This window comes from Prinia subflava, chromosome 9, assembly GCF_021018805.1.
Source record: "Prinia subflava isolate CZ2003 ecotype Zambia chromosome 9, Cam_Psub_1.2, whole genome shotgun sequence".
NCBI classification, from domain to species: domain Eukaryota; kingdom Metazoa; phylum Chordata; class Aves; order Passeriformes; family Cisticolidae; genus Prinia; species Prinia subflava.
In genome coordinates, this window is record NC_086255.1 from 24,205,498 (window position 1) to 24,493,855 (window position 288,358).

The 288,358-nt window shown below is 39.9% G+C and overlaps 3 protein-coding genes across 6 annotated transcripts; 2 read left to right on the top strand and 1 right to left on the bottom strand.

The window, feature by feature from the left end:
• The first annotated feature begins 50,565 nt into the window (after positions 1-50,565).
• On the top strand, positions 50,566-128,342 carry RET (ret proto-oncogene). 2 transcript variants are annotated; one of them, XM_063405952.1, is made up of 20 exons: positions 50,566-50,938; positions 91,164-91,415; positions 93,000-93,293; positions 93,768-94,009; positions 95,065-95,266; positions 95,739-95,938; positions 100,153-100,411; positions 101,565-101,690; positions 102,457-102,567; positions 105,118-105,237; positions 105,871-106,127; positions 107,270-107,417; positions 110,562-110,669; positions 112,117-112,331; positions 112,424-112,546; positions 114,187-114,257; positions 118,091-118,228; positions 120,147-120,246; positions 121,167-121,314; positions 123,204-128,342. In XM_063405952.1, the coding sequence occupies exons 1-20, from the start codon at positions 50,893-50,895 to the stop codon at positions 123,359-123,361; spliced, it is 3,318 nt and encodes a 1,105-aa protein (XP_063262022.1). In that variant the 5' UTR covers positions 50,566-50,892; the 3' UTR covers positions 123,362-128,342. The 2 variants fall into 2 exon arrangements, with proteins under 2 accessions (XP_063262022.1, XP_063262023.1); XM_063405953.1 differs by lacking the exon at positions 123,204-128,342 and having other exon boundaries at positions 50,567-50,938; positions 121,167-122,210.
• Positions 128,343-139,298: 10,956 nt separating this feature from the next.
• Positions 139,299-170,011, top strand: CSGALNACT2 (chondroitin sulfate N-acetylgalactosaminyltransferase 2). Its single transcript, XM_063405954.1, has 8 exons — positions 139,299-139,438; positions 154,852-156,098; positions 162,921-163,137; positions 163,665-163,766; positions 165,352-165,530; positions 167,012-167,106; positions 168,148-168,229; positions 169,369-170,011. Exons 2-8 carry the CDS (start codon positions 155,435-155,437, stop codon positions 169,659-169,661), a joined length of 1,632 nt encoding a protein of 543 aa, XP_063262024.1. The 5' UTR covers positions 139,299-139,438; positions 154,852-155,434; the 3' UTR covers positions 169,662-170,011.
• Positions 170,012-178,678: 8,667 nt separating this feature from the next.
• Positions 178,679-229,075, bottom strand: RASGEF1A (RasGEF domain family member 1A). Of its 3 annotated transcripts, none has more exons than XM_063405956.1 (13): positions 228,941-229,075; positions 202,973-203,152; positions 196,700-196,828; positions 191,085-191,222; positions 187,549-187,770; positions 187,190-187,264; positions 186,858-186,950; positions 185,108-185,210; positions 184,739-184,818; positions 183,919-184,110; positions 182,693-182,816; positions 182,360-182,432; positions 178,679-181,315 (listed from the first exon to the last, which is right to left on the bottom strand). In XM_063405956.1, the coding sequence occupies exons 1-13, from the start codon at positions 228,956-228,958 to the stop codon at positions 181,291-181,293; spliced, it is 1,452 nt and encodes a 483-aa protein (XP_063262026.1). In that variant the 5' UTR covers positions 228,959-229,075; the 3' UTR covers positions 178,679-181,290. The 3 variants fall into 3 exon arrangements, with proteins under 3 accessions (XP_063262026.1, XP_063262027.1, XP_063262025.1); XM_063405957.1 differs by lacking the exon at positions 228,941-229,075 and adding an exon at positions 205,462-205,626; XM_063405955.1 differs by lacking the exon at positions 228,941-229,075 and adding an exon at positions 203,248-203,416.
• Between the last annotated feature and the right edge of the window lie 59,283 nt (positions 229,076-288,358).

The following is a 288,358-nucleotide window of genomic DNA, read 5'->3' on the forward strand; positions in this document are numbered from 1 at the left end:
TAATTCCCATGTCCATATTGTCCAATGACAGTTTCAAGTTGAGCTCATTAAATCTCAGAAGTCTTCTCAAAAAGTCACTTGGTGACAGGGCGTTGATTAATTTGTTAAATGTAGAAGTAAATTGAATCACTTTTGGATTATGCAACCTGCAACTGATTAGAGAGCTCATTTTCATTTCACTTTGTAGGAAAAGATTTTCTCTCTGTTTCCTGCTTCACCGTAGATGTGGCTACCAAATGCTCAGGATGGTATATCAAGCAGTCAAAAGGTGAATGGCCCTCTCTCTCTATGTACATATACATGAGTAAGAATACAATTAATCTTGTGCACAGCTGCACTTTTTTTTGATATAGCTTTTCTATGTCTATGTTTTCCCTGGCTTATACATAGAAGAGGGAAAAGAAACATTATATACCATGGGAAATGTATATCACCTGCTTGTATTAGCAAATATAAAGCAATTTTTATCACTGCCTTCTAAATAGCTTTTTTATTGCTTCTCAGTATTCTGCTCTGTCTAGTCCTGGGAATGTATGCCTTCATATGTACTGTCACAGTCTTTGATAATACCAGCTATTCCATTACCCAGAGTGCTCTGACATAATTTTTTGTTACACAGAAAATCCAAATAACCTGCTGAATTGGTTTATGTTGCAAAATGATAGGTGGTGTGTAACTGTCACAGGCAAATTCTACAATCCTATAATTTGTGTAGATAAGAGGGCTTAATGCTCTTATTCTGACAAAAAAAGCACAAGTAAGAATGAGTTTAATACTTCAGTGTGCTTGTATTTTTCTTTATCACATTTAAAATGTAGTAAAGGCTTCTATTTTTATTCCTGTGAATGAAATTCTTCATGAATTGTACCAGAGGAAAGATTACCTACCAAGTGACTGAAATCACCTTGCTCCTAAGGTATAAAGTTTTCAGTGCTCACATTAAAAGCCAAGGCTTGAAGTTTACACATCTGGTGAAACTTAGGCAATGAAAAAGCCTGACAAATCGAGTAACTGAAAGTTAAAGAGAGCTGGATCCTTATCTGGAAGTGATCACCAATTCCAGTGTAGCAGTTCCTTTGAAACCCCACAGCTCTGCTTAAAAATGCACAGCTCTCTCCAGAGTTTGAGGTGTAGAATAGATGTCTGGGGAAATTGTCTTCCATTCTGAGCTCTGCTGCGATCTTACAATATTGAAATTTTTCTTGATTTCCCTCGCTGACTCTGGGATGATACTCAGTAATACTTATTTCAGTTGCTATATCCAAGAGAGCCACTGGGTCACCAAACATCTGTGGTCCCTAATCTGTTTACATCAATCTATATATATGTAGGGTGCATCTGAAAGATGAAGGTTTCTATTACATTCTTAGAATTTTTGAAAAAAACATGTAAAACATTACAGTAGCTAGGTATCAAATTTTTATATTAACAGCATTTTTCTTGTTAGGAGCACAGTGCAAGCAGTGCAGTGCAAATTACACTCTCAACTCTCTCTGTGTATCTGCAGAAAATATGTCTCTTGGTGCTCTTGTGTGCAGAACACTTTCAGTCCAAAACTGCATAAGATGAAAAAATATATACTAGCAATCAGGATGAGGCTGCCAAAACTTGTGTTTTTCCAGGCCTGTGCCTCCAAAAAGGAGATATGTTTTTAATTAGCTGTATGATGACAAGATTAAGAAGTCAGGCACTTCTTTTTACTTACCATAGACCCGCAGCTGTTTTGGGCAAAAGTATAAAAGCGGAGGTTTTTTGGGGAGAGAAAAAAAAAAGAGGGTAATAATTAGAATTGAATTCCTTTAGTTACAGCTAAATGGTACACCAGAATACTCAAGGCACATTATTTGTGGGAATAAATTGATATAGATCCATTAAGTTAACTGAAGTTAAGGTAATTTAAACTCGCTGCAAATGTAACTCCTATGGTGAAAAACATGAGGGAAGGCAAACATGATTTTGTGTGATTCATTTCACTGGGGAAGGAATGATACCTCAGGCTCTGCCTTTGATATGTGATGGGGCAAATCTGTGGCTGTTTCCATGCCTATAAAATGCTCTAAGTTCTATTTATGAGTGGACTAACATTATGGGATAGTCCTTTTACTGACTTTGGAGAAATAACCTTGGTTTGCAACAGTTATATGTAATATGTAAAGAACTTGGGGATCACTGAATGAAAAGTGATATGAGAGACAGACGATTTCACTTCCATATAAATATTGATACCATGTCAGTTGCTTATTCTTACATGTCAGACTTTACAAACCGAGTATCCTCTGTCATTAAACTGTGTAACAGGTCTAGCTCTATTTCCCCCAGATAACTTTAGGTGGGTCTTTGAAACACCCATTCAAATACCTGATTATTTGCTGACTAGCCTGAAGTTCAGTTTCTACATCCTAGTGCTCTGCATATACCCTTTTTACTTTCTCTGTGCTGGGAAACTGTTGTAAATTATTTTCTTTGGCTGGGTCAGGAAGTATTTTTCCATTTGGCTACTCTTTATTCCTGCTTTTCATTTGCAGAGTAATTTCATAGTTAGACACTAGGCAGCTGGTCTTCTAATGTGTGGACTGGCTTAGCAAATAATTTTATTATGTCTACAGTGCACCAGGTTGCATTATAAAGTTTCAGACAAGGCAATCTCCTTCCTTTCTCATTCATAGCTTTTAGCTACGCCTGTGCAATTAAATGGGGTAGCTGACTCTATGCACATCTTGATAGATACAGTGAGGAACAGCCTCTTTGGGTTCTGAGGGTGTTGTCTCAAGATTAGTTTAAGCCAATCTAATTGCAGGCAGCTCCTGCTGATCCACACTGTCACTGCTTCTCTTCCTCCCCAGCAATATCTTCAGCTGAATCAGGTTCTTGGCATGGTTGTGTGTGTGTGCCAGTGGCAGCAAATGGGAACAGTAGGAGGGAGGGAGGAGGAAATGACTGGCATGGCCAGGACCAGTCACACCAAGCCAGGTCAGAATGGTGCCCTCAGCAGTGCAGACTCATTGGGGGATCAGTGGAATGTTATTGTCATTTGTGCAGGTGACCTTCAGCAGCACTTTCACCTCCCATCCTCCAGTAGCACATTTTACATTAATGACAGTGTTTGTTCTACTTGTTCAGATATGGGATCTTGTAAGATTCTGTGAGATTTGAAAGGTGTGCTGAGGCAAAGCACATGAGTAGAGGTTTTTATGATTTCCATATTTATGCTGAAGACAGGTTAAGGTGTTTAGTTTGAGATACAGCAGGTAATTTTTATCAAGTAGTATAGCAAATACGTTTGTGATACTAAAGACAAGACAAAATAGTCATTATCGTGTTTCATAGCAAACTTTGCTTTGATTTTAGAAACGCCAGCTCCAGCATCTGCTTTTCTCAACAAGATAGTCATTTACATTAAACAAATAAGCTTTAATTCTGTTAAACAGATCTCAAATTCTGAGGCATACAGATACACCCATCACATGTAAAGAAGCCAATTCGAATCTCATCATCAAAAGAAAACATTTTAGGCACATGTTCAGAGAAATCGTGCTCCTAGTCTTAGAGCCAATAGGAAACACTTGTAAATGATATTTTGATTTATTTTCCACTTTTTGAATGCCTCCTGGTGACCCACTTGAAAGGATCCTTGCTAAATATTTTTGGGCAGTGCTGGAGATGAAACTGGAATCTGGCTTTTCTTTCTATCTTTGTCTTCAGTACGACTATCATAACTGCATACTTTTCTGAGCTATTAGTATAGGATTTGGGCTATATGTATACAATTACTTTTAGAAGAATGACCATTTCTGCCATATGTAATCTCAGCAAATTAAAATTTCCACTAATAAGAGCCAAAAAACAATTATAATAGCAGTCTGTTTGGAAAGCTGAGATTCTCCATATCAAAGTGACAAATTTTGACTTAGTGAGGTTGATAATAGTGGAAAAAGTTTGGCTATAGTGTAAGACAGGAGATTATGAGAAGCTGTTGCCCTTTAGAAAAATATTCCCTTTCTGTTCTTTACATGAAAGAGCTCTAAGTAATCAGTGTCTATAAAAATGGCTCTTTGTGTAGTTCTTTGCCAAGGTGGTTCACTTGCATTGCTGCTGTACCTGTTCACTGTAGGTCTGTGGATATCCTTTCTTTAGCACCATTAGCAAAGCATGCTTAACTCAATTAATTTAATCTATTTCCATCTGGAAAGTAAGTAGATAGTGTGTAGAGGGAATGAACTTCTATCAAGGCATAATTGAGAAATGCCTGGCCATTTCCTCTGTCTGTAATTCTATCACAAATTTGAAAAGACTGGTTTTGCCTTTGGTGCTAATAGAGACAGAAGTAGCTGTCCCTGTGGGTTTGAGAAGTGCAGTAGGATGTACAGGTGATGTATGTATACTGGGGCATGTTCTGTTTGTCAGGACCTGTTTCACGGTGCTGTTTGTCTGGCTGTACCTTGGGGAAGAGCAGGTACCCAGGCCGAGGTTACACAGGCAGCTGCACTCGGTGTAGCTCTGGGGTGCTGCTGCAAGAGACAATCCTGCACTCCATGCACAGGCTCCATCACTGCCAGCTGCTCACCCTGCTCCTCCTGTGTTCTGGGCACATGTCTGGGTGATCATGGCCTGAATGTAGAACAAGGGACCTCCTCCAGCCTGAGAGAAAATCCTTCTTCCTTGGCCAGTTTGTGCTTGGATCGGGCTCCTGGTCCAGCCATGGTATGGTGGTGTGGTCATTAGTGTCAGCCCAAGGCAGGAGCAAAGAACTGGGAACAGATGCAAAGGCCACATTCTGCATGGCAGCTTATAATGGTGTTTGATGAAGATAACTTTATAATCAACTTCCTAATGATTACTGTTCCTTAAATACTAACCATGTTGAGCACTCTGTCATTTTGCTTCTATCTCACAAAAGCCTTTTAAGCTTTTATCTTTGTGTTAATGTGCATTTAATTAAAAATAACAATGATGCAGGTGATTGCTGTGGAAGCTCTCAATGAGAGTGGATATATGATCTCTTTCACTGTGGTCATACATTTCCTTCATACTCTTTTCTTGCACTAGTGAGATTTGATTTCCTCTGATGCTTAAATCAACATATTCAGATGAGTCTAGTGCTTCTTCCCCCCACACCCAGATTTTTTTTTCCCCCTAATTCCACTGAGGTTGTTTATGTGTTTATTCAGTGGTTATATCTGAAGTTACTGAATGTTTCCTTTATGAGTTCCAGTGCTCAGTTGTGAGTCCCAAAAAGGAAGCAGGGATGGGCTGCTTCTCTTCGGAACACACTGATAGATTTTTAATGCATTTTTCCCTGAGCGCCTTCCCTGTGATTCCATACAGAACTCTCCAGCATTCAGCTGAAAAACAATTTCATATTTCCTTGCATTTCTCTGCCAGCACTACCCTGGACTCTGACTAATGTTAACCAGTGTAATTATCTGTGACTTTCCTCCTAAGCTTTCCATTTCCACACAGGCCACAGAACGGTGTTCTCCAATCCACAGCAATTACGAGCGTGATATATGAGACAGCTGGAAGAGGGTATTGAGGATAAAAAATGAGATGGTAAACAACAACCTCTGCTAAGCCAAAGGCATAGCAAGTCTTAGCTTAGACTCTCTTCAAAACTGCCACTAAAATCATTGAGGATTCTGCTTGCTTTGATCTTTATTCTTTAGTTATTAATTCTGTGTTTGAACTTGGCTCAACTCTGCTAAGATATTTGAAACACATGGTTCTGAGTTGTCTTTGCTCTTTTGCACATGACAACCAAGGCCAGCCTGGGTTTTTCTCCAACAGATGGAAACATAGTCCACATTTAAATAAAGATGTGTAGAGAGCCATGTGAACGTTTTTGTGTGAATATCTCCTAAAATAACATCCACATTTGATAACTGAGGATATAAGATAGAAGGGGTGGTGGATTTCTGCCGAGGCTCCCAAAACTTGAAGAAGTTTTGCACTTCTTAAAGAAGGGGGTCAAAAGTCTGGATAGCTGAAGTCTCATGACACTGTGTTTGCTGGATGCCAAAATTACTTGAGAGTATCTCCTGCAGGTCCCCTTCAGCTCCAGCCATTTCTAGCAAGGGATGCACAGATCCCAGAGGATTAATTACCAATCTCAGATAGGCAGTACTTCTTGCCTCCCTTTGTGCTGAATTTCACAATTTTGCTTATCTATTTAATAAAAATATGTAAGAGAGGTCTCTCAATTTCTTTGGTTGGTTTATGACCTTTGCTCTGGCTATTACCTTTTCCTGAGGAGTCCACAGGTGGAAACCAACACAACTAAGGAAAATAGACATCTTTGCTGAAGAGGCTGTGCATATACTGCATGTGCCAAAAAGATGGGATATAAAATTTTCTGACTTTATAGAAATACTGGCATTATAAGGTATACACACTTAAAGAATAGTAGCAAATCATGGAGAAAACAAGAATTGCAATGGCTATTGTTTATTGAAATGAATATTGTTTGCATTAGCATTATTATTTGGATACTTATGTTGCTGTGGGAAATACAAAAAAAGAAATATAGGAAAAGTTGTATGTTGAGCAGTAAAGTGTGTGATTTTCTTTCTTTTTTTTTTTATTTCTCATGCAAAGCTTTACATTTTGATCCTATTTTTGGTTTCTTTTACTTTTTTATTGTATTGAAATGGATAGGGTTGCAGTCATTTAATTGTTACTAATCCCTTAATTAAGCAACTCATACTCGATTTAGCTGCATATCTTCTTGATCCAGGAGTACAGCTATGCTCCTGAAACATAAGTTCCCTTTATTTTTGGCTGCTGAAGTAAGAGCATGATTTCCAGAATTATTAGGTATGCTCTGTTATTATCTTAAAAAACCCAAGAAGAAAAAAGATACAATAAAAACTCCTTATTGTTAAGAAATACATCCTTTAAAAAATGCAAATGCTAAAATATTTTTTAGAGTAATTTGTGACCTGAAGCTGGATAAATATTCCAAATAAATGACAGTGGTGTCACAAAATTAGAAAAAAAATCCCCATCTGTTATGTAGTACATTTTGGGGGTTTGATTTTGCCATTTGAATTGCAAAAATAAATGGTATCTAGTATCAATGGCATTATTTTAAATAATGTTCCAAAAAAGGAATATATACGTGAAAGAAATAATCTTTTTGTATTTCTGTTCTCAATTCCATTTGAAACAATTTTTAAAAAATTTAGACTTCTTAGATTTTTATGCAAAGTATGGGTTCCATTTCTTCAGTGTTTTTAATTTGAATTTTATTATTCAGTCTAAGTCTGCAAGTAATATCTGCTACAACAGTGCGTGCCAGTTTGGATTACCTTCTAAACTTTGCTGCAACAGAATCAAGTTTTTGGGAAACATTTAGGGAAATAATGAGTGGTTTCCATGGGCTTAAACTGTGACTCACTGTGATCACCAACTTAAATAGCTCCTTTCTTAGTGTCTTAGTGACATCGGTCACCTTTGTGATTCAAAAGAGATTTGAAGATGCTTATAGTGGGGTCAAGTGATAGAGGATACAATAAATATTGATACTTTAGGCTCTTCACCGCAGCCCCGTGTGCAGACAGAAGTATTTCACCTCTAATACTGTAAATGTGCCCCAGCCTCAGTGGAGAAAGATGTGACTTGAGAGCTGCTGATGGAGTGAACACAAACGAGCTGCTGAATGAGGCTCTGGGGTTGGAGGGTGGTACCTGCTCCCAGTTTTCCAGGAGGCTACTGATTTTTGATTGCCCGCAGGAACAGGACGATTGCACATTTAATCATCTTCTGGAAGTTGGTTTGCAAATGTTAAAGCTAGGAACCAAAATCCTGCTGCCTCATTTGTCATGTAAGGAATTAAGTGTTACTGAGCTGCAAAAAACATCTCCTACTGCTCAGAGACTGTATCAGAGTGTAACAGCAATAAAATGGAATTCTGTGTTTAACAGTTTTGGAGAGACAAAGGACCTACTGTGTTACAGTCCCACTTTAGCTCTATGTTTAAGTTACACCTTTTAGCACCCTGTGAGTTAGAATAATGTTGTCAGTTCCACTGAACCTGAAGGTAGCTTTTCTGGGTTTTACACAGAATTAATAGGGCACAGAAAGTCAGCACATGCAATATTCTGCTCTTCATTTTATTCAATGAAGAAATAAGAGTTTCTGCAAGGAAATAAGAAAATAAAATGAATGTTACAGCACTTTATCCACTTACCTCAGGTTTTCCTGTGTGAAGAAAAAAAAGCATACTTTTATGCCAGGTACCAATTAGTTAACCACTACTTTTTCTTGAATCATGTCCACAGATGCCTGCTTTACATTTCTGATTTTCTTTATTTATTTCCAGGCTGAAAAGGTTATCCTGTTGCATTGTAAACAACTGCTGAACCTTCAGAAGAGATTTCTCATCTGGACTGTTTTGCTGGTGAGTTGCTTGAAGCCTGATGCTATAAAGATAATAGAATTAGGAGACCTAGCAGGCCTCATTATTTTTAATTACTATTGCTGCTGCTCACACACTACATGTAATTCAGTAATGCTGGAGTGGAGTGAGGGGGGGCCCAACAACTCTGTATTTCAAAATGGGCCATCAGAAGCAGCAGTTGTCAAATCTTTCTGTGAATTATGAGTTTTTCAGATGTATCATTCTAATAATATTTTGAACAAATCTCAGAAATTCAATAAAGCAAAGAAGAGAAGGGAATGTGGGCGTTAAATAGGTCAAAATCTAAGTACCTTCAGCTCGCTTTTTGGTTCATTTATCAAACCAAATCAATTGCTATTATTAGCCTATTATCATCATCCTTCCAGTGAGCTGGCTACATTTTAATCAATATTCCTAATTAAATTACATCAAATGCAGTTTTAACTTGTAGCAACCCAGCTTCACGTAGACTACATTTATATGCATATCTTTATCCATTATTTTCATCCTCTCATTATTAATGAGGTATTTCTTTACAAATGAGCAATAAGCAGCTGTGTTGAAACAGCTACACATCAGAGTTGCTAGTGGACCACCTGCTATGCTGAAATGCTATTTGTCTTTTATTTGTATGGACTATATGCTTTAAATAGCTCTGAAACTGCCATTGAATTTTCCGGTCATAACCCAGAGAGACTGAGGACCAGTGCTCTGGGCCATGGTTTTCACTGGCTCCTTTTTGGCTTGTAAACTAATCATTCATGGGCATGGATACAAATAGTACAAATACCATTCCTTGGTGGCTTTTTTTTACCCTGCAAGTGTCTGCTCTGCTCCTTCAGCTACTCAGCTGTGTGTGCCTCAGTGTTCTGACTTCCCTCAATCTGCTATTGCTGCTTTGTGAGTGCAGTGCTAAAAGCAAAAGTAGAGTTTGTCTTGTTTTTGTGTCTTGCAGTGTCCAAGCAGGAATTTTACAGCTTTTGAGAGAGCAACAAAAAGGCACTTACTTAATTTGTTGGGGTATTTTTTTATTGTGGCTGCCCATTAGAAGGCTCCTCTCCTTCCCTCCCATTAACACAAATACAGTATCTGTGCTATGGCTGAGAATAATTGTTTTGCTTCCCTGCAGGGACTTAGACATTAGTTAATCATGCAATTGCAGTTTCCATAAGATTTACTTTCCAGGATGATAATGTGGTTCTAGTTCAAGCATTCATGCCTTGGAAGTATTCAATATCCGTGTGTCTGTGCTGGTTTACAGCAACAAGGGAACTCTTACCTTCATTATGTTTTTCACAAACATGTGTGTAGGTCAGTGGGTGTTTGCACACTTGTTTATGCATGGGAGTGTTTGTATATATGAATCAGAAGCCTTTCTTTGGTGGCCAATGAAGAGATTACTGGGAGAAGGCTAATCCTGTTGCCAGTGTATGGCAGTCAATCTGAACAGGGAGGTCAACAAGGGCACACTCAGTGCTACATCTTTCCAAATAATTCTGTTGTAATTTAAATACAAAAGTTGCCCTTAGAGTCACATCAATTAAATACAATTCTAATCCTTAACTGTTTTACTTATGTATTGTAGCCAGTCATCTAAACATTCCTCTTAGCAGCAAATGTTTAAGCTCAGAACAACCTAACCTTCCTTGGCTCTGGTCTCCTGATGACACTTGTGCATGCCATTTCTTAAATATGCAGTTTCTGGTTTTTTCACTTTGACAGGCTATTTTTTGTCAGTTTTGAGTTTCATATTTCCTTAAATGTGTATTCTGAAGGCAGATGCAGTTTTCAGTAATACTCTATCATAAGGGAGCTTAAAACATAAACCCAAAGTGACCATTATCCTAATGGGAACTGAAATGCAAGTAACTACATCACAATGTTGTTATGCTTACTTCTGTGCCAGTCAAATGTGTGGTCAGTATACGTGTGTGGAGTGCAAAGGAGAAAGTACTTCTAGAACTGAGATATGCAGAATCTCTAAATGTTTCAAGGCACATTCAATTCCTTCTTCACAAAGTTTCTTCCTTCTCTTTCTTCTTAGGATAATGTACAGTCTAACATCCACAGCCTAAATAAGGCAGGTCTCAAGAAGAAAGATGTATGGAAATATATTTCAAGGCACCTGTTCCTGTACCTCCTACCACCTCCTTTTTTGGAATGTTTTAAGGGATTTATAAAGTTCCTAAGAATGCTTTCCTATGGGGTATAGAACATTCCTTCAATATTAACTTCTCCAGTACCTACAATTACCCTGCTATCACAGTTGTTTCAGGTGTTTGTTAAGGATTGAGTCCTGTGATAAGACTTTTAGGGTTGTATGTATTTTAGAGTACTTTCTTCACCCACAGACATGAAATATAGCACTTTCTCATGTGATTGTACTTTGTAATTTAGAAAATTATAGTTACTGGTGTGTGAGTTAATCTTAACACTCAATACTCTAAAACCAGAATAATCAAGAGTGCTAAATGAAACACTTTTCCTGTAAAAGTTGATTCATGATTTTTTCTAAGTTGTTTAAACACCTATTTTGCATATTCCCAACATATTCCTTATACTGTACAGTATTTTTTAACTGAACTGTTGCTGATATATTGCATACACGTCAAAACTGATCAAAAGACATCAAAATCCTTCCAAAATATTGGGGGAGGAGAGGAAGGAGGGTTCTGTGATGATGGAGAGAGTATATTTTGAGTTCTTAAAGATATAATGAGTTCCAGGGTGCTCAAACCTTAGCCTTTTAGTCCTGATTCCAATTGTTGCACTCACATGGACTCCTTCCCTCTCATTTCTCCCTTTACTCTGATGGGATGTGAGGTGACTTCTGTGATAGAGGAAACCTATGAGGCTTCTGATAATAGTCAGAACAGAGTCTTCTCTGTAGTGATAGCCTAGGAGAGTAGCACTTCACTTGTAGGTCAAAAAAAAGTGTTTTGTCACCGGTAGTCAGTGGTGTTTTGTGCAATAGCTGATCCCTCTGACTCTTGGCTCTCCATCTGGGGGTTCCTTAGTACACGTTGTCCAGGTGTCTGAATCAAATGGAGTCAACACAAAAACCAGTCTTTCCTCACTGAGCAAATTTTTTGTAAGTATCTTAGCTGTGCAAAAAAAAATACTTGATTTTTTTTTTTAAGATTTGATTTTAAAATACAGCTCTTAAAGCACATTCAGAAGAAGAGTTAATATAACTTTTCCTGACTGATGTATTTACAAAGAAGTCACGGCACTGGGCAGATGTGGCAGTGAAGACCGCAATACAAGCACCTTTGATGTATAGGTTGGGCATAGGACAAAAGACACATGGTGAATCAATCTTTGTCCAGTTAAGCATGTGCTAAAACTGGTGGCCTGCTGATGTACTTGTCACAGTATTTAAGACTGGATATGTCATTAGCTGTCTTGCACTTCACAGTGCACAGACATGCTCCTGTGAGCACAACTGAAATCCTGCATTGGTAAGGAAGGCTGGTCATGTGTAATATGGACTGGAGCTCATTTACAGGGGGAAGGGAGAAGTAGGGAGAGCAATTAAAATTATTGTACTTCATGTGATGCATCTTTCTGGGAAAATAGCCACACTGTGACTTCTGCAGTGTCCCCATTCATGTCACAGCTGAATAAAATCATGGGAAGGTGAAGTTTTATAAAATTCCATTCTGTATTGCAAACAGAAAAAAATACTAGAAAAGAGTAGAGACAAAAATGAATATCAGTCAGAGAAAGGATGTTCAGTGCATGACGATTTTCCCATTCCTTTGCTTCTGCATTTTTTTACTTCCAGGCTTTCAGATGCTGAGGTGATTTTAGATGCATCTTTATTTCAGAAGCAATTTAAATACAGATTATTTGTGGCTCGGGTTAATTAAAGGTGAATATTTGGGGAGGGATTATGGGGAGTTTCCATGCATGCAGTTTCCATGGGATGAACCTCAAAAAGATACCAGTGATTTATCTATCCATACGCACGAGTGTGTGTGCATATAAGGTATGGTACTTAAACATCTATTACAGAAAACAGCACCCTGGGGACTTGGGTAATAGATCATTTTAATGTATGAATAGGTTACATCCCTAACTACTAGTTGGGAAGGGTTACTTCTTATGGGAAGGGGACTAAAGTAAATGGCCAAGAAAATTTATAGTGTTGCAATTCAACAAAAATATTGATTAGAAGATGAGGAACTCCATTTTTATAAACTTAATCAACACTGATTGTTTGATTTCAGCTAGTAGTCTGTCAGGGAGAAATAAGAGCTTTGAGCATGGAGTGGTGCGGGGGGCGGGGAAAAGGAGCTGGCAATATTCTAGGGGGAAAAAAAGTACCAAAAAACCTAAATCCAAAAGCTCTAGTGTAACTTTCCAGAAGATTCAAAGACTAAATATTTAAAAGGAGACAGAAACTGCCTAGGTTTTGTTTTGCTTGCACTGTCATATATTTCCCTGACTGGAAATTATATTTCAACAAGCAACTGCTGTATTTATTGGCTTATATTTTATTTTGCTAATATTCTGCTGGAGTCCTGTATTTCCATAGTAATCATGTACTAATCTGTTCCACAAAACAGTAGGTTGCCAAGATCCATTTCGAGCCGTGAGTGCTGTGGCCAAAGGTCAATGCTGGGGGAGCTCTGCTCCTCGGTGTGCAGGTGCCACTTGTGTCACAGCCATTAAGCATGAAACTAAAATCAATCTCACTGCATCTTTGCAAGCTGGCAAACGTAGGAGTCACCTCAGCAGAAAAAAATAAAGACCCAACTGGTACACAGAGTGTGCCTTTGTAAAGAGGTGGACAGGATCTGAAAGAGCTTTTGAATAGCCTGTGACTGGTAGTGTCTCCCAAAACAGTTGTTGCAGTGTCTCTGCTGCTACCATTCAGGTCTTCTCTGCTGCATTTTTATACTGTGTTTGAAGTGCCTTGCCAACAACAGCCTGATGAATTTGCTTAATGGAGTGAGGTTTACAGTGGTATCAGAAAATGTCTCTGTCAGTGATACAAGTGTGGGCTTCTGATCCTGGATTTAAAATTACAAAGTGAGGCTCCTCTTCAGTACATAACCCAGTATGACTGTATGCTTTCACTGCCATGCTAGAGATTCTGCTCCACCTTCTTGATGAAAAATTGACTTTCCATCCTTCACTGATGTCAGAAAGAAGGACTTCTAAAAACCTTTTCCTCCTGAACTTGAGATGATCTGTGAGGAAGATGACAATGCCTTTCAGGTCATTTAGTGAAAGGGCACCCAATTAATAGATATATAAATTTTGAAAAATTTGTTGAATACCAATCATTTGCCATAACAGTATTGGTTACTTTAAAGTCAAAGTCTAACTCTTGGTGAAATTAGTAATAGAAAATTGTATCCTTTCTTTGAATTGCTTCCATTCATCAGTTATTTACAAGCACACTGTTATAAGGTTCTGAAGTACCCGTAAGTGGCTCAACCTCCCAAGATTCTGTCCTACATGTCATAAGTGCTCATCTTTTACCTGAGAGCTTCATGTGCTTTCAGGGCCCCAGTCTGAGGGCTTGCTGCCTTGGCACAGCTATCTGGAGCAAGAAGAAGCTGTAATTTTGCCTGGAGGTCCTCTCCCTTTAGAATAGTCCTTGGACTGGGGTGTGCTCCATGGCCCCAAAGAGCAGTGAGGAGCTGCTGCTGAGGTGCACCCTGCAGGACAAGGGCTCTCTAGGGTGTCTCTCACCCACCCTGGCTGCAGGAAAGCTTTTCCCTGCTCTCATGGCTTTCCAGGTTGTGGGGTGACTGCTAGATCACTTCAGTTTCTGTTTCCTTCAAACTCCTCTTAGGCAAGATGACCACTACCGAGTGCTTTTAATTTGACATTTTCTTTCGAAGCTATCAACATCCCTGGAAATAACATCTGTCAGGGAGGTGGCAAGCTGGGAATTGGGTGCCTGCCCAGCCATAGCATAACAAGGCCACAGGGCACAATTGACTGGAGTGAACAAGGAAATTTCGGAGCCATTGATCCACAACCCCACATAATGTGTGAAATTGGAAATGTAGCCTGTCAGAAGAAGCTAGCCATATATTTTTAGATTATTTTAAAAAAAAAAGTACCTTTAACCATTGCTCAGTAGAAAACAGCCTTTGTTTCTTTTCTCTGAAGACTGTTTTGAGGGGGGTTTTGGTTGTTTGTTGCTGTTTGGGGGGACTAATTGTTTTGGTGGGGAATTTTTTGTTAGTTGTTTTGGTTTTTTAAATTATTTTCTACCAGTAATGATTGTATGATTACCTTTTAAAATCATTTTAGTAGCTCATTTTCAGCTTCTCTCCCATGTCACATAGCTTTGGGTGAGCACATATATATACATAGATTTTTATGTAAGTGGTTCAGAGGCCAGCACTAAGAAGCATTTTGCCTATTTCTGGATGGTAGAACTAAAGACCTGGTAGGACAAGGAATAGTGCTGAAATCTATTTAACATGCAATGTCACCAAGATAAAGTTAATGAGACCATAAGTGTATATGGCTTTTCCTACCATCTTTTATGAGTTTCCTTACTTTTGATTGTTGAAGGCAAATATTTTTTAACTGATAGTCCTGTAAATACTCTGTATTCTTGGCAGAAAACTAATTAACTAGAAAAATCTAGGAAGTTATGACCTTATGTCCCACTTTATTGCTTATCCAAAGCACACGAAAACCAGTTTCACAGGAATTAGACCAATCCAATTTGTGTCTAAAATTTGCTCTGAAGAGCAAATACTACTGTTTAATTCAAGTTAGTAAATTTATTTAAAAAAAAAGAGAAAAAAAAAGTCAGTCAGTGAGATAGCCTCGAAATACACTTATCCATTCAAATAGTGAACTTCTAATCTATATTAAATTAAGCATAAATAATAGAAGAAAGAACTTTGGTGAGAAAAGTTTGGCATTTCCTTCATTGTGTACCAGCAGTACTCATACTCTTTAAGCCATGGAGGTAGAAAAGCTGTGCTTCCAAACATAAAGATGTTTACTGCAATTATAATCTAGACAGAAAATTAACAAGACACCAATGGAGTTCCTTGTCATTTTATTTAAACTTTATCTTCTAACTTTTTTAATATATGCAGCTAAGCTGAAGCTTATTTGTGCACATCTCTAGCCCATAGTCTTCAGTGCTTCTATAAATATTCGTTTTAATACTGTCCCAGTGTTTCCAGTATTGCTGGTTCATATAGCAAATTATGTTCTGCATAAATTACATATTTTTTTGTTATTAGCCTCATATAAATAAATAGATTTCCCTGGATTTTAAAATGTTCCGTTTTGCTTGAGAAGTTAAACGATAATACTAATTTCTATTCTTTATCCATTTTCCAATAACACATCAGACATTTTGCAGATGCAGAGCAGAATTGCTCCTTGTCTTAAATACTTTTTAACTTAGGCAACGTTATTTTCAGTTTTAAGCGTCTCAGAAAAAATACTAAAGAAATTTTTCCAAAATAAAACATTTCAAACTTGTTTGACAAATTCAGCTAAAGACTTTCTTAGAGAACTTACCATCAGAGAACTTACTAATTAGCTGAGTTCTGATAGTAAGATTATTTCTAGCATAAGTTCAAACAAAAATGATGATGCACAGAGCCATGTGCAGTTTTTGCTGGGTTTTCTTGTTGTTATCATATTATCCATTGGCATAGCACTTTTATTTAGGTAGTTAACAGGGCCTGTTGAGCCTTTTTTGATGCTTTTATATATATATTTACGGTTTCATCCTCATAATCCATGAGTTTCCTCTTTGAAGGACAGAGAGTCAAATTCCAAGAGCCTTACAAGAAGACCATGTAATATATGTCAGATTGAAGAGAGAGGTATGTGGACCCTGGCTAAGATATTCGTTTATTGTTGTTGCAATGATTCATCATCCTGTCTGATCTCGCCCTCTTACAGTCCATGTCATTAATGAGCATTGGCATGACACAAAATCAAAACTAATTTCATTTTGTAAGGGACACCCACAGCTGTGACTCTTGCTGTAAATATGATCATGTTGTTTTTCTGTCACAATGATGAGTAGATGTATGTAATGTTAATAAGATAGCCTTTCTAGCAGTGATAGGGGACAGAGAGTTCAAACTATATTGTGTAAAGCTTGGAGTTTATATGAATGGGCCAATAGCTATCCATCATGTTAAGATAGTTCACAAATCAGGTGGAGTGTTCTTTGCTTAATTTGAAACTGTTGGATTAGATATTTAAAAACCTAAAATCAATATTATGAGTCATGAAGGAAGCTTACTATAACGCTTTTCTACACCAGAGTAGGAAGACGGCTCTGAAACTAAAATAATGCACAGGATTTATCAGTTTCCAGCCTCCTATTTTTTCAGTACTTGTGTAAAAGAAAGACTGAGTGCTCTAGGATTACCATGTGTCACAATGGCAACACAAGCAACTGAAAGGTTTAAAGATATGTCCCCTTTGATAAAATCATCATTGAAATGTGATGAAGGGAATTTATCCCTCAGTTCTTGAGATAGTTTATTAATTTCTGAAATCTCCTATCATCAATGGGTGAATTACAATGTTATAGTATTGAGAGGGACAGAAAGTTAAAAATGAGCATCCTCTCCCCTGATCCCACAGTCAGAGCTGGCTGTCAACTTTTCTTCTTTTCAATGATTCATCTACATGGGAAAGACTTGCATTTTCTGTGCAAAACTTGCTCTCACATGCTGCATGACAGTTGTGTTAGCATTAAACACTTCAGATAACATAATCAAATAAAATCTGAATCTCCCTGTTCTTTCACTGGTGCTTTTTGATGACTAGTCTTGAACTCAAACCTAAATTAGGCTGCTTGGATTATTCTCTAATGGGAGCAGATCCATTTTGGCTGCTTTTTTTTTCTTGAATATGATGACTTTATTGATTCTGTGTAGTATTATTTATGGTTCATTTTGGGGTTTTGTTTATTATCTATACTTTTGACCCTAATATGGAACGGTTTAGCACATTCAGCTGTCAGACAGCGAACACACATACAAAAATGCAAGCAAAAACTCCAACAAACAAACAAGCAAGCAAGCAAACAAACAAACAAAAAAATCCAAAGAAAACCACTACATCAAAAAACCTACAAAAAACCAACCCCTTAATCCCAAACAAACACCTGATAGCAACTCAGAGCCCCTAATTTTTACTCTTCATTAAATTAGTTACCTCTGTATTCCATTGTTGTGCTCCTTCTTGTTTGCAGTTTGTGGCTGAAATGAACTGTTGGAAGCAATTGCTTCTGTTCATTCTCTGATTACAGCATTACCATTCTTTCTCCCTTTTGTACCTCTAAGAAAGGTTTGATTTCAAAACCTTTGTAACCATTACCAAAAACGAAAGAGCATCATTTTGACAGGTCAATATTAACTATTTCAATCCCAACTCCTTTTTTCAGGTTATTGCTGCAAACAAAAACTAGCATTAGTCTCAACCCTCTATAAAAAAGAAAAGAACAATACTGGGAAGGAAAATTTTCATTGTTCTTTTCTGGAACTCATAAAGTCTATAATTCTCTTACAGAAGCAACCATCAAGACATTTTATTTAGGCCATGAAAAGTGCTTTTGTTAAGCAGTTTCATTTTCTCTTCAATGTGCTGTGGTCTTGTTAAACAGGCTGTTGATAACCACAATTAGGACAAACAAAATAACTATTTAGCTTGTAATATAAACAGGTTAGTAATTACTAGGCTGTAATTGCCTAGTAAGTCTGAGATCTGAAAATTGGTACTAAAGAAAATGTTCTGGATCTGTGGTTTGTAGTTCTGGAGTTGTAATGATAGTGTTCATTAAAAGTCATTGATCTTTAAGTGTTTAAGGATCAGTTTTATAAGTTTAAGCTTTTAAATATGCTTAACAAATAACTGAGTAGGAAGACTGAATGGTTATCCAATCCAATCCAATAATGATCTGCAGAGCCCTAAAACTTTCAGAATAAACTGTGAGTATGAGAGATGAGGAAAAGTGAAGGTAGAGTAACATAGTGTAATTTGTTCTCTTGGACTGGCTTCTGGAAGCCCTCTAATTTTAAGCCTGACTCTGATCATATGTGTTCACCTCAGGACAGATGTGTTACCTCTCTTTGCAGGCTTCTGTCTGCATGAATATTATGATTGCAGGGTGGGAAACTGGGAAGCACCATTTAGTTACTGTGCCCCAGCACCTCAGTGGGGAAAGAAACACCATCCCTTCTCCCTACAGCTTAGACTACGTCCATGCTCATCAGCACCCTCAAGCAGTGCTCTCAGTAAAACAAGGGGAATTTTCTCCATCTTTAGTAGTTACTGTTTGGGCAGATGCTCATGAGACTGTTTAATATATTAACCATTGTTAATCCTCATTTCTAAGGCCAGCTTTGAGTGAGAAGGGGAGATTAATCCTTATCTTTTAGTGGTCTTAGCCTGGACTCCACAGCAATCATTCCCATTTTTGGAGCATGGTGCATAGGTATTTTTTAGATTCCCTTGTCTTCCTTTCCCATCTGATTCATATTTCTGAGATTGCCTTTGCTATTCATGAAAGCTTCATACAATTTTGAGAGAGAATTAAAAAAAAAACCAACTAACCAAAACAACAAACCACCATGAACTCAGATCCCGCAGTATGGAAAGATTTGTACTGTGTTTGGTGTACTTTTGGGTGAGACTACAAGTCACTGCAAAGGAATCCTGTTTGGTTCTTCAGCCCTGTCAGGACAGGGAATGACACTCATGCTTGTTTCCTTTGATGAGGCAAGTCCATTGCTCTGCACTGTCTCTTTTTAACCTGAGAACCTGAAGATGAAAATAAAGATCAAGAGCTTCATAGCACCCTCCTGTTCTTCCATGTCACTGTGTTGTGACACAGAGAATAAAGCCCAGCACAGTTTGCAGTTTGCAGCAGTGCCTCGGGGCACCAAGTCCACTTGCATAACCAATGGCTGAGGTGGTCAGCCTGCTCTGAGAGTTCCACCTTACACACAGATATCAATTGTTCCAAAAGCAATTTCCAAGTCCCTTTTGTTTTCATTTGAAAATATTTTTATTTCACATTTTCCCTTCCTCTTTGATCCCTTTGCATGGTGTATAAAGTTCTAGCCAGCCAAAAGCTTGTTGTTTTCGGTTTGAGGCACTGCTTGTCATGAGAAAAATCCAGATTGCTTGCTAGCACTGAAGAGGAAACAATTACCCTTATTAAAAGAACTCTGTTTAATGTACAGTGCATAATGAGAGGACAACAGGGAGGATCATTTCACTACTTAATGGACTACAATTAAACTTAAAGCAAACTTTTGTCCTCATTTTCACCCGTGTAACACAGGCCAGGATTCTCCTCCTATGACTGAACAAAATATTAAAGGTACAGTTCTGCAGCTGCTTTGTTTCTGTGGAGAGTTTCCTGACAGTGAAGTACTGTGCAAGAAGCAGCTGCAGAATCAGGCCCTTTGTATACATGCACTTGTAGTAATCTTAAAAGAAATAGAATGGGACCAGCAAAATGGCACTTCAGCTCAAAGAAAAATCCGACGTCTTCCATCTGCTCCCTGATCTTGCAGCTGCAGTGAATTATGATGTGCTGTCACATTTATAGGGTGATTTCATCAACTGATTTATTTAATTAATTTAGATTTAACATTGTACAAAGGGTATGCGATAAAGTGGTGTAACTCTTTCCTCAGCCACCACACCAGCCGAGATTTATTTTGAGTATCCTCCGCCTCACTGTGTCCTCCCTTGTGCTTTTCAAGCTGCAGCCAAGGGGGAGTTTGAAATAGCTGGTTGGACCTAAAGCTGCTTAACTAACAGTGCTGCCATGGGGCAGAACTGGCAACTTGGATCTTGTGTTGTGATGTTAGAGTTAAAACATCCATATGGCCTCTCCACCAGAAAGTATCACCCTGATGTATCCCTAGTGACTCCTGAATGTGCACAATGTTTTATGTAGAAGAAGGGATGCACCTGGGGCCAGGTGGTTCCTTGGAGTGTTAACAATTTTAGGATATGCTTCTTTAATACCCTTCTTGGATATAATCTTGAAATGGCATAGACTGCACTCTTTTACTCTGTTTCTGTAGAACAATGAAATCTATAGGTGCTAACAGATAAAATCAGTAGCATTATAAATCTACAGTCGTGATTTGGTGACATGCTGGTTGCAGAAATAAGGGACTCTTTCCTGTGATGGTTTCAATAATCTTAGTACAGTTATAGTATGCTACCAGATAATGCAGATATGGGGAAATCAGGGCACAGGTTTTGGCAACAGCTGTATGCAGACTCAGGAAGTTGTCATCTCTGTGCTGGAAAACTTCGTATCAAATAAGTGAGATAATAGAAGTATTCCTGATTAAATATACGCTGGTATGCATTTATATCTGTGTGTGTGTGTGCATGAGAGGGAGAAACAGGTGTTTAATATACTTCTTAGCTGCATGGACACAACTCTGAGAAACCAGGGGAAGTTGCAGTTTCAAATTTTTTTGTCTTAATATCTCCAATGTTTGCTTTGAATGAGGGCAAGAGTTATGCTGAGTAAAACCCCAAAAATATCAAGAATGGTTTAACTGAGTCAATGCAAAATATCTACACCTGTAACCCTTATTTTGTAGTATTGATCATACTGCAGTTATGAGCCATAAGAATTCAATGATTCTCATATATAAAGAAATAAAATCAATTATTTTTGGTGGAAGAGAGAGTGAAAACAATCAAAAAGGGCCTGGATATTTATTACAATGTGTACAGAGAAGTGGTCTGGGCATCTTTTTGTATCCCTGCTTTATGAAGCCAGAGATGATGGAAATATCTCCTGTATTTCATTTGCATTTGTCTTGCTTTGTTTTTCATAGTCCTGAAAAATATTCAACCTTTTAAACTGTATTTTTCTGGTTTATTTTCTTATAAATGAATATTTACTAAGAACATAGATTATTTCTATGGAATGAGACCACAGAAATAAAATGGTTCTTTGCTAGTAGCAAAACTGTAAATGCAAATAAAATAAAATTGAGGAACAACCCAATACTTTCTTGTGTTAAATAATGACAAAATGAGTCATCACATGGTAATTTGAAAAAAAAAATAGTCAAAACAGTGTAGGAACTATATCTTAATTTCCGAAATGATCAGAGTAATTAGAAGTTGAGAATGTCATTGAGATAACGACTGACTTAGACTTTTTGGAATTTTACTAATCAAAAGGTAGAGATGAGAGGGAGAAAACAGCACAGCGTGCTCAGTAGTACAGAATCATGAACTATGAATAAATTACATGGAAGATCTATTTTTGTAATAATACTAATTTCTACTTATTTTTTACCTTGTGTCTACAGCTAAAAGTGTGTGTTTGTGTCACAATCAAATCAGATTTGCTTTCTCCATCAGTATAGTTTATCTGAGTTAATCAAAATCTTCCTCCCCCTTCCCCCACCAAGAGTTTGTGTAATTTTCATGTTGCAACAGACCCACGTCCAAAATCAGAGTTGGTTCTCTGTCACTAGTGCACAGATTAACTGCTGTTCTTATTGAGCAATTCACCTTTTGGTTCTCCAATCAATACAAAGGTCTTGGCATGGATGCTGCTGCCTTCCTTCTCTGCACTCTTTATTTTCTGTGATTTCTGCAGGAGATATTGCTTGTCATGGATCCATGTCCTGGATCCTCCTCTCACTGAGAGGATTATTCAGGCTGCCCTAGCTGAGTACACATAAAATCAAAGATTCTTCCTTGTAAAAGAAATCTCTGGTAAATGCTTTCAAATCAAGAGCAGCATCATGTGAGCTGGTAGTTATGGGGAAATATAGTGGAAAATACTATTTTTATCCAGAAATTTTATCTATTATTTTTGAATGAGGTGTTGATTTTTATGAACATATCATGTTTGGCAAATTCCTTCAGGGCTGTGTTTAAAGTTTTTGTCAGTTTTACTTTTTCCTTTTCTTCTTCCTGTTAATGTTCAACTTGAAAACTAGCACCACTTGCATCACTTCCAGACTGAACTGTGGTCTGTCTCGGAAGTGAAAATGAAATGCTTCTCAGTCAGAAGTCTGATCTCCATATGGTTTCTCTCAACATTAATAAGAAGCTAACAAAAAAATCATCCCCTCTCGTCAAATGCAGAATGTTTGACTTTCATATCCACTTTTTAATTAGAGAAACATGTCTGAACCTGGGAGATCAAGCAGTTCACCGACAACAAGCTAATCCATCACAAGTCTAACAAATCCGCATTTAAAAATAGTCTCAATGCTACCCTTTGGTCAGTAACAGGCCTTATTTTGTTATTACTTTATTTTTAATGTTCTTTTCCCAGTAGTAGCCATCTGAGATGTCTTCATCAAACTGGACATGACCTGGTTAATGAAGCAGTGGCAGGAAATATATTATTGGCTCTAGCCAGTAGAAGAGAGAAGTAGCAAAGAAAAGTTTCCTTTATATTTGCTTACATGATACAAAATAATGTTGAGACACTTTTGAACAAATCAAAATGTTCTCTCTTAAACACATTTACAGATTCCATTTTTTTTACACTAGAGGAGCTCATAGACAAAAAAAACTTGTTCAAAGATTTTTTTTTTATTGGGTTCATTGCTTGCTGTTTGATTGGAAAGGAATAATAAATTGCTCCAACTTCAAAAAAGAATATTAGTGTAGCTATCCCAGCAGAAGACTAGATCATAGCCAAGAAAATTTCTAGAATCAGTGCAGTGAATATTAGTGAGAATCAGAAAATATTTGAAATCACTGCTCATTCATCAGGGTTGGCATCTCATTAGGCAGCACATCAAGACCTTGGTCACAGTAATACCTTGCAAGATGAAGTAAATGACACAATGGGTGCATACTGTGCCTCTTCTTGCCAGACACCTCTGAAGTGAAGCTAGGATCACTATTTGAGCTCTCTAGTGTGCCTTTTCTAGCAGTATTTATCTCTTTACAGACACCATTTTTGAGCATTCTCACTCAGGTAGACTCTGTTTTCCACTCCTAGAATATTCCTGACTCTCATACTCTTTCTGGCTGTCTTCTGACTCTTCAGGGTTTGCCTCTGTACTGTGTGATCACTACATTTTCTTTCCGCCTTCAAAAATCTCATCTCCTGTGTCAGGCTTTTTAATTCCATAGCTGGTTATAGATCAATGATGAAGAGGCCATCATCTTTCCTGAGAACAGTACAGCTTTACTGGTCTGTAGCCATGTGAAATAGTAATATCCTTCTGTGTGCTTGCCCAGCCTGTAAGCACGCTGCACTTAAGCAGAAGGACTCTGGGCATCACATTAATAACAAGAATGCAGTGACTGTTTTGGTTATTTGAAGCAGATGAACAGATCATGAGCAAAAACACCCTCTAACCAAAATCAAGAGTAAATGCTGTAAAAATTGAACTACACAACGTTGGCAACTCTTGAATATCACAGTTCTGTCAATCTTTCTACTTGTTTGGAAGACCACCACTTTATCTCCAGAGATTATGTGATCACTTCTCTCTTTTTACTCTTACTGACTTCTCTTTGACTTTCATATTTGAACCTTTGGAAGAGTACATAATAAAATTCATCCCAAATTTGAGAAGATTTGCTTGGTTTCACATTAAACGATACAAAACCTCTGCGTTCAGCATAATTTCAACCTGAAATCATAAATCTGCTCACAGTCACTCAGCCTAGGATCATGGAGAAAATTTTAAAGGGCTCAAATGGAGGTTTCATAATTAACCTGTCAGCAGGTTTGGATTTCATGACAAACAATTTGTACAGTTTTTTTTCAAAAGCATGCATGAGCAACTGGCCAAAAGACCAATCACAACTGAGTCACGCTGTCACCAGAAGAAGGACGTGAATTTTGCTTACTGATAATGGACCAAAGTGCTAGTAACAGTCACCACTGGTCTTCTTTTTTGGACAGAACAAGTCACCTAGTGGAGCTCATGATTAGGATTTTGGCAGGTAGAGTAAAATCTTTCAGAAACTTAACCAAAGACAGCACTGATCTTGTATTGTAAAAAGGTCCCTGAGAAGGCGATACATGCACCATAAGCTGTCAAACCATGAGCAGCTGTCCGCAAACCCAAGAAGACAGCAGGTTAATGTATGTGTTGGAGAACTGCCTATAGAATTAGCAAAAGCCATAAAGGCTGGAGTTCCTCTGTCCAAGCGTTCATGGCTTTTTGATTGGTATAGAGAGGAGCACTAAAGAAAGCATAATTCTAAAGACATAGCTCTGTTAAGAGCTATGCTGCCATTTCTTAAAATTAACTTTTAAAGAAAATGACAGGACTCTGAAGGCCAAAATAGCTGATATCATTTAAAAATGGGGGAATTATTAAACCCATGAATAGAATTTGAGAAATTGTCATGAAACTGCAGCATTCTTGCAGACATATTGTCCATGCTCAAGATATATGATAGGGCTCTGGGCACCTATGTGTAATATATCTTAAATGACTTCCTAGAAAGGTCTTGCTAAAAAAACTGCTGTCTGTCTCCATAATTGAATGGCTCTAATATGTGCCTTTTAAAATGCTTATGCCCAGAAATTATACTAAGGCTACTATAGTTCTAGAGGTTCCTTACATGTGAAAAAAAAATCAACTATTTTAATGTGATATTGATTATAACATGATATATTAATTCACAGTATCCTTCTGAATTTTTATTTCCGTAATGAATAAAGGGAATTTAATTTAAGATATTTATTTTATACTTTTCATGAAACACAAGGAAATGTGTTTCTCTTAATGGAGAGTTAACTGGCCTTAAGACTTTATGAGTTTCTTTGAAATATCCATGTACTACCTTCCAGTCCTTTACACTGGGTATTTAAGGAAAATATTGGAAGAAGGCATGATGGTTTTAAAGGAGAAGGAAAAATCAATAGGCAGCTACTTAGAGTATTGCAGTATGCAGATAAGCAGCTTTGCTAAGTCTGAACTTTGCACAGCAACATCAATACAACTTGTAGAACAATGAACTTCAATACAAATGCTGTGGAGGGAGAGAGAGGGGAAATGCCTCTTATAAACAGAGCTGTAAATGGTGTTAATGCATGTTGACAAGAGCCTGCTTGAGTAATTTACTGTGTTCAAATACTTTGCAAACCAGTTCTTAGCAATAACTGCTTCAGAAAAAAGGCATGGAACTGATGTGGCCTATTTGTGTGAAATGCAGCCTTCCACCACTACAAAATTAGCATGTTCAGAAAGGCTTCATTTGCACGTGTATTAAGAGAATAATTGGGTTTTTTAAATTGTGCAGAATTTAAATATCTGTATACAAAAAAGTATTTCACATGTTGTAAATATTTCATCGTAAAAGATTTGAGATATTTTGTGAATCATAGCTTCTTAAGTGTATGCTACAAGGATTATATTGGCATGTATCCTGCATTACACTGATGAGTGGTGAAGGCACGAGTAAGTTATTGGTTACATTAAAGAAAGGATGTGGTGAGGTGTAAGAGTTTTAAGTATGGCTTAAGCCTTTCCTTATGCCTCAAAAAGTAATTCATTGCATACCAGGCTGTTCATTCAGCTTTCTAAAATGCAGTATTGACAATGATCTAGGATTCAGACTTTCCAAGCACTGAGTGGGGCTGAAATAGTAATTCCAGATGTAAAAGACAAATACTTCTGTCCAATTTCTAGGTTTGCAGAGATGGGTGGGTTCTAGGAGGTTCCTGGGCAACCCTTTGGAGGACTTCCAATAATTGTTTGTCCTCACACTTTTGTCTAGAAGGTATAATTAATGCTCTGCCACACTCCTGCTTTCTTATTTCTGGGGAGCATCTGATGGCTGCCTTACTGAGTTTTTCTTGTGTTTTAGTATGTATGCTGAGGATTAATGTAATGCTGGAGACTGGCTGGTTTGGGTCAGTCAAACCAGTTGTTAAAATAATCACTGGTCCCTGAACTAGCTGCTCGAAATTGGCTTCAGAAAGCTCTTAGAGTCCTTATAGCTGCTGCCCCATCTCTGTAATTTGGAGTCCATGTGTGTTGTTGGGTGACGATTGGTTGGGCAATTGTTTTTCCTTGCCTTTGTTTTCTTACTCCTCAAGTCCACTGGCAAAATCACATCAGAAATCAACCTCTGCTTGTAATACCAAGAATTAATTTTCATTGAAGGAAATCCTGGATGTTCTAGTAATATCAACATTTAAGTTTAAAATGCATAAATAGAAAATCTAAGGAAAAATATTAGAATTAGAGTCAAAACCCAAACAGTATAAGTATGGGAAGCAGAGTATCCATCTTGTTTTGATTCCTAGAGAAATACATCCCTGCAGAACCTTCTGACTCTTGACTAGATGAATTATAAGCAGAAAAAGTAAATATGTTCACTTTTATGTAAATGTAACTGCTAAATGTTTTTGCTGTTTACCTATTTCTACATTTTATAACTGTGAATATCACAGTAGTGGGGAAAATGGAACTGAATGTCATTTTAATTCAAAACATAATGAAAATCGACACTTCATTGCAACATAAGCAATTCCAGCTACTCTCATTTAAATGTTGAGAACACCTTTAATATCTCATTTTTAGATAATCGGAACTTTCTAAAGATTGCATGATTTCATACATTGATCTTGACCCAGAAAAAAAATCTTTTAGCAAGCAGCCTTCAGTATATAAAAGAAAAAAAAAGGTTATGGTGATGTAAGATACCTGAGATCAGATCCAGGAACACACCTTGGTATCTTTTTCAATCCTTGCATTTACTGCACCATGACCTCAGGGAGCACTAAAGATTCCAGTCGTTCCAGCCTGATGTCTCCCAAATGTCATTCAAAAGTTGTGCTGTGTCCAGAACACTTTTATTATGCAAGCCTCAACTCAAAATGCTGGAGGTTTTTGGTTAGTTTTGTTTATTTGTTAGGGTGATTTGTTGTTTCTGGATTTGTTTTGTTTGTTTGTTTGTTTTAATTTATTGTTCAGAACAATTCATCATATGACCTTTAAAGTAAGATGATGGTATTACAAAATGGCCGGCTACAGTTTCAGCTCTGTCTTTCCAATACTGTGATTCCTCTGAGTCAAACACATTAATCCTGCATGACAGTCAGGAAGAATCAAACTGTCCTGGTTGCCCTTCTGTCTTTGCTGGATACTTAAAAGTCTGTCCAAACTTTAATGTGCTGAAGTCTTTACTGTTATATTTGTTTTCTTGTAAGTGGTTTTAAAATCATGGGCTTACCAAGAGCTGAAAGAGCTGGTATGGTGGAGATAGGCACTCAAACAGGTAAGATGGTTTTTGCAACGTGTTTGGAACCCTTTATATCACTTTCTTTTGAGGATCTGAATTACATAATTTAAGAGAATTTAAAACTAATTTTGTATTTCTGCTTCTAGTAAAGTTCTATGAGTATTTTTGTTCATGGTGTCCTTGCTAGCACAGAAAATGTCTAACTTTTCTTGCCTCAAAATAGTTTTTTCAGCTAGCTGCCTGAATTTTGGAGCTTGTATTTGCCTCACTGGTCCTTGTTAATGGCACAAGTTAAAGATGACTGTATACTTTTTCCCTAAAGCTGAAGCACTCAGCTCCAAGGAAAACAACTTAGCCAGTGGGAAAGCCACACAGCTGCAGCAATGCTGTAGTACATCTGCTGGAAAATCCGCTTCCATGCATTTTGCTGGTTTTTTCAATGTCAATGAACCAAGTTATTGCTACTGTGCACTTTGATTGTTTCCTGCACTTTTCTCTCCTGCAGTGGGAGGTGTAAATCTAAATGTGACTTTCAACATTCTCCACTCTGTCTGAGGGGGATTTTTTATTTGTCACTTCTCTGCCCTCTGTGACTACAGTGATTTGTTTCTTTTCTGTCCTTCCGAGAGTAATGTTATGTGATGTTGATTTGAAGAACTGGCAGAGAGGCCAGTCATCCATTTATCTCAGGGAGGACATTGGAACTAAATCATTACTCAGCTGCTGAAGTAAAGGAATTGTGCAGGAGCTGCTCAGCAGTGAGGACCGTAAGCGTGTTCCCAAAACAGTCTGTCTTGCTGAAAAGTAACTGCTGTGTGAATGAAGGCCTGTTCTTCATCCAAATAAGTGAAAAGACTGTTCTCTCATGCATCTAAATTGCTTACTAACATGAACCACTCAGAAAATAGGGTGTATATTTCCAAGGGAAATCAGGGATCATTTCTGATCATCATCTTTGCTAAATTCAAAATCTCCTCTGGACACATTTGGAAAAGCTCTACTTCATGGAGAGCAGTTTGCAGTTTATAAAGCTCTGATGCCAAATGTACTGTTTCTGCGTAGGTCATAATTCAACATTCACAGCAGTGTACTGTTGATGCTCAGCCCCAAGAGAGGAGGTGGGCAAAATATGTGAATCTGATTTCCAGGACTGACTTCAGCAAAGGAAAATGTAAACTGTGAGCTTTTATATCTTTTACAACAAGGATTGCTTCCCTCTTTATTCCTCTATTCCTATATGGGAAATAGGGCTTTGTCTGCATAATGCCGCATGTCATCCTTTCATCTTTCCACTTCTAAAGATTTTTTCTTCTAGATTTTTCATCTATTAGGTTTGTATATGCAGTAATATTTAATCCCAAGAAAGAGAAAAATGTTTGATTTTCATAGTTTTAAGGTATGAATGTTGTAATTTGGGGCACCTACCTCCCTTTTGACTAGGAAATGAAATTTCCAAAGTTTATGTGTTCAGTTCCTCTTTCCAAACATACTGGGTACATCTCTCTCAGATGCAGTTATATTTTGAAGAACTACTTCATATAGAGAAGAATAAACAGCAAGTAGCCAATGATTTATTTTGGCTCTTGAGCTTCAGTATTTGAACATATTTGTTATCTGAGAACAATGACACAGGTAATGTAACTGGAATTATTAATGAATTATGGATGATGTTAAGCTTTTTTTATTCCGTATTAATAAGAAGTAAAATGACCGAGATCTTTAACACATGCATAAGCACAAGTTTAATTCTCTGAACTTCATGAGGAGCAGTCATTCACAATATGACAAAAACATTGAAATTGGGGGTTCCAATGTCAGAAGATTAAAAATAATGCGTTTCATAAATAATATCGCCTCAGTTTGGAAAATGGACATTTAAATGCACTAAACATATTTAAAAGATGTGATGCCAAAGTGTTACAATGAAATGCAAACCTAATGCAAAGGCTTGGTTCTCACCAGCATTGGCTTTTGTATGTATCAGCAAGGCGAGTCAGATTTGGAGACATTTAACTTTATGCTTATTCTCTTGATGTTTTGAGGGCTGGTTTTGGGAAAAGAGTAACAATATTCTTTTAAAATACGGTCTGAGTACTTACATTTTGTAGGACATAGGGCAAGTCATTTTACCATCCACATTGTTCTAAGTAGTGTTTTCCATATTGAGTTTGCTAAGCAAATTCTACCTGTGATAAATGTAAGCAGGGAGGGATGGAAAAATATTCAGAATTTGAAACCGGTTCTGCAATGATTTCCTACCTAATCATGATTATGGTTTTTTTGAGAACCGTCTCTGAAATGGAACTCCCTATACAGGCAGTCACTTCTATGCATTACTAACTCATGTTACTTGATTTTTGTGATTTTTCCCAAGATAAGAAATTGGAGCAGGGACATTGCTACTTGAATTTTATTCAAAATAATCAATCAGAACAGAAAATGAAGACATTATTAACATTCAAACTGCATTTTCACATCCCACAGACATGTTTTTTATTATTATGACTAACTGTGTCAGCAGTCAGACTAGGCATAGACTCATTGCCAATTAATATAAAAATTCCATTCTTTGATTTACTAGGAGAGACTGAGAGGACAGAATTGTTTTATTTTAGTTCATGCATTTCCTTTCCCCAGGCTTCACCTGATTGAGGTATTTGCTCTCTGTGGGTCAGTGTATTTTAAAATTATTAATTACTTCACTCCAATCTATAATACTTAATTAAAGCTTTAAACAAAAATAAATTGGTTATGTTTGGTGAAAACGTTGTCAGTCAGATGGGATTTTAGCAGCACAATAGAGCCGATACATTGGTTTTGTTTATAGCGATACTGAATGACCTTGAAGGGTTCATCTGGCCAATGTGGACTCTTTAAGATAAGAACCCAATTTCTTTTCTTCTCTTTACCTGGGTTAGGATTAACAGTCTGCATTATCAAAGGGATATTAGTACATGACAAGCCTACAGATATTTCTTCCATTATTTAGCTTGCTGTCACTTAGGGCTAGCATGAAGGCGCTGTCAGCAGAACTCGTGTATTTGACTGCAGCTGTGGCTGAACAGAGAAGATGGTAGCTTTAGTATTCACCCTCCAAGATCTGCTATGGCATTTCTTAAAGTTTCATTGTGTGACTGACAGAACAACACTGTTGTTCTGTTGCTCTGAGAGGCAGAATTTCAAAATGAAAAAGTTCTTACATTGAAACAGACATTTCCCTGCATCCTTAGAACAGAGAGCAACCAGATTAAGAGTTAGGTGTTAAGCTCTTCCAAACCTCTCTCCTTTGCTGGAATGATTAAAGTCCAGAGGACTTTGTAGCTGGTATCGTTTAAAACCAGCTGGGCAAGTAAAGCATTTTCAACATGCCACAAAATATTCTGCCCTTTTCTAGACATCAGTGATAGCTACTCTGCTATTTCTATACTTTTCGGTTGCCAGCCAGGACTAGGAACACATGTTCTTTCTGAAATAAAAATAGAAACATCTTCAGTAAATAACTCTATTATAAACTATGTTTTTATCCCAAATTCCACATTTATGCAACATACCATGATGTCCTAGTTTTCATCCAGCTGTTTCTCTAAGGTTAATTTTCTGTGAACAGAACTTGCTTTTGATATCCTAGAGAGACTTTTATACCTTTTGAATAACACTGATGCTCTGTTTTCTTTGGAATAACTACTATGGCCTTTTGAGGTGCTTCCTCCCATCTTCTTCCCTTCTGAAGTACAAATACACTCCTTTAAAGGCAGCATCTGAGCCGAAGTTTTCTGCTGCTTATATAAAACCAAATGTTAAAAATGAATTTTAAAAAGGTCATTGTTTGGGCTATGAGTGCCAATCTGATATAGATGTTACTCAACTCAGGCAAATGCCCCTTTGGCTAAGATCGAATTTAGCTCTGGTTTAATATCTGATTTTCTTACATTTAGCATTTTCTAGGTTAAAGCTTTAAACAAATGGTAAGTAATTTTCACTAACTTTTTTTTTGTGTTGTGTACTCTTGAAGATTTAGGCACCAGCTTTTGAGATGTAGTAGGTGTATGTATTCACTATAAGTTGAAAACTCTTATGATACCCGTAAAAATTCGGCTCCAAACAACACCAACATTCACTAGTCAGTAAAGAATTGCATGGTATTACAGATTGCTATCCTGCTGATCCTGAAAGACAAACCTTCCCCTTATACCCTGATATTTTCTGTGTGTATGATCTTCTCACTCGGAACCCCCTGGAGGCTCAGATTGTCAATATGTACCTTGCTGGTAGGGAAATGCTGTCTCTGGGCTCCTGGGACTGCTCACGCTCAGGAAGCAGGCTGAGCTGAAGCACTCATGGACACAGAGGAAATACAAGGCAAGGAGCTGAAAGAGGAAATGGAGAGACAGAAAATGCATGAAAATATTACCCTCCAAGTCATATATTTGTGTCATGTGGAACCTTTACTGCACAGATTTGGTAGGTCCTTTAATGGAACCTTTATCTCCCTGGAAAGAGGAGAGGTGTAATGTCAATTTATCTGAGTCAAAGAGCCAGTTTAGTGAAGCATGAATTTGCAGTGTACCTGAAAGGGTAGGCATGGATATGCAAGCAGAATTTCTTGTTTATATGCCCATTGTGTTAGTGAGATTTTCATAGAGATTTTATTGCATTCAGCAGAGATTCCTAACACAGGAAAGTCTTGCACAAGGTATACAAGTCCATGGCTTCATTGTATACCTGGCTGAGTTACTGAATATTAAATCTTGTGTGTGCACACGGAAGCACTGAGAGAAGATGCACAGAGATACATAAACCTAGGTGTATTTTTTGCAACTGCAAATTTTTCTTTGGAGTTGAGAATGTAGTCTGCTTTATTTTTTCAAAAAATATAGGAAGCTGGAAAATAATATAAGCATCATACACACAGGAAAACAGATAGTATGCAGTCAGTCAGAAAAATGAAACTCCTGACCAGGAGAACTTATTTAAATTGTGAGATATTTGTAGTGGTTCAGCCTGTGCAAAACTGATCAATAAATTAAAATGCTGTTGTTCAGCAAAAGCTTGATCAATTCAGGTTTGCAATTATCTTGGACTCAATAATTATGTAACTCTGTATCCTTTCTACCTCTCACATCCTCTCACAATTACTTTTATTTCCCTTAGTGTCACAACGTCATATCTTAAATGAGTTGATAATTACTTTGCCAGGGTCTTGTCTTGCATTTTATAACCTGTTTCCTATTTTGCATCTCTATTGTGGACTTCACGATCCTGTGTGATGTTAATAAATTCTCTTCAAATTTAGAATCTCTAGCAGTTTGATACACAAAAATGGCATTTCTGATCTGTTGGTTGTTTATGAATATCATAACCCAAGTAATATATAACAGGGAAGCACACTGAGGCAGTAAAGAATTTGGTTTCAATAAATATCCTAGATACCACTGGGGTTTTAAAATTATTTGATGCAAGATCTTCAGATAGCTTACTTTAAAATGCACATAGGTAAATTTTCTTAGTCATTTTCATTTTCCCCATGTCCATGCAGTCAGTGCTTTAACTTTCAGAGACTCTTAAATCAGGGAAAGAGTGATCAGCTTGTGAAGAATAATATCCTCAGCATATTTAAGAGAGTCACATGCAGAGGGCCTCAGTTATTTTAAGCCAACACCTTTGCCTAGAAGTAGTAAACCTACTGTGAGGAAGTTGATTATTATGGGAAGTGGATGCCGGTGGACAGCAATGTGGATAAAGGTGTTAGCAGAGCAGCAGGGCCAGGTGTTCTCTCCATTCCCAGGGTGCAGGAGCAGCACTGCTGCTGCCCAAAGGCTCAGGTGAACACTCTGGTGTTACTCACGTTCTGGTTCCTGGTTTATAAATCCCATTGCGCTGACAGAGGGGTCAGTTCTCTGAAGGTGCTGTCATGTGATAGGGGATGCTGACATTACCAGTGCTCCCCTAACAGAAGGCAATATGTGGGTGTGAAGTGGGCTCAGAGAACATAAGCTCTGTACAAACATCGTGCTCTTTCTGCAGGTTAATCAGGTCTTTAATAAAAGACCATGAAAATGTCAGCAGTCTGAACAAATAAAACAGAATTGTAACCGAGTGTTCATTCAAACAAAGAAATATAAACCCTTTTTTTATTAATGTTCTTCACACAGAGAGAAAATGGATTAGAATTGTAATTAGAAAATGTATATTTTAGAAATATTATCTATGAATTTCATAATACAAGTGAATATACACTACACATTAATCTTAAAGAGATGATCACACTTCAGGCCTGCAGTACCCATTTTTTAATGAAAAATTTTTCTTGGTAAACAGACTACATAAACAGAAGAATTAACTACTTAAGCAACCCTTGGTATAGGATTAATTGAGAGATGATAATGACAGGAGAGAAAATATGATAATTTTTTTATAAATCAAAAGACCAATCATTTATAATTTTGTCAGAAATATAAAATGCCTTTTAGTCAACTTTTTCTTGCAGGTAGTGGTGAAATACAGTTATCCACAGAAATATATTTTTCTGAATACTGGATGATGAGACTGAATCATGACTAGTCTTAAAAGATCCCACTCTTGTATCCTGAAGTGTGTATTAGATATAACTAATTATCTTTCCAGTTAGTGTAATTCCCATGACACTGTTCTAGGAGGGGCTGGGGGAGGTTTATGTTGTTTTTTATGAAGATTATTTTTACATAATATGAAAACCAGCTGACAAGCCAGTTTGTTTGCTTGCTTTTCTTATAACACTTATCTCACTATTTTTAAAATACTGTAGTAATTTTTCTTTGGGCTTGCTTACCTGTAAAATAAGGTTAATATAATGACATGTCTCCTAATCCCTGGAATGTAGATTGAAAGACAGGAAAACTACATGTTTTGTGCATTGCACATACAGCTGGTAAAGCAAGATGGATTAAATTGCAGCAAGGAAAATTTACATTTGGTATAAGGAAAAACATCCACTCTTTAATATGGAGGACATGAAGCATTGGAACAGAAAGCCTAGCCAGACCCTGTAATTTTTTTTTCAAGAACTCATAAAACAAATATTAGGAATGACTGTCATGTCTGATCTTTTTCTGGAACTGGGGATCGACTGTGTAACCTTTGTAGAAGAATGAGTGTGGAAGGAATCATGCATCACCTATCTAAAAAGACTGATGAGAAAGTCAGTATGCACTTCATCATTTTTCACTGTATGAAATGGGTTTTGCCTTTTTTTCCTTTCTTTTCATTGTTTCCAGATGAAATTAAACAGGATTTCCTACATTCTGTCATTCTATAGATGTTGTCAAAGTAGACCCATACCTGCAGAACCATGACCACATTTTCTGGATCCTTCCTGTGCTCCCAGATTTGCCTCTATTTGCAGTGCCCAGCTTTATGAACATCTGTTCATAAGGTTAAAAAGAAGATTTATACTTAGTAATGCATGGTTAATTCTAACTGACATCTTGTTTTGGCAAGGCTTCTCCTCTTTTATATGCTCAGCTCCAAGCCCTGGTTTTTTGGTGTTTTTTTGACACAGGTGTGGTGTAGTGCCATCGTGTGGATTCAGGATGGGTGGAGGCAGAAAATTGGCTTGAGAGACAAAAGCAGGTGTGGGGTGGGTGTGCCGGTAGTTGGAATCACCACAGCCAAAGAAATGAAGGTGTTATTCTAGATGATCAGATTCTGAATAGCCAGTCCTCCAAGATTTCTTGAATAGTGAGCATCATTTAATCTAGTAAACTGTGGAAACAATAAAAATATGTAATTGTAATCCAGAATCTGTCACAAGCAAAAGTACTGGTTAAGAATTCTTTGTAAGTGCTCTTCTCCTTTCCTAAATGCCTTTTTGTGTTGCATATCTGTCATGCCTATTGCATGATCAGTGAGGTTGGTATGCTTGCAACAAGTTTTCCTCTTTGCACGATAGTCTCTTAACTAAGCTCAACAGCATAAATAGTGTTGATTATGCCAGGACAGTGGAGTCCATAATGGGACAGAAAAAAGAGATACACAGAACAGTCGTAATAGAGATTTTAAACTGCTTTTTACATGGAAGCAACTAAGTCTGGAATGGGGCTTTGCCCCCATTTTTTGCAGACCGTATTTTGCAGAATCTGTTAAAGAAAAAGACACAGAAGAGATCACCAAGTGGGATGTGAATTAAAATATAATGTGATGCATTGTGTTGTAACTGCCCATGGGAGACAAATGCTTTATTGTTTGTCATGTAGAAAATAGCAGTGCATATTTTGAAACTTTGTAATGAGTTAAAATAACAGTCTTGAATTCATGCAATAACAGCTGAAATACCTACATGGTTAGATGGGTAAACTGCTGTTGGGTAGTTGATTCAGCTTGCTGATTTTGGACCAAAGCATAAGAAAGTTTCATCATCATTAGTCTTTGCAGAAAGGTGTTTGAGTGTCTAACAGAGTTCCTGTTGGGTACTGTCTCTGTCATTGAACATATTATCCAGACATTAATGTTGACAGCTTTGCCAGTGTGTTTATGACAAAGGCCAAAATCTGAAGAGGCACAGACTAAACTAAGCCCGTTCTTCCTTCCTTCCTTCCTGGCTATGGCCTTGGTACTGCACGTGAATAGGAAACCTATTATTACCTCTGCAGTGCCTGTCTTATGGATTAATAGCAGAATTTAGTCTCCCTGCATGTTAACATGCACTGCTCTCTCAGCAGCAATAAATTCACACAAGGGTACCAGCAGTTCACCAAAAACATTGAGTCCTGTGCTCTTTTGTTTCACCTCAGGTGCACTATGCCTGAGATTTCATATGAGTGAGTCTGCTTGATGACTAGTACATGAGAGAAGCCACATTACTGCTTTAATTACTTATAATGAAGGATCACGGGCTGGTGATGTCATCATTTTAAGGCTGGCTATGTCTAAGTGCACTGCCAGGAAGAAGAAAGTTGAATGATGATTTATGTACCTTGGACAAAATTCAGGTAAAATCCACTTCAAAAATGTTAATTATTTGAGGTCATTTTCTATTACATAGGATCCATTCTTTAGAATTTCTTCCAGGTTAACAGTGTTCAGCCCGGGCTGGTTTCACAAGAAAAAGCATCAGCTGTGTGGGGGAGGGAAAAGAAAGAGACAAAGGGTGTGATTTATCGATGTGCACTTTGCTATTTGTGACTAACAAAGAGATGGTTCACAAATGTCTCAGACTCAAAGCTGTGATCTGTCAGAACTGCTGAGCTGGGGAAATACTACCACTAAGTAAAAATAGATTGGTCAGCAGTTGCAGACTTATCTGTAAGCAGGTCATCCCATACTATCTGCACGTGCAGCAGGCAGACCATTTTGCTGGGTTAGAAGAGTAAGATAACTTTGTTGCCGAGTTATATTTATCAATCAGTGGTTTTAATTAGTTACATCATTGACTAATAAAAATCATCCCTGATTAATTGATTTTTTTTCTGATCTGGCTTACACTTGCTTTATTACGAGGTGATTTTTTATTTTAACTAAATAGTTTACTATCAAAGTGCAGAAGGGTTTTATCACTTCTGAGAGAGTGGAGGAGTAAAAGTGTGCAGAGGCGAAGGAATACTGGCATCTGTCAGGAAAAAAGATATTAAAGGTACTACTGATTGGTGTTAGTCTGATAAAAAACATTTGAAGGCTCTGTGAAATAGTTGTAAGGGTCCCCACATTTTTGAAGTCTACCGCCATTTGCAAAAAATCAACCCTTTTAAATGATGAAAGGGATTTGATTCAATATTACAAATATTTTAACACTTCTCCTATGCTTTGTGATAATGTTGATTGCATAATCTGTAAATACTCTTATATTTACTAAACAATAAATCTAAAGTTTATTTACAGTTTTCTTAACACCTCAACTCCAACACAGTTGTTTGTGTGTGTGTGTATATATATATATATATATACACACACACATCACAGAATCAGAGACTATCCTGAATTGGAAGGAACTCACAAGGATCATCAAATCCAACTCTCAGCTTTGCACAGGACCACCCCTAAGAGTCACACCATGTGCCTGAGAGCATTGACCAAATGCTGCTTGAACTCTTGAAAAGGCAAACTGTTATCATGGGTAGTTATGTGCATATGAATTTGCTCATCATAAGCCTGAGGCAAACTTTCCTGCAGGTAGCAGATCCCCTCACAGTAAACAAGTGGTGGCACTGACTTGGCTCATGAGATCCTAATCCACACATATATGTCATTATAGATCATGATAGCAACTCTGCAGTGGCAAATACGCTGTATGTGTCACAGGAATGAGTTTGTAAAATGTCTGGAACACTGGAAGAGCATCTTAAGTTGTTACACCAAGACTTCCAGAGGAAATGGACTGAGTTGTATAGTACACGTTGGGTTATGGGACTTTGGAATGCTAGGCTGGAAGGTGTGAGCCTTGAATAAGAGTATAGGCAAAGCAAGTTCTCCTGGCATATGGACCAGGATCTAGTTTTGTTTTTCTTCATCTCAGTGGCTTTATACTGTTCTAGCACTGAACAGCTATGTTCCAGTGTCTGTCATTGACCATGTTGGCTGTTTCTCTTGATGGAGAAAATGTTCCTGCTTGCCTTATGTCTGTCTTGAGAAAAAAATTTATTAGACTAGTGACCCAGAGCTCCAACACAGTAATGTGATTGAAGTTCTCCAAAGACTGTTGTGGGTTCATCTGCAGGCCTAGAAGTCTGACTGACACCTGCAGGATCAGAGTGAATGACACATTTATGATTTTCAGCAGATAGAGATTTAATGGGAAAACATCAAACTGACTTAAGATGTAGCAGCCTCATAACTGATTTTCAAGCAGGTCAGGCAGTGGGTGTTCAGTGATGACTGTACCTTGCAGGGAATGAGGAGTGTACACAGCTAAGCTTACAGGGGCTCCCTGCCAACTTCCAGCACACAGGTAAAACTTCCCTTGGTCTCTTCCTGCCTGTCAAATACAGTGGTCCTGGGCTGTATGTACTGACTCTGAGCTTTGTTCCGGCTAGTGACTCTAGGCAACTCACTTTGTACCACAGGCCACCTTTGGGGTCTCTAACAGCAAATATGTTTTTCAATGACTCCCTTTTGAGATGAATAATAATAATGATAACGGAAAGCATATGTTTAATGTTCATGCAACACTGAGAGAAACAGGCATGGGTTATTTCCATGAAGAACACTGTATTTCTATTACAAAAAATAAATCATAAGCTTATTTTGCACTGGAGCAACAAAAGGAAATGATGCTCTTCTAATACTTGTAGTGAAATTTTTTTCTGGCATCTAGATAGGAAGTAGTTGAAGTGCTTTTGCTGCAGCAACTATGCAAATAAGAAATACTCTATGCCTGCTAAGGCATCATAGCTCTGCTTTTTGGTACCTGATGGTTTAAATGCCTATTGTTAGCCAAAGGTTCTTGAGCCAGTTGCTAATGAATTGCTTTCTGCAAATGGAGAGCGTTACCGTAACTCTAATACATGTGCAGTATTTCCAGCTACCAGTCTTTGCTAAGCTTTAGATCAGCCTTATGCAAAAGCAGTGAAGCAGATGATGTGCAAAAGGGAAAACTGTCACTGCCAGACCCAGCGTTTCAGAGCATGTCCACTCACACACTGCAGACACTGAGCAGCTGCCTCAGCCAGGCTCTGAGCTAAACTGGCTGGTGACAAAATCACTGGATTTATTCACTGCAGCCCGGTGCAGCTGATGAAATCCTCTACTGCTAGCTGTGGGGTCAGCATCTTCACACTATGCAGGGGGGGAAAATGTTGAATAGGCAGCACATTCAATTTGTGAAAAAAATTTACTCTGTTGCCTTGGCCTTTAAAGTCGGTCAAGAGTCCTGTCCCAAAAGTTGCAAGCTCTGACACCTGGGACTGGCTTTAGATGCTGACTAAGGAGATTGCAGGCTGAGCCATATGTGAGCTGCTTGCTGATTCGTACTGGGTCATGGATGGCAGCAAAGCAACTTTGCCAGGTTCATTGCACAGCTCAGAGCAATAAGGCCACTCCTGTGGGCTCTGTCAACAGCGGCTCTGGGCCACCCTGCTCTGGGACTTGCAGCCAGTCTGTAGCACCCAGTACCAAAGCCTAGAAATAACATGGGCCTGGGACCCTAATTTCCTCAGGATGCAGATCCTGGTGAGCCCTGTACAGGTAAGACATCTTAAGTCAATCCTGACATTTCACTCAACGCTTGTGCTGGAAAGGTGGCTGTTGGACAGGACATTGACAATGACTGAGCTTGCCCTGCCCTGGGTGTCCTCCTGAAGAGCATTCACTGCTCCCATGCAGTGATACATGTCCTTAGTTCAGGTCCCTTCATTGTGCCTCATGCAAGCCCTTGTGCTGTTATGTCTGTATTACACAGTCTTCAGGGAAGCACTTGAACACTTGGTTGCAAAAATCTCATTATTAGACAGAGAAATTATACAGAGAAGTACAGTAAGATGTAGACAAGAGGAAAGTTCAGGGAGGAAGTTGGAAGTACAAAAAAGAAAGAAGTTCAAAGGACAAATCTTTAGTGTGATCTCACAGTGGAGACATTTTGAATTCCGACTCATGCAGGATTGTGTAGTGACATTAAGTCACCCTGCTTAAGTTAAGTTCTGACTCATCTTTATGAAGTCACTGCAGGTTTCTTATGGCAATAATCAATAAGAACTTCTTTTCAGTCTGATTTCAAGCATTTCCTGGAGGATAAACTATTTTCAGGAGTTCTCTCTCATCTGTAATCACAGGAACTTTGAAGAGGATATGTGTATTGGTGACACAGATACATTGGCATTTCAGGATATATTTTAAAAGACTGGATTAGATTCACGGTGACTGCACAGAGCAAATTAACTTTGTCTGAAAACATCCAGCAAAAAAGTTTGATTAATATTGTAGAATAAGACTCTTCCGCTAACAGCCACAAATTTGGGATCTGTGGGACACTTAGGTAAGGTTAAATCTTTGACATCCAAAATGGAAGATGTTGAAGGAAGTAGGTGCTTTAGGATTACTTCTGGGTTGTGATTTGAGGTTTTTTATTTAATAGCTTAGAAGAAGCTATTGCTCTTAACTTTCCGCCCTGATAATGTGGTTCCAGTTGGTTTGTGCTAGAGCCTCCTGTCATTCTCTGTCTGTTTAAACTTCAAGACCCCAGTGACTTGGAAATCTGTTCTGACAGAGCAGGCATTCTTCTTTCCAGTCTTCTACAGAACAAGATGTCAGCAGGTGACAACCTGTGTTTCCTTAATATAGTTAACAAGGTTCAAAGGACTTAATCCATGGCCCTTTCTTGTGAATGCCTTACTATTCTGACACTGTTTCCCACTGGCATCTTAGGCAGCGGGTATTGAGGACTGTCACCTTAATGTCTAACATTGTACTTCAGTGTAGACTGCTTAATTTCGTGTCCTCTAATCTGTGGAATCTTGTTAAGAAGTATTGTGTTAGGCGTGCAAAATAAAGTAGGTTCACCAAAGGCAGTACCCGCTTAGCCTCTTGGAAGGCTCTATTGAGCCAGTCTCAGGTACTTCTAACCAGTGCTTTTCTCTTGTTTCCTGGCCAGTGGCATAGAAAGCTATGTATGCTTTGTTTCAAACAGGCAATTCTTCATTTCATTTGATTTGACATTAAGCATCTTTTCCATGTAGACATACAGCAGCCTCTGAAAAGAGTGCATCCAACAGCTCTACAATAGATCCCAATAGATCTGGGATTGTGGTCAGTGGAATACAGATAAATTCCCTACAAAAGAATATGTAAGTAGCTACTATTACATAAGGGGGACAAACTGTATCACTTTAGTCTGTTTCTGTGATACCCCCACAAGCTGTGGGGGCACCTTCAGGAGACCCAACCTGCCAGTGTGGCCAGGGACTGCACTGGCTGCACAAACTTACACTTTGTGTATCCACACCCCTGCAATTCTGCACTCTAGGACCTCATTTCTTACAGTCTCCATGATTGTTAGTGAGAGGCATTGCTGCTTTTTAATGTACCAGACATCCCTTTCATTCAGAGATGCCTTATGCAAAGCATTTGCTGCGGAATCCGTATAAAAAACCTAAGACAAAACCACCTTCCCCACGGGAGCACTTCCTCAGTACATGTTGATGAAATATGTCAAGACTCTCTAAATTGACTTCTTAGGTTCACTGCACAGTTTCTCTTTCAATCACAATCTTTTGTCCTGTCTGTGCCTTAGTTGTATATATTTTGTTACTCCTTCAACGGTTGATTTATTGATGGAAAACCCAGCTGTGCCTAGTTTACATGAGCTGTGATATAGGAGGCCTGAAAAGGTCTGGTTTAACTTAGAAATATTGGAGCTGTAAAATTGATGATTGCAGGTTGATAGAGCATTGATTTACCTGATTTCTGTTTACCTGGATCAGTCAAACCAGTTTCTCCCGGGTGTTAACTGACCAGTGTTTCAGTGTAGAAAGTGTAATAGAAAAAAAGGCCATTTCAGGTTGTATCCCATGAATTTTGTTTGTCAGAATCTAAGGGACAAAGGCAAATACTTCCAAGATTTCTCTTCCAATTACTGAGTGGAGAGCCTGCCCCAAAACTATTGCCCTGCATCAAGCACCACTTTGTGTGGCCTTGCTTGTATTCAGCGAGCTCTTAGTTTTAGTTAAATGCTGCTGTATGTGCTAACAAAGCTGAAACAGCTGTGTTGAATTGTTCTGAATCACAGTAGTTAGAAATAAGAAGCTGTTTCCTTCATGTACGCTGCTTCAGAGAAACTCCAAGGAAGACAAATTTCTCTGAGCTAAAATACAGGATGCTCCAGAGCCCAAACAAATAGAAACAGACCCTGAGTAGCTGAACAGACCATGATAACTCAAAAGAGAAACTGCCTAGCCGCTGATAATAGGAGAACATATATGACTGTCAGCTCATCTCGTAACAGGCATAAATTAAAAATACGATGGTAACCTACTTTTGGTTAGTTGCTTTAGGTACTTGAAGTTTCTCTTGTCTTTCTCCCCTGGGCTCTGATTCCTGCTCTTTAAGTTCATGGAAGTCATGGCACAAAGGAATACCAGAAAGATCTTCTAAGGGTTTATATTATTTCTATGCATGTATGTAAAGGTAGGCAAAATCACCCTAAAACAGAAATTTATCATTCCTTCTATCGGAAAATGAGAAAAATAAATATTAAACTGTCCTCAGTGATTTGCTTTGCAACATTAAGACAAAAAACCCCCTGTTACTTCTATAATCTTTTAAATACGTGTTTTATACAGGTAGAGTTCCATCTACTATTATCTCGTGCTGTTGTTGCTGTTTTTACTAAGGAAAGTGCAAGTCAGAGCCTTGTGCTATGTAATGGGTAACTGGACAGAGGCCCTGTCTCTTCTCAGATAAACCTTATGTAATATTTTGCACTTTCATATAGGTAAGTGTATCTTTTAGAAAATAAATGGTGTCAGTGTATACTTAGGAAAGCTGTCATGACCTGGCATTTTGAACAGGGACCTCAGGGAAGAGAGGGCTGTTCCCATTTCCTTTAAAAATCAATCCACATCTGCCTGTGCATTAAGCCTCTAACTAAAGGAACTTGCACCCTCAGCACTTTCTGAAGACTTTCGGCTAAATCTCCAGAGTGGTCATTTGACCATCGTGTTCTCCACTGTGCAGAGCCTCAGGGCCATGCAGGATAGAGAGGGTCAGGGACCTCGTGCTACAGGGTGAATCCCTACTGGGCTGGCCAAGACTTACCATCCTTCATTTTGCTTTTTGTTTGCCATGATGATTTTGAGAACTTTCTAATCCTTTTAAAGTTCAAATTATGATCAAACTCCAAAGTTAAAGAACAGATATTGAGTTATGGCCTTTTTTATGCTGTGTGTATTTCTTGTTTTGGGGCTTGTTTTCTGGTTTTTTGCTTTATTGGGAAAACCAGGTTGTACTAATAGGCTTGGCATCTTGGTCATGGCTACCTACAGTAACAAGTGCAACAGATTTTTTTCCTTTTAAATAGTTGTTTTCAGCCATTTAAAATCTTGATCTAACTTATGCAGCACTCAGTGTGGCTCCATGTGGTATAATTCTGAAATTTTAATTTTAAAATGTTTTAGGAAATTACATACATTAGCTACATTAAAGAACAGTATCATAGTATTAGGCACTCAAAACATGAACAAGGTTTACCTTTTCAATCCGAATTCACCCACTTTGTTCAGAGTATTTGTACATGTAATTGTATATTCTTGCATTTACCAGACTGTGGTCTTACTCAGTGCACAGGAAAAACAAAGAGTCCTTCGTGAGTCTCAGGTATGTTATTTTGAGGTTACATCTTTAGGCTGAATCCTAGGAATTTACAAGTTCCAGCACTAGTTCTGACACTCATTCCTAGCTGTTCCTGAATGAGACTTGTAAGGCATATCAGCAAGCAAATAAAAAATGCATAGGGCAATCTCAGTCCTAACATTTCCTCACAGGCAAGCTCTTGATTTCATTTTTAATGTAATGCTCTTTAAATGTAGAGACCGTGTGCATGTGTAATAGAAAAACACATCCTGTTAGATCGATGGAATACAGGGGCAAACGTGCCTCTATAAACCATGGCGCAAATGAAGATGTGTGACCTGACTATCTGAGTGCTCTCTTTTATGGCCATGATACCATATATTTAAAGTTACAGTATAGTGTGAATCCAGATCTCTCAAATTAGCCTAGGATCATATTTCCTGGTTTCTAGTGATTACGATTTAGTAACATATGGTGCTAAAAGTAAATCAGATTATGTACATCATTTAACCCAATACAGGTTAACTTAGAGGTGAAGTCTCTTATAAGTCCTGATTCTGATATTTTTATACTAATTCCTATAATGACAAAATTAATTGTTATTCCATTGAATGTGATCTTCTCTTCATTAACTTTGCTTATATTGCAAAGCTTATATTCATACTGAATAATGGTCATGGTTTTGTCAGCTCTTCCCTGACAGAATTTGACCAGATGGTTTTGGAGACTGAAAACTCCCATGTCACCATTTTTTCTGATGGCATTGGGGCTAACCCACTGGTAACATTAATTACAGTGGCTCTATTCGGAACCTCTGAAAGTTTGAAACAACCTCTTGTCACTGTGGCTTGTACTGAACCTTGCTGTGGTTGGCAGGAACTGGGAGGAAGAATAGCACTGCTGGGAAGTCTCTCTTGGCTCCCTCATGCAAAGCTGGCTGTGCCTCTTCTAAGGAGCACTGAGGCAAAGTTAGACCTGACAAGATTTTGGAGCTTAGTTGTTGAAATTAAAGCATAAAAGATTTAATACTGCTCAAGGAAGATACACTTTTTCAGTCCAATTTAGCTGCTTTTCATACTGAAACCTAAATATTTATATATTTTGAGTTAGTTTCTCTACCTTATTAGTTATTTCTAAAATTATGACATATGAAATGTCTTTTCTACATTTGGAAACTACATTTGCTTTTCAGGTTTGAAACCTCTAGGGTATATTAGGGTTATGTTTTCAAGTTATCTATAGCCAAGAGTAATAAGGAATGAAAAAATAAAATGAAAGGTCAGCTTCACAAATATTTGCTGGTCATTTAGGATGTATCATGGCTTTATTTGGCTGTTACTATTTTAATTGAGTTGGTAATGGAGTATTTTTGAGGTCATCTACAAACAGAATCATTTTCTAACACATTCACCTCCCCCAGGTTACTATAGGGGTATTGCAGCTGGCAGGGAGCAGGAAGCCTTGGTCATAACCCAGGAAGCCTTGGTCATAACTCAGGCTAGAACTTCATGAACTTTATGAACAAGTAGAGATTTGAGGTTACTCATCTTGTGGGCTGTTATATTTGACACCAAATTCTAAGAAACTAGGATGAAATAATCTTTTTATTGTTATGATCATAGTAGTGTATTATCTGCTGGAAATGGACCTGGAGAAGAGTCAACAAAGGATGTTTTCTATTTTGTTAGCTGGTTTTAATTTATCAGCTGCCAGTTTCAATGTATTTCTCTATCTAGTTGCTGGAAAAATATCTACCCCCTACCATTCAGATTCTGATGGGGGATGTGTGAATATCCTTGTGCGTGTTCTTAGCATTTCCAGGCAGATCCCAAATGTTTGTTTAAAAGCTAGAAAAATCCAGCCTTCAAAGTTCAGAAGAACTTTACTGCTCATACTGATGCAAAGAGACTTATCGTGCCAATATTTGTTAATACCTCGGGGAAACTAACGCGTCTTGAGTAATGGGATAAATGTTGAGCCTCAATGCCAAGGTGCCTGTGGGTTACAACTGTTGGGTTTATGTTATAGTATGGTTCCAGGCAAAAAGGATTGTCGCTGCAAATGAGAGAACCATGAGTCATCAGCCCTGTTGCTGTCCCTGATGCTAGCTGGGGATGTTCCTGCGGCGGTACAATGACAGCCGCCGGCACAGCTCTGCTGGATGCCCGGCTACAGGCACACCAGGGCTGCAGGCTTTCTCACACGAGGCAGTGCTCCTCACCACAGCAAGAGGGTTACATCCTCGTTCACTCACACTCCTGTAATCCTGCTGGTCCACAGGAGTACAGAAATCATAACTTTGGATTTCACTGAGTTTTGGAAGTCACGTTACTGAAAGTAAAACACTCGAGCGCCAGCGTCTATCACAGGGACCCTCACTCCAGGTGCCTTTTTCTGACATAATAGGCACATCCATGGCACTTCCAGGACAGTCCTTTGAACAGTGACATGAAAACTGGCCTTTTATTTTCTGTCACTTTAGAGGGCTACCGTAACATGATAGATGCAAGATGACATTAGATTCTCAGTAGAATTGAAACAAGAAAGCACCCGTTGTTTGCAAATATTGGGAGAATTTGTTTCCTCCTCGCATGGAAATGCTCCAGAATAGTCATCTTGCACTTCATGGAAACCTGCAGCAATAAAGGCAAGCAGGCAAAAATTTCAGATAAATCAATGGTCAGAGATATATTTAGGTACTGGAAAATGGCACCGGGCTGATGGCACCAGACATTGAGCCTGCGATTTATGATTTCATGATGGTTTTGATAGTTAAGTTTATGCTTTCAGCGAAACAATCTGATAGCCAGGAATCAGGCGATTTTTGTGGATTAATGTATTTTCAAAAAGGCTCTATATTACATTTACAGTGACACCAACTACTGTTGTTGGAGGAATTTAGAATTTCATTGGCAAGAAGCAGCAGCCAGGTCAGATGAGGGCAGTCCTGGTGTAGCCAGCTCCCAGGAGGGATAGCTTTGTCAGGTCACCAAAGGACATTGGTTCTTCCTGGTCACAGCTAATGCTCTGTTTTGCTTTCTCTCATACAGCATCTTCAGCTTTGCCAGTCCCTTGTCACTGTTTTCACAAGAATCCTGGTTTTGCCTTGGAATCTTTTGGACAATCCTGAGCTCTTGCTTAAACTTCTTGTTATCAGGGCAGTCTGTAGCACTTTTTCCACAAGAATGATTTCTTTCCTCTTGTCTTGACAGAAACAGCTTCTTGGTTCCCTTCTCTAGGTGCCAAGATGGAGATCTAGCGCTGGTTTGCTGCTTCTTCAGTGGTAGTCAGTGTTTCTGACCACTTCATAGCACTTTGGGATGAGTATTTTGGGAAAACACGCTGCTTTTAGCTCTTTCAGTACTCTCAAGTAGACAAAAAGTAAATAGATAATGTGGATATTGTGCAGTTTATATGTTAGCTGTATCTAAAAAGTAGAAAAGAAAGAAACTGGCAGAAGAATGGGAAAATATAGCCCAGGGATTGTGGGAAAACATGTCTGTAAGAACTTTAATTAAGTATGGTATGCAGATAAATTCTTTGTCACTGTCAGGATCAAAATTTGATCTGTTCTTTGACTATTGGATCTACCACAGGAAGAATATCTGTCAGTCCCCCCCTAGCTGTTACTGTATGAAAGACTTGACAGTTTGATCACAAAGTAGTGTTGAGTGTTAATAACCACTTTTTGTAATTTTAAAATATTTTTTTTTCTACATTATCAACCTCAGACTGAGTTTCTACAGTAACCAACCTCATAGCATGGGGTAAAAAAGTATTTAAGTCCTGAACTGATCAAGAATTTGATTTTAAACACAGTATTCTAGGAGGAGTTTCGCCTGAAAATATTTCAGTGTTCATGTACGAGTGTTTGGAAAACATGGAAACATGGAAAGGTGGAACAGTCCCCAAGTGTCCTGCCCTGATGCTACATCAACATGACCTAAGACTTCTGATGAAACCAGGCAACAGTTATCAATTAGCATCAGTTTCAGGAAGCATTATTGTGTCGAGACATCTCAGGGTGCCTTTATAAAAGAAAATCCTATGATAATTTAATAGTTCAGCCTGCTGTGCCAAATAATGAGTCAAAGCTGGGGAAAAAAAAGAGGAGTATGAGCCATAGTTTCACAACTGCACTAGCCTGCAGTGTTGATTAACTTCCAAAGTATTTCTGCTAGGAGAGTGATGGGAGATGTCACTGTAAAGCTTGAGCTTGTCTGGGAAATTAGGGACTCCTCGCTTTTTTTATTCCCCATTTACAAGCACTGATTTTCATTCAGTTTTCAAAAGGCCTTCAGACAAAGAAACCGAGGGAATGACGTGAATGTGTAGTTTATGCATAGTGGAGCAGAAGTTAGCTGTTGGAAGGAGATGGTTGCTATAGGCTTGTACTGCTCATGTAAACTCAAGGGCAGATGGTTCACAGCCTGTGCTGGGCCTCTTCAGGGATGTGGAAACCAGGCTGGGCAGGAAGGTTTAAGTTTTTTCTCCTGAAGTTTGAATTTCAAGTGGGAAATTTTAAATTCCTTCATTTTGATAGGCCTTTGCACGGTTTCAGATATGCTGCAGTTACATTATTTTTGTCTTCCGTATGGTAGGCTGTTTCCTGGATGAACTGTGTTTCCTCAACATACCATTGCTGACCATAAAGGACAACAGCTCCAGGAAGAATGGTGACTGAACTAACATGAAAAACATGATCACAGTAGCTGGAACACAGAAGATACCTGTATTTACTTCCATTTCCATCCAAGTTGGCCAGTTCTTTTCAGGTGTGTTGTGTGTAAGCTAGAATCCTCTGAAAACACATAAAATTGCTTAGCTTAAAAGCCTGGGAATCAAATGAAAAAATTATTCTGGTGACCTTACTTCTGTTCCTTGTATGACGAACATGATGGCATCTAAAACCAGTTTTAGTGTGCTGGAGCAGAGCCTGAAGCTGGCAGAAGAGTACAGCTTTGGCTTCAGTTGCTGAGATGCCAGAAGAGATTGTAAGTCCTTGAAATTCTTCCAAGAAGTCACTTTGTCCTGGATGAAAACTGGCATTTATCAGTGCAGATGATAGCAGTGTATTTCAGATGGCATCAATATTGATTTGTATACTGCACGAGCTTTTAAATATGATTTAAGATAAAGCTTAGCTTAACGTAAGACATTTCTCCACAAAGCATTGATTTAATGTTAATGTTTTATGTGTTGCTTTCTTTGCTATAGACTTTCCTTTGGTTCATGGAGACATCCCAAGTATCCTTCTCAGTTCCCCCTTTCAGGCACTTGCAAAAGCCCCACAAACACTTGACACATCAGTAAGTATTCAAAAGTTTAATTTATACTGACAGGCAGCTTCAAAAGCAATTAATTAAGGGTGGTCATTACTGTTCGTCTCAAATTCATTATTACCCTTCTAGTTGCTTCGACTTGGCTTATTGTTTTCCCAAGCCTTATGAAGACCATGGGAAGGAGATCCAACTTAATATCTAACAGAAAAGTTAAATAGGTTAGTTCTTTTACCATTCCTATAGGGTAATTTCTCGTACTTTGCCTCTGAAAGTGCTGGCTATTGTAAGCAGAGTCCTTACTAATCTAGAGAGAGAATTTCCTATTTGATTTCTATTTAAATAATCTATAGCAGTTCTTGCTAGATGTAACGGCACTGAGTATCAATCCACTCTGTGTGTCTACTTGACCTTGCTTGGGCGTTTCAGGATGTGAAGGCTGGGGAAGCCGAGCGCTGTAGCTGCCGATCTGTGTCTGAATCCTGACGACCAGATCTCTGGAGCAGCGCGGCTGTGTGGCAGCAGCATCAGCTTTCGGGAGAGGAGTGGAAAACACCTCCCCGGCAGGTGGAAGATGCCCTGACAGGAGAGGGGCAGGGTTTGTTCCAGGCGGCAGTCGCTGTGGCCCCTGCAGAGCCTGCACGGTGCCCGCGGGTGTCGCGGGGCTGTGCCCGCCCGTCCCGGGGCTTCCCGCGGGTCCGGCGCGGCTGCGGCAGCCGGGGCAGGGCGAGGGCGGGCCGGGCGCTGCGGCGGGGCGCGGGCGGAGGCAGCGCCGGCAGCGGCGCGGCGGGGGCTCGGGGCGGTGTTTGTGAGCGGCGGCTTTTTCGGAGTGCTTCTCTCGGCGAGCCCGACCAGTTAAAGCGCATTTCTGCTTTGGCTCGGTTAGATTTCCCACCCCGCCCCCCTGCCGCTTGCGGTTTAAAAGTGGCGTTTCGCCGCTCAGCGGGACGCGTGCGTTCCGGGTTACTTTGGTTGCCTGCCAGGTAGCGCACATCTTTTACAGCATCCTCCTACCATCAAGCAAAAATTGTCTCCTCTCCCAAGGATTAATTATTCAACACGTTTAATGTGTTTCGGCTGGCGGGGAAGGCGGCCACTCGGGTACATCCTGGTGCCGCAGCGCCTGTCCCCGCTTTGTCTCGCACCTGGTGTGTTTGCGCGGCTCGCCCGTCTTCCTCCCCCGAGCCGCCGCCTCCCGCTCCTCCCGCCCGCGCCCCGCTCCTGCCGCGGGGCCGGGGACGCGCCCGGGTGCCCCGGGACGCCGCGGTGCCGCCGCCCGGCTCGCACCTTGCCCGCGGGATGCGCGGGGCGGGGCCGCCGCTGCGCCCCTCGGCGGAGGCTCCGCGGGCGGGGCGGGGCGGGGGCTGCCGCCGGGCGGGGCGGCCCGGGCAGAGCGGCCCGGCGGCCGCGGAGGAGGGGCCGGGGGCTGGCCGGAGCCGGGCGGTGCCGCCGCCCGGGCAGCGCGGGGGGTTCGGCGGCGGGCGCGGCGGAGCGGGGGCTTCGCTCGTGACTTCGCTTCTCCCCGCAGAGCCCGAGAGGCGCCGGCACCGCCGAGGGGACGAGGCGCTTTTTTCCCGGCCGGTGGCGGCGGGGCGGCATCGGACCCGGGAGGACCGAGGGAAGAAGGACCGGCGGAGAAGCATCCCGGCGCGGACCGTCCCGTCCCTGCCCGGCTCCGTGCCGCCGGCCCGGGCCATGGACTGAGAGCCCGCGGAGCGTCCGGCAGCCCGGCCGGTGCTGCCCGGAGCGCGCAGGCGGGGCCGCAGCAGCGCGGGGAAGATGCGCTCGGCGGCGCGGCCAGCCGGGGTCCTCCTGCTCTGCGGGGGTGAGTACTGCCAGCCCGGCCCCGGCAACTTCCCGGGGCTCAGGTGCCACCGGCGCCTCGCGCCGGCTCCGAAAATCTTGCCACAAATACAGACAAGAGATAAATAATGCTGATGTGTGTTCTTCGTTTTTTAAAAGCTAAGTTAGAACAGATGTGTGTTTGCTTTTTTCGGAATTTATGATGTGAAGGGGAAAATATTAAAGTATATTCCCATTTTAAGTTTTTAAAACATGATTTCTTCACTGTTATCCCACTCCCAGAGCTTTCTGTATCATCAGACAGAATGCGTTTTGGGTTGGTAAAGGAAAATGACCAGAATATGGATAGTGATTGGATTGTAACTTAGATGATGCTATCCACAGATGTCAAGTTTCTAAAGCAAACAGAAAATCCATTATATCTCTTTTTCTTCCATCTGGCTTTGTTTGCTGATAGATTTCTGACGTTTGCATGAATAAATCAAAGTTGTATGTTAGAGAATGCAGTACAACCTTGCACACCAAAAATGCATTTATGAAAAAAAGTAAAGCCCAAACCAGCCTAGTAGTTCACTAGTTGGTCTAACAGTGAGTACAGTGCAGTATTAATTCTGCCCTTGTGATTCTTCATGAGTGTGTGACTTGTTCCATCGTGTTATTAATTCAGATTTACTGTATTAATTTGCACCATTTTAAACTACTTTCTGTACTTGCAGAGATTATAAAGCTCCTGTTTAATTTTTAATTTTTTCTTTGGTATGCTGTAATACTTGAAATTGCCCTTATTTTTTCTCTTACATTATTGTTAAGGCCTGATCTTTGTAAGATCTCACTGGCAGTGAAATCTAGGATATAAGGGGATAAAATGTGTAGGATATACTGCATCTAAACACACACATCTAGTGAAAAAAATAAAGTGAGTTGTATCCCAAGACATTTCACTGTCAAGAAGAATTAGCCGTACTTGTATTGCTAATGGATGATCTATCATGCCTACTTTGCTTTTATCTTTGGCAAATCCATTTTCTTTAATGTTTTTGGCAGAATTAGGAGAAATGTAATTTACGTAAGTTCTTCAGCTTGAGGGGTATGTTTTCATTAGCCAAAATGATTCACATGCATTTGCTGGAAGATGATTTTCAGTAATTTCTGTTTAAGCTGGACAGATGAGCTTACTTTGATTCATGCTGTGATCCCTCAGATTATTGCACATCCTGAACTAGCTGGTGTTAGAACTCCGGAGCTGCTTTCTCTTGTGGGTTTTTTTATTTCTGCAGCATTTCCCTTTCAGTTGGATGACCATTTGATTTTACTTTTAGTTGTACAACTTTACATGAATTTCATTCTGAAACTCTCAAATAGGAAAGGTGTTCTCTCCAGTCAAGACAGATATTTGAACCTTCCTAAATATCAGACCTCAGCAGTTGGAAATAGTTCCAAAGACTTTTTTTATTAAATGTAGCCATAAATTGTTAACTTTTGGATCTGCCCATAGTTTGGAGGAATATTATAGGAGCTAAATTATTTGAGTAGAGTAGGCTGCCAAGTAGGGTTTTTTTTGTATGCGGCTTGCTTACGCTTAAAATTGCAAATGTTTTGCTCATGCTCTCAGCTTTGACTACTGAGGCTTAATACTTGGTTCCCCTTAGTTTCTACTAAAACTTTAGGGAAGAAAAGTTGTTTACATTTGTGCACACACTTTGGGATAATTGTATTCATAGTTATTTCAAGAAGTCCAGCGTTTTAGCAACGTTCTATGGGTGTCTGTTGGTGGAGAAGCACTGCTTCACATTATTTAGGTGTGTGACACTAATTAGCTTTCATGCAATAAGAGCTGAGTTTACAGCAGGGCCAAGATGAAGTGTTATGTCCTGGAGGTATCAGCAAAACCTCTGCATGCACAGAGTTCCAGTTTGGGAACACAGCTGTCTTAGGAGTGATGTTGCATTCCCCTCGTGGGGAGCGCAGTGAAACTTCAGTGGGCTCCATCCCAGGGGAAAGCCGGGGATTCTGCAGTGGTAATTGTCATGCTCTTGCCAGGTGTTATGAAGGAATCTCTGTCAGCTGGGCAAGACCTCATCTAGAGGATTCCTGCCCGAAGTTAACCTGCAGGGATACCCTTGCACTCAACTGCTATGGGTCCATCCTTGGTTTATCTAAATGTGAAGTTTTGGAAAGCTTAAAACTGCTGTAGTTATTAAAATGTGCTCACAACAAACGCAAAGGCATTTTACTGTGAGCTGCCATAATCAGTCTGGTGAGTGTGCTGTTAGTTGAAAGGATTAGATTTGGTGATTTTGGATTGGTGGGCTTCAAAAAGCACACTGGACCATTTGTTCTGAAGCAGAAGTTTGCAGCTTTTGCACCACAGGCAACGTGTGAGTCTCCTGCAGGGACTATTCGTAGTGTGCAGTAGGCTAGAAATAGCAAAAAGAAAAGGAATGTTTCTTCCCAAATTAAGGCTTCTCTTTTACCAATAAAAAGAAATGCAGGGTTTTATTATGGAGTGTGCACATGTCTTTTTCAAAAGTTTTACATCTTGTCAGTTGTAGGAGTTCAGGGTGTTTACTTGCAAATCATGCTGCCGGTTGTTTGGTGCTGGAGTTTGGATTCTGAAAGTTCATTGATATCAGAGGGGGAACCTTGCTCAGTTAAATGTAGAGAAGAGTGCCCCTGGGAAAGACTTGGTAGAATTGTCTTGTCTGGAAAGTAATTTTTGTTATTAAAGGGAATACTTTGATGAGATAACGTCTCCTCAGTGGATAAAACACAGTTTGTAAGCGTTACACTCTGCAGATTTTGTACAATTGGAAGGGAAACCTGCTCATGGAAATAATAGGGATCCTACTTCAACGATGTGCTCTTAAATGCAGATTATTCAATGTTTTTTTCTATTTTATTGACTGTTATAAAACTATTGATGAATGTAGTAGTTGCGATACTTGTTTGTGGACTGTTTGGGATCGATTCTTGCAGTGCATTTCCCTACTGCTAGAATTGCTGCTAATGTTTTGACTGGTTACAATTTTCAGCAAGTCCAGGCTCAACTCACGAGTCCAGATCAAGGACAGACCAACTTCAGAAGCTAACTGCAAATATTGACATTCTTCTCCCCCAAGTGTGGTTATTTTGCATAGTGTTTGTAGTTCATGATAGAAAATGGGTGCCTTCTCTAGGAAAAGAATACTTATGTGATTCTGCCAAATAAAAGATCTCCTGTTCACTCACACCTTTAGATCAAACCAGTGCTGGTCAGATCAAATGGAGCACAGACCACTGACTTGAGTCAGGAACTGGCTAAGACAGACATAATTTGTGTGCCTGTTTTTTTTTTTTTTTAAGGAGTTATCTGGTCAGACAATATATGATCCGGATTTTACATTGTAAAGTAAAAATTCTTCTGTTTTATTATAACCCTGACTATGGGCAAAGGGAATCTGTGGAGGACCATGAGAGGCACTTTATTAGATTTTACATGTCTTAATCAGGAAGGATCAAAGAGTTATGTGGGAATTTCACTTGCTGCTCGTTTTAATAGGAAAAAGAGTATTAATCACGACGCTTTCGTTCCTTCCTACTTTTTTGTTTTTCTCTGCCCAGAGGTTCATCTTACCTGCTGGCTCTTCCCCAGCTGGCTCTTGTCCTCTCTCTGCTCACCCGCTGCTGCTTGCACAGGGCTGTGAAACTGCTGCACTCCCTGGGGTTCATCCCAGCTCTCCACTAGGGAAGGAAACTGGGCCCTCTGTGGCCCTCTAGGCTTCATGTCTGCCCTCATTTTACTCCCATTGTCAGGTCCTTCACCTTCCAGTTTCTTCACAAATTAAATTTTGCAGCTTACCTCCTGCAGCATTTTCCCTTTCATAAAAAATATTTTACTGTGGTGTTGTTTTTTTTTTTAATTCTTGCTAATTGGATCCATATTTGTGTTATATTTAGTTTCCTTCTCATTGTTATGTGCTGCCTTCTCAAGGTGTTGGTCAGGCCAATATGTGCTATTGGCTTGATTATTTCTGCCAGCCAGTGAGTTGGAGTCTTGGTCTTTGGCGTCATTCAAGGGTTTTGTTACTGTCATAGAGACAGTGTAAAGGAAATGAATACAAAGATAGCAAAAAGCCAGCATTTTAATGCTTAAAGCTCATTTGTTAGTCTTTGATTAACAGACAAGGTTTCTCATAGCATTAACATCAGCAGCCAGTCTGTACGACAATGTGGGTTCAGCACCTGAATGCAAGATGCATATTCAGTAGCATGCCCACCATCAGTTCCATCTGTATGTCGTCTCATAGTCTCTTAATTTTTACTTTTTACTGAGATGCCAGACATGGCTGGTGAAAACACATGTATTTTGTTAATTCTCATTTCTTCCCTTTCCCCCAGTTTGGCCCCTGGCAGGAGGGAAAGGATTTGTTCACTTGTTGCTGTACTTTCATGCTTGACTTGGCACTGCTGGTCCCGCTCCTCCAGGCTGCTTTCTCTCCCATAAAGCAACACAGCGAACACAAATATTCCATGGGTTGGAAGAGATCCATGCTATAGAAGCTTGGTGTTTTCTGGAGAGCCTTGTTGTGTAAAGGTCATTTAGAGCCTGTCTGCGGTCAGGAGAGGGTTTGCTTTGTTCAGACATTGGCATCCTTCAGCTTTCCGGCAGAGCTGAAAGTGGTGCCAGCTGGTGATGGACTGCAATTATCTCTTGCTTTTGAAATGTAAAAAAATTGCCTGACAGTCCTTATTGAGTGTAGGTATTTGTATCAGGAACAGTGCAGAACTTACCTAACACAGGTGGTGGTTCCCTGTAGGAGCAGGACGGATGTCAAGAGCATCTTCTTCCAGGACTGAGGCGCGTTCATGCTGCAGTCTGTTCTTAGCTCTTACTTTATGCTTTTGTTTGGTTTGGCAGAAGCAAAGCTGAAAAATTCACCAAAATGTTCTAAAGAAACTTTGGAATTTTTTATTCTCCCCATGATTTTTTTAAACTGTCTTATGTTTTGGAAAGCAGGCAACTGAAGCATTGCAAATACAGCAGTTACTGCGGGAGAAGGACAGACTTGAGGTTTGCATATTAGTTTGGTTAGATCAGGATTCAAATTCAGTTGACAGCTGTGCTACACATTTGCTCTTTGTCTCACACTCTCAGTTTTCTGTAAACTACCACCATCAATTACTTTATCCGTAGAATATTGTGTGCATTGTTGATTGACTAATACAGTATCAAACTGGGCTATACTGGAGCTAATGCAAAGTAGGGAAAACACTTAATGGGAAACCTTACAGAAAGAATCTCTAGAGTGATAATCCATCAGTGAAAAACAGCATCGGGGAAGCTGATGAAATCTCTTCAAAGGCTTTATTTTACAATGTGTTTTTTAGCGATGACATATACTGAGATATTCCACAATATTTTGGCAAAGTCATTATGAGCCTTTTGACAAGTTTTCATGTAGATACGTTGCTAGTTAATAAAGTTATTAAGAAAGTTTTTGTTAACAAAACAGTAAGTCAGCTGAGGTATGAATAACCAGATGGATTTTGCTCCTTTGGGAGCTTGGGATTTTTAAAAAATTTATCTAAAATGATCTCTCTTTTCCCCACATAAGGAGAACACAAAGCTGGTTTTCTTAAAGATTACTTCATAAAAATGGCTAAATAGTTTCAGATTTCTGGATCTTGAAATGAGACCATAAACATACTAGGAACATTTTATCCTAAGAGATGCTCTGTAAATCTGCTGAAACCAAGATGATCATCAGTGTTTTAGAGCCTAAGGGAAAATTACAGTGATCGCAGTCGAAAAAAGGAATTGGAAACTTTGCTGGGGTAATAGTGCCAGAAATGTTGTTTGACTGAATTAGTTTAGAAATTTGGCTGATTGTAAATCAGGTGATTGTAAAAAGAAAATGGATATATTACTCCTAATGGCTGTCTAATGGCTTTTCAGTGTATGCATTTAGAAAACTAATTAAACAATATATTTAACTGATATAACAAAGTTGCTTGTGTTGCTGTAATGGGTGGTTGGGTTTTGGTTGGGTTTTTTTTTTGTGTGTGGGGTTTTTTTTAGTGTCCATTATGGCTTTTTTCTAAGTGAGACAAATTTCAGTCTCAGATAATAAAATTAAATCTAGCTTTTTCTCCTAATTCAGAGGCACCAAGTTTTCTGATACGGACAATTCCATTATCTGTTCTTTTCACTTGGGAAATGAAAGACTCATATTGACATGAGTAGACCAGAATTCCATGGATCTCTGAAGCCCCTTAAAGGCTAGTTTTGCTACTGAATTAGAGCAGTCATCTTGTGGTCCTGTCTGTGCCATTCTGAAGGTGTCTTGGAGATGAAACTTAAATCTCCCAGTGGCTTAACGACACAAATAATGGTTTCTCTGGGTTTGGGAAGAGTAGAAGTGTTACTGTGGGTAGTTCTTTACCATTCCTGCATAAGGAGCTTATACTTTCAGTTTGGCCCCTGACAAGAATGATGTAGAGCAGCTTCCTTTGACTCCCTTAGGAGATGACACTTCTACACTGGTTGGCTCCTGAAGATTTTTTGCCTTTGTTGATGAGGCGCCCTTCCATACCTTATTATCTTAAAGTAGACACTGAAAAGTATTTCTGTGCTAAGAGAAGTAAGGATGTCAAAAATACCAATGGTTCACAAGATGTTGAGAATGGATTTGATTCTCTAGGTTCTATTTCCACCCCCTGCCACTGTGTTGCTTAAATCTCACCTCTCCTGTTAAAAGTAGCTCTTTGTGCTGCTGCTGTGCATTTGGGAGGAAGGTACTGGCCAACAGTGCTCCTGCTGTTTCGTCAAGAAGGGAAGTAATAATTTGGATTAATGCAAATAAAATGTAACATAAAGTCAAAGAAAGGCTATTGTTTACTGAATTTTAGCCCATAACAGTCTATGACTTTAAAAAGCTGACTAAAAAATGACATTAATTATGTCTCTTTGGATGGGAATAACCATTATAGAATGGTTAATACATATGTTTATGGCAGTCAGTCATCTCAGAAGTCCAGAGGGTTTGAAATGTATATGTACTCTAGGGCAGCAATCAGGCTTTCTTTCACACAGCATAAAAGCAGACACTAGGAAATTATATGAACACATTTATATTGCCAGACTGTGGTGTGCAAGACTATAAGTCAAAAGTGTGCTGTTAATGAAATATGAATAACAGTGAGGGGAAAGGAAAGAATCCAAAGAATTCTCATCAAGGAAAGGCTTAAAGTTTTTATTTTAATAGGAAAATGAGTTTATTTTCCAGAGGAAAAAAACTGCAAAAATTAAAATTGAGAGCAGTAGAAGAGAGTGGATTTGGGTAGAGGGCATTGGCTGCCTTGTGAAATTGCACTGTGATGAGTGGGAAGTTCTGACAGGACCTTTGGAGAAAGTATCCAGCACTGATTATGTACAGAGTGCTGCTTTGGCACCTGCAGTGAGAAGTCATAATTTTGTAAAACACTCGAATGGAGCCTTCTCACATCTCTGAAGTACTTAGGCATATGCTTAGTTCTATCCCATACCGCAAAGCATTTTAGACTGGGACTGCTGCATCAAAGCCCCGTAAAGAATCACACACTTCCCAAAGTTAAAACTCTCTGGCAGTACGTTCAGGTGCCGGATTTCTCTTTGCTCCCATTTGATGTCAAGTTCCCCTTTCGTGGTGTGTGCTGTCTAGCCATTGAAATGGCTCTGAGGTGCAGGTTTTCCTCTTGTGGGACCAACACACCAACAGTCAGAATAACATCTCAAATTCTTTTGGTGTGTGGAGAATACAAAGATTCATCTAGTGTGGAAACTGCTGCATGTGTTATTTCTCAGGAATATAGGTGAGGTTGGCTTGCACAGAACTCTGTATTGCCTTGGTTTACAATATCAGAGCTGGCTTGTTTAGAGCTGCTTTGGATGTCTTTGTCCTCCCCTGTGGCCTGAGGTTTAGGCACAATCTTCCTGACCACTTGGTCAATATGACGAGGCTAAGATACACATCTGAGATACTTTTCACTGACAGCATGAAGATCTGTGTGTGTGTATGTACAGCAAGAGTGACTCTTCAGACTGGATAGTTTCAATGAGTAGCCTTAATGGTCTAACTTTCCTCAGTCAGACCAGAGGAGATGCCCTTAAGCCTTTCTGTAGGACTTTTATTTCCCTGGGCTGTAGATTTTTGGCAATGGTTTCTGGTGCTACCCTTGCTACCTTTGAAATGTGAGTTCTGTATTGGGTGCCCCATTTGTATTTTGATAGTTACTGTGTCTTTGGAGAGAAATAAGAAACAAATACTAAAATAAATGAAGGTTATCCATTGGTGCTGTTCAGCAATTCTGGGTAGAGCTTTCTCCAGCTGAGCTTGTGGATGCCAATGGAGTAAAAAGGGCTGAGGAAGATGATTTGTGTAAAATGGCTCATCCCAATTGCTATTACGAAACAAAAAAAGCAATGGGAGTGTTTAGATTTTGGGTTTGAACATACACGTTTTAAAGTAATGAAGGGGAAACAATATGGCTGTAATATAAATTTTATTGCACATTTCAATTCAGCATTGCTGACATGCTCTAGATGAGAAGGCATTTTAAACAATTTTATTGCTTTGGTAAACTTTTGCCTTTGTGAAGATTAGAAAAGTTGTCTTAAATTGCTTTGCTGAGGACTTTCTGGCTAGTGAGAGAGTTTATAACATGTATTTTCCAGATTTTCTTTGTTTGAAAAAGGAGACAAAACCCAAACTTTTAAAACTTAGTTTCTGTAGATTTAACAACAAACAGGATCATCTTGAGACTGCGACAGATGACTCTTAAAAGCTCTGTGAAAACCAGAAATATTTATGAAATTATTTTTTCTTACTGAGGCAATGAAGTGAGCATGTTGTTGGAAAAAGGGTCCTTTTTAACTATTCATTTCTTAGATTCTAGTCTAATAAAATTTGAAGTGAAAGTTGGACCAAAGGTTTTAGGGCAGTAAATGTCTAAAGAAAATACGCAGTAATCGAAAGCCCAAGGTTTTACTTATCTTTTTGATGCTGCCCCTCCACCTTTTTTTTTCATCTAGTTGCCATAGACTATTTTTATTTGTGTTTTTATAATTTTTCGAATAATTTCTTAGATCCTTGTTTTCCTGGCATCATGCAGTTGGGTGTCAATTTTTTAGTTTATTGGAAAAATGTTGTCCTCTTGTCTTTGCACAGGCGATTTTGGCATCATGGCAGAGCCATCCTTAATACCCGGCAATTAGAAAGCAACGGGGATGAATCTGTACAAATCTCTACTTTGGCCTTTCAGAATGTGTTTGTCCACAACACAACTTCCAGGAGAAAATAAAGGAAATGTGCATTATTTAAATACTTAGACTAGCCATCAAAAACTCAGTTTAGATTGAATATAATAGTTACATTTGTCAGTGTAATAAGACTGGTAGCAAGGACTTTTACTTTTTAAAATGTTCTGTTGCTAAAGAGTCCTTATGACAAAAGATTTTTTTCTCCTTTCCCTGGTAAACCCTGGTAATGGTATGGAAGATAAAGTAAGAATTACTACATAGAGTCATACCTGGCACAGTAGTTTATTTCCTGATGATGCCTGGCAGTACCCAGTTTTGAATGGTGCATTTTGGTCTTCAAACTTCTTGAAATGCCAAGGATAACAAGAAATTTAGGAAATGCTGTTTTTGAAGAAAAATAAAAATGAATGGCATTCACAAAGACAACTGAGAAAGCACAGAGTTCAAAACTTTCAGTTTAAGCAGAGGTATTACAAAGGTGGATGTACTGGTGGAAATTGAGTAATGGTGGAAACAAAGGCCTGGGACATAGCAGGTGATAGAAGGGAAACATTTTGGTGGCAGGAAGCTACGAAGATCTGTTGTCTGCAGTCGTGGGGTTTCTGTTAATTGAGAGTGTCTTAAGAAAGGTGGGACAGCAGTGTATTGGTGGTGGTTATATATAATCAATCCTACCTTGGATGAGTGAGATGACCTCTCTTGGAAACTTTTGACTTCCTCTCCTTACAGTTTTGTGCTTGGGGTTTTAAAAACAGGACAAATGCAGCCTTTGTATGTCTGCTGAAGCTAATATCTGATGTTTGGTCAATCAGGGCTCCTCATGAGATCATGGTAACTTAGTCTGCAGTTAATGCAACTTGAGAGTTCATATCAAAATACTTACATTGTTAATCATCAGCAGCTGAATAGACAGGAGTTAGATCCCTTTGATGTCAAGATGAGCTTCTGGAGTTTCTGGTTTTCAGAATGTCCCCAGGGATATATTTGATATATGGCGGGTTTTGTCTGCTCAGAAATCAATTTCTAATTCCATGCTCAGCATTCTCAAATCCCAGACAGTGAGTTGGGGACCTCACACTGGCACTGAGCATTTCCAATTAAAGCCTTGAAAAAGTCTGTGTACATATGGCCTAACCTTGTCACCCAGAAAAGTAAAGATTGCTGTTTTCTTCAGATAAAAAATGAAATGCATTGGAGTGGTGATGTTTGTTGAAGTAGGCACAGGATTTGAAGATCCATTTTCTTAAGGGTTAAACTGGATTTACGATTTGGTTGGCAGTTCTCGTTAAATGAGAATTTAATGATAGCAGAGAGACCATGAGAAAAATTAGCAGTGGGATTATAACTCTACTGTCAATATTTTCCACCCTGAATCCAAAATTGCAGTTGCCAGGACCATTTATCTGTCTTTGACATCAGCTGCTAAGAACTTTCCCTTTTATTAATGCAATGTTTTGTTAGATTTTGATCTTTGAAGAACTGCAGCTTGTATTTTTCTACTGTTGGTTCTGTTTCACAGGTGACATCTTCCACTGCATTCATTATAGTTTCACATTTTCAATTTAAATGTTTATGTTTAAATATGCTTAATTTAAGATGGGGTTTGGGACATGAACTATTTGACTACTATTGGTTGGCAGCACTGGTCTCATGGAAGTAGCCAGTGATAAGGTGTTTTACAAAACTCCAGGGGAATAGGGTGCAATCCTATAATGTTACTCTATTTCCCAGTCTTAGATGATTTTTGTTTACCCTATACATGCCAATGTGACATTATCCCACTCTGAATGCAAGAAAGACAGAGGAAATAGCTATGAAGAAGAGAGAATATTGTTCCTCCTTTCCAAGAACTAAACTCAGTCCTAGCTAGTCTTGATTTTTGATGCAGAATTGTTACCTTGTCACCTTTTCTGGCATTTGGACAGAAACCTACAAATGTGTGGAACTGTCATTGAAAACGAAATTGCACTGGGTGCGTGATTACCTTTCCAAATGTCTTGATAGAGAGTGCAGACACTGTCAGAGCATCTGTGATTGTTTAGACATGTGGTTTTGTATGGGAGGAAAGTTTTATTTGGATTTCTTTTCCACATTTAACTTTTGAATAGCTTTTGAGTTGAATCTGTCTCGCAATAGAATGAAAACATTAAGCCTTAGTTCTTTCTGCATTCATTAAAAAGATAGGAAGGAGCATTATCATGGCAGAGGTGATTCAGAGAAACTGCAGAACCTCATTTTTCCCTTTTCATACCAGCCACCTCTTTCTAACAGCATTAATTATAGATACTGCCCTTAGATACTCCCAGATAATGGATGTAGATACACCCCTAGATCAGGTAGAAATTGCCAAAATGGTACCAACTCTGAAGCCTTTTGTGCAAAGGCCTGCCTGTACCTTTTTTTTGTTGAATGTCCACATGGATTTAGGATGGACTAGAGTTCCAAAATATAGCCTTATTTAGAAAGAATGAGCTTAAAAAATTGTCAATGAGATAAGAAATTAAAATAATAAAAAACCACAATGAAATTAATTCAGCTGCTACATTCCAGCTTCTATACCTGTTTTACTTGCCTGGGGAAATTTCAACAAAGTGGGTGTTAAAATGCTTGTTTCTTTTCTGTTCCTTACACCAGTTTTACTGGATGAGGGGAGACAGACCGAAGCTTAGGAAGGAACAGGAAACTGTCAATGCAAAAATACTGTCAAAGGCAGAATGGGCAAGATGTTTGGATAATGGCTTGCATGTGTGTTTAATGGGGTCATCGTTTTTTTCTGGCATTACTTAATGAAGATGGATTTCTCACCTAGATTTCAGGTAACCTGTTGGCTGTAAAATAATTAGAACAAGAATGCAATTGCCATTATTATTAACAGTGTGGGTGTTTTGTTTTTTTTTCTTTTAAAGATGCTGTACTTGCTTCTGGAGAGCACAGTGGGAGTTAGTTTCTATTCCTTTTGCCATGGTGACTTTTCCCAACATCAAGTTATGAAAAACACATTTGGTGACAACTTCTAGAGTTTGCAAATCACTTTGGAAGAAAACCTGTAAGAGTGAGGGATTGTTCCATTTATCAGTGAGACATTAACACTGAAATCTTAAAGTAATTTAAGTGTGGTCATTGGCAGCTTTCTCACTGCTGATGTTTTTGTAGAGCTGTCTGGGTAAAAGATTTTGGATTGTTGTGGGGTCAAATGGCCAGTGGTGGGCATCGTAATCTCTGCCAGAGTTAGGTCAATATTTAACAGGCTCTTCAAGCCCCAGTCAAAAATCACCTAGCAAACCTACCGAAGGAGTATCACACAGATATTTTGCATGGGCTCCCTGTTTTAAGTATCCATGGGTGTTATTGTATGGTGATATATGAAGTGTGAAGTTGCAGACCGACATAAAATGAGTACCCTGGAAATTAAATAATCCACATGGACTGTTTTGCTGATTTTATCTCCCTAAATAATGTTCCTGTTATTTTGCACATGCTGGTGGAGAATCAGGTGCATTTAAGGCATTTTGCATTTTCAGGAGTCTGTGTTTCTCATTATGAAATTAAGAGTCTGCTTACCGTAAAGTACACAGATAAATATACACAAGTTTATTTGGGTTTACTCTTTCTGGAGTGGTACTTCTCAAACTATGGTTTCCTTCTGTACATGACTGACAGGTGGTGGTGGTGGTCTTTGTCTCAGTGTCAGTGTTTGTGTATTGTGCCCCTGGCAGATGAATATCCATGGGAAAATGTGTCACCTTTTGATCACTGGTTCTTGAACTGTAGGTTTCTGATGGACTGTCAGCCATGGTGAAGATCTGAGATGCCTTATTAAACAACTGCTTCAGTAGTGCTTGTAATGAAAGCCTTGATGGTGAATATGCTTTTGGTCATAAGAAGGGGATGAGGATTGAGAGGCAGACCGTGATACAAAATGCTGGGAACCTCTGTTTTGACAACCTTCCATAACAAAATGTTTGGTTAAAATTTTGAATTTTGAATACACAGCGGCTCCTTTCCCCTTTTTTTTTTTTCTTTTTTTTTAAAAAAACCTCAATTATACATCTATATATGCATGTGTGTAAAAACAACAAGTTGAAGAAAAAAGTCAAAGCAAAAAAGCTTCTGACTGTCAAATAGCTTGAGGGCATTTGGTGCTGTTCTTAAGGCACAGAAAAGGACTTGTAACTTTCTGAAACAATGGACATTTTCATTATAGGAGGTTTAAAAATATGTTTTAAATAAGTTCAGAATCAAGCCTTTGTCAGAATATATCCTGTCTGCAGCTGTTAGGTTACTTGGTTTGTTGAAATATGAAAGTTGTAAAGTCTGGATTATTCTGCTGGATCTGCAAGGTAAGGATTTCCTCTTCATACACTTAGGCCTGTCAGATCTGGTCTGGGCACTGATGTCATACTTAATATATTATATTTTAGCACTGGTTGATGAACACCAATTCCTGTCAGCAAAGCTGGATGCATTTGTCATGGGAGAAAGTGAGAAACTGCCTTTTTGCATCATACTGTCACTCTCCCAGCACTTGTGGTATTAAGCCCTGCTTCCCTCACACTCGGTGTGCAGAATGAATGAGGCTGTTTTAGTATGAGTTCTGTTTTTATAGTTAGCTGAACTTTGAAATTGTCTCCTAAATCATCCTTGCCAATAGCATTAACTACCCCTTTGCTGGTAGTCAGAGATTATTCTACAGTAAGTTAAAGGGTAACTCATCTTCTTTTGTGATGACAGGAAACATGGAGGGATGTAAAAGATAATGGCTAATTCAAAGCAGAACACTCCACTCTTGCTTCTGGAAATCCATCAACTCCATTCAAACACAGATCTGAAATTTTGCAACAAACTTGGAAAGCCCTTTCCTTTTTGCTGCTGCGGTAAATTGTTATCTGGGGGAGGATGATGCAGATGCCCGTGAATTATGATGCCTTTCATTACAAGGGGGTGAGTTGCACATTAGCCTGGCATTCAGAAGCCTGGAGCTTTCAGCCACTGTGCCACTGTGCTTTTGCAATTTCAAAAAAGGTAAAAGCGTGATGCAAAGTAGATAAATGATGTGGTATTAAAGAAAGGTCTTTATCTTTCCTTCTCCTTTTGCAGCACCAAACCCCTGAAAATAGATCATTTGAAAGTGTTCTCGTGCAGAGATGAGTCATCCCAGCTGCACGGCTGGGCCAGGTAGTGAGCGCCAGGGCCAGGTGGAGCAGGGGAACAGCAGGTGAATTGATCCTTGGGTAAACACCTGTGTTTGCTTTTTCAAAATTTTCTTGTTAAAGACAGCTGCAGCAAGGGAACAAGCCATGGAAGGATATTTCAGAGTTACTTTTTCAGAAACGAGCTGTATCTGGCTCTCTTCACATGGCAGTACCATCCATGCTTCCTGGGGTTGCTTCTGCTAAGTAAAATATTGCTGTTGTGGTTGACAAGCCAGATTGTTACTCCTGTCATTAGCTACTTCAAAGAAATGACATTATTTTCTGCAGATGGAGGGGTGGGATCAAGAAAATCCTGCTAAGTCAAGAGCATTACATGTTCATTTACTGTGTTCTGGAGCAAGGCATCTTGTAAGACCTTGAGCAAAACACGTGAAAATTCTGGATCAGACTCTTTGCTCATGAGGAAACATGGATGGTGAAAAGACTGGATGGAAACAGGAGCAACCCACTTTTTAAATGCTCTGAAAAACCTTAGGAATCACTGTGTGCAAAACAGATTTAAAGACATCCCTGTGCTCTGGGGAGCTCTGGAGGAAAAATACCACATTCTTCTATTACAGCCACTCTTAATCTTTGAGTATAGAAATAATTTACTTAGGCAGCATTTAGGTGTGGCAGTCAAAAGCACTGTAAAAAATTATGAAGCAGATTGGTTATGTTAGACTCTGATTATACTTATTCACAACTCTTAATAGGTGTCATGTACTGTGAAGCATTTTTAATTTCCTGAGAACAATGTAACTTCAGATATCTTTCTTCACCAGGCCATTTGATTTATTAGAAAACTGCGAGATCCATGTAGTGCAGACTCTGTTAGTGATTGTTGTGTACTGTTCCCACTGTGAGAAGTGGAAGCATGGTAGCTTGGATGTGTTAAATTCTTGATGCACGTTTTAACATGCTACATACAGTATATCTTACCCATGCTACATAGATGATATATTTCTATATAAGGTCTGTCAGACATAAATAAATACTCAATGCTATCCCTCCACAATCATTGTAAAGGGTAGGAATTGCCATACTGAAGTGCTTTTTCTTCCTACGCTGCCACATGCAAAAGAGATTCATGGAAAGTAGAGAAAACAACACTGATGAGAGAAACAGATTTACAGTGAAAGCCACTATCACAATATAGCTACACTGTTTAGCAAACACCTTATGGAAGACAATACAGTGTGCCAGCAACACTGTTTTTTATTTTACAGTATTCTTCACAAGCTAATAGGCAGTGTGCTTGATAAAATTAATCTTGTTATGATAGATGCATTGTCATTGCAAGTAAATTTTACTAAATGAATTAATTTGTTTCATTTACTCCTTACAAAGTCAATATGTTACTTGAGAATTAAGCAGTTCCTTGCTGTCAGTATGTTAAATTATTGGGGAGGGGGGGTGCAGTAAATAAATAAATCATCTAGTAGGAGATAAGAAAGGCAGCCACCAAAAAAGAGTCTAAATTTTGTCCAAACATTGACAAGCGTTGCTGCCTTCAGTGGGCTTGGATCAGTCCTTATGACTCACACCCTTAAGAAAAAAAGAATAAAATTAAAAATGCCTGAATGTTTGCATCTACAAGTTTACTAGCCATGACAAATCAGGAAAGGATATTTTGCACAAAGTCAGCTATTGTCTGAAAAGTTTATAGCTGTTTAATAAAACAAGTAATTGCTATTATTTTGTTGCAAGGATGCACTATTCTTTTCCAGACCGTAGGCTTGCATGATTCTGGCTTGTACGGTTCAGGTGCTTTTATTGGCAGCTTTCATGATTTATGGTTTGCTGAGTGACATTTTATTTCCTATTCAAGGTAGTAACAGCTTAGAGTCTTCAATTAATCACTTTTATAAGTAAAACTGCACTGGGTATTTCTAGAACAATATTCAGGCCAGGTTCCTTGAGAGATCCAAATGGCCAAGAAAACCATGTGGATGAACACAAGCTAGTGCATGCAGGTATGTATGAGCCAGAGAGGATTAAAGAAGGAGGCTGTAGCTGTAATGTCTAGACTAGCATTTGTGACTGCTAATACATTGCTAATATGGGGCTCTTTTTTCAAATAGAGGTGTTCAGAGGGAGCTTAAGGTCTATTATGAGTTTTCCTCCTGTGACACAAGTGAAATAACTTTGGGTAGGATCAAGCTTTGTGGATTTCAGCTGCAAAACTCTCATTAAGTTTCACTTCACCTTTTGTGTTAGTTTTGAGACCCTGTCAGAATTGCATTTGGCACAGAGAGAGCAGTGAGTTCATTGAAGAAATACAGGGTTTTAGAAAGTATGATTGCTTTTACAGTTTCGTGGTGTGTAGCCTGGCAGGACAAGTGTCTGTACCCAGAGACTCCGTACTTCATATCTCTGCATTGATGATTAGATTTAATTTCTTAATAAAAACATTAAGTGTGGTTTAGGGTAAACGTTTCAGTGAGATGATTAGTGGTGGAAGGAAAAGACATGCTCTTACTGGAATTCAAGTGCCTTCCTCTGATTTTAAGGCACGCAGTGATGAATAATATGCTGCTGCTAATGTGTGCTTTTCACTCTTAGCCTTAGAAGCTGAGAAACACTGAAGAGGTGTGAATATAAAAGCCTGAGGAACTAAACTGCTGTAGGTATCTGAGGGGAGGTTTGTTCATACTTGGGAGAATAATGGCAACTTGAATGAACAGGTTATTGTCAGAGCTTCTGCATATCAGGAATCTTTATGTGGAAGACAGTAAGCTCCATGATCTTGTGGGATTTTGGCTTCTCAGAGGGCAACACACTGGCTTGTCAAGAAGAGCTTGACAGGCTGCAGAGGACAAAATGTCAGATGAGGAGTTAGGAAAAATGGTGTCCTTTTCATTTCAGTTCTTGGCCAAATTTCTTGCACTTTACACGTTATTTCCTCCTCCAGTTTATGGCAATGGAGATCCAATATTGTAAAAGCTCTTTGTGGTCTGTGAATGGAAAAGTACTCTTAGTTCTAGTAACTAAATATTACAGTCTTCTTGTTTGCTATTTTCAAGTATTGCTGTAATTTTTTAACTATTTCAGTATAAAGGTTAGTGAAAAATCCTGTCTTTGTTTCTCTAAAGCGGTATTTCTGATCGATTTCATCATGTGAGACACTGCAACATTGAGGGAATGGTGGAAAAAGATAAATGCTGTTAATCCAGTCTTTTGTTGGTTTAAGTAGGATTCTCTCTTGAGTATTGCCTCCATTTGGAGGAGTCAGGCAGTACTTTTGCCTGTTATAATATGGTGTTTGTTTAAAGGCAGGATTCCAAATATATTTGTTGGCTTTTCTCCTGAATCATGACTGTAACAGGGACATGGATACCTTAGAGAGCTGAATATCCTGCAGTCTGGTTTGCTACTGATGTGCATACATAATTTCCACTGACAGTAATGGGAGTTACATGTGTATAGAAAACAAAACAGACCCTTAAAAAATGTTGGTCAAGTAATAAAAGCTAGTCTAAAGAAAGGTGGAAGTATAGAGGAGGAGGGAGGCTTTCTTTTCTTTTTTCAACTTGCTTTGTCTTTAGCTTATCTTGACCCCACTCATGTTAGCTTAATATTATTTTGATGGATTCCATCTTGATCTATTACAGCATGAGGAGTAAGACAGCATCCATGTGAAATAGATAAGCAGGAGATGATTTAAAAATCTATTTACTCCCTTTCCCAGCTCCCAGAAGAGTGAGAAGTTTCCCTGTGTAGTGGGGGTACCACAGAAGAGCCTGCCCTACCTATGTGCTGCAGAAACTCCTTTTTATTATGCAGGAAATTGTAGCATTGCCCCTGCAGCAAGGACAGGGCTGCAGAGCCCCCCTGATCCTGAGTTAGTGCATCCCAGCAGCATCCAGCATCCAAAATGTGAAACTGGCTATCCTGGTGTGTGTATTGGGAACTCTACTGGCCTTTGCATGCTGTGTGTTATTTTCAACTCTGAAAATGAGAAACGTAACTTCTTTGGAGGCTGTCTGGACTCTGAGTGTTTTCCTTGAGCTTCATTGAGAAGGGAGAGGCAAATTCCTGGATAGTTAGACTCAGTGCTCTGTAGTCTATCCCTTAATTCAATTCTCTGCAACCTGTGTGTTTTCATTGTTAATCATTGGACATTTGTCCTCAGAAGTAACCAACCCTGGGGAGTGTAAGAAAGGATAAAACTGTTCATAACCCCAAGTTACACAAAAGGCATAAAAATAAAATTGTCCTTTTCCAAAATAGCTGAGCATTATAGCATCTCTAATAAAGGGAGTGCTAGAATATGTTCTCCTAATAAACCTCAGTAAAACCTCTAAAAATAACTACACAGATATATTCTAAGTTGATTACCAGTAATTGAACTGACTTAATGTAGTTGGATGATGTCATGTAAAATATTCCTCTAAAGTAATTTCTGTAGACAAGCCATTTGAAGTCCTCTTGCAGGCAGCATAAACATCTTCGTGTTGCTAAACTGAGCACTCGGACTGAAGCACTCAGCAGGAGAGCTCTGACATCTCTCTGTTTTATCTCGTTCCTTTGTGCGACTCTGGCTTGCCTGTTACAGGCAGCTTCGCAGTGACAAATATCCTTGTTTTAGTGAAAACCTGGAAACTCCATCACAGTTTAGACCTGTTAGTTGTCGAATAAGAGAGGCTAAAGATGGAAAGGATTTTTGAAAGTGTCTGGCTTCCAAGTTTCCCTGCAGTATGCATTTCCAGTGTTCTGTCCAACTTCAGCCTGCCCGAGCAACAGGGACTGTTCCATGGCCTAATTCATCTCATGAGAAGGAAGCTTGGAAAATTATTTTCCTAGGCTTTGGTCTTTGCATTCACTTATACATTTCCTTGTATTTCCTCTTGTATTTTTAAAGCCTTTAAAAGCTTTGTAGCTGGTTAATGCAGATAATATCGTCTTCAAAAAATTGTTTAACTTGGATTGCTTCTTTTGTGGAAATGGTTTAGTAGGGTTCTGCATGGAGGTTTTTGGTGTGTTTATTTTTTTTCCCTATTTATTTTCTCTTTTATTATTTCTTTGGGGTTTTTTGTTTGAGTTAGGGTGTTTGGGGGAATTTTGGTTATAATTTTTTTGGTTGGCTGTTTGGGTTTTTTTGTGTTTTGATTTATTGTCTGGGGGCCAAGACATCCATTACTGATTAAAGTATTCAGGGTGCAGATGTGGATTCTTCAGAAATAAAATGCTGTTTCCCTGCTCTGAGATTTTTCTATTTACTGATCCAGCTTGGTTTAATATAGAAGCACCTCAGAGTTTTTCTTCATCAGCTCTATATATTACTGACAATTTCCTTCTTCATGCCCTGAGGTACTGGCATATCAGTAACTCTTGGGCAGTTTTGTTTACTGAGGCACAAGAATATCAGTTACTGAATAATCATTTTGCTGATAGAGTGGAGAAATTCAATCTGAGATTTGCAGATCCTGCTCTGCTCTTTATGATATCTAAAGGCCTGGAACAATACCCTGTGAGAAAATGTCATAATTCTGCTGGGTTTTTTTGTAAGGCCACAACACAACTTCTTTTTTTTTTTTTTTCCCTTAAAGGTTGGTCAGTGGGTGATTCAGTAAAGCACTGATGTGCAAATCCTGTCAGAAATTTGCACTAACCTCCTGAACCTGTCAAAGTGCCAAAGGCCCTGTTAGTTAGGATGCTGCCCTTAATCAAGAGGCCTGGCAAGGCCAGAGCTATGGCTTCTGTTCTTGTATTATTAAATATCAACAGCTAATAGCATGCTTAGTTAGTACTAGTTGATTCTTTAAATGATAGCTTATGGGGGAAGAGCACATCCTGTGTATGAGGGGAAGAGTCATTAACTTCCCCTTGAATAATGACATTTAGGAACAGGCTTCAACATGCCCATGTTTTGCCCCTTCCCCTGTTAGCCTTTGAAGAGGAGATTTCCTCCTTCTCTTGTACATTGTTTTGCCAACTGTCCGGGGTTGCCCGCCTGAAGCATTGAGCTCTGTTTCCCCAGAGGCCTTGTGACATGTTTTTCTGGCTCCTGCTGGAGCATGAACCTAGCTGGCTGAACGAGTATCCTTTTTAAAACCTCTGTTCTCAGTGCACTTAAGGGACGTGTCCACTGTAACCTTCTGCAGAATCAGATGCATGCCTTGCAGGTTTGAGAGCTGCTGGTGAAAGCTATTGTCTTCCTAGGCATGGAATGCCAGCAGGACAAGGACTGACAGATTTTGGAGTCTTTCTGTCGCTTAAAGACAAGTCTTAGTCATTCAGATCAGGACTGAACCTATGGTGTTTTGAGAGAGGCTGACAATGCCATTTTTATGTGCAACAGTGCACTCTCTATTCATCAAGGAAATGACCGCAGAAATGTGTACCCAGCTGTCTCTGTATCTGTAGCATCTATGCGAGCAGCTGCTGATGTTTGTGATCATTTCCTATCAGGCCCTTCTTATTTTGGTAGATAAGCCTCAAAATAATTAGTCAAAATCTTGGAACTCAGGGGCACCTAAGAGCCAGAATCAGAGCCATTTCAGTAACACCACTGTTGCATTGCCTTCATCCACTAAATTTAATGGAATGTTCTCTCTGGGAGTTTGCGGCAGTGTTCCCTGCAGGTCTCATGCCACTCGGCCCAGAGGAGCCTCTGGGGTCCCACAGCACCCTGCAGACCCTGGGCTAGCTCCACATGCTGTGTGGGGCACTCACATCTCCAGCTGCCCAGGACATGCCTGCGGCGCTGGATGTGTGCATGCCTTGGCCATCAGCAGATACCATCTGAGCAAAGCCCTGCTCTAACGCTTTGATTTTTTTGTTGTCATTTTTAAATCTTTGTAGCTGCCTTCATAAAGAGACCTTCTGGCTCTTTTAAAGTTGTTTTTGAAAGTCCTTTTTGTACAATCTACAAGAGTCACAGCAAGAAAAGAGATTATGTTGTGGCCAGGGCTTTAATCTATTATTTATTAGACCTCAGCTCAATGAGGTGCCTGTGACAAAGCAGGGTGCATGGTTTTGGTTAAGTCTCCTGGGTCTCTTGGTATGCAGTGTATCTGAGCTGTCAGTGCAAAGCACTCTTAGAGAGGAACTTCCTATTTGGACATAACCCCCTTACTACTTCCAGCTTCTCTTTGCAGAGGAAATTGTATCCTTAAAAGCAGATTGTAGGTGGATTAGGTCTGTACTGAAGACACATCTTTGTTAGAGATTTTACCTGATGGACATAGTTTTGCCATTTAGATATATCCTTAACCTTTCTGTGCCCCAGTTCCCCTGGTGTAAAACAGGGATAAGATTCCTGACAACTCAAAGTGGAAATACATTAAACATGGTGAGACCACTTAGTACTACAGTGATGGGGAAGAATTCTCTAATGAGGAGATACGATTTCACATTTATGTCTTTAAGGGCTTGGCAATACTTGCCCACAGCTACACCACAAATCTGTGTATATTATTGTGTGAGAACCTGCTGCAAAGAAGGAGTTTTTGCATCTTAGAATAGCTTAGAGCTGTTGTAGACCTGGACGTTCAAACTGTTCTGTGCTTTTCTGTTTGGGCCAGTAAATATTTCTCACCCTAGTGTTGAAACTTCTTTTTCTTATCCTAAGTCTGTTACTGTGAAAAGAGTGTAAGGTCTGTGAAAAGAATGAAAGAAACATGCTGGTGATTCAAAACTTTGTTTCTAGCAGGAAACAACCATGATTATGTAAACAAACATGACTTCTTTTTTTCTGCCTGTTTACATGATTTTGAACCAAACAAGTATTTACCCAGTCAGTACAAAAAAAATCCATCACTTTGTGCTGTTGTGGTTTGGCAGGAGGAGATGTGGACTGGGAGACTTTGGACATGGAGATTCTTTGTGGATATTTTGCTCATCAAAGCGGCAGTACCCATCAGACACTTCTCAACAGCCTTAGTTTTTCAGTAGCCTTTATCATCTTTTGATGGATGTTACTTTGAGAGCAGAACTAACTCACAGAGTACTTACAGGGGATGGAACAGGTTAGCCTCTTTTTCCAGCCCCTTGACACTGTACACAGAATTGATGTAGCTGGCAGTGAGTAATCCAGGAGGCCACTCTAAGTGGCTGCTTTTTCAACCACTTGTAGAGCTCTCAGTCTAGGCTTTGCTTCCTGAGCCACTGAAGCTTTCTCTGTCAGATCAGTGACGTGGAACAGTGATCAGGGCAGCAGGTTTCTCATTTGCGTGGTTTCCTGACAGGAGGTAGACTTCCTTTATTTCTAAGCGTTGATAAAATCAGAACTCCATTGCGAGGCTCCCAGTCTGCATCCATGCCAGCTGTGTATTAGCAGGATACCTTTGTTTTCTAAGGTGTGTAGATTGATACCAAACATCCCCAGTGCACCTCACATATTGTACTGACAACAATTCGAATGAGCTACCCGTTTACTCTGACCCTCTTTTATTTCTGGTAATACCAAACAATTGTCTTAATCCTTGAGTTTCACGGTTGATTGGTTGCTTTTGTTTTGTTTTGAAGTTTTTCCCTCTAGTTCTTTGAGCAGTTGCAGTAGTTGTCTTCACATGGAAAACAGGGAAATATGTAGTCATTGCAAATAGTTCAGAGAGCAAAGCCTAATAAAAGGTAGGAGTTCAGCAGTATGCTTCCCATTTTTAAGAATATATAAAAAATACAGACAGAAGAATCAGGAACAAATTATACCCAAGTAGTGTATACTGATAAGGTAGAGGCACTTTTCTATGCAGGCATGCTCACTGGTGATTTGTGTAGTGGCTGCCTAACTATACATCAGTATCTTTTGGATGACTCACTAAAACTGTATTCTTGGCAATTACCCACAAGTTTTAAGAAAAATAAAACCCAACTGAGTAGAAGAGTGTGCAGAATATAGCACTTTCCTGCTCAAACTAGTGGTTTAATATCAATAAAGACTGATTTAATGGTACTTTCCTCGTAAGAAGAGTTCAAAACACCGGTTTCCCATTTTTTTCCTAGTATGTTGTCCAGAGAAACAGAATTGGAGTGAATTCTGTTGAAGTTACTGGAAAAGTCATGGAGGCTTTCCTCCTGGAAAGAATAATGGCAAATTTTCTTGGGACATCTGTTTGGTTATTTGAAAAAAAAAATTGGCATGATGTCACGTAATTTTTTTCAGAGTGGTTATTTCAAATATTATTTGCTTGAAAATAAATATTCTGGATTTTAATTAAAGGTATCTCCAATGCTTTTCTGGGTGCACATGTTTATATACATGGAGGGGAATAAAAAAATCATTGTCTTGTTTATCTGCTCCTTTCTGACACAGTTTTATTCCATTCATGGAGGAATAAGTAGAGAAAATGTAATAATAAACTTTATCATGTTTAATGCTTTAAAAATTGGAAATCATCTGGAATCTGTGATCAAGTTACCACCTATTATTATTATTTTAAGTACTCATTTTCTGTTTCCATGTAAATAATGATGACCAGTAGGGAACTGCTATGTTACTTAGCATGTTCATTAGCAATTTTTCCTTTTGATGGGGCTTATTAAGAAAAAAAAAAAAAGAGCGTGAGAGAGAGAGAGAGGGGTAGGAGCTGAGTCTGAAGGTAATGCTGATTTGGATTAAATTAAGAATATTTCTGTGTGGAATGTTCAGAGGAGCAAGGTACAGACCCAGATTAAACTGTATGTGAATTCAGCAATTTTCAAGGCCAGAGCAAAACAGAAATTAAGATTTTTTTCATGTCTCTCCATTGAATTGTGATAATTTCATGAAATTACTCGGCAGCTGATCTGGGCAGGAAACCAAACTTCTCAGTCTGAAGTCTGATTCAGATCTGTAACTCTGAGAGCAAATTTGTGAACTTGGAACTCAGTATCACCTCTTCACTCATTCAGAAAAAAATTAATTAAGGCATCTTTTTTGGCTCACTTGTAATCTTAGAAGTTCCCACTAGTATTCCCACTAGTTTGCTCATCTGCCTCTGTATCTTGTTTTTACCAGATTTATGTAGCCAATTATGCTCAATATAAAGATATATTAAGACATTTAAAGTATTCTAGAATTCACATGGTCTGACCAGCCGAAATATATTTTAGATACTTAGAACATGTTTTCCAAAACTACTTCATAAAAATAATCTAACAATCTGCAAACTCATGGTACCTTTGAGAAGGAGATCTGGAGTTAATGTTATTGAAATGTAATGCAAGTAAAAGGATGAAAGCTGTAAGAGTGCAGTAAACTACTAAAATAGTCTCTGCATTCATCCTTAGATGTTTGCTGAAAACTGCTGCCTTAAGGTGAGAAAGGTGTAAGGTAGCTGTGTAGACTGACATTTGAACAGTCTGTAGATGCACTTCCCCGATATAATTTCTGCCTCTCAAGGTCTATTGTCATGGTGGAGTTCATTTTAGAAGAGCAACTGGTTTAGTTGTTAAAACTTGATGTAGAAATCTTTATCCATTATATCCAGATGATGTTTTTCCATTGTTTGTGCTAAAAATCTGTCCTACTAGCTGTGCCCACCCAGTTGTTGAATGTGCTTAACCTTGGTTTACGAATTTTCAATATTTTGTTTTGTCTTGTGGTTTTTGATGGTTTTCTTTAAGCACATTCATAGAGTTTTCAGTGCAACTGCCTGGTTAAATGTGTTTCCTCTGTGTGGGATTTTGTGGGTATCCAAATGGACTGTAGAGGATTTGGGTGTTTTATCTGTTGTTTGAAGTATAAGAGCTGTAGTTTGTTCATTAGGAACATGAGGTTCAGGGTTGCAGATTAACCAGCTGCACCGCCTGCATTCATGTGGTCACAACCTTCCAAATTTACCCCATCATGAAAGGAAGAATTAATTATAGTCCTAATTGACTGTTTCCTTGGATATAAGCAGGAAGGAACTGCTAGGAGGCAAAGTGATTAATCAGTTAAGCTAGTTACATCAATCAAATGTGTGAGAAAGTTGATCATCCCAAAGGCAGAATAAAGTAATCCCAAAATACAAAAGCCATCAACTCTTTCATTGGGGTTTCGCCATGTTTCTTTTGTCAGTTTTCCAAGGAATTGCAAAGAAAAAAATAAAAAATAAAAACACATGGTGACTGACCCAGTCGTCTTGACAATCTGTCTGGATTATGGTGGGAGAGGTAATGCAGCAATCTGTTCTCTTATCAGACATTGTGTATAGTCCCTATTAAAGACCTTAGCATACGTTTTTCATGCAGATGGACAAGTCACACGTGTCTCCCAAACAGATAACTCGGTGCCACTATCTCACAAACCCTGTCAGTCATGCCAGTGAAGTGGACTCTCCTGGCTGCAGTCTCAGTGAGGTACTACCCACAGAGCCCGATCTAGTGAAAGCCTAAAGCTTGAACTCTCAGTTGACAGTGCCTCGTAGTGCTCTCCCTGTGTCCCCTGGCTGCCAGACCTTCCTCCCATGGGGAATATGTGGCACCTTGAGGGCGAGTGAAAAAATCCTGGAAAATCCCTTTAAAGCATTATCATCTTCAAGTGAGGGTATTTTGAATAACTGTAATGGATTTGATTGTAGACAGCAGCTTTTAAAGGGCAGTCAAGTCTTCCTTGCTTTGGCTGACAACTCTGTCAGAGGAGAAGGAATGGGAACCCCTGTTCTCCTTTGCTCCGGAGAGCCTTTGGACAGGTGAGGCCCCGCGCACGGGGTTGTCTGTACATCCTTCCTTCTGGGCACAGTTGTTTTAAGCCCAGCTTGCTCCTTTACAGCTCCACAGTGAGTGACACAGCTGAGGTGATGGGCTCGGAGAGGAAGAGACAAAATGTGGGTGAGAACAGCTTCTGCTGGCATTGCCAGTAGCAGCAAAGGTTGTGGCACGAAGGTCGCAGAGCCTCGAGACACAAGCTCAGCACAGGCTGCCTGAGTACCTTTGCTTCACAGGAACCACTTGTGTGCTTATACAGCCACACAAACTGTATTTTGTATTTCCAGGACTGGAAACTGCATCGTGGTGCATTATTTTAGGAAACAACCCAGTTTCACTCACTTTTCTCTTTCTACAGCTAGAAGCTGATAAATAGAAGGCTTTGGGTTTGCCAGAGCTCTGGGGGGCTGTGGATGCCAATTGTGTGACGATTGGAAGAAAACTTGGGAGGTAGAGCTGTGCAAGAGGTTCAGAGGGGTATGAAACTGTAAGAATAGGCTTATGTAAGTTAACACTGGAAAAACTATTTACAATTCTATAAGGTCTACTGGAAGTAGTAATGTGTGCAGATCTGTACACAATTAATATCCTATCTAGAAAAAGAGCGTATGAACATTTATGCTGAACAGTCTTGATTGTCTAAAAGATTAGGGTTCAAAGTGTATGTGTGTTGTGTGTATGTGTATTACTACTTTCATTAGATTTTCACAGATGCACATTCCTGCTTATGAATGATCATATACTAGTACATAGTGTGGTTTGTGCATAACCAATATGAAATTTAAGTGTTGATATGTAAATTGTTTAAATCAGGAGACAAATATGAGCAGTATTAATCTTGTTCTTGCTTTGTTTCTGTATTTGAAACATTGGACTATGTCATGAAGATATGCTGAATGTTAGCTAACAGCTTCATTTATGAGCTTTCTAGGGTAAATTAATTGTTTTAGAAAACAGGATTTTCTCCATACTTGAGACAGATTTAATCCAAATTGCTCCAGAAAAAAAATGACTGCTGATTAAAGAGGCAATTTTAATTTTTTTTTTCATGATTGTAATTAAGGTCTAGGCAGCACAGTTTTTATTAGCATATATATTTATTAAGTGTGGATTCTGTGTATATTGATTTTTTTTGCTTTTACAAATATCAAATCCATAGCAACTCTTTAATGCAGCTGCTTTTAATGTTTTGGCAGATGGCTCTTATTTTGTAAAAGGAAACATTTCTAGGAAGGCCACCTTTCGCTTGCATACAACTGAATTTTCTTGAAATAAGGTGAAGTGTATGAAGTACTATTGTGACTGTCAATGTCTCTGTGTGATCAAAATGTCTTGTGGCTGGTGTACTTCTGGGCATGGCATAAAAAGGTTATCTTAAGTAGTAGGACAAGTGGCTTTAGGTGGTGTTTCTTGAGTAGCATAGTTGAACCAGATGATCACCAGAGGTGCCTGGCCAACCTCAAGCATTCTGTGATTCTGTGATACATTGTTTTAAAAAAATCTATATCACAAGACCTCTGTTTCTCATCAAATACCATCTGTTTGTGCCTTATCAGTTTTTGCTTTAGAAGTGGAAAGATACTGGTAACTGTTTATGCTTGAGAATGGTCAGGATGTCTCAAAAATGAACCAACCTCCCATGATTAGGGTAGTGCCGAGGAAATGGAAACGCTGTCTGCAGGTGAGCAGGTGGATCCAATTTCCAATGGATCCAAGACACACTGCCGTGGAGGTTTCCCAGTCTATCCTGGATTTCAGCCTTACAACCAGAGAGGCCTGATGTATAACTCTACTCTCAGTCTCCTGCTCCAGAAGAGAGTTATATTTTGCTCATACAGCTGTATAAGTTGATTTGCTCTGCCTTTTTTCAGAGAAAAGTGGATTAAACCCGTAATGAATAAATCTAATTTTAAAATTACATTGTTGATCTTCACTGCAGCAACATGTGAGATCCTTTCGGAGGTTTGCCAATCAAATGTGCAAAGACAAAACAAAATATCTGCAGCTAGGCATTCCCATTTGCAGAGTCAGAGCAATATGATCTTTGTAAAAAGTCGTATTTCAGCAAAAATTGGGTCGGCCAAAAAGGTTTTGAGTAGGTTCACAAAATCCTTATAGCATCCAATAAAGAACAGTGGGCTTAATGATATATAGACTGATTGACTCCACTGGGCTTTTTGGTAAAGTAGCATTCATTCAAATGGATGGGGATCATTGAAAATTACAATTGATGTGCTACATTAATTTTGGTTTAAAAGGGAATATTATCCAGCCTTAAAAACAAAATATTGCTGAATTAAAGCTACAGAAAACCACATTAAATTCTTGGAATGGTGCTAATTTTCCAAGTACTATTTTGAATGTAAAATCTGGACAAAGAAGTTTAAAACAACATATACCATTACCCAGGGAATTGTAGCTGAGACTTTTAAATATGTTTTCCTTAGCATAAGTTTTTAAAACATAGCACTTTCTCATTCTTTTTGACAAAACATTTTTATGCCATAATCCCCGAGTATGCATCTTTCTCTCCTTAGGTGTAACCCATACTCTCACACATTTATGTCACTGTGGATATTATAAAATTCGTCCTCTTATCCTGTCAGCAAGTGTTTGCAAAATGTTGCCTGTAGTCTCAAAGCTGGTGAAGTCTTACAGGGTTCTTGACCTCAGCAAGTTTGGGTGAGCCAGCGATTGTATTAAAAATAGGTATTTTGTGAGATGAACCTGCAGTTGTCAGTTGTTCTGAGCCTGTAGCTCAGGCAGCAGCATGCCCTGCTCTTCAGGAACATGAGCTGCGTTAAAGCATGCGGTTCATGTGCTCCTGATGTGTGCTCTGAGGAGAGCTGCAGTGCTGCACATCCTCTGGGTGCTCCTCTGGCAGTGTGGGCAGGCCCGGCACAGCGGTGCCAGCTGTGGTACCACAGAACTGGTAGGGCTGGGAGGGACCTCTGGACGTCACCCAGACCACCCTCCTGCCAAAGCAGGGTCACCTGGAGCAGGTGACACAGGGGTGTGCCCAGGTGGGGTTGGGATGTCTCCAGACAGGGAGGCTCCATGGAAAGAAGCTCTTCCTCACGGTGAGGTGAAACTTCCAGCCATTTTACAGGTATCTCCTGCCCAGCTCTTCCCAACTTGTTTTCACTCTAAGAGACAAGACTACTGATGAAAAACATCTGGTCCTTAAAACTTTGAAGCATTTAAGGAAACTTTTGAGCCTACTGTCCATCCTTAAGTGAGACGTAGTTGTTAGTCTATGGTGTTTAAGATTCTTCTCTTTCAGATGGACGAGTCAGATGGTGAGCTCGAACGTTAGTCAGAAGTGCTGGCAAATAGTAGGGCTGGTTCTGTGAATCTTGCCCAATTATATTGCTCCCCAAATTTCCATCTTCTCTTCAGCAATAACTGTAATCCATGTAACCAAGCATCTGATGTCTGCTGATTGTTTTCCATCTTTTTGAAGCACTCAGTGATGAGTTTTGAAGCAGTCAGTTATGAGCAAGTATGTAAGCTCATGCAGAAGGCCACAAAGTGGTCAGTGCTTTCAGTGCTCTTGACATTTTATTTTTTGTATAGCATTAAAACGTGATGCCAATCCTAAATATAGTGTTTGTCTAAATTGCTTTCCGCAATTGTCTTGTCTCTCAGCTTTTTTTAGTGCCATACAGCAGGAGAATCCTAGGAGTTTAGTCCAGCAGGTTGCTTTTTTCCCATTTATTGTCTTTTTGTCACACTGACTTCACAAATTCTAGGAACATTTAGCTTCAGCCTTGAGTCCTGAACCTGTTAGCAGAGAAGATTTACAAAAGCAAAAGTCCACCCTACTGTGAGCATATTCATGGTAGCTGTGGCATAGAAAGAAATCTGGAAGTTGTGAAGATTTGTATGTTGTCATCTCCTTTTGGCATGAAATGTAACAGGTGTCATTAATGATAAAATTGGAATAGATAAGTGTGTGCTATAAACTTAAGCTTTGTTCAGCTTTTATAATAAAAAGCATCAAGCCAGGCAGCTTTTTATTCCTGATGCAGGGAAATTCTGTTTCATGAGAAGCATTCACAGAAAAGTCAACACGCTTGAGTCCTGTACCGGGACTTCAAAACCCGGCTTGGTTTGTTCACAACAGTGTTTGTGGTGTGTATGTGTGTGGGGAGTGTTTAAGGCACAGTGTCAAAGAAAGGCACTTCTTAACAGTTACCCAAGTTTTTAATTTGCATTTCTGTGGTATTCAGTTGAAATCTGAACTTGTATTTTCATTATAAGTTACAGTCTTCTAGCCTGTGAATATTGCTGTCTTGATCAGGAAAGAGGGGAAGCAGAGGAAATGAGGTTTTTTACTGACACTTAAATTTAAAATGTGAGCTCTTGATGAAATAGTGCAACAAGCACCTTTGTAGAGGAGTTGAAAAATCAAAATGCCTTGATAAAGTGTGCGTGGAGATACTGTGCTGTTAGAAAACCTGATTACTTCTTTGTGACGGGAGATGCCATTGGAGGTGTTTCCAGCTCATGGATAGAGCAGAAAACATCAGTTTCACCATCTGAGAAAAATGTAAATGTATAAACTTTGTGTTTCAATATTCTTTTTGGGTCGGGCTGCCCAGGAGCTAATCGCTGAAGGATGATAGCACTTCCTTTGACTCTGGGTCTGTCACTTACGGTTTGTTTATACATCAAAAACGTGTGATCAGAATGACTGCTCTGGTAGGCTGGGTTCAGAATAAATGTCAGCATCAAGGACTATCTGTGTGCCTCAGTGCAAGCCAGGACTCGCTGCAGACCTTGCAGAAGAAATAGCTAATAATTAAAGACAGTAAGAAATCAGCAAAGAGAAACTGCAGCATAGCAGCATTAGCAAAATCTTTATCAAAAGTGACTATGAATCACAGATACAAAGAATTGCTTGTCTTCTGTTGGCAGTGGAGGGTGTAAACATGGGGCAAAGTTTTAGCTGTTACTGTAAAAGTGTTTGTAAAGTAAAAAAGGCATTGAAATAGTTAGGAAATTTATTAAGCAAATGCAGTCTTTAATAATCAGAGGAGGATTGTTTTGTGCATGTGCTCGCTTGGCAGTCTGTGGTGGTTTGGCATGCCTCTAGCAAGGGACTGGGCTGGAACCCAGAAGTCCACTTAAAGGAAAATAAAGCTCTTGTAAAATCCTGTAAAAGCCCCTGCTATTGCAGATTTTACTGCTGCTTTTGCTGTTGTTACTTTTAGACTTCTCTGGTTCGTTCCTGTCCTTGTCAAGATGCGATGCAGTTTGTGACTGTCTCAGAGCTCAGCAGAGCTGTCTAGAGCAGGCAGCAGTGCCCAGCACATATCATTAGTGGTCTGTCGGCCCCTTTCCAAGCCTTGTCAATACAATTCTGCCCTTCCCCTGACAACGTTTATGCTTTAAGACAACAGCATAATGAGTAGCTACTGTGTGGTAATGACTGAAAGTCCCCAAAGGAAAAGTTCTGTTTTATTAAACAGGGATGTTCACAGTTGGGATAGTGGGGGTTCTTACTTTTTTTTAAAATTATTATTTAATTATGGTAATATAGATATTTATGAAACTATTTGAGAAGCAGCCTGCCTTGTAAGACCACTTAAGAAAACGTATTCTCTGCTAGAGTGTCTTAAGGAATTAGACAGTCAAGTGAAGGTGTGTCTTAACAGTATTTTAGTTCTTGTAAGTATATGCATTACAATGAGATGATAAAATATAAAAACCAATAGGATAAGAGCTTATGTTCTGCATTTGGTTTCATAGATGACCTAAAATATAGTAATCCTAACCTAAAATATAGTGATTAAGCCAAAATGCTCTATTAATTCAAGACAAAACTTTAAATAAATCAATAAACAAATAAGCTCGCAATTGCAGTGAGATTTCACTTCCTGGACTGAAAAATTGAACTGCAGGCTCATAGCTCCCTTGAGTGTTTGGAAAGAGAATAGCAGCTCTTAATAACAGAGCACTTTGCTGTGAGAGGTGGACGTTCATGTCATTACCATTTTTCTGGCAACTTTTCAACCACCAGCAGCAAAAGTTTTCATTGATTGCCTTCTGCTGTAAGGCACTAATTATACTGCTCTGTCTCTCTTTCATGAGCTGCAGGAATTGGAGAAAATAAGGGAAGCTAGAGATACTAGATATAGATAAAACACAATTCAGGCTGAGCTATTTCCTATGTTACTACAAGAGGTCTGGCAGGCTAATTTTTACACATCTGCACTAAATATAGAAAATAGGTTTTCCTGTGCAACAGTGGAGAATCCAAAGTAAAAATTTGATCCAGATGCTGTAAAGTCATCCACTCCCTAGAAAATGAGCAGGTATTGCATGCAACTTTTCTCTGAAAATCAGACTCCTCTCACCATGATCCAGGTGCAGGTCACTGGTGTTGATGAAGAACAATTAAACATCGTGTAATTGTCACAAATTGGTACTGTTACATTTGGCCAAGGTTCTGTTAACTGTTGCAGTCCAGCGATGCTGAGGGAGAAAGAAGCTGTTTGTGAGAAATATTGGTCCTTATTTCACCTGGGCATGCTTTCTCTCTGAAGTTGGCTTAGGCAGCGGAAATGGATGGAGGTGTTTGTGAACTGCTCTGAGCTGTCAGAAAGTGATCCCTTATGTCTGACTTCATCTATTTATAATTGACAGGAAGACTTGTGTTCATTTTGGTGATGCAGAATCAAGTGCAGCTGGAGCAAGAGAAGTGGGAAATTTGAGCTTAGGTAGTAATGGAATGCAGGAGTTTGTGCGTATACAAATCTTTGTCATAAATCAGCAGTTAATCAGTTTTCATTCATTTTCATGACTTGGGATTGTGAAAATATGGTACTCTGTATTTTTGAAGGAATCAGCACAGTGATCTAGATCTGTATCTTAATGTGGGAAATGTATTATGATGCCAATATGCTTTTAAATAAGACAGTTAATTTAAACTTATTTGTCTTTGCCTTTAAGGATCTTTTCATCTTACTAAGTAGGCTGAACAATTTCTGCAGATAATTGTCCCGTGATTTATTTTTATGTTTTTATGAAACAAATATATTTGGTTGTCAGTATTGTTCTCCAAATTTATACTGTAATGTTTACCTTCTGTATGAGCTCAGCACTGTTAGAGTAGATACAGTGTAAATATATGTGAAAGCTAATTAAAGTATAACAAGGATGTAGAGCACTTGTATGTCACTACATGATTAACTGAGGATTTTGTGGTTTTGATGCAAGTAGTGTGTCAGTTCTAGCATAGAACAGTGAGATACATCACTGGTTTTCTCTAGCTCTCATTATCATCTTTACATACACATAATACATAAACACATTCTAGAAGGTGCATGAGATCATACACAGAGTAAATAAATTTTATTCAGTATTTATTAATATAATTTGTGTTGCAATACATTAGAGAATTTCCTTGTCTTTTGTTTCAGCTCTGTACTCCTGCAGAGCAAAATCCAGTTTTTCTCAAACAATTAAGCCATACTTAAAAGAAGTATTTAATCACACAAAGAAAGAGAAGTGACAGAATCAAGATCCGAAGAATTTTCTGAAACCTCTGCAATCTCACCGCTTTCCATGCCTATTAATTTCTACAAGGAATAGTTTAAGTTCTGCTAACACTGGTATTTAGAACAGTGAAGCATCAAAAAGTCATCTTTTTGCTACAGTAATAAAAAACCCCAAAACAAACAACAAATCATAAGGATGCAAGAGGAAGGAAGCTTTAAGCCTTTATGACACTTAAAGAGGAATTTTCTCAAACTTACCTAGAGGTATAGGCTCTGGCAGGAAAGTGTAGACACAGGTTTGACCTCGATGTGAACTCACAAGTGAAGCTTTAATAGAGATGCTGTCCTGTTCTCGGGTAGATCCTGAGCTGCACAGATTTTCCAGTTGAAATGAAAATTAAAATCATGGCTGTTCCCACAAATCAAAATTAATTTCTTTTTGATAAATTTGGGGTCTGTCTTTGATCTGGGCATTTTTTATATTTATGTTCAGTATGCCTGGTAAAGGAAACAAATTTTTGTCAGATCCATCTTTCTGCTTTACCATGTCAGTCTTATTTTCCTATACCAGAAAATCTTTCTCATTTTGCTGACTAGTGGAATATATATTTGTATCTTATATAATTATATGTCACATGATAGTATATTTAATGCAATATCTGATACAATATTTTCTTTCTATCTAATTTCTATATTTTCAGTCTAAAATTCAGGGTTATTTTCGATACGAGCGTGGGAATCTGGTGAGGAAAATCGCAAGAGAGGCAATTAAGTTAAAGCAGAGCAGTTTAACAGGTCTGGAGTATATTCCAGTTCAGGACTGTTTCTGCTTACCATCACTTTGTAAGGACCTGTTCTCCCTGGAGGTATCATGTTCTGTGAAGCACATGTATTTCACTGAAGCTGCTGGTACTGAAATTATTCTGTTGTTCTCCAACAATTGTGCTACATGTAAATGTACACAACAGATGACATTTAGCAATTATCCAGCCCCATAAGTTTGACTACAGCAACTATAAGAAAATTCTGGTATTAATCCCTACAGTGATCTTTCCCCAGTCCAGTCTAACCTAGGCTCTAAAGAGGAAGCTTTGTGGAAAAAAAAAAAGGAAAAAAATTTCATTTTCACATTAATACCGTTATGTTCTTATGTTCTTGGGTCCATACCACATCTGTTACGATTTCTGTCGTGATCAGCTTCAAAATGACACATGTAAAGGTAAAGAGCTGTGTTAATGGCTTGCCGGTCAATTGGGACAATGCCACTTGTTCTCCTTGTCCCTGTTGTAGTGACCCTCAAACCCATCAGGAGTTACAGCCAGGCAGGAGCGCTTCAGCCTTAACTCAGCAAGCTGGAATTAGACTGAACTTCTTGGTGTAAAACCAGGAGAAGTTTCATGACTTGTGCTTGTGCCAGAAGCAGCCTCTCCCTGGTGCCTGGCTGAGTGGGCATTTCAGGCAGCTCAGGGTCCCTGTGCCACCACTGCAGTGTCCCCAGTGTCCCCAGCTGGCTCCTGCCCCACCACCTGCTCAGCTGACAATTGAATCCGAAGGGGTGTTCCTAGCTCTGCTGTGCCATACTACTTTTCTGTCAAGAGACAGTGTTTTTCCTAAATTACAGACTTTCTGGTTTATGAGGGCAAGTTTATTTCCTAATTGTGTAGAGACTAGAAGGAAATTAAGTGGGCAAGTCCTTTAATTTAAAATATACAAGTGTATTACTGGCCTTGTTTTCTGATGAATCGAACATTAGGTATATGAATACTAGTAATGGAACATAATGGCAACTTGTCAGAAGTAAAGATAATTATTTCAGGAACACAAAACTAACCTTGACAGAAAATTGCCTGTTGAAATCTGATGCTGTGCAACAAATGGAGGATTATTAACAACAGACTCCCATGTTCATCTGTTATATCATTAAATCCTGTATGTTACATTGACAGGGCTATCATAGCATTAAAAGCATCTCCCTTGTCTTGAAGATGCATGTCAATTGTGGATTAAAGATTTTGATTGCCTGGGGCTGTTCTGTTCTAAATAGATAGTTTTGTTGTCCTCCAAAATGCTGAGAAGCTCTAAGTAAATTTTGTCAGATGTGGGTTATTTAGGTGTTTACTACTTGCTGAATGAAAAACAACCATCATTTGCATTTTGATGATTTTTTTTTTCTTTAAAAAAACAAAGCAGACTGGTCCTAGTGTTTTTAAATGCATGTGCATCCATCAGGCACCTTGAGATCTGTGCAGATTTTCATTACCTGGACAAAAGTTGTGCTAGCATGAACTAGTGAAAAGAAATTTGAAGGTAACAGACACTCAGGCTCGAGAGACAGTTTTCAATTACATGAGTAATGAAACCCAAAATAACTTCAGCGAGTAATGTTATATTGCAGCCATTTGAATGTTTTAAATCAAGAGTGAACCTTTTGTTCAAATGCATAGTGTAACTCAAACCAAACAGTGGTCATTCAAACTTTGAATTTTGACTGTGTACTCCATAAGACATCTGCTACTTCAAAACTGTTTATTTGAAGTCTGTAGTTGTACCTTGAAGGATGGGTACAGACATGGTTTGGGAGAATGCCTTACAGTCAAGTCTTCCTCTGTATCTGATTAAAAAATTCCTGCTCCTTCATTTTGGGATTTAGAAGTTGAACTGTATTTTTGTCATTGAGATTGATATTAAGAATAAAATGTTGCTGCTGTAGTCACTTTAATAGTTTTCATCAAGAGCTATCCCTAAATGCTACTCAAGATGATGGTGGCAAGCATAAAAAACACTAAAAACATCTAAAGTTCTGTACAGCAAATTGTGTACAGAAAAAATAAATTTGTATCAAAAAGACATTATTTACCTAATCATTCATGACTGAAAAAAGCCACATGAAATATTGCCTTATTTCAAAAGGCAATCATGAAGGCTTCAAAGTACATATAATCTCATTTCTCCACTCTCATTTTACCTGCTTTCTCTCCCTGAACTGGAAAACTGCTGTCATAACTGTATCTATTTCCTGTAGGAGCTATTAGTTAGTAGCATTACATCCGCTTAAACGTGATCACTTTTCTCTTCTGTGTGTTACTGATATGCTGTTATCCCATAATGTTGCTCATCCATCAGAGGTTGCCGTGTTTCCTGTGCTGATTGTAGTGTGGAGAGCTGAAGCATCCTCTAAAAAATGTTCAGAGATGGCAGAGTATTTTAATGATTCTGTGATTCTCTGATGTTACAGAGCACAACCTTCTTGTGGTGCATTTCAAGCTTGTAACACAAATTTTTTCTCTGATTTTAATTCCTAAGCAAAAGTACTTTAACCATCAGTTTTGAATGTAACCATTTCAATTCCTCTTTATTTAAATGGCAGAGTCATTAAAAACTCCATCTGGCTTCCATAGGAAGCTTGCACGAGTCCTTGGAAATGGATTATTTTTTTTCAGGACACAGGGAACTGTGGCCAGGATTAGAACCTCTTCCTCCTGCAGTATACTTGCCAGATGGCAAATGTATTGAATCTGGTTTTAACTCAAGAGGGCTTAAAGGAATGAACACAGCTCTGAGAAGTGGGTGCTACATTTCTACTTCAAAGGTCTCCTTCAAAATTAGACCCCAAAGATTTATATGTGGAGTGTGGTTGTGACCTGGGCAGTCTGTTGCATATCTCTCATCTTTTTCAGTGCTTGAGCCAGAGTGACACAAACCACTTTACAAAATCCCAGTAATTTCACAATATTGGGTGAATCTTGCTACATGACGAAATCAATTTTTATTTATTTATTTATTTTGCAGTGTTATAAAGTCTCTTCACTTCAAATACTTGTTTTATAAATAAAATATGAAAATTTGACATATTCACTGGTGTCACTTAAAATTATCCTTGGGTATTGTCCTGAATATGGAACTCTCCTCTGCACTAAAACCAAACACTTTTGATGGACAGAATTTAGTTTAATCAGTTTTAGGTTTGAATTGAGTAGAAAAAGATCATGTGTCTATTTAAATGTCTTACAGCAGCTTTTTTTAATTTCTTGAAGTGGCTTTGAAACTTGTGAAATACATTTCCAGCTGGTAAGTGTGTAAATGCTAAATTATTTTGTTAGGGAATCCTCCTCTCTTCAAAATGCAAAGCCAAGTTTTGCATTTCTGTTATTTACAGAGAAATCAGATTTTTTTATATTATAGGATTTTTTCCCCTTTCCTTATGACAATGGAGAAAACTCCTGTGAAGTGATGCAGAGAACTTCAGAGGAACTTCAGCATCAATATTCACCTTTTCTTTCAAATGCAGAGCAGTCAGGATGCTGACTCTGCTGAGATGTAATTGCGTGCCAGGTTTCAGGCAGTTAAGTGGCCATGTCTGTCATAATTATTTACGTGCTTGATTAAACAGGACTGTACCTGTGTGCAGTGTGAGCCCTTATTTGTAGAGCAAAGCATATAAAGATTAACACACTTGTTTAAGACGAAGCAAATAATTGCAACTCAAAATACTCAATTTTTTCCCTTTCCAACTTCCCATGTTTTCTCATGGATATTGTTTATATATACTGTATATGTGCTCCTTCTGCTGGAGGTGATTTTGTATCTCTGCAGTGCTCTTGTCCTGCATGATGTGGGCACACAGGACTGTTCACCCCAGTCTTGGAAATAAGGAAATAACAACTCCTGTTGTGTAAGCCTCATTTGTATGTTGTAGTTGTAAGTTGTTGTATCTGTAGTTGAAAGTAATTTTTGAGTCTTGAGTAGTAAATTTTTGGTTTTGAATTTTTCATGAAGAAATTTTCATTGCTTTAAAATCACATTTTTACACAAAATACCTCAAGGGAGTCAATTTACTTGCACTGAGACTTGGCTTTGTGTTTAGATATCACCTTATTCCTCTTGTTACTGAACCCATTTTAGTTCTAGGAGCACACATTCCCCATGTTTTCCTGCACTTCAAAAAAGATGGAGGAACTGAAAAGGAACTGAAAAAAATACTTGAAATTTAATACAAATATTCAGAAATCTCTACTTACAAAGAAGACAGGGTAATAGAGCCAGAATCAAAACTTATCACTTTTTTTTCTGGACAGAGTATATCAAGAGTTAATGCTTTTCTAAAACTCTCTAAAAGTCTCTGGTTGGCTTTTCTTTGAATTAATTCCTTTGGAACAAATTCACCTACCATATTACTTTACCACTTTATTCATATATTGCAAAGTGTAGCAGAAAAAAAATAATGGGCCTCTGAAAACCTGATGGATGTAGTTGCATCCAGGGATACAGATGATGTCATGAATCATTTCAAGGTATAGTAGTTTCTGTGGTATTTCTAAATGAAATTAGAGGTCTCTTGTTTACAGTTTGTTTGCGGTGCACTCCATTCAGTAGAACAGTGTATGGATCCAATACCAATACATAAATATGTGCTATAGCCTGATGCTGTTTTGAAGATGTTTTGGCATTATATCCCTAATTTTACTGCTGTATTATCATCATTTTCAGTTTATCTGGCTTGATTTAATCTGGGAAAGCTTTGTCTTAGTAACACATGGAAGTTGTTATTGTTTACATTTGTTCAGCAGATGTATGAGCTTTTTACATGCCTGACTCCTTATCATTGGACTGGATGATGCATAATTCTGCAGTACTCAAGTTTTCTGTTGGATGAGAACAAGTCATCTTGTTTTTCCAACAGAAAACTTTACTGTCAGTGCATGTAAAGTCCAAGAGTGGCATTCCAGTATTTCAGTCTGAGTGAGCACAGTGAGCATCCCTTTGTCCCCTCCTTGCAAATCAACCATTCCACCGTGATCACATCTGCAAGAAGCGGGATGGGAAGGGAAGCGCTGCAGAGAGGTGGGGATGGCAGTGCACAGTGAGCTGGTGAGGTGAGGTCAGCTGAACCGAGGGGCACTTGAGCCCTGCTGAATGGAAATGCCTTCAGTGCCAGGGTGGGAAATGATCGGGTCAGTCACAGTCGTTGTACTGAACAAGAAATGTACAATTCCCTTCGCACTCACGTCTCAGCTTTCCCATCTGTCATATTTAAAACACTTAAAATGCTTCCAGTATTTTTTTAACAACTCACATTTTCTGTACCAAAAGTATTGTGCTGGCCTGTTTAGAAAGGGGGTGGGTCAAAAAGGCTCTGTGAGAGGGGTTTTATGTAACCTGAGGAAAAATGTGCAAGCCACTGATAAATTTTTGCATTTTCTCTCAACAGAGAGCATGTTTAAAGGCATCTAAAATGTGTGATTTCATCAAAGGGTTTTTTTCCTTCTTTGGATATCATCTGTGAGGTGATAGAATTTCAACTGAGAGTGCCAGATATAGGAACTTAAGTAAAATTTGGCAAGCAGAGCTTCCTTAAGTGTTCATCTTAAACTGGGCCTTGTCTACAGCAAAGCAGTTTTGCTGTCAAAAAGCAGATAATTTTGTAATTGAACATAAACAATAGGCCATATTTATGGTGGCTGTGTCCTTGGCATTAATGAAATAAAACTGTATTTATTTACACCAGCCTCTTTCCAGCCTCTTAACCTTTTTTTAATGCTTCTTTGCTTCTTAGAGAACAAAACCTTTGTTTCTTTGGAAACACATCTATTAAAAAGCCACCAGTGCAAAAACCATTTAACTGGGCTTACCTCTTCTCCCGTGTGTGTTCCTTTGCAGTGGCCTTGGGTCTCTACTTCCCCAGGAAGGAGTACTTGGAGAATGTGTACATCGACGAGCCGGCGGGAACGCCGCTCCTGCGCATCCACGCCTTGAGGCACTCACGGGAGGAAGTGGCCCACTTTCACCTGTGCCAGAACCTCATCATTTCTCGAGCAAGATCACATGAAAATAATTGGTTCCAAATCAGAGAAAAAACAGGACTTCTCTACCTCAACAAAAGCCTGGATAGAGAGGACTTTAACATGCTGTGTAAGTATGAGAAGAGCAGCTTTCCTTCTTGAGGTATCTCTTCTTACAGCAATATAAGTTCAGACAATGAGATTTCTCCATTGGAAGATGAGCATCAAATTTGGAAAAAACACATCTTCCCTTTTAAAAGGAGGAGCCAGACCCAATGAAACCCACAGCAGGGTGCCAAAGCAGATGCTGACCTGGGACAGATCCTGTTGCTCACACTGAGAACTCCAGCAGGGTGGGACAGTTGCATTACTGGAAATATTTTTTCTGCATTTCACAGCTGTATTAGTCACAGCTTTATACTGAGATTTGCAGTTTGTTCATTTACTGATCCAAGTGAGACAAATTTCATTGTGCTGGGGATTCCCAGACAAATGTTGGGAGAGTGGTTCAAATTCTTACGTAAATGGTCCTTGAATTGTAGTGATGTGGATTCACAAATTACATTTGCACGTTACACCAAAGAGCTCTTATAAGAAATGGTTAATTGTACCTCTCTCTGTCTCCTGAGATTTGGCTTTGTTAGAGAAGCTTACTACAAAAATTCATTATCTCAGGTTTTTTTCTCTTCTTTTATGCTCTAGCAGTAAATTGGTTTTGGTGATTTTGATCTATGAGGAAATTAGGTATAATTAGGTGGTGGAGGAGGAAATGGATGAGGAGTTAATAGCATACCACTGTGATCAGTTGCAGAAATTTTACTGTCGAAGAGAGTCTGTAGTAACTGTCTTCAGTTTGTAAGATCCGGATATCAACACTACCTTCAGACTTAGGTACCTTGATGTTGAAATTTTCAACTTCAGACACTTAATGCTTTATTTTTGAAGGGCTGAGTGTTTGATATTTCATTCATTTTTGCTATTTGGTGTTCATGTATATCAAATATTCGTGCTGAACAAAGGAGGAATAGCTACTTAACACTCGAGAGCCTTGTTTTGTTCATACGGATCAAAGTGACCTAGAACTTCTTTTCAAGTGAGTTAGATCTATCACAGAGATATTACTGTGCTGTCTGTAGTCAAGCCAAGGGAATCAAAACAAGGCTTGAGGACGTGTTAGTAGATGCCACAGGTTGGTTTTAACTTCTATTTTATCTTTTGTCCACCTCTTTCTATTTCAAAATGATGAAGCAGTCTGTTCTCTGAACCTAGACAATTTGGTCCATACTGTTGGAATGTTGTGACTGAAATGTTAGTCCTGATATGGGTTTGTCCTGGCTATCTGTTGCCATCTCGTGCATTATTTTTCCTGTTTCCACTCTGCTCTGTTCTAGTCCCTTCAAAAAGCAGTTCTATCAGAGAGCTGATTACTGCCAGTGACGTGTTTTTATGTCACTGTCTTACAGACAGAATGCTTATACTGGTTTTGAGATTCCATAATGCAAAATTGGTGCCACGCCCTATAGTTTTAGGTTTATTTGGATTATTAAGGTTTAAGATATTCCCACCAGCATCTGGCATATTGAAGAGCTGCTTGGTCACATAATGGGATTAAACGATCATTTGTGGAATAATGGACTAGAGTAGAATATAAGGAAAAGAAATGTTGGCTTGTCTTCGATAAAATATTTCTTACGGTGATTTCTTCCTCCTGAAGCTGTAGGAAATGGGATGTCACTATCCAAGGTGATGCTGTATGTCTTCCTTTCATCCCACCCTTTCCAAGAGAAGGAATGTGACTCCGCTCCACACGCCAAGGTTTTCCTCACTTTGATCAATGCTACTGCACCAGCTTGCAGTTCACTGACAGCAAGGCAGCTTTGCTTCACAGAAATGGATCTCTCCTTTCACATCGAGGAGAATAAACCACCTGGTACATTTCATCAGCTCCAGTTACCCTCAGTTCATCATCTGTGTCAGAATCTCAGCATTTCCTACAAATTGCTTGCAGGTAAAATTCGATCTGAGCCGCTCATGTACTAACAATAGATTCAAACAGCTGCATTGTTAAAAGATCTCTTTTGTAGTAGATCCTCTAGATTTGATTCTATAAAGGAAGTTCCTTTGCAAACTTAAACTGAGCTTGAAGATTTTGCCTTTGAGATCTACAGAGGAAATGGGAAGGAGGACTGTCCCCTGCCCTAAAGAAATGATCACTTTTAGAATTTCGTATCTGCTAAAAGTAGATTGAGAATATCTTGATCTTTAAATTGTGCTGCTTCTAAACTGTAGAATCTTCCCATACACTCCATGCTCCGTCCCTACCCTAATATAACCACACAAGTTCCTTCTGTTTAATTTCTGAGTCTTTTATTGTGCAGTCATGATGTCCAAGTGGATTTACTGAACTGCAGAAGAGTGTTAAAGCCATGGGAGCCCTCCAGTGGGGAGTGATTGTCCTGTGTGTGTTGTGGCTGTTTTGCAGCTGAAGGTGTTCCCTTCCGCTACAACGAGACCAGCACCAGCGTGCGGGTGACACGGCGCCTGGATCGCGAGGAGAGGGAGAGATACGAGCTCATTGCCAAGTGCACCGTCAGAGAGGGACTCCGGGAAATGCAGGTTGAGGTGCCTTTCCTGGTGAACGTGCTAGATGAAGATGACTCTCCTCCCTTCCTTCCCAATGGCACTGATACTGCAGACGCTGTGGTGGAGTTCAACAGGAAGGAGGTAATGTTGGGAATGTTCTCCTTTACCTAGTCCCTGAGGTATGAGCACATCAGTGGGAGGCAGGACTCCTGGGAAGCATCATGTTCTGCCTGGGTAATGGATCTTGGCAACGAGTCCACCACACCATGCTCTGCAGATCTGTGATTGTAAAATGCTGTTTCTAGGATTCCTCTGCCCAAGTTATGTCTTACTCAGATCCCAACAAAGGAGGAGTTTGGGTTAGTAATGAAGGAGTGGGAAGAAATTGGAGGAGTTTCCAAGGTCAGAATGGACAATTGCTGAGTCTGTGGTCAGGATTACTCTGGATCTCTCCATACTGACCTCTGCTCTGTGTGTTACAGGATTGCTTCCTCCAGGCGATTAAAATTGTGTTTTTAGAGCAAGTGTGTGTGTGTATCTGTCCCATACATGCAAATCTGTGTTAAGTATCAGGGCTATGTTCAGAACATTTATTAGGATGCTGTAGAAGTAGTGGTTGACTTCTACAGACAAGGCACTGCACCTGTGATGTTTCCAGGCTGTTAATGGTGAGCTCCAGGATCTTGTTTTAATGCTGTCCTCCCGTTTCTCCCTGACCATGTGAGGCTGATCTTTGAAGAGGTCTGAATCCCTGGGTGTCTTTGGTGCCCCTGCACACACATACACCCCCCTTTGCTTCAGTAGAGAAGTACACGTGGGCTCTTCGGCTCTTCTGTGGGAGCAATGACCCTTTATAAGTCAATGGTAGAGAGAAGAATTTTTGGGGGGTCATAAAATGATGTGTGCTTCATGAGAGAACTCCTGTTTCCTAACAACAAGATCTCTTTGTAGTCAGTTTTCTCTTCAAAGTACATTTTGATCGTATTTGTGTCTGGAAGGGAAAGGACTGATTTTGGGAGTTTGCTGCCATCTCCTGACTAGAACAAGTCTTGACAAGACTCCTATGAATGCATTTGCCTGGGTTTTTCAGTGAAAGTTGTAAGGTCTTGTTTGACCAGTATTTCAATCTCCAAAACAGTTATCAGAAGAAGAAAACTTTGGGTCCTTCAGCAGTGCCATTTATTGTTTCCTCCCAGGGCACTGTTCTTTCCACGCTGACTGTGTACGATGCAGACACCACACCTATTTACCCCCTTGAAAGCAGCAGAAAGAAATACACAGGAACCATCATTACTGACGATCCCTGGATAAGTGAAACATTTCGTGTAGAGCACATCTTTGATGAAATCCACTTCAGCCCAAATGGCAGCCAAGTGAGGGGAACTCGGCACGAGTACAGTAAGGACTCTTTCTTCAAATAAAGAAGTTGCTTGTTAGTTGGCCAATAAGCTCTTGAATTTTTCTGAGCGTTTTGTAAGTATTGAGCCAAAGAAAGCTGAGAAATTTCAAGTAGAGAAAACACTGAGTTTTACATATGTGGTGAAAAAATGGAGTTTGTGCATCTCTGTGACAGGGAGTGTATGAGATGATGATGTATAAACTAATAAGCAAGAGGTTTTGATTGATGTTTTGATTCCTGGATTCTCTGCTTGGTAGCTAGACGGGAAGAAGGCCTCTCAAGCATCTTGAATGACAGAGAGCATAACTCCATAAGAACATATTTCATATTTGACTTGCCTTCTGTTTCCTGTTAGGAAACTTGGATGTGTATAATCAAATTTGATATGTCTGTTTTTGTTAGGCTTGCAGTATTAAAAGATACATTTGCAGATAATGTGAGTTGCTAATAGACTAATCTTTTCCTTTACAGAACTGGTACTGAATAAAAGCATTTCAGTCACAGAGCATCGTTCGTTCCAGCTGGATGTTTTGGTGAATGACACAGAATTTCAGGGCCCAGAAAGATCGGTGATGCTTCATTTCAATGTCTCCATCCTCCCCATCAGCATTCAGTTTTCAAACATAACTTACCAGTTCACAGTGAACAGAAATGCTGAACGCTTTGCACAAGTAAGAGCCATGTTAATTATACACCCCTTTCTCGTGGAACTTAGGGGGTGGATCACTGGGGCCAGATATGTTACAGTGCTCATTGTTTCAACTGTTTAAAGCAGAATCACTGAAAAATGTGTTATCTATCAGTGTGATTGGTGCTGGATGCAGGAGGCAGCAGCTAGGCTGGGCACTGCCTCTCCCACCACGTGATAACAGAGGGGGGCCCACACGTGGAAGTACTAGTGGAGAGAAATGACGTGTTGTGGACAGAAGGATTTGCAACCAAGAGTGGCTTAGGCATGAATAACTGCAACAATGTCAAGGGCAAAAAAAGGGAATTTGTCCAGCTGTTGGAGTCTCAGTATATGAATGGCTTTTCTTTAGGTAATGGCTAGTTAGTAATTAATGTGTTTCCTAATTTAACACTTGTTTTAGCTTAATCACCACTGTTGCCATTAATAATGCTTTCCAGAGACACTTCCTAACAGGTTGACATTAATCAGGTGAAAATTACAATGTAATTCCTATGGAACATGTACATTAATAAGGCACTAGTTCAATATAATTGATATTATGAAAGTGAATATTAAAAACATCAGTGATGAATCCTTTTGGGAGAGCTGCTGGAAAGCATGCCTTGTAACTATTATAGCAGAGAGGAGGACCGAGATTAAAATATGGTCATCCTAATTGCAGAGAAAACCAATTCATTTTAGAAGAATTTTAAGGAAGAATTAAGTTTTATTAATCTTTAAGCCTCTAGCTAATTTTAAAAAGAAAGAAAAAGGGAAGTTGGATATATTGCATATTCTTATATCTAATCTGATGAAATGCATTGCAGCTTGATAGCTCTTCAGAGTATAGAGCAGGCTGTACGTGACCAGTAAAAATTCTACTGCTCTGACAAGGGACATTTTGTACATAGCCTGCACTGAATATCCTAAATAAGAAAAAGGTACCAGGTGTGCTTCTGTAGCAGCCTCACTGCAAAAGCTACTCCTTTATGACATTTCATGATGCCTTGTGGCTGCAGTTTTTCAATTTGCAGTCTGTTAGAAACTTCAGAGGATAGTCTGTTCTTTTTGTGCAGATCAAATTATTTTTAATGTTAGAGGCTTTTGTAGCACCAGCCTGTGAAAGCTTTACCCCCTCGCCTGTTGCCTGGGAATAGGGTGAAACCTGGGTTTCCTCCTAAAAGGAATAATAGCACAGGTATGTAAGATACTCATAGTGTAACCCTTGCATCTGGAACTCTTGTATCTGTGTCACAACATGACTGTAATTGAAACAAATGTTGATATATATCTGTTAGATATGTATGAATTTAGATAAATGAATTGGTTGGGCTTTTTTCTGTGTGCGTGTTTTTTATATATAGGTTTATGCATACAATATTATTATGAATGAATGAGTTCCAGACTAAATTTGGACAACTATGTTTATCTGTGCATACCCTAGACTGCTTGAACACATTAGTTTTAAAATCTGGGAGTATGTGGATTTTTTTAGTTTCAGGGTGGAAAACCTGAAAAAAAAGCCAGTTGACTTTTAAAGCTACTGCTGCTGGATATTGTCATGAGAGTCAAACATCTTAAAAGGAGTTTTAGGGACTTTGAAAACAGTGGCATTTCCCACTAATAGTGCAGTTTCACTGGGTGGCAGTAGTAGCAGGGAAAACTGTTTCTGGAAAGCACTCCCAAGTCTCTGGGAAGAGATCTTTTTCTTTGTGCTGCCTAAACACAAATTCACAAAGAAATTTTGTTCTGATTCTTGAGCAGCGATGTGCAGAACTCATCCTGGCTCTAGAGGTGGTGTTCTCAGTTTGTTAAAGTGTCATCCACTTACTTCTGAAACTGGGTTTGAATTTACAGTGTGCTCAGCTTGGAGCACAAGTCAGTGTAAGGAGCTTAGTCCCCAGCCCTTCACGTTATTAAAGTTGGCTGCATAATTAGCCTTGATGTGCCAGAGTAGTCAGGGAAAGTACTGGGCCAAATCAATATGAAGGCTGAACTGTCTCTTGCCCTAAGGAAAACACGGGAGCGTGAAGAAATTATTAACTGCTGGGCTGATGCCATTTGTCTGTTTGAGCAGCTAAATGAATTGAGTAACAGAAGCACGGCCTGACGGTGCAGGCTTGCCCAGTGGCATTTAACTTATCAAAGGACTTAAAGCTTTATTGACATTTACTGAGACAAATGATGAATAACATTGGCTGAGATTTTTAGAGAGGTTAGATGTCCAAATGTCCCTGGAATTCAGTGAAGAGGAACAGTATCATTATCCAGACTTTATTAACCATCAGAATTTGAAAGATGGATTTTTCTGTTCTTATTTCTAATAATAGTATTTCTGTGTTAACTATTGAGAGTCTTGCAAATTTCTAGGTTCCTCCCCTATAAACTGATGTTAAACCTGGCTACCCTTTACCTTGATTACTTGATTTTCACCCTCACAAGAAGGAGGAAATCGCTGCTTTGACCTTTTTCCCCTGGCGCTGTACTCTGCTGCACCTGAGAGCTGAGCTGGCTCCAGAACTTGTGGAGCAGAGCAAAGTTACATGGTTGGGCTTTCTTTAACGCAGTAAAGCAAAATCAGAAAGTCTGTCTTTCTCATAGACATCTCTTGAGGGAGGACTTTATAGCTTCTTCTCAAATTATACAGAGAAAGCAAAACTGGCCAGTGTGCTATTCTAAGGATAATCCGCTCTTCAGGGACCCTGAATTTATGGGGTCTTCTCCAACCCCGTTGAAGGAAGTTGCTGTGATCAAAAAGGTGCCAGGAAAGACAGTTGTGACAGAGCAGGCAGAAAGGGCAGTTCAATGCAGGTAAAGGTCAATGCCATGGACCATCACTGTATTCTCCTCCTGCCTCAAAGGAGCGCCATCCGGGCAGCTGCAGAGCGCTGCCAGCTGCACTGCGGCACCAGTGCTGCGGTGACGTGCTTCTGGAGAGACATGTCTAGACCTTGTGTCTAGACAGAGTTTAGGAACAGTGGAAATCTTGCCTTCTTCTTCCTGCCAGTCCCAGCATGTCGTGGAGAGGAGACAGCCAGAAAGAAATGGCCTTGCTTCTGATGGCTTTAATAGTCCTTCTATGTTATCCTGCCACCTAAAATCCCGACAGGAATGGTGCCAAATGACCCATCAGTGATGGGAATGGGAATAAGTTAGATGGAGTGGGATTATTTTACAACAAAGTATGCTTCTAGAACTGCAAAGGCTTCCTCTCTGTCTTTAAACAGTCCAGGTTCGTGGGAAGAGGTCTTAGTACACAAAAACTTCTTTTTTTTAATAACATTCTTTAGTACGAATGCTGAAACCAAGATGTACAGATATGCTTTTACCAGCAGTGGTGCTTCTTGGAAACATTTCTTAACTGCAGCATTTGAAAATAATCCATCACCAAGTTCCTTTCAATAACACCCCACCCTTCACATTGTGGTTTTCCCTGCAAAGAAAGCCAATGCCTCTGGGCCTGATCGAAATCCCACTCTTGTAAATGGAAAAGCCAAAGTGAGCTTTGGATCAGTTCCTATAGGAGCTGGACAGGAGATGGGGCTTTACATTCCTGTGCTTCTTAGATGATGTGTTTTAGACTGAGGACTGTTCTAGCCTAGATACTCTGGCACAGAGAAGTTCAAATATGGCAAACCAACATATTTTCATTTTTAGATTAAAATGTTTTAAAATTGCAAATGGGAAACAATGAGGTTCTTTTTCCTTTTAAGGCTTTCAGAGAGCTCTTCTGGTCAGAAACTTTTTGACTGTAATATTATAAAAATTATGTAATAGCAATTTCTATGTTATTTGAAGAGAGTCTCAGTTTTGTTCACGCTGAGCTCTTTGATTTCTCAAAGACGACAAAAGTTTTTTTCAGTGGTCTGCCTGGGACAGAGTTGATATTGAACTCAGAATTTCCCAAATCACAGGGTCTTGTCCTCAGTGGACACTGCTGACCATCAGCAGTGGGCACCAAATACCACTGAGCCTGTGTCAAGGCTTTTTGCATTTCCAATGCTAGTCTCTTTTTTACTGAGAATAAATCACATTTAGTGCATTTACATACTGCATTTGTAGGAAAATAACAAACCTGTAAACTGCAAATAAACACTGAATTTGGCAAGGTATAGTATGCTCCATTTTGTTTCAGATATTTTTGAAAAGCACTGAATGTTTTTTGTGTTGAATGTTGTTCCTGTCTGTGATTTCTTGGTTGGTGTTTGAGCCTAGATAGGAAAGATCTGCATTGAAAACTGCATGAAATTCCGTGGTGTAAACATCACCTACAAGTTGCTGTCCCCCAACGCCAGCTGCTATCCTGTCAGCATTGTGCAAGGCCGAGAGGACAAGTACGGGACCCTGTACGTGAACGACTCCTCTGTGCTGCACAGACCTGAGTGCAGGGAAATCCAATACACTGTTCAAGCTACGGACAGGCAGAGCAGGAAACACACCAAAACCCTCCTCACTCTTGTCCTGGAAGGGACTCGTAAGTACCCCAGTCAGAACTGTTCATTTATTTATAACAAGTGTTACTGGTAGGAGGTGATGCATTAGCAAGGTGATCTGTAAAATTATGGCATTAACAATGAAATTGAGCCTGAGCTACAAAATACGGGTCAGAGTTTGGATTTTGAGTTTTGATTTGTACTTTCCTGTAGTAGCTATTTGTTTGAAGAACTAATGCACGGAAAGGTGGGATATTATATGCAACTCATAATGTTCATGATGACCTTTAATTTAGAAGAATCTTTAGTGTGTGTGTGTGACCTTTATTTGGTCTTTCACATATTCCTGTGGAAGAAGAAAAGTGTCTGTAGGTATGTGTGTGTGTGTGTGTATATTTATTTGAAGAAAGAACTATATGGCTTAAGTATGTTTGTTCCCTTATTTTTCTCCTCCCTTCTCTCTACAATTTTTAAAATCGTTTTCTTAGTAATCATGTAGCAATCACACTGAATTCAAGTTCTTAAGGGCAGTGTGATGACCCACTCTTATGGAGAAGGAAGATAGAAATATCCTGTAACACCCACAAAGGAGGATTTCACTGGAAACATACTAATTTCTCTGCAAACTATATTGCATTTTATGCAAAACTGTACAATTTTACCTGATAAACACCTCTGTTTTATCAGATCAGAACTCTTATGCAAAGAGCAAATGAGTTGAAGAAAAAGAAACAAAAACACACAGTGGACTTTTCCTTTTGTACAAGCCTCATATTGTCTGAAAACACACATGTCTAGCTGGTGCTCTTTGAGTTACTATTGTGTACAAGAACTAAGTATTTTCCCCTAAATAAACGTTCTGTATGAAGCTGTAAGCATTTGGGCTCTCCATTCTTCTATTATCAATACGTTTGCACATATCTATAGTTCTAGGCAATGACAGCGTGCTGTCAAGAAGACATAACCATGTCTTCATGATGTTGCTGTTTATCTTTTATTTCACAGAGAAGGAACACCTAGGCTTTTCTTTAATTGTTTTCTAAGTTTACTGATAATTGTGTCAGGTAGTTTTCAGCAGTTTTCACTGCTTCCTTCATCTTTCTTTCTTTCCTGTCTATCCCTAAAACCAGAGTTTTCCTGTTTTGAGCTGACCCCCTGACCTTCATTTCCCTTGTCCTGAATTTTTCCCAACAGTTTTAAAAAAAGAAGAGGACTGCCCTGACTCTTGTGCTATAAGTAAGCACCGTGCTGAATGTGAAGAGTGTGGTGGCCTGGGAGTGCTAACAGGAAGATGCCAGTGGAGACAGGGGAGTGGGAAAGGTACATTTATGTTGTGTGATGTCAAAGTTCTGTTTAGTTGTAATTGTGCATTTGACTTCCGTAGATACAAACTGATTTATGCTGGCTGGAAAACACGGTATGGTAAACTGCACAGAACCTGGGGCTAAAAATAGTTATCATAATACCCATATGAAGTATGCACTAAAAAGGAAAATGAGGTAAATTTGGAAGGCCATTCTTCATCTTGTCCCTGGTGATGCCGAACATGATCCATAAACCAGCAGGTAGTGAACTGAGTTTGCAGCAGTGTGACTGGAGCAGACAGTGAGCACAAAGCAGTGTCTCTTTCTGTGGGCTGCAGCACAGATCTATGGGTGACAGCACTCTTCCAGAACAACGATTCTGTGTCGCTGCTTGATCCCTTCAAACTGCATAAGTGTCACACGTTCTCTGAAACCACTTGTAACCCTCATGTTCAAGTGGGTGAAATTGTGTAGAGAAACCCTCAGTTGTGAAAGCTGCTATTCAGTCTGAGTGGTCAGCAAGCTCCTTTTCAAGCAGTATTCATGGTAACTGCAACTGACGTGACCAGAGGGCTGTCAAAAGCAGACAAGGTAGCAAAAGATTGTTTCTTCCAGCTGCCTTTATCTGTTGTGCTGTCTGTTACTTTAGCAGGTGTTTGTAGTCATAGCTGTTCATTTTAAAAGGCCCCATAACCTGTGCTTTGGAGTGTTGGTGTGCCCTGAGAAGATGCAATGAACTTTCCTTCCTCGTGGTATTAGTGCAGCTGTTTCTCTGTTAACAGGGATCACCACAAACTACTCCACATGCACCCCAAGCATCAAGACTTGTCCGGATGGCATCTGTGACGAGGTGGAGGGCAGAGACGCGGCTGTGTGCCCCCAAGACTGCACAAGTAGGGAATGTTTTGGGATGGGCTTTTCTGTTTCATCTGTGATTGCTTCTCAAATGTCACTTTCCCAAGTGCAGATACTTTTACAAGCTCAGCATCTCTGCACTGTCACACTTGCATTTGAATCCTACAAGCGAGTTAAGGTTATGGGGATTAATCTTGGCCTTTTTTGAGCCAGGCAGGCGACACCCATCGCTGAAGGATGGAAGAATAAGGTTTTCTCAGTAATTCCTATTCTGCTCCCTGTTCATTCACAGGTGATGTTTTTCAGTGGAGGTGCTTGCTGAAGAGGTGTAGGTTTTGGCATGTTAATGCCCCTCCTCCTAACCCAAGTACAGTATGATAGGAACCTGCCTATTTGAACTCCTGGGTAAATAAGTAAGCAGAAACAAATTTCTGTTTAAAATAAATGTGTTTACAAAAGCTCATCTGGGGAAATGTACCTGCCCTTTTTTGGCAGGTGGCCATCAGAATGATCCAATGCCTTACCTATTTGAAGATCCAGGCAGAGACTCATATGAGCAGAATTTATGAAGGAAGAATTGAAATGCATTTGTGTTGGTTCTTTTTACTTGAGCATATATTTCTACACTCATATACTTGTGAATACCTGCAAGTTCACAACTCACCCTGAAGATATACAGGGTAGAAAAGCAGTGTCATTCTCTTGAGCAATTTCCATCTTCTTTGAGATGTTTATTTTTAAGTAGATCTTTTTAAGTGGATCTGACAGTCTAATTCAGGAATAAAGACATACATGTTTCTTGAATGCTTCTTCTGACTCTAACACCAAGTTTAGATTTCAAAATGGAGTCTTAGAGGAACTAGCATTTTATTACAGTCTGGGACTTAATGTTCTTCTATAAAATTAATTACTAAAGAGGCTTCTTTGTATTTCTAACATGCAAGAATGGATTGTGTATTGTAAATTAGTGTTATCAGAAGGATAATTATTTCATCAGAGTGAATAAAAACAATCCCTTAAGTGGCAGAAATGCTTGAAGGAAATGCAAGTAACTTCTTTAATTATCTGAAAAGAATTCTTTATTGGTGATAATTGCAATCATTTGTCATCTTGAAAGTGGCAATATTTGTGCCAGGGGCTGCAATGCTAAAATATGTACAACATATGCAGCATCAAATGTTTTGCTCAACAGTAGCCTGAAAGAAATATTGTTATACTGGATAATAGGCAGGCGAGTAAGGCAAGTTTTCAGGATGTTATGCATGCCCTTTTAACGCCTGAGTTGAATAATTGTGTACATGACTTGACACAATTGAGAACCTGGGCTGGTGCCCAAAAGCAGTATACTTGCAGACAAAAAAAATGAGTGTGTTCTGGGAGCTCAGAGCTGCAGGAGTACCATTTTATCAGCTTTTACTGGCAGAGGACGTTTCTTTGGGAATGGCAAACAGTAAATAGGCCAAGATGTGTTAAGATCAAGGATATTCTTTAAGTACAGACACTTGTGAAAATAACTGTTTTTGTAATTCATTTGTCATTATGATGGCTATATCCTTGAGTCCCAAAATTGCTTTCTCACAGTAAGCTATGAATATTACATTCAGGGCACACAGCTGAAGCAGCTGGTGCTGTGGCTGTGCCTATCAAATAGAGGAAACCTTATTGCATTCTGAGCAAGAGACTTTTATGTAGTAAGCAACTGCACAAGAACAGGTTAGGTAGGACTGGCTCATTGCCTGCTTCCCTCCTCTTCCAGGTCTTCAAACAGAGGCAGATATAGATCAGTACATATGATTTTCTGTGGCAAATGGAAACTTTATTTCATTGCCTTTTAATGATGGAGGAAGTTGGCTGGGCAGAGGCAGGGAGGATAATGAGGGATTTTTGGGAACACCAGTGCTTTTAAGTGTCAGCTCAGAGGCCAGTGACTCAGCAGTCTCTTCCAAAATTAACCACTTGAGCTGTCTGTAAAATGCTGTTTGTGGTTAAGGCAGTTTAGAGATAAAAATGTCACTACTAATGGTCATTTTTATAACATAAACAGAAGAAAATTATTTACTTGGAAATGCAGCTACTCTGCATGAAGGGCCACTTGAAATCAAGAGTACAGGTTTCTGCTCTTCTTTTTGTAATATTAAATAATGCATTTTTAGACAGTGAGATTCATTTTTTTAGCATTTGCACTTGGCATTTACTCTTAGTGCTCTGACTAGACTTTCCTGTAACATTTTGCAGAGGTGGTTAAGTGTTGTTATCTCTATTTGACAGCGGAACAAATGATACCTAGAACAGTAGGCTAACTTTTCCAAGGTAAGGGGAAATTGGCATCAGAATCAAGAACAGAACTCAATAACTGCTAATGAGGACTAACGTTTAAACAGTGCAAGATCCCCCCCCCATTTCAGGATCTCAGAAATGTCACAGTTTAGTGTCTTCCATCTCCCTCAGGAGTCCCTGTCGTTATCCCTGCACTGTGCTCCCTGGTCAAATTTCAGATTCATACTGGGGTAAACCCATGGAAAACTGAGTCTTTTCTTTTCCCTTTACCTACGTGTAAGAATCTTAGCCTGTTGTCTGTATTTGATTAGGTGGAAACATTATTGGTGGCCATGGGAAAGGCATTGGAAATCTTGGAATTAAGTCAGGACATGGGATTTGTTACTGCTTCCCAAGACAGAACTGTTATTGTGAGAAAGATGATATCAAAGGTAAGTCTATCTGCTGTTCTCATAGTAATCTTTTTCTCTGTATATATCATGTGTACCTGTAGAACAGTTTACCCTTGTGGCCATGTTAATAAATCATATCTTTGGTCAGAGATTGCTAATACAAAATTAGTGAGGAACTGGCACCTTGACATCCATTATGGAGTCTGAAAATTTCCAGAGAGGGTTATTTATAGCCTTGGCTAAGGATTCTTTTTTATTCATTACTGCTTGACAAACAAGTCGGTCATCCTTTGATTTCCAGCAGCATTTGCATTTCAGTGAGACTTACCTGATATTTGCAGAGGCAGCTGGGAGAATTAGAATAATGATTTTTGTTACTTCCAAATAATTCCAGCTTCCTGATAATTTCTGAAAAATCTCAGCTTCAAAATGTCAGACAGAGATAACCATCACCCATGGTGTTAGGAGGAGGAGTGCATGACTTTTTACCTTGACCTTTGTTTAAACAGAAAAGCTTTGTGCAGTTGTTTGAAACAGGTAGTGGATGTTTTAGATCGTTTTTTGTTCTGGCTAATAATAAACACAGCATGAAACAGTTTGCATCTTTAAAACTGGATTATTATGCAGAAGAGCCCACAAGCGAAGCTCTAAGAAGCTGTTCTTGGTCCACAGAGCAACTGTGCGACGAGGTGTGCAAGACGGTGATCACGGGGGCGGTGGTGCTGTGCTTCGTGCTCTCCGTGCTGGTGTCCTTCTACTGCATCCACCGCTACCACCGGGGCGCGCCCAAGCCGCCCATCGCCTCGGCAGAGATGACCTTCCGCCGCCCCGCGCAGGCCTACCCCATCAGCTACTCCTCCAGCAACGTCCGCCGGCCCTCCCTCGACTCCATGGAGAACCAGGTCTCCGTGGACACCTTCAAAATCCCGGTAAAAAATCCCTGGTGCCGTTTTGCATGCTCTGTTTGGATGCCAGCCTTGTTCGTGCATGCAGACAGTGTTATGGGAGTGCAGTCTGTTCATGGAAACACCCACTACCTTCAAATAACAGCACTGGAAATCACCTGTGCTGAAGAAACTTCATGAGTAATTGGATAAACATTTTAATTTGCTCTGTAAGGCCAGTATGTTCTTCCTTTTTTGTTATGCTTTAATATATTGTAACAACTTAGGTCTAATTGAAGCTGATGATTTTTACTAATTTAAATGCATATGACAGTGCTGTGGTTTTACTTTTAACATTGTCCATTTAAGTACTAATGATCAGCAGGTTTGTACTGTCTATAATGTGTCAAAGTTTAACACGGCTAAGTTTAAAACATTACAAAAAAGTCCCTCCTGAGGTCTCTTCCTGATTTCTGATAATCTACAGATTCTAGATCTCAGTTGGTGTGGGAGTTTTACCCACATAAAGGACTTTTGCCCAGTCATGCTGTCATACCTGTACTCTATTTTTTCCTGCTTTGAATCACACACTGCCCAGGATTCCTGCCAGGTGGGGTGTTCTCATGAACCAACATGGTAGAGAAGCATGGCCACATTATATGGCACCATCAAATCTATTTGAGTGTTGGATAGTGAGGTCTTCACAGACCTTGTGCTCTGTTTGCCTTCATTTTTGACTGGTTTGTACATCTGTCATCATTTTGCAACCTTAAGGATAATTAGCAGTAATTCTATTAGAGGATGATTTCTGTCTCTGATCAGTCCTTTAGAGGAAGCTTTATTCTGTGAGTAAAACTGATTTACTTCTCCATGAAAGTCACATATTCATTATTCTGAAAGCAAGCGTTGTTTCTGTATCACTTCATTTTTCGTTTGTACCTAGTTTCCCAAACCTGTAAGTATAATCCATTATCCATAGATTTCATGTACAGCCTGTTTTGAAGGAGTTTTTTTCAGGTAAGGGAAAATACATTTGCAAAATACCTCAATATCCAGAAACTTTTATAAGAACACACTGACACTAATCAGAACAGCAACCAAACACTGCACACTGAAGTGCGCCTAATCCTGAGGAATGGCCGCTCCTTGCCTGCTTCATCTCACAGGGATTCTTTCCTCTCCTGCAGGAAGATCCAAAGTGGGAATTCCCTCGGAAGAACCTGGTTCTGGGCAAGACTCTGGGAGAAGGAGAATTTGGAAAGGTTGTCAAGGCGACAGCATTCCGACTCAAGGGAAGGGCTGGCTATACCACCGTGGCAGTGAAAATGCTAAAAGGTACCTTCCTGTCAGGGCATGATTTGCAAACTATTTGTGGTAAGCTCGGAATGGGTTTTAAGAGGGGCTAGTGTGAAAGCAAAAGGTCAGCTCAAAACCCAGCAGTGGCACAGCCTCTCTTTCTTCCAGCATTCTGATATACTCTGACAGTCACAATCTGCAGATTTGTAACTTTAGCAGTTAGCATCACACTGATCCAAGTAAGTAATTCTAAATCATGATGTGCAAGGAGCCTCTGTCTTAACATAGCAAATGTATTCAGTTTTGTTTGGCACTGATGGAAATACTGCAAGGATTTGTTAAAGCTTTCTGATTGTTTTCCATTATCAAGTTTCCTTGGACAAAGCTTTTTAAATAAATCATGTTATAATCACATGAAGAGACAGAACAGACCGGTTAACTTACTCTTCTGATTGAGAGTTCTGTCTGGTTTTACCCTTCCTGATCTGCTTTTCAATCATTAGGAGCTCTGTCGAAATGGCTGGAATAATCCACTGCTGTCTCCTGCTGTCTTCAGTCTTCCCTAAGACTTTAAACCTGGGGGAAACAAAGAATGCAAGATAATGTTAAGATTATAATATGAGACCTTGCAGAACCATTCACTGCTGCTTATAAGTAAAAGCATGTCATTACAGAAAAATGTCATACTTCTTATTATCATTTCTGCTATATTCAAAGCACATTTGCTGTTGCTTGAGAGCAAAGATGCTGCATATCCTGCCACTTTACCTAAGAAATAATGCATTATGCAGTGCATGCCTGCATTGCAAGAGGTTCAGGGCACAATAGGTTGTGTGGAGGAAGTCTAGGAGCTAAGATTTTTCAGCAGTGAAGATTAATTAACTATTACTTGTACTACTTAAGTAATGACCTGTATTTTATTACATTGTCAATAGTCACTATTTCATCTCATGTTTATTTGTGCGCTTAGTGACTGCGTTTTGTAGCACATTTTCTTCAACGTGTGAGTGAGTTCAGATTCCAAGACATAGTGGTAAAAATGTTCCTTTTACTTGCAGATGGCTTGACATTCAGTTTTCCCTAGCTATTATGAAGGAAAGAATTGACAATGCGAAGGAGTAAACCTTTATTTTAAGCACCTTATTTTAATAAATTGATCTGACATTTATAGTAATGCTTCAGGCTCTAATGAATCCCTCTGTAATGTAAATTAAATTGCAGATAGTCACCTGAAATTCCGTTTTCCAACTTCACTGTGGAGAGCATTTGTCATTCTGCAAGTATTTATGTGCTTATTATTGGCTTGACTTTGCTGCTCACACGTGACAATTGAAGGCCCAGTGCCTGAGCTTTCAGTGGCTTTGCAATGGTGCCAGGAAGGACACAGGACGTTACCTTGGCCCAGGTCAACACCACCCCTGCTTTCTCTGTACCAGATGAGAGCAGGTCGTTTGTCCAAGTGTTCAGGACTGCTGCACGCTGACTGATCTTTAGAAGGCAGTGGCAGGCACAGCAGTGTGCTGATGGGGAAGCCTCTTATTGCATAAAAGAGATCTGCTGCCTCAGCTGGGTAAATGGCACAATCTGCTTAAGAGCAGACCAGGGCAGGACTCTCCTTGCTGTCACAACTTGACATTAGGTGCTGGGGAGGGAAAAGGGAGCAAATAGCTGAGCCAAAATAGTCTTGGGAGATAGGGATGGAGGTTTAAAGGAACAGATGGATAATTTTTTCAGCCCATTATTAATTACCACTTTTCTCAAATGAATTAAATTTGACCTCCTGCTTGATATGAATGCCCTCATTACAATAACAATAAAGGGGAAAATACCAACCAGTACATAAATACAGATTATTCACAGTTCGTTGAAACAAGTGGCATAAAGCGTTAGAGCTAAATGTCTCCATTTGAAGTTAGTTTTTTCAGCAGACAAACAGGCATGGTACGTGGGGAACTTTGCTCAATTCTGTTTGTTCACATCACACAGCTCCAAAACTACAAAAATAGGACTTTTGTTACAGGCATCAAGTTGACATTCTTAATTTTTGTTTTCCATAACTCTTTGTAGTCTTTATCAGTAGTGAGAGGCCAGCTGATTATTGTGCTCCCTGCGCTAGAAGATTCTCTACTCTGAGTGCAGATTCAGACTACAAGATAATATAAGGCAGATACAAACACAGAGTTCTGATACAAACATAACAGAAGAACAGAATAACTGTTTTTATAAGGAGGGCGAACTGGTCACACATGAATGGGCAAATACATCCTTTGGTGCTCACAGCCTTTATGAAAAAAACATACAGTTGAGTACCAAAGAGCAGAACCCAAACTTGTTTTTATTAAATCAGGATGAGCACATCCTTGTCAATGCCCAGTAATGACACTGGAGGAACTGTCTAGGCCAGTTCTGTGTGTCAGAGGGATTAAGGATGAGGAAGAAGAAGGGTTATCTCTGACCTATGTTGTCTCTATGACGATCTCCTTCAAGCCCCGGTGCCCTCAAAGAGGAAGCTTGTCAGTCTGAAGAATTCTGCAAAAACGCAGAACACTTGAAAGGCTAAGAAAGCCTCTTGGGGCCATATGTTGCCACATGATTCTCACTGACATCAGTGAAGTCTGTATACATGTCCCCCAGTAAAATCAGTCTGAACTGTACATTTAGCTTTTGATCTCTAGGTCTGCATGTGTGCTACAAGAGTAAGCCAGTGGATTTTTACTCTGTTGGAAAATGTATTTAGGAGGAGTTGAGTGAGTCTTTTTTTGTTTGATCAACGTGAGATCTTGGCTTTCATATGCTTCTGAAGCTTTTATTGTACTGATTCACCCTAAGAAGTTGCTTTAGAACACTAGAAAAGGTCTGTAGTAATTTCATGGCATCTTTAAGACATTACAGACTCTACTCCTGATTCTTGCCTGACCTCCTTGTTCTGCAGTCATTTGTATCAGGACAGAGCAATGCTTAGAGCAGGCTACTGCTAAGCCAGAGCAGCAGCAGTCACGTTCACTTGGTTCTGATGTGAATGACTGCAGGAGATGGGAAAAGTTCTGTCCTGAGGGGAAGTATGGAGTTTTCCAACCTCTTGGTAACTCTGGAAGAGATGGTAATCTCATACTTCAGACTGTACATAGAGAACTCTTGAGTGATGCTTTCCTAACCAAAACTGTGTGTTTGGTCACTCCGCAGAAAATGCTTCCCAGAGTGAGCTGCGAGACCTCCTGTCAGAGTTCAACCTTTTGAAACAAGTCAACCATCCTCATGTCATCAAACTTTATGGAGCCTGCAGTCAAGATGGTAAATGCTAAAAGCTAATTATTAAGATGAAACCATCCAGAATGGAAATAAAATGGAGTTTGATGGATTTCAACTACTGCTTAATAATTGCTGAGCACCTTTTAAATTTGCTGTTGACTGAAAGAAGAGGGCTATATAAAAAACCAGTACTTGAAAGCAAAGGAAAATACTAATTCAGTGTAACTAAGCATTCTTGTGGTTTTCCTCAATGCACATTTTGATTCTGAAGCTATTTTAAATTAACAAGTCTTCTACGAATTCTCTTCCAATCAATATATATTTTTATATTACATTAATAATCAGTGTTTTCAAATATGGGTTATATTTCAAGTTTGAGTTTTCATTATTGTTAGTATTTATACTAAAACAATGTAAATAGGCAACTACTGCCATATATAGACAAATATAGCTGGATAGTTAGGTTGATACTCAGTTTTCCTCCACTGTAATAAAACTGTTGTCTCCATCTGGTTATGAAATGGTTTCTAAAAGCCACAGTCATCAACAAGTGTGTTTCAAGGGGAAGAATCTGCAGACACATGTATTATAAATTGCCAATGAAGCAAATTTTGTTGTGCATAGGAATTGCTCATTTTAAGTTAAGTGGCATGGCAACATTCTCTTCCTTTTGCATCTGCAGTTGTGCAGCCTAAAATCACAGCACGGATTCTGCAACCTCGGGCAAAGGTTGCAGAACTGCCTTCTTTGCCCACCCAGTTCTGTCACATTGTCACTTTTAGTTGTAGACAGAGAATGTAATTCAGGAGTGACTCATCTCTGAGTCTTAGGAAGGTAATGAACCAGTAGGGTGGGTTAGTTTTTTTTTCTTTTCAGTACAATGTATTTTTCATCCCAAAGGAAGTGAAATGTCTCTGAGTCACAGGCCCTTAATAAATATCAAGTTAATAAGTGTATGAGGTAGGAGGGCTTTGATACAGCAGACAAATGTATTTAGCATTACAGTGCCGAGTAGGTATTATTCATGTGGGTAAAGGGGAGGAGAAATTATTGGGTTGTAATGCCAGAATGTTTCTAAGTGCTCTCAAAAGGCACCTTAAACACAGTGCTGGAATTAGCAGATGAATTGAGCTCAGTATCACAAGCTCAAGAAAATTATTTTTATTTTAATGTTTCTCTAAGGCTGTTTCGAGATCCAATTTGTATGAAGGTTGTCTGGTTTTTTGGTCTCAGATTATCTAGATGAGGGATTATAGGCAAGAGCCAGCATTCAGCTTTGATTTAGCCTTAAACTCATTCTCTTTGCATAAAGGATCTAAGCTAAAAATACTCTTATTTCATGGCTGACTCAGTGCTTTTTATATAAAGGGCAGAGGTGTCTGGAGCCTCTGACTGTTCAAAACAACGTGCTGATTAGAAGAGACTTGTTTGAAAAAAACCCTAAAATGGTTACCTATTAATTGTTTGCCGACCTGTGTGTTTATTTCAGGCCCGCTGTATTTAATTGTGGAATACGCCAAGTACGGCTCCTTGCGCAGTTTCCTCAGGGAAAGCAGAAAAGTGGGCCCCAGCTACGTGGGCAGCGATGGCAACAGGAACTCCAGTTATCTGGATAACCCTGACGAGAGAGCCCTGACCATGGGAGACCTGATCTCGTTCGCGTGGCAGATCTCCCGGGGCATGCAGTACCTGGCGGAGATGAAGGTCGGCCGGGCAGCGGTGTCAGTGTGTGAGGGACGTGCAGCAGCTGGTTCCTGCAGGGAAGCATTAACACTCCTGTTGTTTCCTTCCCAAAGCTGGTGCACCGGGATTTGGCAGCCAGGAACGTGTTGGTGGCAGAAGGGCGCAAAATGAAGATCTCTGATTTTGGCCTCTCACGTGATGTGTATGAAGAAGATTCGTATGTGAAGAGGAGCAAGGTACAGTGTGTATGAAAAGCAGTACTGGGAATTATTGCCTGACCAAGAAAATCAATTTATACTGTGGGAGTTGAGCATGGATGGAAAGGAGAATGGCTATTTTTATTAACTTAAGATAATTATTTTAAGGAAATAAAAATGACAGTGAAGCAAAATCATGAGCTTAACCAGTGGAATAGAAATACACATATATATGTATGTAAAATATGTATCATCTTTAGTAACTATTACCTTTTCCACTCTTCATTTATCCAGTCCTCTTGTTCCACTCCCTGTTTATCCAGTTCCTCATCAAACTACCTGAAAACACAAGCAAACACATCTTTTTTCTTTCTCTCTTCCTATTTATAATTAAAAATATAAGCTAAAAATGCCAAAGAGTTGAAAAAGATACAGACAATTTATATCAAGTTCCACACCACTTCCATAAATCAGTCCTGGGCTAGACTGTGATGTTCATGAGCACAGCTTCCCACTGACTGTCAAATGAGCAGTGGTGGTTCAGTTCCCTCCATGGCTTTACATGAAAGAGTTGCCAACAGAATTTTTGCTGTGTGAAAATTCAAAAATTTTATGTGAAGATTTCCATAAATACTGTGAATTTTTAGTTTAGCTTTCCCTGTTTTTAAAGGCCGGTTTGTGTGAATGTTGCATAAGTCAAAATGAGTTGTGAAGAAAAAAAAACTTGAAGAAGAAATGGTCTTATGTAAAAGGGCATTGCCATATTCATTTAGCTGTCTTCTGATGGGTGCGGTTTTACATTGATTTATACCAGTTGCTCTGTATTTTAAGAGTAATGCATCTACATAAAGGCAGTTTTGCAGTTTAGTTTCATTTGGTGGGGTGTGATGTACTGAGTGGATATTTGCTCTTCACTGCTGAGATGCTCTTCAGTGTAGTATTACTCAGAGTCTGACAAGCATCTGTCTGCGTTGATAGGGAGACAGGGAAAAGAAGAATTTGTGATGGAAGAAGAAGTTTCAAATCCTACTGAAATACTTTTTGCATAGATATATATGGATTTCATGAGAATGAGAAGTAAGGCACATGAATGCTAATCATTCTGTGAAGGTTATGAAACATCTTGGAAATTTTGCAAACTTAGATTTTCATGAATATTTGGGGTGGAATTCTCAGATTTTCGCAGTGAATTTCTGCCAGTGAAAAATAGCAGCTTGCAGATTCCCCTTAGAAACTAGGAACCAAATACGACTGTCCAGGTTCAATTCTGAAACCAGAGGGATCTGTAATATCCAGATGCTTCTATTTATGCATCATCCTTGGTGTAAATGAGATAGCTCTTCCTCTTTAATTGTCATTCCTTGTAATTTTTGCATCTGCACATTTTCAAAGTTCTTTGTTGAGAGTTGAGTTTATTTGACTTAAACTGGTGATCACCTGTAAAAAGCCACACCAGCTTACTGCACATAATTAGACTGCTGAAGTGTGTGAAAAGACATAACCTAGATTTTTAAAAAACTCTTACAATTATTCTCACTGTTTTTCTTATGAAATGCCAAATCATAAGTGCATTGGCAAATGCTGTAGTATGGACAGACTGTGTTTTACCATTTTGAAGATAAATATCTTGTTTTTTCACTTGGAAACTTATTTTTTATTACTTCTTTTTTACCTCCTAGGGTCGAATCCCTGTGAAATGGATGGCCATAGAATCTCTATTTGACCATATCTACACAACACAAAGTGATGTGTAAGTGTAAATTCTTAAATACTTTCTGGTTTGTGTGATGGTTTACTGTGCTGGGGGAGGAAGCACAGCAAAGTACGTAGGAGCAAAAGGCATTAAACATGAGGGAAGTCTGGATGGCACCATCAACTGGCAATGATACCTAAGATTTTTGCTGTTGAATTAAATCTAAATAAAAGGTTATCACGGTAGTTATGTAGATAATTCCTGTTGAAATCAGCAAGGGTTGGATGTGTTCATGTGACATGATTGACTTTGAATATATAGACACAAGTTAGTAGAGTTTGCTGCAGATAATGGTCATACCTGAACTTCTCAGTTCAGTTCATCACTTGTCTGTAACACTGAGGGCAGGTGAGGGATGGAGTGGAAGAAAGGAAGGGGAATTTAACGCCTGACCTCTCTTCTGTTGAAATCAATGACAGAACTCCAGTCAGCTCAGTCCCGTTTCAGAGCCACGATACAAGCTTATTTCCATGATTAGGGAAACAGAGACCCTGAAGACGGATGTGCTGGAATCGCCACCTGTGATGGAGAGGAGGCAAAGCAACCCCATCTAAGCTCTTCCCATGTCTGAGAGCATGGCAGAGGAGTGTTTGTAGACATTTCTAATTCAGGATCTGATACGTCCATTTCTTTCTCTTTGGTGTGAACGATGCTTGTGACTAGTCACCAGGCAGACTCTAAAGCTAAAGATTATTTATTTAGGAGAAAAACCTCTAGAGGACTCTAAAAACAGCAATACTTAGGCCTCATTTTCTGCTAGGTAACATCTTGATACCTTCTAAGTTTGCCTTGAAAGTGGGCATCTGACTAAAGTAATGTTTTTGTTACACTCAAATGGAGTAAAACACCAATTTGGATGGCATTGCGCTTTGAGAGGAAAAACACTTTGATAATAGCAGGATGTCAAAATATGCACCTTTAGATTTCATACTTCTAAAATTATTACTGTTCACTTTTTGCTCTTCTTTGTGTAGATCAGAGCAGTTTTAGTGAATAAAATACTTTGCATGCGTTGAAATTCCTTACAAAATGAGTTTTCATAGTACTTTGTTTCCATTGGAGTAAGAAAAGAAAAAACTTGGGATGATTCTTAGAAAATGCCACTTTTCCTTAGGTCAGCTTGCAGGTTTTTCTGAGTCCCTTTTATCCTCCTCAGAGCACCCGTTGCGCTGACTTACTTCTCTAAAATTACTTTTCCCAAAGAACCATTAAAATCCTTTTAAAAACGTTTTAGCAAATTTTTAATTTCTTCCTTTTCTGCAAAACAGTTTTGTCACTATGGTTTGGGGCCAGAACAGATTGCGTTTTCATGTAACTGCCTCTTCTTTGTTTGCTGATTGATCATCTGGATCCAATAGCATTCCTCCCGTTTCATTTTCCCGATGGGCTGCTGCTTCCTGTCCGTGGGATCCAAGGCCATGCAGAGATTGCCCAGCTGGCATTAAGCAAGGCAGCTGAGAGCCCTGGGCAGCTCAGTGTGCTGCTGCTGTGTCCCTTCCCAGGGCTGGATTAGGCTCTCCGTGTTGAGCTGTGCCAATGGCCCAGCAGCCCTGGAGATGCCTCAGAACACGGCATTGTGCCGTGCACGTCTGCTCCCATCCGTGCCAGAAGGAGTCCAGGTGTCTGCTGTGCTTACACTGTGCCTTTGTCTCACTGCTGGCTCACCTTTGCAGTTCATTGTACATGAAATTATCCAGGAGTGCTGTATAGCAGCTCCTAATTCAGCAGGAGCCATTTCCTGCAGAGCAGAACTGAGACACACACACACAGTTGCAGAGGAAATCCTCTGCAGCACCAGGTTCCACGATGGCATTTCAGCAGCAGACTGATCAATTAAGTGCTCCTATCAATCAAATATCATTGATTGATATTTTTAGATCATTGCACTCACTGAAAATATTTTATGGATATTCTTTGATATTTTGGTGATGCAGTTATATTTTAGGTGAATATATTATTCTACAACCATTCCAATATGCTTTTTTTCTGATATTCTGTGTTTCTGTTTTCTACCCTCTTCCTTCTCAAGCTGTTCCGTGTAGTTAGTGGTTAGCAGAACTTAAAACAGTGCCACTTGCCAGCATTTACAAAAACCCTTTTTTGCTTCAGAGATCGATGACATCAGTGGAAAGCTAACCTACTATCTTCCTCTTCACATACTTTTCTTTCCTGGCATTTTGTGATCATGTTTTTATTCAGCAATAAACATAACACAGTGGGAAGTTCTTCATCTCTCATTTCTCCTCCCGTAGTACTTAATTTGTATACCAGTCTAAAAGAACTGCAGCATTTTACAGCATTCGATTCTACTGTGTTCAATTACTGAACAACTTCAGTTAAAAAATTCTTCATCTGATCCCTCCTTCCATATTCTGTAAAATTCCTCTTAAGCAGAAGTGGATTTTAAAAATAAAACCTTCCATACTGCAAAGTTTATTTGAATTAATCATGGACAGAATTGTAACCTGATGGCAGAGCATAATTGGCTACAAAAAGGGTATGAGGAGAAATATTAATAAAGTATATGAAAATGCTATAAATATTCATAAGCTTTCAAGAATGTGCAGAGTGATTAAAAATTAATTCAGTGAATGGCATTAGGGAGAATAATGGCAGCATTCCACTTGGGACCCTGTGAGAGTCACTTTGACTTCTCTGACGATTTGGGAAGTTTCATTGCTGTACCTTTGGGGTTACTGTTGTTCTGTAAAATGTGAGAAGCGCAGGTGGAAGGGAGTCAGACAGGAGGTGAGGTATTTGGCTAACATTTTGAGATGGAATTTTCATAGGGAATTAGACATGGCTGTTTGGTTTGGCAGTAGGTGTTTAACACTTCCTAGAATTTTCTTTAAAACAGAGTTTACAGAGAAATTGCCCAAAGCTAGCATTTTTCATAAATTGCATGCAATTTTGCTTCCAGATGCATCCCATTGAGCAGTCTCAGTGTTGGCTGGTTTCCTTCCTTTCGAACATCCAGATTTTGTCAGTTGTCAGTTGAGCAGATTCAGAGTGATTTGTAGCTTCTTTGTGTCTCAAAAAGCCTTTCACTAAGAAAGAAAAACATTTTTGCCTCTTTTCTCCTGGCTTGCTCTCCAGAAATGAACTAATTTATCTAAATATTTCTCACCCATCGTGCAAGGTCTTTTTTTTTGAGCTCAGCAGTAAAATAGGTTTAAAAATTCACAATTTCTTCTGTTCATTTCAGAAAATGGTTTCTTCTGTTCTGTGTGAAAGTTCATTTTAGGCATTTGGTATTTCCAGAGGAAATACTTTTGTCTTTTTTCATCAACTCTAAGAAGAAAATTAAGTACTGAATCACTGAAATGGCCCAACAGACCAGCTGAAATCAAAAATGTTACTTATGATTGAAATGAACACATTGTATTGTCCCATAGTCGAGACAGCAAACCAGTCCTGTGATAACTGTAAATTTAATTTAGAGTTAATACTGAATACAGGGGCTAATTAGGGAGGTGAGACTGCCGCAGGAGCACTGTGCAGCAGAGGAATGAGTCTTTGGGCTGGGCCACCAGAGGAAGGACTTCCTCTTTCTGCTGTCTAGAGACCTTCCCAGGGTATAATTAGCTTTTGTCAATGGATAAAAGAGGGGTATTTGTTTTCTGTACTGTCTTGGTTGCTAACCTTTTCAGTTTGGGAGCAGTATTTGGGAACAAGGATGGCCCTACTGGCATCTGTACAGCCCCTCTGGCTTGAGGTGTCTTGAATTTTGTTGGGTTCTGAAAATACTAGGAGGAGATCTGTTGTGTAAATGCCATACTAAACTCCTGAATCCCACCACTGTATATAAAAGCTCGTTTTGTCTTTTTCAGATGGTCATTTGGAGTTCTGCTGTGGGAGATCGTTACTTTAGGAGGCAATCCCTACCCAGGTATTGCTCCTGAAAGACTCTTTAACCTCCTAAAAACAGGCTATAGAATGGAGAGACCAGAAAACTGCAGTGAAGAAATGTAAGTAACTCTTGATCTGATTGGATTCAGAAAACATTAATTAATATATTTGAAAAAAAAAGTTTAAATAAATACCTCATAAATAGTATTTTGTATTTCTTAGAGATATAGTCAAAATATGTTGTACTTTAAAGAATGTCATGAAAGTAGTGAACAGTAAAGTGAGGGGAAAAAGCTGCCCACAGAATGCCTACAGCTATATCCCAACCATTTGTAGGGTATTGAATAACATACTTGCCAAACAATTGAAAGAGTTTCTACATTCAAAACTTCTGAGGGTGGGGGAAAGGGGAAACTTCCATAAAACAGAGTGGTAGCTGAAATATTCAAGAAAATGTCATAGCACTTTCTGCAAATGAAACAGGTATTTCATACACAGTCATTGTCTATTAGTAGTCACAGCATTCCAGAGGAAAACTGATACCTTGGGCCAGAAATCTACACCCTGGAAGATAAAAATTTTCTGTGATTTGATAAGCCCATGGCTTTGGAGATAGTTCGTAATTTGTTGGCTGATTTATTACAACACAGTCAATGTGAAATATCTTTTGTCTGTGATCTTCCATGGCATTTGGAGATGAGGCATGATTTTATGTTCAGCTGCAAATTTGATCGTGGTTGCGGTTTTTTGAAAGTTCCCAAGCTTTAATCATTGTGACCACTCTTTTGACTGATTTTCAGTTGGAAGGATGCTTTGACCACATCTGGGCTGAGAAAAAAAGCTTTAAATAAATAATACTATAAATAATGTTTTTTTAACATACAGAGGAAAACATTAAGTATTTCCAAATTTAGGGCAGTGTAGAAGTTTGCAAGAATGATTGGCAAATATTGTCTAAGAAATGTATAATACTAGTATTTTACTTGTTTCATCTCAGTGAGGAATACTAATTCTGCAAACATGTTATGTCATTGATAATTATTAGTCTAGGCAAGCTGACCACATCTGAGTTTCCGGGATTTTTTTCATTGAAGCTAGATCATGGTTTTCTGACTTTTTGCATATTTTCTTCCGCTTTACTCAGAAATTTTTCTGACAGTTTGTGAAAGCCCACTTTAAGGACCATTTTTCTCAAATTGCATTCTCTCCTACACCCAGTCAAGTACGAGAGGGATCATGCATGAAGGCATAAAATGCAGTGCTTTTCAATAGCTTCCTGTAGTTCTCATGGCCCACTATTTCCACCTTTAGAACACTTAGCGTGGACAGATCACTTAGTCCTGAGAACAGCTGAGCTAGAAAAATGACATGAATGGCACAGGCTGGAGAGTGGCACTTCCAGAACTTGCCAATGTCTGTCTGATAGCCACTCAACTACACAACTTTAATTCTGTTCCCTTTCCTTTCCACACTCTGTACTATAGAAGGCAGTTAAAGAGAGAATAAATACAAGTTTAATCAAATGAACAATAATAGAAGTAATCAAAAGAACATAAGTTTCTGCAAATAGTCTTGGGCTAGGCTTTACGTTGAAGAAAAATTTCCAGATGCTTAAGATTTTGAACAAATGAAAACTAAAATTCTGTTTTTGGTATAACAGCAGAGCTTTTCAGCGTGGTACACAAATTTCTTCAGTGTCATATACAAAGTGAATTAGAAATCTGGCATGCTGCCCTACACTTGAGGCGGTCCCTTGAGAAAGTGAAACCTACAACTGCAGTCCTTCAAGGACAGCCAAGTGCATCATCATTAAAACTCCTCTTGAATAGAGGAGTTTTAGACTCTTGAATATAAAAGCCCATTGTTGTGAGTGTCAGTTGTTAATTCCAGGGAAAATTTAACAGAACTCACAGCAGAGACTGGTGTACTTGTGGATGGCCTTAGTGCCACAGTCAGGTTCAGTGCTGTAAGTGATTAGAGCAGAAGCTTAGCCCATTTCTAACAGTTTGGGGTTTTTCACCCTGTGGTGGGTCCCAGGTACAACCTCATGTTGCGCTGTTGGAAGCAAGAGCCTGATAAAAGACCAACATTTACTGAGATCAGCAAGGAACTAGAGAAGATGATGGTGAAGAGTAGGGTAAGTGTGCAAAGCATGGATTTTGAAAGCTTTTTATCTTCTGAGTTTGAATGTACAGAAGTAATTACTTTTTGATTTTATTTTAAAGCAGAGTAACTTATTTTTCAGATCTTGAAACATTTACATATCTAGTTGCTTCCACATGCATGCAGCTTTTTGAAAGCAGTACTACCTCTTCTAGTAGCTTTGGTGACTTCAATCCAAAATGTGGGTGGATTATCCTTAACCTGTCTATTTTCTTTAAATAATAGTAATAATTTAGGAACTATTGTGAAAAGTTATTCCTAAATTTTACTCCTGAATAAATAATGTTAGAGAGCCAGAACTAGAAGAATGTAGTATTTCATGCATTTTAAATTAGTTGAAAATATTTCACTTTTTTTTTTTTTTGGTCAAAGTAATTCAGCAGCATAAATAAAAACCAACGAACTGTTATCAGTGACCTAAATATTTAGTTTTAGAACAGCAACCAAAGCTTTATTTGGCAATATTTACATGGTTATTTTATGCATTGTTATGTAATAGCTTTAAAAAAATTATTATGAGATCTGATTGTTCTTTAAACATGCATATGTATCTCCATATATATATATATTTCCGGCACACGCGTGGATCAGAAGCTGAAGGTTAAACAAAGCAGTTAGGACAGCTTTTCAGTTTGTTGGGTGTTTTGCTGATGTGCAGAATTAAGCAGGGGAAGTATTCATGTGTCTCTAGCAGGGGCAGTGTTCAGGCACATCAGAGCTGCTGTGGCTGCTGGAAAGCAGGGCCTCCTCAGGTGCCAGAGTTTTAGAGAAAGATAAATGCAGTGCATCTGTAGTTCCTTGCTGTAAGGAAAGCAGGTGCACGTTTACCCTTTTTACCCAAACAGCAACACTGGCACGTGCATTGACGCAGCTTTTTGTGCGTTCCTTTCTCAGGACTACTTAGACCTCGCAGCTTCCACGCCCTCCGATTCCTTACTGTACGATGATGGGCTCTCAGAAGAGGAGACACCTCTCGTGGACTGTAATAATGCTCCCCTCCCTCGAACCCTCCCTTCCACATGGATTGAAAACAAACTCTATGGTAGAATTTCACATGCATTTACTAGATTCTAGCAACACACACAAAAAAGTTGATTTTTCTTCTGCACTGTTCTCAGACTCTGTAACCCCATTACAGTGTTTCTTGTCTGAATGAAGCCAATCAAAATTTGCTTGGAAGCTTCTTTTGGGTTTTTGTTTGTTTGTTTGTTTGTTTTTTCTTTTGGTAAATGTCAAAGTTTGCATCAGGATCATCCTTTAGTCATTTTGCAGCTGTGTCTAAAATAAACATTTTAAAAGGATGTGAAAATAAGTAAAATGACTAGATATCATACAGTAAAAGCAAAAAAAAAAAAAAAGATCAGGGAAGTATTCTCAGGGGAAATATAAAATGCTAATGAGTATCTAATTCAACTATCCTGTTGGGGGAGGCTACAACATTTAGAATATGTTAGATTCTGCACCTCTAATTTAAGCAATAGACTTTTTTTTAATACTGTTTTTTGCCATAACTCAGTGATAGGACTCATCTGCAACATTTTTCATTTATGAAGAAGTATGTCTAAATTTCAGCTGCTATTAGTACATTTTGGATCTATAAGCTGAAATGTATTTAATGTATCATAGGATGAAAACAGATTATTATATACAGAAGGTAGAAATACTGTATATAAATATTATATACAGACTAAACTGACGTGTAAAATCCTTTAATACTTAACTAACAATGGGCATTTTGAAAATATCACCTGTTTTCACGTCCTTTGATTTGTTATGAACATGTTAGTACTAAACCTCTACTGAATGATGTAGCAAGTGTTTTTAAAACGAACATATGCTTTCATATTGTGATGGTGAGATGGACAGTAAAAATGGTTCTTGCCAAAACTCCTATATTTTGTCTTCTGATTAAATATTCTACATGGTTTTAAATACTTATTAACATCACAGATACTTTTTCATTCTTCAAGCAGTATGACTTTTGAAAAGTTGGATCTTTTAGTTTAAAAGTTGCCATTAATACATGGCTTTGGGTCTATTTTTGATCTATACCTTAGCTATTATTTTCTTCATTTGGTTTTCTCAACTCATGTTGATTTTGGGGCACTTAGTGGTCAGATTGTTAAAAGAATGGAGTAGCAGAAAAAAGTTGCCACAAGGTTGATGGCAGATGCTGAATGCTTAATAAGCAACAGAATCAGAGTTCTGTTTTTGAAAACCTGCTATGGTTCTGTGCTTGCCCAGCTGAATCAACATGGTGCTAAGCACTCTGCATGCATTTGGTGATCACTTGTGCCTAAACACAGAAACAGTCCCTGCACTCAATGCAAATAATTACAGGCCTGAAATACAACTTTAAATGCTGAATCAAGACAGGAGTGCTCAGCACTTTGTTGGGCTTTACTCAGTTGCGCTCCTGGGATTTCCTGAAACTAAGCAGGGGATCCCTGCTGGGGGTGTGAAAGTGTCCCCAGAACCTCACTGAAGCCAAAGGAAAAGCGCCCATTTAAGTAAATAACACTGAAATGGACTTTGGATCCTGTCCCAAATAGGTTTATTAATTCTTGGAGCATTTCCTGTACAGCAAGAACTTTCTCTTGCAAAGCAATATATTGCTACATGATTGTTTAAATATAAAATTATGGAAAGTTGGAGGCTTACGAGAAGAACAATTCTTAACTTTTTATTATGCACATGTGCATGCGTGCACACAATTTTTTATTGAATAAGCACTTTAATTTATCCAGGATTTTTGCCTGCATCTGAATTTCTGCTTCAGGGATTTCAAAACATCATTTATATGAATTGATTTGGGACAAAATCCAGTGGACTGGCTTAAAGTATTGAAGGGAGTTTTGCCAAGGGCCTTACTGTCTGCACATGAAGTTATGGTTCTTCAGTGCAGAAAAAATTATCTGTTTTCATTTTTAGGCATGTCATACCCGAACTGGCCTGAGGAGAGCCCCGTTCCACTCACAAGATTCGATGGCACTAACTCTGTGTTTCCAAGATATGCAAATGATAGTGTATATGCTAACTGGATGGTTTCACACTCAGCGGCAAAATTTATGGACAAGTTTGATAGCTAAAATTTTCTTTGTGAAAGGTAATGGACTCCTGAGGAAAACAAGGAGGCAAAGAGTGGGAAGTCCATTGGCTTGTTCTTTGTACAATCAACAACTAACTTTTAAATTGGCAATTCCCTTTATTGGTAGTTTTTAAAGTGTGTTATTTATGCTGAAGACTATATTTGGTACTCTCCCCTTTCAGAAAACATATCAAGCTGGATAAGAGTTGTAGTTCTGGTACTTCTTTCTAAGTTGCCACTTTGCATATGGTTCCATTTGGCAACTTGTTAGTGCAAATGGCCTTGCACTTCATCCTTGGTGTTTTTTAGACTAACCATCCTGTGTTGCAGCATCCTGGGATGGTAAAATGTACTTGAACTGCTACTTTTATAGTGGCTGTTAGGATACAACCACTTGATCTAAGCAGGAAGCACAAACAATATATAGAAGGGAGGAGGGAAACAGGCTCCCGGATTACTGAGCTTGCTATCAAATGACAAGTGTTAGAATGATGTTGGCACTAACAAAGCCAATATCTTGGTTTGGAAGCAAACATTTAGTAACTCAATAGAGGACTTGAGATTCAACATTTGAAGTCTTGTAAAATGTATTGTCTTGTCTTAATGAGAAGAGAATTTGTTTTGTTAGTCTTAACTTCTCTTACCTTTAGCACAATGGAGATAAATTTGATACAAGATAAGCTGTATAGACTGATGGCAATCAAGAGTGTTCATCTGACATTTACTTTCCATCACCAACATATTAGTAATGTTAAAACATACAGTCTTGTACAATCGTAGTTTCTTTTATGAGTTAAAAATATAGGCTACACAGGATTTTCAGACTGAATTCATAGAATAGAATAGTAACATCATAGAATGGTTTGTGTTGAAAGGAAACTTGGAGGTCATCTAGTTCCAACTCCCTGCCCCCTGCCCACTCCTCCATTTGTGGGCAAGGACACCTTTCACTAAACCAGGTTGCTCAAATTCCCATCCAGCCTGGCCTTGAACACTGCCAGGGATGTGGCATCCACAACTTCTCTGGGCAACCTGTTCCAGTACCTCACCACCTTCACTGTAAAGAATTTCTTCTTACTATGTAACCTAAACCTGCCTTCTTTCAGTTTAAAGCTATTCCCCTTATCCTAACATTACATACCCCTGTAAAAAACTCCCTGTCCACCTTTCCTGTAGGCTGCCTTTAGGTACTGAAAGGCTGCTCTAAGGTCTCCCCAGAGCCTTCTCTTCTCCAGGCTGAACAGCCCAACTCTCTCAGCCTGTCTTTATAGGAGAAGTGCTCAGCCCTCTGATGGTCTTTGTGACCCTCGTCTGGACTCACTCCAACAGCTCCATGAACTCCTTATGCTGGGGACCCCAGAGCTGATGGGTCTCACAAGAACAGATTAGATGGGGAGAAACCCCTCCTTGACCTGCTGCCCACGCTGCTTTTGAATCTAGCCTGGGATACAAGCCTGGGCTTGTTGGGCTGTAAAAACACATTGACTGGTCATATTGAGCATTCATCAGTCAACAGCCCCAAGTCCTTTTCTCCAGGGCTGCTCTCAATCCATTCTCCAGCCAGCCTGTCTTTGTGCTTAGGACTGCCCTGACCCAGGTGCAGGACCTTTCTGGGCCTTGTTGAACTTGATGAGGTTTGTGTGGGCCCACCTCTCAAGCCTTCCAAGGTCCCTGTGGATGGCATCCCTTCTCTCCAGTGCATCAGCTGCACCACAGAGCTTGGTGTCATTGAAAAACTTGCTGAGGGTGCCCTTGATCCTGCTGTCGATGTCGGCAACAAAGGTGTCAAACAGTGCCAGTCCCAATACCAAACCCTGAGGAACAGCACTCATCACTGATCTCCACTTGGACATCAACTTGTGACAGCAACTCTGAGTGTGACCATACAGCCAATTCCTTATCCACCACATGGTCCATCCATCAAATCCGTGCCTCTCCAGTTTCAAGTCAAGGATGTCATCTAAGACAGTGTCGAATGCTCCGCACAAGTCCAGGTAGATGGCATCAATCACTCTTCTCTTGTCCACCAGCACTGTCCTGTCACAGGAGGATATTTGTAGGGTTTGCCCTTGGTGATGTGGGCAGTGGGCTGTCACCAATCACTTTATTTTCCATATTTTGTCATATGGTTCCATGGACTTAGGGCCCCTCAGGTTCCTAAGCTGGTTTGGAACCTGATCTTCCCTTATGGTGGGTGGTTCTTTATTCTCAGAGTCCCTGCCTTTGCCACCTCAGCAAAGGAGCTCATGCAAATGTGGGCCTCAGTGGCTGAAGAATTTGCTGGTGAAGACCAAGGCAAAAATGTCATTGAGTACCTCAGCCATATCCCAGGTAATCAAGTGTCCCATTTCTTTCCAGAGAGGGTAATCATTTTCACCCATGTACCTGTAGAAGCTTTGTATGTTCCCCTTGATGTCCCTGGCCAGATAGAATTCTATCAGGGCTTTAGCTTTCCTAACCTGATCCCTGGCTGCTTGGACAATTTCTGTCTTCCTCTCAGGCTATCTGTCCCTGCTTTCACCCTTTTTCTGTGGGGGAAGCATAGGCTTCCTTTTTGTGTTTGTGTTTGTCCAGGAGCTCCTTGTTCATCCGTGCAGGTCTCCTGAGGTTTTTGCCTGACTTCCTCTTTGTTGCATCCCTCCTGACCTTGCAAGAGGTGATCCTTGAATATTAACCAGCTTTCTTGGGTCACTCTTCCTTTCAGGGCTTTATCCCACGGTACTCTACCCAGAAGATCCCTGAAGAGGCCAAGGTGTGCCCTCCTGATGTCCAGGTTAGTGTGCTTGCTGTGCACCTCCTTGCTGGCCCGAGGAGCTTGAAGTCCACCATTTCATGGTCACTGCAGCCAAGGCTGCCCTTGAGGTTCACATTCCCCACCAGCCTCTCCATGCTGGAAAGAACAAGGTCCAGCATGGCAACTCCTCGTTTACTCCTCTGTCACTTGGAGAACCAATGTATTCCAAGAATCTCCTAGATTGCTCATGCCCTGCTGTGTTGTCCCTGCAATGGTTATTGGGGTAGCTGAAGTCCCCCATGAGGACCAGAGCAGCTCCTGTCTGTCTGTGGAGGGTCTCCTCTGCTTGGGTCTCATCTCCTGGCTGGGTGGCCTTAGACCCCCACTATAATGTCTCTTGTCCTTGTCCTCCCTTTAATCCTGACCCATAAACTCCTCATCCAACCCCAGTACAGCTCCAAGCACTCCATGTGGTCATGGACATAAGAGGGCAACACCGCATTCTCCTGTTCCCTGCCTGTCCTTCCTAAAGGGCCTGTATCCTTCCACTCCAACACTCCAGTCACAGGAGCCATCCTACCACATCCCTGATGCCAGTAAGATCACAGCCCTGCACAGTCTCCTGCTGCTCTTGTTCATACACCATGCTACATGCATTTGTATAAAGGCATTGAAGTTGGGCTCCTGATGGAGCAGACTTAGGGCAGGTATGGCTGGAATTCCATTGAGCAGCACTTGAGGGTTCTCTCTTGCTGATTTGCAATCCCTCTCCAGGCATCTCTTGCTGGCACTGGCATCAAGTGAGTAGGAGTGGAATGGATTGAGGATTCCCTCTCCCAGCAACTTCAGTTTAGAGCCCTCTTCACCAGCTTGGCAAGCCTGTTACCAGAGATGCTCTGCCCATTCCCTGGCAGACAGGCCCCCATCAGATTCCATCAGCCCAGGTTTTCAACATGAGTCCCCAGGAGCAGCCAGACTCCTGGCTGTGGCACTAGTCCCCTAACCAACCATTTCCTGATTTGCCAGAGTCACCTGGCCCTTTCAAAGCTCTTCCCTTTGACAGGGAGGACTGATGAAAAAGCTGCCAGCACTTGAGTCCCTCACTGGCACTCCCAGGGATCTGTGATGTCCTTGGTCCTCCTCAGACCGCTCCTGGCTGCATTCCTGCACACATGAAACAAAAGCAGCAGATAATGGTCAGGAGACGGTACAGGGCTCTGGGTGACATCCCTGCTGCAGCTCTCTGGTAGTCAGGTTGATGAGTGAGTCCCTCTGTGCCTCTCAGAGCAGAGTCCCCTGCTGCTCTCACCTGTCACCTTTGCTAGTTGTGCGGGTTGTTACACAGGGAGCAGATGGGGCTGCCTTACCCAGCTCCAGCCTCACTCCTGATGTGATGGGTCCTCCCTTTGCAGTCTGCAGCTGGAGTGGTTCTGCAGGGGCACCTCAGGCTTCAGGGAAGTCTCTTCCTCCCACAGGTCCTTGTCATTTCAAGTGTCCATTCTTCTGCCTTACTGACACCTCTCCTCCCTTTTGTGTGTGCACGGGGGGATTTTTGCCTCTTTGGCTGTGGGTTTACTGCAGGCTGCCCTTGGAACCAGCCATCCAACTCCTTCACAGCCTGAAGTTGTGTAGCCTTCTCACCTCCTCCTGCAGCTCTGCCACAGGACGTCCTCTGCCTCAGCACACCTTTTGCAGATATTCAAGTACAGAGATTTTGTTTGCAGTCTTGTTAAGTGGGTTGGAGACCTCCTCTCAGCTCCAAATTGCATATACAGCCATGCACAGGACACGGCCATAACATAAGTACAAATAAACCTATTACCTTGAAAGTTACAAATAAAAAACCAGTTGCACAGCAAAATTGGTCTAAAAATCTGCTGTTGAAACTTCACAAGGAAAATGTCACTGGAATTTGTTAAGGTGAAATATAAAAATGTTGTCCTTACAAAAGTGACTTGATATTTGGGAGAACAATCAGAGTGTGAGTCATGTTCTGTGTGGAAGAGTAAATGATCAGCACTACTTTTGTCTTTATTTGTAATCTACCATGGTTAAGGGTGACCTTTCGTTTGCTACAAATGTTGGGATGTAAATCCCGAGTGACTCGTTGTTAGCGTTGTGATGGTTATTCTAAATAATCCAATTCTACCAAAGCTTGCTCCTGTCACTTACAGTCCAATTTAGATGTTTCAGATCTGTTTTCAGATGTTGTTTTGTGTATCAACTTTATGTTTCCATTAAAGTCTGTGATTTCAGAAACATGGTCTTGAGTCAGACTGCCAAAACCTGAACACAGATTCTCAGTTTGCAAAAAGTGGGATATGAAGTGGTGTGTTGGAATTGAAAGAGCTTCCCTGTTGGATTGCATACTCGATCCTGGTTTCCGACAAGCAGTAGCCACAGCAACTTTTCCTTTGCACAGACATTTGCCATGTTGAGAATGCTTATGCACAGCAAACACACAGCTCTGCAGGCAGGAGGGGCTCTGCTGTGGTACCACGGTGACCTTCACTGGCATGACACGACTGCCAGAGTGCATACTTGGAAAACAAGGGGCACTGAAAGTTAAACCCCTTATACGGGCTGTTTTTCTATTGAGAGATCTGTGAAAAAGGAGAGAAAAATCACACTGGTGGTAACTCCATGCTTTGTCTGGTTGTTTTCCTATATTTTATGTCTGTAAATGGGAATTCCTCACTTGCCATGAGCAACCAAAGGCATCAAGATTTTTGGTTTTGTTTGGGTTTTTTTCTTCCTTAAATGAAGAATGTAACTTTATCCAGTATCTTCAGCAACAGTATGCAACTGAGAGATGTGAAGCACCCAGTTTCTAATCTGACAGCCCTGTGACAACATTGCTGTACAGTAGGTGAGAGGGACAGTAAGTGATGCTGAAATAACCAGTGGGTGCAGAGAGCAGTGTGTACTTCAGACTTTCAGCATAAGTCGGTGTTGTTTCAACCATTAATTTGTGTGAAAATTTCACTAATAGTGCTACCTATCCTACTGGACATAGATCCTCTCTATAAAATACGTACACAGCCCATAATTACAGTTTCCATGCACAGTTACCTGCATTAAGTGCAGTTTAATGAAAAATTACGTGTTTCCTAATCCAATTAATTTTGACTCCCTTCCTGCTCATGAATGTTGAGAAGAAATAGATTATTGCTTTTAAGTATTCATTCATAATATGAAAGCTTCTTAAGTCTTCTGTGTATGCTATCTTTGTAAATATTTCCCTTGAAGTGTTTCCTGTTTGTTCTGCGTTGCCACTAGTCAAAATGGTAACAATTTTGTTTCAGTTCCTCTTTGGAGAGTAAATGTACTTCCCACATGGGAAAAAAGTGATACAGCAGATGATTATTTTTCCATCGGTGCCAGAAATACTTATGCACTCGGCTGCCCTGAGGAAAGTGGATTCAGAGGGAACAAATGACTCACCTAAATATACAGGTTGGAGGGAATAACTTTCTAAAAATTTCTGCCAACCTTTTCTAAATATCTGCAGAAATGACATGGTTTACCTGATCTGTGCTTTGTGACAGATGGGGAAGAGCATGAATCTTACATGTCAGTACAGTCCTTAGAGCAGCACAAGGAAATCATTGCAGTATTGGTTTCCACAAACTTCCAGAGGTAGGCTACTCAGAAAATCCACTGTGAGCTTGCAATTTTTAATTTGCAGACATTAGCCTGCAATGTCCATAGTTTCATGTAGAAGAAGTTCTTAAAAATATTATCCCATGGATATGAGGTACAGAATATGTAAATCGTGGAGATTTTATCTACAACTCGTCATGCAAAATATGGATGAATCTCTATGGTACCCTCAACTGGACCTTAGAAATCCTCAAAAATACACAGTAAAAGCAAGCTTATGTTCCTTACTGATTTGTATCAATCTTATATCAACAATGCAAGCTTCAAAATACATGTAAAAAGAATATTTCTACTCTAACTTTTGAAAGTTCAAAAAAATTGCTTATAATTTTGAAATACTTTGTTTCAAAACTCAGCTTACTGGAAAGCATTGTTTCTCACTGTAGCTACAGTGGTAAATAAATAACAAAATACTGGTGGTAATATTCGAAAGCACCAGCCCTTAAGTAGCACCAGGCAATGTTCCCCATGAACAGAGTGCAGATGGGCCATACTGTGATGAATGCTTTGATCTTTTCAGCCCAAGCAAACTTCCTGAAAAAGAACCGAGTCATTCCCTAAAAATGTATGCAAGTACTCAAAATCTTAATAGGAAAACCTAAGCTGCTCACATCCTCTCTAACGTCACAAAATTTAAGTAGACCCTCTGAAGTTAGTGGGATCATTCATAAATACATTATTCATAGACATTTGCTGGTCTAAAATCCAATATGCTGAGAGTCAACTAGCAAGAGTACAAAGGGTCTTACAAAATGTGGATAAAGTAGCAGTAGCCTTGGTGTACTCAACCCTGGTACGGTACTTTAACTTGCCTGTTGGGAAGCAGTCTGTAGAATTAGGTACTAGACACTAGAGAACAAGCACAAATAAATTTCTGATTTATACCTAGAAGAGACAGTGAATGAAATACTTTTTGGTGTTTATCAAGCCCTTCAGTAAAGCTGAGTTGTTAGTTTAAGCTGTGTTTTGTATTTCTCATTTCTAAACTTTGGGACAACAACCTGTGTCTTCCAGTTACAACAGAGAGAAAAATACTCTTAATGCATTCTGACGAAATTACTAGTTCCTCTCTTTTTATAGTGTTTTTTGGCTTTACCTGGTCTTTTAAAGGGTTACATGTTTCTTAAAACAACAAATTTCTTGCTGAAACTTCTTTCTTTGAGTCATTATCAAAGTTCGTTTTGCTGATAATGTTCTGAAGTTAAGTAAAAGCATTTTGTCTGTCTGAGGATAGATGAGTACACCTTCCCTTAAGCTCATCAGAAAGAACTAGCTCCTTGTTTGGGTTAAAAAGGTACCATTTACAAAAATGCAACTTTATCTCATCTGCAAGCAGTTTCATATGGATTACAGAGTAATCTAAATAGTGAGAACAGTTTAAGAGCATTGCAGTTGTACTTACCATGATTTGAAATCCTGAACAATTAGCCTTGATCTGGATATCAATCAATCACTGCAGTTCCTGGTATGATTTTTCTGCACTCAGCAGGTCACATAAATTACTGTTAAAGCCCTTATATAATTTTTCAGCTGTTCAGGGCTTTCCTTGACATGATCATGATCAAAAGAGTTTAATGTGAACACTGATTTGCATTTGGAATATGAACATGGAACATTTTCATAGCTTCCTGCCAAGGCAATTTCTTTTCTGAATTTACTGTGCTTAAGGATGGACGTATTTTAAATTTTTTAATATAACTAAATCAAATTAATATGTATTTTAAGCATTTTGTTTGCAAAGAATCTTGCTTGCCTGTATTCAGGTATATTTGAATTACTTTTTGGGGAAAAAATCCCTGAAAACTCCACCTACTCTTTCAGAGAATGTAATGGGGTGTAAGGTACAGCCCAGTGCAAATCAATAAACCAATAGGATATGCTCATCCTACTTTTTTTTTTATTTTCCAAACTGCTGCCAATGACAAGAACAGAATCCCTTTATTGAAGAGTATTTCACAAAAAAGGGGAGGAGATTCAGAATAAATTCTTGTCTGTTGGAAAAGCACATGTCAAAAGGGTGGAATCCCAAGGAAGGGGTGGCTGATGGGACAGAGGAGGAGGCTGAGAGGGAGGGCTGATCTCATTCCTTGGGAAAGCTGGTGAGGATTCGTCTTCAGATGATTAAAAAGCTTGGAAGAGCATTGTAAAGACTGAAATGTGGGAAAAGTGTATGAAAAGGTCCAGATCAATACCAGACCTATAGTATATATTTTTTAAAATGTTAACTGGGTTAACTCTCTAGCAGGGTTAACTGCTTTCCAAGATAGTTTTTGTGTGGTCAAGAGTGCCAGTGATTGATTTGACAGCAGAAGACAAGAATTATTCTTTCTGGTACAGGGTATAAATCATTGAGGGAGATTTTAGCATCAAAGGAAATAATTTAAATGTTTACTCCACTGTTTTTCCTGTGCAGAGGCTTTCTGAACAGTGGCTTAGTCCAGCCAGAAACAGAAAGGCATAAAGTTTATGCTGACTATAAGAATTTTTATTTTAAAACAATGCTGTTGGAGGTCTAACCCAGTGTTGTTCTTCCAGGATCATTTGTTAAAATGAACTGTGACAGTTTGTTAAATACTGAAGAGAAACAGATTGTGAGTTTCTGTAATAATACTACAAAGAATATTTTTAATTATACTGCAAAATATTGATCCCCATTTTTACATGCACAAAGATAAAGTAAGCAATCAAATTAGGCTACAACAAGTTACCATCACAGACAACACTGGAACCAAATAGAAATCATGTTAATGGAATAAATTCTATTTGCTTATTGAGTCTCCATTATGGTTTCCTCATGTTAGAAAATGTGAAATGCATGCTTTGAAATGCTACAGCTTAAACTAGAGATTGTTTGTGTTACCATTTCAAATTATATTTACTAGGCAATACATAGCAGAACACAGTTCAAGGCTATGAAACCCTGAAACACAGTGATGTGAATAGCACATATTACCTTTATTGCTAGGAAAGGCATCAAGTCTGCACTAAGGACTTGTCATATGAGATTTCAGCATGGCTCAGGGGGAGCAGAAAACACACATCAAATTATCAGCAGCATTTTAGCATTCACGAGTTAAGCAATTTTTTTTCACCTCCTACATGTGGCCAAATTTTGTGATTTGCATTTTTCTGCACTTGTAATGAACATCTTCATGTTGTGAGTGTACATCAGTAATTTAAGCACAGCTTGCACACAGCTTCTAAGATGCTTGAGTTGCAGAAAAAGTCAGTTTAAAAAACCTTTTATCTCTATGCTTATCCTGTCATAAATATGATTTGTTGTTTAAAATATTGCAAATCCTTGCTTGTCTAGCATGGTGCCAGAACTGGTAACTGACATTCTTTAAATTAAAAAATGAAATAGAAATGTCATTTATAACTATTCAATTCCATCTAGTAAATACTTCTGAACTTGATATTCCATAATTTAAATGGGGTGCAGGCTGCCAGATCAGGTCTTTCTCATTCTAGTTCTAAAAATAGGGACAGGAAAAGAGAAGCAAGAACACATTTTCCTTGCTCTTGAGTAGGAGTGGGAACAAATTCAAGTGATTTTCAAAGTATCTTGCTGTTCAGCTCTCCTGTAATTGCATTTCTAATGTAAAATCTCGCTTTGAATTAATTTGATTTGGAGTTTCATTTTACCAACAGATGTGAGATGTGAGCATCATTGTAAGACACTCATTAGCAAAACTTTTTCCTAACAAAGATAAAACAATTGTTACAAGCCAGCAATTAAAGAGAAGCTTGTGAGACTGCTCGGAATGCAGTGACATTTGATCCTGACTTAGCAAATCAGTTCATCCCTACCCATTGGTTTTATAATGATAACAGTGAAGTCTCAACAGCATACTTTAGCACTTTTCCAGAATCAGCCCCTGCTTTTATGCACCACAGGAGCAGATGCCAATTTCCATGAAAATCTAAACAAAAGTATTTTCAGCTGCTCAACTGAGGTGTGGTATTTTCTTCTGGTTGTCTGTTGATTTTTTATGGTACCCAGGAGGGCTCTCTCTTGACAAGGGAGCCTTACTTTTGCCCTGTCTTAATACTGTTACGGCCCTGTGAGTTCTTCAGTGATTGGTAAAGTATTGCTAATAAAATCAAAGTAGTTAGGTGGTTTTATTATTACTTACATGCCATCTTATGGGAGGAGTTTAAAAATATGAAAAATGTTGCAGTTAAAAACATTTTAATGATGTATATGCAACAATGAATGGTACCAGAAACAAGAGAAACAAATAATTTGTCATATGAACTGGCTGGAGTTTTCACCCAAATGGAGGGAGATCTTTTTTGAGCAGTGACAGACAACTCTCAACACTAGGAAAAAATCCCCAAACCCCAAACTGGAGTAGATAAATATTGAAAACAATGGACTAGCACAGTAGAGACAATGAACTATAGACCTTTCTTAGTCTCTGGTCTTGTCTAGTGAATGAAGAAATGAACACTGGCTTTGTCCTAACTGTTTGCTAAGCTATCAGCATGGATGATCATCTCTGTGCTGTGCCTTTCTACAGTTCTGTTTCTGTTTTGTGTGGAAGGTGGTGGTGGTTTTATTGACTGTTGGGCAGGCTCAATGGGTGCACCTGATCATGCAGTAACACGTATTAAATACTGATATACTGAGTATTTTGTATAAAACATGAAGCACATCAGATCAAGAAAGCCCAAATACTTCTCTCTAGAGAGACTGCGTTTACTGTAGATATTTATCTGAATAACTTGAGCTTTGGTGCATGAGGCTTTCAAGACAGAAAAAACCCCAACCAGATAACCAGCCAAAAGAGCTTGATAATTTATATTGTTATCTCATCAAACAAGGAGTGTTTGTGAAAGATTTTCTGGCTTAAATCTCATATGTAGAATGTTCTAACTCGCTTCTTTTGCTGCATTCTGTGTAGTCAGGTCTACAGTTTAAAAACTAATTTAATAGAATTGATTTTAAATCTGTTACTTCATGGTATTCATAGGTTACGGTTCTGCAGTACTGAAGTACAAAAAGAAGGAATATGTATTTTTTAGTATGTTTTGCATAACCCTGAGTCTTCCAGTCCAACCCTTCCTATTCATTTTCCATTCTAGGCACAGAATATGGTTGCTTGGGCTTGGTTTCAGAGTCATTGCAGTCAATGTATTCCTGACGAAATTTTCTTCTTTTAGAAAAATGCCTACAGCACTTCTTGGTGCTATTAGACAGAAGCTAAATAGTAAAGGTGTTTTGGAATAGTCAGAAATAAACCAGTGTAGAATTCCAGCACCACCTCCATGGATTACTTTCCGTGCATGCTGTTACTGCTGACTCCGATGTGACACCCTGGTGCAGCTGGGAGTGAGCAGTGGCGCCCTGGGCACACAACCCATTGTTCCTGCCAGGAAAAATAAGGCCACGGGGCCAGGAAAAATGCTCTGCCACCACTGCAGAATACTGCCTGCTGCTCTCAGCTGGAGCAGCAGCACAGCCCAGGCATTTAGCACAGCTCCCTGCTTGTCCCCTTGTGTGTTCCTTTTCCCCGTGGCACCAGCCAGAGCGACACTGTACTGGAATACAGGAATGTTTCCACAATCCGTTTGCTACTGTCACAGAGCTCGGCAAAAAGTTATTTGAAGAGATTGTATCCAAAAAATTCTGATTTATCCTTCTATATGCTTTTCCAGATGCTAAACTATCTCTATTCAAAGAAAAAAGCAAGTGGACTACAGTAAGCACTTCTGTTATCAGAAGAAAGCTTTTTCAGATAGTAGATAAAAGTAAATCTTATTTACATTCACTTATAGCTGTGATTGTATTGATTTTTTTTATGATAAGGAATGTCTTCTACTTTCATGAATTAGTACCATAATTATTGAGTCTGCTTTAATGTATGAAAAGACTCTATATAAATTTAAAGTCGGTTGATACTGTTTTCTAAGGGGAATTTTGAAAAGAAGGAATTTAGCAACAGTGATCCCAAAACTACAGGAAAAGAGCAATCCATAACACTTCATTTCCCAAACATTATATAAATTATATGCTTCTAAGTCCAAAGTTTAGTGCATTATAATACCAAAGAATTACTATTTGACTCCAAAACACTACATGAAAAAAAATGTAGCCTTCAGCACTCAAAGATGCAGAGGCCAAAAGCCTCGGCATTGACAAAAAGGAAATGTTGCTCAGTGCAAAATGAAGGGCACAGTAACAATAAATACAGGAAGATTATTGCGTTGTGTGTTGGTACAAACTAATTTTACAGATGTGCTGTCTCTCCTAAAGCTACGGTAAGTCAAGAGATTATTCCATCTCTGCAAGCAGCGAGGTAAAGTATCCTGGCATTCCAAGAACCTTTCACACATGTCATTGATGCCCCACGATGACAAGTCCGTGTCCTTTCAGAGGTGCAGAGCAGCCCCCAGGCTGGCTTTCAGTGCCCCAGTTGGTGCTGACTCTGCAGCAGGGCCAGCAGAGCCTCAGGTCAGGCTTGGCACTGCCCACAGCAGCCGTGAATTGATTCTGCCGAGGTGCACGGCCTCTCCCAGACCCCCATTCACTGCCCGGGGCAGCAGGAGCGCTGGGACAGGAGCACTGACAGAGGGTCACAGTGTAACTCGGTGAGAAGCTCACACTGGGGATTTTGAGGGATATAAATCACCATGGTTAAAATACTGGAGGAGGGTTGATTTCAGAAATCTTCAGTATTCTCCATGGTTTTGGTTGCATTGTTCAGTATCTGTTATAAATAATTTGCAACACTTAGGAAAAAGAAAGCGGCTTCACATGGGATCATGTTGGAATTGTGCCATCAGTAAAGCTGAGCTGTGGTATTTGACAAAAAGCCTTGTGTCATGGCAAACTAATGACTATTGTTTGACAATTAAAGCTCAGAATTTTCAGGCAAAATAATGGACCATTTTTCTTATTCTACATGCACGTTTAATTTTGGCTCAAGAGGTTAATAGAACAAAAATATTCTTTGTTGAAGGTTTGCTTTTTTTCTTTCCTCCTTTGGCCTCATTTACATTACTCCTTTACATTGGTATCATGTTCTCAGATCAGCTCTTCTCTCTCTTTGTCTTTTGTTTCTTCCCCTCCAGCCCACACATATTCTTAAAAAAAAAAAAAAAAAAGACATAAAAAAGAAAACCAAAGCCACTAGAGGCTGGAGAAAATGCTTTTCTGGAAAACGCTTCTTTTTCGAATAAGCTATTGCCAGCCAGCCACTTCCTTTCCCCCAACTGTACCAATTTTAAGAACAGTGTTTAGCAAAATTTAGGGAAACATTTTTAAAGTCTGTCTCCTAAATAACCATCCTATCATAATATTTTAGCAAAATCCAAAGCTGAGTCACATTAAATTATAAATATATAAATAAATATATAAATATATATACTATTGGTCTCAGATGCTAGGAGGTATGCAACTACCTGTCTAAGAAAAACCCCCTGGCTGAAACAAATTGTATCTTAAAACACAGACATTTCCTAAATATTTTATTGCCTGCTTTATTCACAAGCAATGTGGGAATTCCTTTGTAGGCCTGTAAGATTAACACCAAATAGGAACTATAACATCTATCAGCATAAATATAGGTCTGAGTTGTGAAGGAATATCTCATCTTGGAACAGCTTGTTCTGATAGAAGAATCAGGAAACTATACACAACATCACTGCAAACCCATCATTTTTCCTGACGTGGTAGACCTTTCATACAGAGATGACTATGAATACCCATGTCATTCCTACGAGAGGTTAGGAAATCTATTTTTTCCTTTTCTCAGTCTGGAAAAAACAGTCTCCCTGGTAGAGAAGAAATTCTGGTAAACAGAGGAAACTGGCACTTAGAGAAGAAGAAAAAGTATTGTGTGTATAATCTCCTGGAAGGCCCTGTACAGCTCTCCCCACACAGCAGCAACCAGCTCATTTGCAGAAAGGTGGTACCTGGGAAACCTGAAGCACAATATTCAGAGTCTGGTTGCCCTCTATAGGCCAACCAGTGGGTGCTGCAGTGGTGTCAGAGTTTGTTTAAGATCTATAATGTAGGGTTAGTTAACAAAATCCAAAATTTCAGTTATTTCCATTCCGTTATCTTCTTGTACTCACAGATATTATGTCTACAGAACACTGCAGTCTCCAGTGTGCCGGTGTCTGCTAGACTCCTACTCATTATCCACAACAAAGACGACAAGCAGGATGTTCAACAGTCCTCTGTAGCATGCAATACTGAAACTTGCATGAGGTTAGGTTTGAAATAGTATATTTGCATACTGTTTTAAAAGAGTAATGAAGCCACACTTGCCTAGTTTGAGGTGTGCACGTGTGAATATTTAAAACCTTCTGATAATTCTCTTCTATGAATATACTTTTCAGTATATTTTTGAGGAAAGTGCCTGGATGTATGGCTGCCCACACCAGCTAAGTGTCTTTTCCCTGTTCATTTAAAGTATTCCCTGGAAAGACCTTTGCTATCTGACGGCCTGAAATCTAGGCTGAACAGATCTGGTCCTTGGACACCCAGCCCCCTGCCATGCTGCGTGGTATAGCTATTGATCAACAGATGGGTTTGTGCCTGCCTGCAGACAAAGGGCTGCTCTGTGCTAAAAGGAGTACAGATCCTGACAAAGCAGTAACGTGACAAAGCAGGCAGCCTCTGCTGCTCAGACCACTGGGGCTCTGTTCTGGAAAGCCCTCAGTGCCTGTCTTTGAGACAGGTGAGCAGTCACAGGCAATCCAGCATAGAGATGTCAAGTTAGGGGGTGCAGGCCTGTACATAATAAGCCTTTACTGGCTTTCTCTGACTCTGTTTTTGATGAGCAGGACCAAAACCATTTGCTACATAGTTGTGGAAGAACACTCCTACCTTACCTGCTTCCTGAGCTTCACTGTTATCAACTGCTGCAGGCCACCACCATTCACAGCACCTGGCTGGAAGCTGCATGAGTTCCCAAGCCTGGCTTCCTTTCAGGTGAAGCCCTGCAGAAAACTATTAAAAAAAATAAAAATAAAAAAAGTGTAATGAAATGTTCTTCTGTAAATACAGAACTGTACATAAATACTTGGATAGGTAGAAAATAATTACTGGTAAATTCTGTTGCTTTCCACCATACAGTCTACATCACAATGTCACGGTTTTGCTAACATTTTGGGAGATCAGAATCACTGTGCTGCTGCTGGACCTGTGCGAGGCAGGGAGCTCCGGGGCTGGCAGAGCAGCCTGTGCTCAGTGCCCGGGCAGTGCCGAAGCTGTTCCCAGGCGGGGCAGGGTCGCTGTCCGGGAGGGCAGCGCTGCGAGCAGGGAGCGCTCCGGGCGCGCTCGGTGTGGCCGCGGCGCTGAGGGGCCCGCCCGGCGGGCGCTGCCGCCACAGCTGCGGAGGGTGCATTGGTTCGCTCCCGTCTGCCGCCCTCAGACACGGACCTCCGGCCGCTCCCGGGGCGCATCGGAGCGCGGCGCGCCCCCGCCCCAGGGCAGCGGCGGGGCCGCAGGGCGGAGTGAGGGAGGGCCCCCGGCCCCGCCCTGCTGCCGAGCGGCGGCCGCGGCCCCGCTTCCCCCGCGGGACTGCGCGGGGGACCCGGTGCCGGTCCCGCCCTGGGGGCGGTCGGGGGCGGCCGGCCCGTCCCCTTTAAGCGGCGCGGCGGAGGGGCCCGCCCGCTCATTTCCGAGCACGCAGGAAGTGCAGCCGGGGCTCCGCGCCGGCCCGCGCGGTGAGTACGGCGGCACCGCGCCCCTCCGCCCTCCCGCCGCCCCGCTGCTCCCCTCAGCCCTCACCTGCCCGCCGCTCTCGGCCGGCCCGCCGCCCCTCCCCGCTGCCGGCAGAAGGTGCCAGGCAGCGCCCCGGAGCCCTCCCGGCCGCGGACAGCGGCACCGCGGCGGGCCCGGCCCCGTGTCCCGGCCCGGAGCGGCTGCGGCCGGCCCGCACCGAGCGCCCGGGGCGGCCGCGGGTCCGCGCAGCCGGGGCTGCCCCGACCGCCCTGGCACGGCGGCCTGGCGCACCGGGCCACTCGGTTGTACGGTAGCGCTGTCTCAACAATAAAATGAATCTGTCCCTCACGGCTGCGTTTCCATTGTGTTAGCTGGCCGTAGGCGTGCTGGGAGCGCGTTTGTGCAGCCGCAGGCAGCGGGATGCAGCAGGCGGGCCCCCCCCCCGCAGCGCAGCGCTGGAGCGGGCGCGGTGGCAGCGCCCGGCCGGGCTGTGCCGGGCTGAGCGGGGCCTCCGGGCTTGCTGGAGCCGCGAGAAACCCCCATTCCTTCCACCAGGCCCCCAAAATAGGGGAAATTATGATGAGGGTACTTAATTATCCTCAGTGAAATGTTGAGCATTGTTTAAACGACGGCTTACATCTGTTCGTTTTTGTCAGACGCGTTCTTGCTCGGTAAATTCTGTGCTCTCGCAAACTGTGATAGTAGCAACGTTTTGGTATTGAACATAAAAATAATTTGTGTATTTGTCACCAGTCAATTAATTCAGAAATGCTAAAGCAGAAACGGGAGGGGGGGCATGTTGCAATTTGCAAGAATGTCTTTAAACCTAAGTATGTAGAAATTTAAACTTGATAGTACATGTTTTCATTGAAGTGTAATCAGTGTTTACTTTATTCTGTTGTTTTGTTGTTTGTTTGTGGCTTCTTTCCCTTCAAGCCCTCTGTCAGGTGGAAATTGAGACACTGATCACTTCTGCTTAACTTGTAGATGATGGATAAGGATTAACTTTATGCTCTTCACATGGGTAACTCAGAAGAACTGTAGAAAAGAGAGATTGTTTCAACACTAAGTCAATATCTCTCAGGTTAAGGTCATACAGTAAAAATACCTTTTTTTTTCTGTCTTTTTTCCTTGGAGACTGTAATGCTAGGCCTCACAGGGCAGTTTCTTCTTTTCCAGTATGCACTAGCTGCAAGTTCTTATCTAGCTTAAGTGTGTTTGAAGGAAACTTCTGGCTTCCCTTTATTTATTAGCAAGATAGTGGGTCTCAAGGAGCACCAAAGACAGGAGTTTGGAAATATTCCCAGTAGCTGTCAGTGGAGGTAGATGCGTTTTTCGAAGGGGTGTTAGCTGCAAGCCTCAATTACACCCTGAGGCTTTTATGGGAGACTCAGCCAGTAAGGCCTTATCAGAAATATCAGGAGCCCCACGCTGAGCATTGCTACAGCACCGCTGTCATAAACCCTCAGCAGCTGAACACGGGAAGAACAACAGTGCTTGTTGAGGTACATGACTGTACAGACCAAATAGACACTGCTTAGTTTGTCTGTTGCTGGAGAAAACATGTGAAAACTTCAGTGTGATTTAGTTGATCTTGAGTAGTTCTTTTCCTGCTTGCTCCTGTGACTTTGTTTTAGCATCTCTGTCAGGCTTAAGGAAGGAAGGAATAAAGGAAAAAAAGGAACCCCCAAACCTGTTGGTACAGTTGCTACATTCTTTGCTTTTATGTTCCAACCCCAGGATATGGGTCTTCCCAAGTCAGTGAGAAACATCATCTGAGAGCATAGTTAAATGATAAATAGCTGTGGACTGTTATCAAGAAAACCCACAAGCATATCTGGCACAAGAATTTCAACCCCTGCATCTCAGTCTGCTACTTCACGCTTGCCAGAAGTGTTCTGTGGACCTCTTTATAAAAAGAATCCATCAGAATCACCTGAACTTTTTTAAAAGAGATAAAACTAAACTCCCAGAAGGGCGGGTATGAGAAATATGAGGTCAGTTTTTTGCTGCAGAAAACAAATTGCACAATATTTTTCTTGTCTCTGAAGCAGCCTGTCATTATGAAGCAAGCTTCATGACTTGCAGTATTTTCTCCTTAAATAATGCGGAAACAGGATCACAGAGGTGGGATGAAAGTCAGGCTTTGGATAAGTGCTGGAACTGATAATGTCCTTGGCTTTTTGTTAGCCCATCTGCCCTCTAAAGGATCAGCCCTCCAGAATAAAAGCATGGGAAAAGGCCACAATAATTTCACTTCTAGAAAAATAGTGTAGAAAATAGGCAGGGGTTTCAAGAGTACAAGACTTTCTTTTTTTAAAAAAATCATAATTCTCAAAGGGCACAGTGGGAAGAAAATACCTTCAGGAGCACATTGTTTAAAAAAAAAAGACCAAACCACAAATAACTGTGCTTTATCTGTGTATCTAATTGTGTTCTTTGAAGCTTAGTGCTGGAAATGGGGAAATGAGACCAGAACTCACAAGATGTTTATAAAAGAAATAGAATGCTTTTTGAAGGGAATGGGAATGTAGTTTTATTTCTGAGTTGGAACCACAGCTTATAAGAAGAATTAGCAGAAGGGTACTTCTTACTGTCTGCCAGAACAGTTTCATTCTGAATGATGATTAGAAAAGCCCAGCATATTCATTAATGTTATAACTCATTAAAAAAATCTGAAAGTATGTAATTACTTTAATATGTTTAATTTCTTTTTTATTAAGCTCTTTGAATTTTCTTTTTTTTTTTTTTTTTGAGGGCAGGAAAAATTCTGCAAGTTGCAGGCCTCCAGTCATGAGTGCCTTCTGGTGCAAAAGGAATTGAACAGGATACTGGTTCAGACCCTGGTTCAGAGGCCCATTTTAGGTGCAGCCTGCTTCTGCTTTTATGCAGGCCTTTTAAAAAATTTTATTGTAAGACTGCAGGTATTTTGTGTGTACCTAAAAATGTAGACAGGCAAGTTATTCAGCTTAGTATTTCTTGGGTATCTAATACTTGGTGGTGTGTGTAAGTCACTGCTAGCTGAGAAACTTTGTTTTAAAAATTACTGCAAGCCATATGTAGTCACTTAAGATGTGCAATTCAAGGGAAAAGGAAAATGGCTTTTTTCCCCTAATCCTTGAAGGTGCTGCATGTGGAAACATGGCACACTGAAATATTTGTGAGAAGCTTGTGTTCTCTCTGCTGGCACTGGGCTGTCTGCTGTAGCTCTGGGTTATGGTGAGGCTGACAGGAGCCACTTGCTCCACAATTATTTCTGAATGGGGTGTGGTGGAACAGTATCTTGGAACAATCTCTGCTTTACCTTATTTATTTTTAAAAGCTCTTTTCATTCTTCCACCAAATCCTCCAAAAGAAAGTTGATAAAACTGGCAAGTTATTTCAAGGTGTGAGTGCAAATGTGAGCTCTGGAAAGAGCATCAACAGAGTTAGTGTTTCAGAGTGAAGTTCAGAGAATCCAAATCAGATGACGTGAGGAAACTATCTTGAAGAGATCTTGTATGTACTTTTAAAATCTCTTTCCTGACAATCATCTCCAGCTGTAATAAAAAGTGGCTGTAGTGATTGGCCTGTTTAGTGATTTATAGCTGCCTGCAGTGTAGGTGCTTTCCAGCACAGTGCCCTTGGGTCTGGTTGCTTCCTTTAGCCCTTCCTGTGTTCCTGGGAGGGTTTTGGTCTGGAGCCCGTCTCCCTGCCCAGCCTGCAGTGCAGGGTGCCCGTGTCTCCTTAGGGAGATGCATTTGAGGAGAGCGTTGGCAGCTGTGTTGAAGGGTGACAGCAGGGGCAGAGCTGCCTCTGTTGTACTTCAGCCTTTTCCCCCCTTTAATTCTTTCACTGGTGGAGTGAGTGGGTGGTAAAGGACAGGTCTGGCTGGCTTTTGTTCCTACCTTTCCTCCTCCCCTATCCTCAGAGGTGGTGTTTCACTGGTGAAGCAGCTTCTGCCAGAGGCTCCTTCTCTTTTGGTACTGGGCTTTCTGGTAGGGATGTCCCTTATGGCAGCTGTCTGGAAAGCACGGATCAGCACCTGACAGCCACCATACACATCCTGCTGCCAAAAGTGAGGCTTCCCGTCAGCTCCTCTACTACAGCCAGGAATGTCATCAATGCAGTGCTTCAGTAGATGGAGGGGTAAGAATGTTTTCCTGTGGGAGTCTGAGTGCAAGTACACACTTGGCAGCTAAAGAAAAAGTGTGCAGAATGGAAGTGCTGTAGCTGTCTCAGCAGCATAGAGATGCCTGGGCTGATGCTGGGGGAGGGTTTGGTGGGCAGACACTTCTGGCACTTGTTCTCCCAAAAGCTAGGGAAAGTCATTTTACTCTTCTCTGGCATACTGGAGGGAATTTCTGTTCAAGGAAACCAATGTGCCAGTTGTAGAGCAGCAGTAAAATTCTCTCATGACTGACAAATCCTCTGGAGATGTGTCCTACCTGCGTACTTTTAATGGCTGTCACCGGCAGCAGTCGTCTCCTTTTGCTGAACGTAGCTCCAGGCTGGTTCTTACGTGCTCAGAGTTAAAATAATACAGTGCAGAACAGGTAGGAGTTAAAAGTAGCTTAGAAATACAATACTTGCGGTTATTGTATTTCCAAGTAAAATTGCTGAACAGGTGAGGTTCTTTTATGTAGACACCTGCGTCTTGTTTTTAACTTTGACAAATGAACATCAAACACAAAATGAGGTTAGTATGTCTGCACTGTTCATTGTGCTTTTTGTTGAGACAATAGATGAGTGCTTTCATAGAAGACCAGATTTAGAGGACACCTAGCTTCTCCAAAAAGTTCTATATGAAGCTACAGTTTTGTATTGACTAGTCCCAGTTAATCATGTAAAGAAAAGGGCCCTAATGGTTTTTCCAATGCCAGTTGCCAGAGACATGGAAGGTCAGTTTCTGGCTTTCAGGTGTGTAATTGCAGGAAGACATGAAAGTTTAAAGCTGATGGCTGAGGTTCTGAGCTCATTCTGTGTGTAGATGTTGTGTTTGTAGTGTGTTGTGTGTGATAGTTGCAGCCAGATTGGTAACCAGGCAGATTTTCTGCTACCTCAGTGTTGGTGTGTGGTGTTTGAGTCTTCTCCGTAGAAACAGCAGAAATAATGCTTTGAAGGGTTCTGGGTGGAGTTTGTGTTGCTGCTGCAGGGGCAGGTGTTGAGCAGCAATGCACAGGAAGCAATTGAAGCTTGTTTGGAACGCTGCTGAATTAAAGCAGAGGAAATGATGTAAATAAGTGTGTTTTAAGCACACTCTGAAAACACATAATGCTAGTCTTGAGCACCATCCAGAGTGAATCCACAGTTCTGAGGTTAAGTCGTAAGTTTCTGTGACATAAAATCTGTCCTGTAAGAGTGTTTTGGGTGACAACTTTCAGATGACTTGTGGTAGCACTTCTGCTGTCTCTTAAAGCCTTCCCCAAGCAGTGGTGTCAAAAAGGATGGCACTTGTCAGCGCTGTTGATGCTGCTCACAGCCCCAGGGGCAGCAGATGCCTTGCATGTCTTGTGCTCTGGTAGAGTGAAAATCAAGACTGCTGAGTGGTAATAGTTTCATCCATCTTTCATGTGCTTTGTGAGTTCCTGATACTCATGGAAGTCTTCTGAAGAAGAGACATACAATTTGTGAAACAGGAGGATGAGTATTGGTTGCAGTCAGTGCTGGCTGGACAGAGGCTGGCAGATTTCTTCCCAGCACAAAGCAGTGCTCCAGTAAGATGCCTCTGCAGGGCAAACTTTGCCTGAGTACCCCCACTGTTGGGCAAAGGACATGCAAAATACTGTATTAGATTCTGCAATGAAGTGCTGCTGTGCATGTTTTCTTCATGTTGGATTTTTTAAATTAGATTTTGGATATAATCCAGTGTTTTTGAATTCTTTTGCATTTAACTCTTCAGAATTCCTCTTTAGTTTAAGGTCCTGATCTTCTGTTAGATGGACAGGTAGGGATTTAAATCAGTTGTGTGAGGGGACAAGAAGGGAAGGAAAAAAACCAACTTTAAACCAGTGTTCAAACAGTGTAGTAGAAGTTGTTGCCAGTAGAACCATGGGTTAAATGTGGCACTTGTGCCAAGTGTCTGTAGTAACAACTTGTATATCCCTGCTGTGAAGCAAAACAAGCAAAAAAAGTAGTGAAATATGAACACAATGAAAGAGGAGTGCAAGGTACCTGCAAAAACTTAGCAGAGGTTGGCAAAAACTCTTGTCTTCTCTCCCCTTCAAACCACAATGATCTTTTCCTGAAGAAAAGGGGAGGAAAGGTGGTTCAAGTGGTCCAAAGACTGACTTCAGGGACTTGAGAAACAAAACAAGAGAGGTGAAGCAGCATAATGCAAAGTGTTCAGTGTTTGATGCTTCTAGTTCATGCTGGCAGCTTTTCCAATACAAGGAAAATATCAATAGATAGTTCTGACAAGCTGCTGGCTTTTCTGCTTCCAGTGAAGCTTGGTATTGCTAGTCCTTTAAGAGTAAGTTAATGCTTAGTTGTAATGTCATACTGAAAAATTACAGATGACATAAGCTGCGCTTCTGGAATGCACCAGATGTTTCTCAGTTGTTTGGCATCCAGCTTTCATGGCTGGTGACATATTCACGGCTGATTTGATGTGCTGAAAGCAGAACCTGAACTACTACACTGAATTTTAGCCTTTCTAAAAACATGTGTAGTTTGTGTTCCTCCTTCCATCTTTCGCTGTGGACTGAAGAATAGCAAAGTGAGCACAGTTTTGAAAACCACATGTGAATTTGAGCTAGCTGATTCAGTTTTATTTAAGAAAAACTTGAGGGTGATTGATTTTCAAAGCAGTATTTTCTCAAAATTTCTGGATCAAGTAGTATTTTAAACTGTTTTTTGTTATTTTAAAACTCTCAGGTCAAACTACCACTTGGATAAAATGCACAGAAATATCTTCCAATGGTCACTTCAGGAGTCTTCAAACTTGCACTGAGGAGGCTTGTGTACAATTATCCCTGGTCTAGGTGACCCTCAAAAAATTGACAATAAATCATAATTTCAGTGAGAACATTGCTGTGGTGCATAGTTGTCCAACAAAACTTTTTAACTGAATTTAAATAAATTTCCTATAAACATTTCTGTTTTCAAGATGGATATTAATAGCAGTTTGAAAGGATTTTTAAGAAAGTTGGATGCACTTGAGAGTTTATCTTCTGTCTGTTTGCACTTCAACTGCTAGAGCTGCATCGTAGTCTGGAATATTACATCCTTGAAAACAGTGGCACCCTTACCAGAGGAAAAAATTTTAAAAATGGAAAAAAAGTTTGACTCCTCCACATTATTAAGTCTCTAACTTTTTTTTTAAACACTGACCAATTTGCTGTGCAACTGTTAGAAAGAGTGCTGTGGGCATGAACTGTCCTTTTCCATCTCTTCTTTTTATAACTTAAGAAAAAGAAATCTCCATGTGAGAATTACCTGTGAAGGCCTCAGAGAGAATCTGTTTTGCTCTGCTGTGTTTTCAGATTTGCTCTACAGCACAAGGAAACTGGATGCATGACCTTTATTCTTACCTCCCAGAGTGAGAAGTCTTCCACTGGCTCCATGTATGAATTCGAATGCCAATTAGCTTTTAAAAAGTGCTCAAGAGTTTATATAGGTTGGCATTTGTATTTTCACTATGCTTAGGTTACAGTAGCTGTGTTATCTTGATCTCCATATATAGAGAAGTAGATGACAGAGATCTGAGAAAACAGAAGACAACTGGATTCTGAGAATGTAGTTAAATATGGAACTCAGGTGAAGCATTTGCAAGAAAACCACATTATTCTCATCTTGTTTTGCCAGCTGCCGTTCCACAGTGGATGACTGCAGTCATTCTCAGTGATTGGTTTTAATAAATAGACCATGGCATCAGTGAGAATGTAAGTGTGCTGTGCAAATGCTGTCCATGTGAGCTGGGATCACCAGTTTTACTGTGCTGTTGCATTTGAGGGAGCATGCTTATCTTGTGTGGGGGAAATATTTAACTGGGGTCTTTTAAGATGTTTAGACACTTTGGGTGCCTAAAGAATAGTTCACCTTTCCTCATTCACTTTGATTCAAGGTGATCTTGTGTTGCTAAGTGTAAATGGTTTTCTGTCCTTCTAAAACAGGCTGGGTTTTGTGCAGAAAAGCCCAACCTACAGCATTACCATTTTTAAGATTGCTGGGCGTCTTAATGTCTGCCTCTTGCTGCAGCTGTTGCTCTGTCCTACAGAAAGAAGTGTAGACATCTCCCCGCACGTGGTCTGATAGAGACTACTGTGCATCCTTGAGGATAGGCTGCAGTTGCTGTAAGAAGTGTGATTTAGTTTTGCTGAAGCTGTCCTTCAGAGTCTTTTTCCTTTGGATGGGTGTGCAGTGTTCCACAGGCTGTTGGGAGGCTCTGCTGCCTTTCAGTGGACAGACTGCTGGCTGTGGTTGCTCACATGTTGTGTCCTGGCCCAGGAGCCCAAGTTCTGATGTGTTATAATTTATGCAGCTCCTTATGGGGACTGTGCCCTTAATAAGGGTTTAACAAAGCCTGTTGTAAAAGTAGACTGGGTTCTTGCCTAGTGTTCATGTGAAAAACAACATTACTTACAAGAGATTGGGAATACCAGGAAAAAGATCTTCCCTGATAACTGTGCTAAGGTAGCTCTTGTACTTCTGTTCTTATTTCTAGGTTAAACTCTAGCAACCAACAAAGTAGGTACAGTAAGTGTAGTCATATAAAACTGCTGTTTTTCCTTTAATTTCCTGTCAATAAGGGGAAGAAGACATACTTCACCAAACTTGGAGCTTGTGGTTTTCTTGCCAAATTTAAAAAGAGGAATAGCACCAACAGCAGTGCAGAAACCCACAAGCTGAATAATATAAGCAATAGGAAAAGTTGTGTCACATAGGAAAGCTGAAGGTGGAAGAGCCCGTCATAACGGCTGTTCAATAATAGTTTTAAAACAAGCAAGCAAATGAAACTCCTTGAGCTGGTCCTACCTAGGACGTTTTACCTACTTTTTCTTGCCAAGCAGATGTCTCTCTTCATAAAAACAATAAAGTGACTATGAGTTGATTTTTGTTTTCCTGGCTTTATCTGAAATGGAATAATACTGACCAGTTTTCTTAAGGTGTAGCTGGTTGGGTTTCAAGTTTCAATTTAATTCAGCATTTTCCAGACAACTGGACTTGCTTTGGATTCACTGAAGTCAAAGGAGGACTTCTATTCATAAGCTCATTGCTTACTTTGGATTAGTTATAAAGTAAATAATATGAATAATACTGTTCTTTCATTTGTCCACTTAACTATGTAATGGATTTAGTTTTGTTTAGGAACAACAAATGTCAGGACAAGCGATAACTTGCTTGCTTGTCTCACTTATAGGAGATAAAACTGCTTCACCAAAAGGTTGCTCTTTTTCCTTGTTATTTCACAGTAGATTATGAAAGAATTGCATTTAAACCGCTGCAGTACAGTTAATACTTCCTTCAGGGACGACAGTCTGACTGTTTTTCCCAAGTGTTGTTGTGGCAAAAATACCACCATTTCTGGGTTGTTTGATATCACCTTCTGCTTGCTTTCTCTGAGAACAGAGGCAATAAACCCCAGAGTATTTCCTATTCTGTTAGCTTGGCAAGCTGATTTATTTTTTTGGCCGTGTACATGGGGCAGGCAAGGGGTGTGTGGTGTGTGAGCAGGATGGGTCCTTTCTGCAGCCCCCATGGCCTGTGTTGCTGTTGGAAAAACATTCCAGGGAACTTGAAACTGAGGCAGAAATTGCAGGAGGGGGTTTGGGCAAGCTGTAAAGAGCGTGGCCCGCTTGATTGTTCTTGATTTCTAAGATGATTGAACACTGCTATTAAAATGAAACCCTAGCCTTTTCTGTGTTTCTGTGTTTTAGAAGTTAGTACAAAGTGTGTTGCTTCAGTTGCATATCCTGAAAAGATGTAATTAATAAGCAGGATCCAGTCCTTGGAAAAGGCAGGGTTTCTTATTGATTTTGTCTGTCCCCTGTGTTGAGAGTGAATTGATCTATCACATGAAACAAAGGAGATGAGAAATCTGATACATCTTCCCTGAATACTGCAGTCTCTAATATGGCAGTGGAAATTTGTGGAGGTTTGGTCTTAATTTTATTTTGGAGCACAGCATTTCTGCTGGCGAAACAACAATGTTGCTTTTTGTAAGAGAAACCATTTGCATGGAGAATACTATTTTTTGAGTAATAAATCCTGTGATTGTTGCACCCTTCACTGAAGTAACTTTTTCCTATGGTTCTTGTGCCTGAACTACTTATTCCTGGTGTACTGTGAGTTCTAGAATGGCCCTTGTGCCAAAGGCATGATTTTCTTTTCCTTCCCATTCGGAAACTAAAGAAATGTCTGAAGTTAGCTATTGCAGATCTGCTCAAGCACTTGAAAATTCATCACAGGCTGTTCATAATGTGGACAGTTCACCACTGTTCTTTTTTTGCCATGTTTTCCATTAAAAATGAGGTGAGATACTCAGTGGTCAGTGTACAGTCATCATCATCCCCCTGTTTCCCCCATGGGACTCTGGCTTTGGCGGAGGAAAGGAAACTGATGAAAATCAAGAGGTAGCTTGAGTTTCTTTTGGTGTCAACCAGGTGAGGTGGGCAGTAAAGCTGAAGTTCAGTGCTTACCAACTAAGGGAGGTGTTGGGATGAATTGGAACAGTGTGTCATACTGTAGACTTTCAGAAAGTTGAAAATAAGCTGCTGCATGTGCTTGATGTGATTGATTTACCGTGGGCAGTGGTTGCAATGGATACAAGCAATACTTTCAGATTTTTCAGAATTCAGTGTGAAACTGGTAAGGTCTAAAGTACTTTGTGATTATTTTCACTTTCCTATTGATTTTATTGAATGCAGGTTGTCTTTCCATAAATTGATAGTGGCTTTTAACTTCTCTCCCATCCAGCAATGCATGTGTGTGTGTGCTTGGGAGCCATAGCTGAAAGCATAAGACCTGGCACAATTATAAAAAGATGATTTTTCTTGGTCAGTAAAGAGGGTGAGAATTTCAGCAATTAATTCTTGGGATTTTTTTCTCTTCCTTTCTTCCTAATAGCTGACAAGTCTGACTTAGGTACTGGCTCAAGTAGAACTGTGTAATAAAACCTGGACAAATTCTTTTGTCTTTTCTGGGGCTATACCTCAGCAGACTGTCTAAGCAGAGATGATGTGACGTGTACTTAAGGTATGGTTTGAGGTTTTTCACTCCAGGATTTATGCAAAGATCATCTGCCCAACTTGCAGCAGATGCCCAACTTGCTTTGTGTTTGCTTTCAGCAAGGGAGAAGATAAAGATGTGCGCAGTGTTCCTCTAATATTCCAAGCTATTCTGTTGTCAGAGGTACTGTTCTTCAGAATAAGGGAATATGCAAGGGAGGAGATATGTTTTCATTGTATAACTTGCCAAGAAGAGAAATATGTGTGGAGGAGGCTTAAGACAGTGGATAACTGTGTCATCTGGGTGAAATTATGAACAATAAAACAACTCTTAGCTGGAATTTCATGGGCAGCTAAACAGTGACCGTCTAGGGCATGCTGAATGAAAATGACATGTCTAAAATAAAACATGCTCACACAAGGAATGTCCCCACAGTCTGGCACGAAGCCAAGTGCATACTGAATTAGGTCACTGCCTTAAGTGTGAATGTTTTCCAACTTCAGAAAGATGTACTCATCCTTTGCAACAAAGAACAAAACCAGAATGCTAATATAATAAAAAAAATGTAAAGCATTTTCAATTAGCATGCTGGTCTATTCCCTTGTGCGTTCAGAATCAATGAACGTTTTTTGTAAGGAGCAGAAACATTTCCATTGTTGAATATACAGAAGGCCCTGGAAACGCAGAAAGAATTAACAACCAGGTGCCTCTGGAAAACCTGCAGGTCTTCATAAGCATTGTATAAGCCTCAGATGTCTCATTCTTCAGAGATCATACAGACTATTGCAAATAGACTTGTTCTGAAGGACTGATATGAGGTTAAGTACCAGCATGTGCAATTTAAACTTAAATTTTGGAACTTAATCTTTAAGCACTGAAATTCCAGGGACTTACATGTGATTAGTTATTATCAGGTAATCTTACTATCCTTTTTTATAAACTTCAGAATGTTCTGTGTAACCCAATCAGTTTCCTGATTGTGATTTTTAGGATCCCATGTGTTTTTGCTTGTTCTGGAGTTTCACAGCCTGCTTTCTCTTGTAATCATATTCTACAGCCTAGTTACTGGAATTCCTAAAATAGGCCTGTGCCAGACCAAATTCATATCAAATTTGGGTTGTAAATATGCAAAAACAAGGTGGGGTTTTTTTCACCCCTGAGAAGAGAGGATAGTAAGATAAGAGTGCTTATAGGCCCTCCTTTTCCAGTGGGGTAAGAAGGAAGGAAGGTTCTCACAGCATTCACTCACTCTTTGAAGCATTCAAGATGAAATGTCTTACTCCTTTATGATGACTTCCTTCAGCAGAAGTAATACTGAAGGAAAAAAAAGTCAATTGGCTCAGTTTCCACTGCTTTAGCAAACTAACTTACCCATTCAGCTCTCCATGTGCAATTTTAAATTTTAATGTTCAACATAACTGGTTGCATGAACATTCCCAGCCCTTAAAAACCACGGTGAAGCTCTAATGGGAAAACCCCTTGTTCTTTAAGGTGTTGCAAAAAATGGTCAAACATAAATAGGCAATGCCTGTCTCTGTAAAAAGGCTGTCTTGTTAATAGGATTGCCACTAGCCCATAGATAAAGGGTTTCAGCTAATGAAGGAGTAATTAGAGCCTAGAAGTAAAAGTACCAGTGAGCTCTTTGCAGCCCAGCTCGTGTAGTTCTCATTGCTTCAGAAATTGTGTGGCTTATTGTATCTCTCCCTGAGCACCCCCAAGGGCAGCGCTCCCCCAAAGAGCCTGTGCTGTAAATAGGTGAGGGGCCAGTGGGAAGAACACAGAGCTGCAGACAGCCAGCAGCGAGCCCTGCAGGGGCTGCTGACCTCCCTAATCCATGCTAACCATTACCATTACCATGTCTGTTTGGCCACAGTGAGGAAAGGCAGGAAGAGCAGGAGCTCTCTCACTGCCCCCTGCTATTCTCTGAGGCGATCTTAATCTCCTGGTGTGTTGTGTCCTCTTGACACCACATCAGGAGATCTGTTCTCCCTCTTCTAAGATGTGAATGAGACCCAAAGAAACTTAGTGACTCATCAGAGTTGAACACGGGGCAGTTTATTGGTGGAGCAAGAATTGGACTACAGAAGCCTACTAGAACTAATGCTCCATCTTCAGGGGTATCTATTTGTCAGTTAACAACAGTTAGAATAGTTGGGCCTTGATTTACTGATACTTTGTGCAAGTTAGATCATTTTTCAGTATGCCTTTACTGATTGAAGATGTGTCAGCTTCTGCACAGAGTAGCTTTGTACAGTTTAACATTTACTGAGGTTTAAAGAAATTAATGGTTCTTTATGCTATTAATTGTGGCTTCACCTCTTGCAGTCTAACAGAACAAGAATTTAGTAAGAAATGTAAAAAACCATTTTATAGTCATCTCTGTACTAAAGAAAGCTTGGGATGATATTGTATCATTGCTGCGAACTGGTTTTATCCTGTGGATTTTTTCTTCTGTCTCCCTTGATTCATCACATCTGGACACCAGTCAGCAGTCTGAGGATACATCTGGTGTTGATCACTCTTTATAGGCATTCAACTTGCTTTTATATAAAGTTATGTTTGTGCAGTGAGGAGTGACTAACTTCTGGCTTGTCTGCACTTGAAGGGATGTTATCTAGTGTTCAGCTGATAAAACTATTACTTATTTTGTATCAAAGTCTCTGGTAGCTTTCTGTGAGTTCCAAAAGCTTCAGTTTCAGATAAGCAATTGCCTTTAATGTGCTGTATTAACAATTTCTACATAATGTATGTAAATTATTCATTAACAGGAACTTTAGGACTACAGATAAAACATATTTCAAGCAGTCCTATAGACTTCAGCCAGACAACTCCAAGGTGTGCAGCTCTTGCCAAACTTGGTGTGCATGATATGCCTGCAAACTTTGGGTCAGCTGTGGCAGGCAGTGGTGCTGGTGGTGTGGATAAGTCATTTAATCTTTCAGGCCCTGTAACTGGAGCTTTCTTGCAAGTGAAGATGCTGAATATGATGATGCCACTGCTCAGAGGTACCTGATTCGCACAGGAGCAGTATCCCAGTGCTGGAAGCTGAATGGGAAGGGAGGAGTGTCAAAGACACAACTGGGGAGACAGTGCCAGGTGTTTGCTGTAAACACATGGGGCACCCTGACTGACTGGCAGGGTCAGCACAAGGTGGGCTGGGAGGCACCTGGCAGTGCCAAACAAGTCTGTCTAACCCATACAGGAGGAGTATGGGAGGGAGCAATGTTTTTGTAGTCTCATAAGGATAGTGAAACTAAACTGGGAGTCTCAGAGCTTCCCCCAAACCATAATTGCATAACACACTCAAAATGGATGTAGAGCTAATAAGTCCCTGGATAAATTTTAATGAGCTTCACTTATTTTATACAAGCAAATTATAAATGAAAGTATTTTATTAATATTGAAAGTAGACTAATGTGCATTGAGCTTACTTCTTAGTTTTTCATGCTGACATTGAAGAGGCCCATAAAATGTTTAGCTGACTCTCAATGCTGAGTAGGATTTTTGGTATCCCCCTCTTGCACAACTGTGGTCTGTTTCTCTGGTCTTTCCCTCTAGGCTGGTTTGGTCAGCCACATAAGAATGTGACCCATGCAGATGGTCACTGCTTCTTCATGCTGGCCTAACCATATCAGAAGATGGAAAAATTAGTGAGTGGATAATATCAGGATCCTTTTCATCAATCAGGGATTGGCGTTTGAATTTTAATTTCTGTTGACTTTGACTTAATCTGAAATGCGGTTTCTGTAGACTTTGATATTTAAATCTATAATACTTTATTCATGAGTGAACAGTTATACCCTGAAAGGTATTTACTTAAAGTAAAAGCAAATGAAAAGGCAAGCAAGCTTCTGCTGCTTCAAAATAGTTAATGGATTTTTTTTTTTTAGGACTAGGAAAGGAATGGGGTTTGTTGGTATCTTCTTTTCCCTCCCACAGAGTAAAACAAAAGAAAAAACCCAAGAAGGAATGGGGGAGTTAAAACAAATGTGAAATAAACCGTGGTGAGACTAGAAGAACCATTACTGCTTTGGCTAGCTGTGTGACAAATGCATTTTATTGGACTGCCCATATTACTATTTTCCAGACACTGTGTCAAAGGGAGTTGCTGATGGGTAATGCAAAGGAAAGAAATGTTTTTTCTTTCTCCTTTTCTCACTCCTTCCACCAGCAGTCTTTTGCATGCCTGTGTCAGAACTTTGTTCATGTGTGTCTCAAATGATTGTCTGCTCCGTAGTTCTAATATGCGCCTTTCTTTTAATTTTAGGTTCTATCTTCGTTTTGCTGACTCAAACCACAGATTCCAAGGAAAGGAGAGGAAGTGGAATAAAATACTCTAGTGCCGGAGGAAAAGCAAGACTAGCCAATGAAAATTACTATTACTAAATTGTAGCTTGCTCTCACACGTAGTGGGGGGGAAAAATTGCTGTCTATTCAAGACCTACAAAATTACTTTTGCAGATTTCCCTCACAAAACTTCGAATAAGCTTAGCCCCTTCAACTAAAGCACAGTTAGGAAATGGAAATATGATTCCTTGCTGGTGTCTTGCATCCTCCTCCCCCTTTGCAGGTTTTTTTTGTTTGGGGTAGGAAATCCTGAACAAATTGTATGGCGTCAAGCAGACTTACAGTTGATGGTTATGGATGACACAGGAACCTCAGATGTACGTCTCTGCAATGACACCTGATTGAGGCAAAGCTTGGAAACTGCTCATCAGCTATGTTACCAGAACTTGTAGTAGTTATTGCAGTTGTGTATTCTCTCTTTTTCTAAGATTTGAAGTCTGGGTGATGTCCCCTGGAAAGCAAGAGCAGATAAGTCATCTTTTAGGTTTGGAAATAGAAATAATATGAGAATGCCCAGAAGAGGCTTAGTAATTCAAGCCAGGACTCGTTGGCTATTGGTGGGCCTTGCATTACTGTTCAGTTTAGTCCTGCTCATGTATTTGCTGGAGTGTGCCCCACAAACAGATGGCAATGGATCTCTGCCTGGTGTCGTAGGTGAAAGCATGGGTAAAGAATACTATCAAGCTCTCTTGCAGGAACAAGAAGAACATTATCAAAACCGAGCTACCAGTCTGAAACGTCAGATTGCCCAGCTAAAGCAAGAGCTTCAGGAAATGAGTGACAAATTGAAGTCCCTGCAGGAGAAAAAGAGCCCGAAGGTCAATGGTATGAACTACCAGGGCACCAAAGAGCAAACATCCAACGATCTCCTAGAGTTTCTTCATTCCCAGATTGACAAAGCTGAGGTGAGCGTGGGGGCCAAACTGCCTAGTGAGTATGGAGTCATTCCTTTTGAAAGCTTTACGTCCATGAAAGTATTCCAGCTGGAGATGGGGCTCACTCGGCATCCAGAAGAGAAACCTGTTAGAAAGGATAAACGAGATGAGTTGGTGGAAGTTATTGAGGCTGGCCTAGAAGTTATCAATAATCCAGATGAAGAAGATGGACAAGATGAAGATGATGGAGTAGGAGATAGACAGCTGTATAGTGAAAATGATTTTGTAGAAGGTATGTTTACTTACTTCCTATCCCTTTAGCAGAATGTCACAACAGGCATTTAATTTAATAGTATTTGTACTTTTAGGTGTTTTACCTACTTGGATAGAGTCTTGAAGAGTAATTGCACAATAAGAACCTTTATTTCTGATGCTGAGAATATTACTGCCTCATTACCTTGTGTTTTTAGTGGAGTAACCTGCATTTCAGAAGGGCTCACCACAAGAGGTGTACGGGGGAAACTGTATCTGCTTAAAATACAGATGCATTCAAATTTGATTGTAGCCAAAGTCAGTGTGACACAGCAGCTTGAGGTACTAAATAACTCAAAAACTTGCAGTGAAACTGATGGCAGTGGGAGGGAGAAATTGATTCATCTCTCTAGTTAAGCAATCCAATATGAAGCTACATGTTTTTTCTTGATTCATCTATCTCTGTGGCACTTTTAGTTAATGCTCAGGCATTTAACTTTCACAGTCATACTGAAGGGAGAGGTAGGCTGTGTTCTGGGCCTGTCACCTGAGGAACTTGGTGTCCTGAATTGACCTTTCATGGTATAACAGTTATGGGGTCTGCTAAGCTGTGCAGCCTTGAACTGTTCTCTTGTTCTCCCTTCAGTTTTGTCTCAGTGCCTGTAAGTTTAATTGCAGAACACATATTACAAAAAAGGCATATGTAGCAGTTAAATTTTCAACACTATGGCCCCTAAAAAATGCAGTAGTGACAAATCCTGTAACAGGTGGCTTTCAGGGTATGGTCTCATGCAATGAAGATAAGTATTATCAAAAACTGCCCTAGTACTTCTTCTTTATACTTAACAGTATTAAATACAGTTCATGCTACTACTAAAAACCAAAAGGTGAACCATGTTATAAGACCATTACGGGAGGAGGGATTCTGGAGTAAGTACTGATGTCTATATTATTAAGCAAACATGCTGGAGAAAGATACCATTGGCCTTGAAATAATGGGGGTTTTTTTTAGTCTCAGAAGATGTAATTGGTTTGTAGTGCAAAAAGTCTCTGCTTTTAACAGCTACTGTGTTTAAAGTTTGATGCAGGTACTCCCTTTCATTCCAGAAGGTGGTGCAGGGCATGGACTCCACTCAGCTGGGTCAATGCAGCACAGCCTGTGTTGGGCTCCTAGTACAGTTCTCATTTAAAACCCTCTTATTTTTTCCAGGGGTAGTCAATCTTGCACTTTATTTCCGCATTAAGTATTCAGGTGTTTTTCCATTGCTGTTTTAGATACTGCTCATACTCTAGTGGATTTTTATTTTACTGTGACAAATAGCTGTTGATTTTTTAGTGTACTGTAATGACAGACATTCAAGAAAGCAGTAGTTTTAGGACCTTAGAATTAAACTTCTTATACCTCTGCTTCGTTCACACCAGTATTTGTTTTTGGAAATCAAACTAATTTCCTATTGCTGTAAAAACAGTAACTTCAAACACAGGGTTACAGGAACTATAGGGAAAGACAAGTCTTTCATGCTGCATATGGGCATGTTAGCAACCAGCCATAGCGTTATCTATATCTATTAGTATCTTTCTGCAGACAGAAGTTGTGGGCTGTGTGGGTATTCTGTGGGTTTTTATGTGCAAATACTACTGTCTAATTGAGCCAGCAGAACAAGGCAGCTTTTGAATGTTAGCATATTCTTCCCCACCCCTGTTTTTCCAAAACCCAGGGGTAAGAGGCAGACCCAGCCGGTGCTGGTACGTGCAGGTCCCTCGCCCTGCAGCCCCGTGGACAGGCTCTAGCACTCTGCCCCCAGTGCTGGGCATCCCCTTTGATGGAAGGCCAGCTGGAAAGCTAATGCTGTCCTATTTATGAAATACTACTCCCTCAAGCTGTCCTAACCTGTGTACAGACTTGTGTGTCAGCTGAAGTCACAACAGGTCCTGTAGCTGTCCCAAGAGCACATCAAAATTTCTGATGGGTTAGTGTTGCTCATTTAGAGAAACAGTTTTTTAAATGTTCCAGTTGAAGCAAACAATTTAAGTTCTAGATCCTCTTCAGATGGTAATTATTCTGTAGAATGTGGTTTGTGTCCAAAACTAGAGTATAGTGCAATTTGAAACTGGAAGCTGAGAAACTTGGTGTGTGGATAATTTTTTTTTTTACTTCTGGGACAAAAGAGAAAACATGATGCTGCATTACTTAATACATAACCATCATGTTTTATGCTCACTACAGATAAGTTGATTTTACTGTATGATTTTTAGGATTTTTTTCCTCAAAACTACTGCATATCTATATACAAAAATTTAGCCACAGAACTGTGCCACAAGAAATAGGCATTTTCTAATCTTCTAGCTTTTTACCTCAACAGGCCATTTTTCTATAGGTCAGTATTTTGTTCTGGGAATTATGTCTACTATTTTCCTAGACTTGTGAAATAGTAGACTAAACTTTTGAACCATGTAATTTTTTTGTGATATGTACTTTCAGGTATTCTCTTCTTAGAGAATTTGGTTACTGTTTAAATAAGTTTAGAGTATCTTTTCTTGTAGATGATTTTACTTAATGGTGTATTTGAATGTCTGGTGAATATGTCTGAAGTTCTCTCCCAGCATTTATGTTGCCTCTGGTGCCCAGTCAGTGAAATATAATTGTCTTCATTTGAAAAAAACATGGAGAATTTTTTGTTTCTCACTGTGTTTTAGAATTTATCTATATTGGAGTAACTTGAGACAACAAATACTATTAACTTGAATTTAAAATTCATATGCTTTCTATTTTATAAATACCACTTTCCAAAATAAACTTTTTTCTGAAAAAATACACCTAATTAGCCAAAATACTCATGGTAGTCTGAATCTACTGATTTTTATTACTCTTAATACTGTGCAGGCAAAAAAAGTTCCAAATACTTGCTGATGGATGCCAGTTTTATTGTTGCCACTCTGCATTTTTGCTCTGTGTCCTCGATTTAACTGTTCCTGCAGCTGCCTTGCTGCATGTTCAGCCTCTGTGGGCTCTGCACGAAGATGTTCTGTCTTCTACCGCTGGTGCAAGGAAGCTGTATCCACAACAGGGAGCACTCTGGCCAAGTGTTTTCTGAACTGATGTTATTTTAGTGTTGCAAGACAGAGCGATGATCCAAATCTGCTTTGGAATTGTGAAAAGGCAGAGCTGCCACAAGCCACGTCATGGTTATGTGCAGGCTTTGAGCAATAACACTAAGTAAAAAAGAAAAAAATTTCTAAGTGTATAATTCCACTACAAAGATGCTTTCTGAAAACTTCAAATTATTTTTCACAAAATTCAGTTGACTCGTTCTACTGATAAATAGAAAACCAACAAATTTCTCAGCTCAGTTTGCTGTACCTGTTTTCCTTTGCAACAGCTCATAATGAAACTTCCAGAATTCTAACATTAACAACAAAAATCTGACCTGAAAAAAAGTCTTGTTCTGCAGATGCTGTTGGAGAAACACTTTGAAGTTGTTGGTTTTTTCTTAGTGTTTATATTAGATCTAAGTGTATGAGAAACAAGAGTATCCTATTCCCCATGGATAAGAGTATCCCTGGAGAGGATAAGAGATGCAATTTTACATATTTTCACAAATGAATGGATTTAGGATTCTGACCAATGGACCTAATTGCTGAACTGCACGTTCTAAAGTAGTCCTCCATTAAAAATGGATTTCTTTGAGATCAGTATTTGATAATATTGAGAAATGGAGAGTAATTCAGAGGAGATAATAGTATTACCTCTGTTCCCTTTCTCCAGAAGCCTGTGACATTGAGTCTTGAATGCTGATAGAGAAGCCTTGAGGAGCCTTCATAGACACACTTCACTATCAGTGTAACTGGCTTATTTGGGTTTACATTTATCAGTGTAATTGGCTTTCTTAATCAAGAGATTAAATGCTCTTCCATTGCACAAACATTTAAAATGAACCTTTGGAAAATAGAAGCACCAGCATGTTTTCAGAAGCTAATTAGCAGTTAGCAAATCGCTAATAAAGGTCTTGTTGTTGAATGTCTAGCAGTGCTTTTTGGATCCATTTCTCCTGTGTTTCCAATTGGAACTGGGCAAAGTCTAGAAACTTTCTTTAGGCTGTCATCAAAAGGAAGATTCCCTGCCCATCCTTGGCGTGTGAAAATGCTTTATTCCCATGCTGCACGCTTCCAAGTGCTTGAAATCCATAGAACAGTGTGAGAGTTCTACAGAGCAGATCACAACAGGTAGAACAGTTTGTCATGCAAGCAACCCCTGCCATGTGTGCAGCATGAGACCAGAAACTGGGCACTGTCCTGGGAACTGTAGTGGAGAATTCTAATACACACCAAGAGAACCAGGTCATACATCTTAAATTCCATAGACCAAACGCTTTCCTGGTAGTTGTAAAGCGAGTAATATTCAAGGCAATAGAAGAACAGCTTTTTGGCTTTGGTAGTAACTGATCCCCGGTTTATTAAACGAATGTTTAATTCGTTTGGTGAGAAACAGAACCTTCTGCAAAAGCAGTAAAGCTTCATGGACCAGGAATAGCAACTGTTAAATTATTTCTGCTGCTTTTTACCTCTTTGCTTGTGGAGTTCTATTTTGGATGGCAGCCAGTGTATGCTAGTTGGAAGGTGAGATAACAGGTTTTATTAAATGAGTCAGTTCCAAGTGTTAAAAACCTGAATACACTAAGAAGTAAACCAGATGTGGCTTCTTTTTCTGGCTGTTCTCAAATCTGCCTTCTGTGTTTAGAAACTTTAGTCCCATAAAAGTATCCAAATTAGTAGATTAGCAAGAAGCTAGCTCATAGCAAGGAGAATAACTTGAGGAGTATGTACTATTTAAAAGAAGTGTGGCTCTAGTAGCATGTTGAGATTCAGAAGTTTGGAATCTTGTATTTCAACATGTGAGTGTTGGCAAGGCATTATTCAGATTTGAATTTGCATATTCAGGTTTTTATGAAGTTACAGCAGTGGGTTTTACTTTTGGGGTTTTTTTTTAATTAATATAGAAACTTTTATTCTGTACTACAGCCTTCTTTTGTAGACTGACATCTGAGCTTATCATTTGATTAAAGATAAGCTATTGGCAGCTGATATGCTTTTAAAAACCTCACTTATGTTGTAAATGGTATTTTTATCTTTAAACAGCTATTGGATAGTAGAGGAAGGAATAAAATATAAAATATTGAATGTTACTTTCTCCAGGAGTCCTGGTACAAAGTATTTGCTGTCTGTTACATGAAAGGGTGATGTGCAAGCACCGTGGTGCATCAGCTGCTCCATTAACCAAGATGCTGTTTTCAAGCTGCAGTGCAGCACAGAGGGTTGCAATGGAAAAGGGTTGAGAGGGATTTAAGACCTTCTGCTGCTTCTGACAGCCAGCACTGTGGAGTTTCGTTGTTTCAAACACCATTTTCAGTGCTCCTAATCAATAATGATTTGGAAATAAGCATTGAAATGTGGTGCATACTTCATGCATCTCTGTGTTGACAAAGGCATAAATGTGAAGATTGAGAGCTGCTTGCTTCACCTACTTTGTCCGGTGTTGATTTCAGTTGCAAAAAAAGGACACTATCAAAGCTGGGTACAAAAGAGAAATTTTTGTGTCATCAGTATGGCTTGTCCACTCTGTGCCCTGCCAGCAGCTGGGTGGGAGGCCTGGGAAGGATTTCAGCTGCTGAGGAGACTGGTGTGGAGAAGGGGCAGATCAGGGCAGGCAGGTGAATGGAAATGCTTTGTGTGAGGGCAGGGGTGTGCATCATACTTGGGAAAATGCAGCTGTTTGTAACTTTCTCTATGGTCTGGGTGGCCACTTAACTGGAATGTAATGCTAGTTCATGTTAAAGCTTGTGGTTTTTGCGGATAATACGTCTTTTCCTTGCTGGGGAGGGGAGAGCAGAGATGGGATGAACATAAAACATTTTTGTTGGAGGGTTTTTCCTGTCATCATTTCTTACTCTCAGTTCAGCATAGATATGGAATTAGCAACACAGAACATAGTATAGTCAAAACCACAGATGAGCCTCAGTCCTTTCCTATGTAAAATTAGAGTCTGTTGGTTTAACTTCCTTCCGTGATGGTCCTTGAGTTAGAGGGAGAAAGGGACAGGTTTTTTTCTGCGCATTAGGAGTAAAATATCTCCCAACAGATAGTCCTGATATAGATAGATGCTACAGATAGTTTCTGTAGCATTGTTGTCCTAAAGTGTGACAGAAAACACATGAAAACATCTGCCTATGTCCTTAGAAGACCATGGGTGTAGTAAAATAGCACTTATTTATCAGATAGAAAGCATTAACTACTGGTCAGCAGTGAAAATAATTTAAAAGCATTCCAGCATTATCACACAGTTGTTTTGTTTATATACCACATGTCAGATTTTGCAAACTTTGTCAAGCAAGTTACTGTCATCTGTTCTGCCCACAGAACAAATCGTGGCTTTTCTTGTGTTGATTACTGGCCAGATGATCTCAGATTTTACTGTGGACTAACTTAGGGCGAGATTCTTAAGGAAAGGCTTAAGAGCAGATAATATTAGATTTCAGCCATCCTTTTCTGTAGCAAATAGCTGAATTCCCTTTTTGTTGGGAAGACCCAATTTTTAATTCTGTTGGAGAAGTTGGCATAGGACCATGAAACCCGTTGTCTGTAAGAAGCAGGGGAAGCTGGAGTTCATCTGGGATTGTTTCTCAGGTTTGATCTAAAATGGTAGAAGGGTGATTGTGATTAATAACAGTTGTGGAAATTTCAGATATTTTTAGGAGAAACCCAGAAGCTTTGCACCCCTTCTTTAGTTCTTAGGAAAATCAGTGTTCTGAAATACAACTGCTGGGATCTTTGACTTTACATATTACTTGTGTGACTTATTCTTCAGGTTACTATCGTACAGAAAGAGATAAGGGGACACAGTATGAGCTGTTTTATAAGAAGATGGATGGCATGGAGTACAGGCATGTCACCTTGTTCCGACCCTTTGGACCCCTCATGAAAGTGAAGAGCGAAACGGTCGATATTTCTAGGTCGATCATTAACGTTATTGTTCCTCTTGCTGGAAGAACTGAGGCATTTGCACAATTTATGCAAAACTTTAGGTACGTGCATGAGATTATATAGTGAGCTATGTTGCTGATTTTCAGTATTTTGTTTCCTTTTCAAAATGAATTCCTGTTCTGGTTGATTGCAACAGAGCTAATGATCCCAACATTGTGTGCAACTGCCTTGGGATGTTTGTAATGGAACTTACTGTATGGAAAAAACATTCCCAAAAGGTCTTAAGAGGTTCTTGAATGGCAGCAAAATGACCAAATGTCAGAGTCACTGTGAACCTGGACACAGATGTTCTTGAACATAATTTTTGTATTTACATCAGTTGTAGAGTGCCTGTTTATAAAATAAGGTATTGGAATGTGACACACAGTATTGGAACCTTCTGATTTAAACGGGTAAGATGGGGAAGAAGAGGGTAAAACATCTTTCCTTGTTTTCTGTGAAGCCATTTGATGCTTCCCCAGAATACTTCAATCAGCTAATACTTTTCAATGTAGTAGCATTTAAGTACCTGAAGTTTTTTGTTGTGTTGCAAGTAATTACTAATATCAGTTTATCTTTGTGCTTGTAGGGATGTGTGTATTCATCAGGATAAGCGTGTTCACCTCACAGTGGTGTACTTTGGACAAGATGGTCTATCAGAAGTAAAAAGCATCCTAGAATCTGTAGCTAGGTAAGTGTACCAATCCAACATCAGTTAGTACAAACAATACTGATTAGCATTTTTAAAAGTTTTTTTAAAAGAATGAAGAAATAAACCAAATAAAGTTTATACTCCATTATGGGTTACTAGGAAATTTATTACTTATTTACTGTACACTATTTATGGTTGCCATTTTACAGCTTAGGTTGCAAAAGTTTCCTGAAGACTACTAAAAATCAAGTTGTAGCCAGAAAAGACTTTGAGGTTTCTATCTGACAGTCCAAAAAACAGCAGGGGTGAGTTTTGCAGTGGATGTTCAGTTATGCTAACAGATGGATTAGAGTGTTAAGTTCTTTTGAACTGGGATGTACATTTTAATAGTTACTTCACTGGAGAAACAATTTTATTTAATGATAAGGAAGAGAAATGTAGTAGTCAAAGTAGGCCTGTACTTACTCTCAGCTGTAAAATAACTTTAAGCATGGTTCAACATGGCTGTCTCAGCAGTAGCATTGCATCAGTGTGGACGTAAAATTCCCAGATGTGTCTTTCACAGTTTTTGCTCCAGAGAGATGGGACAGGTGCCAGCATCCTTTACCCTGCAGCCAAAGGGCTCCTTCACTGCCTGAGCTCCTGCACTGATCCCTGAGCTGGGAGCCTGTTCCCCTTGAGCTCTCGTGTGATCCCTGTCTCGTGCTGCTGGCCAGGCTCCTCTCCATGGCAGAGATTACACACAGGGTGCTTTGTCACCAGCTTGGAGCATGTGATGGAGAGCTGGCCTGGCATGTGCAGGCAGGCAGGGAGGAGAGGATTTCTGCCTTGTTTGCTGCAGTCTCTCTAGCACCTGCCATGTGCTGCACCCCTCCACACTGCGGCCTCTGCGGCCTGCCCTGCTCCCTGTGATGTCCCTCAGAGCACTGAGTCAGTGCTGCAGCCTCACTGGGCACTGGTTCTGTATCCTTTTAGTGGCACTGCTGTTAATATCTTCAGCCTGTTCTCTTCAAGCACTGTGCTCTGAAGTGTCTCTGAAGTAGACACAACTTTGCTTGAAGATGTTCTCTGAGTGTGTTTCCATTCTCCTTTGGCTGCTCCTTCCCTCTTTTGCTGTGAGTACAGGCATGTGTGCTACTGTAAACAGTGAGGAGAAGCAAAGTGCCTGGGTTATGGTGGCACCAACACACAGATGGCCTTTGCCCCGTGAGTCTGATGATGCCAGGGCTCTGGCTTCCTGTTTGCCCTCTTCTCTGAGCTGGTGGAGACAGATATTTCTCTGTTAGTCAGGACTTCTTGGTTTGTGGGGACAAATTTTAGATGCCATTGTAATTCAGGAGAGCATTTTAATTCATGTCAGTTAACAAAAGGCCTTTTAATCTGTCTGAATGATTAAACACAAAATGAAGTTATAAAGTAAGACTGGTTTCTATCATTTTACAAGTTTTAAAATTAAAATAGACAACTAAGTGTAAGAGTTTTTGTTTTCTCACTGTGATCATATAACTGTTTTTCTTTTTAGATTTCTGGAATGAAATTCCTGTAAAATGTTAAGAAAACTACAAATGGTCCCTCTGCCCCTCCCCACAGATTTATTTTGGGTTTGGCTCTGTTTTTCTTGTAGAGAAACTGACTTCCACAATTACACACTTGTCTCTCTGAATGAGGAATTTAACCGAGGCCGAGGACTTGACATGGGTGCCCGAGCCTGGGAGAAGGGCGAGGTCCTGATGTTCTTCTGTGATGTTGATGTTTATTTCACAGCCGAATTCCTCAACAGCTGTCGCTTAAACGCTGAGCCCGGTATGTTCCCTTGCTGTTGCTGGAACAGAGCCTTGTCACCGTGCTTGACTTCAGCTGACCTGTGCTGAGCATGTAGGAAACAAAGAAAACTCAGCTAGAGTGCTGGAGCTTGTTCAGTACCACACACCCTGGAAAATGAATCACACTCTGCACAAAAAGGCAATAATATTTAGACTGAAAAATATCTTCCACCTTAGTGTAGCTTTTTTGAAGAACACATTGTCTTTTTTTGTACTACATGTATAATTTTCGTGTTTTCTTAAGATTTAGTTGTCTGAAAGAAAGTGGACATTCAGTTGCTTTAACAGTTAGACTGCATGTAAATCTGTATAACAAAGCTCTGTGTAATGCTCTCCAGTGGAAGATGATTTTTGTTATGCTGAAATCTCTTAACAAGTTTGGTTTATCTCTTCTCACATGCGTATGGCCAAGACATGTCACATGGGAATGTTTTTCAGTAGAGCTACAGTGTGCTCCTTGTGGACACTGAGCAAATGTCCCACTGTTCCATCCCAAGCTATGAAATATTCTGATTGTTTTTCTTAAGTTTGTATGACTCTTGCTTGTTCTACAAGTTTCTGCCAAGAAGTGAAAGCTTTCTTGAGTTAACAAGCAGCATGCTGCTGAAGACCTCCTCCTGTCAAACTGTGTTTGGGTTCTTTTGTTAATGCTTACTCTTGTTTCAAATTTGTTGCAGTCAGAAACTATTTTCTCCAAATGTTAATTTGGAATCAATAGATACCTTTTTTCTTTCTATCTTTAACAAACAGGCAAGAAAATTCTTCAGAAGCCAGATATTTGGGTTCTGTTTCTTGCTTTTTCTTTTGTTTCTGTCTGTCTCTGTAATTCATGAAACAAATTGTATAAATAATTGGAAAAACTTTGGAGAGGATTATTTTGTGAGCTTTAACAAGAAACAGAGTTCAAGAGACTGCTTGAAATTTGTACTGGCAGTTTGTCACCCTTGTTTCAAATGAGATCTGAAAATGCTCCTCACTAAGCATAGTCAGATTCTCATGATGCTTGATGCCCTTGCAGGATATCCTGGATGTACCTGCTTTTATGTTTTTATGGAAAGAGACCAGTTCATAAAACTCAGCAATGCAAGGTGTCACCTGGATTTGATTATTTTTTAGTTTTGCTATGTATCATTATTGAAGGAATTTTTCAGTCACCTAGAAGGGTACTGAGACATCTAATAATTTATATAAGCATGTATAACTCTATAAATGTAAATCAAGTGTAATATATATATATAATATATAATAATGCATACATACGTTTTTTTTTAATCCTATGGGCTCTGCCCCACTAGATGTTAGAGACTTCCTAGGTGAAATCTTAGCAGCTAGAGCTTGTTTTTATTTATTTCCACTAGATGTCTAATAGGTAATATTTTCCATAAAAAGAGTGTTTCTGGTTTCTTTTTGCCTTCAGAAAGCATGCCCACAGTGAGTTAACAATTACCTTTTGACTTCCAGGGAAAAAGGTTTTCTATCCTGTGGTATTCAGCCTTTACAATCCTGCTATTGTCTATGCCAACCAAGATATACCACCTCCTGTGGAGCAGCAATTGGTAAGCAGCTTGATTTGTTCTGGGTAGAATTAGGTGTGCTTTGTATTAAATCAAAATCAAGTGTAACTTAATAGTCTGTTTGGGATATCTTATGACCTTTGGCACTGTATATCTAAACCGTTTTCTCCATTATAGGCAAAGCACTTGGAAAAAAACCTTGTCAAACTATACAAAACTCATTCTTAGATAAACTTGGAGTTCCACCTAGTTTAAAAGAAGTAATTGCTATTAACCAGATAAAGTTGGTAGTTCTGATCTGCTGCTTACCCTGGTTTGACAAGCCAGTATTTTAGGAAGATGGTGGCATTGTGTGGCAGCAACTTTCATATTATGTTCCAGCAAACAAAGCATTGGTGAAAGGCAAAAACCTCTGAATGATGTGTCCAGTCTGACTGTCTTTCAAGAGATGAAATTGAGTTTTACAGCTGAGACTTCTGGGATGGATGGGTTTGGAGGAGGAAAAGAAGAGAGTAGGAGGAAGAAGAGCTGTGTTAAAAGGAAAACATAATAGCCCTCATTTGCTACATTGTTTGCAAGGAGCCTACTGAAAGCTGGAGGGAAGGTTTTGCGTATCATCTTGGATAATCACAGCTGAGAGAGGAGGGAGCCCCTGCCTGACAGCTCTTCTGTTCACTCTTAACAGTACTGTGGTTGCTGACTTCAATCACAAATCACTATTCTTGTCAAATCAGATCAAGAGACAAATGTGGCCTTAGGAAATGGAGTGTTGGGAACAGATGATTTAGCAATGGACTAAGTTCCTGCTTGGTCTGGGCAGATACATAGAAAATAGAGGTGGTGCAGCAGAAACTGCTGTGCTGCAGTGAGGGTGAGTGGAGTTGGAAGGCAGAGGGTGAAGTGAACAGCAGGTGACTGGGAGGCCCCATGTGAGTGCACGACACAGAAATACCAGAAATGTTACTCTGCTCTATCCTGCACTGAACAAATGTTTGGAAGAGCTTAGTTTTCTGCAAAACCAACTGCAATGTACCTCCTTGGTTGTATTTTACTTTTCAAAATGATACTGGTTTAAAATTGCAGGTTCACAAGAAGGATTCTGGTTTCTGGCGGGATTTTGGCTTTGGCATGACTTGTCAATATCGGACAGACTTTCTGACTGTTGGTAAGATGGGACTAAAGCAAAAAAATGTGTGTTTAAGAAGGGATTCTCTGGTCTTACCTAATGACAGGAAAGTAATACATCAATTTCTTGTATCATTTCCCCAAGCCCAGCAGTCAGACTTGCTTGACAACTTTGATCAATGAGATAAGTTAGCTTTTCTGGATTTTGATGTCCCGTCTGTTGAGTGTTTTAAAAGACACAGTAGTTTTAGTAGAAACATTTCATTCTAGAACTGTTTTAAAATACTTTTTTTATATATATTTTGTGTCTGTCTGAAGCAAATGAATCAAATTTAAGAAACATGTCCCTCAAATAGACCAGAAACATTCAAATCCTTTCTTTCAAATAACCTTGAGAAGTTGAATACAATTGTTAGTCTTTAGCAATGTGCTTTGCCCCCCCTTGTGGCACATTCTTAAAACTGAGAACAGCTTGGTGTGCTTAAATGTGGAGGATGGTGGTGAGCATAGTCTGCCAGAAGATGTAAATCTGCCAGAAGATGTAACGACACAGCCCTGTGTGCTGTCTGATAGCTTGAATGCAGGCTGATTGCTAATAGCAGTCATATTGCCATCTGTATGGTATGAACACTTCATAATTCTGAAATTTTGAAATTGCACAAGAGCCTCAGTTGCTCTTCACTGTGGTCCTAGAAAAACAAGAGAACCTAAAATGGTGAACCATGTTCCTTTCCTTAATCCAGCCTTTTGAATTGTGACCTGTGGAGTAATTGCTGGCATTGTTAAAGAGGATTTCTCACATGGTGCGTGACTGCTTCATTTTCCAGCTGCTAAAATCCATTATGCTCCCTAAAAATAATCCAAAAGAATAGCCAGTGAGGTTTGCTTACAGTTTTCTGCAGCTGTCACATGGGATGTCATGCATAATGCAGTTTGGAGACACTGCTCTAAGAGACTTTCTGAAGTCAGCAGATCTGTGTCCTGGGCAGTTTCCACCACAAAGGATGTGGTACCCTTGAAGCTCCCATCCCTCAAATTGGCATGCTATGGCTTGGCAAACTTAGTTAATCGCTACAGAATTTCTGGAATGTCACGCCAGGTCTGGTAACACGTTCGGCATAAAGCGTTGCTGCTCTTGCCTGTGTGCCCAGGTAACGATTTCTGCTGCTGTTTCTGTAGGGGGTTTTGACCTGGAGGTGAAAGGCTGGGGCGGCGAGGACGTGCACCTGTACAGGAAGTACTTGCACGGTGAGCTGATGGTGGTGCGCACGCCGGTGCCGGGGCTGTTCCACCTGTGGCACGAGAAGCACTGCGCGGACGAGCTGACCCCCGAGCAGTACCGCATGTGCATCCAGTCCAAAGCCATGAACGAGGCGTCGCACTCGCACCTGGGCATGCTGGTGTTCAGGGACGAGATCGAGGCGCACCTCCGCAAGCAGGCCTACAGGACTAACAGCGAGGCCGCGGGCTGACGGGCTCCCCGCGCCCGCTGGCTTCACACTGAACCAGCATCCTTTCACAGCCTTAATTCCGCTTACAAATGCAGTGCCTCTCTTTTTCAGTGAAGAAGAGTTTAGAGGGTTTTTGGTTCTCGTGTTTGTTTTCCGAGTAACCCTTTGACTGATACGCTCTTACCTACGTATCTTGAGAGTTCAAGCACCTCAGCTAAATTGGACAGCGTATGAAGTTCAAGGAAAGTGTCTTCAGTAGCGACTGGGAAAAATCTGTGGAATGTACAAATCAACACTTCTCCATGTCATTTCTGTTCTTATATTTGCATTCTTTTGAGAATTAAATGAAATAATCCTTTGTGTCTTGAGTATTTTCAGTCTGTATGGCTCACTGCACTGTGACTTGAGAAGGATACTCTACTTAGACTCCACTGTAGAAACAAGAGAAAGGTGTGGAAAAACAATCTCACCATGAAAGGTATCTGGACATGCTGACCGGTACAGCAGCTGTGCAGAGTGCTGATGCCACAGCAGGGGCTTGGTGCCACATTTGCTGTATTAACAGACATTGACATGGTTGAATAGAGAATAATTTGGGGGGGTGGGAATGAAAACCCTTTTAAGTGGGAATTTAGAGCATATAATGGAAGTTCACACTCCAAAGGAAACACCTCCTCCTTATTTCAGTGATGGATCAGACAAGTTGGGAACATTCCAGCTGGGTGTTTCTGTGCCTGCCCTTTTCCCACAGTAGATGCTACATCCCTTCTATAAACTGAGCTGTGCTATTAAACTTGTTTGCTTAAATATTTTTGGCCCCATTCCTTCTTATTCCAAGATTCTGCCTATGTATCTCATTCTTTAAGTTGAGGAACAATCTTCATTCCCGTATGAATTTATTAGAGGCCTGTGTGCTATCATGCCAATATTTTCCTTGTGCATTCTTTCTCTTTTGGGCATTTTCCTGACATATTTTTGTAAAGTGTCATATACTCTTAGCTGTTTCAGTGACTGAAAAAGCAAGTGCTATTACAGTCTTTCTTTATACGATGCTTTTCATTCCACTGATCATCCTAGGAGCCTTATTCTCCACTTTTTCAGTTGGAGACTGTTTTAAGATGTTTGGGTTTTTCTCCTCTGGGTTGTTTTTTGTTGTTGTTGCTTATTGGGGTTTTTTTTTGAGCATGTTTAAGCAGAATTTTGCTGTGGTCTCATTAGTGCCTTGTACAATGGCACTACTACTTTGGTACTTCCCTTTTGGGTCTTTTGGGATGCATAAACAGTTCAAAGGCAGGCAGGTCATTTTTATCCATGTTGTCTTATATGATACCATATGGCATGCCTCGTTTTTTAATACATTTGTTTATAGAATGAATGCAGAGAATGCTAGTTCAGTGGTTAAACCATTTGCATGGTTTCTGCTGAATTTAGATATTAGTTGAAAACCTTTCTCAAACCAGGTAATTAAGATCTGTTTATGGATTTATTTTGCTCAAAAATTCTGGAGGCAACTAAAGATTTAAGTGATTGATTTCTGAATAGCAGATATATGCTGTGCAAATAGTTCTGGGCACTGATCCTTTTTTATATGTATATAAAATTTGCCTTTATGTAACTTATTGTGGAGAACAGTGTACTGTATTGTACTTAGAGTGAAGAGAATGCATTGCAGGACTTCTTGCAATTGATATTCTCAATATAATAAACGGAACTTCTGCATTTTAGAAATTGTTTTAAGCTGTTTGTTTGAAATTCATTTTTACAATAATACTGTACAGAGCATAACACACTGGATTCAAATATTTGCAGTGAGAAGTTGAACCAGCTCAATTTTGTATCTCAGGTATCTACCCAGACCAGATACGAGAGTTTGTTCCTCAGACAACTTAAACTTGGACCAGATGTTACCTTACTTGGTTATCTTGTTGTTTGCCAACAAAAACTGTGAGGTACTGGTAAGGACAAGATTAAATACATTGGTGTTATGACTTGGGGTAAAGATGCAAGTGGGGCGCTCTCCTGAGAGTCCAGCTGCTGCTGTGCTGGCTGCACAAGAACAACCATCTGAAAATGTCTCTCAGTGACATCACCACTGCTGGACAGCCCTGGAATGGACACAGGGGCAGGGCACAGGTGTCCAGCATTGCTGCACCTCAGCTCTCAGCACTGAGATGCTGCCTCAGGAGGATCCAGTTGTCCCAGTTCTCATGTTTTGGAAACATGGCAGGGTGCTGATATCCAGGTGTCTTAGGTTCTGCTGTTTTCCACTGCGTGGTTGTGCTTATCAGTGAGGGAGATCAGTGTCAATTACCCACATCTGGGTGATGAAAACCAGTCCATGGTGTCGATGCTGGAAGGGGGAGGTCTGGAGATGAATGCAGTCACCAGGAAACTTTCTTCCATTCATTATCCCAAAACATGGAAGCAAATGCATTGGTGTTAAAAGGAAGTCAGAGCACTTGGAAATATTTAATGTGTGTATTGGGCAATATACACATTTATTCCAAATGGCTCATGATTTGAGGATTTCTGAACTTACAGGAGCCCTTGCAAGCCTGAGATTTCCCTTGTCTTAGTTCAGCTCCCTGCAATACCCACCATTGTGAGCTGTGTCTGTGGCACACACCAGCTGAGCAGCTCTGTGCAGCCAGTGCTTCAGTGCACACCATTGCTTTTGCTCTGTAATGGAACTAGAACAGAAATCGTGGGATATGCCTGTGAAAAATGAATTAATTTCAGTTACCTGAGCATGTTTGGCTTCTGCCTGCCTTTGGGCACAAGCACGTGTTTGTGAGCAGCAGTGTCACTGTTTTCTGGCTGCTGCTGTGAGCTGTAATGCAGGGCAGGGATGCTCTTTCCCATAAGATGGGTAAACTCTTCCTTGGACGTGTTTCCTAACTTCATCCAAGAAAGGAAGCAAATCAGTTGTGCTTCAAATACAAAAATCTCTTGCTTTGGAGCAAGACCTGCTCTTGGCTATGCCAAGGTGTGCTCTGCCTGCAGAGGAGGAATAAACCCCAGGTTGCAGGGGGTTTATTTAGCTTGGGGTGCTGCTGGGGCACTGCAAAGAAGAGTGACAATACCAGGCTTTGGAGTCAAAATCTGTGTGTCCAGGGTCAGTACTTGGGTTACATGGCCAAGTGCTGGGCCTTGTCCTCCTGTTTTGACAGATGCTGTTTACATAACACACTTTTTTTTTGAGCTGTGGTCCAAGTGTTTTCCTGGAGGAGTCACTGTGTTTTAGTGCTAGAGTAGTAAATATAGTAACACTTATTCAAATGGGAACATGTTCCACTGAATCATGAAGTAACTTTTAATTCTGTTGCGTGCTATTCACAAATTATAACCTTTTCCAAGGAATTTGCCATCTGTAGTCTTCCCTAGACGGAAGTGTTCTTCATTAAAGGAAGTCGAGATTAGCTCAGGGTGCACTTTTACTTGAGACCCTTGCAGGAAAGAATGTGGATTGTGCTTCTGAGTTTGTTTAAAAATACAATATTTAATGTTGTTCAATGAGACTAGTAGATATTGGTTTGGAGAATCAGCAAATACAGATAGAAAAGTGGAAAAAAATTAGGGAAATAGTTCTGGATCTCCTGCATCCAGAAGAAAATACTGGGTTTTCTTAATTTCATGAAGGCCTTTGGACACTGAGATGCACACACACCTATGAAAATCAAAACTTATTTGTAAATTGTCTTCGAGAAGAGAATTGCATCAGGAGGGAAAGAGAAGTGGTAGCTGAGTCCTAATCACTTGTATCTGAATGCAGACATTTAAATGGATTTAGTTCATGCCATAATATAAACTAGAACAAAAATTTTGCCTTGTCAGATCCTTGAATGAAAGGAATAAAACTTCAAGTAACCTTTAAAATGGCATTTCAGCATAAATTAGTAACTTGTTGATGCATCAGTGTAATGATGAAAGCTTTCTGTGTATCACAGGTGGGTGGGAGTAGCTTTCATTTGCCTGAGGTGTTCTTGCAATGTGTGACTCCCATGTACGTCTTAAGGAGATAAATTATTCAAATTTTACTCAGCTGTGAAGGAAAATGAGGATAACAAGCTTCAGCAGTGTTTCGTTCATGCCCCAACGATGCTCACCTTTTCCTTGTTAGGCCTGATTGAAACTAAAGGGCTCCACCTGTTTTGAGTGGAAAAGCTTCACAGGAAAGGAGACTTTGATACAATAGGTTTTTTAATGTTTCTGTGGTTGCAGTACTCTGCAGACCCCTGCCTTTGTGGCAGAGCACATACTATAGCATCATTTTTCTGAGAGCCTGGCACTGGGCAGTGCGTTTGGGCTGTGCGGAGCCAGACCTGGGGGCTGTGCAATCACCCACACACCCCGGTGCCCTGTGCCGCTGGCCTCCCATGGCCCGGGCTGCAGCCGGAGTGAATTTCAGCATCGCGATGGCCCTCAGGCCCCAGAGCTGGTGCCGGCTGTGCCGGGCCCTGCCCTCCTTAGGGAGGTGGCAGAGCAGTGTTGCCCCCCGAGCCAGCAGCAGAGACCCGGGGGCTGCCCCTCAGGTGCTGGCAGTGACGATGGCAGTGACAATGGCCATAACGATGGCAGCTGGGCCCAGTTAGCCCGCGGAAGGGCTGGCTGCCCGCAGTCGGGACCTGAGCCTGCACAGAAAGGTGCTTCTCCTTCGTTCTCAAGACGTGCTGTCTCTCTCCTGGCTTCGAGTGAGCAAGTGTTTTACTGTTATTTTTGAGAGTGCACCACAGGGGGAATGGCTTCCACCTTTTCATTAGGAGACCTTCTTTGCTTCTGTAGAGGTTGTGGTGAGCCTGAAGAGCAGGAGTTGTAACTGGGATCTGGATGGAAGTGCTGTGCAGCAAAAGTACTTCAGACCTGTGTGTAGAATGTTAAATAAATCCCTTTGATAGTTAAGTGTAAGCGTTTGCATAAGGTTTTATTAAAACACAGCTCTGTTTTAGTTAGCTTAGACTCTTCCAGGATAAGATAAAGAAGTCCCCCTGAACTTGACGTTTGTCTTGGTGCAGGCCCTCCTTAGAGCCTTCTAGAAGAAGGGAAGGCTACACCAAGTGATGGACAAGGGATCAAGGAGGGAATATGAGGATTGGCATTGAACTTTCAGGGTCAAGGGAGGTGGTTAGGAAGGATTAACATATAAAGGGGAGGGTACAAACTCTTAAGGATTGTATCATGGAAAGGAAAAACCTGAACAAGCCAGAACACAGACAAACAAACCACAACAGGGGTTGTTTGTTGGGGGTTCTTTGTCAATTGCTTTGCCATTTGCATATCCACAATGGGGGCATGTGCTCTTTGCCAGCACTGGTGCCTTCTCAGACTTTGAGTAGAAGTGCTGCTTTTAAAAAAGGCTGTATCTGTGGAGTGAAATGGAATTTAAAGCAGAGGCTGTCGAGCAGCCTTCCCAGCTGTGGTGTCTGAGCTGGCTCCTGCTGAAGGCAGTGGCAAATGTGCCCAGGCAGCAAAGTCACTGCTGTGAAACAATAGGGAGCTTCTCCTGGGAGATGCAGGGTAAAGTTATATTCTCCCAGTGTGATGGATGTGGAGGAGACAGGAGGTGAAGCTGAGCAGAGCCGTGGAAACACGAGCTAACAGGCACAGCGTGGCTTTGGCCCTGTGAGAGCCTCAGCTCTGCAGATTTCCTGTGGCCTTATGCAAGCTTAAGTGGCTTCTTGCTGGCTTCATTACAATCCATGGGGAAAATGATTGTGTTAAAGGGATAGTCTGAAGCAAAAATGAACCCCTTTGAGACTGCTTGGTGCTCAGGAACGCTGTGGAGAGCAGCTCTGAGACAGTTTTGGCTGCTCTTAGGTTGCAAGTCACAGCTTTCCCTGGGCCACGCAGTTCCTGGGGAGCAGCTGGGATGGTGTTCTGGCCTGGAAATGCATCCATGGAGCAGATGTTTAGGGGGTTGTGTTTGCATGCTCTTAAAAATCTTGTCAAAGTGAATTTTTTTGGCTGCTGGATTATTGTGAAATTCTTTTTGGAATACTTGGATACTCTGCAATTTTTAAGTAGCAAAGTGAAATAAGAGTTGTACAGAAAAACAAAATGGATTTGTTTGCATTTGTCAAATTATTCTGTGCTTGCTTGGATTTTATGTTTTTGAAATGTGTTAGAAGTGTGTTGGTTTTTTTTCCAAAGTGAGATCAGGTCTTCAACAGTGAGCTATTATGTCCCCAGACAAGAATAATTCACTGTTTCGTTAAGTCCTGGTATTGCTGTAAACATCCAAGACTTCAGTCAACTCCATCACTTACAACTGTGTTTGCCGAGTCCCCCAGTGCTCTGTTGCTGTTACTGAGGGTATGTTGTTGTGCTTTGTTCTTCGATTTAATAGATATTTGTGGAGGTGGAGTGTTGTCAGCAGTATCTTCTTTGAATTGAATGTAAACAAATGGATGTTGTGTGAATGTTTTAAAGGAAACTTTCAATGTTGACACTGATGGATAGCAAGATGCTATATTTAATTTAATGTGCCTCAGAATCAGAAGAGGCCACAGTGTGCTCATGTGACAGGGATTAAAAAGATGTTAAGTAGTTTTCTCTGTAATGAGATTCTGTTGGAACTCATTTGACTTCTGCCCCCAAACAGAATTATATTACTTTTAAGATTGCTGCTTAATCCAAAGCAGCTAGATAAGATTAGAAGTATTAGAAGCAGATTTCCACTAAATTTCAAGTTTCTTCTTTTCTGTCCTGGATTAGGTGAGGCTGTTTGAAGCTGGTGCTTTGGTTTGTGTTCACTTTCAGCTTTCTTTCTTTCTTTCTGTAAAATGATCTCCAGGCCTAGTGCTGAAGTAGGTTTGTAAACAAGACTCTGTGTGGCCACTGACCTGGGTTTTGGCTTTTTTGTTTGTTTGTGTGTGTTTAGTTTTGGTTTGTTTGGGAGGTTTGGTTTCCTGGTGGGTGCTACTAATAGTTTCAAGTAACTGTGCACTGTTTTTGCCAAACTCTGTCTCTGACAGGACTTCTCTGTGTAAGTGCTTTTTATTGTTGGCTGCCAGGAGCCTAAGTAACCAATACTGTAAAGTAAAACACAATACTGTATCCTAGTAGATCAGAAAGAGTGTAATTATTGGCTGTTGCATTCCCTTGTGGTTTGAATTTCTTCCTCATCACACATCTTAAGGAGAGGGCAGAATATGCCTTAGACTGTCCAGCACTCCCTGCTTAACTTAGAACTTGATTGCTTTTTACTGATTCTTTACAGAAATAAACCAATGTCCCTAAGTTATCTTACAGCAATCAACTGCATCCATTTTCTGTGCAAAAGCTGAATGTGCTGTCAGGAAGCCATTAAAACATTGCTGTCAAGAATTGCTCATAACATTGGAAACATTAGAAATGCTTCCATTATTTATTGTTGCCATGTTAGAGAGGTGGTTATAATTTCTGTTGTACCTCCACATTACTGCAGATCTACACCCCCAAATGTGGTTTCTCTCTCTTCCAAAGCCCGGGGTCTGTCTTGGGAAGCAGTGAAGGACAGCAAACCTGTGCACTGTCAGGGAACCTCTGTCAGAGCCCATAGGAATGTGCTGGAACCTCAAAACGTTCCCAGTTATCCCTGCCTTGCCAGGGACAAGCATGAAAGAAGCTACTGCTAATATTTGCATGCTTACTGGTCTGGAAACTTCCATGATAACATGCATTAGCAGTTGCAGGTGAACTCTTTTTGCAATTTGATTTTTTAAATTATTTAAGTTTCTTGCTGTCCACCCAGACCTATTCAATTGCTGCAGAGAACAAGGTCAAAACTGTGCTTCCACACACTGCTTGGGAGCTGTTCTGGTGAGCTGGGAAACCGGGGCTGCCCTGAATTGCACACATTGAAGGGTGAGGAGAGAAGCTGCGGCAGCACATCCTCAGAAGAAATACTGATTTCTCCCCAAAAGATGTACTAGGATCAGTTGGCAGCTAACTGCTCAGCTGAATTTTGCCCTGTGAGTCATTTGCTAAAAGAAAGCTCTTTCTTGGGGATTATTATCTTGATAAATCAAATTGCTGCTAATGTAACTAAGGATACCTGACTGGCATTGAGTTACTGCTTGTCACATTGTGTTGTGCTCTAATGGCAATGAAGTGCCTGGAAAGCAATTTTATTGTTTACTCTTATGCCTGTGTAAATAGCTAATTTATCCTAATGACTGGATGGGACATAATTGGAAGTGAGTTTTCAAGGATGCAATATTCATATTAATTATGGGTGTGAACTGGCCATCAGGAAGACTCTTATCTGCTCCATCCTCCTAATGCTGGTAAACATCATTATCCTTTCTAATGAGCTGTGATGACTGAGTGTGGCACTGTTCAGCTCTGCAAGTGTGGTGTGGGTTCTGGTTACCAAAACCATTTCCCTAGAGAGTTTGCAACAGATCAAAAATGCTTACGGGGTCTTCCAGACTGTACTTCCAAGGTGTAATTTTTATTTTTTTTTTCCAAGGCTTATATCCCTGAGAAAGGAGTGGCACTGTGGCAGAAAAGCTGGATTTTGCTCACAGCTCTGTTTGTCTGTTCTCTGGAGAACAGACACTTTGGAGAAGTGGCTTTGCTTCTGTACAGCAGGGCACAAAAAAGGGCGGTGGCTGCAAGCAGAGGTGCTGGGTGTTGAAATGCCAACAGAACCTTGCCACAGGAAACCCTGCTGCAGCCAGCAAACGTCCCTGTTCTCTGCTGTTCAAAGGGTAAACACTGGGAGGAAAAAGTGAAGTTTAGCTCTTAGGACACAAAATGTTTTACACAGTGGAACTGTTAAACATTTCCAGTGAAATAACAAAAATATCCTGTAGCACAGACCCTGTCAAATCCATAAAATACTACTATAGAAAGAATATTAGAAATGGCAGCATATTGTTGGCTTAGTGTTGCTCTTGCCTTTGTTGAAAGTAATTTAAATATTTCACAGTATAGCTTTTCAAGTCAGAAAGTAAGCAGTTGGTTCACTGTGACCATATTGCCTTCCACACCTCATTCAGCTTCTGGCTTGTGGTTTGATACATTTGCAAGTGAAAAATAACTATGGAAAAAGTTAATCATGGTTGAAGCAATTTCTCTTTTTTTATTAATGCAAGCACATCCAGTCAAACACAGAATATCCTGCTTTATGGTACAGCTTTATATTTAGCATTTCAGCTCAGAATAGCAAAACACATTATTTAGGGAATGTATCAAACTTAGGGAGGAAAATTAAAAGGGAACCAATGTAGATACTGCATGGATTTCAAGTATATACTTGGACTGATTGACCAGTGAAGTGCACATTCATGTGAAAGCTCTTTTATACATTTACAGAAAGTGTTCTAAAATTGAATTTCAAATATATATTTTTTTTCTTAAATTTTAAGCATCCCTTTTAAACTTCAGTTACATAAACAAAGCTGATATACAATCCCTCGTATAGTGTCTGACAATGTTACTAGCTAGAACATCTCTGAAAGTGCAAAACACTGTAATAATACAGTATAAATATTCTTTACTGGAGTCCAGGGCTGAAGGCCAGTACTTCAGCACAGGAAAAATAGCAGCAGGTCATAAGAATTATCCCTTCCCCTTTCCTGGGCTGTTCTTGTTAACAGTTAGTATTCTACTTCTTCCTTCCTCATGGTGTAACTTGCTTTTCTTTCACTTTGATGCCAATGCTATGGGAATAGCGAAATATTGATTTGTCTTCCTTCCTCACATAACTTACTCCTCTAACTTTAAGTATTTGTCAAGGGGGAAGTGAAAGAGGGAAAGGTTTTTGATTTTTCACCGTGCTCCAGGGCCAATAGAGCAAATTTCTGCTAAGTGCTGGCAGATGCTGCATCAGACAGTGGCACTGCTCTTGGCTGTAGGCACTCAAGCAAGGAGGATCTGCTGGACTGGAGTAAACCAGACCCTCAGCCCAGCAAGTCCTGCCCCTTCTTCAACAGAAGGCAGAATAGATAAACACCATCTACTAGAGCTGGTCATTTTTAAAGAAGTCCTTGCAGAGCTCCTCTGCAACGCTCTGTTAGGGAGGCTGTAACTACTGTCAACTTCAGAGGGACTGTTCTTGCTTTTTGTTTGTTTGGTTTTTTTTAAAAAAGAAGAAAAACCCTGTCTAATTATCTGGTTCTAGTTATTATCTTATATTCAGCCCTCAAGCCTTCAGAGGAAAAGTTACTGGAAAAGTAGGTATTCATGGGTAATAATTTGTTCATAAAATAGTTTTTAATCAGAGCTTATTCATTTTTCTTTCTTAACTCAGAGATCAGTTGACAAAAGTCCTAACTATATTTTTTTCCTCCCTGGAAATGAATACCTTGAACTTAACAGAAGCTCTTCAGGTACTTAGATAGTCAAATTAGGTATAAACTCAATACTGAAAGGAGAAATTAGAAATGGCAAGCATGAGTGGGTTTGCAGATCACCTCTAATTTTGGTACTGACCTGTTCAAAGGTTTGACTAATTTCTAAAGAGTTTTTGCCTTTAGATTTCAGTGGGTGCTGTCCCAGTTAATCATGGCTTACAAAGGATGAGAAAAACTTACATTCTAAGTTTGTCTTTGTTTTAAATGTCTATAAGTGCAGACTGGACTTTTCAAAGGAACCAATGGAGGTAAATGACCAATTCACAGCTATGAACTCTTCAAGCTTCTTTGGAAACTTTAGCCTTAACTTCAGATTGGACATCTGAGTTTACTTCCCTTTCCCATGCTGATTTTTTGTTTTCCAAAAATTCTTTTTAAAAAAGCATATTAGGCCTATTTTGCAGAGATTATAATCTAGATTAGACATTCTTCTCTTCAAACAAAACAAAAGAAAATTCCCTGATTTTTCAAAAGGAAAACACAAACTATTCTGACAGCCAGAATGTAAAGGATAGTTCCCAGAAGTATTAAAACTTAGACATGTGTGCATCACCACATGTGCACACACACATACTCACACACAAACGCACAGACCCCAGCAGTTACCCCCTCTTATCTCTTTAAATCACGTAACAAAAATAGGTTTGCTGCACCATCAGTGTTACAGGCAGGTATACTCTACTTCATGTGCCATAATTCTCCACTTTATTTAAAAAGTACATTGTAGCTGGTTTCGAGACATCCATATTTTTATTTCCCTTACTTCCAGCTCAGTCAGAAGGTACAACTACACAAGCTCAGTACCTTGTAAGGCACTATTTGCTGATGGAGGAGAGGAACAAACACTTGTGAACAAATCTGTGAGCAATTCTGCTGATTTGAAGGAGACCCTTCATTTCCAAGCTGGGGAGACATACTGAGTGTTCTGTAGGATACTGGTCCAATGGGGTGTTTAACCTGAACACTGGCTTCAGTTAGGATGTGTGTTTTAATTTGTATTTGTTTTGGTGGAAGTAATAAAAAATAAAAATTTGGATGCTGATAGAATAAGATACCATCTCCCATGATACATTTCATCTCTGAGAACAGGGCCCTGCCCTTATATTTAAAATAAAAACCCAAAACCCTTCAGTAAGTGCCTTAAGGTTGACATGTGAAATATTTACCACATTTTATTTCATAAAAGTTACTGTATATACAAAACAGACCTCATCCAGTGAGGTCTTTCTTAGCTCAGTCCAAGTCTTTCATTCAGGTTGTAAAAACATGTCCATTAGATGTGCTTCAAAGTCTGCAAATCTGATCCAAAAATCTCAGGCTCTATTAAGCAGAGTTGTCCTAAAAGATGAAGCAATAAAAGAATAAAATTAACTTTCCTATCTCAACAAAAAGTGTTTCCTTTTTGGCAATAGATCTATCTGGCATCATTAGCTGACAGCCTCTCTTCAAGGGAGAGGTTTTCAACTGCTGCAAACTGAATAAATCTGTGCATTTCAGTAAAGATGCTGACATTAAATGAGATGAAAATGTAACTTGCACAACATTACCTCAGGCCCTTAGGATGAGCTCAGACATATAACATGTGTCATGTGTCTGTCATGCTAGACCAGTGCAGGCTGAACAGTGTTGGATTCAATGCAAGGTGCATTGCGTGGGGGTTGTAAGGGAAAAGCTCACGTGGGTGTCCTAGGAAACACTGGGATCAGTGGGACACCCTGTCTTGTCTAAGACCACACAGTCCTGATGTGCCTGAGAGCCTGACAGAGCTCAGGGCATGCAGGCTTTGTTCATCCTCTGTCTGTACAGATATATCAGATCTTCATGTTTAGCACCATTCACAAATCTCTCTGCCTTGGCCTCAGTATTGGAAAAGTTCTCATTTATTGATCTCATCCTGTACACAGGAGTGGAGCTTCCCATTCTCAGAAGGATGAGGACTCTTTGAGACTTTATCCCTTAGGGTAGGGTGACAATTACTGTATTCCTAGGAATTTTCATCCTTTTATATGATTTGTAAGAGCAGAGCTGTGATGAGAGCACTTTCTTAATATCTCTAAAAGTTTGTTCCCCTGAGAAAATCATGCCTGAACACTACTACAAATGCAGATTATTTTACTGCATTTGATAGCCTAAACAAAATTCTCTTTCACAATCCCAGCAGGGATCTTGCAGCCTCAACAGATCTGGCTGGAAAAGCTGTGTCAAAATCCAAGCCCCACTGAATTTTTTTTTGAGATTTAAATTCTGAAAGAAAAGGAACTGTATTATGGTTTTAAGCTGGCTATGCAAATAGGGCTGGCTATGCAAACAGAAGAAGCTGATGGTTACAGCTGTATGCCTGTGTGTGTGCAGAAAGACTCATGTTCTGAGGAAGCTTCATACCTGAGCGTTTTCCAGCTGTCTTTTTCCATGTGGTTTTCTGGACCTTCACTTTCAAAGGATGCAATGAAAAGAGCTAGTAAAAAAAAAAAAGTAGCAACAATCAGATACATGAGTTTTTTACCTGAGAAAAAACCCCTAAGGGTTACAGTATAGCAGATGTAACTTGGCAGTCTTCATTATGCAATTTGTTCTCATCAGAAGCCAATAGGGAAGTGATAACACTTAGAAAACTACTGATAAATTACGTTTTTGCCTGTATATATTTTCCATCTGCAAATTTTTGTACTGTAACACATAGAAAGACTCACTCTAACGTTCAAAAAAGGATTTTACCTTCTTCACTGTAAATAGGTGCTGTGAGTAGATAGGTCTGGATTTTCTTGTCTTTTTCAAAAGGACACTCAACCTGCTTCCATGTCAGAAAATCATGGATCTGTCTTGAAATTTCCCAGAACTTCTGCACAAAGTAATTAAAAGAGTATTATTGAAGTGGTATTTTTTTTCTTTGAAATATTAGTTCATTTCTATTTCAGAGCCTCTCAGTCTTATTTGTGCTGCTTTTCTTATTGTCCCTTGCTCAGACTTAGGTGGAATTGGTCCCAGCACCAGCCTGACAGAGTTCCAGAAGAATTTGGACAATGCTCTCAGGCACCTGGTGTGGCTCTTGGGGGTGGTGTGCAGGGCTGGCAGCTGGGCTTGGTGATCCCTGTGGGTCCCTTCCAACTCTGCATGTTCTGTGATTCTTTGTTCTCCTATCTTCTTATGGTCCCTTCATTTCCCCTCCTGCTGCTGGTTCCTCATCTGCTGCCAGCCTCAAGTTTAGAACAGTGTATCTCAGCCAACCATCTGATCTTTTGCCTTCCATTTTTTTCATCATCAACCTTTCCTTCCTATATAATAGTGCCTGTTTTCTGTGTTGAGTTTCTAAGTTCCTGTGACTGCAACTGGACAGTAAATAGTTTATTTGCTTTACTTTTTATATTTCCAGACTTCAATTTAAATGAAATGTGACATATCTGATCTTTTCATAAAGCACTCTTTAAATTTAGGAAATCACAGTGACACAGAGAAACATTTAGATATCCTTTCCTTCCTGGGATTTTAAGAAATCTGTAATTACTTAGGGTTTTCCTTGTGTCTTCTGTGTGCCCCCCTCCACTTACACAGCCTTAATGATGATGAAAAACATTTTGTCAAGAAGTACTTTTGCCTGTGGTTGCTTGGACGTGCATGTTTATTAACTGGGGAGAGAGCAGCTGTAGCACCTCCCTTGCAGACCTGATAAACGCTGGTTGTGCGTGGTGTTTATAGCCAGCAACACTGGTGAGGTGAAATCACCTAAGGCTGATGACTCAGGCTGCAGTTCCCTATTAAATCTGATCAGATATGATGGCTTGCTGCCACAGAAAAGCAGCTGCTGGCTTTCCAGAATTTGATTGCAATCAGCACCCTGCATGGTGACACCGCGTGGGCACAGGGGGATGGGTCACACCACGAGCCCGACGCTTGCGGCGCCCCGGGTTTCAGTGCAGAGCAGGCTGTGCAGGAGCAGGGCCCACCTTGAAGTTGATCTGCCCGTTGGGCAGGCGGTTGGTGTGGATCTTGTGCAGGAAGTAGATGTCCTTGATGAAGAGGTTGAAGACGGGGATGACGATCTTCTCGCGGCTGCTGTGGGCGCTCTGCGAGCGCTGCGCCGCGCCCTGCAGGGCCGTGCGGTAGTTGCAGAAGTTGCTGGACGGGTCCATGTGATGCTGGTTTTAGGGAGGGGGGAAAAGGCAGTCAAGTAATGCATCTTTGCTAAAAATTAAAAGCTCTGCTCTAATCATCAGCGTTTATTCTTTGTAACTTCATTGGTCTCCTTTTAAATTTTCAAGGTAGGGTACCTTTACCCTAATCAGGTCTGGGTGCAGGTTTTCTAACTTCTACCTTGCTTGAAAGGAGCATTCTGTACCAGTTTTGCACTTATTCCATTAATAAAGCAGACCGAAAGGAAATCATAAATGACTCTGGGGAAAAACCCCAAAATTCTCCTTGGCTGTCACCTCTGTTTCTGATGAGAGTTTCAGTTAGGTTTTGTTTCTGTGCAGGTCTCCACTAGGTGGAGTCCTCTAATTAGTTTTACAGGCAGCGTTCACTGGAGTGGAAACTACCTTGTAGTTAAATTGGAAAAAATATGCTCGGAAGAAATAATCTAAAGAGAGCTGGCGTCCACTTTTCTTTGCAGACAAGTAGAGAGTTTGAAATGGAGGAAACGCTCTCATCATGTTTATGTGCTGGTGACCACTGACAGAGGTGTCTGCTCTCCGACACACAAATTAGCAGAGGTTTGGATGAAACTATTTGGTAGATTTCTGTATAAAAGCAAAACTTTATACATACCTCTAAAACATCAAATTTGGCTGTTTTGACCTTGGACCAGGTTTTCTTTAACCGTGCCACAGGGCTCAAGTTCATGCCAGCTGAATGCAGGGAGAGAGGAGACAAAGAAACAACTGAGCTGAAAAAAATGGGGCTAATGTAACCGGGCTTATGTATCAGCACCACACATTGTGGAAGGTGCTTCAGCCTGACAATCAGACGCTGCAGCCAAAGCTCACCCACCCACACGTTGATCTGTCACTGGCAGACTCTGTCCCTGTGGAAGGGTGCATGCTAACGTGCTGGGCCAACTCGGGGCAAGTGTGAGCACAGTGCTGCAGGCAGGTTGTAGGATGGAGTGCCTTCTGCCCTCTGGGCTAGGATACTCACAGATAATGGCCATCATTGAGTTGAAGTTTCCAATGTTGAAGCATTCTCTTGCCACATCAATGAAAAATTCCACCATTCTTGTACGCTGCTTTTTCTTTACAATCTGGAGAAAAACCCAAGAAGGAAGGGATGGTCTGAATTTTGGATAGGATGTCCAGCCCAAGGCACTGTAGCAGGTTCAGTGAATAGACATTTCAAGACTTTGTCCAGCTAAATCTTAATATAGGCCCCAGGATTTTTTGTTAAGATTAATTTTTAATAAAATAGCAGAACTATTTGCAGTGACAAGCAATTGCTTGTGCAGTTCTGTGGGAGTGCACATCTCTGTTTATACAAAAAAGTCCATGTCTTGGGCAATTCTGCATAAACAAGCTGGACACTTTCAGCAATTTCCTGTTACTGGAAATCGAAGATAACGTGACACTGCTATCAGAATATATGCAAAATATTTAAACCTCTCAAGAAGGAGGGAAAGCATTGGACAGACTTAGGATCAGAGGCATGGAACCTAAATATGAGAGAAAGCAACTACCAAATCCTGCTTTTCTCCTTCTGCTGCGTGTACTCCTAAATGACCTGTTGAGAGCAGGCAGTGATGATGAGCACATATACAAATCCCCACTCATGCAAACATGCACATGATCAAGCAACTGATGCTGAACATCTCATCTGCAAATTCTTTTATAAACTGCAAAGCAAAATTAATTATTGCATTCATTCATGAAAATATTTTCCCTGTTTAAACCTCAAAGTTCTGTCTGGCTTATATAAAAATGGCTCCTAATCAGTGACTGCAGACTCTCTGACCTAAGTACTTTAGTTTCTGTCATATCAAAAGAAAATGGTTCAGCAGTTGAAGGCCTGGCTTAGCCCTCAGTGTGCTAAAACCTTTCTTTGATGGTTTACTAAATGTATGAGCTCTACCAGCCAGGTCTGGAAGTGTCTTGGTGTGCCTCTGCAATACCTTTCTGAGAGCAGGAAATCTCTTAAGAGATTAGGATCAGTACACTGGACTTCATGAAAATGCAGCAGGCATTGGGATTTCCACAGAAGGGCTACTGACCAAGCAGGAATAGGGGAAAAAATCCTATTTCCTAGAACTGGAATTAATAGAAATCTAAAAAGAATAATAAGAAGGTAAAAAGAGAACACACATGCAAAAAAAAAAAAAAAAGGTTTCTGGGGCAGTACATCTTCCATTTCTTTGCCTATTATATGACAGAAGTTACCTTAACCTCTAGTAAGGTTATTCTCCCTCTTTTATTTTTTTTTAACTTTCCCGTAGTCCACTTTCTTTCAAGACTTTAAAGAAAGCTTATTCTTGATTTTTCTACAATGAATATTGCATGAATAAAATGAATGAATAGAAATTGAAAAAGGAATAGATCACAGTCCTAATGTTATCTAAATGCAGTGGAAGGACAGCTGTTTATTGGTACATCTACATTTAAGGATGAGTATTTTTAAGAAACTTGATGTAGAAAAGATAAATCCAAAAGAGCTCCTAACTCAGTCCACAGAAGTTCCATTTCACTGATGACTAATGCAGCTGCACAAAATTAGAGAATATATGCAAAGTCAAACATAGCCTTGAACTCTTAGTCATATGAGCATGCAAATAATTTAAAGCTTGAATAATGCTATTATCTTTAATTGCACTGCTAATGTTTAAATCTCATTTAGAGCACTGCCTGCCTCTTGTCCTTAAGGCCAGGATCCCTTTGCTATCTTGTTTTCTGTGAATACCTACCCGACAAATCTCTGTAGCCACCAGCATGCTGAGGCAATTGAACCAGTTGTCATAGGCCTCCAAATTATAGGTTTTGGTCACATCGCTTCGGCACTGTAAGAGAACAGGTCATGTGTTAAACCCCTCCTGTATCATGATAAAGTCAGAGTTCACCAGAGCATAAACTTCCTTTTCACGTCTTAACAAAATCTTGTTGCACATGTTTTAAGGCATGAGCTTAAAGAGGCTTAGAAAACGTCAGTCTTTCTTACACAGGCTATATTCAAATTATAGAGTATTATCTCTGCTCTGGTCTCTATATTGCTTTTTTTCCTCTGTACACCTTTTCGTACCTTATGATTATCCAGGGAGTCCATGTGGCTGACAATCTGCATCAGATCCTCTGGGTAAATGTTGCTCACCCTTTCCTGCATTTGGAGAGAGGAGAGATTGTAATTGTACAGACAGACAGAGGGTTCTGTAAAAAAAATCCAAGTCAGAAGAACATTTTGGTAACATTATCTTCCTGCAGTGTAGATGTGCGAGATGCTTTTAGCAGTGTACCCAACTGGTCTTGCTCAATACTTGACTTGGAATTTTTTTATTAAAACACTGGAAGCTTTCAGTGAAGCCATACCAAAACTGATATTGATGAGTATATTAATACTTAGTGAATGGAAACCAGAATGCTCCACTGCAGTCAGTGTCTCACCAGTTCGATGTAGGTCAGCTGCTGTGCCAGGATCAGAGGGTCACAGCACACACTCAGGATGTCCTTTTGAGTTGACTGGGGCTTGCTTTTGAGGATGGTGCCCTTGTCAGTAACAGGCTGGCGGAATTTCTCTCTGATTTCCTGGTATTGGCTCCGTGCAGAGAGGGCCATCAGGAGATTCTGTGTCATCTGGCTAATGATCTTTTTCACTGTTCCATTTTCCTAAGCAGAAGGGAGAAACAACAACTGCTGAAAACCTTTAGCTATTGCAGACATGGATCACCAGAGAATTTCTGCCTGGGAAAAATAAATGCCTATTATCCATTTTCTTTCATCTTTTCTGAGCTGATCATTCTGTGACAAATGACCTTGTCCTAAATACCCACACAACTCCATAATGACACTGTTCTGCCTGCCTGCCTTCCCAGCCCTGCTTTGCTTGGCTGGCTGCTCTGCTCCTTTGGGCAGTGCCCCATTTCAAAGGCACCGTGTCAGCAGCTCGAGTGGGCATGTGGAAGGTGCTTGCACAAGGCTTCCTGGGACCTCTGTGCACCAGGAGCCAAAAGCTCTCATTCTGATCAGGCCCACTGATGAATCCAGCCTGTCTAGCCCAAGCAGAATCCAGGGAATTCACATTATGTCCAGGAATATACCCCTAAAATATCCCAACTTAGCTTTGAACAGCTACAGCATCCAAATATTTATATAAGAGCACAATATACATCATGTTCTTGTACAACTAAAATGCCTTTCCTGTTTATCATGTGCAGATTTTAAATGTAAGAGTTGTAAGGATTTGTTGGAAGGTAAAGCCACAGGAACACAATCCATCTGCTCAGTGTTTTGACAACTGAGGTGATTTTTTTTTCTGCCATTGTGTCCTATAGACATTTCTCTGAGATCATTCCCAAAGAACTAACTTGATTGCTTTCCTACTCCTCCATCCTGTCTGCTTTAAGTGACCCAGCTTTCTTCTGCTGCTAGGAAAATGAATTCAACCAGACAGTCCTTTTCCTCACAGACTCCTTCTCTTGCTTTCATGCAAATTACTTTTCTTGAAGTTAACCACAAGGTTCCCTTCTGCCAGTCAAAGGACACGCTAGAAAGAACTGCCATGAATCTGTGACCATTCAAAGGAGCCACTAATGTGCAGTGATGACTGAAATTATGTAGCAGATGTGAGAGATGACTACCAAATACTTGTATATTGCCTGTTACAATTAAGCAATAATGATGTCAGAATGGTGCTTTACAAGGCAATAATCTGACTCCCAAGTGAAATCAAATGAAAAGCTGAAGGCAGTGTAGCTCATCTTGAGGCTGGATTACTGCTGAACAGCAGCTGTCTGGAGTCATTTCTGATACTGTGCTACAAGTGTTCAGAAATGCCAAGGGAGCCTGGTGGAGGGGAATAAAACAAAGCAGAATTCTCTTCTCTCTTATGCTGAGCTCTCCACTGTGAATGGTTTGCCATCAGCCACTGTGCCTGACTTGCCCACGTGTCTGGGAGGAAGAAGCCTTGCTGATAGGATTGCAGAAAATAACACTTGAAGATAGGTGAGTATTGCAGATATTATGTAAAAGTGAAGAAAGAAATTCAGACATGAAAAGCTATGGCTTACTTACACTATTATGAATTTATTAGCATTTTAATGCACAGACAAATGTCCTTAAGAGTTTCCTTTCATTACTAGTTTTACCCTAATTTTCCCTACAACTTTGGAAGATAAGTCAGTGACTGTACAATGATTTGTACTTGTTGGAGTTCATTTTTACTAACTTTGGGGTGCAATCCTGGCTGTAGTTTTAGCTATTTGGTATGCTGCTATCACCAGGACAACAGCTGACTGTTTTGTGAGAGTTCTCGGTGTACTTTCTACCTTCTGTATGAAAAATAGAGTCATAAGGGGATTTGAAAAAGCTTTAAAATACAAAATAAACCCTCAACCTTTACCTTAATTCCATGCTGAAGCATAGTATGGAGTGTAATAGTATGGAGGGTAATTCGATGTGCAAACAAAACTTAGTGTGAGAGCTGCTTTTTGTCAGTGTCAAATTAGTACTTCCTGAGGGTCAGAGGAGGCATAGCTCTTCACTGATGACCCTTGATTGGTAGCCTTGTTAAGGGGTAAATGAGGTGGTGCTGTAATTAATGGATGCCCTCAGATGCCTCTGATGGACACCACAGCACTGAGCCATTCCATGAAGATGGGCTTTTCTCAAATGAGAATTATTCACACATAAGAGAGGGAAAGAAGGGGAAGAGGAAGAAAGTCCACAACTTCTTTCTAGTTCAAAGTAACAGACAAATGAAATACTGAGACAGAGATGCTAAATAAAGCCTCTGCTCAGTCCTCTTTCACAGTGCTATCTCTGCCAACATCCACCCTTTGCCCTTGCCTGCAAAGAGGAGAGAAGGTTAAATCCTATTTCCTCTTCCCCTCCTCCTGGGGCACTGACATTCTCATCTAGCACCCACGTAAACATCTTTGCTGATGCAACAGAACCAATGTACTTCCTTCTGAGACTTGGTAACACCTCACTCCACTGTCCTATCCCTGATTCATGCCCTGCTGTCAAACCTGTTGTTCTTCATTTTCTCTCTACTTGAATCAACACAAGCACGTAATACAACTGTCTTCCCTGTTCCTCCTAACTGTTGTCAAAAATATCTTGAAGTTGTGGGTTTAAAAACAATAAGAAGCTTCTACGTAAGTAAGACTTTGCATTTGTGCAAACACTTTACAAAGAATTTTCTTGTAGCTCTTGGTTATCCTCTTCCTTCTGTCTATTGCTGTTAACAGTGACTTTCTCAATGAACAATAAGTGTAGGCTTTGTGAATACTGGGAAAGAGCCAAAACTACCAAAAACCCCCCAACAACCCCCCCCCCCTCCCCTGGCTCCCCCCTAAAAACCTAGCAGCCCTTGTTTTATTCCAATTCACTTTATCTGTTTGCTTTAGGTTTTTTCTAGGGCTAGAAATTCAGAGCTGTTAGGACTGGTGATGGACTAGCTAGCAGAGCTCAAAGATAACTTGCTCTGTGGAAATACTGTGCCTGCCACCTGAAACATTGCAATAAAGCAGCTGCTTTTTATTGTTAGAAGCTGGGAATGAGCTGCTAAATAATTAACACCCTCACCTTGGTCAAGAGTACATGTGATACAAGTAGTTGGTGTGTCTAGCAGAACTTGGACATACAGAGCAATGACAATGTACAAAGGCTGGAATGTAATTCATTATTAAATCCTCTTGAGCCATTATAGTTACTGTTCTTTCTTCTGCACCACAGTCATTTTTCATACTGCCATGACTATTTTCTCTCTTCTTCTCACACGTGGTGATTAGACATAGACAGGTCCTGCTAATGGAGCATTAAGTCCATCAGGCAGCCCATGTCCTGTGGTTACCCTGACAACTCAGCAACTGCAGCTCATTTAGAAAATACTGCCTGCAGGATTGTACAGGACATGGCACAGTTCATGGAACAGTTGACAAATACTGCTTTAGCACTGAACTTTTCCCTCCCACCCCTACCTCATCACACTGTGTGATCCTGTGAGCAATCTCCTTCAACTCCTTCATGGATTTTTCATCTTGGAAATCATAGGGGAAAGTTTCAGTCCATTCCTTCAGGAGCTGAATGATTTTGGCAGCGAAGGATTTTAGTTTTGCCTAGAAAGAAACAATGAGTTGATTACTGAGCATAGACCTGCAGATTAAATTGGCTGATAAAGGTTCACAGAAATCTAGAGACACTTCAATCTTCTAGACCTTGAAAACACTTTGCAGTAATAGTAGGTGATGGGGACAAAAAAAAAAAAAAAGAACATATTTAACTGTGCACCAGATTCCTAAATAGCATCATTTAGCCTCCTTTCATGATAGCTTGGAGAGGTCTCTTACCAAACACTTTGAAGATATTTTCAAGGTTAGCTCTATAAAACCAGGAAGATGACAGAACAGTTCAAGTGCCTTATTTAACTGAAGTCCATGGGATTTAATCTGATTTATGCCATCTGAGGCAGCAGTACTGTAGTGTTTGAATTCAAATGTGTACAAACCAACTGTACCAACAGTCTTCCATGAGAAACATTCACAAAGACAATTCTGTTCTATAGAATTTATCAGACCACCCAGACTGAGCTGTATATTAAATAAATGAATGACAGGAAAGACGTGTGTGTTCTCTCCATGACGTCTAAATCAAAACAGACTTTGACAATAAAAGGTATTGGCTTTTGTTCAAAAAGCTATCAACCACAGAAAGGGCAGGGAGAGTATTTTTCTATCTTTTTATTGTTACCTGTGAATCTTCTAAGGCTTTTCATCAGTTAGACCTGAATTGGGTGCCAATTACTCCCCTCTCCATTGCATCAATTGACAGCAGCATCAGTGCAAGGGAGCAGTCTTGTAAAATTGGGAGTGTGAGTGCTCAGAACACTTGAACAAGAAGACTCAAACCTTAATTCAGGTTATGTTTATCCTCGTACCCAACTTGTGATGCACTGGGGAAAGAGGAAGCTTTGTTTGTGTTCCCTCCCCACCTGTGTGAGTGCAGAGGTCCCTGAAGGCAGCAGCTCCCCCTCCCCAGGCACAGCACAGCCCTTCCCTCCCCGTGCTGCCCCTTGGGGGACGGGGGGGCACTGAGCATGGGAGTGTCACCACAGACACTGGTGCAAGACAAAGAGGGAACGTCTCCAAATACTGGCAGCAGCTCCTGCCAAAACATCATGGTATGTCCCAGTTTATTTAATCAAAACCAAAGGTCAAGGAAATAGAGCTGGTTTTGTTTAGCTGCCTTTTTTCTAATATCTCACCATTATATAGTCAATGAGAATATTAATGATCATTGATAAGAACTTTGAAGTTAAACCATGCACTGTTGAATCACAATCTGACAATTAGCCAGTGCCTCCTTGTAAGTCTAGAGGGGATTTTCTTGGGTTGTTTGGGTTTTTTAAGACCTGCAAACTGCTATCTGCTAGCATGCATCTCCTGCCTGTTTTTATTGACAGCACTTAATTGATGCAGCTAATGAGATAAACACAGAATAGCTGCATAGGGAAGGCAAAAATAAAACATCACTATTCTTTCTGGCAGCAGTGGGCATTTCTGCAAAGCAGTGTCTGTCAGTGCCCCTTGTGGGGAGCTTCAAGCTATTTCTCAACAGTGTAGGACACAGTTCCAGATTACAGCTGCCTGTCCTCCAAACTCCCACTGTCATCTGCCTTGGGGAAAAGACATTTATACTTATTTGCTAGGAAATGCAAGGAGCCTGACATTATTAAAAGAATAGTCTGTAGGCGGTGATGGACAATTAATTAGCCAGGGAGTGCACTTCCATTCAATTAACGTTAACAGGTATGTGCCTACTCCACTTGTTTACCAAAAGCTGCTACAGAACTGTTTTTTAGTATTAATCATCCTGACTATCCTTTCTTTTTAATTTTTGGAACTGAAAAAGGAGTAGTGAGGGCTGAAAGGTTCCAAAATCCCACCTTAGGCTGTGGCAAGCATCTCCATATGAACACTCAGTTGATAAAGAATTTATGGGTTGTCTAGACTGACCCCAGCAGCTGAAGAGACTAAATCAGTCATAGCTGATGCTTTTTTAATGCTGGTGTGTGTAAGGTTGCTCCTTGAAGACCAGGAGCCCACTGAAGAGGTAGCACTAGCTGTCATCATTTGAAGCACCATAACACCAGACTATGTTTCATCAGGTTTTCTAGGCCCTGATATAGAAGGAAAAGGTTTCAAGGAGAAAAATGAAGCTTTGTGCTTGTAGTACTCTGCCAAATTACCCCAAATTATACTCCACGTACAGCTTAAAACACTGCGATTTATGAACACTGTCTTCCCATCTCTTATATCTATTTTTAAGTTTATATGGTTTGCCTTCTTCATATGGCAAGCCTGGCATGTTGCAAGACAAGCTGCAAACTGTTTTCACTCTTCAGGTTTAAAAAACCTTAATGTTTCATCAGATGCTTTTTAACACTCATGAAAATAAGGTGTACACTTTCTGAGAACAGTGCTGAAAGACCTGAGTGCAGCAGAACACGGGATTTCTGTTTCATGTGCACTCAGATGAAGCCCAAAGCAGCGTGACAAGCGTGGTGCACGTGGTAACCCAGATGGAAACCTCTCAGATCTGTGGGCAGCAGCACAGCTTCCTTTCTGTCATAGCTGCAATAAACCTACCAGCCTACTTTCCTCCAGTCCTGCTCCAGACATGAGCCTCCCCTTGTGAGGCCTGGCAGAGTTCTCTGCAGTCCAAGGCAATACTTCTCCCATAAATATTTCTTTGAGAAGAGAAATAACTCTAGTAATTTAAGTGTTCTTTGGCTTGACCATGTTCTGAGACAAGACAGGACTGAAAAACAACTCCCAGTTAGAAAGGAGGGCAATAGGAGTACTGTGCTTGTAGGAAAGACTTAATGGCAATGACCTGGTTATGAGTGTTTTCTTCATTTTTTTGGTTTTAAAAAGGAGGACTTACTGGCAAAAAAACAAAACAAAACAAACAAACAAACAAAAAACAAACCTGGGGAAAATAGTAATTTTTGAAGGGACTTACATATTCCAAGACAAGCAAAACAAACTTATTAGAAATTAACTTCTATGTCCTCTTTTTATTTCTTACTTCTTTGTCTTCAGATATATAAAATACTCAAGCTACAGAAAAAATGTACCACAGGTGTAACAACAGGGTTTTTTTACATTCAGTAATACTATACAAGTGATTTTTCCTTGATAATCTTCTTTGAGACTTTCCAATCTCCAACTCACTTATGGAGAGGGTTGTTTTTTCTTTATGATCAGTCTTAACTACTGACTTGTATGTTAGAACTGATGTCTTAAACTGTGAAATTCTTGCTTTTTATGAGTAGTTAAAAGGACTCTAAGCAGACTCCAAGAGAACTCAGTGTTTTTCTTTGAAATCCACTTTTCTCTGGGTTGTATTTCAGTAGAACTCTGGCTAGCCAATAACGTCAAAACCCATATAATGGTAAATATTGTGGTGTGTAACCTCACAACCTGGTTTCTTGCCACTCTTTCAGCTCACATGCTATCCAAGCACCCAGTTGCCCAGCCTGTCTTAAGAGATTTGCATAAGCAAACTGTATCAGAGATGCTTTAACTGCTTTTGTCAGCTATTTCCTGCTATGCAGCCACTTAATTAGAAGGTGCTGGTAGCTGATGATACCTTAATAGCTCATGACTGTGAATACTTGAGAGTATCTTGAGTGAAGAGCTTGTATGCTGTATGTGAAATGAGATTTTATTTGTTGCCATGTAGAAAAACAAATGTTTGCAAATGCTAGTGGCCAAAGTATTCTGTAAAACATACAGGTGCTTGCAGTAGAGGGCAGTAAAGCAGTAATTTGAGAGGAATGTCAGAAGTTCATGTGGTGTTTTCCAAGAAGTTTGTGTTTAGAAGGCAGCAAAAATTCACAGCTTGTATTAAGGAGGTAGGAAGGGATCCAAGGGCATGATAGAAAGAGCAATCAGAAAAGCATGTAAGTGAAAGCCACCTCCCAAAAGGGTTTTATTGTCACCCTGCTGTTTGGTGTTTTCCCATAGGCCCGTGTCCAAGATGCCAGCAGAAGGTGTAAGAGGTTTGTGGGTGTTTGGAATATGAGCTGCTGTGTTTGACATCAGAATGTAATGCTGGCTCATTTCTGTGAGGAAGCCATGACTTTTTAACAGGTCTGCTGAGAAGCCACACCAATACTACTTTACAGTTAGCATTTTATCTCTAAAAAGCCAGCTGATGTAGTCCCCAGAGATGGCTTTCATTTGAAAATCTCCAAAGTGCATTGTTATTCACAAAAGTTTCATCTTAAATCCCATTCATTTTAAATCCAAGTATCTCACAGATATATTTGGACACTTTCTACTCACTGCAGTCTTTCCCTACGTACATCTACAGCTCAGATTGACTCATTCCATATTTCAGATGGTCCTGGCATCTTTTAGGGCTTCCTATCCCTGTTACATGTTGCTGAAGAACCATTACACCTTACAGAGGAGACTTTGCTCAGTCACAAATTAAGTTTGGCAGTGGTGCTAGGGACAGTTATCACCTTGGAGCACAAAACTGGATGCAGAGGTTCCAGCACCTGATGTCCCTGACCCCTGGTTTCCCCAGCACCTACAGGATGAGCTATGCAGATATTTGGAGAGCACATCAGGGGACTGACCTGGATGAAAGTCATTTTGCACCATGGTTAGTCTGTCCTGTGGAGCAATTTTGTGGCATTAAGAGCATGCACATCAGGAATAGTATGGGAGAAAAAGCCCTTAGGTCAGTATTGCTGTCAAATACTCTTTATTGACCGACCAGAGTTGCCTTTAGTGCTCCTCACTCAGAGTGCTGATACACCAAGGAGAAAACAAAATGGGACTATTAACGTGCTGAAGATTAGGAATGTGAGCATGTAATGTCTCATCAGAGAAGAAAGGTTCCAAAACATGCCTAGGATCTGAACAATTTAGGTCTTTAAATACTAGTTTGTATCATCCTGTTTCTGTTGCTCTTATTTGCTGCCCAGCTTGGACTTTACTGGAACTTCACTTTCAGTCCAAAAGTCTTTAAATACACACTTTACAAATGGTGACACTTAGAAGGATGTAGGTTTAGTTTAACTGATTGTAATAAAATATGTCAGTGCAGGTTGCCATTTTTAATAAGTGCATCTGTTAATTTTTGTGAGATGTAACTTTCTGATTTACTGTACACTAAGTTAAAACACCCCAACAACAACCTGCAGCAGAGGTGATTGTTAACTCTAATAGGATGGTGAGGCTGACTGGAGAAAGGGATTTTCTTGAATTTGATTTTCCTTACTTGGTGAAAGCTCAGAAGCCCAAACCATCTTGCTGGGCAGGTTCCATGGCAGATACACACTGCTCCAGGGACCTGCAGCTGACTGCTGAGGCAGGACACAACCTCTAGCAAATGTGGCCAGCAAAGGAAGCAAAGATACTTCAGAGAAAAAGACCTAAATCAAGTGCATCCAGCAACAAATGCCAATTACAATTTCGTATTATTCTTTATCAGTCTATTTAGCTTTACAGTGAGAAGGAGAGAGTGGAAAATAAATGGCAGCAGCACAAGAAACTGAGGGACACAATGGTCCATTTACCTTTTCTGCCTCGGTCCCCGTTTCCAGCTGCTGCTTCTGTTTGATGCAGATCTGCCCCACTTTAGCCAGGAGCTCGTGTGGGTGAATGAAGACTCGTGAGCTCAGTAGGAAAGTGAAGATGTAAGTTCTCTGGGAAGGAGAAAAAAGAAAGAAAAACAACAAGTTGAAAAGCTGTAGCAAAACTAATGCGTCTGCCTGGGAAAAACTAATCTGTAAACTATCAATGTAACTTTCCTTCATTTAAAATTTCTATAATTTTTCCTGTCTCCAGAGAAATGCTGGTCTTTTCTTGCTCTGTTGAAAGGAAATGCTATAGGCTTCAAGGCTGTTAACTGTGGGGTTTTCCAATTATCAAATGATTTCCTTTTAAAATGCCAGACACAGTGTGCCTAATTAGTCATCACTTACCAAAGCCACAAATGAACTATCTCTAATGTAGGGTGTTATGACTCTTAAACACCACTATTTAATGCTGTTTTGTTTCTTTAAGAGTGACTGTTTTTCACTAAGCTGCAGGAAACTGCTTCATGTGTATTCCAAGCCACAGCTGTAATTTCTTCATGTATGGGGATTTTTCCTTTCTCCCCACAATCACTGACAAAAGTTTTCACTTAGTGTGGGGGGACAGGACAATAATTTAATTTTGAGCCCGACTTTATTTATTTGGGGCTTGTTTCAGATCTTTTGAATATGAACAATGCTAATAAATACCAGCAATGATGATGTCTCATTAGAAACAGCCTCTCCATTTGTAATTTAGAAGCTGTGATACACTGTATGGTACTCTGGACATGTATCCATCATATCATATTCTGGATAGTTTAATTGAAGTGAGGATGATTTTTTTGTCCTAGTCTTGGCCTGGGTTTCTGCACTGGTCTGTAATTGCCTGACTAATGACAGTAGCATCTCATAAGTACTTCCAATTTTCCCTTAGGCTTTCTGGTAAAATTTGGAGTTGGGAAATTATAGAGGATCTCCTTGACATTGTATTTCAATTAACCTTTGTTATGTTTGAAATGTGCACAGTTACTTTGACCATGTTTTAGTAATGTGACTTTGCAGGACACAGCCAAGTGCATTTAAATAATCAATGTGAGCTTGTACCACCTTGGGCTGGGCAAGTAAGTAAAGACACTATAATCTTAGGACCAGTTGTCTAAAATATGGTATCTGTACTATCAGCTACCAAATTCTGCTGCTTGCAGTCTTTAAAACAAGCTCATAATTAAACAAGAATGGTATCCTTGTGACCCTAAAGAGGTTATGTGGTTTCTCTCTCTAATCAGACTAAAATGTGCTATTAATGAAAAATGTTTTCACTTCTTTAGTACTCAGTGTGCCTGAGAACACAAATATAGCACTAACCACCAAATACCAGGGAAAAAGGAATTTTTTAAACCAAAATAAATAACACTAACCAGAAGTCACAGTGTGTTCTGGGAGTGAGTGAAAAGTATAACAGATTAAACATATATCTAAACATGGAACTCTGTCCTGAGCTTCTGAAGGAGGCTAATTAAAGTACAGAATGGAGTGTGATACAGCAGAGGCATTTAAAATGCTCATTCTGATATGAAGGTCTTATGAGTTCTGGGGTTCATGCATTACATTAGGAACAGCACTAGTTCTGTACAATCAAAACCAGAGCTCAGTTGTGGTCTTTGCCTTGCTTGTTTAGGGATGGAGGAAGAGAGGAGGGACTGTTTGGGTCGGGTTCCTGAGTGCTTCCACTGCTGCCTACAGAAGATGCCCCATGGGGCCGTCTCACAGTGGAGCTCCTGTGACTTTGAGAGGTGGGCAGGGCAGTGACAGGACACCGACAGCACGGCCTCCCTCCTTAATGGCACAGTTGCAAACATCCCCCACAGGTGTATGTCTGGAAAGCTAAGAAATTAGGCTTCTGTTTGATATTTCACGTCTCTCCAGAACTTCAGAGTTTGTACATTTACGGTGACAAAAACTTGAAGATCATCAATTCTATAAAAATCCGTGGTAGTGTATGTGATGTGTGATGGGCACTAAAATTAGGCTGAAAAGCTAACCTGATTCACTAAAGGGGACCTGGTTGTGTTACAGGACAACATATCAGATCTTCTGTTCCTGTGTGAGAATGATTCCTAAACTGACATGTTCCCTACTCAGAATGAAAGCAATTAAAGAACTCTGTAGTGTTGTGAGATTTGGGGGGTGTGTTTGTGTCTTTAACTATGCCTAGTTATCCCCTGTCAGACTTCACCTGCCTCATGTGTTCATTGCTGTCACTGTTGTCCCTGAACTTAGAACTGTGAGTCTGGACTATGTGGAACAGGAATTTAGCTGCTGGGTGTGTCAGCTGTCACTGGGCTGTGTGAATTTTTTTACACTGAAGACTTGAAGCAGCCCTCACTTTTTACTGTATTTTGTATTTGAGAGATGAGATGGGTGGGGAAAATAAAAAAAAAAAAGGACTTGACACTTTGATCCCTTCCCCACATTCTTGCTTTGGGGGCTGAGAGGGCCTGTCTGAAAGATGTCTGCATGTGTCAGTGGCAGGGAACCACAACTTCAGTCACACTGCCCTGGCAATGACCCTTGCTCTGATAAGCTGGAACACATTCTTTTAAGCAAAGATGTAATTTTGCTTCTCACAGTAATTCCAGCATTGGTCTCCTTGGTGGAAGAGTGTGTGATGTGGCACAGTGTTTATCCAGAGTGACTCTGAGACAGGGCCACTCACAGCATCATTTCCCTGCTGTCACACAGCAAGAAAAGCATGACACAGATGACCTGTGCTTTTGTTTGGTTTCTTTAATAATGTTTTATAGGATGTTCATACAAGTTTTGAGCTGGTAAGATGCAGGAAGATACAGGCCATTACAGCGTGTACTTTCCATTTTAGGCTTGCTGATGTGTCTCTGTAATCAGTAATAGCTGTATTTTTATTCCATTTTTAAAAGTCTTTTAACTGGAACTAGGTTCCTTTGGAAAACAAAATTCTTCCATTGTGGTCAATCAAGATGTGCTGGTGTACACTATACTGGTATCGAATTGAGGGGTTTCTTGGGACTTTTATTACTGACAGACACAAGGACTACAATTAAGAACCAAATTAAAAATGACAGTAGCACTGACCCCCCATCCCCTTGCCTCTCTGCTAGTAGCCACTCCTTATCCAATAAAGAAATTTCAGACTGAACTAAGCCATGCATTTCAGCTTAGTGGTAGGTCTCAGGGGCTAGGAACACAGTTGTGTTGGACAGTAAGATTTCATACTATGTCAAATGCCCTACCTAGATCAAAGATTTCTGTGATTTGCTGCATATGCACTAGTGTACACAGGCTAAATGTTATAACAGTGCAAAAACCTGCAGTATTCTAGCCATAAAGAAGATGGTTAGGAGAAGGAAATTTAGCTCTGAAGCTAGCTGGTTTGATAAAGAATGATTAAAAAATGCTTCTATAAGAGTGAAAATTAAGCTCCATTTATCCTGAAGGTGACAGGTATTTGGGAGAAGAGGCAAAAAAAAAATCCTTTCTGCACTTGGGAGAACCTAAGTAGACACAAAAGGGGCTTGCGCTTTGCAAGAGAATAAGAAGCCAGATTCCTTTAGTGCCTAAAGTTGTTGCTAAGAGATGAGCTGAATTATATTAAAAAAAAAAAAAAAGAGCATGAGTGCACAAGACTAAAGAAGGAATTGTTACTCTCTGACCCAAGAATGCACTGATGACTTCTGGAGAAGGGGAAAAAGAAATAAAATTTCTCTGTGTGCACTCACTGCTCATTCTGGAACTTTGTGTTTGTGAAATATTTTCTTCAAATATTTTCTTGCTTGGGCACAAGGGTTGCAGACTGGTACATTCCATTCCTAACCTCCTGAACTCCTCTGTCTCATGAGTATACATTTTCCTATGTGCAGAGCAAGTCCCTGCACACAAACAAGACTCAGAAGAGCGGTACACTAATGTAGGCGCTTATCTTTCCTGTCCTCCCTTGCCTGTCTTGTGTTCTGCCAACATGACAAACACATTTTTGTTCTGCCTCTGTAACCAGCACAGAAAGATACTGTGTGTTTGCTCTCTCCCCCAGTGCCTTTTTCTCTGTCCAGAAGGTTACTGTGATCACAAGCTCAGTGTGCACACAGGCGGCGACGCCTTCGGAGCTTGTGCTCAAGTGCAGTGATCAGAAAAGTGGGATGAGTAATACAACTTACAACTGTGTCACTCTGAAACTAAGGTAACCTCTGCTCCACTACTACACTAGCTTGTCTTGGTGAGAATTAATTGGTGATACCTTGGTGCCTTTCTTTGGATGAGTAGCCAGAGACTGAAAGGTTTTGATACTTCTGTCTTGAACATACAGGACTGGCTACTCTTCTGACAGGACAGCAGGCTCAAAGCTACCACTAACCCTCTGTGGCAACTCCCCTAAAACCACAAATGAGCATGAAATGAAGTATAAACATGTAACTGAAGGAACTAGAAAACTTGGCTTTGAAGATGACTCAAATACAGCTTCTTCATGTTATTCAGAGCTTATTTATCTACTCATTTTATAATTAATCCTTCCAGCTAAATTGGGTGATCTGGGTTCAATAAAGGTATGTGTTGTGCTGTAGAGGAGATGAATTTGTTGTCCTCTCTTTCCCTGAAGTTTCCCTTGACTGCTTCTGTTGGATGTTCAGCTGGAGCTTGCTGTCTGTTTAAACTGCAGCTTGCAGGGTGGGGCCCTGGTTGCTTGGTTTGTAGTGCACTCCTGCGTGGGATGTGAAGGGGTGGCACCATGGAAACTAGCAGCATTCCAAAGGAAGTTGGAGACCCCTTAAGTAATACTCACTTTATGGAACCATTTTCAGAGTAGCTGTGTTATAAATAGATTTTATGTTGCAAGGTACAATAAGGGATGTGCATTAGCAGCTACTTAAAAAACTTAGCTACATTCCTGAAATCCAAGTAACAAGTAACCATATCCTGGTATCACACAAAACACAAGGAAGGGACTCCTTGGATCAGCCTAAAGCTATTCATTCCACTGTTACACCACCAGCTCTGCCCACTGCTTTCTTCTGTGCATCTGTCCTACAATATGTATTTGGGGGTGTGGAATGGAGATTCAATGTCTAACAATGATTATCCCCTGAGTTTTAGAAAGGATTTGGTACTGGCAGCACAATTGTATGTTAGCCATATTTAAATATAAGGTTTAGGATTACTTCTGAACTGGAATAGTAAACCATGCTAGTTTTGCTTTTAAATCCTATCCTGATGATTGATGGCAATTCTGCACATTCCCACTGAACTCTCACATGGAGAGTCCCTTTTCTGTGGATGACCATTGTGAGGATGTGTGGTGTTATATGTGGGACCTTGGAGGAACTTTACTGTGATTACAATGAGACCACAATAAAATGTTCCACACAAATTAGACTGAGAAACATACAAGATATAGCATGACCCACTACAATAAACATTAAATCTGACATACAAGTTAATAGTGATTGCAGTTTCCTGCTCCCTTATTAGTTTTTCAAAGTGCTGGGATACTTCTGTCATAGCTGCTGCTTTTTCAGAGCTACAAATAGAATATAAGTTATATTAATCTTTGGTCACTTGTTTCAATAGAAGCTTTCATTAATGGGCATAAAGAGTAATTTTAAGTGATAAAGTGATATCTTAATATCCTAGGTTCAGATTCTTACTACATACCCCAGAATTATATATAGGTAGTATTCACTTTGAGGACTGCACTGAGGATGTTCAACCAGTTACAAATCATTTTCAGGCTCAAGAACATACATTATTGCAGCACTGGCCCATTAAAATGTCTTTAGAAAGAGAGTATTTTAATTAAAATCTATTTTGGGTTGTGAATTTTTTTTCTGATGGCCTAACTAGGGTACACATAGAAAATTAGGGGAAAAAATACTAGAGCTGTTTTCAGGTCTGCTTCCCTAGGTAGGAGCTGGTTAGTAGTTAATCTTGGTTGCATTAGAGCTAAAGCAGCGTAGAAGTATGAAAATTCTGTGGCAAATGCTGCTTTTAATTGGTTCTTAAGGCACTCATTTGAGTTCAAGATGGCTTTATCTTTTTAACAAGTACTCTCATTTAGAAACAGAGAATATCCCTGTTGAGCAACAGCTTTAATGAATACACTGCCAGTAAAATAAATGCATCTTTAGTCTACATCTCAATCTTGAATCAGACAGAGATAGAATTTCATGAGAGAGCACTAATCCAGGTAGTAACACACAAAAACACAAGAAGTAAAAAAAAACCCTCTTGGTGGCTACTTACATCTGGGTAATAGTCCATGGTGGGCACCAGGCGCTCTATCAAGGCCTCCAGTGATCCAGAAACAAGGTTCCCATCCTGATAAACAGGGTCCACACATCTCTCTCCCATGTCTGGCTGCACTTGCCCACTACAACTGGAACCAAGCATGCTGGAAAATATTGGCGTCTGGGGCATAGTTTCCTGCAGCAGCGGCAAAGAAAGCGAGAGAGGGTTAAGCTTTCTTCCAGCATGTCTTATGTGTGGGTTTTACAGAGGCATACATTAAACACAATTACATATTTGACTGAAGGCAGCCTCAGCATTCAGGCTGAGTTCTGAATCCAAGCAGTCACACATCTGCAAGCTGGCTTTGGCGTTTGAGATGCACTTTAAACTGTCTCTGAGGCTGTAGATGTGCGAGCTGTAAGAATTTTCCTCACTGCACTTGGTTTCTTCCTTCTGCCCAGTTTCTCCCCGATTCTTTATGCATAAAACTAGACAGAGATGAAAATACAGAATGCTTTCTGAATTTCCAAGATACTGAAGTGGTGCCTTACTGAACAAGCAAACAAATAGTAAGCCTTGATGTTCCCATTTTTATTCATTTTGAAGTCAGGTCTTTGGCCAAAATACTTCACTTGTAATGATAAATCCTTCACCACTTCTGTTGCTAGATGTAATCCATGTCTCAGCACAAGTGCATCTTCTGCATGTAGATATCACTGCAAACAGCAGGGGATATCCTGTCTGATCAAAATTGCCTTTTTTTTTTAAACATGTACATGAAACCAGGAACTGGGTGGAACTGTGACACACACTGCAATGTACAAGTCTAATTTAAACAGTCTCTCTGGAGATCTTTGCTTAGGATACAAACCTGTTGTCGCAACACAAAAACCACATGAAGGTTTATGGTTTGCACCTCCCTTCCCTTGGCCACAGCTGTATCGCTGTACTGCAGCCTCTGAGTAAACTCTAGGGGGGTTCTTGTTTGTTTTAAACTGGCTACAGCTTAAATCTATGCAGAAGGCTAAACAAAACATCCTGCTACTGTATATAAAGGTTGAAAATGCTATTCAGCATCAAAACAGTTCCCCCTGGCTGCTGAAATCGTCAAGACTGTTTAGGAGATCAAGTGCAAAGAAGGCAGCATTAACTCTTGAGCTGCTGTCTCACTGTCTCTGAAAGAGACAAGAAATTGACATAGATGAAAAGCACTTATGGAGATGGAAAGGATTAGCCCATTACTGGTACCTTTAACCTGACAGCTGTTTCTAACTGTGCTCATCTCTCCCACTTAAGTCTTGTCCTGAGCAATTTTTTAATGCAAGGCATTTTTCCTCTCAAACTCTCCAAAGTCAATCATTCATGTTTACAACTGGAATACAGAACATTTTTCTCTTTTTAGGCACTGATAAATGCTAGGTGCATTGTGAGGAAAAAATAACAGTACTAACAGAACTTGTTTATCAAAGTGACAGATTTACTTATGTGTGAAGCTGATAAGTAGAACTGTTTGGTGGCTTTTACCAAAAGACTATTGCGTACATACGTGATAAGAGATATAAGGGAAGTGTAATTCCCTGGAAGTTAAATATAGTAGCTGTTTAACAGCTACTAGGGAGACCACAATGTGGAATGGAGTTCAGTTTCAGAAGTTCAGGACACAGAGTCCAATAAAATAGAAAATGCAGGATTTAATGTCATATCAAAAGAAATGAAAAATGACAGTTCTGAACAAAAGTGTATTGAGGTTACACTCAGTATTTTACAGGCTGATCTCTTAGGCCCGAGCTTTGCAGCGCAGACACTGAGAATCGGCTGAAGCACACGCAGAAGCTAACGGCTTTGCTATCTGTACTATGTAACTCGCCAGTAATTCGCTTTTTTCCCTTTTAAGGTCCACAGCAATACAGCCCCTAGCTGCTGCTCAGGATGGTCTGGCTGTGATGAGCACTTCTGGCTAATAACGCGAAGTTGTACAGAGCTTCTAAGCGAACCTAACCATCAAACAAATCCCCGCTGAAACGATGCCTTAGCGGGAAACGCGTCCCGCTTTTGCCATCAAGCCTTTTAAACTCCTTTAAGGCGTTCACTGTCGCATCAGTTTGGTTTTTAAAGACCCCTCTGGGGCGCAGCCCGCCAGGCTCCCCGCTCTCGCACCGGGGCTGGCTGCCGCATCCCGCGGTGCCACCGCGCTCCCGGGGCTGGCTCGGCCGGCTGTCCCCGCGGGGATGCGGCGGGCACCGCCGGGGCGCGCTCCGCGGTCCCAGCCCCGCTGCCGGGGCGCGGAGCGCTGCGGCACAGCCCGGCAGCACCTGCCCGCCGCGCCCCGCCTGCCCGGGCACCGCCGCTGCCGGCAGCCGGGAGCCGGCGTCCTCGGCTCCGCCGCAGGGGCAGCTCCGCGCCAAGACCACCCGCGCCTCCCACGCTTACGGGGCTCCCGCTGGGCGGCCCCCGGGCTCGGTGCCCCCGGGGCCCGCGGGTGGCGGCCCCGGCGCGGCGCTTACCCTCATCTTCCTGGGCGCCGCGCTCCCCGGGCGGCGCGGGCGGCGGCCCCGCGCCTCTGACGGCTCTGACAGCCCCGCCACCCCGCCGCGCGCCCGCCGCGCCTGACGTCACGGCCGCCGCCGCGCGCCGTTGGCTGAGGGGCGGCGGGGCCCGTTCAAACGGGGCCGCGCCCGCGGGGCCGGGCGCCGCTGCTCGCGTCTGCAATCGGTCCTTCTGCCTGGCGGGGCGGTGGTTGTTCCCTCCCCCCTTTCACTGTTTGTTTGTTTCTCTTTTCCGTGTTTCCCCCCAGTTACACCCCGATTCTCCCGCCGCCAGCCCGTCTTTCCGCCCCCCCGCCTGTGCCGGGCGCTCCCGGGGCAGAGCCGCGGGACGCGCCGCTCCGGAATCGCGGCCGCCCTGCCCTCGCCGCTGATAGTAGCTCTTATTCTTCTCTCGCCCGGAGTTGTTTCTCTCTTCTCGCTGCCTGAGCCACTCATCTGATAGCCCTGGGCTTGTCCCAAGCCGAAGGGCTGGCGCGGGACCAGCCCGTGTCGTGTCTGCACGGGCACGGGTCCTGTCTGCAGTCTGGTGTCCCGTGGAAAGGCTCCGGGGCCGCCCCACAGAGTCCCTCACCTGTGCCCAGGACCAGCTGAGAGCTCCCATTTTTGCACCCTTTTCCCACACAACCAGATCTTTCCTGTCCTGTTGTTCGTTTCACTTGAATTGGGATCTTTCAGTTGTTGTAACGTTGTCTCCAGTCACTAATTACATTTATTTTTGTTGTTAAAATTATTTATTTAATTGCTGTTTGAATATGTAGCAGAAGCCTTCACTGGTTTCCATGGTGATTAATGTAGGAAAAGCCTCTTTGGCAGTAGGTACGCCACTCTAGGCAGGTGGGCACGGCAAACGAATTTGGGCACATGCACGTACTCAGGAGTGTAAGGCATAGACTCGTGATTGCTCACAATTTGAGGACAAGCACTGTCATCCATTCTAAACGCACATTAATTTTAGAAGGATGGGTAGCTACTCATCATCTTTACTGCTTGCTTACTAAATTCCTTCTTGGTTTCCAAATCCTAACAGTTCTGCTATAGAGATTATTTCCCTTATTTAAAATGAGGTTTTGCTTTTAAACAACTACTAGAAAAGTCATGGTTTTTTATCCCTCTGCCGAGTCTGCTTTGCTGTTAGTCTCAATGCCGTCTCTTAGCTGCACTCCACAACCTTTAGAGTGTGCAGGAGCTGCAGCAGGTCTGGTGCCTGTTTGTGCCGAGGCTTTCCTCAGTTACAGCCCCCTGCCTGCCTTGGACACCGGGCAGGCTCCAGGCAGTAGTCCTGGGGTGGAATCCGGTGCGTGGTGTCAAACCTGCTCACTGCCACGTTAGGACCTTGCTGGGTAATGCCACAGGAGGGTGAGGGACAGGTTTTGTTAAGTCTTGTTCAAACATCTTGAAGTTCTCTATAAAGAGTTATCGAAAACAGAAGGTAGGAATTGTAGGCTGTATCATGTATAACACCATACTATTTCTTTCTGAATGCTATGAATATCTTTCGATACCTCATCTGTTATTTACAGCTAAGAACAACACCAGCATGGCTAAGAACAACACTAGCAAGCCTGCAAATAAGTATGCATGAAAAACAGGTATTGGATTTCATTCTGTTTCTGTGCTAATCTGTTTTCCCACCTTACTCAAACATTTGCTGAGACTTGTAGAAGACTATGGCCATTAATCTTAGCAAAACATACCTAGTTAATTGAGCTCTAGTCACAGGTTCAATCTGTTGTAAAAACAAGTCCTGATCTTTTTGTTTGTTTGGGTTTTTTCTGACATCAGAAGTTAGATCTGTCCTGTCACTGGAACTAAGAAATGTAGGAATTAAGAAACATGCCAGTAGAATTAAGGAGCACTACGCTAGCTGGTCATGCTCTCTCTTCTCTGGGATATGTATCTATACTGTGGTGGTTTTCCATATTTCTCCATTCAGTAGTCCAGCAGAGTCTGTTTAGACATTTTTTGTATGTATACGTAAAGGAGCATATGTGTGTATATTTCTTGTTTATATACATATCTAGTTATGTGTATACAAATGTTGGGGGGTGTGTTAGGATAAAAGTTCAGTGAAATGTCTTTCTTTTTCCTTCCCTAGAATGCGTGATGCCTGGTTTTGGGGACACTGGATTGCACAGTCTTGTTGGAAAGGTAGTTTTTACAAATCAGAGGAGCTAGAGGCCTAAATTCAGCTCGTACAGCATGTAACTGATGAATCATGTTATCATTTTATTTCATTTCCCCTTCTGTAAAGTGTGGATGATGACCTTTAGCTATCTATATTCTGAGTGTTGAAATCTGTTGATACAGAAACTCTCCGAGGTCTAATTGTTTTTGTAGTTATGTAAGTTCTGTTCCTCAGCACATTGCTTGCATTTTGAAGATGTTTCCATCAGGCATTGCCTCATGCCAGTGGTGGGTGTACCCTAGAGCAGGTTTAATCAGCAGAGCCTGTGCTCGTTCTGTAGCTTGCTTTTGAGGCAGCGCTGCTGTGGTTCACTGGAGCTGGTCAGAGCAGCATCTTGCTGCAGAGTGAGTCAGCAGCCACGCCGTGACTGTCTCAACCTTCAAGGTTGCTTCAGCCTCTCTCACACTGGCCAACATCACCCTAACACATTCCATTATCTTATGATTAACGACCTGGATTGACACTTGCACTATTTGGGTTCTGTTCCTGCCTCTGCTGTGGACACTTGACTGATAAAGTTTTTAATCCCACTGTGCCCTTAGTACTCACAATATGTGAGTACGATTAGTATTCATCTGTGAGATGCTGATAAGGATATTTTCAAGCTGTTGCACTTACTTTGTATGTTTTTATATTTGGGCAGTAAGTTTTTGCTTTATTGTGTTGGAACACAGTTTCCTAGTACAGTCACATCTCATCTTCAGTGGAAAATTGCTGGTCAATAGCTTGGTAAAAACAAGAAATTTTAGCAAAGAAGAATGGGGGAAAATGAAGGAGAGATCAGTTTGAGAGTGAAAATTATAGAGAGGGAAGAAAAAATTTGGATTTTTTCCACTTGTCTTGCATAACAGCATTTTGGGAAAAAATCGTTCAAATGTGCCTGTGTGTGTATTTAAAATGTAATTGTACTTAAGAAAAGTCAGTCATTACAAATGTCATTAATGCTGATCTGAGGCTATAAAGTCAATTATAAACGGACTCTCCTAGGAATGCTGTCTTTGGAGCTTTCTTTGTCAAGCTGCTCGAGTCACTCACTTGGTCACCTTCCACAAAAGTCTGTTAATAATAAACATTTGGTTTCATTTAACAGAGTATGTCAACATGCTTTAAAGCCCCAGAATCTGCACTGAAGGAAGCAAAGAGGGACAAAGCCACAGAAAAAATGAACCTAACTGTGTATGGCACTGTTCATAGTGTTGATTAAACACTGACATGGTATTGAGTCCTCCTCTGTCCATTCCCACCCTTTTATGCACACAGTGGGATGAGTACAGCACATGGCTTAGGTCTTTGAAGCGCTGCTGGGTTTATGCCTAGCCTTGTTTCTTACTTGGAGGGGCAGTCTGAGCTGTTACCCAGAGATCTCCAGGCTTGGAGGTGGCCAGGGTATAGAAGGTGACTGAGTTTGCATGTTGTGTTCCCTTCCACTGGTCCATTACACCCCCAGAGCAGTACAGAAACCCTGCAGTCTGTTCTGCTTCTTGCCATTGTGGAAGGCTTTAAGGCATATACAGCCTGATACTGTCATTTGGAATTTGAGAAAGAATGCTGTATTAAAAATGTGCATTTTGTTAATGAGTTTTATGGGTTGGTGGCCTTGGTTATAGACTGAACCCTTTTATCTGCACTTGAGATAAGGAATTTTTCCAGGACGTGCCATTAAACTCCACAACAGTGGCCTTAGATAGGGCTTTTACATGGACACACGTTGGTATGGACCACTTGAAAGGCTTTGTAATTTAAGTGTAGAATGTAGTTAGAGCTTCCAAGCCACAGGTGGCTGTCTTCAGGGAACATTTGGGTTCTGGTCTTATTTGTAGGGCTGCACAAGTGTTCAAGATTTCCTTGTTGTACACAAATTTTAAGATTTGAAAGCTGTTCTCAAACCACTTTTAGATGAATTTGAAGACTTCTAAATTTCAGAGATTCATGCTGCAGAATAACTTGATGGCACATTAATAACTTGGCAGCAGATGGGAGTGGGAGGAATGAGTTTCAAATAGTGGTTCTGAACTGAGCAAAGCTTTATAAGCTTGAAGCAAGGTTGAACAGGCTAGCCAGCAGTCTGTGGTTTTTACTGTCCATGCCTTTGTTTCTCCCTCTCTCTCTCTCTCTCTCTGACCCAGGGCAATATTTTTCTCAGAGCCAATGGGTAATGTAGTTTGAAAGTGGCATTTTCCATTTTGAAAATGTTTTGCTGAAGAGGTTCTGACCAGCTCTACTCCTTAGGTATCCAGCAATTTTAAGAGCAAACCAAGATGAAAATATAGGAGCAACTATAAGTGTGGTTTGTTGCTACGTTTGTTTTTAGTTCTACCTGAAAGGGAAAACTGGTTGTGAAAATTCTAATCCTTATCTTTGGAGCAAATGGTATTTTCACTGGCATAAGATCAGCTCTGTGACACCACTGAGAAAGCTCTTTACTGGGCAATGTGAAACAGATTTTTTCCTGATGCTCGATACTGTAGCTCCCCCTTGGACTGAAAGGAAAGGTCTTCCCCAGGATTTAGAGAGGACATGGTGCTAATCCCCAGGTATTTTTTTTGCCTTTGCCAAAATACCAGATTTAACTTAACCTGACATTAGTTGCCTGTGATACTGCTGTGTGGCTGTTAATTAACGGCTGAGATTTTAATAGTTGTTTTGGCACTGCTGCCAAAAGAATTTCACTAGTAGTCTGATTCCTGGTTTTCATAGATACTCTAGTCATAGAAATCTGTAGTTTTTAGGAATTATCTTGCCTGCTGATTAAGATTTCCCATTCAATTGGGAAACAACTGGATCGATCAGCTTTGATTAAATAAAATACAAATATAAAGGGCTGATACTTCTGCTTTGCATTAAGGATGTAAGAAGAGATCCCTTACAGGAGTCTGAGGACCTCAGCTCATTTAAAGGCAGGGAAGAACAAGAGAGAGGGAACTAAAGGAAAAGATCTTAGAGAAAGATGTAGGCTGGACCTTCTCTGCTTAAAGGAGCTGCTAAAACTTGTTACACATAAATGGCAATTTGTGTGCTTTCAGGAGCTAATGGAGCCTTCTCACTTTTTTTTAAGAAAAGGCAGAAAAGGCACAAAAACACCTATTTAGCTGCTTTTAATGTTTGTGATTCAGTCCGATTTTGACTCCAGCAAGGAACAACAGAAGTGTGCTGATGTAATATGTGCTCTTTATATTAATTTTATCTGAAGCCTTTTAAAGTTGACTATTTAAAAGCAGCTGATATTCTATTTTAAATTGGGGTCAAGTTTAGGTTCTAGATGAAGCAGTTCTGGACTTACCCTAGCTAGTGTGTCCTTTACTTGCACTTTCATGCTTGCTGTGACACCAGCAATTCCAAGACTGTGCCACTGAGCAGAAAGGGAAAATCAATTATGCCAAGAAGGAAACATGTACATACATCAGCAGTTTGGTGCCCAGGGGAAGAAAAATCTGCATGTCTGCTGATGTCAATCTTCTTGATATGGTATTTTTGTAAATGCACGTGGGTTGCTATTTCTTTTTAACTAGCTCAACAAAAAATAAGTTTATTTTTAGTGTTATAAGCTTCAGGGCATCACAATTAACAGATCAAAATTGCCAGTTTGATTAGTCAACCTTCTGTTTGCTTTAGCAGAAACTATGACAGTGACATTGTTAGCATTCCCACAGGTATTTTGGAAGATTCATTATGATTAGTTATAGGATCCATTCCCCCCCCCTAATTTTCATTTTCTTTGGTTCTATAGATTTTATCTTTCAGCTGATGGAGAGAAGTTCTGGGCTGATGAGTTCATTTGCAGTAACTCACCTGCAGCTGTATTAATTTAAAAGCATTTCTATTAAACATGTGATGTGTCTTGTCTCACCTGAATTACTGCAAGTAATTCAGTTCCCATGAACATCTATTGCTTGGACTCCTTTTGCTGATGCTGCCAAGAAGTTCATCAGCAGTTTTTGGGGGAGTTTTACAGTAGTCTCAAGTCTACTCATTTTGCAGGGCTCTTAACTGCTGTTGGTTTAATTCTAATGGCTTTATTTGGAATAGAATCGGGGTATGATAGTCTTGACAATATCTTGAGAGAAATATACAGTGAAGTATTGCAAAAATAGTTAAATATGGCATAATTTTAGCAAGAGGCTGCCACCAAATTAAGTATTCAAAATTAATTTTAAGGAAGCATTTTGAAGGCTATCAAGAGCTAGTGAACAAATGGATGAGCGCCCAAGCCTACTTAGTTTTATCTATAAGCACTTTTCTATCACCTACAGTGACTTTTAGCATAGTTTGGGAAGGACTGACACTATCACATCACAAACTTTGTATTGAATTGGTGCTGGGTAGTACAGAACAGAGGTTATTTTTTCATATATATGTATGTTTTCCCTTTTTTACATATCCTAGGACAGAGTCTCAGACTATTCAAGCATAAACTATTGAGTTTGAGTGAATCCTAAAATAGTATGGCTCTATGTGGTCAGATTTGCCCTGGGTTAAGCTGAGGACTGTGCTGCAGGTGAACAAACTTACTGCTGTGGATACATAAATATTCACAGTAAAAAAAAAAAAAAATCCATTATCTACCTGTGTTCTAGTGTTATTAACTGGCCAATTACTTAATCTTCTATTTTGCTAAAGCATCTTGACATGAATCAGTCAGAATTCACATGACTGAGCTACTTTGGCCCAAACCATTATGACAGTATCTTTGTGAGGACATAAATGTAAGTGTACTATAAATAAAAGATTTACTGTCTTCCTGGAGCTTTTATTTTCCCTGTGGTCTGTACCAGTCAAGCCACAATTCAAATAGCTGATGGTGAAAAAACAATGTGCTCTTTGAACCTGTTTGCTCTGTCATTTAGGACTGACACTCACCTGAAAGCTGGCTAAGTCAAAGGATAACAAACTTCAAGAATTTCTAGTTGTATATTCTTTTAAGGATTGGATTTTTTACCCTTTTCTCTGCCTTTTTAAGTTCATTGTGTCAGAATTAAAAGTCATTTAGGGAGGTTGTTTTATTATTTTACTTAAACTTTACTATTGATAATTTTCTGCCTTCTTACCAGAGGAAGCATCAAATGGTGTAAAACAAATACAGTGAATTCAAGAGCCACGTATGTTTTGATGAGTCTGGATTTCAACCCCACAGCTGCTGCTGTGGCATGAAACAGATGTCGTGTCAGCCAGCAACTTCAAAGGGGATTCCCCAGGCATGAGCATGTGGGAAACTTAAAACTGATCCTGTTTCCCCAGGGGGAGCTTGTTCCTTCTGTTGCTCACTCGTGTTCCCCATTAAGCTCTGTTCTCGGGTCTGCAAAAGCTGTGCGTCCCATGGGCACAGCCTGGTTTATTCCAGGTTTAGAGACTTGTTTTAAGGTTGTCTGTGAGTGGATTTCTCTGTTTGGGTTGTTTGTTTTGGGGGTTTGTTTGGTTGCTTTTGGCTTTTTATTTTCATTTGTGCAGGGATGCCAAAGCTTCCTAAAATCCATGGTCACGTTATTAAAAGATTTTTTTGAATAAATCTCAGAAGTCTGTAATCTATGTAGAAGTTGGAAGGTGCTGTAGTGGTTGATGCTCTTTTCCCTGCATTTTCTACTTTGCTGACTACCTTTTTTTCTCCAGAGCTAGACAAGGTAGAAACAGATCCAGATTGTCAGTATAGGTGAGGAGAGAAGCTGGGATGGTAGAAATGTATGCTGGGTTTGTGAAATGAATAGCTGTCTCTAAGACATGGCTGCAATAAATGTAATGAAGTATTGAGTGGTGTTCAGAACTGTGGTCTCCACTCGCCCAGGAAAATACAGGCAACTGTTTTATTTAGTTTTCTCTCTGTAAAGTTTTGAAACAAACAGACAGCACTCTACATGCAAACTGTAAAATGTTATGTAAAACTTATACACACACACATTGCATAAAAACTAAAATATGTAACAAATATTTCAATTATTTTGGATAGCAAGAATGAAAACAATTTTAAAAATTTGTTTAATATCTCTGCCATCTTGTCCCTCCCTGGTGCTTCTATGTATCCTGAACTGATAGTTACCTACTGTTTGACTGACATTTGAGCTGGTGGTTTAAAAGTAAAAGCTTTCTATGTCTTGGCAGATTTCCTGGCCAGTCTATTCATAATGCCTTTAACTTTCCTAATTATATGAGATTTTTGGCCAGGTAGTATTCTCACGCTTCTTTGGAATCTGTACACATGACAAAAGCTTCAAAGTGCCTCGCCCCCAAATGGAGCTGCTTAAGCATAATGACTTAACGGTATTGCAGTACTGATTGTTAATTTGGGAATGTTCACTGAAAATCAGATTGTTTTTCTTGTGTAGGAGACTACTTCCCCATGAGAATTTTATAATTTCCTCTTTTCTCACTTACAGCTCCCGCAGAATATTTGCATGGCAAAGATGAGCTAGAATCCTAAACTTACAAGATATCCCACTGGGAGTAGGTTCAGACCTAATAATACCTAAGTAAAAAAATACAGCTTGTTTCACATGAAGTGTTGAAAATGCATTAAGTTATTTCAACAGTTATCTTTTCAAATTCTTTAATAAAATCTAGCCCAATTTCAATTAGGGAGATCAAAAATGCTCTAATGTGTGTTTTCAGCATAAATGTTTTCTACATTTACATATCACAACAATTTTCTACCTTAGATACTCTATTCTGTCATTTTATGTTGCTCTAAGAATAATTAAGACCATAATATAAAGCCTTATAGACAAAATTCTCCCATGATCTCCCAAATCCCTCTGATAAAGGATAAAGGCTGAGGAAGTTCTTGTCATATTATACTTTGTGCAAAACCAGTCCAGAAAAGGGGTTGTATAACATTGTAACTACTGCCATGTTCCTTACTAGATCTGCTGTTTCTGTGGCATAAAAATTCAGTGATGCCAGAGAAATTTGAGGCTCTCAAGTGTTGGCATTTTAACCACCTGTGTTGTAAGCTGAGCACAGTCTTGCTGCATGGCCTTGGTAGATGAAGTTAAACACCCACCCCCTCTCACACCTACATCTATTGAGGTAAAGGAGGGTTTGTTCAAGTGGAGCACTTGGTTCTAGAAATGGAATTGTAATTTTAAGGCAAAAGACGACAAGCACTGAATATGCTAGTGCTTTTTATTGGTAGTTATTTTGTAAAGAAAAAGGAAGTCTTGAATGGCCCTAGCATTGCATGATACATAATAGTTCATATTAGCTAGTAAATTAATTTTTTTAATGGATGTTCTATGAATTTGTTGAAATGGCTGCTTTATGTTTTGCGGTTCCTAGTGAGTCTCTTGAGAGAAATAATTTCTGTTGTTATTGCAAAAGCTTGTTTACTGCTACTAAAAATCTAGAGAACATCGATTGTTTTGTGTAATCACTTCATTTTTATGGTTTGCAAAATACTGGCAGACTTAAACTGAGGTTGGTGAAGGAAGGCAACACAGGATTTCAGCAAGGGTGTCTGTAAATAACCATACAGAAACCGGGGCACAAACCACCCAAGCTCATCTCTGGCCTGTTGTCTGCTACCCTTGTCAAAACTGTGAATAACAAGGCACTGAGCCTGAGTGCAAACCACCGCCTAACTTGGCACTGCCCACACTTACACACCTCTGGAGACAGCAAAGCAAGGCAAGAACACAGGACTCCGGTAAGAGGGCAAAAGCCAAAGAAGCAGCCATATGTGTCTCCTCATCTCCTCCTGCACTATCATGATCATCTGAGCTCCAATCTTCACAGAATCCACAAAATAATGTAGAATTACAGAAATATAAGGCAGCAGTGAAATGCTCACCCCATATTTTTTACTGTAATGTAGCATAGGCATCCAAGCAAAAAATAGCTTATCCAACTGTAGTAAACATTACTACTTGGAAGATTTTATTCTTTAATTAAAATACTAGGTTGTCAGGAAAATCTCCCAATGAATGGAAATAGCCTGCTTAAGCACCCTTTGATCTGAGCTGGTGTTTATCTCCTTGTTGGCTGATGAAACTTTCAAGATACATGTTTTGCCTTGGTATTGACTCCTGCCTAGGGTGTTATAGTAAATGACAGGATTTTGGCATGGTTATTTCTTTAAAAACACTCCTAAATAAAAGAAGAATTTTCATAAGGAACTTTGGCTTCTGATTTTATCCTGAAAACATCACAATTGCATCTGAAAACAATTTACAATCTGTCACAAACCCCTGCTTTGACATGTGTTTTGTTAATTGAACTTCTGAGGATGTGCAATTCCAATGTGCCTGTTTAAGGGAGCAGTGTGGCTTACCTGGTTCACATATTCACAGCTAAGCTAAACTCTCATCTTTATTCTGTGCAGCACTGCCATTTCTACTGATACCTAATCCATTATTCATAACTGCTTCTAATTTTGGCCCAACTTTGAACTGGAGATAATTGGAATGTCTCCAATTGTCTCGTATGTTCATACATCAAAGAGCATCAATTCAGAAGTTAGCATTGTTCTTGTGGTATATGTATGTGCATGTTTTAAAGAGTGAGGAAATATTGTTTGGTTAGTGGTATTGGGATATTCCACTTTCTTCTTTCAAAGATAAATGATAATAAATTTGTAATCTTAGGGAAGGGGTGCCATAGGTTATCATGTCCAATGCTGCAGTTGTGAGTATTGGTACAGAACTTGTTAGAGGCAACAGAACTCATTTAAGTGACCCCAAGTGAAGGCTGATGTTTAGTATTACTTAATCCCTCCTTTCCCTTTGGTGCTGCTTGTGATCACAAGTCCCTCTTTTCATTATCGAGCAAAATGATCTTATCTTTTTATTCTTACTATTTTTCCTTCCTCTGTATCATATTGATACACTTGGTTCAAAGTCTGATTCTGTACATACTTTGTTTTTTAAATGCAGATAAAAATTCTCTCAACAAGAGCAAAAATTAAAAAATTTTGCTTTTTTTTTTTTTTTTTAATTTTAAACTCTGGATATACTGTCTCTGTAAAGATGATTACAAACACACCTTGAAGCTCCACTGAATCAAGCACAGCACTGCAAGTGTTACAGCACTCCATATGTTACAGCACTGAAGTTACATCCCAGGATGATACAAAGGAAGTATTTAGATTTAGGGTGATGTTGCCCGTTCAGATTGCTGCCAAGATCTCTGCTCAGTTTAGAAGTTAACCAAAGTTTTTACAGACCAGAAGCGGTTGATATCTCTTCACTGGCAACAGATAAAAACTAGCAAAATACAGTTTGGTCAGTGAGTTTTTGTCTGTCTTTTTCTCCACATGAAAAAGTGACCTTTGTTAGAAATGGCTAGCTGTCAATACAGTCCTCAAGCCTGAGCTAAGTAATCTTCTTGTTTTTCTGATTGCTTTGAGGAGCATTCCTGTACAGCTATGGCAAATGTCCCAGCATAATTTTTCATATCCTTTTAGTGATAATTTGTGCTCAGTTTTCAGCTGCAAAGGACTAAAAGAACATTTCAAGCCCACACAAAGTCTGACGAGAGCTCGTGACTGTCTACAGTTTGGAACAGCAGGCTGCATGTTCCCTGTTGCAGCAGGGAAGATGGTCAGGATTTGGTTTATTTAGAGTTTACCTACCAGAAAAAAAAATTGAAAACCAGCTTTTTTTTTTTTTTTTTTTTTTTTTTTTTTTTTTTTTTTTTAAGTTCCATGCTAGCAGATTAAATAATTTGGTAAGATTATGAGAAAATAAGAGAGTAAGGGTGGATTGAAGATGCAGTTTACTTCTTAACATGTTGGTGGATAATAAGGAGAGAAAAATCAGCCCAGAAAAGGCATCACTCACCTTGTAAGTTTTTAACCTTTCCCCAAAGGCCTGTCCTGCAAATCCCCTGAAGTGCCATGTTCAGCTACCAGCGTTTTTTGCTACCCATCCCTTCCTTCCCCTCCTCCAGCCACCTTCTTGCCCCTTCCCCCGCTTCCTATCAAAAGGGAAGCTGCTGAGAGCCCACAAGTGGCAGACTCATGCTTGCAATCAAAGGAGAGAGCTGAATAGCCTTCCCCTCCGAGCGGCTTCAGCGGGTCTGGAGTCAGGGCCCCTTCATTAATGAGAAAGGAATCTGTTCACCTTCTGAAAGCTTTCAGCACTCCCTCGAGCTGCCCCAACCTCACAACTTGCGTTTCGCATAAACTTCCCCACTGTGACCACAGTTCTGTTTCTCTCATTCTCTCCTCCGTATCTTGAAAACCAAATATGCAAAGGTAATTTCCCTGCTCTTGCTGGGTCTGTGATGTTTCATTGCTCCATAGGAGATGCCATTTCAAATTAATTTCTTTCCCTGGCCCCTAATCCTTGGTTTCAGTGAAAGAAAAAAAAAAATTGTCTTAGAATTACATGCAAGAAAATGTAACATTTGCATCGGGCTTGCCAGACATCTGTGCAGTGCAGGTCCAAACACTGGGCTTGATTCTCAGCTCAGTGGTTTCCACTGGCAGTTTTTTCACTCAAACATTTTGTTTCAGTTCACACCAGCTGAGTTTTGTCTTGAGTTTATAGGGGTTACAACAACCCCTGGAAATTCAAATGCAAAGCTCAACTGAAACAGCTGCTGTCCTTTCTTTTGGGCCAAACTACATTACCCCTAAGGTGCTAAAATCATCCTTAGCTCCTGAAACTTTCCTCAACTTTGGTGAAAAGCTCATAAACCTACCATAGTACCTGCTTGGTTTGGGAATGTTTTATTAGCTTATTTATTAGCTCATTTTAAATATAATTCTATATCATAATTATGAATATGTACCACATCAGGTACATATCAGTACCTGTGAATTTCAGTTCACATGTTGTCAGAAACAGAGAGGCATTCTTTGTCATTATTTTTTTGTTGTTGTATCTATGCTGTCCATAATGTGAAAGGAATAGTTACTGTCCATGAGAGAATAAAGGAGAATAAAGCAGTGGGGAAAGACGACATACATGATTTCTGTGAGAGGCACAGAGCAGGTATCCAGTTGTTATTCTGTGGATTGTCTTAATACTTTGGTCTGGGGAAAAATGTGTTGGTAGCACTCTTGCTGTGGTCATATGTAAATATAAATTACTTTTCTTGTTACAGAACAAGCAAATCTGTGGGGGAAGATGTACTGTACATAGGAATGTGAATTGAAAAGGAATGGGAGTTGATAAGAAATGAATGTTTTATCGATGCAGTGTCGCTGAGCATTGCTTTGGGTTTTGCTAGTGCCTTTGACATGAGGTAGTTTTAGTTCTCATTCTTATTTGGAAACAGTTATGCTCAAAATTTAGACTGAATAGGCAAATTCAGACTTCTTTTGGTCTTTAGATCCATTCTACTTCAAGAGCTGTAATTTTCTATTAATGCATAACTGATAGTGAACGTTTTTTCTGTTAATCTGCCTGGTGGAACCAAGGCAAGACTTTTTCTACTAAGAAAGAGAAAATAGTTTTGATTGTTAAGTTCTGTTTGTTATTTTATGTTGATGTTACACACACCTCAAGGATATAGTGACTGACTGAATCTGAAAATCTGAGTGAAAAGTACATAGAATTCTTGTCTAAAAGGAGATATCTTGTCAAAACAAGCCCTGTGCAATAAAGATATCTATGGCAGAAAAAATCAAGGAGAGAATGTACAACTGGAATACTGTCTATGGGATGTTAATTGCTGCGAGTGCTGATTGCTTGCTAATTTAAACAGATATTGTGAGTGCTCAGAACTAGGGTATGAAATGCTGGCAGTAGCTTTCTCTGCCTGACAATCATGTAAAAGAATTTTTTTGATTGGAATTCGAGATGTGGCTCTAAGATTATGGGCACAACAGTGTTTCCCTCTGCTCCCCTTCCACTTGATTGTTGGGCTTTCTTCATGCCTTAAGTAACTCAGCTGAAAATTGAAAAGAATTGAGTCAGAACAGGGGGCCCAGGGTGTCAGCAGCAACAGTGAGTCAAGCTCCTGGTGCATCCAAAGGCCATGGCTGCAGCAATGTGCCAAACAGGGTCAGCTTTGGTGTGACTCAGCCCCTGGCACACCGCAGACAGCAGCTGCTCCTGGTGCCAGTGGTGACTCCTCAGGCTCTGTGTGTGCTCCTGCCTGTGCCTGCTGCTCCTGGTGCCAGTGGTGACTCCTTAGGGCTCTCTGTGTGTGTGCTCCTGCCAGTGCCTGCTGCTCCTGGTGCCAGTGGTGACTCCTCAGGCTCTGTGTGTGTGCTCCTGCCTGTGCCTGCTGCTCCTGGTGCCAGTGGTGACTCCTCAGGCTCTGTGTGTGTGCTCCTGCCTGTGCCTGCTGCTCCTGGTGCCAGTGGTGACTCCTTAGGCTCTGTGTGTGTGCTCCTGCCTGTGCCTGCCCTTCCAGCTGTGGCAGTGCTGCTGGCACACTCCTGAGCAGCCTGTGCAGTAGAGGGGGAATGTTTGCTTCTGCTCTCCAGCTTGGTTTTACACTGGCAGGCTTTTCTCTCCTTGCCATCATCTCAGGGCAGAGCAGGGTGCTCCATGGGATGCGCCGTGCTGGGCTGTGCCCTCTGAGTGCTGCTGTGAGCCAGCCCCAGGGCTGCCCAGATGACTCCACCACCTCAGTCCTACCTGCTACTCTCTGCCCTTTGAAAAGTTCAGAAATCAAAGGTTTAAAGTGTAAGACTCCTCCTCTCTCATTGCTCAGTTACTAGCACTGCTTTGAAGCGTAGCTGGGATTCCCTAGTACTTCAAAGAGGCCACTGGGGCTCAGGGTTGGCTCTCCCAAGAGATCTTTCTCGAGGGATTGGTGTGTGTTCCTGTGCTTCAGGGGTGCCTTGGGGCCCTGCTGTGCCAAAGCCAGGCAGCCAGGGGATCCTGGCTGCAGTCCCAAGCTCTCGGTGTTACCTGGGGAATGGCAGAGGTGGAAGAGCTCGCCTGGCTCACACACTTGGTGAGCTGGGGGCTGCAAAGAGAGCCTGGCTGGCCCAAACCTTTCACTAGTTTCTTCCTTGCCAAGTGCCATCTGAACATTTGACTTCCATTTTGCAGCATTGCTTGGCCTCACCCTCTGGAAGCACAGGGATTGTTTGAGTCTCTGTGGTGCAATGACCCGCTTTTTGTCAGGATTTTTCCAGTTGGGGTCACTAGGAAGAACAGAACTCCCAGACACAGCTGAAGCTCCTTGCAGTGATTAAAACTTGTGTGTTGCAGTAACAGCAAGTGGCATGAGAAATTTCAAGGGCTGCTTGATTGTGAACTGTTCCCTGCAGATGTGCCCAGAAGAAGTTTATTTAAAACTTGGGTTCCTATTTCAGTTTTCTGAGAGGAGCATTCAGGCTCTATTAAATTCTGCCAAATGGAAAATAAATTAAGTTCTAGTGTCATCTATCTTCTTTATTCTTATGATTTTAGAATTGATTAAAAACTTCTTTACTGTTACAGGGCCTGCTCTGAATTTTTCAGGTAGGCAAAGAGTGTGATCCTTTGAATTATTTAAGGCTGTGCTAGAACAGTTACCTGTTTACTTTTCTATTTCTATAAATTTCAGAAAAGGCTAAGAGGGGTAAAATTGATCTCTGTTTATTCATACAGAACATCACTGCAAGTCCCACTCTTGCCCCACAGGAAGGACCATCCTTAAAGCAATTTCAAATTTGGGGCTGTACGCCCAACGCCTTCTGTTTTGTTTCTGCTGAGGTTAGCGAGTCAAGGGTCACGGCATTAATCAGTGACTAGCAGAACAGAGTTGCTAAACTCGAGGTGAAATTTGAGCTTGCTGTCATGGGAACAGCGTGGGGAAGGCAGCATTTGGGAAGAGCCAGCCTTACCCTGGCCAGGGGGAGAGCTGGATAAGGGCACCTCTGCCTGGAGCACTGGTTTAGTGCTGATTATATCTCTCTGTGTGTGTGTGCATGTGTGCAGGCTGCATTTAATCTTAATTTATGGATTTTCCTCTATCCTGTAACAGCTCTGTTAGAGTCTGTTCCCTAAAAATTAGTGTCAGTCATCACATACCTGATTATTGGTCTGAGTGGTGAGAAAGTACCAAAGAGTGAGAGCAAACTCCACAACCCCTGAAGTTTCTGAGATGTTATCTTAGTCCAGTGGTGACTGATGCCCTAAATTCTTTTTTACTCTGTTCACAAGTTTGCTTTAGCACAAACAACCCTTAAAGAAAGGAGTTGTTAGCAGTGTGTACAGCTTTTACAGTGCAGTTCTGAGTCATGTTACTGGAAGGTGCAGAGCAGAGGTAATGCCTGTCAATTCGTTATTATTAATTACAAGAAAGGACTATTTCATGCAGTTTCTCTCTTTCTTTCATGCAGTCAGACAGCCTGACTTCTTCAATTTTATTGTTTAATTTGTGATCAAAACAGGAAGATGCTTCTTTTGTTAAGAAATCTGTTATTTCTTTCCTTAGAATGCACAGATCAAATTTCATGGTCTCCTTCAAGGCAGAGCATCTTTTCTCCTGGGTATCACCAGTCTACAGGGAAAGTTATTACACTTTAATATAATTCCTGAAACATTATCACAGGGACTATAGTTTTGCAAGAGGCAAAGCTTTAGTTGTTTACAGTCTGTTAAGCTATTTATTTACTGTGTGTTCCCACTCCTCCCTTAAGACCTTCAGAAGTGAAAAATGTAAGGGGATAGCAGTTCCTTTTCTCATTTAAGTATGCAAACCTGGTTTTCAGAGCTTTTTTTTTCCTGTGGCAAAAGCAAGGTCAGAAGAGAATATAAAATAATGCGTCTAAACAAGATTCTAGTTATAATTTGAAAGCATTCAGTATGGCTATCTGGTTTTAGTCCTAAAATATATTTATGTATGCTCCATGGCACAAGGTAGAGAAACCTTGTAATTGCTTTAATTTGTCCCCAGTCTCCCCACAGACGTGGGCACAAATCAGAGGTCTGGTCCTATCCCACCTCAGCTTAAGTGTTTCCTGCTGCTTTGCTATCCTAACTTGCCCATCTACTCCAAGTAGTGCAGCATTATTCTTCTCATTTCAACTGGTTATCAAAGCCAGTGGTAGATTGTCCAGCTCTATGTCTGCAGACACCAGCAGGTGAGATAAAGCTCCCCTCAGTGTGGTAGGGCTACTCTAGTTTACTTTCAAACATCCAGTTTGGCAAAAAGAGTTGCATGGATTACTGAGATTTACAGTACCAGTTTTAGGATTCACTTATTCTGTCTTGTAAGGAAGACTATTGCTTGAATAAAACAAAACAAAACAAAAAAGCAACATGCTTTCCTGTTATTGGTTGGTGGCAAAACCAGTAATGGGATGCCTGCAACTGATGATAAACCTGTACAGTCCCTGAAAACAAATTATATATTGCCCAGACTATTTCAAGTTGATATTTTCCTAATTGCTTGCTTTTTGGTGGACAAATTGTATTGCTTTTTCAGACTAAATTTATTTCAAGACCTGTTTGTCATTAAAAATATAAAATTAAAACTTCAGAAAAATCAGACTTTTTCCAGTCTTCTATTTTTCACTGTCAGTTTCCCAAACTATTTCCTTCCTCTAGGGATTTAAATATATGAACTCCTAAATACAGAGACAGCAGTTTCTCTCCTTCTGTTTCTTTTCTTTTAAAGGGATTTATTTTTTCTTAGTGCCTTTAAGGCTGGAACCCTGGAGATTTGAAGCTTCTTTCATCCTCCAAAATGTCAGCAATTTCAAAGATGTGGGTTCTATACACTTCTTTTGACATGCTCTACAGTACTTTTCAAACTTGGCTTGGAAGCTCTTTCTCTGCAGGTGAGAGGCAGGATGGGCAGAGGACACATTTATACCTCAGACTCTGGCTAAAACAATCACCGGGGAGAGGAAAGCGCCCTGACACAAGCAAGCTGTGCACAGTCCAAATGATTGACAAAAATTTTGCAGCTTCACCCTCCTCCTTCTGAAGTTTGCAAACTGTCAAAGTCATACAGCTGAGAGCAGCTTTAGGATGTCTTGGCTTTCTGTTCCTCTAGTGGGAAGACACATTAGAAACCATCAAACAAAACCAGCAGTGTCTTTTTCTGTCCCAGTCTGTGACCTGCACAGAGCAAGAACTCTCAGCCTTCAGCTAAAGTTTCTTCTTTCTGGGCTGCAAAGTACCAGGTGGCAGAGCTGGAGGTTTGCTTAGGCTTGTGTGCAGGACTCCACCTCATCTCTTTGCTTAGACCAGAAGGTGATGGGGAGCGAAAGGCAGAGGGGAATGGAAATAAAATCCTCTTCCTGGTAAGCAAAGCCAGCAGTGGTAATGAAGGGGCCAGCAACGCATAGGGCAGGAGAGGAATGTAATTACTGCTGCCACAGACAGCTGGGCCACACATTGGATTAGCACGGAGAAGGGATCAAGGCAGGGCGCACGTACCTGCTGGGACAGCAGCAGGAGGGGTGGGTGAGCTGGGAAAGCTGAGCATGCAAGGAGGGAATGCAGAAAAGAGGGTGAAGAAGTAGGAACACAGAAGTGGGACAAGGTCTCTCTAACACTAAAGCTATTTAAGTCTTCTGAAAAGTCATTTTCTCCACAAATGTGTACTGCAGTTTACTTTCTTTGAGGAAAGAAAGGTTCTTCCCACGTAAATATGAATGGAGAGTTTCAGTGCAAAGGTCTGCTTAATTTTCTGGCATGTGCTCTGGGCAAAAATAAATGGTTGTGGGGTTTGGTAAACAAAAATATCTGTTTAATTTATTCTTTTTTTAGTTGTATGTGATAGTGTTGAGGAATGGTTACTTTTTCCTTTTGGTTTGTGCTCAGGTTTTCATTATTTTATAATGTGTAAAGAGTACAGCTGTCGTACCACTTGGTTCATGGTTTAAGCAAGGACATAAGTGTAACATAATTACAGGATATTATTTGGTAATGCAGGAAGGGCTCTTGTGAACATTTTTATCTGGGAGATGAACTGTACCAAAGGAAAAAACCTTCTAGCTCTGGCTGACATCTCCTCTCAAAATTTTCAGCCCTCAAAGCATAAGAAACATTGACCCGCTATTCCTGGGCAATCCTCAGAATATTGCTTTTTTTACGTCTCCAAGGTGCAAACCATTGTTTTTCCATGTAAAAGCTGTTATTACATCTTAATTGAAGTCTGCACAGTAATAACATACAGGTAAGATTTTGCAGAGCGTGAAGATATATTGTGTGAATTTATTGGGGCTTGGAGTAATATTTATGGCTATAGATAGATGAATCTCATTCAATTTAAATATCCTAGAGTGCATTTAAAGCAAGTTTATTTAAAGTAAATCCATAATCAAGTGTTGCTCTTTCTCTGCACACTCTTAATTTTAAAATACTTTTCAATGGAATGTTAATTGTTTGTCAAATCTTTCAGTAATATACAAAAATATTCTATTAGAAAAATACCTGGGATTATATTAAGAGAAACTCTGCTCCTTTTTTTCTGAGTTAAAAAAAAAAAAAGCATGACTAGTTTAAGAACAGGGTGAGAGGAGTTCTAGGACTTAATGGAATCCTAGCAGTTGTGAAAAGGATCAAAGCAGCCACCTGGAATATGTATTTTCATATGTATGTTTAAGAAATAACATTTTATATAGACGAAAGTCTTGGATGTCTTTTTCTTTTCTCTTGATATGGAAATAAAACCGTCTTCTAGATGCAGTGTCCTGGCATGCTAAACTGGAATGAAATACACAGTTCTTGTTCTGCTTCTATTTGGTTTATCCTTCAAAGCACACAAGAATCAAATTTGGAAGCTCCTGTTTCATGAGACCCTGGGGTTTCCAGGTTATCACAGTGTGTCCTTTTCTGCCAGGGGTGTTACTGAGTGGGGCAGATGTGCTACAGCTTCCCTGCTGCAAATAGGGATGTTTATTTTACTTCTGGGATACTAGCTGCTTAGCTGTCCTGTTTCTCAAAGCTGTGTGAAGATAAGGAGAAGGAGGGAACACTTAGAAGAAAGGAAAATTTAAACCATAGGCTTGGTGCTGTCAGAGGGAGTGGGTGTTATATGTGGGTGGTAAAGTTGTAGGTAAAAAGAGTGACATTTATTGAACTTATTGCTCAGGCTCCTTGTAGTTTAGCTGTGCCTACTGATGGTATTTGTAAAGCAGCCCACATGTGAAAGAGGAAAAACTGACCTAGTGCTGGAAAAGGTGAAAAAAAAAAAAGATATCTCCAATGTTCTTTCTGTCTAAATCTAAAAATATATTTGGCAATTCAGAGTAGTCCTTTTATCCTTCAGAACTATCAAATCTGTCACTTACAAAGCCCATGCCAACACAGAGCATGTATTATATTAGAAACATTTAATGCCAATAAGTAAAGCCTGTTGAAAACATAAGAACAGGTGTAGGGGTCTTTAGCTATTAACTGCTGCCATTGTGGATGCCATATGGCTCAGCTGTGCAGTTCTCTGAACTGAACCTTCAAGTGAAACATTTAAAACTAAACATGGGAGATAATTGATACAAGGTTTGCTGCACAGAGAGCAAACCAACCTGCTCTTTATTTACTCTGTAAAATTTTGGTAGGGAAAATTAGCTAAGCAGCACTTTAACCATGTTGTTATTTACTCCAGTGAAAGAAATGAAAATCTTGGGTGGGCTATTTTCGTGCCATTAAGCTCCTGAAGGCTGACTACTTTGAAGGAGATAATGTAATATGTAGTTGTCAAGTTTAGGATTAATGTATTGGGATGCATAGTTAGTAAAAATCAGTACTTGTCACATCTGGGTGAGTCCCATGAGCTATTGAACATCTTGACCACCTTGAACATCTCTATTGTTCCAGTCATTTTCAATTTTGTTTCCTACTCTGCAGAATTTCCCAGGAGATGTGATGGGTCAGTAGCAGGCCAAAGATGGGCTTCAGACCTAATCTAATCAATATTGTGACAAACGTAATGAAAGAAGCTGTGTCACCTTGGAATCCCAGCGGGTTTTATCAGCTCTGCTCCTAATGGGATGTGACAGCAAAGCTGATCTGTGTCTCCTTAGGACAGGACAGAAGTTGTGCAAGGGCTGGTGCAAGGATGGCTGTGTGACAAAGGGTAATCTAAGTCCGTGGTAATTGCAGCTAAAGGTTGAAACTAGAGGTCCTTACAAGTTAAAGCATAAAATAGTTATTTTAATAGCTGCATTTTCAAGTGAACTGTGCAGGCATGTATTACATTTTCAGTTCCTCTAATATGCCATCTGCCTTAAACAACAGTAACTTGTTCTGTTTCAATGGGAAAGTTCTGCAGCTGGTTTCACAAATTAGAAGGCAGTGGTCACTGTCTTTATATGTATTCCAAGCAAAGCACTTTACTCCAGTTTCTGTAATGGCATTTTTTTAATTGCCCCTTTTCGCAGTCACATGCAATAAGATCATTTGTCCCCCAGTATGTGACTTTTGCATGAGGCTAAAGTAAATTATTACTTTTTTCCTGGGATTTCCTCCCTTAGCACTTCTTTACCCTAAGTGTGATGCTGCCTTGGTAGGCTTCACTGATGTACTGTGGTGTGCAATCTCAAATTTTTGTGTCCTAGCTTTGGAATAGCAGCTTTGCTAAAAATTGTTTTTATGATAACTTCATTTTCTGTGATAAGCATTGTACATATTAAAACTGCCAAGTTTTCACCCTTAATTCTTATTATTCCTCTTTCTCTGCCCAGCTAAGTTCAACTACTTGCCTCATCTGTTGCCTTTACAGTTTTTCTGTTCTTAAGTGTTGGCCCCATACTGTGATGCTCTTTCTAAAAAGTTATTCTCAAGGCATTTACTTGCTTTGTCTCTTTAACTTTCCCCCTCAAGATGAATGGCAATTACTGTCAAAATGTTCTCATGCATAAAAATCCTGTGACATGTACATCTCTTGAATATCTGGAAAGCTACAGAGATATTTCCACAGTAACTATCAGTGAAGGACGAAAGTTCTTGAATGTTATTCCCTCTCATTGCAGATGTTTCTGTGAAAAAAATTCCTGTGAAAATTTACCAATTCTTCTCTACACATATGATTTTTTAATATGAAAATATGAGATTGTTTCTGAATCGCATTTTCAATTATTCAAGTTTTCTATATGAGGATTTCCATAAACTGCCTTGATACGTAAATAGTGCAGCAAAGCTGCCTTATACTTCTTACTAATCCTGCAATTACATTCTGTAGAGCCCTTTTACTTTCTTTAATATGAAACTAAACCCTCCTCTCACCTACTCCTTTACATAACCAATGCACTAAGAATTATGGACATGACAGCTAAATCCAGCTTTTAAATCCCAGGCACAGTAGCTGTGTGCTGTTGCTGCTCAGTGTTTCTTTCTAATAAGCTGTATGCAGTGCAATATCTTATTAGTTAATTTGAAAATGGTTTCTCAAGGGATTGCACGACTTATGTGCATCAGGTCCCTACCAATCCACTTAAAGCTTAAGTGCACCAGACAGAGGAACTTAGCCCAGAATTGGATCTTATTTGTTGCAGCATAAACCTTCATTTCTCTGTAAAGTACCATAATAGTATTTTTGATGTAGCAGACGTTAAAATGAAAACATCCTTTTGCAATTTTTTGAAAATAAAACCTCTTTTTTTTATCTTATGGAAAATATTTTTTTATTCTGTTGCATAAGGTAACAGAAGGTGCATGTTGCAATTCAAATGCCCTATTACTCTTGAAATTTCAACATTGCTGCCAAACTTGGAAAAAGGTGGAAATCTGAGAGAAATCTTTGGAGAAAGTACCCATCTTTGCTGCAAACATGAGAGTTGATAACTGATATTCTGGAAAGCGCCACCTGAGTTTGGGATGGGTTGACTCCAAAGACAAATTCAAACATCCCTGCAAGAGGACTTTGATTCTATGTTTATGACAGAGTGTTCTGCATCACTTTAAACCTGCCTACTCAATACAGAAACCATCTCACTTCGTGAATATTAATTCAAATCTATGTTTCTGCCTCTTCTGTTACTCCCCTCCAGAGGAAAAAAAAAAGTTCACATACCACAGTAACATGAAATATTAACCTCTTTTTCCATTTCTGCACACCACCGCTGCCTAAAGATACCACCATTGCCTAAAGATACCACCATTGCCTAAAGATACCACCACTGCCTAAAGATACCACCACTGCCTAAAGATACCACCATGTAATCCTCCTTCTGGGTGGTACCAATTCGTTACAAGTGACCTAATCACGACATAATACACAGAATATCAGTGAATTTATAACCTGCACCACAATTTGAAAGGTGCTCTCTCTGAAGCACAACATTAAATCACTTTGTCCCACCCGGCCGTGCATCTGTGGTGGCTGAACCCCGCCATACCAGCACAGAGTCACCGTCACTGTGGTGTTCCTGGTGGCTCCAGCAGGACGTGGAGCAGACAGAGAGCCCAGAGCAGCATGCACACTCACCTGGCTCTGCAGGACCATGTCCTCTCCCAGCCGGGCACCCCGGGGCCTGGCCCTGCTCCGTGCAGGAGCCAGCAGCTGCCCTGCTCCTCTGGTCGCGCTCAGGCAAAGCGTGCGGGGAGCGAGGGCAGCCCATTATACCCAGGAAAAGCAAAGCACGGCGGGAGGAGCTGCACGGGAGGAAATTCTGAGCCTCAGCCCTCCATTACGTAGGAGTCATGTGCTGGGCACTACTGGGAACTTCCATGGCTGCCATGCTCAGGCCGCAGTGAAACCAGGGCTGTGCCGCTGCTTCCTCTGCCGCGGCCTTACAGGAATTGACGTGCTGGTTGAGACTCTGTGCAGATGTTGTGAAGGAGAGGAAGCAGATTTTGGGCATTTCTAACTGTCTGATTTCTCATATCATTGTTGCTAAAATTATTCCAAAATTCCTGTTTTGGTGTAGTATGACTTAATTTGTTGCTTTCGGGGGATTTCTGTCGATTTGGATTTTTTGGCAGTTTTGTTTTGTTTTCCTTTTTAATGTAAAATTCCTACAAAGCTACCTAGAAACTGTTTACAATGTATTCTATGGAAATCTGACAGCTAGGACCTAACACTTCGGAATTAAACTTGTTAACTCTATTTTTCTAATCAATTTTAGTTTGACCATTCTTTGTACTTGATTTTTGCATAGTAATGTCCAATGCATACCAGAAGTTCTTCAGAAGCTCACTTAAATCATACAGGAAGAATTGTAGATATATTTTGTTTGGCGACCTGAATCAGTAATAATAAGAAATGAGAAATTCTCTCCCTTCATATATGTCTACAGTGTAAAATCTTCCAAGCAGAGGCAAATCACTAAATAGTGAAAGGAATATTCTGTGTAGGTAATTTAGTTTGTAGTTACTGAACTAGTAACTTCGCCTCATGCTAGTGGTGAAGAGGGTTTTGTTTTGTGTAAAGGTATAGAAATTTTAATAAGGATGTAGAAATAAGTGGACTGGGGAAACAGAACAGTTGGTAAAGAACGAGGAAGAAAGCAGAAGTGTAGACAAAGACAGTGACATAACTTTATGGAAATGGAACTGATATTTCTATGCAGGAAATATGAAGGAACGGTTTAGAAGGGGAAGGCAAGAAGATAGGGATGTGATTATATTTTAGTAGGATGCTTTTGGAAGAGGTTAGTGGAATGCACTTAATTTAGGCTTACAGAGGATGAAGTTTGTGCAATGGACACTAGTGATGGATAAGAATGGTTTGACTTTACCAAGTGAGATGTGTTTAGATGAGATTTGAGAAGTGGATGACTGAGGAGCACAGAATGAGTCCCATAATCAGAGATTTTTCTGAAGCCACAGAAAGGAAGGATGGGGAGACAGGGGAGTGTGTTTTGAAAGCAAATATCAACAGTATGGAATTTTGCAACAAACTGTTATTACAGCGTGTGTGCTGGCATTTGCTACTGAACAGTTTGGCTTCAGTAGCTCCCAGAGCCATTCTTCTGCTCTCTAATGCCTGAACTAAATTTTATTCAAGTTTAGGACTGCTCAATGTGATTTCTGAACAATATAAATCTCTAACTATAAATTATCCTACACCAGTTCTTTCAAATTAAAAAAAAAACTCTTTTATGTAAGACTGATATAAAGTAAAATAATACTTACTTTGCATTTCTTTACAGCAGCTTTGCACAGTGGTTCTGCCATCCAGCCTTTCCCAGTGGGTGGACTTCCAGCTATTTCACTCTATGATTTTTGTCATGTGTCTTGCCTCCTTCCCCTTAAAATAAGGGGTGCAATAGATTACTATTAGAATACACTGCTAATTTGCACTGAAAATGCATTGTAGCATCAGAATAAAATTTGACATACATATTTTCAGAGAGGGGAGTATCATGAGAAGGAAATAGGACAAATATGGCATACCAAAAAAGTGGAAAAGGCAGGATTTTAAATACTAGGTGCCAAGAGAAAGGCACCTAGGAAGAGTTATAAGAGTTAAACCCCCTCAACTCAAATCTACCAGTTTTTTAATAGTCATTAAGAACTTATTTCTAGTAAAATACCAAAATTTATATTGCTAAATTGACTAGTCATTAAACTGTTTCACAAAAAAGCTTGGAACTGAGAGTTTTATTCCTTAATGCATTTATGACCATAGAAGAATACGAAATCTTTTTTTCCCTTCTTGAAAAGTACAATCACAGCATAAAGAAAAGTGACAGCACAATCGTGTCTCATCAGGATGATGGATACATCTTTAAGTATACATGTTTGAATGGGACATAATAAAAAGCATGGAGAAAGTGGCAGCTATCCTATTGACACCTAAGGTAAAATGGATTGAAGAGAATCCAGGTTTGAGCTGTTCAGAGACACACTGTAGTAATTGTAAACACAGAGATTATTCACCACAGATCAACTTGGAAACCATGTTTTAAGTTTTTAGTAGGACCTGCATTTTTTTCCTTTTTTTTGTTTTTCTTTCTACAGAAAATTCACTGTAGCTGCATTACTAAGCTGAACTTTATGTTGTGATTAATACTGCTGATTTGGGTGTAGTTTGTCCTTTCAAGGGTTTTGTTTTGTTTTGTTCTTTCTGAATATGAAATTAAACCACAGCTATGAGGATCCTGGCTGGCAGCAGCCACATGGGGCTGTTACAGCTGAAACTCTTTGACTTCAGCCATGGCATTAACCCAAGCTGCTCTTCTCTGGGCAGATATTTCTTTAGCACTTAGATCTCTACCTTTTACAAATTTGAATTACTTGCTGGAATCAAATATAGAGGGAACCTGACAGACAAGCAGAATAAGCACATAAAACTGATTTGTCTTAAAAATCAGATTAAAAAATAACACTTATTTTCCCAAAAGCATAGTATGTGGCCGAATGTAATGAATTAATTAATTAATGTGTTTACCCCAAGTACGATAGGTGTCAGTTATGAAAGTGATAATGGCTTTATGGCCATAAGGACTTAAGGACTAACCGTCACATACTTGTACTTTCAAGTCTGAATTATCCAGACTGTTTCAATGTAATCAATGAATTTTGTTTTCAGTTATTACTTGATCAAACTCTTAGCTTAAACCAACTTTTAAGTAACTTTTAAGGTCTCTGTATTCTTAATGAAACTGAGTTAATTTTAATTAAAAATAAAAGTTTTCAAAGGAAAATCTTATTTCTTTGTTTTTCATCATCAAAACAGAGGGAAAGAAAGGAAGCAAGCAAGAAATATCAAAAATGCATTTTTGAGTTGGATGTACATTTTTCTGTTACTTTCATGTGGTGCGCAAAGATTTTTATGTGTTAATAACGTCATTGAAGAAATACTGCTCCACTTCCTACTGGAACTGGAGTAAACATGTTGAGGTTTTTCTACTTTTGTGTTTGTTTGTGGTTCTTTTTAAACTGTGTATGTGTTCCTGATCCAGGAGAGCTTCCCCAACAGTTATGAGGATGAACATGGCATCACAATAAATATTAAGTAATCCTCTGACAGGCCTTCCAAGCTCTGCTGCAGATGCCGTCAGAACCTAAAGCAGCAGGAGCAGACAGTTGTGCTTAGTTTTGGCTCTTAGTAAATGAACATGGTCACCAGGAGGCCACTACGTTTATGTAGCTTCTACATCAAGACTGGGCTATTTCCAGTAAAGCAGTGCATGTGCTTTAAATGCCAAAAGCACTCTAAGGCAAAGCTGACTTCCAACACTAGCAAGAAGTGCTTTCAGTGGCTGAGTTGTGTTAGGCAATCAGCATTTCCTCTCTTTCCTTGTTCAGCCTCTTGTCTGGATCACACTTGACTTTGGGGGAAGGTGGATGTGCCTGTAAAAGGGTTAAAGCAGGCTGTGACTTCACAACACTGAGACAGGCAGCTTCCCCTTTTTTGTGAAGAGAGCAGCTTCCTGCTAGCACTGACACTGCAGCATGTCTGGGCAGTGGAAACCCCCACCCCTCTGAGAATGTTGCGTAGTGGAACCTACAGCAAGTGTAAAACATCATGGTAGGTTTATTTTTGGAGAAGCGGGAAACCACTGTGGGAGTTAAAAAGTTCTCATGGGGGTTTTTCATCATTCACCCTGTTACTTGTATACAATGAGGTGGAGGAGAAGAAAAAAAACTAATAAAATCCCATAGAAATCACAGAATTTGAGGATATTTTTGCAAAAGTTGGTATTAGAGGATACAGCACTTATGTCTCTCCTGCATCTTCCTTGAAGAGGTGTTATGATAATACTAATGATGTCCCAAATGTATTTTTTCACTATGTGAGAGCTGTTTATTGGTGAGCTCAAGTTGTTTTGTTTTTTTCCTAATGTAAAACCCCTTCTGTGCTGCAGGCTTCAAATTAGAAGCACTAGCCTTCCCTAGAAAACTGTAAGCATGCTGTTGAACAAAAGATGGGTCTTCTGTGGTTAGATTGTAACTCATACTTGTGATTTTGTGAACACGGACACAGACTTCTCTTGCCATTGGAAGTCACCAGATTTGGAAGGAGCCACTTATTTTGCCTCCATTTTTTGATATGTAAAGGTTGACTCCAAATGTTGAGAAACAGAGTCAATTTCTAAATATTACTACTGCAGTTTAGTTTTGCTGTGCACTGTCTCTAAGCTCTGGCAAGGCTGCTGCAACATATGAATATGGATTTAATTTCTATTTTTTGTGTGTGTTTATCTGCATAGTGGCTATATTTTGACTTACACTTCATTATAATGCTAAGAGTTATCTTGCTTGGCATTGGTTTGTTACTATCATTAGTCAGTGCCATTGATTCTGACCTAGAACAGGGAACTCTTACAGGATTTTAATTATTTCTTACCAAAAGGGAGCAGATGCTTGTCACAAGAAAGAAAGTACCAAGTGGCATGGTCTGATACAAGATGGGCAGTAATCTGGAAAAGTGGTTATTAATCCTATTACTCTAGAAGGGGATTTGCAAGGGTTATGGTAACTAAGTATTACTTCAAGCTGAAACTTTTGTTTTTAATATAACTTGGAATAGTTAAAACAAAAGTGAAAAAAGAATAATTGAGGGTTTTGAATATGAGGGAATTTTTACTTTTTGATTTAAAATCATTTAGCAAGAAGTGAAAATTTTGAGGAAATAGTTCTTGGGTGAATAGGACTGTGCTCCCTTTCAGTTTTATTTTAAGTAGGAAAGAGGAAGCACTTGAGAAAAAGACCCAGAATATAATTTCATGATGTCTGATTTGTGGCTTTCTGAAGATTGTCTTGATTGCTCAATACAACTTGTTTAAGAGAGTGCTGGTGAGAAAGAGAAACTGCTTGAAATCATCCTTCCTATTTGAAAAAAAAAAAGGCTCTTCTTTTTCCCCCTTGATAATGACAATAGAATGGAAGCCAGATTTGATTATGTTTGTCAGTTAAACTTTGAAAATATGACAAACGTGGAAATACGTCAGGAAAACCTGTGGATTGTGACTGATACAATCTTAATCTTTTCCTTTAAACTGGAGATAAATTTCCCTTTGGCTATGCTGGGTGCTATGACCATGGGTTAATGTCCAGCAGAGGAAGTGAAAGTTGGTAATTCCTCACGAGTGTGTGAGAGCACATCTTCCCTGTGGTGCAGGTGCCCCTGGCTGTGCTGCTTGGAGTCCTGCCCGTGTGGTGCAGGTCGATGCTGTCAGAGGCATTCACTGAGTTATGGAAGTGCCACAGAGCATCAGCCCGGGGCTTTACACCACAGAGTGGGGTTGTGGAGCTCATTGCAGCATTCAGACCCTTTAAAATGGACAAAACATACTGAGCAAAACTCACTTCCGTGGTTAATTTATATGCAGGTAAAAGATGGAGTGGTCCTGCTTCTTTGGATGGTGCTTTGGAAAGCGACCCTGGGATGCTGTGTTTTAACCTCAGGCTTTATCTAACCTTGTTTCATGCAAAAAGCTGCTCTTAGACTTCAAACACTTGTTCCTCCCTGTGGCACCCGTGAAATTATGTACTCAATTTTTAAAAACCATGGAGGACACTGAGAGAAATAAAATGTTTTCTTCCACAGTGGTTTCTCTGTGACCCCTTTTCTTTTGTTGTTAAGCCGGCACCCTAGATTAAGTGATTTCCATTGCTTTTTCTGCAGTTTGTTGGAGATATCTTGTCATAGTGATCTAGATGGTATTAAATGTCTCTATTACATTATACTTTTAATGCTTCTCAGAAATACAACATGTGAAATAAAGATGCAGACTTTAGACCACAACAGATCCTGTCTCTGCCAGGCCTCATCAGGCAGGAGCCAAGCGTGGGCATTTGTGGAAACCTTTCAGGGTGCCAGTAAATGATTTGTCACCTGAGTTTTGCCCATGTTGGCAGTGCTGCAAAGACTGCAATCCCCTGTTCTTCAGGTGTAACAGATCACAGCAGAATGTTGGTCTTTTACAAAGAAATGCAACGTTTTGTTACCCATAATAATTATGGAACAGTATGGCACACATGCACTCTTGACAGTTTAGCTGTATTACATTGCTATAAATCTGATTAAAACAATGTAATCTTGGGAGTGTGTGAAGACACAAGCTGGGACCAAGTCCCAATTGCTTTTTCTGCTGCAAATTCCTTCGTGAGCTGTGTTTTATCTCCCTTGCTTCTGGTTCACTACGTGGTTGTACTGTCTTAGGTTCTTGTTTATCTGAGGCATGGAAGTGGAAGATGGAAAATATATTTGTCTATTTCTCAATCATCTCCATCCATGACCAATCACCTCCAACAATGAGCACTTTTACTTCAGTATTAAAAACTGGAAAATGGCAACTATTTGGCAGGGCTGTCCTGTGCCTTACTGTTTCATTATGTAGGACTCTTGGTGATGCTGAATAACAAGCTCAGATTACTTGCTCCTGTTGTCTTTTTTGTTGAAAAGTGTTTCAATTTGCAAGTCAGAAGGGGAACTTCTGACAGTAGAACTGCTGTACACTTTTCAGGAAATAGTCTATTTACTGGGCTTTTCCTTGGTTAAGCAGATTACTTGGCATGGGCTCAACATTTGTGAGTTTTAAGCCAGGTTTTCCTTGGCCTATCTCCATTCCTAGGCCCTATATCCACTTGTAATCATCTTTGTTAACACAAATATGTGTGATCACATCACAAAGGAACACTAATTTTTTCTAAAAAAAGGGGCCATTTGGTGAATAGTGTCATATTTGCATTTGTGATGAACAATTTTTTGTCTCTTACTAAAAACTGAAAAGTTGCATATCACAGAGAAGAGTCGGTAGTTTCATCAGTCAGTTGTTTTGGGGGCTGTTTTGCTTTATTGATACTCAGGTGGTTCTCTGTAGCTTGGCTGTTCAGTGAAAGCTCAGTGTATGAGTTGGTACTTTCAGCTGATCTCTGTGGCCACAGCCTGGTCTTTCCTGGTGTCCCTCAGAGCGTGTCCCAGAATAGAATGAGGATCCTCCAGAGTGTGATGCTTCAGGCAGCCACCTCATGTGACCAAAGCAGAAGCTGTGGAAAAAGCAACTGTCCCTAATTCTGAAAGGAAATACCCAGCAGCTAAAAAAAAAAAAAAAAAAATCTGGGTTGGAAAGCACCAGAAATTTCCCACATAAATGTTCAGCGTTTTTGTTGTTTACAGACAACTCAAAACTCTTTGATCTCAAAATGGTTTTTACAGTCACTATATGAAAATTGTTATGAAAGGTGTTTAAAAGTGATAGTGTGGAAGAATGTGAACAGGTTTGAGAAGCAGGCTTATTCCAAGAAAAAAGACAATATCAAGGAGAGTGCCAGAATACTTCTGGAAAGAAGAGAGGCTGGTGTTCCAGCCAGGATGTGTTTCATTGATTTGAAATGAAAAGGAAACAAAGAAAAACTTGAATTTTGCACACAGCATGAAGCCATAAAAAGCTGGAGATACATTAAGAGTTTGAAATTCTCTGCTAATAAAATATTGCTTTTATGGTAATCTAGGCTGCAGAATAAGAGTGGGCACTTCAGGATCTGGGCTGAGGGCCAGCAGAAAGTGACCTCTGCTTCTAGCACGAATCACGATGTTGTTGTCTCAGTGACACCTTGTTTTCCTAGTAGATACAAAGGGCAACTCTATGGAAAATTGACATGAAAGAATAGATAAAGGTTGCTGTGACAAATGAAATTGGGGTAAAAAAAGTGCCACAACTTGGTTGCCATTCTGCACACTCTGAAGAAAACCTCAGCTTAGCCGTTGGGTTCTTACCCTGTGGCTTTGTGTCATGTACAGCAGAGAGCACAATTCATCAGGATAAAGTGGCATGAGAAAATGCAAGGTGTGTACCATCAAAATACTGAAGGGTTGATTTTTTTGGTGATGTCCTTCCTTTATGGAGAATTTGTTTGAGAATATTGTATGTGTGTATACTTTGGCATTTCTTTGTCATGTAATTTAGGTAGAAGCATTCCCTGCCTCTTACAGTTTGTTTTTGGATGTTTTGGAAATTTTGGAAGATGTTTGGATGTGTTTGGAAGTTTTCTTTGCTAGGTGTCTCCTTCTTTGGGTTGTTTTAATCTTCCACACTGCATTGCAGTGCTTTTATCTATTCATTTATTTCAAACCATGAGTATATTAGGCTTAGCTCTGTCATTTCGGTAGCAAAATTTCACACAAAGTGAAAAGTTAGAATTAGAACCAGTGCTCCACCAACTTACACCCCAGATCAGGCTGGACAACAGTGGGATAAGTACTGGAAACCAATGCTATGCTGATCATAGCCTGCAGCTTATGAATTAACGTGAATTATGTCACGTGCTGTGGCCTCATTGATAATCTGTTGCTGATTTTTGAAAAGTTACCTATTCCTATTCATTGTTTTGTTTTAATCAACAGCTTGCTTTTAAATTAGTCCCACAAAAAGTTTTTTTTCCTATTTTTTTCACAATGTAATGGATACTGCCATGAACTGTTACAAACATTGTGGGGATTTTATTGACAAATTGAATGAAATAATTTAGAAAAGTTATGTAAAGAAAAACCAAAACCAACAGTAAGCTTTCCTTCAAGTAACTCTGCATCTCTCTACCCTCCTTTTCTCATAACCAGTGAGACAGGGTAGATTATGATTCAGTGCTGAGATTTCCTCACAACAGAAATGCTTTGTTCCAGTTTACAGTTTGAAAAACTGCCAGTGTATGTTTCTGTTTCTTAGAAAAACTGATTAGCACTACACCCTTGCTGTGATGAGAAAAACATGACCAAGAAAGACACCTTTGGTAATTACAGAAATGAGACAGTCATCATCACAAAGAGACACAGGGAAAAAATAAAAGAAAATCACGATTGCATGCTGAAATTTATCAAGACCTGAGATTCCACATTCCTCCTCTGTGTCAGCAATTACTTTATGCATCTGTCACCAGCACCTGCTAGCTCTTTGCATTTAGGTTTTCCCACTATGCAAGGTGGTATCTTGGGGGTTTTCGCTTACTTGGTTGGATTGTTTTTTATGTTTTGTTTGGTTTTGGTGTGGGTTTTTTGCCTTTTTTTTTTTCTTTTTGGACACTTTTTCCCTGTTGATTTTTATGTGGGAGGTGCAAGTCAAGCGTGATGAGCACATGGGTAGCCAGGAATGGTTTTCCCAAGAGCAGCAACACAAGGAAAAGACTCTCCAGGGCATGGTGTGTTCTCTGCAGCCCTGTGTAGTTCCTCCATGCAGATATGCCCTTCCTGCCCTTCCATCCTTTTGTTTTATAGTTGATCTCAGGAGAGTCAGCCTCGATCTGACAGACATGGTGGAGTTCAGAAGTGACCAGGCACCGTGGTAGGTGTCATTGAGCTTGTTTAGCAGAGCGTGATATCCGCTCTGCCATCTGTGTATAAGTGTGACAGGAGTAAATACATGCTGAACTGATCAGCAGCAAAGGTGAGAAATACCATTTCTCTCCCATTAGGTTATTTCAGACATTTCTTTTCATCAGTCCATGTGTTGGTTTATGACAGATGTGTGTGTGTGTTCTTTACAGAGTCACAGAATATTCTGAGTTGGAACTGCTCACAGTGCTTAAAAAAACCAGTTTCAGTCTTTAGCTGAAATTAAACCAAATGAGCTGATTTTGATGGTCACAATGACCTGGCCACCAAAAATGCATTATTCAAATGATTTATTAATGCATGAGCTGGTGTACCAAGTATATAAAGTAGTATATAAACTACTGCTGTAGTTCCTGGAATGTGTCAGGCTTAAAGCATATCTAAATGCCAACTTTCTTCAACAAAACTTCAGAGTCATCATTAGTCACATTTTATTTTAACTTTGAAGTTCAAGATAGCGACAATATATGAGATTCTCAGCTGAATTATTTCTTAACTCCTTTAAATCATCCCACTGGCTGAGAATGAGGCTCAGTGCCATAGGAGATGGTGTCAGTCCAGTCTGAGGGCACTGGAAGAGCTCTGCTGTGCTGTGGAGGCCACAGAGGGACAGATGGTGCAGGCCAGGAGCCACATCCCTCTAACGCCTCTGCTTTGCACATTGCAGGTGGCAGCTGCCACCACCCAACAGAAAAAGAGACACTTGGCCCTGCTCACACAGATTTCGGCTGGTTTTACCCCACCCTTTGGCCATACCAGCAGGGACTTTACCAATCCTTTCATTTGCAGGCATTCTCTTTTGCTCTCACCTGCCAAAGCAAAGGCTTTGTGTCAATGTTTTGTTCCTGAAATCAACGCTGACCATTTGTGAGGCATCTTTTGTCTCAGGACTCTAAAGCATGCTACAAACAGTAATAAATTCATCTTTCCTGGGGGAACTGGACTTTATTTGATTGCTTTTGAGCAGCTAAGTTTGTTGGCTAGGGGTTGAATTGCTTAAAATAAGGTACTTAAAGATAGTACTTTTCCTTCATAGATAAGGAAGGATTCAGAAAACATAAGGAATGCTACTAACTTTGTTTCTCAAAGAAAGGAATGGGTACTCTGTTCAGTGATTTTTGTGATGCTGTTCTGAGTTAATGGCAAAGCCAGGCAAACCTTGCAACCCTCATGGCATCCCGTGCTGTGACCCACTCAGTGCATTTATTGGTACAAAGCCCCCAAAGAAACCCACAGCAATATTCTCTCTCTTTGGCTTCCACCATTCCTTTGTAGATACATGGGGGAAAACTCTTTTTCACACGGTTTTACAGTAGAGATAATGTATAGTTTCTACAAGCAAAGTCACTTCAAGCATCTCTTAGCTTTCACTGAACTGAAAAAAGATTTAATTTAAAATTGTATTGTAAGGCCTATTTGTAATTAATCATAGCACTATGAAAATGAATTTCGTTTTCTTATAGATAGTTAATGTAGGCACGTGGTCTCTTGTGGAAAGCCTGATTTAGCTGGCATTTAACAAACTTAATGCAATTCCTTCTGCTGAGGTCAGTGCCAGAGTGTCAAAATATTTTTAAATGTTCTTTTTCTGAATCCTCTTAAGTCCTTCATTATAATTATGTGATGCTATGCATCTTGGTTGATTTGGAAGGTGGGTATTATTATTAATTTGATTTTTTCTGCAAGTGTACAAAGAGTTTTCTCTCAATTACTGGATGTTAAATCTGAATTAAAAGTAGCATTCCTTCCTCATCTTCTTTAATTCCTCTGATTGCTGTAGCATGTAGGGACTCTAGGAGAGATTGCTTTCTTGAGTTCTTTGACTTGGTATGCTCCTCTTGAGAAAAATGATACAAAGTTTAATTTTAGATTAGGTATAGATTAAGTAGGTTTTTAATTTTTTTACTTTTGAATTATAGAGATTATGTAATTCAGTTGGGGTTTTTTTGCAAGTCTAAGCCTTTCTTTTTTTATGTCTGTTTTATACATTGAAAACAGTGCTGGAGTTTGGTTTGGCTTGTTGGAAACATTTCAGAAAAGCATCATAGAAATGGGGCCTAGAAGTGACCTGAGGTATCACTTGAAATCCACCCAAGATAAGGTACACAGTATTCATGGAACATGGATTTGAAGTGGCTCTTGAAAAGTTCCAATAAAAGATTTGTTTGTGTGTGTTGCAAACCAATAGAGTCTCTTTGTGGGATATTTTCTGGTATTTTTCATCTCTTTTGCTTTTCTCTGGATGCTGTGTGGACTTTTAGTTTAAAGCTCAAATTTGGGTACTGTATTCCAGCTGAGAGACACTAGCATTAAAAAGAGTGGATTAGTTACTGCTACTGCTTGCATACAGAATTCCTTTGGTCTTTTAAAATCCTGTTTTACCAATCACACTGGGTTACATTATTGGCTCGCACTGTGATCTGCTGCTTACTGAGTTCCTCTCTTTGTGAGTGGATTTGTTAACAGTTCTCTGGGCTCACCTTGCATTTGTCTAACTTGGACTTTGTCCTGTTGATTTTAAATTCTAGTTTGCCAGGAACTGACAGTTTGAATTTAAATGCTGTCTTCCCAAGTACATCTCCTCCTGCTTTGGTAACATTCTTAAAATTCTCACTCACAATTGGTACAATTTTTGGTGATGTTAAACTACTGCCAAGACCGGGCAGAGTGCAGTGTGGACACCATACAGCCCCACTGGAGCCAGCTGGCTGACACAGGGGCTGGTCACTGGTAGCTGTGGCTCCATGATGATTCTTCAGCTGATTGTGGTCCTGCTCACACAGTTTCCCTGTGGGGAAGCTGTCCTGGAGTCCATTTGAGAATGTCCTCTGTGACAGACCAAATGGCTTGAGGATGCTTTAGATGTGTCACTCCTGCTGCTGTATCCTCATTGCTAGGCCAGTTATCCTGTCTAAGAAAGGAGTTAGGCTGCTTTGACAAAGGCTGTCCTCAGCAAACTTGTATTGGCTCTCTCTCATTGCTTTATTGTGCTCTAAGAGTTTATAAATATACAGTTTTCCTTCCTGTGTCCTCCTGAGCATTGTAGTTGGCATCCCTGAATATAATACAGTGAATCCCTCCTGCTTCTACCAAGGGAAATGCTCTGCTCATCTTTCTCCAGTCATCTAGGATCTCCCCTTCTATGCTCTTTGCTGGTTGCAAAACAGAGCCTTATGGCACTGGCACAAATAGAATATTGGAAAACTAATTACATATCTATGCTCATGAGCTTCTCATCTGAATACTGCAGCTATTAGAGGATTAATTAGCTGAACAAACATCAAATGTTTACAGCTAACTGAATTTCAGATTTACATCATGGACAGTACTATTATCCTAAATTTGCTGTGACTTCTGCACACAAACTCCAACAAAGACAAATCCTGGATATAAACCAGTTGGTTTCCAGGACACCTTCTGCTGGTGTTGCCCCAACACACTGACTCCCATGCTGAGCTGCCCTGTTCCAAATACACCCTTCAGCCTATCCACCAGCTCCTGGAAGAATCATATCTGCAATTGCTCACCTAAACGGCCATTGCTCAAATGAGTCTAAGTGTCTTTGGCAAAAATGGCTAACAACAAAAACTGATGCTAATCTAATTGTGTTTCTGAGGCCTAAATATGCATGAAAAGTAGAGTAAAATAGGGCTGTAAGTCAAAATGTCATCATACAGGGGTTTAGTTCTTTTCCATTTTTGCATCATCTGTGCAAAGCCCACATTTCTGTGTTGTCTCCTTTCTGCAGTCATTATTTATAAAGAATGCACATAGCCACTTAACATGTGTTGTTATTTCATTCACATTGAAGAGACTGTTCCCAAGCTTAGCAATAAACATACAAGGAGTTGCAGGAATGTGCTTCCAGGGAATCTGCTACATCTCTTGTGACTTTTATCACAAATTTAACTGACATCATTTAAAAGAGTGAAATCCTATGACTCTTTTTACACCCATCCACAATATCCTGTTTCATGAACTGGTGGGTCCTCCTGCTCCCTCTTGTAATGCTCACCTGCACTTTTTAAACCTCAAAAATGCCAGTGTTCATTTTTTTAGGGCTATAAATTAGGGGAGCTGACTCTCTGACTGCTTTAGTTCTACTAAAAACATCAAGATATTCTCTGGAAGCAAATTGTTTGGGTTACATTTGTAGAAAGAATTAGTTTGTGTCATTTAATGTCAACTCTGTTTTGGAATTGACTTTTTTAGACAATCACTATCAGCTTTCTTCCTAGCGCCTCACAAGCCTGCTATGAAAGAGCTTGTCCCAGATCAAGACCAGTAAAATCTGTAATACAGAACTTGTATCTTTAGGGCTCCTCTGTCAGCCAAGGAGACAAGGCCTCTTGTTTCCAGAGCTGCATGAAGCAAAGCATAAAAGTGAAGCATAAAATTCAGAAATATTAGGAAGTTATTCTGAGCTTTTGTCTCTTGGGTTTGGATTTGCCTTTCCTGGATTTGATCTCCTTTGCAAGCTGGAAGGGGGATTTCTGTTGATATCAAGGGAAAATCTGGTCAGATCTTTTGTAAGATTTTGTGGGCTAAAGATCCTCTAAGTGGTCTCAGCCTAGAATAAATGGGGCTGCTGCTGTGCTTTAATCACAGACAGCCTCTGTTCTGTGGGTCAGTGTTTACCTGTGCAAGGCTAATGAACAGAGCCAGTAACAACATGTGTAAGGACTGGTGAGCAGAGATTTTATAACACTACACTGATTTCTGGAGGGTAGAAATCACAGTGAGAAAAGCTTACTAGGCTATGAGTTTATTTTGCTGTGTTAAGAGAAAAATGTATATTATTAATCATTCTGCTCTGGGAATAATAATACTAAAAATACCACTGTGTGTTATTCCCAGTTCTGGGAAGGTCCTTTGTGAAATGTTCAAGGTAGAGTAGCCTATTGAAACTTGCTGAACTTGCAGAGCTACTACTTAAAATATTGTTGGTAAGGAGAGGAATTCTCTGCCTGCTATTATAAATAAGCTTTGCCTTTTAGAGTGCAAATTCATATTCTGTGACCTTTTGGAGCACTGCTTGACCTAACACCTAATCAATTCTGAACATACCCTTTCATATATTCAGTCCTAGATGTATTTCATAGTGCGATAAAGTTTTTTGTAACTACATAGTTAAATGTGTGGGGTTTTGGTTGGGTTTTTTTATTTTTAATTTTATTTTTTCTTTTTTAAACTGTTCCTGGCTGACTTGTAAACTCCTCTTCCAAAATTATTTGGTTTGTTTCTGGAATGGTGGTTGTCCTTGAGTGTTCTTTCCCTGTCTTCCAAAGCAAAAGTGATACTCCTTGCATTAGGCATATAGAGAAGAAACTCAGTTTGCTCTGTTAGTTGCTGTATTTCTGTAGTAAAGCTAAGAAACACATGTTTTTTTTCCTGTAACATATAAAGAAAAAGTTCTTTCTGGTGTGAGAGTGGTTCTATAAAATGTATTACTACAGTGTGTGTTTTGATATTTTGTGGCAAATAGCAAACAGTAGATGTTGCTAAATGTGCATTGACTTGCTCTTGGGAGCTAATTCAGGAGACAAAATCGCTAAAACTCAGATTAGTTTGTTCTTACAGTTCATACTCTGGACAACACCAAAGGACAAATCTTCACTCTTGACTTGCCTTCCCACACCTAAGAAGCCTCTGGTTAGATCTGCTCCCAACAGTAAGTACAATTCCTGCCTTTTTCCTCTGGCTGCTGTTGCTGTGGGATGGGAAGGCGTGGGGAAACCGCAGGAGCAATTTCAGGCATTGTTGCCATCTCTTCAGCATTTGTTGCCATCACAGAATGCTGTGAGAAAACTGTTTGCTTTTGGTAGTTTGATGTGCTTCCCACTGACTTCGTATGCTGCAATAGCTTGGTAAAAAAATGTGGTGGGAATCAATGTGAAAGGAAGGTTGGAATGTACGGCCAGGAGTGGGTGGGTGCAGAAGCTGGTCTGGAGGGGTTGGTCTGCTGTGAAGCTGCAGCCTCAGTGACTGCCCCAGGTATTAATTTCTGAGATTTGGTTTCCAAAATGAAAAATCACCTTTCATTCCTGTCACTTGAATTCAGAGACCTCTGCTTGGTTTTGGCCCAGGATGCTCTATTAAGTTGTACAGGAAAGCTGTACAGTGATTGTGAGCAGAAGCTCATCTGCAGGCTGCAGGAGAGCTGCTGTGGTATTATTGCTGGTTTTGCTCCTTTTAACAAATTTCTAGAAGTCTAGAGCAATCTCTTCCAACTTTCTTTTGTTTCTAGATGAGATTTTTTTGTCTTCAGCTAGCAAAGAAGTATTGTAGAAGTTTATTAGCAAACATGCCAGCAACAGAGCATCTCGCATAAAAATGCTTTTTCACAAAGTTAATACTGTAAGGCTTGGTAAAAGATTTGATATTCCATAAAATTTGTCAGTTTGATATGCGTCTGATAACCAAACATCTTTGAGGGTCTTTCTCAGCTTTTCTTTTTTTGGTCATCATCTGTAACTGCCTGTGATTAAAGCAGTGATTTGAGGATATATCCCAATCCCTAACTTGCCTTCAGTACTGTCCCTGCACGTGTTCATCTAGATGTAACTTTTGGTGCAGTAAGACTGTAGTGTGGAAACGTGGTTAATGAATACTGGTATTTCTAATTCTTTCAATTTAATAGCTAGTTTTTCCAGTTACTCCCAGTTAACTCATACAATTCAGAAATGTGGTTTTCCATCCCGTGTTGGACAGACCATTTGTTGTCTGACACTAGTTTCTATCCATCTTTTCTACCTGAGCAGCCTGGGTTAAAGAGCCCAGGCTTCAGTCACCTGCAGGTGGAGAGGTATCCTCATTGCAATAGAAGAAGACTTTTGCTCACAGTATTAGCAGAGGTGAAGGAATAATTCTATATAGAGTAGGATACCCTTTCAAATGTTCAGATCAGCAGGAGGGCAGTGTGTGTTAAGGGAAACTTGTCCTCAGGATGCCTGTGACATGTCTATCATTTAGATAAGCAGATGGCTTTTTTTCACAGTAGCCGTCACTTTCTTGCTCCTCATACATATTAAAATTCACCTTGAAATATAAATAAAGAGTTGTTCTTTTCAGCTCTGGAAAAGCTCATAGGTAAAAAAGAAAAATGTAAGAATATCTTATACACCATAGTACCCTTCTGATAACTTAATGCATTTAGTGAAAATTTCTAGCTAATGTAGGGTAAACTCTGCCTAAAATACTATAATAATTTTTGGTGTTCATTGCTCCACAAAGACATTCCACAAGGTCATAAAAAAGGATTCCGTACACGGCTGATAAGAACCTATTCTGTAAACAGTCTCTTGCTGAAAACAACATTATACTTAGCTTTTATTCATTATGAATTTCCCATAAACAACAGTATCAAGGGTTTTAATATTAAGCTCTGTGAAGGGGCCATAAAACTAATTGCCCAATGACAATGTGGAAAGTTTAACCTTTTTTTTGTACCAGAACTTCTAGTGTGAACACAATTGGAAGATAGTGCCAATTATTATAAATCATGTTTGCAACTCGAAGGAGCTGTGTTTTGCCAAGTTGTGTGAGTATGTACTGAAAACATAATGTGCTGGTTCAACCAAGCACTGCTCAGTGTATAATTTTAGCCTGGTGAATCATTATGTTGTGCTAAAAGCTTGCTACAAGCTTACTGCTGTAAAGCATTAACACAGTGTCTGTCGGCCTCCATCTCCATTAAGTCAAATCCCATTATAGATGCCTCTCTAATGACACGAATTTGCTGTGGACTAGTAAATGCTTTTCCCCCACAAAACATTTCACATCTGCATGCAGGGCACTCTGTGGTAAATAAAGGTTATGTGAATTAGTGCGATGTGGGAGATTCTTAAAAATCTATAACTGAATCTTCCCTATTATTCCCAACACCAGTGCTTTGACTGGAAACCTTATGGCTTAATTCACTGAACTGGGAACCATATGGCAGTGGTAAAGCATAACAAGGACTGTGCAAGTTGCACACACAGCCGTTATTGGAAATCAGAGATAGTGTGGAAATTATAAGTCTCAAAAGTATAAATAGCCACATTAAAAAAACCCCTATGTCTATATTTCAGGCTTCTCTTGCTGTCTCTTATGTAGTTTGTTCTTCTCAAAACAAAACCAAAATGGAATAGTGTAAGATGTGTTAAATCTAATACTCTTTGTCCAAGTAACTATATTAAAGCTTAAAAAAACATGCTCACAGAAACTTTCTGCTGTGATCTGTTTAAAAATAGTTGCTGCAGAGTAAAATATGTGCAGTAACACACAGTGCTTGAAACTTCATGTTCTAAAAGATATAGTGAGAGAACTGACAGTGGTACATGCAGTTGTTATAACTTTTAGTGTCAGAGTGTATTAGAAAACTATTTCAAACACCCACAGAAGAATGCTGAACAACTCATAAGTGATGAGGTGCTGAAAGTTGTGCAAGACTGCACATAATAGGTGTTCTCAGGTAAATCAAACAGTAGCTTTATTCCTGGCATACTTATTCCTCTCAGAGCTTCATCATTGCAGAAGTGTTTTTCAGAAGAATAAATAAATAAATAGATAAAAGGGATGCCATCCATTCATTCATTGGAATGACAAAAACTCACCTCAGGAAGATATGAGAGACAGTGAGAGCTAATTTACCACCTAGGGTCCCTGCCCAGGAAATGAAGGGATGCACAACATCCAGAATCACATTGCAGAGACATTTTAAAGTAGCAAAGGTATAGACAGTTCATATAGAAAGTGAAAAAAGCAACTTGAATTAGCAGCCACAAGCAAGTGCTCTGCTTCTCCAGTTGTCCAAGCTCCTAAAGAAGTGAGACAGGACCACTGAAATAGTGTCCAGCACTTTGGTGAGGTGACAAGGTCATGGCTTACAGGCAAGGCATTACTTTAATAATTGGGATTTGATTGCAGTGGCTCTGAAATGCTGCACAGTAGGAAACACACCTGCTGGAAAACAACTTCATTGACATCTCTTTGGCATCTTTCAGTATTTCTGTACTAAGAAATTACTGGGAATTTGGAAGCACCCTAAATTTTCCTTCAAACCCAGAGGAAACTAAAAATCTTGCTCCCTTTTAGTTTAAAATCTTTGGCTGATAATTTTTGTTCAAGGTAAGGAATAAAATTTCAGGCCTGTGAAAAGGCATATATGTTGACTATAGTTGCTGCTTTAATGTCTTATCACTGAAATACATTTAAATTATGTTTCAGATGAAAATAAAGCAACCTAAAACTCCATTAAGGTGTCTACCTTATAGCAAGTTTCATTAGAAATTGAGCCTCATTACTCTCTTCCTAATAATCTCAGTTAAAGCTGTGCTGTAGATCCTGTAATTTACTCTCAAAAATGAATTTTCTCACTGCATCTAATAATAGAATAATAGGAAGGAAAGCTTCTTTCTTCTTAACATATTAATTAGTTTAGCACCCTACATTGAGGAAGATCAAATTTGCCTGCAATGTTTTCTGGTGCCTTTTTTTTCTTTTCTTTTTTTTTTTTTTTTTTTTTTTTTTTCTTTTTTTTTCTTTTTTTTTTTTTTTTTTTTTTAGCAAATATCAAGAAAGGACTTTTCTGAGAAATTTGTTTATCATTGTCATGTAACTAGGGTGTATTTTCTGTGAGGAGCCTCTTCCCCATCTGTATCCCTTTTCTGCTTTTTAATATCCACTGATGTGTTCACCTCTGCATTCTGCAAAGTTTGCACTGTTTTGTCAGACCAAGAACACATAAATACCTGCCCTGTTCAAGAATAGGTCAACACTTTAACAACATATAATACTAATTCTTCTTACTGCAAAAAGGTGTTTTCTTTGCAGCCTCCCTTTCCCTTCCCTTCCTAACCCTCAATGTACATGTGGCCATTCAGAACAACTCATGTTGTCCTTTTTTTAGAAATATTTCCCTTACTGGAAAATAAAATTTGGTGCTCTTTAAATGAAGTCATTTATGTGCATTTCCCAAAAAAAGGATTTTAATTTCTGCTTTCCCTCCTGTGCACTGTGTGTGGTCTGTGTCCTTTCTGCTGTGGAGAGCTACAGCTTGAGCACAGTATCCCCTTTGAATGCAGTGACAGGAAAGGGTTGATTACCTCTCCAATCTTGCATGTAGTATTCCTGTCATTACCCACCAGGATCACTTTTATTTTTTCTGCAGTGTTACATAATTGACTCAACTATGATTCATATCAGCATTCTGGTACTTTTCAGCAGTGCTGCAGTGTAGGCTGACAAGTTCTCCTCCTCCATGATTTAAAAAAAAAAGTATTCTCTCCTTTAATCCAGTGGCTTTACTTTTGTGGTGCTCCCCACATCCCAATTACTCTTAGGAAAATTCTAACATTAAAGGTGCCTGTAGGGGTACGTGCTAGTATTCCATGGGAAACTACTTGTAAGAACTAATGCTCAAGTGGTTAATTTTAAGCTGTGTGGTAAAACAAACACAACTCTCTCTGTTGGTGTTCAAGACAAAGATATAAATGAATATAAGGTCAGCCAAGTTGCTGTGAAGGACCAGTTATGGCTGAGGAATGACGTTTTTCCACATCCAGAGTACTTGCTTGTAGGCCAAGTATAGAAACTACAACGTCTTGGTGTTTTACAGTATGTTTGTGGTTGCTTCTACTCAGTTTGAAAGGCCAAGAGTTCCACAGGTTGTCAAAACTATCATCCTTATCATAGGATCAGGCAGAGGAGGCAGGGATTATATTGACCTTGGAACTGAGTTCTGTCATCGTTTACAAAGTGGATCCATTTAAGCTCAGCCACATTTGTTTAACAAAGTACCTCACACGTATCTCAGCTGCTGTTCCAGTATGTCTGACCTTTTGCTTTCTTTAGGAAATTGTCTCATTAGTAGCAAAAGTACAAGCAGATGTCCTTTTTTATTTTCTCTTTCATTTCTTAATTTCTAATGTACACAAATTCCACTTCACTAATTGCAGGGGACACAGGGCTAATGGGTTTTCAAAATTTTTGGAGGTTTATAAGCTCTTGCTAAGGTGAGTGTATTCCATTGGCAACCAACCACTTGATTAAATTTGCTTCTTAAATCACTGTGAAAACTGGTCCTAAAATGGGCCTAATTTTGTTGCTTTCTTTTCCTTGAAATACCATGTTGCCCAGAAGTTACATGGCCTAGTATCTCAGCCTCAGTGACTTTTGTGTTATACTCTTTTGGTTTGTCCTCTTTAGTGTCTGTCTCCATTAGTAAACCATAATTTGTCTGAGATTAGAATAACAGTATTTCCTGATAATGGATAAAATCTCTTGGATCATTTTACACCAGAGAAATCCCTATCCTTTCTCAAATTCAGCTATGTAAATGTATCTTCCAATATCTAAGTGTTTTTAAAGAAATTCTGTGATTGTAGCAAGGAAGGATGTAAAATGTGCTGCCTTCAAGATCAATAGAAGCATTGTAGGCCTGGACTGAGACCTCCAAAGAATTGTTCCAGTCTGAGGGCTCAGATTCTGAGTCTGTGTCTTAACTGTTTATTTTAAAATTCTTGGTTTTCCCCCTCACATTACAGATACTTCTGCTGTGCCAGCTAGCTGGTTTTATTCTCTTTATAGTCAGTGCATGCCAGAGAAATATGCCTCTTAATGTGTCAAATCATCCCTAGGAGAGAAGTCTACATTTGCAGGAATTCCTCCAGGATCTGAGAAAACCTGGTTTAGGAAAACAGCATACATCCAAATTAAACTGCTATAATGAGTACTAAACAAAGAGAAGCCAGTGCTACTTAATTCAAGTAGTCATGTCAGCTAACTGGCCTGGTTACAATCTGGTACCAAAACATAATTATTTGAACTATCCACCTGGTTACACATGTGGCAGCCCTACCTCATTATTGAAAAAGCATCAGATTAAGTTTCTAGAAGAGTTCTGCCCAAGTGTTTTCTCACTAAGAAATGCAGATTTGGATAAAAACCTATTTAAAATTATTTTTTGTACTATTCACTTGAAAATATGACCTTTTTTTTCCTTTAAAAATACATGAATACATAAGCAAGATATTTTTTGCAGTTCTTTTAATCTCTTAAAAAAGTTAAGGCACATTTTTTTGTTGCCATTGAAAAGCAAGGATAGATGTCAAAGGAGGGAGTTTTATGTTTCTCAAGGATGTTGCCTTTCTCTTGTTGATAAAGATTTTTCTTGTCCTTTTTCTTTTTATAAAAATCAGTCAACAGTTTCTGTAACAAAACATTGAAAAAAAAGTTCAAAGTAAGAATCCCTGTATCTTCCCTATAACTGACCCAAACTTCTGATTGAGCTGTTGCCTTCTTCTTAATCTCTCAGCAGTACTTTGAATCTTTGGGGCCACACAGTTTAATTTTGTAAAAAGGCTGAGATATTTCATTTTTAAAGAAATCTTGTGCAGTTAAAATTCAGTTTCTTTAATCAAGGAATGGTTGTAAATTTTTTCCCCTTAAGTCACAGGGAGAAGTTATTTCTCTTTTTTTTTAAAAAAAGTCAAACCCATATGATTGAAATATTTGACAAAAGAAGAAATTTAAAATAGTGCCCTCAGAAGCTTATAGAATGGGCCAATGTCTTCTCTTTTTCTCATTGGATTAAAAAAAGTGTGGAAAATACATTAATATCTCCAAAACTTTCAGAATAGGAGAGAATAAAAGCTGGTCAAAACCTATGGGGAAATTAAGAGAGGCCTTTTTGACTCCAGCCCAGTAAGAGAAAGATCAGCTTTGAAGAAAATGACTGAGACAGGAGGATTTTGAGAGAATCAGAGGCTTTTTTTGTGTTATGCAAGTTCAGATTTGTTTCAATGTCTCTGATTCTCCAAAGGCTCTGTAAAAAGTTGAGGATGAAGCTACTTGTCTTTAGAACAGGACAGCTTCAACTAGAAACATGCTTTTTTTTTGGAAAGTGTTTTAGACAGTTGCTGCTGGTCTAATGGAAATGGGCTTAAGAGGTTTTCTGCCTCTTGAAGTTGCACTCTGAAGTTCAATGCTGAGTCAGAAACTTGAGGGCTGTGAAGAGCAGAGAGCAGTTCCTCCCCCGTAAGAGGTGCAGTAAAGACTCTTGGTGAAGCACTTGGCCTTGAGGGAAGGTTTTGGAGACAGACCTGTGCTAAAGCAGGTTTTAGTTAGTATTTAATTTGTCATGATGTCTTAGGCCAGCCTGTGGTGGTTTACCCTGAGCAGAGAGACTAATCCAAATTTTTGTTGCTGTCTGGTTCAGTGAGCACTGCCTGTTGTGAACACGGAGTGAGCGTGGTGTGATTTATGTCACTTTAAGGCTGCATCAAAACGCTACAGAGGGTGAAGATGATACAGAATCCTCTAGTCACGACCTTCCTAGCTTTGCAATGCTTCATTTGTATGTGCAATTATTGCTACAATCACTTTGCAGCCTTAATAACATTCTCTTTAGCATAGTCATTTAATTATGATTTTATATTTCATCCCCTCTTCACGCAGGAAGATACAGGTTTTTGCTCAGTAGCAGTTTGTTCAGATTCCTCTGTCTAATTAAATAAGAAAAAGAATAAGCAGTCTTGGAACCATGACCCACAGTGCATGAATAGATGTCTCAAACTATTTGTATATATCTTGTTTTTTCTTTGATTCATGTATGTGTTTGCATGCATTACTTGTAAAAGAAATTACCTCTTTAATATTTATTATTTGAGTTTTTATATTTAGCTATTTGTCTTTCCCCTTCTCTCTTCTTCCCCTCCACCCAACAATTTTTGATCACTCTGGAATGAAAAATATCACTGAACCATATGTAAACTCTTGGGGCTATCAATGCAAATTCCTCGCATTTTTCAGGGGAGGAGAGTTTTTGGTATGCACCATCAGTCTGTGTGATGTCTTTATCTTCCCCAATGCTGTAGTTTGTTTAATGGTTTATTTTGTTGGGCATTGCCCACAAAAAAAAAAAAAAATAGAAATGCATGATTACTGTCCTTACTGATGCAGTGTTCTTCTTCCAGCAATTTAACATAGAGACTTTTAACACTGAGCCAAATGTTACACAAAATCCGCTATGGAAACAGCTCTCTGAACAGATTGAGGACTAGGTTGCTGTTATGCTAAAGCACTGTAATTTGTAAGTAAGATTGTGAGCTTAGCCTTTCTATTTCTTTTAGTTTCTGATATCTGGATTGGACCTTTTTTAATTGACCAATAACAGGAAATTATTTCAGATGCAGATGTGTAGAGTAAAGGGACTCATTTGACTGTGTGATGTTCTGACAAGGCAGGTTTTTGGGGGAGAAGTAATAGATGAGTCTTTCTTTGGAGCTGCAATGATTTTATATTTCTCCTCTTAGCTCTGCATTCTGTGAGGAGCCAAGCAAACATATGAGAGGACCTAAATGCAAAAGCATTTGGAGCCTTTCTTCACTGGCTCCTGCTGTTGGGCTGTTGAGAAAAACCATTGAAAAGAAGCTTCTTTTAAGAAAGGACAGGGAAATAGTGTGTTACACTCTTTAAAATTCCAGAGTGAAGAAAGAGATGAGAAAAGTTTCTAGTTCTTAATATGTAGTGTTGCACTCGGAGTATTTTCCAGATCAAGAGACTGAAGATCTGTGAATATATTAAAAGCTACGGTTGCCACTGATGCGGCAGCAGCATGAGGTATTTGAAGTATAGATGTGTATTTATGCAAGGAAGCTGAGACACCTCTCCACTAGTGCTGATCAGGATGTGCAGAATGGCAGTGCATAAAGTGGTTATTGCTGCTGATTTAGACTGAACCTGTATCCCCTCCTCCCCTTCCCCACTCACTGAACAGTTACCATATTTTCTCAGCAAGGCTTCACTTAGAGCCATGACTGCTCCTGAATGCCTCTGCAGAACTTGAAATGACAGTCCAGCAGCAAGGCTGAGCCACTTTTCAGTGTGGTACCATTTAAATGACCCCAACAAGTGATGTTCTTGCATTAAGCAGCACTGTCATTTCAACACCAGGATCAATATTTAATGCAGGACTGCAATGCCAGATCATTGAATTTCCTTTTGGACCAGATGTTTCTTTTGTACAAGAAGTTATTTAGAGGGAATTGGAATTTTAGTTTCACTTTATGCAATTGAAATTCTAGTCTAGTTGATGCCAATCCTTTCTTGAGGCACTCTATCCATTAACTACTCATTTTTCATGGAATAATATAATGCCTTTCCAGATTATTATTACAAAAGCAGTCTTTTTCTCAGATTTAATTGTTGCTTGCACATAAGCAATCATCCAGCCTTCTTCCCACTAAAGAAATGGTATTGTTATGAAATGAGTAGCAGGACTGAAGTCACTCATCTTGAAGATAATGTCCATTGTTGACAGTGCAGTTGAGTTCCTGTTATCTTGCTGAAGTGAAACATGAAGAGGAAAGCAGCAGATCAATGCTGGTTTTTTATTTTACTAAAGAAAATAATTTTAGCTTGGAAAAGAAAGTTAAATTCCTTTGATCAGTGCCATATGCTTGAGTTTATAATAGGTTTTTGTGTTCCCACTTAGCTGGATCAGATTGAAAGTTGGATAATTATCAGTGAGGGTTAGAAATAAAATAATCAGTTTGCATGTCAAAATATCTTCGTTTTTATGTCAATCATCCTGTCTTTCTGGTACAGTGAAAACTGGCTCTGGGTTTAACAGCAACAGCACAATAAACAAACTTCAACCCTTCCCTAGAAATTGTTTATTTTGCCTTGTGGACAGGGGAAACAGGACAAATATTGCCAATTATGGGTGCTGTGCTGGTATTAAGGCTGAAAGTTTTGCATTGGTAAAATTTTAAGCACATCCCACTAAAACAGAGACTAATCATGCTGTAAATATTCCATTCCTCTTTATCTTCATTTTTTCAGAGTAACATTCGCATGTGAACCATCTACACCATCTTCACATCTACATCTATACAGTTTCACCAGAATTATTGCTTCAGTGTTAACTTTGAATGCTCAGATGCAATAGGTTTAATTGACTTGGACAGTTGCATGTTTTGGAGACAGATCAGCCAGTCTGCTTGGTATGTCAGATTAAAGATGAGTTTATTGACATTATCTATACTGATGTAATGACATTTATAAAGGTACCAGCAAATAGTGCTACTAGATGTCCTCCTATGTGCCTTTGCTTTGTAACCACTGAATTTAAAAAAAAACTCATCCAAAACCAAAACAAAAAACAACCCCCACTGCCTCAAACAAAGCAAAAAAATCAAACCCAGTGATCTTAATGGTTTCACAACAGTAAAATTTTTGCATCAGAATATTTGAATAGAAACAAGAGCAAACATCTGGTCTGGTAGCTGTTGTCATTCACTCTGTTACTTTATTAAGTCTATCCAGGTGAGTTTTTCTCGGGAAATGTGAGCCAAGATTGTGCTCACCTGCTTCTAATTAAAGAGCTTCCAGCTGCTTAAGGAACATTATGACCTAAAGGCTCTTATAAAACCAAGAATAACTAAGATACGTGAGGGAAGCACTGAAGTCTCCACCGAGATTGTGTTCTTTGTACTTGTTTTATTATATAACATTAAGCTAAGCTCCAGCAGCCGTAGGTGTTGGGAAAAGATAAGAGATTGTTGCTGTGCGTGACGTGTATTGCCATGGAAATACTGTTCTTCAGAAGAAATGAGCCTCCTTCCTATTGTGCATTATGGACTACTAATAAAGCACATTAAAAAAAAAGGAAAAGGAAAAAAAATAAATGAACTTACTTGAGCAGTAGGCAATAATAAATTATTTTTAGAATATTGAAATAAGATATTGGGGTTGGATTGCAAAATTGCATTTGTTCTACAATGGGCAATAACACAATTATGAGATGTTTTTGAACACTTTCCAAAACTCATTTGTTAAAGAAGGGCAGAATCTGAATATGGAACATTGTAATTCATTTCATAAAATCCAAATCTTCAGTATCCAAGAAATCTTCAATACTTTGAAGAAGAGTAGAACTTCTCCTCTGCCACCAGATTTCAATTGTGTATATGTTATCCAACAGGATAACATAATAGGTTTTGGATATTATATACCAACTAAAGAACAAGTAACTAAAGGTAGCTAAAAATTCTGTAATAATTTGTATAGTAATGGGCTATTTATTTTCTTCCTTCTGGTTTTTAATTTGGGTAAGAGTAGATGGCTGTTGTTTTTTTTCCATAAATGGACACCAGAATCAATACGAGTAATTAGGAAGTGTTCATTATTGGAAGATTTCATCATTTTTCAGTCTTGGAAATTCCATTTATTAATATCTGAGAACAAAATTCTTTCCCTGGTGTTTTGTCACATTGTTTAGAAAGCCTAAAAGCTGTTTTTAGGCAGTTCTTAAGAGTTTTGTTTCTTTGTTGTCCTTTTTTTCATGTTAAGAATACTGAAAGAAGGATGGGAGCAGAGATGTAATCAATCTTATTCTCCAGTTTTGAGACACTTTTGAGTCTGTTTGTTGACTGTAGTAGGTTTTGGATTTCCAAAAATGGGGAAAGATGTTGGATTCTTCCTGTTTCCTGTACTCTACAGTATGAGAATAAATGAATAAAAAAGCTGGTATACATAAATAATTTTTTTGTTATAGCTAACTGGCTGAAATTGCTGTCATCAGATGTTACCTAAGGCAAGTAATTTAGCTGTGTTCGAATAAGTATTAGGGAGACAATTCTGGCTGCTTCAACAAGGATAACTAGAGGAAGGCAAGACAGTTCTTGCTAATGAAATGCTTTTTTTACATGGAAATCAGTCTGATTTTTGACAACTCTTTTAAAGAATTGTTATTTAATTGAAGAAGTTCATCATTACTATTGCATGTCGACTGATTGTGTCATGATCCCAACAGGCATATAAAATTCCTAGTGACACAGTAATAATTCTAGCTATTTTAGGAATGAGAAAATATGCTGCTTCATTGTGGTTGGGATAAACGCCGCTGTCTTGGGATAAAGGAGTCCTTCAGCTATCAATTCCTTCCCTCTATAAACATGTATTTAGTTATGTTAATTTCCCCCTCTATTTCTTTGCTGTCTTTTACAACTGACAAAAGACGTCAGCTACTGACATGCAGATAAGATATGCAGAAGCAGGATCCTGAATTTTGAGAACTGACAAAGGAAAAAAAAAAGAAAGAAATCTAAATTAATGCATTTCCACAAATCCTTACAGATTGGTCTTTAAAAGACAAATTGCTTTTGCTTTTTTTTTTCCTCTGTGGTATTTTTGCCAGTGCTTTTAGGTATGCCTTCTAACAGTGAAAAAGCAAACTAGGTCCTGTTTTGGGGTCTTTGAAATTTGTTAGAATTCTGGACTGCTAATTCTGAGAAGTGCAGACTATATCCACATCCTTTTATTAAAGCAGGCAGGAAAAAATTGTGCTGTGTAGGTTTTGTTTCATTCAACCAATTTTTCCAAGACAGCTTTGAAAATGCTTAACTCGTTATAGAAGTGCTGCAAACACATTGTGTACAGCGAGGCGCTGTCTCCCCTCTGAAGTTCTTCCATACCCTGGTTGCCATGGCAAGAGGGAAAAAGAATAAAAAATTCCTGTAGCGAATACCTTTATAATTCCAAAATCATTGCTCAGCAGGGCTGTGTGCTTAATAACTCGTAAAAAGCACTGTGGGTTTTTCAGGAGGCTGCGAGGGGATTTCTCCACGGCCCTGTCTCGCCCTGTTCAGCTGGCTGCCCACGCCGCTGAGGGGCCGCGGTGACCGGAGGGCGTCGTGGGTGATGGTTGATTTTTAGCTTTGCCGTGGGTGTGAGCAGGTTGGGACCCTCAGGGGAGGAGAGGCTGCTCCCCTGGCCGTGCAGGCAGGTGGGATGGAGCAGTGCTGCTCCCAGCAGCGGCAGTGCCCCCTGTGCCTCCTCCGCATGCAGGAGAGATTCAGGCAGCACGTTTCTCAGCTTTCACGCTCGAGGATGAGTTTTTTGGCAGCCTCCTATTCAGGGAAGGGTCCCTGAGCCCACATGGCTTGTAGCTTCCAGGAAGGCTGAAGATGCCACCTCTCAGTGCCCATCTTTCACAGACATGAGCTGTCCCCTCTGTGCCAGGCTCCAGCTCACACCCCTTCTGGCATCCTAGCGGGCTTGAATATCCCTGTGCTATGCTGTGTACAAATACACAAGGTTTTCAAAAGCTCTGGGCTTTATGCTGGAACTGGGGCAACATTTTTACTTAAGGTACTTGAATACCTTGTTTTGAATTCAGGGTACAGATCTTCAATATCCTGACTATTTTAAAAACATCCTAAGTCCTCCTAAGCCATAGGAATGTAATTTTTGAAGCTTTTCCAGAGAAGCCTGACCTAGGGGCCCTGGTACCAAATAAATCATTTTAGTACTTGCACCATTTTGCAGAGTTCAGGTTGAGACCTGCAGTAGAGTGATGGCATTTTGAGACTTTCAGTGATAGATGACAGTGCCCACAGTCATAGCAACTTGATGCAGCATCCTACTGCTAGCACCATCTGCTACAATTTTTAAATATAGAAGGGGATTTTTCTTAGTCAGCATGTTTCTGTCAGAGCAAGCTCTTCATAGGCCTAATCTGAATGCCACCACAGAGCTTTAAACTTCATCAGCTTTCTAATGGAATAACCCAGTCTAATCTTTTCAAAGTGTTTGCTTTTTCTTAGCAAATGGAATCAATTTTTACTCTTCAGTGATTTCTGTGGCTGTGTCTGCACTTATGTCTAAAACATTTCCCGTCTTTGCACTATCAGTTGTATTTCTATTAACAACAATTTTAGGGTCTAAGAAGTCATCAGCTGCTGAAATATGTGGAGAGCTGCCTTCTTGTTTGAGTATTGTTAGCATAAAGTAAAATGAGTGAGGATCTCATCAAACAGATTACTTAGCTTCATCTCACCCCAATTTTTATTTAATGGGTGCCTCCAAAATGTGGATGAAAGCAGTGCTAAAGCCATGATGACTATCTGGAAAATGCCAGGTTTAAGCTTCTGTCACCTTAGGAATCGTGATGGTTAAAAGCATTTGTAAAGCGTTCTGAAGGCCACAGATGAAAATACCTGCTGGTATAATATTGCTCATTGGTAGTTAAGGCAGTGCTGTGCAGGTTCTGATCACTCTCTGCTTATTGTGCCAGCAAAGCTTCTTGTCATCTAAACTTCCATAGCTCACACTGTCCCATGCATCTGTACTGGTCATCTGCAAGGGAAAGGGCTTGTTTCTGAGCATGAGGGTAAACAGACCTGGAGGCACAGCAGAACACACCTTCCCTGAGCTGACAGAAGGCTCAGGCCACTACAAGCCACCAAACAAGCTGGTTCAATCTGCTGGCTGTATTTCCTCCTCTCTCCCTTGGAGACAAAGCTGCTCTGTTCACATCTGACACTTTCTACATGCAGGCTCAGGATGGGCTCAGGCAAAGGCCAGGGTGGAGTGCCACTGCTCATTTGGCCAAGTTTATGAGGCATAATGGTCTTTGAAGGAATGCACAACTTGTGCTTGCATTCAGAGGCTTTCCCTGGCCTCCTCCCATGTCCTTTGGGCCCCAAGGAAGGTGGGACACAATAGGGGTGTCCCGCAGGGTTGACACCCGCACGCCACTTCTTCCTCTGATTGTTCCCCCACAGCTGTTCTGCAAACATTTCCTGCCCTTCCTGCCAATGATTAGCAGCTCAAGGTACAAATGCACAAGGAGTTGCTCACTGTGTAAGTGAAATACAACTTCACATATATATGTGGTGTCTGCACATCTTGGGGCTTTAGCTTGTTCTACTTAAGAAACGTTTTATGTTTAGTCTTTGCTAGGATCTTGCTAAGAAGTTGGTTATTTTGCCAAGATGATTGCCTGTTTGTCTTCTCAAAATATTTTAGGGCATAGTTATACTGCACTGACCTGAAATGCCTCAATAATTTGAATAGATAAACAGATGACTTGGAGCGTGAATTTATTTGTGTAGCAGTCCATACTGCTCCTTCCTGAGCTGTTAGTTCATCCTGCAAACATACACCTCATTTAGATGTTGAACTGAGAATTTAGTTGTATATTAGATAAAGAGCCTCCTGAAAAATAGCTACAGTAATCATTCTTCATAGCTACATATCATGTCTGACACATAAAATGATAGAACAGAGTCACTAGCTGAAGCCTTGGACAGCAGATTAAAGGGATGACTAATAAAGCCTGAAAGCCAAGATTGGTGACAGACATTATGTTCATCCCGGCCAACATGAGTCTAAGAAGCCAGAGATTATTTCATTTGAAGAACCTTAATGAGGGAAAGAGTGAGAATCACTTGTTAGCAGAACAGAGTGTTGTAGATGCTTTTCTATGTGGATTTGTCAGACCTGGAAGAGGTTGATACTTCAATGTCATTTGCTCTCTGTATTAGCACATTTGCCAAATAGAAATAACAAATCCTCTTTTTCTGCATCTTCTGTTCAGCAAATCCCTCTGCAGATACCATTTGTTTGTTGGGGTTTTTTTACCTCTGTGAGTTAGCAAATTTCAGTCTCAACTAGCCTAAGTTAGTGCTGCAGGGAGATGGAAGAAAACCACTCCAAAAGAGGTGACTGCCATGAAATACAATGGCAGCAAGTGTGAGTGTTGAAGCTAATCTCTGAAATTTTGTTCCAGTTTTGAGGTTTGAATTAATTGTTAGCCCAATGCAGAGAAGAAGGGCTCAATATCTGGATTTTTTTCAGTAATCTTCTGTTAAATTTCCTGTAATGGTCTTATGTACAGGACAAGTACAGAGGGCCAGAGGGCAGAAGGAATGAATGACTGTAGGATACTCATGATAAAAGGAACCTCAGGTAACCATATAGTCCTCTCTTCTGTGCACTTGTTTTATTTTCTTGCTCTGCTAGAATTCTAGTCTGGTTTCAGGTTTTCTGTGCTTACCTTTGTATGTCGACAGAGCACTAATATAAGAGTACCAAATGCATAATCTGAATGGTGGGCAACTCTGTGAATCCTTGTGAGAGCCAAGATAAGCAATATTTCTTTAAATCTGCACACTATTGTTAATCTATATAAACCATATTTGGCACCAAACCATTAGCTGAGTGGTTGGAAACAATTTCTGTAAGCCTGCATGGCAGTGACTGCAGCTCCTGGCAAAATCAGAATTCTGACTCAAGTGGTCCATCACAATTCCAGTGATGATGCCAGCTGAAGAATTGCAGTAGTTAAGATCTCAAACATAATATTCATGAATATAAAGTATATATTTCTGTCTGTGAAGACTCCATTTCTGATCCAGCCTTCCTATTGACATTGTTACATTTGGTAAGATGTATTTATGTGATCTGAGAAAGCCTGAGCTCTGGTAAGGTTGCAATGAATGCTGAACTTGCAAGGAACCCACAGGTGATCTGTGAGCAGCCATGGGTTTCAATGACTTTTATCAGCTCCCTGACTTGTTGGGCAGCTGTGATGTAATGAATTCTTGGGGGATCTCCATCAGTCCTGGCCACCTCAGGCAGCTGCAGCACGGACAGGAGCTGCATTGCAGGAGTGAGTGCTGGAGTAGAGTTGATGCTGGCTGACACAGACGATCAAATGATCAAATTGCAGGTGATATATAGTACAAATTTTGCAGCTATGCCTGCTGTGAAATGTTTGGGGGAAGCTGCAGTCCTCTAGATGATCTCAGGAAGGAAATATTTTTAAAGCTACACCACTGATGGAGACATGATAATATATTGCTTCCATATAGATCCTATCAGTAAATTATAGCTATAAGGTTGCTAGGGAGATAATACTGGATACTGAAGATTCATATTTTTGAAGCAACTGTCACTAAACTGACAGCTGCTGTACCATCTATCTTGGTATATTCTCTTCTGCTGGGTGATACAAAGATAAATACACAAGGGAAAAAATACTTCTGCTTGTGTATTGTTAGGTATCAGTAAATGATCTTTGAATAGCATGTGACTTTAATTACTGGAGCACAACATTTTCTAACGCATAGCTCGTGGGTTCACTTACTTCTGTATTTAATTTTTATTAATTTTCTATTGGTGTGTTTTATTTCCCACCTACTGCCCATCATCATACGCTCATAAATTATGTCAATGTCCTATTTTCAGTCTCTGATGAAAATATATCATATTCCTGTGTCCTTTTTTTAAGATTTAAGTCAAGGCTACTAGAATTGTTACAAATCACTTCTGAGGCAAAAGGAGAAAGTTGATTCCTAAAAACTGTAGCCTCCTTGGCACATTTTAAACTCTGAAATCCCCTTGATTTATATCCTTTTACTAAGAATGCAAGTAATGATGAAAATTTTCAAGTGTTCATATTTTTTAATGAGTATGCACATTTATTTGGGGAAGAGATCCAAAATGCAAGTACTTTCCTAAGCTTTACACTAAGCTTTCACCTGCATTGCTGACTAGAAGCCTCTCCAGTTCCTGCCTTGAGCAGAGAACTTTTGGTATTTGAGAGCAGAGAAAAATCACTCATTTCTTTCCTCAAGTTTGCCTTGTGCCCTGGTGTGGAAATTTGCATTGGTAGGGCACATTTGTTCTTGGTTGATGTGCCAGTTTATTGTCTGGGTAAATGACTGTAAGTGGGAGAAGTAAATTTTATACTGTAGATCTCTAATTTTTTTTCCCTTTATAGAACTTTGTGGGGCATTAAAATTATCCTGGTTTTACTCTATGAACTCCAATAGAGCACTGTGGGATTAAGAGCACTTACTTTTTAAGATCAGTTATTTGGAAGGCAAGTGCCCATTCAGCAGCCTTGTCTCCCAAAGCCACCAGGGTGACGGACAGATCACGCTCCTTGGAACTCATCTGCACTTTACAGGTCTGTTCATGAATGCTCAGCTGTGCCCAACAGAGATAATGAATCTTTCTCCTGCTATTTGGGATCCTGTTATTTGTACCTGCTTTCTATGACCAGTCATACTAAAAGCAGAATTTTCAGTGTACCATTTCTGTACACAGATAATCACAAAATAATGAGGAAGAATCATACCTGTGAAAAATGGACAATGGAAAATTTCTATTTTTTTTTCATTTTAATTTGATGTTGAAAATGCACATGGAATGGAATTGGGTTCATGATAATTCTCTTAATGTAATTCTACTTATGATGACATCAAAAACTCAAAACTTGGCAAGAAGGGTTTATAAAACTGGGTCTCTTTACTGATTGATGGACAATTTCTCAGCTTGTGGCAATGGTTGCGGATGCATTTGTACATTGTTTTGTTTTAATTTCAGTTATTTCTGATAACAAATTCAGTAGCATAAACACAGGTTCTTTCTTACATTAGAGTGGCTGTTTCCTAGAGTGGTGTCAGTGTACTTTGTAGCAGGCCTCTATAATGTGGTTAGAGAGGGTTGACTTTCTATTTCTGGTAGATTTTCCAGGTGGGAGTACAGGTGCCTGAGCTTCACACCCTGTGCTCAGTGAGCCCAGCAAGCCATGAAGCTCTGGAATGGGGAAACCAAGTGTATTTTGGGCTTGTGAAACTCCAAATATCCCATCCCATACACTATCCCAACCTATTTGGGGCCATCTGTGAGTCCAGCTAAGTGATATTTTTATCCCCAAGAAAGAATCACAGCAGCTACAGCTGCCTTTGTCAGACAAAACTCTCTGTTCTTCATCAAAATCAAAAAGGTTTATTCACAGTTGGGTGTTTGCTTTGCTTTCTTCAATATAAATTGCAGTGTAAAAATGAACTTTGGAGAAAGAAATTTCATCTTACAGAAATGCCTCCTGTGGATTTTCTTTATTTTATTTTGTATTGAATGAGAGGTTGTAGAAATTGATTTGTTTCTATGGAGTTTTACAATGAGAGTAAGTTATCAAAATTTTTAACAAACTAGTTCACTGCTGCTGACACTGATTTCACTATAGTGTGACATGTTAAAATTCCTGGAGCTTTTTCTATTTGTTCCAAGGCTATATTACACATAAAATTACATTTGCAGTGTCAAGTGTTGATAAATCGAGACCTTCCATTTTAATGTTATTTTTATAGCTTAATAGCTTTTACAACTTCTGTTTCTTTTACATGTATATTATTAATACTTTCTAGTTGCTGTAGCACTTTTTTTTCCCTGGGTTCTTTGATTCATTTAGGTGCAGGATAGCTCTCCTTTGTCAGCATGAGTATTTTGTGAAATTTCGGATTTTTACCTTTTTGGAGAAAGAAATTAGTGAAGAAATGCAACATATTAAGATGTTGAATGTTCTCTTGGAAAAATGGGTTTTCTCAGTCTTTATCCCACACAGATGCTATCATGGTATATGTGTATTAAAAAAATAGATGGAAAGGCTGTAGGATTTTGTTTTGTATAATGTTCCAGAATCCATTTGACTTGGCAAGCTTAGCAAAGTTTTTCTAACATATTTTTCCTGTTGTTACCTACAATGACTGCACTTATAAAAATTTGTATTTCCTTCTTTTTTTTTTTTCTGTTGTTGCCACTTAAATCTCATTTAATGTTTTTCTCAGTTACACTGAGGAAATTCTTTCCAGTTTGCAATAAATTCAGAGAATGAGAATGTGCACTCTGATATTATTTTTTTGTTAACCTGACTAGCTTACATAATACCGTAGGACTTATTTTTTCGTGCTGCTTATTGCTTGCAAAAGTCTCAGGAATGTTGATTTCCTCCATGTGCCTTGTTCAAACAAATATGTAAATAATTCCCCTGCCTGAGAGTAAAGTTTTTTTGTTTTGTTTTTAAACATCTGTCTCCAATGGCTTGATAAAAGTTCTGCTGGAGCCCATGTAAAATGGAAATAAATTCTTGCAGCTTAGTCAGTTTTCTGGGATGGTGGTGATCTATGACAAGCATGGTGGAGTCCTGTCTCTTAAAAAACATTCCAAACCCATCATCATCTACACAAGTCCAGGATTTTTAGTCTGTTTATGGTCTTAGAGCTTCAGCGAATTTAATTCAGCGACGCTGAGATACACGTGGATTCTTTCAGTAACAGAATTCAAACAAGAATTATTAACTAGAAATATATAGGTATGGTTTGAGAGTCAAAACCCCAAACAGCAATAATTAATGTTTCAAATATATGATATATGTCAGTAAATAGCTCCCTGTCTCTTTTGCTGTGGTGTTTCCTAGCAACTGCTGTGTTTCTCTGAACCTGTGTTGCCTTGACAATACTTGTGGCATTTTGTTCTAAGGGCTTTACAGGCCAAGAATGTGTTTGTGAAGCATCCTTGAAATGCAGCTGTTATTTGTTAAAAATGAAAAGTGAGTGGACAAAACACTATTGTGTGATTTGGTAAGAGGGATGGGACAATATAAAACAGGAGTTTGGGCTGATGTGGCAGGAATCCCTTTCATGTAACGGAGAGAAAGTCTGGCTAAAACTCACCCTTTCTGTGTTCCAACCAGCAAGGTGCCTTTTAGATGGTGAGGGAAAGCAGAGGAATAGACAGTGTTGTTAGGGTATTGCTTGAGCAGACCAGTGAAGTTCAGCTAAATTATTGTCATTACTGCTGTCTTCTGGGGGAATATTACAAACCTGCAGTTGTTCTGCAGTCTGACCCCTCTGCAGGCTGTTGCAGTTCCCTCCACCCCCTGCTCACCTGTGGGTGAGACTCCAGCTCCCTGCACTGTTAGGAGCTGCCCTCTCCCTGTGAGCTCTGCCTGCCTCTCCCACATCCTGAATAAGCAGCTCCTGTATCCCAGCTGCCTGTGATTTGGGTTTAAAACACAGAGAAGGTGCTGCCTTTCCTGAAATCTAAATAAGATCATCCAATGTCCTGTACTCAGGGCATCTCACCAGGCCAGTTGCTTTAGGTTTCTGTATTCTAATATTAAGAAGTTAATACTTTTGCTGTTACCTGTGGATCTGGCCAAAGATTTGCAAACATTTTCCAATTCATGGAAAACAGGAGTTTTGTTTAGGGCCACTATTGGGTCCAGACGGAGAAATTCCATTGCTTTTCAGCTCCTCTATTGTGATTCTTCATTAATATTATCTATCTAGATTTCTAGACATTCTGTCCTTAGGGGGCATTGAAAGGCATGAACACTCAGATACTTTTAATTGTTTGTAATTTTAAATGTTTGCAAATTTCACAGCTTTTCTTTCTTTCCATTTTTTGTTTGTGTCTATTCACTTTTTTGAGCAGAAAGAATTTTGAAGCCTAAGGCTATTGGTCTGGAACTGCTCAACATTTAGGCAAATTTGCTATGGACTGTGATTTAACATTTTGTCTTCATATATTTTCTTCAGAGACATTAATGTTGTTTTGCAACCCATCCAGTTTTAGATTTCCTGTCTGTTTTTCAGATCATAAGACTTCTTTCTGAGCTCTGAAACCTTCAGTAGCTCTCCAAATTTCTGTCATTGAGGATGCTAAAATGTAGGTTGAAATTTCAATGCTAATTTGTTACAGAGAAATCCATGAAAGGTGAATAAATTGCCAAACTTGTCTTTGCATCACAAGCCCATTTTAATAACATGAGCATTGTTAAAAGTTTAGTTTATGAATCTGTTACTGATTGCAGGTTGATTTGGCATACTACCCTAGAAGTGCTGCCTTGAAATCAGTTCAAGAGCTGAAAATAGGTGTGCAATAAGGATTTTAATGGAAAATCAAGCAAATATTATGGGTTATTATCTGATTAAGCTACATGAAATGGCTTATCATTTTGGGGCTACATATACCATGTATTTGCACTAGTGAAATGTCATTCCACCTTTGGGAAACAAAACAAAACAACAACCAAACCCAACCACAGTCTGCATCCCTTGGAATATCAGCTTGGAATATCCCTTGGAAGAGCAGACAAAGCAAGGAAAGCAAATGCTTGGGGAATTTCTGCTGGCTCGGATGCACTGGCTGAACAGTAAGAAATGAACCACCACAGCTGCCTCTGAAGCCTGCTCTGCTGACTTCTGTGCTGAACTGTTTCCACCCTGTGATTAATGGTGAAGTTTATCTTATGGAGCTGTCATTTTGACATCTTTCACTTGTACAGCAATCACTTTAAAGAAAAAAAAGGGACTTTAATTGGCCCCTTTATTTTTGTAATCAGGAACAGGATGCCCCAGCTCTTAGCTCAAACTGACCCATTATGTACATTTGAGAAATGAGTCACAGCCAGAACCTCTCCAAATAGGTTCTGGTTGGTGGGAAGACAGATAAACTCAGATTCCCAGATATAAACATACTTCAATGTTTTTGTAGGAGAGTGAGATCCAAAGCAGCACGGGAAGTCCTTTGAAGTTCTTGGTTTAGGGTTCTTAGATCTGCTAAAGTGGTGATAACTTTGGGATGTGTTTTTGGTGACACGGTGACACCATTAGATGTCAATTAATGCAGCATGCTAGGTGCTCTGCTACTGAGGAAAAGTAAGGAAGTTCACTTTCAGGTCTAGTGCACTCCATCTACATTTTCAGTCCATTCTTCTTAGAGCTTGATATTGTTACTCCATTCTTTTCCTCAGAATCTGTTATCTTTGTTTCATAACTATGTTACTGAAAAAACAATTATTTTGCAGCATGCTGAGTTTTATCAAATTATGTTATCTTCCCTTTAATATGTGTTTTCTTTTAAGGTCTAGACCAAGGCTCATGCAAGGGTTTCTGACTCCATCTCAGTCTTCTGGTGTCTCTCTAATTCTGTATTCATGCTGTGTTTGTAATGTGCCACCCTCCAGGGTGAGAAGCTAATGATGGAAAGCCCAGGCTGGATAGTGCAGATCTCCCTGCTCCTATTCATGATTGATTGTCCTGTTTTGTGTTCTTCTCTGCCACTCAAAATGCCATTTCCACAGCTGCATTTCTGACTTCCTATCTAAAGTATTCACTTCTAAATAGAGACTACACCCACCTAACAAGAACTGAATCTTTACATCAGTCGATGAACTGTCAATGGTGAGGTATAGGCCTTATTTGTCCACGTGAATGATTAGGATTGTGTAAAATTGAAGAGATGTACTTTCAGTTCCCTTATTAGAATTTTCCTTCTGCATTTACCCAGAATCAATTTTGATTCTGTTACTAAATTCCAGAAATATCTACCAAAAGAAGCTACTTACAGGAGCAAATATTCTATCACAGTTATGCTTCTGCTTTCATTGCTTTTGGTTTTCCACAAGAAAAATGCTTCTTGGCTACAAATTTAACAGATGAATTGCAGAGAACTCATTTCTGATTTAGAGCAATCTCCTCCATGAGCTATGCAGAGCCCAGGGGTGTCTGCCTCCTCCTGTTGCACCCCACGGTGACACCATCATTTGCCACTCACTGCAGTGTTTTACAGCCTGGCTGGGCAGAGAAATTGATTCCAGTGCCTTCCACCACTCTGCATTTTAGTCAGCTCAGTTAGTGGGGGAGACAGACTGCTTGCTTTTAGCATTTATTTTGAACATAACAAGTACATTCCAATTAGTTTCTAGATAAGTGCTTACCCAAAACTATAGTCCTTTGGAAAAGGTGGTCTCTGAGACAGAATATTTGCTATTAGCTTCTTATAATTCAGCTTCCTTATCATTAATGATAGCTGTCAAACTGGTGTTTGTAGCAGTGACTGGATGGGCAAAGACATTCTAAAAGAATATCTTCTGTGTTTGTGTCTTGTTCTGCATCCTCAGTAACTTCACAACTTTTAAAATGAGTGAGAAGGAATCATAAAGCAAAATATGAGCACAGCAAAAAAGCACAAACTCTCTCACAATGCTCTCTTCAATGAACCAAAAGGAGATCCTGGCTGATCTAGTAAGAAGCAGAGTCAGAATTAAACAGTCTGGATAAACTGCAGCTCTTCAGTAGGATTTATGAAAAAGCTGATGCTTGAACCCTAACCCTGATTCCAGCATTTAAAATAGCTAAATATTAGAATTACTGTTATATATGTTTTAATATTTTCTTGTTCAGCAGCTGGCCAGACAGCAATGCAGAAGAAAAGAGCATGGAATCAGCAAGGTCAGTGTGTGTAAGTCATGGGCAGCAATCATCTCCCTCTGGTCCTGCCAGGGTGTGCAGGTGGCGAGGCTGGCACTGCCTGCAAGGGAATGCAGAGCAAGAGCAAAGAGCCCAAGGAACTGCAAGAGAAGGACAAAACTATTTAGAAAATGTTATTTAGGAGGGTTTGAGGAGCTGTTTGGTTGAATTTAGAGACAAGAGCAGAGTTTCAAAAATGACAATAAAAAATATTGTCATAAGGAGAGAAATATTCTCACCAAGGGCAGGACAAAAGCTTAAGTTGCTTAATTGCAGCCAGGGAGCCTTTAATAACAAATTAGCAATGCAAGTTTTGTAGATCAAGAAGTAAACTGTATTCCTGTCTCCTTAGGAGACTGCAAAATAGCTTTCCTTGGAAGTGTTTAAAAATGGATTAGATGGATATCTGCAAGGATACTAATTCAAAGCAGCAGTTAGCTTAGATCCTCTCTTCACCTTTCCCTTCCAGCTGTGCCTCGCTAAATCTCTGTGATCTTTAGAAGAAATTCACTGCATTATTTATTCTGATAGGAATGGCTCTCTTCCATGTGTCTGAAAGAAGGTACCTGAAATTGCAGTTTGGATTGCTGTTCTACTCGACATACAGAATTTGATTTTATTTTTTGGCAACTAAAGTATAGCAAAAAGTCCTTGGGAAGTCAATCTTGTAAAGTACCAAGTTACTTGCCAGTGTTTTGTGGATACTGAAGAAACTCAAAGTGTTAGTCAAGATTAATTGCTCCTCACTTTCTTTTTTACTGAAAAAGTGTTTACATCTGAAAAAGCTGCTAAAAGAGCATGCAATGCCCAATAACACAAAATAAAGAAAGAATAATTTCATGGCTTTGGAAATGAAAGGATAGAATTTATCATAAAATTATATATATATATATATATATATATGCACATATATACAGTTTTAGGTCTTTATTGGGTGTTGGTTCTTGAATTCGGACCAGAACAGAGAAGGGAATTGTACAAATACGTTACTTTGCCATTACTCCAAATAAAGTAGTGGAAGTTTGTGACATCAGTAAATTAATCTTGTGGGCAACAGTGTTTTTTGATTATTTAAAATAACAGTTCAGAAAAAAACTTATTAATGTCAGTCAACTTTAATGATGTTACCCTCTTGATAGCAACTCTAGTTTTCTATCCTCCCATTACTACATAATCTTGCACGTGGGCCTTACTGCAATTATTAACATACCTGCACTTGTTTTATATTTTCTATTAAGTTTAAGAGTTTAGTACACAGGATTCTGTCTGCTTAACATTTAAACCTTTGCAGCACAGACATACTGCAGCACAAAGATATGATCTTTTACTTAGGTAGAAAAGTGATCCATATTTATGAAGGAAAATTAAAAAAAACTCATAATACTCATTATGGGAGAGGGTGCATCAGGACCCCTTTTTTAATCTATTGTATCCAATGTCAGCAAAAGTCTTAGTTATTATCAGAAAAACCCCATCAATGTCTGTTAATTTGGGATCTAATAGGCATGTTGCTTCTGGTTAGCTCATGATGATGGCTGAAGGCAATAGAGGAAAATAGTTTAGACATGTGTGATTCACAGGTGGCTGTAAAGGGTCATTTTGAGACCTGGAAGTATGGCAATATTTTTAGAATGCAATGCAAATTATTGCCCATGAATATTTTCTTTTAAATTTACTAGTAATACCTGAACTAAACTAGAAGCTTTGTCTTCACAAAGTTTTGCTGTGCTCAAGAAAGCTTTGTCTGCCCTGCTGTACAGTGGTTCAAGAAAGCAGCAAATGCAATAGGTTACAAATGTTATATCCTTGTGCTACTCCCTACCCTCTATCAAATCAGTGGTTTAGCAAAATCAAGTAAAACTAAGATTATAATGAAATGCATCTGGTACTTAAAGTTACTGCTTCACAAAACTTGTCTGTTCCAAACAATATCAGATGGCTTAATTTAAAATAAATCAATAACTTTTTTTCCCAAACTATATGCTGGGGGGCAAAAAATTAATGAGACAACCATCCATCAATAGAGATTTTTCTTCATGGCACCTACTTGAATTCTTTCAGTTGCAAACACATTAATGACTTCTAGTACAGTAGCAGACTGTTTACTTTGCTATAATCTTTTTGAGATGAAGGAAACTCCCATTACAGTCAGGTTTTCTGAATGCATTATCATTTCCTTTTGTGGATAACCACATTAAAATCTCTAATTCTCAGGGGTTAGAGGGCTTGGCACATTCTCATAGGGAGGTGCCTCTCTCTGAGCCAACACCTTGGGCTCAGCTTAGGAAAAGAGGACTCTGCATTTGCCATACTCATTTTTCCATGCTCTGTGCTTCCATAACTACATGCCTCAGTCTCTTCAGGAAATAATATTCATAGTAGCCCATGAAGAGTGCAAGACTCACCCAGTTTACAACACAGTGAGGATTTTGGAAGTGTCTCAGAGCTCCCCAGCTTTAGATCAATCAGTGAAGATGAAGCCTTTCTCACAAAGGGCTGTTGAGGCTTTCTTGCTGAAAACAAATGTGCCATCAGAAATGCATAGGAGTTACTCAAGTAGTAAGTTTGTCACTTCCCCCACAGATCTAATGGCATAATTATGAGACTGCAATTGTCTTGACTGGGTTTGATAATCATGACTTGCTCTTATCTTTGATCTTCTATCTGAACTAAGAGGTGTTACTCTGCTCAGATAACACTTGACTTGCAATAAAGGAAAAGGTGATCTTGTAAAAATGCAAAAATAACCCTGCAGAGGAGTTTAATGATACTGGTAAAATTAGAAATATGTTCTTCCCTCATGGTGTTATAGTAATGTGAGTGAAACAACAGCTTGTTCTGCCAATTGGGGTGTGATGGTATTATGGCATTTTATTAAGCAAAACAGGGTTTGTGTTAGGGTGTTGAAGTAGATTGTTGATGAATTTTGGGGGCAGGAAAAATTACAAAAATTGTTGAAATTTTACATGACAGTTGGCCAAAGTATTTTGATTCTCGTGTGAGAAGAGAATATCAGCCTGCAGAACCTGGTATTAAGTGAGACACCTTGAGCTGCCTGGCAGGAGCTCTGATGGTTCCATCCTTGCCTACTCCAGCTCACAGATGGCTCAGAGGACACTGGCCTGCAGTGGCACTTTCACCCCTTTCTCTTTAATGGGTGGAAGGTGTCGTTGAATACACTTTTTTTTCTAAATTGCAAGAAGAAATCAAGATCTGTGAGCAAAGACATTTGGTTCTCTGTACCTGTAGAATGCACAGAAACTGCATTTCTATAACTGTTATTAATGTTCTTTATTTGTGCCCACTGGCCATTTAAAGTGCTTGTCTAAATTCATTCTTTATTCGTAATTTGCTAGTAATTATTTGACTAATTTCTTCTCTTTTTTCCACGTCTTCAAACTGATGGATGAAATTTTTCCCAAATGTATTTCACAGAGAATTTATCAAATAATTTCATCAGATCATTAACAAGCAATTGTGCATATTTGGTATAGGAAAACTGGCTGAATGTTCTGTCCTAGACCGTGTTTTGACACAGGAGGTGTTTCACTAACTTCCAATAAGGTTTATTCCTTTGCATTTATTATTTTTGTTACTTCACTGGAAGAGCTCCTTGCTCAATTTGGTTTGGTGTGAATGCCTGCAAGAAGTGAGTTCTGTTTACGTGAATTGTGCTGCCAGTAACTTTATTCATTTAGAAATGCTGCCAGTAAATAGACTATTCAGAGAAAATAAACACAGATGCTCATACATACAATAGAGATGAATTTAAAATTTCTACTAGTATTCATAGAAAATAGTTTTCAGTATTTTTGCAGACCTATTTGCAGTAGTGGAATAAAAATTATTTTCCTTGTTGCTGATATTATGACTGAGTGCAATGGATATTGTACATATGCTCTTGGTCACCTGTCAGAGACTACCCAGCAAATGTCAAGGATTTAAGTAAAGCTCGCTAGTTTTTTTGGGGAAAAGTTGTAATACTGTTTTAGAAGATAGTTTTAGAGCAGTATGCAGAGCTTCACTTTGAGGCCCAAAAGGTACCAAAAAGGACACTTTTTTGTGTTCATTTAAAATTTGTCTATGATTGGGAATTTAACTCCATCAGAACTTTCCTTTTGGCTTTGATTAAATAGTAACCTCGTGGGCATTTGCATTTGGTAAAGTGATGATTGTAAAATGGCTGCTATTATCAGAGAACTCAGCTCCAGACAAGCACAGGAAATTCAGTAGAAAAGAAATTAGGTGAAAATCATTCCGAGATTGTTCTTTGTCTTTTGTACCAAGCTACATAAATCTTTTCCATGTACAAAGTAACCTTAGTCATCTACATTTAAGACAAAGGAATTGTGACTAAAACTGCAGATCACTTGAGGCTTCTTTGGTGCTAATTAACTTACTTAGCTCAGTTGGTTGGCAGATTTTAATCACTATAAAAGCTCCTGTGGATATTTTAATTTGTTTTCGTTTTAAAAGCAGAAGCATATGGTTCTTTAAAAGATGTGTGACATTTTCTGCATTCATTTGAGAAATCATAATTAATGTTTTCATATGCAAGACATACATTTAGTTTCATAATCACTCATTTTCAAATTTAACCCCTTGGAAACACTGACAGAGTTATAGTGCCCTTAACAGTCAGCATATAACTTCATTTCCTGAAAAACTTGCCTTTTTAACCTTAATCAGAGAAAAAAAAAGGCCGTTTGCAAGTATTTCTAACAAAATGACCCAGATAACAGTACAGTCTCTTAAGCTTTCAATATATATTGATAAATTGTTGAAAGATAGGGTTTCTCTTATTTAAATTTCAAAGTTTGTCCTTTAGCAAAAAAATAATTAGAATAACAAAAAACTAGAAGAACAAAATCCAGAGGGTAGCTGGTGTGCCTTCAGATAGAAGATCCTTCAGATCTTCTGAAGTGTCTTCACATCCTTGCCTCTCTATGCTATTCTTCAGATTCTACCCCATCACCTCTATTAGAAATTGCTACCCAATCCAACTCCAAACAACTCTGAAAGTTGTCTAGAATATTTTTTTAGCTGAAATAGTTGATGTAGACCAACCCCAGTCTTTTGAGATTGCAGGCCCAGATATTAGATACCCTTCTGTGAGTAGGTTAAAAAAAAGGCCATGATCAGGCATGTAAATGAAATCCTCCTGGGCATGATTTAGCTGTCCATTAATGAAACTATTAATGATCCATTAATGAAGCTTTAGAAAGACATCCTGATACGCATGCTTTCATGAAACAGACGTGTAGAAGTATTTCTATTGCACATTCTGCAAGTGTATCAAAGACTCGACAAATAGGTTTGCTTATTTCCCAGTTTATTCCATTCTTTCTCTTATTTCATTTCTAGCTTTGTCATATAAGGCAAGAGTGGGAGTGTCAAAGTTATGGATATTTCTCCCCATGAATTCTCTGCAGTCAGGTTAAGGAAAAATGTCCAATCACCACATATGATTCTGGGTTCATACCTTACTAGTACTAGCTGAGGAATAAGATTCAAAATATGTTGTCCGTGTCTCATTTACCAAGTGTTATTACCAAGTGATATTTTCAAGTGCAAGAGAGGATTTAACAATGTTTTAATACACTTGGACTGTGTTTTGACATTTTATTATAAGAGTATGTAAGGTGCAGTTTTAGAATGTTGACTGTGTTGTTTGGATTCACTTCAGTCTCGCCATTGTTTAGTATCACCGTTACCATTCAAAGTAGTTTTAATTTGGTGTAAATTGATGAACAAAAGCCAAAAAAGGCTTGGAGAAAATGTCTTTGTAGAATGCACCTAATCTCATTTCACATGTTGCTTGAAATTAGTGTGTTTCGTGAGATAGTTAATATTAATCAAAAGATATTCCCCCCTCATCCCAAGCCCCAAAACACTGCAGTAGGATAACCCGCAACATTCTGCACCAAAATACTTCCTTTGCATGGTGGAAACAGTAGGAGGGAACCCAGAAAAGAGCACATCCCTGCTGGCTTTCTCTCGGATCAGTGCTGTTTGCTGTAAAATATGTAAAGAGACCTCCACGTAGCTGTTTTTCTCTGGCGCACACCCAGACGAGCTCTGTGGAAGCCTGGCTGCAGCTGTGCCGAGGCTCTGCTGCAGCAGCAGTGCAGCCCTGGACTGGGATGTTCTCCCCACCTCTGCCTGAGGGAATGGGTTTTCTGTGTGCTCTGCCACTGTCCCTGGCCTGCTGACATGCCTGACATTGTCCTGTGGAGGAAGGAACACAGGAGAGGAAAGGGGCCTCGCTTGTGCGCTCTCCCCAGCAACCACATCTGTGGTCAGACACTGGGGAGCAGGGGAAGCTAGGACTTCCACCCATTGTACTCAGGGAATGTCTTCACTGATTACAAAGGCTCCCAAGTAGAGGTCTTTTCCTGCATTTTCAGTTAAAATCTAGTTTTATTGCATTTCCATTGGGGACCACCTCAGTTAAGTCTGTACCAGCCCCATGTAAGTTTCTCTTATGCTGAAAAGAGCAGAACTCTGCTCTACACAAGCATTGCATCAGAAAATACAGCCATAGCTTTGACTAAATGAGAAGGATGTGCCACTTGCTGTGACAAAATGAGCTTCAGTGTGACTGAAGAGAGTGAATATATGTGGCTGTACTGCTCATTCATCTGCATTTTACAGAATTGTCTCTTTTTTCTAGTAGTGATGTGCATTTGACTGTGAATACATTAGCTGCTTTTGTACTGGATTTACTTTTTGCAGCAGTCATTGAAAATGTTTCTGAATGTTCACATTTAGTCATGATTACCCACCTGGGAATGACTACTAATATAGCAGGATTCAAAATTACCTTTCTGGATGATGATTAATATACAAGAGCTTTACACATCAGTAAAAATCCATATTGCCTGGAAAGTTAAGGAACAAATATATCTAAAAGAAAAAAACAGGGTAAGTGTAGCACACAGGGCATATTTATTCAATATTTCCATATGTAGATGGCAGAGGACAGTGCAAGGTTGTCGTGCAGGGAATAGCTGATTGAGGCAGCCCTCTGCAGAGACTGAGAAATCCTGAATTTCCTCTCGGAGTCCCTGGCTGGTGGGGCATGCTTGCTTCAGAACACGCCGGTGGCACAGCGCTGGGAGCGCACCGTGAGAGCACCAGCACACCCCCAGTCCTGCCTGCCCTCCTCCGGTCTTCCAGGCGCTGCCACAGCCTGCAGCGGCCCCTGATGGAAAATCGCCATCTCCCGGGGCTGCCTCGAACCAGAGCTGTCCAAATCCTCACCAGCCCTCCCTCCCTCCCGGGCTTGGCAAGGGGAGATCGTCCTTGTTCCTCGGGCTCTTCCAGGGCAGGGCGATTCCCCGGCTGGCTGGGGGCTCTCCCTTCATCCCGGATTAACCGGGATGCAGCATTCCTTCAGGAGTAAGGAAGCCTTTCCTTGGTCCTGGTACTGCAGTAATGCTGACAACTGTAACGCCGTGCACAAGCCCCAAGTATTAAAGGCAGCACATTTTTTACCTTTCGGATGTAAATTGATCCTCTCTGCAAAGATGTTTCAAATGTGTGGCACAGCTGGGGAAGCTCAGTATTCAGCAGGATCTCTCTGAAGTGATAAAAGCAGGGGCAGATTCTGGACTTGGTTCAGGTTAGGATATCTCGGCTTGCCCTGCTTTTTGTGACATCCAAGTGATGTAATTGATATGGCAGTGATAATATACAGCATGAGTGCTCTATTAATAACTTCCCTTTAACAGCCACTTAACCCAGAACCTTGGCTTGGCATTGCAGCCTCCACTGATAGCGCTCTCAGCGAGCCTACTGACAGCGTGTCTTGAAAGCTAATGAGATGCCTGGGAACAAATCCTTGGCAAGATTGGCAACTTACAGAGGTTTATTTCAGGTACAGTTTGTCCTGGTGTAAGGCACTTGAAAAATATTTACCCCATGTGTTCTGGTTCTTTTTCACCCCTTCAGTCAGTTCTGTGACTGGAGTGATTTCCCTTTCAAATCTGAAAGGGTATTATTTCGCCCTTATTCTCTGTCTCTTGTAATAAATCTCTTGAGTTGTAACACTAGCAGAAATTCAGTTAATTGTATATGCCCTCTTTCTCTCTCTTTCTCTCTCTTTCTCTCTTTCGCTTTTTTCCCTCTCTCCCTCTCTCCCTCTCTTCCCCATACCTTTCATACATTTACATTACATAAATTTATATTAATTATGTCTGTAAAAAAGCATACTGTACTCTGTAATTTCCTCTTTGTGGTCTATCATTTTCTTCAGAATTTATAGAAAATTCCTACAGAATTTCTCTGTATTATACAGCAGTGTGTACATTAGTAATGCTACAGATGCAGTCTGTACCAAAGTGTTCTAAAAAGCGGTAATAGGGGTAGAAAAATGTGAAAGAGCCACCACAAATCCCCAAATCAGAACCACTATAAATGGTTTTTACCAATCATCCCAAGATAAAATGAATGCGAAATTACATTTTGTCCTTTGGGAATTTTAGTATTTTACATACTGTTAGAATGAAGTCTTAGTCGCTTATTTTCCTTGGTCAAGCCTTAATTATGCTTGGACACAGGTTCTCCTGAACTTACTCAATGGAAGGGTGAGAGAAGAATACATGAGGCATATCTTTTATAGCACATGGGTTGTCTTTGATGCAAGAAAATGTTAATAGAAGCTTTTCTTGGAGCAGTGGTTCAAAACTGAAGAGTGAAATGCAGATCTTCATCTGAAGTGTGCAGTGCCTCACTTGAAACAGTGCAGGCAGCTGACAGTCATGCTCTGACACCTCTGATTCTGCAAATACTCTGTGTCTAAACTGCTTTAAAGTCAGTGTGACTTAAGCATATACTTAATGTTTATTACATGTTCAATTGCTTTGCAGAACTCATGCTTTAAGAAATTGAGTAGAACACGTATATTGGAAGCAGCTCTTACCAATCCTGTAAATAATGTACTACAGTTTTATAGTCCTCAGCCTTTGCAATACTGTTGCAGGATTGAATTCTAACCTAGATCAAAGCCTACAGTTTTATTCTTATTCTGGGAATTTTCCACCTTTTGTTTGCATTTTCTGTTGCATAACTAGTATTTAGTTCTAAATTTTCTCAGGCTTTTTTCCTTATTCCTTTACATTTACACTTAGAAATAAAGTAGATGCCTGTAGGGATAGGAAAAAGGAAGGGGGAGTACAAGAAGTAAAATGAATCATGCCTGTGCACGAACAGGGTTGTGGAAGCTATTTATACTGGTATAAATACCAGATTAGTAGAATTTAAAATGTTACTGCTCTGTAGGTTTTAAAAGGCCTTATAAACTCTAGGTTAGTTTTGCTTCTCTTCTTTCAACGTAGATTTATTTAAGAAGACAGATCGTCGCTTTAATTTTTAACAAGATTTATAGCACATAATGGTTTTCTTGGACTCATATACTATTTCCCTACCCACTGCTTACTCTTTGAAAGGGACTGTCTCACGCTTTCAAGAAGTGGCCCTTGCTCCCACTCTCACTAGCTCTCAAGTGATTCATTGCATATCGGTGGGCTCTGCTCCTGTGAATCCCCAAACACATTTGGCAATGTTTGTATGATACAGTTACTACTGGACATGGATTTGCAATTCCTTATGGAAGAGGGCACTCTTCTTGTCTTGTTTCCCCCCACTCTGTTTGTGTTATGTGGGGGAAATAGTTGGTTTTTCTTGCTAAGTAAAATTGCAACTTTTTAAAATGATGAATTTGTCAACAAATTCCTGGAAGAACACAAACAAAAAAAGTTGTCAAGATGTAATGAAACATGCCTCTGTACTTCTGAATAAAGGTCTTTCCTGTCAGAGCAAACAACACAACCCCAAAAGGTATTTCTCATACATAAACCCTCTCCTTGGTCATGTTACCAACTGGCACACCTCTTTTATTAGGTAAATACTAGATGCAAATTAATCTGCAGAGCACTCTCTGGAGGAGAGCTCTCTTCTTCCTTTCAGACTTCTAGCTCTGTGTAGCAGTAAAAAAAGCAAGCGAGGCTTTCTAGGCTTGTTTAGCACATGGACAATTCTGCTACATTGAGAACACTGTGCTATATATAAGTTCATTTCCTTATTATTTCCTAACCTAGGAAGTTTGATTTAGTTGATACCAGGTTTCCTTTGCAGATGTCTTAGAAAGAAAAAACATGTCTGTCTCTCTCAACATTTTGGCATACAATTTATTCTTCTCTTGATGTGCTTTATTTTATCTAGTCTACATCAGACAGGTTTTTTGCCTTGATGATTTTCTTGCCTGTGTGGTGAGAGCTAAATGTCAGTCAGTGTGCATGGCAAATTACTTTTCTCTTGTGTAGATTACCTTGAAAACGCTAAAGGTGCTGTTGGCAGTAGAATAGACTGATAACAGAGTTGAGGAGGGGATCCTTGCAGAAGAGGGTGAAAATTGACTGCAGGCTTGCTCCAGGTGTGTGGCTCAAAATCCAGTGTTTGTGGTGCGTGCTGAGAGATGTTGCAGCTGTGGGAGAAAGTATTTCTTAGCAACAATTATTTGGGAAATTATTAGGAAATTAAGAAGTATTTTTTATATCTCATGAGTGTATAACAGCCACAGGCCATTTTATTTAGTCATTTATTCAGTTCTGGAAGCAGAAACTGCCGCCTGTGTTGGAAGCTGACTAGACTGAGGACTGGTGGGCTTGGGGTGGCGATGTCCTCGGTTGGAATGTGTCCTCTGATTTGAGGGTGAATGTGATGTTGATTTCATAGGCTTCTTTAGCCTGGAAAAGGCCTTTGAGATCACCGAGGCCAGCTGTTAACCCAGCACTGCCAAGCCCACCTCTAAACCGTGTCCCTGAGTGTCACAGCTACACACGGTGACTCAGCCACTTCCCTAGGCAGCCTACTCCCATGCTTGATAAATCTTTCCAAGAAGAAATTTTTCCTAATGTACAATGTAAATCTCCCCTGATGCAACTCTTGTCCTGCTGCTTGTTACTTGGGAGAAGAGACCAATGCCCCCCTGCCCTCGACACCACCTCCTTTCAGGTAGTTGCAGAGAGCTAGGAGATCTTCCTGAGCCTCCTTTCCTCCAGACTAAACCCCCCCACTTTCTTCAGCTGCTCCTCATAAGTTTTGTTCTCTAGACCCTTCACACTTCATTGCTCTTCTTTGGACCCAGTTCAGCTTTTTAAGCCAATCCCTCGAAATGGACTTGAGCCTGGTGGTAATGCCACATATTTTTAATAATCCCAGTGGAAAGTCTGTGAAAAGAGAGGAACTGGCAAGTAATGCTGTCAGGGAATCTATTGTACCAGGGAAAATGGACATTTTCTATGTAGTTGTTGTAGGTGTCAGGTGGAGACATTAATATGGGAAGCATATGTTGGATATTAGTATCTGATATGACAAATCATTGCAATATAGAGTAGCAAGGCTGGGGCCGCAGTGCCTTTTGTCAGGCTAATTACTGGTTAAGCAAAGCAGTTGTAGGAATTTCTGGTGGAATTGATGTGCCTCTAATAGCTGTTAAGTGCTTACCACACCATGCTTTAAGGAAACCATGCAAGGGTTTTTGTCTATGGGAAGTAATTATCTTTGCATATAATCTTCCTGTACTCATGAAGTGATTCTAACCTCCTGGGAAAATCTGCAGTTTATCCTCCTGTAGTGCCATGATTTCTTTTAAGGGGAAAAAAACCTCAACCCCCAAAAAACCCCAAAGTAGGCACCAAACCCATGGAATTGCTGGGATCTACATGTGTTTAACATATACGAAGTCTAAATATTGTTATTATTTAAAAATTGCTACAGTTTTCCCTTTTTTTGGGTGGACAAAGGTGTAACATGGATGAATGATTAGACCTTCACAGAGCTGACTTTTAGTTGAAGGTATCTGTAGAGGTCTGCTAGTCTTGGGTTTGAAAGATAGGAATGCAATTGCTCACAGACTGCGGGAGCCCTGTGCTGCTTCTGGATGATTTATAAGGGACTGTAATAATTTTGTAGCTCTCAGGGAATGAGTCCATGAAAATGTCCAGCTGATGCCTCACTGAATGGAGTCACACACAGACAAAAAGAATGCAAGTCTGAAAGTGAAGATCAATGAAGATCAATGCAGAGAATTCTATGTAGTACTTTATTTCTTTATTCTGTTTCTCTCATGCTCAGGAATGAAACAGGTGCTGTTCTTGAAGCACTGACCATTGGGTGGTAACTATATCATTCCTCTCTCTCCTTTTTCACCTATGTGTTAAGAGCAGTGGATGAATGTTTTCAAATCAAAATTGCTGCTCTGCAGGGTTATTTTACTATGTGAGGTGCATGTCCAAGTGTGCAGAATTCCAGAGATTAAACCCACAGACTTTCACTTTCCTGTGCCTAAAAACATGATTTATAAAGAACTGATTTTGCCTGGCTTGTTTCAAAATGCAAATCCATTTTCACCTTACTTACAGAAATGCATATTTGAGTTCTATATCATCAGAATTCATCTTCAGACTCAACATATTAGTAGGAAAAGCATTGCTGTCAAGGGAGAGATTTTTTGTAAGTCAACCTTTTTAATTCACCATCTATAAAGGATTATATAGTAACAGCATTATATCAAATAAAGGAAAATCAGTGTCTCTGGAGACAAGCAGTAGGACACCAGGACTGTCATTTCATGTGTCTGGTTTAGCCCCAGCATAGTACCATGCAGTCCCCTTGCTGGAAGGCTTTAAGAGATGTGTTTCTTCCTTGGATGAATGGTTCAGCACGAGCAGAGGCTGCCTGCTGGGGCTCTGAACTCTCATCCCTGGGAGGAGGCAAGCCTCAGAGCTGTGGCTGATTCATCTACAGCCCCAAATTGACCAGGAGGTTGGACTTGATGACTACCAGCAGTCTCTTCCAAATAATGTTTCTACTCTTTTGTTGTAAACCTGCTATTCCAAGGTGCTACATTTATGTGGTGGATATCATGGAAAAACTTGAATGCAGAGCTTGTCCTGTTACAAAAGAGACAAGAAGTTTTCTCTGCCTCTGTGTCCCCCCTCATCAGGACAGTGATGATGAACTGGTATCCTGCTCTCAGAGCCATTTTCTCCCCTATGTGAAGGGGAGAAATGTGTCTCTGTCAGGAGCCACATTTTCAGCTTGTTGCTGCTGTGGTATCCTTTCTACCTGCACGCTGAAATTCGGTTCTGAATTGTCATCACTTCATAGATTGGCAGGCAGAGTTTTTTTCCACAGTGGAGAATTTCCTTTGGTAAAAATACGAGATGTGCATATGTGCATGTGTAGTACCCATGCAACTTTAGCTGCTGGGCATAACACAGACCCTGACACAGTGTTCCAAGTTCACCAGCACTCATTTTCTCTGGATTTATCCCATTCCAGAGCACAGAAGTTCCAAGAAGGTGCTGCTTGCTGGAGCAAAAGCAACCGGAGTGTATCTGCCTTCCTGTGGTTGCTCTTTTACTCTGAAAAGCTCTGCCCCACCCCCGTAATCACGCTGGGTAGCTCGGTCACACTGAGCTGCCTGATCCATGCTGCCTTCTTGTGATCTCCCTGTAAAGCATTTGCAGCAGGGCTGGTGGCACTCGGGGCTGTGGCTGCTGCATGCCAGTGCTGTCACCTGCCAGGACCACCGGGATGTAACAGGAGCTCAGGCCACCTGAGCCCAAGGAACCGTTCAGGGAAAGAAACATTGCTTTCATATGTTTGCATTTTCTTTACCATGCCTAATTCACTGCCACAATGATAGTTTTTTGGTTGCCTGGCAACCAGCTGGTAGCATATTTGGATGGAAGGTGGGACTTAAGTAAATGGGTTTGAGGTTTTTTTCAGGCAGTGTCACGATAGGTGTTACTGTGTTCAGGTTTGCATGTATTGTTACATCTCTATTTTAATTATTCATAAGGAACTATACTTACTGCCTTGGCTGGCTGGGCAGAGCTTGGAAGAGCCCATGCTAAGCAGTCTCTGTAAAAACCATCCCCCAAAAGCTCTGCTGCTGCAACTTTGTGCTGTCCTAAACATCCCTGTCTTGACCCTAAGCACACACAAATGGTAACATGAAGCTAAGTGATCTTTGGAGTGGGTACAAAAATACCACACCCATGGAAAATTAACAGACAAAAAGGAAAACTTTTGGCATGCTCTGTTTCTCCTTATGATGGGGTTTTGGTTTCTTTCCTGCCTGTGAAAATGAACTATTAATAGAACTAGCTTTCTAATCAAGGGCTAGTCAGCACCAATATTATTGGCAGTTTTTCGTTGCTGAATTCTTTTATGCAAATGCAAAATAAAACTGTTGAATCATGAAAATATAATCTATATGTACATATCCATTTCATTAGTTTTTATTAGAAAATGAAAAAAGGTGAAATATATTCGGGGCATACTGTAGTAACAGATGTCCTTCCTGACATGTGATATGATGCACTGCTATGGTGCAAGGATCACAGTAACATTTGAAACTGTTTTTCTTTTAAAGGAAGAAGAGGGGAAAGGGATTTTGACTATCTGGTAAAGAAAGGTTTCTGAGACTTTGGATATGCTTCCATGAGACAAAAAAAAGAGTAGTCCTAAATTATCAGAATTTCTTAAAAAGAAAAAAAAAAAAAAAAGGAAAATCTGAGTTCTTATTGGCTCCAAATCTTAATTGGTTTGATTTTTCAAATGCTTTGAGAGATCAGTGTGTCACTGTCACCAAGGTCGGTGAGGTTGGTTACAGTGTTAGGTGTTGCCCAGGGGGAGAAAGGCTGCTAGCATTCACACTGAGCACAATGAAAGTGATTCCATTTTTTGGAGTAGAGGCTACCTGCCAAAATCTTTTTGTTACTTTCACAAAAGGGATTTGAATATGATTGTTGAGGGGTTTTGCTGTTGATGTTTTTTTTTTCCTTTCTCCTGGAGAAATGCACTACTATTAGATGAAGGCAAACTAGTCCTGGAAACCCTAAGTTCTAGAGTCCCTGGGCTTGGCCAAATGTTGTTGTATGCACATTAAAATCTTTAAGGGAAGATGTATCACAGGGATGAATGAAATAGGGTAAGAAAAATTAAAAGATGGGAAAGAAGATATTATCTCTTGCAGGGATACTGGGACACTTCTGGGAGAGTATTTGACAGACACAGGAATGACATATGTACCAAATTTAGCAGTCCAGTGCCCACAGATCCGTAAACTATAATAATGGATTTTTACATTATGGATAATGGATAACCTGGGGCTTATGAGCCATGACTTGAGTGTGGCTCTTGTGCTTGTCAGATGCTGCATAAGGAGACAAGATAATGCTGTGTCAGGGATTAGACAATGGCTGCTAAAGGTGTCTCAGGTAATCCTGCTTTGGGGACAAGTCATGTGTCCGTAATATTCCCACTCTGTGCTGGAATGAAGGAGCCCCAGGAGTTGTGTCTTCCCCTGTACTGGTGAACCTACAAGTCTAGAAACCAAAACCTCCCATTTGTGAATGTAACAAAAACATTTACTGAAAAAAAACCCTATCATTTTGTGGCAATACTGTTATTTTTGTGAAGCTAGATATGTGATTGACTTGTGGAACTAGAATGGCTAATTGTTAAAAGTACAAGATATACAATTTTTTCTTCATCAATAAGAAGTGCTTTTAGAATATGTATGTGTGTTGCTTAAATTATAAATTATATATCCCAGTTAATAATTTTTTCCAGTAGGCTGTGGCTATTCAGCAATATATTAAGGTCAAGTGCTTTTTTGGTTTTTATGCAGACCTCAGAGAGAGACTTGTCACTTATGTCAGCCTAAGATTTTTTATATGTTTTTTCTGATAAGCAATTCAATCCAAAGCTTGGTCTGAATTACAGACATTTACTACTAGCTATCAAGTTTGGGTCCTATCTTCTCGCTAGAGAGCCTGTACTTTACAGAAAGCCAGGCATTATCATTGTTTGACTCTTCAGAGGTAATTCAGCACCATGTAGTGCTCCTTCTCTACCATTCTTCTGGATGTGAAGAGAGAGAACATTTAATTTGCCTGCCACTCAAGATGGACTAAATCAGCTGAGAAGCTGACATGCTGCAGTCCTACATTTGTATTTACAAGTTTTTAATCTAGAGACCCTTGGCTCTGAAAAAGTGACTTGTTTCCCCTTTAAAACCTACTGGCTAATTAATCATATGTTTGCAGAATGCTGTTGCAGGCAACTTCCTATAACATTTGATTAATAATAGGTGCTGATATGGGGAATGTGTTACAGCAAGCAGGATCAAATCTGGCAAGTCATCGTGGCTACTCACTGCTCTGCTCTGCAAGCAGTTTTTACCCCCAAAATGTGTTGACTCGATTCTCTGCTGTTAAATTCTGGAGTTATGGTTACTGTCTTGCAGTGTACATGATGCATCCAACTCTCAGTGTGTGACTCTGGGATGCAGACACAAGCTGAGACTGCTGTGCAGGCAATTAGGTCTCTTCAGTCACCAACTTTTTGCTGGTTTTTTTTTTCCCTAAGCAAAACGTTGTGTCAGATGTGCAAATTTGTCAGCGACTGCAAATTTTGTCCACATCTAATCAGCAGTGTGATTATTTTTAAACAAATGATTCTGAATTTAAAGGAGTCTGGATTCTGAACTTTGTGATTAAATATTTAAGGAAAAAGTTGACTAAAATAATTCAATGATCTGGAGTGCCAGAACACTGCTCTCAGGGAAAATGTGGTCCCATCTTTTTCTCGGCCAGGAGAGATTAGGTACTTTCACAAGCAAATGATCTGGATTCTTCTTCCTTTTATTTCCCTAGACTTTCAATCAAGCTCTTCTGGTGAGGATCTCCCACCATTATGATATGTGAGCCACTTATCTGTGCATATAAAACAAAACAAACTATTGTTCACCTCTTAAAAAAACAACCAAACAAAAAATCCACTTAAATTAAGAAAAATTTCCACTGCTTTTTTTGGTTTTTTGTGTCCTTTCCACATCTATACTAGGGTAAAGCTAGGAATGTCAAGTGACTAGCATTAAAAATATTTTCATAATACATACCTGAAAGGCAGTTGCCTAACACTTATTTTTTGTATTATAATTTTCTCTGACATTTCTAAGTAAAGAACTTCATGAAACTCCAAGTCAAAGACTAAATGCATCAAAATTTGAATCACAGGCTCCACAAGATTTAATTTCTGGAGTTTAAAGAGGTACTTGTCCATAAATCTTTCAGCTTGCTTGATGGATGTAGCTTTGAAATGCTACAGGTTTTTTTCTTACTGGAGACTGAAATTCTTGTCAAGTGTAACTGAGTATGTAACAGATTGCTAAGGGAGTTCTGTTGTTTAGAGATTAATAGATTGTGCTTGATGCCTCTTTATGTTAGGACTGAGTCTGGCAGAGTATATTAGGTCTTTTTTAGTTCCTAAGTTCACTTGGAGTTAAAGGGAAAAGGATTTGTACCACCTTTCTCTCTGAGCCATGGAGAGAAGGATGGGCATGATGTCAATATGAGTGCTCGTAATTAATTGTGAGCCTTTTCATGACACATAATTAGAGTCTTGTCCTCAGTTCAGAGCTATTTTTGATACTGACTCAGAATGGGCTAACACTTATCATTAGCCTACATCCTTTCCTGTTCTTACCATCAGAATACATTCTCCCAACTGTGAGTGCAATGAAATACCAGTTTGTAAAAGCAAAGCTGTCCTGGTAATCACGCTGAATTGTTCCCTTAACCCTTGTCAATGGAAGGTGAGCAGAAGACTGAACGCTGCCGTCACACTGTAAAAATTAATTCTCCAGCAAGATTAATAGGATGCTTGTAGTAAAGTGGAGCTTTGAGATGGGCCAGACCAACCAGCAGTAAGACATTAAGAACAATATACCTGCTCTATCTTGACAGCACAGTCCTGATTGCACTGAAGTTTTAAAATTTAGTGAACATGAATGTTTATCATCTGTTCAAGTACAGCCTAAAATAGTGAAGGCCTTTCTTACCACTCTTCACTCCATGAACTGACACATACCTCTGAGAAATATATCTGTTTAAATGCCATAAAAGGATTCAGACGATATTTTGAGATGATAAAAGATAACTCCTCTAAGGTGGGGACAATATAAACTCCAAGTTGGCAAGATGGAGACTGAAATATAGGAAGAAGAGGTAAATTTTTCTTTATTGTAATTGAAAGGTCTTGGAAAAGATACTGTAGGCTTTGTCTCTCGAGCACCCAGACTGTTATTCTTGAAATATAGCCTACCAAATGTCACTTTTAATTTTCTGAATTGACTAATTAGAACACAGCAACAATATAAAAGAAACAAATTACGCCAGCAGAATTCATGAAATTAGTACAATTATCATATATGCAATCTATATACATCTCTGCTGTCTTATTCAGTACCTACTTGTAGCTGCAAATATTTCAAAGCTAAGATGCTCACTGACAGAAACTGCTGGTGGTCCTTAAAGCTGCACAATGTAAAATTCCTGTTAGGGCTGAAAGGCATTCCTGGGATCAGGAACTGTAATCCGATCATGTAATAGGATTGATATAAATATAATCCTATTACTAAACCATGTGCTTGCATGTCAGAATGAGCAGTAAATAAAGGCTAGAAGATGTTTGAGATGTATTGCTGTTTCAAAACAGATGATCAATGTGCACCACTGTAGCATGCAGTGATTTTAAAAGAGTATTTTGGTGTGGACAGCAACTTTTTGCCTTAACTTAATTTTGCTAAAAGTTCTGACCTGTCAGTTCTTGGAGTTTGTTTCCCCTCTCTTTTCTTCTCCAGCAGTATTAAAAAGAAGGCTGAAATGATTTATTTTTAGTGAACCTCATTTCCCATGATAGATGCACAACAACAAATGATACCCTATGAAATAAACCCCTATAAAGAAGGGAGAACTCATCTAGCTGTGAAGAATATACCATTGTATGCAGCTGATAAAGCCAAGTGGCTCGTGTCATGTCATTGCCACAGTTCTAGTATATTAATCCCTTAACAACGTAAAACCAGCCAGCATTTGTTGAAAGCCAAGTATGCAGGGTGAATGACCTGGATTGCTGAGTCTCTTGAACTGTGGTCATGAAGAGGTTAGCAAATTAAGTGCCTCTGCCCTTTCCTGACACATTAATCTTGCAAAGAAGACACTGGGAACATTTTATGCACACATCATGCCAAAGAAGGGCTGGCAGTAGCTTTTTTTGGCCCAGTTCTTGCCATCAGTGTTGAGGTAAGAGGCACCCAAAAATGACCAGCACTCCATACTTTTTCTAGTTTTGAAGCCTGAATCAAGATTAAAGTTTTACAGTGGACCAGAAAATTTCTTTTGGACATTTCATGTCTCAAAACACACCAGATTTCAAATTTCTTCACGTACCTTCATGATTTTGTTTGGGAAGTAGTATTAAATGTGGGTTTTGAATACAGAGTAACACGGTTTTATTCTGTCCAGTATAACGTTCTACCATGTTAATCTGACTTTGGTGGTCAAATTTCTAAACTGTGCCCTCATAAGTAAGCATGCTTGCAAGCATATTTATGAATGCAAATGCTTTTCAAATTTTAGTTAAATAAGGAGGAAGTGAGACTGATTTATCTGCTCAGCCTTTAACATGCTCTTTCCAGTTCAAGGTCTGCAAAGGCTCGTGTGGAATCTTTGGGCTGCTGCCACTAACCTGATTCCTCATTGCTGCCTTCAGGTGACAATGTGTACTTCAGGTGGGAAAACAACTGAATTACCATCCTATCAGCATATCATATCATTGTCTTGTAGAGCAGGAACAAAAAGAACTGAAAAATCCCTCCTGGTGCATCCCACTT

Coding starts and splice junctions, on each gene's coding strand:
- RASGEF1A (XM_063405955.1), bottom strand. CDS start 203,274: ATGCTGAGGCTGCCTTCAGTCAAATAT. Junction 203,153..203,247: donor GGCTGCCTTCAGTCAAATAT/GTAATTGTGTTT, acceptor CCGCTGCTGCAG/GAAACTATGCCCCAGACGCC. Junction 182,433..182,692: donor ACCTATTTACAGTGAAGAAG/GTAAAATCCTTT, acceptor TTTTTTTACTAG/CTCTTTTCATTGCATCCTTT.
- CSGALNACT2 (XM_063405954.1), top strand. CDS start 155,435: ATGAGAATGCCCAGAAGAGGCTTAGTAATTCAAGCCAGGACTCGTTGG. Junction 156,099..162,920: donor TGAAAATGATTTTGTAGAAG/GTATGTTTACTT, acceptor CTTATTCTTCAG/GTTACTATCGTACAGAAAGA. Junction 168,230..169,368: donor GACAGACTTTCTGACTGTTG/GTAAGATGGGAC, acceptor CTGTTTCTGTAG/GGGGTTTTGACCTGGAGGTG.
- RET (XM_063405952.1), top strand. CDS start 50,893: ATGCGCTCGGCGGCGCGGCCAGCCGGGGTCCTCCTGCTCTGCGGGG. Junction 114,258..118,090: donor TACACAACACAAAGTGATGT/GTAAGTGTAAAT, acceptor TGTCTTTTTCAG/ATGGTCATTTGGAGTTCTGC. Junction 118,229..120,146: donor GAAAACTGCAGTGAAGAAAT/GTAAGTAACTCT, acceptor GGTGGGTCCCAG/GTACAACCTCATGTTGCGCT.